The sequence below is a fragment of the Chlamydotis macqueenii genome, chromosome 26, assembly GCF_036417535.1.
Source record: "Chlamydotis macqueenii isolate bChlMac1 chromosome 26, bChlMac1.mat, whole genome shotgun sequence".
In the NCBI taxonomy this organism is placed as follows: domain Eukaryota; kingdom Metazoa; phylum Chordata; class Aves; order Otidiformes; family Otididae; genus Chlamydotis; species Chlamydotis macqueenii.
This window is the reverse complement of record NC_141581.1, coordinates 2,633,636-2,861,165: the sequence shown is the minus strand read 5'-3', so window position 1 is coordinate 2,861,165 and position 227,530 is coordinate 2,633,636. Positions and strand designations below refer to the sequence as shown.

General features: G+C 49.4%; 2 protein-coding genes across 7 annotated transcripts; one reads left to right on the top strand and one right to left on the bottom strand.

The window, feature by feature from the left end:
• Nucleotides 1–38,698: 38,698 nt before the first annotated feature.
• CTXN1 (cortexin 1) lies at nt 38,699–85,166 on the top strand. Of its 6 annotated transcripts, none has more exons than XM_086767535.1 (4): nt 38,699–38,875; nt 40,529–40,681; nt 82,990–83,103; nt 83,608–85,166. In XM_086767535.1, the coding sequence occupies exon 4, from the start codon at nt 83,741–83,743 to the stop codon at nt 84,026–84,028; it is 288 nt and encodes a 95-aa protein (XP_086623661.1). In that variant the 5' UTR covers nt 38,699–38,875; nt 40,529–40,681; nt 82,990–83,103; nt 83,608–83,740; the 3' UTR covers nt 84,029–85,166. The 6 variants fall into 6 exon arrangements, with proteins under 6 accessions (XP_086623661.1, XP_086623660.1, XP_086623659.1 ...); XM_086767534.1 differs by having other exon boundaries at nt 40,526–40,681; XM_086767533.1 differs by lacking the exon at nt 40,529–40,681.
• Nucleotides 85,167–86,446: 1,280 nt separating this feature from the next.
• LOC104476163 (fibrillin-2) lies at nt 86,447–196,436 on the bottom strand. Its single transcript, XM_086767064.1, has 64 exons — nt 196,267–196,436; nt 177,912–177,994; nt 175,617–175,715; nt 170,640–170,735; nt 168,473–168,568; nt 152,304–152,501; nt 150,828–150,953; nt 139,259–139,384; nt 132,045–132,197; nt 131,189–131,386; nt 130,353–130,496; nt 127,866–127,985; nt 126,087–126,212; nt 125,462–125,584; nt 124,472–124,747; nt 124,016–124,069; nt 121,500–121,625; nt 120,995–121,120; nt 119,983–120,102; nt 119,030–119,167; nt 118,901–118,951; nt 117,497–117,622; nt 116,693–116,920; nt 116,420–116,545; nt 115,952–116,080; nt 109,912–110,037; nt 109,449–109,574; nt 108,942–109,064; nt 108,513–108,638; nt 108,249–108,374; nt 107,686–107,808; nt 106,841–106,963; nt 106,339–106,464; nt 105,782–105,904; nt 105,235–105,357; nt 104,391–104,552; nt 103,803–103,871; nt 103,378–103,503; nt 102,964–103,089; nt 102,328–102,477; nt 101,945–102,016; nt 100,790–100,915; nt 100,213–100,338; nt 99,611–99,736; nt 99,271–99,387; nt 98,911–99,039; nt 98,181–98,300; nt 97,698–97,823; nt 97,459–97,611; nt 96,615–96,680; nt 96,211–96,336; nt 95,872–95,991; nt 95,288–95,410; nt 94,866–94,997; nt 94,115–94,240; nt 93,664–93,870; nt 93,291–93,416; nt 92,013–92,135; nt 91,203–91,319; nt 90,810–90,938; nt 90,096–90,215; nt 89,360–89,591; nt 88,657–88,825; nt 86,447–87,957 (listed from the first exon to the last, which is right to left on the bottom strand). The coding sequence occupies exons 1-64, from the start codon at nt 196,434–196,436 to the stop codon at nt 87,583–87,585; spliced, it is 8,622 nt and encodes a 2,873-aa protein (XP_086623190.1). The 3' UTR covers nt 86,447–87,582.
• Nucleotides 196,437–227,530: the final 31,094 nt, after the last annotated feature.

Here is a 227,530-nt window from a genome sequence, read left to right as displayed (position 1 = left end):
GAGAGGTGGAGGCTGTACCTGTCTGGCTCTTCCTCTCTCGAATCTTTGCCCAAGCTCAGCCACAGGAGGAGCCAGCAACTCCACACCCCGTATCCCTTTTGGATGATGTTAGGGGGTCGGATGGACCTCTGGGCATCTCGGATCTGCTGCTTTGCTTGGCAGAGCCTCACTGGGATGGGAGCAGGAGCCTAGCTGCTTGCCAGGCTTTTAAAACCTCTCTCCTCACATCTTGTGGGTCATGACAAGCATCGTCTATAGCACGTGGGAAGCTGTGTCTGTGGGCAGGATCCTGCTGGAGGAGGAACCCATTTCCCCCTTGCCCTGGGACAGCCCTCGTCCCCAGACCCCAGCTGCTCTGCGCTAAGGAGACAGTGGAGAGATTTCACTGCTGCATCTCATAGGGAAGTGTAACGTAATTTTATTTTGGCTCCTTGGGATAATTGATTATCTTGGGATTTTTTTTTTTTTTTTAAGTAATTACAAGTAGCAATCTTCTGGGAGGTACAGATAGTTTAGATAGAAAGGCAGTGCTCAGCCTGCACATAGGAGGAGGAGGAGGAGGATTTTAAATTATTTTTAAATACTTCTCATGAGTGAGCAGATTTACAGTGAGCTATAAATATTTTGCATCACTGAATTATAGTAGCACTGCACAGGCCTGGGCTTACTGGCAGCTACCACAATGGCACTGCTGTAAAGGCACTGGTGTGTGGAGAGATCTTGGTGGGGCTTATAAATCTCTCTTAAAAAAAGAAAATGAGCCAAGTTGATACAGGGAGAGCAGCTGGGATAGTGTGATCTGCACCCACGGGCTGCATTTCTGGGCTCAGCCTCTCCAGCCCCCCTGGGGATTAAATATTATAATAATAATATAAACTGCTCTGGTGCCATCACAAAGGACAGAGTTTAATGGGGACAAAGGTCTTGCACAGGGCTCTCTAAGACTAGGTGGGGGTTGAGATGGAGCCAGGTCAGCAGCAATAGGGCAGGACCCCTAAATGCACTGGTCCAACCTCCTCCTTTGAGCTGTCATCGAGATGCCGAAGGATGGATGTGGGACCTGGAATTGGTGAATCCTGGGGCTGCAGGATCACTGTTGCCCACTCTGTGTGCCTTGCAAGCCTCATCTGTTGAATGAAATTGCTACAGTAACCCTCCCCTTTCTTCCTTCTACAAGAACGAATGCAAAGTGGACAAGAACGTACACATAAGCGTCACTGTCTCTGGTTCCCTTCAGCAGTCATACATGGGCTGAGCATGGCATCGAGGGTGCACGGTATAAGCCAGGCAGGGAGGGAATGGCCGCTGCAGAAATCTGACCACTAAAAGAGTGGAAATACCTGGAAAGCATTCCATCTTCCTGCCAAAGGGCTAGAAACGAGCCTGAGAGTGACTTGGGAGGAAGGTCCTCTGCCCATTAAATAGGAGCACAATGGTCATGGTGAGACCCAGGCACGTGCTGCCAATTGCACAGCAATCTGTCCCTGCTGTTGGAAGAAGCCTTCCTTAAGCACAGGTTCAGTGTTTGGCTTCAAATATTTCCCGTGTTCTTTTACACAGAGGTGTTTTTGAAAACTTTTCTACTTGGTAAAGACATTTGAGATCGTTGTGACAACGCTGCAGATCTCTTTAAGTCAATACCACGTTACCCACTGTAGTAATTTTACCACCACATTGATTCTATGTGTTGAAAAAGAGATGTAGGTCTTTTTCCTGGATTACCTACTGCAGAGCAGCTGTCATTACTGCTGCTTCTCACAACAAGACTTCTCTCAGCCTCAAATTTTCTTGTCCCTCCTCCAGCACTAGAGTTCCACTTCACAGGTCTTGTTGCAGTACACCTTGTGCAGAGGTTTAGCTAATTGTTGTTTTTCTTGGCTGTGCTCTGCGAATGTATTTAATCATTTGCAGTACTATCTTTTGCCAAGTACCACATGTGGGTTTGTGAAGTCTGGTTTAATTCTGCTTTAAATATTAAATACCATTTGTTGTGTAGCTGGTTACTTGCCGTACTCCACTGTGAAAATGTGGAACCTGCGTGCCAAGTTTTTGTAGTTCAGCCCCGATTGGGACCACACTACCCAGTCTCTCTCTCGCTCCCCCCACCCTTTGAGGGAACAGGGAGAGATGATTTAAGAAGAAAGGCTCAAGGTTTGAGATAAGGATGGGGAGAGATCCTTTAAGTTACCGTTACTGGCAAAACTGATTCGACCTGGGAAAAACCATTTATTACTAAAACCAAAGCAGGAGAATGAGACAGGGAACAAGATAACCTCCCCTCACTCCTCCCTCTCCCCAGGCTTAACATTATCTCTGCCTCCTTCCCGCCTCTGAGCAGCAGAGCGAGGAAGAGGGAATGGGGGTTGCAGTCAGTTCATTACATGTTGTTTTATGCCACTGCTTCATAATCGGGGGAAGAACTCCTCACATTCCTCCCCTGCTCCATCAGCGAGATCTCTGCTCCTCCATGAGCTGCAGTGGGACAACCCGCTCCACCATGGCCATCACCACGGGCTGCAGGGGAACCTCAGCCAGGAGCCGCATTACTGCTCCCCCTCCTTCTGCACTGCCCTTGGCATCTGCAGCCGTTCCTCTCACAATAAATTCTTCACAAGCGGCTGGCAGACGCCTCTCAGGGTCTCTTCACATCTCATCTCCTCTCCACTTCTCTCAGCCGGGCCGAGTTGGGCCCAGTCACCGCCCGGCGGGAGGCCAGAGGGTGAGGGGTGCAAGGCCCACAAGGCTCGTGCCTCCCCGTCTCTGCCCCCGCTTCAGGCTCTTCACATCTTCTCTTTTTTTTCCCCCCTGTTCTTCCCCTTAAATACGTTATCGCAGAGGTATTATCACGGAAAATTCTGCTACCAGTTGGCTTGGCCCTGGCCAGCAGCAGGTCGCCCCTAGGCCCGGCCGAGTCCACTGGACAAAGGGGAAACAACTCCCAGCAGTTTCCTACAGAAGCTGCCACCACAGCCCCACCTCACTAAACAAAACCAGGACATTCCACACCTTGCCTCTGCAAATTATGTATTTAAGAATTAAAATATACACACATCAACAAACAAACAAAAAAGAATTCTCCACACCAAAACCAAAATACTATCCTAACAAAGTGGACAATTTGCAAACAATTCATCACTTGTCCATTCACCACAATTAGAACATCAGTTCCCCATAACCATTTTGCTGTTTTATCGAGTTTGCCCATTACTGCTCCCAGTTAATATCCTTATCCCAAGTTCCTTGCGCCCCACATTGGGCACCAAAAAACCTGTCACAGTTCAGCCCCAATTGGGACCAAGCTACGCGGTGTCTCACTCACTCACTCCCCCCACCCTCCAGTGGGATGGAGAGGAGAACTGGTAAAGAAAAGGCAGCAAAACTCGTGGGTTGAGATGAAACAAAAAATAAATTTAAGAGAAACAACAGAAGAAAACAAAACAGAGATGGAGAACAAATATAGTACAATAGCAAATCCCAATGCCCACTTTCCTCCCAAGGAGCAGGAGGCTCCCCTCAGCACCCTCCTTGCTTATGTACTGAGCATGATGTCCCATGGGAGGGAACAGCCCTTGGGCTAAATTGGGTAAATTTACCCAGCTGTTTGCTAATTAGTAACTATCTAAGCTGGGTGCCCCAGCCATAGGGGCTACCAGCTCCAGTTCCTCTCCCAGCTCAGGTGAATGTTAACTCTATCCTAGCCAGAACCAGGACACAGTGCTTTTCAAGTCAGAGATCTATTGGTAACTGGCTGAAACCACATGTCCCCAGCCGCTGTTTCTGTAGATGCGTTCAGCAGTCTGCGTTGGTGGGGAAGCAGCAGTGATGGAGTTATGGGAGAAAGATTTAGTGGTGAACTGCTTGTGCTGGCACGTGAGACAGTCATGGGTGCTTTTCAACCGTTTTGGGGAGAGCACCCCAAACCCAGATCGTCCCAGCGGTTGCACTGGAAAGGCCAAGGGGAGCAGGTCCTTGTCACAAAGGGTGTTGCATCTGCAGGTGGCCACAGACAGAGCCTTCCTAGGTCGCTGCAGGGCTTCCTGAGTTGGACTGTCCTGGCAGGGGATGGCGCTTGGAGTCCTCGAATCCCTGGGGTGATTGCAGCTTATGGTGATGGGATGCCATGATGGAGCTGGGTTTTTCTGGTTTTGGCTGGTCCAGGGTAATGTGGCTGTGGTCACTAGGAAGCCTCAGAGCGTGTTTAAATGCGTGCCCTCCACCTAGACTGTAGCTCCTGGGCTGTGAAGCCTGGCCACTGCCTGGGCACCTCGCTGAGCAGCAGCGCAGGGCTTGACTGTGGGACCCTGGCCCAGCAGGGACAAGGCAGATGCAGAAAACAATTTTGACCAGTGTTGCCTGTTCCTCAAGCAGGGATCGGTTTGCACTGGGGTCCGTGCTGACTCACCCGTGCTGGGGTGCCTTGTGGCAAGGGGCAGGCTTGTCCCTGCGGCACAGCGAGCTGAGCCTGTCATTTGCTTGGAGCTTTTGGCTTTTCCTCCTTTTCCTCACCGAGGAGAAGCAGCTGGCAGGAGACAGTGGGACATGGCTGCTGGGAGCGGGGTCAGTGTGTCACCAGAAGCACATGAGATCTAGCGTTGTCCAGCCCATAAGGATATTTGAGTGAATGAGGGTGAATTTGAGTGAATGAGGGTGAATTAACCCAACTCTCTGGTGTTGGGGGACATTGCCATCCTTGACACATGCCAGCTCCAAGTCTGCTCTGGTTCCTGGCAGCCCTTTGGAGCTGCCGCTGCTTGGCTGAGTGCAGGGGGTTATTTAATGTGTGTCTCTCAATTAACAGGGTGTCAGAGCAGGGCGACAGGAATTACAGTCTCGCAGGCTAAGCCTGCTGTATCTGGGGGCTCAGTTTTGCTCTGCTGGGCCTGTTCCAATTACCTGGACGTGATCTGTGCTGTAAGCCGTGTTCTTGCCCTGTTCCCTGCCAGCCTCCTCAGAGGAACCACACGTCAGCTCCTTCCCGTGCCACGGGAACGGAGACTCTTAGGGGTGTTTGAGCAGGCTGTGGGACAGGGGAGCGGTGTCTGCCCAGGGCAGGAGCTGTCAAGCTTGAACTAGGGATCAGTGGGAAGCCTGGGCTTATCCAGTCTGTCCTTGATGGAGGGCTTGAGGGTTTGGGTTGCTGCCGGCGCTGAGGATGGTGGTGATGGGATCTGTTTAACCAGTGTCCAGCCCCTCGCCGGAGACCTATCCGAGGGGGCCATGCATCCTCTCTGGCTCTGAGCAGCACCTTTCTCCATCCTGGATGCTGGTCACCCCTCTCTGGCTGAGCCCCTTGCTCATGTTCTCTGTCTACAGGCTGGGCTGGGGTACTTTGTGAAGCGGCTGCAATGTTGCAGGGGGCTCAGAGCTGATGGAGCAGCTTGCCGTGACCCCAGCAGGGCTCTTGAGGGGGCTAGCAGAGGGAACATTGCATTTTGGGGGTAATATCCTTGGGGGTAGGGATGCAGAGAGGTGTTGGAGCTCGTAGTGCCCTTGGCTCTCAGATGTGTGAGAGCTGAGCCCCTCTGCCAGCCTCAGCAGGGGCTGGATTTGCCGTCTGCAAGGGCAGTGCCACAGCACCGCAGAAAGAATAACAGACTAGGGAGGGCTTGGAGAAGGCAAAGCCTAAACTGGGAAGCGGAAGAGGGACAGAAGGACCTGTGGATGCCAGCCTGAGGGGAGGGGTGGATGGCTCTGGGCATGGAGCTGGCTCCCCACGCCTGGCAGAGCCCTGGTGCATGGCTCCAGGACAGTGCAGACCCCACCAGTGGCTTGGAAACACCAGTGGTTTGGGGACAGTAACCATCCTTCCCCACCAAGAGCTGGCATTAGGAGATACCGCAGCCCTGCATCCTGAATGAACCCCCGGCGGACTGTTTGCTCCTGTGAATTTGCATTTCATTAATAATGAATGAAGGATAATTTGCTGTAATTAGGGCCTGAACCCTGCCAAAGCAGAGGATTTTGGGGCTAAGCCAATTAACAGGGATGTGTGGTAGTGTTTAACGAGCTTGGGGAGGCTGGGTGACGAAGTGCTGCCTAGTTACTCATTGGGTACAAACAGGTTCTTGCATTTATCCCAAGCGATTCTGTAGGGCCTGGGGAGGAGGAAGGGGGAACGAGTCTGCAGCAAACCAAGCATGCAAGAGCCTGGGATTAGCAGGGAGGATGCAGCTGAGGATGTGCATGAGGGTCACCTGCAAGCTCACGCTTGCCATCCCTGAGCCAGGGACATGGGGTCCATCACTCCATCAGCTGGCAGCATCCCACAGCAGGAGATGCAAGACTGCACACACAGCCCCTGTACGAGGCACGGATTTGGACTTGGATTGCTTTTTTTTTTTTTCCTTCCCCCCTGGGATTTGCCGAAACTCTGAAAAAATGGCGTGTTATTTTCCGGAAATTAAATTATTTTTCTGGGCAGAGAAACAAACAAATAAACATGTGGCTCTATAAACAAACAAATAAACATGTGTCACTAAAGCTATTTAGAATTAGCTTTTCACATAAAACTTTGATGGAAGTGGCAACATTTGTTACAGATGTTTGCAGTGGAAAATTTCAATCTTTTGTGGAAACCCTCTCCACTTCCTTCCATGGATGTCTGTGACCAAACAGGGGACGTGTGTTGGTGTCTTCCCAAGAAATGTTCTCATTTGGACGTTCCCATGAAAACACTGCATGATTTCAAGGCAAATGGGAATTCCAGGAGATAGCATTAGTTTGGTTAGACCCCGCATTTTCTGTCCTTCCCTAAAGCGTTCCCTTGGCACAGTCAGTTTTCTGTTGGAGCAGTGCTGGTGGATGCAAGAGGCCAGGTTCCTCCTGGCCAGGCTGTGATGGTTTGGGCTGCTCAGGCCTGGGTGCTGTGCAAGTTAAACCGTGTCTAAAGCAAAGTGAGATGCCTTCATCTGACCCAGGCCGTGTGGGGCAAGGGGACAGGCTGGGGCTGATGCTGGTCCCACACAAAGGATGCTCTGCCCTTGGGAAGCAGATGATGGGGCGAGGCCATATCCCGTATTGCCCCTGCTTCTCCTCAGAAATGGGGTTGGCCTTTTGGTGATGAGACTTTTTGGTCCCCAGTGTTGCCAGTAGCTGCTGATGTGTGGAAGGAGCCGGCTGCTCGGGCAAGTTGATTTGTGGAACTGGAAGAAGTAATTGATTTGCTCATTGGGAGGCAGCTGAGATTTGAGCTCCTCATTGCAGTAACTACTCTGCTGCCTTTCTCCCAAAAATAAGCTCTCCGGGCAGCTCGCCCTTCTGGTTGTGCCTGCACAGAGGTCTGTGAGCACCCACCAGCACCAAAGCCCTGGGCTGGAGAGGAGACCAAGGCTGCAAAGTCCCACTGAGGAGCCTGGCTGGCACCAAATCCACCATTCCCTTGGCGGGGTTGTGCCCTGACCCCTCTCTGGGGCATGGCGCCGTAAGGAAAGGCTGAGAAAGGGCTTCTCCTTCTTGAGGCTGTGTTGGAGAGTGTCGGTGCTGTGGCTGGGGGTCCCAGGCCAGGGGATTTGGCAGCCCCTCATTCCCCTCCACTACCCATCTTCTGTCTTGTGCTTCTGCTGGCTTGTGGGCCCCATAACGAAGCGTGGGGTTGTGGTAGACACTAAGGGCACACAGGGTTTAAATTGACAATGCTAAATCTTGTGATGCTTGTCCCTCAGATGACGTTCTGGCTTTGCTCCCCGTTGAGTGCTGGTAAGGGTCGTGCAGGGCAGATCAGCAGGGGAGGAAAGCCTTGGTGGCTTTCCTAGGTTGGGCAGAGCACTGAGCCCTGGCTGCTCTTATGTTTTCCTCCCTGGTATGGTTTCCCCATGGCTGTCTCTGAGCACGATGAGATCTTGTCTCCAGACAGGGCATGAGCTTTGAGTCGCTTCCCAGGCAGAAGACTTAACACATGCTCATGGAGCTTGCTGTCACGCTATTGATCCAGCTGTAAGCTGGGCTTGGAAGGTTGAATTTTCCTTGTGCCTGTTTTTTCTCATGATGGCAGGGCAATCGAGAGGCCTTCTGGTAGCAATGAGGTGGGAAGAAGGTGACAGCATCTTGGCTGCTTGGTGCTCAACAGGCTGTGGTGGGCTTGTCCCTCCGTGCAGCTCTGCATTGTTCCGGTGTGGCAGGCAGCTCCCTGCCTAGCGCACGGCATTGTACTTGGCAAAAGCAGTTGAGACCGAGCTGAGAACAGTGGCCTCCTCTGCTTCCCCCGCACTGTCGAGCTGTTAGTGTGTGACTCCTCTGGGATGGACGGGATCACCTTAGCTCATCTCAGCGGTGTCAGAGTGATAAACACATCCCTTCGTGGCCTCTGACAAATCTGACCTCATGAGGCGTGCTTGAGGAGGCGGCATGATGGAGAGGAGGGTGATGGATTCATCGGGAAGCTGCCATCTGTGGTGGTTTAGCCCTCGTCACCACACAGTTTCTCGCTCACCCTCCCCCTTCCCAGTGGGATGGGGGAGACAAATTGGGAAGAAAGGAAAACTCGTGGGTTGAGATAGTTTACTAGAATAGCAAAGGAAAACTACAATAAAAACAAAATATAAGGATAAATAATAACAAAATATAAAGATATTAAGATATACAAAATGAACAATGCACGATTTTTCGCCATCTGATGTCCGAATGACCGATACAGCCCATCCCGAGCAGCGATCATGGAAACAGAAGTGAACAGCAAGCAAAGGAGTGAAAGTGAGCCAGCGAGGGAGAGGGAACGATGCCAGCGAGCAAGAAGAAAGGTGGAAGATGAGGACAATGGATGCCAAGGATGCCCCCTCCCATGGGCAATTCTCACTTATATACTGAGCATGACGTTTATGGCATGGAATACTCTCTTTGGCCAGTTTGGGTCAATGATTCTGTCTGTCCTTCTCCCAGCTTCCTGCATCTGCACATCAGTGAGACTTGGAAAACCAGACAGCCTCCTTGGTCTCATTCACAACAACTCCTGTCATCAGGGTGTTTATCAACATTCTTCACACTCGAAATCCAAAACACACCGGCTACTGAGAGAAAAATCAACTCCATCCCTGCCAAAATCAGGACGCTCGTTTGGAGTAACTGGTGCTGATGAAGCTGGGCTTTGTGAGGGCCGTGCTCAGAAATAAGCTGGACTCAAGAGGTGGGATCGCCTGGGGATGTGATTTCCCCCTCCTGGGGTGCTCTGCATAAGCAGGAGGGGTTGTACGCACACAGCAAAGCATTGTGGTCACTTTGGACAAGGGATGCCCTTTCTCTCTGGTGCCGGGTTACCAGAAGTCAGGCCAGGTTTCAGGGACTTGAGGGTCTGAAATTTGGTGAATATGATCTGACTTTCAGATGTTGGGCACTTCCATCTGCCTCCAGAAGTCCTTGCTGTCAGATGTGAACATCAGTACAGTTATAGCCTTCCGTTCTTGGTGGCTTTCTCTTTGGAGAAGATACTGACGTGCGGAAAACGGACTCCACAATCTGTAAGATTGTAAAGTAGGTATGCTTATTCAGCGCTGGGCAGCACAGGGGGGTAGTCCCACCAAAACCGTGCGCGCCTTACGTGGCAACTCACTTTAAATTTATACAACCAAATGTTACATATACATCAAGTTTCACAATACGCCTAGACATATGCATGACCTATCCCCGCTTCGTATTAAAATTAGTCCCAAGGGGTCGTTTTCATAAACTCCTCCTGTCTGGGCTTGCGCAGTGCCTCCTGTGGTGGTCGTCGGGGGTCGTGGGGATGAAGGCAGGTGACTCCTCTTCGTCACCGCTAGTAACCTTTTGTTCCTGCGCAAACTCAGTTATCCCTTGGCTTTCATTCAAGCTGCAGGGTCGGTTTTAGCTGGTTCTTGAAGCGACCCCCCTAGTCCTTACCGGGAACTGTCTTTCGTGAAGAATTGCAAGACTTTCTGCTTCAGATAGTTTGCACAATGGTTAGCAAATTATTACACAAGTAGTTAGCAAAACATTAAGCACTATTTATCAACTTGATTCCTTAGGATGCACAGCAATAATCAATCAATGCCATATCTACTAAAATTTCTTTAACTCCTTCTCTCAATACAGGCTTCAGGATGAAAACTTCCTTTTTGATTTTTCCATGCATATTTTTTAATATGCGTGGAAAAATCAAACCTGAATTGGTTACAAGCCATTCCCACAAGATTTTGCTCTTTGGCCCTGGGCTATGAGGTTTTGTTAGGAATATTCATAGCTCATCCCATTTCTCCTGCTGTTGTAACTCTGTGATTACTGTTGTTATAAATAAATCTCACATTTGCTGAAAGCAGTGGCTTCTGCAGGATCCAGGACTGCCCAGGGTAGCTCTGGAGTTGTGCTGGCTGGATGTGAGCTTGCATATCTGGACCAGATCAGGGATGCTTCTGCCCTGTGAACGCCTCGGCTCAAATCTTGCTTATGAGCACCTTATAAATCCAAAGGAAACTGGAACAACTCTTTCAGTGTGGTGACTTATCTTGGTCCTTGCCCCCTCTGTCTGGCACTCAAATCTGCTGATGTTGACTGATTTCCAGTATTTAGCCTGGTCTGTCCTGAAGCTGACACCCAGCGCTGCAGGGTTCGGGGAGCTGGGGAGCTCTTGGCCACATGGTGCTTGATGGGACGGTTAGCCACGAGCTCCTCAGGTAACTCCTCTGGCTTTCCTTGTGCACCACCTGAAACTGAAAAATATTCTCCTTGGTCATCTCCAGGCTCTAATCTTTCTTCATTTATCTTTGCCAGCTAATTCTTAGCCTGCCTGCAATGGCTCCTGCACTGTGTATTTGGATTAGACACAGCCATGACTCACTGTAATAGCTCCTAAGTACTCATTTAAGCCAGTTAAGTGACCATGACTGTAATAAACAACCTCTCCTGCTGTTTCTGCTCTGCCTTGCTACAGATCCAGCTGTGCCTTGAACCTCGTGAGATGCCACCACCACCCTGCAGTGGGTTTGGGGGACTGGCTGCAGTTGGACAGGGGTGGTTTGCCCTGACTCCATCCATCCTGGGCTAAGCCCGTTCCCTGCTGGACTCCTGGCTGTACAAGTGGGATAGTGAGCCCTGTGCTACGCCAGGACAGTGGAGTATACCAGCCTGCCCCTGGGATGAGAGGTCCCCTCTGCCTGCTCCTCAGCCTGTCCTGGGCCACAACGTCGTGTTGCTGCAATGCAAGCAGAACAGGATCGGGCAGCAAATTCAAACCTTTTCTGTCTGGCTCCTGCTCTCCTTTCGTGGTATTGCCACCACTTCCAGATCCTCTCTCCGTGATCATAATCAACCTTTTCTGGCTTCTGCAGGTGACAGGAGACCTTTCTGCTCTCCAAGAGGAAGAGGCTGAGCAGCGAAGCCTCTCTGCGGCCAGGTCAAACCCCAGCCCTTTGGGTTTGTCCTTTGCTTTTTCAAAGAGGAAGATGGAGGAAGAGGATCCACTGTTGAAGATGGTCAGTGAATGAGAGTCGCTGCTGGGGCTCATTTCAGGGCTGAATAGGGCTCTCCTTTTTCTCTTTGCTCTGAGATGCTCTTCACACCCTACATCCCGAAGGCTTCTCTCTCCAAGCCGTGTTTGATGGTAGGTAGCTCACAGACACCTCTCTCCTCACATGCTGCTCTACAGCTCCTCTGCAAAGGCTGCCATGGCAGCTGGTCTAGCTTTACTCCACCCTCCAGAGATTCCTTTTTTCCTCCTGGACAACTCTAGAGATAATACGTTCCTCGTCTTTGCAATGAATCTCAGTGATTGGGACAGATTTATATGGTTTGACCTTTCATGTTTCCCTCAGTTCATTGTTTTCAGCAGCGCTCTGACATCCACCTGTACCTTTGGTGGGTTTCCAGCCTTCACACCATATATTATTAAGGTAGAAATCGCATTAGAGATAACAGTCACAGTTTTCCCTGTAAATTACAGATTTTCCATGACCAAATCTATTGAAGATGGTGGCTGTGGCTGCCCTTTGCTGGACCATGGCAGGGTTTCCTTCTAGACATTTCCATCAACTGGGATGTTGTGCCAAGTTTTGTGACTCACGGAGGTCGGTGCAGCTCCAGTGACTGAGAGCCTACTCAGCGGTGTGATGTCTTCTGGTGAAGCCCAGCCTGCTCTTCTCTTTGATGTTTTACCTTTATTTTGCTTCCAGAAATATTCTGGAGGAGACTGTATGTCCCTGACAAGAGCCCAGTGGTCCCTACTTTCACAGTTCCATTTTGCAATTTGATGCCACAATTCCTCTTGCTGTTGTCTGGATGTTTCGAGGAGGCTGAGGAGCTCTTGTCATCACTGGTCTCACGATTTCCAAAATGTTGATTTTTGCCTTCCCATGTGACTTCCCCCAAACTCATTGTTTGTTGTTTGCCTTGGGGTCAGTATGATGTTCCAGCTCCTTAAATCCTCTGCAACCACCCTGGGACACTTATGGGTTCCTTCCAACATGAGATATTCTGTGGTTCTGTGACACTGTGGGGTTGCCATCCTGCAGCCAGGAGAAGTGTGATGGGGCAGTGACTTGGGGCAATGGCCAAGTATCTTCTGGGGTAATCTCTTTTTCAGAGAAGGCTTCTCCAAGTACCAGTGTAATCCCTGAGCCCTGTAAAGACAAAGTGGCTTTGGGACATCTAGTCTGTGAGAAGAGCCCTGAGTTAAAAAGCTGTTCCCTGGCCAGAGGGACAAGAGATGCAGTTGGATGATGAGGAGATTTTGGTGGCCATGGCCAGCACCAGTCACAGTCCAGCAAGCTCTAGATATTTCTCCTTTTAGATTGCTTAGAAAGTTTAGTTTTTAAAAAAGGTGTGCCCAAAGCTGTTGATGGCACCGTTGGGACAAAGCACAAACAGATAGCTATGCTGGTGACTCGAGCAGGTTATTTACATCCCAGTCAGCCATGTGAAGATGTTATTTAATATATATCAGTATGAGAGGTGCTAGGGACAGGAGACATGCACTAAAATCACTTACTGGCTTATCCTGGCTCACACTGTGCTTGTCTTGGAAGTTGGAAGACGGTGCCTCCCAAGGTCGCTGTGGGCTCCAGATCCTCACTGGTAGCCTCCATGATGGGTCAGGCCAGGTCTACCTCCAATTATCCTTCTTTAGGTTGTGCTGGGTGTCTGAAAGCTCATTACTGGGACTCTGCTTAGCTCAACTACTCCTGACCCATCACGGTCCAACCAAGGAAATGTTAAAGTGTTGGGCATCCAGGAACTATGGGTACTTTAGTGCCAAGGCATCATGGAGGGGAGAAGATGGAGTCAGGGAGCTAGAAGGTGGCTCTGGGAGGGTGAGTCCCCTTCCCAGAGCAGCCCTTTGTGCCACTTCCTCCAAGTTCAGCCTCCTTCACACTATAAAGGGTATCTTTTGGTGACCCAAAGTGGAGGTGCCACATGATTTTAAAGGCCTCCAGGGCTAAATGACGATTGTGCATTGGTCGTCCAGGTTGTTCCCTAAGCCTGAGGTGCCATCCCCTGCTTGGGCTGAAATGTAGGTGAAGTGGTGCCTGTGGGACGTGGCTTGGAGGCTGCATCTGGGGTGACGGTGGGGGCCCATGTTTCAGTGCTGGGTTCCATGAGCACCTTGGGGCTTGCAGGGGATCTGTGTGGACCAGTCCACATCTGGAGGGGGCAGGTCAAGCCATGACTAGCAGCACCGGTAGCAACGTGGCTTCTGCCAAGAGGGAAATTGCCTTGAGAGCCATGCTGGAGGCATGCATGAAACCACTGAGCAGAGCTGGCAGGGATCGACAGAGGATGGCAGGGACAGAGCTCTGGCAGGGTCTGGGCCAGCTGAGCCTGGGGAGAGCCAGGCTTGAGCTGCCTCAGAAAGAGCATGCAGACTCCCTGGGGGGGAAAGCAAGGCCCTAGTCAGCCAAGACAACTATTTAAGTATGCGGTTATGGTTAAACAGACCTGGAGCAGGGTGTCGCTTGGAGGAGAGCAGATTGAGTCAGTGACTGCTGGCTTGGCTGGCCTGCGTCTCATCCCAGCTTTGTCTATCTGTGAGCTGCAAAGCCTCCCGGGGTTTTTTCTTCCTCTCTCTTTCTGCCTAGCAGACTGTAAAGGCTCAGCACAGCTACCAAATGTTGAAGCAGGGTATCTGAGACATCCCTGTGAGGGGGATTGGTTACGACCAGGGCCACCTGCAGATCCGTGACTTGTTGGATGGGTGCCTGGAGGCTTGGCTCCGTGTTGTACAGCACTGAGCAGCTGCGTTCAAGCTCCTGCCTGAAGGTTTCTGTAAACACATCCAAGCCAGGGTCTTCACCCCGTTCCCGAGGGCTACAAACCAAATGGAAGATGGTGGAAGGGCTGTTCTAGGGCCTGATGCAGCATGGCCCTGGGTGGAGCTGGGGCACTTAAGCACATGGGGAAAGGAGCCTGAGCAGCCACCTTGGTGGTCTCTGCTCAAAAATGGTCTTTGCTGGTCTACTGCTGACCTAGGGGAATGGAGAAAGGTTGTAAAAGATTATAGGAGTGACCCGTTAAGTGTAACTAAGCATTTCCAATTTATTGTAAAACAACATAATCCTGATTGGAAGGATATACAACTATTACTGGAATATATGACTGAGACAGAGAAACAACTAATTTTAAAAACAGTAGGGAATCTGGCCGAAGACTTACAGGAGGGGATGTTAAGGAATATTTCCCTCTCCAAGATCCAAAGTGGGATGTTAATAGATCTATACATATGGAAAGATTACAGGCGTATCAGGAGTGGATTTCAAAGGGAATGGAGAGGGCAATCCCCAAAACTATAAATTGGTCAGCTTTATATGCAGTCCAGCAAAATCCTGAGTCCCCATCTGAGTTCCTGGATCGACTGGGGGACGTGATGTGCCACAGCACACCGCTGGATCCCAGGTCAGAGGTAGAAGTACAGCAATTAGTCTCCCTAATCAATCTACAGGGGACATAAGGCGCAAACTTCAGAAATTACGCCCTACAGAAAGCAGGAATTTAGAAGTACTGTTAGATGAAGCAAGGAGAGTATTCAGTAACAGAGAGGAAGGACATAGGCAAGGGCAAAAGAAGCTGATAGCCGTTATCCAGGAAGAGGGAGGAAGAGGGACTAGATGAGACCTGCCCCAACTGGGCAAGGATCAATGTGCTTTGTGTAAAATTTTGGTCATTGGAAAAAGGAATGCTCAAGGAACAAGAAAGAAGGTCAGAGGGCCCAAACGAGAAGAACGATAGCCCATGTGGAAGAAGATTGATGGGAACCTGGGGAATCTACCCTAGCAGATCCACTGGTTATAATTAAGCTAGGGGAAAAACAAGAAGAAGTAGAATTCTTAGTAGATACAGGGGCAACATACTCAGTTTTCAATCAAGCTTTGATGCCCCTGGGAAATGATTATGTCATGGTAAAAGGAGCGACTGGCTGTCCTGGTTTTAGCAGGGATGGAGTTAACTTTTCCTCTCAGTAGCTGGTATGTTTTGGATTTCGAGTATGAAGAATGTTGATAAACACCCTGATGACAGGAGTTGTTGTGAATGAGACCAGGGACACTGTCCTGCTTTCCAAGTCTCGCTAATGTGCAGATGCAGGAAGCTGGGAGAAGGACAGACAGAATCATTGACCCAAACTGGCCAAAGAGAGTATTCCATGCCATAAACGTCATGCTCATGGGGGCAGGTGAGGGTGGGTATCTGCCTTCCTGGCATCCATCTTTCCTGCTCGTTTTGCTGGCATCGTTCCCCCTACCTTGCTGGCTCCCTTTTGCTCCTTTGCTTGCTGCTCGGTTTTGTTTCCGTGATCGCTGCTCGGGACGGGCTGTATCGGTCATCCGGACATCAGGTGGTGAGAAAACACATATTGTTCACTTTGTATATTTTTAATATCCTTATATTCTGTTATTATTGTAGTTTTCCCTTTTTATTTTAGTAAATTATCTTTATCTCAACCCACGAGTTCTCCTTCCTTCCCAATTCTCTCCCCCATCCCCCTGGGGAGGGGGAGGGTGAGCGAGAAATTGCGTGGTGATTCGGGCTAAACCATCACACTGGCCAAAGTGAAAAGGCATATTTTTGTAAGCCTCTAGAATACAAATTGGAAAAACAATGGGGCATTCACAAATTTTTATATATGCCCAACTCCCTGAAAGCACTTTTGGGAAGAGATTTGTTGGAACAATTGGGAGCAAAGATTATATCTGAAAAAGGAGAAATTACTCTGGAGGTAAAAGATCAGCAATATGTTCAGATATTGAGTCTAACCTTAACTAGTCTCCCCTCAGAAGGAAAAATTAATGAGGAAATCCTAAACCAAGTGTACCCGGGAGTATGGGCTACCGACGTACCTGGAAGAGCGAAAAGTGCTCCACCTGTCGAAGTTAGAATTAAGGAAGGCCAACGACCGGTAAGAATTAAACAATATCCCCTGAAGAAGGAAGATAGGGAAGGAATCCGGCCGGTGATAGAAAAATTTCTGCAGTTAGGATTACTAAAGGAGTGTGAGTCTGAATTCAACACCCCTATATTACCTGTTCGGAAACCCGGGTGGTCCAAGACTTACGGGCAGTGAAGATAACTGAAGTCCTCTACCCAGTAGTGGCGAACCCATATACCCTGCTGACTGTGTTAACACCTGAACTAAGTTGGTTTACTGTTTTAGATTTGAAGGATGCTTTCTTTTGCCTTCCTCTCCACGAAGCCAGTCAAAAATTGTTTGCGTTTGAATGGGTGCATACTAAGACAATGGTGCTATCTGTTGTGTAAATTATCTGAGGTGGGAAGTCTTGCATTCCTCAGACAATGGTGCTGTCTGTTGTGTAAATTATCTGCACGGTTAACTGAGAAAATATTTCAGGCGAGAGCCATTTGGAGTCTAAATTGGATGGAGGGTGGCTAAAGGAAGGGAAAAAGTAATGGCAGCTTTTCAGGTGCTTTCTGGTGGGGTTTGGACCCTCCTTAGGCTGTGTCTGGAATTGTGGTACCTGACCATCACCCGACCCATCATGAGGGACTCCTCTGAGGGTGATGCTTTTCTTGGAGCCTCTGTCCATCCGCCATTCATCGTTGTCTCTTGTGTTGTCCTTGAGCATCTTGGCACACAAGTCAGGTGTGTGTTTGTCTTTCTCTGCCTCTGCAGTGCCCAGTACTGTGTGCTCCCATCCACGTGTGCTCCCGTCTGCATGTGCCTGCATCACCAAGATGATGCAGGAAAAGACAAGTAACTCAGATGCAGCCAGGAGAAGCTGCAGAGTAGGAGCAAAGGGAGGATGTAAAAGCTGGTTTGAGGCCAGCCGGAAAGTGGGGAAGGAGCAAACATGATCCAAGCTGGATGTGTGAAGCAGCCGCTAAAAGGCTGTGAAACTCTGATTGTTCTTTGGCTGTGTTACAGAGGAGCAGCTCTTCTCCAGCTCGGCCCTGGCACCATCCTTCAGATCTCTGCTGGGAACTGCTACTCCTCCCACACCCACTGTCCCAACCCGCAAAAGCTGGAGGGTGCATCTGTTTCAGAAATAGGATGAGAGCGGGCAGCTGCATTCCTGGCCACCTTACACGCTTCAAGTGACAGATCTTACCCACTGGTGGGAATGGACCAGCCCTTCTATAGCCACAAGGCCAGCTTACACAGCAGCTGGTGCTGTTGCCATCTTTTGGGCTCTCTAAAGACTTTTCCTGGGTTTGGCCAGGCTCAGCAGCAATTTCAGGGCCTGCTGCAGGAATCTCTGAGTGTGGTTCTCCAGCCTGGCTCTGCAAGCAAGGAGCAGACTGGGTGGAAGCCTGGCAGCAATTGCTCATGGTGGTCAGTAGGAGTACATCCGTGGTGATCAGCCCTGCCATCCCAGGAGGAGCATCCCTGTCCTGCTCCAGCCTGACCTCAGGTGTTGTGGAGTGGGGGTCCATCCCTCCTCCTCTGGGTATCTACAGATGAGCTCTACCTTCAATGGAGGCCTCACTGGTGGTGTCTAGCTGTTGAGCATGAGATTAATGCCAGCCACACTTATTGACCAGGTTGACTAAATCTCACTGGTATAACCCTTCCTCACTGCTAGTTGAGGAGAGGTTAGGAAATCCAGCTCACATTTGTAGACACCCTTGGGCATTCAGATAGGTCTACTCTTGGTTCCTAGGTGTGGGCTTGTAAATCCTGTACTCCCCTTGCTCTCGTTCATTTTAAGTAGCCCATGGGCTACTTCCTTCCCTTAATTTCACATAAAGCCTACAGCTGCATTGCACGTGGCAGTAAGACATGCCTTGGCTGCATATAGTCAGGTGGGAAATGGACAATTTAAGAGTTGTCCCAAGGACTTAAACCCCCAATTCCCATTGATGTTCAACAGGAGACGCATGTAACAGCACAAATTGCCGAGGCAGAGACCGACCCGCATTGAGGAGCACAGGGGCCAGCTGCACAGAGCCCGGGGATGTAATTAACTCTGGACAGCTCAGAATTCAGCATCATCACTGACACTTAGCTTATTGATTTTTTCTTAGGAGAAATCTAGTTATGTTTCATGAGATCAAACAGGCACCAAGTCTGGGAGAATGTAATTTGATCAAGCTGTGCCTTTCATGCCTACTGTGCCTAAAGCTCTGTCTTTGGGAAGCGCAGCCGCAGTTCTGCTTGGAAGGGAAAGGAGAGGACTTGAGACAGGCACACTCTTTGAGAAGGATGCTTGGGAACATCATGCTGCATTCAAAAATGTTTTAAACCATTTAAGACCTACATCCTTCAGACAATGCAAGAGAAATAATTTCATTTGTGATTGAAAGAGACTTCCCACACTGAGTCCTTGTCCCCCAGTGGGTGGACTCAGACATCTCCGTGGTGGCATGCAGATACTTCAGCTGTAAGAGAGCTTGAGGGAGCCTGGCACCCTGGGTACCAACAGCTCAGGTGGGGAGGCAGGATGTCCATTCAGGCAGAAGGGGATCCATATTTGGGGAGACTTTAGAGCCAAATGTCAAGAACCAGGAAGATGCTGAGCCACAGTGCACTGCCTGGGCTTGCTCTGAATCCCTCTTCAACAGATGCAGTGGTTGTGAGTGGGTTTCCTTGCATTTCTACCCCATGCTAGACATTTTCTCCAGCAAAGCAACCACTTCAGAGTGGTATTTTGGAGCCTGTGCTGGTGCAGTCCTGAAGGAGGACACCAGCTGCTCTCTGTGCAGGCACTGAGTGCTCCTGCACCCTGGATGTGCACACTGTACATCTGTGCATCCCCTGTGCACGCTTTGCACCAGTCTTGGCCTCCTGGCAAGGGCAAGGAGCTTTGCCAGCAACGCCTTTGACATTATCTGTGCTGACAGTTGTCCCTTGGCTGGGAGGACAATCCTGATGGGGATAAGGGCACTTGTGACAGCAAGAAGTGGCTTTGATGCATGAGGAACTCCCAACCTTCTGTGTGTTTGGTGTCCTTTCTGCTACAGGGGACATTCCCATGGGAGGCGGGATGGGTAGCTGTGTGGGACAAGGAGTGCAGGGTTGGGTGCTTCCCCATCTGCAAGTGAAGGCAGGGACCCAGTGAAGGGCTCAGGGGAGAGGTCCCTTGATTGATGGGTGGAGGGGTTCCCACATCACGGCTGAGAGCTGTGCTTGGCCGCTCAAAATGGCCCTCGGTAACACAGCTCCCTCTTCCCACCCCTCAGCTTCTCCTGCCTACCTTTCCAGGACCTCTTCCCAGCTGCTCGGGCACAAGGATGGGTGAAGGTTGTCCTCACTGCCTGTATCTGTCAGCATATTCCCCCCCGCCCCCCCACCTATGTGCCCGTGGCTTTAATACTCCCAGCTCGCTATCCACAGCCCCTGCTACATCCAGCCTCCCTGCCTGCTCCAGTGGTCATTTTTCCTTTTCGTGGGGGTAGCTGAAATCATGGACATCCTTTTTTTCTTAGGAGTCATGAATGTCTGCACACATCCTTGAGCATTGTCCACCTCTCTACGTGGCGAAGCATGCAAGAGCCACCAGCCCAGACAGCCTTGCTGAGATGAACCAAGCTTGGGTCTTTCACTCCACCTGCCTGGTAATCAAATAGCCTGGCCTTGCCACTGAGTATTGGGACAGAGGGAGGGAGTAGGGATATGCTAACCGTATAGACCAGCTCTTGGATGTTGGGGGTGCCAGATGAGAGAAAGGAAGGGTCCCAGTGAGCATGGGAGCCAAGGAGACTAGGGCTGTGAGACCCCACACAGCATTCAGTGCTCTCCAGGCGACCCCTCTCCAACTCCAACCCAGCTTGCTAGCATCCCTTCTGAGCCCCCAGTGCCTGTCCTGGTGTGTGAATGCTTTGCTACAGCTCCTCCCTCCATCCCACTGCCCCTTCCTCCAGAAGAAGTCTCCCCAGGCCCCGACTCCCTTTGGTGGAGGTCAGATAACCTTGCCAAGGCCCTGCTCTGTGCTTTCTGCTGGGTGGGACAAAGCCCAGGGATGGCCAGAAGCATTTCAGGAACTGTTTCCATGTCGGTCTCAATGACAGGAGTTCCAGGAGTGGCAGATCCTGCTCGGTGGCTTAGCTCTGAAGAGTCCCTGGTGACTGCCTTGGACGGCTGCTCTGCTGGAAGTGCCTCTTTGTTGCTGTTAGCCTGGTGGGATGAGAATTACTTGCTTTATGTACTGACTGGCTTGCGACTTGCCCTGTGGGGTGGAGAAGCACTGTCCAAATATTGTCCTGTGTTTGTAAAGCTGCTGCCTGGGACAGAACCAGCTGTAGTGGTCCCAGCCCTCCATCCTCCATTGCTTTTCATTAACAGTGTGGTCTGGCCTCCTTGAGCAGCCCCCGGGGGTCCCAGCACCCTCATGGCTCTGTGGTCACCACCACTGCAGGACCCTGCCCTGCTTGCTCCTCTCATCCCCAGCAAAACCACCGCAAACCTGAAAATGCAGAAGCGTCGGGTGCTGCTGACTCCAGGGGCTGCATCCTGCGGCTGCTTCCTTCTTCTCCAGCCAGTTCCCAGCAAAATAAAGAAAAATACAGGTGGGAATACTCTGGGGTCCCTGATCCCTTGCATGTTGTCCCAGGCCCTGTCCCATTGAACTTGGATATCTCTGAGGATGAAGACCTGTCCCCAACCTCCCTGGTCTCCTTTCTCAGCGTTCAGCCATTCTCACAGTGAAAGCTTTTTTTTTTAATAGAGTGAGAATTTCCCATGGTCCACCTTGTGCCTGTTGCTTCTTTTCCTTTTTTCGTGCACCTTCTCATCCTCCCGTTAGGCAGCTGAAGAAGCGATAATCTCTGCCCTTCACCTCAGCTCCTGAACAAGCCCATTTCCCCCAGTCTCATCCTGCCTATGCTCCAGCCCTTGACCACTTTGGTGGCCTCAGCCAGATTTACTCCAATTTTTCATTGTCTGTCTTGTACTGTTCTTACAGCTGCATCCTCCCAGGAAAAACCCATGGCAAGACAGGGAAGCGCAACTCTGTTATGATTTTCCTGCTTTTCTCCCTGTGGGGTAGTGAACCTTGGACCTGTGGGGATGCTTGTGCTACAGGGCTGCCCAGGACCAGCCAGCGTGTCCTGTCTTTGCCCTCTGCTGCTGGCAGCAGTGGGAGGAAAGGGATCCAGCTCCGTCTTCCAGGGTGCTGGGCATTTGCCGATCCATGGTGGTGGCTCCCAACCCCAGGATGTCATTAAGTTAAGTGGAGTTGCCATGGGAATAGTGACTCACTGCTTTGCCAGCAGTCGGCTGCTAAAAAGCTGCTCTGTGCAGAGGGCCAACGTTCCCGTGGGCTGTCTCCCAGTGTGGGAGCATGCCTTTGGTCCCACACACGTCAGCAGTGCTGTGGGATTTGCCTGACTGCAGAGGCTTGGTTGCCCGCATTGCTTCTGGGAGCAGAGGGCTTCCCAGCTTTGTCTCTGACTGGTTGCCCTCTACTCTCTTCCCTTTAAGCTGTGGGGTTTCTCCAGCAGTTTCTCCAGCAGGACCCCAACTGTCCAGGGATCTGCAGGCAGCAGAGAGGGGCTGGAGGGATCAGCACAAAGTTAGGGCAAGCCTGCAAAATAAATCTAATATCATAGAATCACAGAATCTCTATGGTTGAACAAGACCTCCAAGATCATCAAGTCCAACCATCAACCAACCACCACCACGCCTCCTAAAACATGTCGTGAAGTGCCACGTCTACACGTTCTTTAAACACCTCCAGGGATGGTGACTCCACCACTTCTGTGGGCAGCCTGTTCCAGTGCCTGATCATTTCAGTAAAGAAGTGTTTCCTAATATCCAACCTAAACCTGCCCTGCCCCAACTTGAGGCCATTTCTTCTTGTCCTGTCACAAGTTTTTTTGGGAGAAGAGACCAACATCTCTGTCGTAGTTCAGCCCCACTCAGGACCAGACTATGCAGTCCCTCTCTCACTCCCCCCCACCCTCCGAGAGAATAGAGGGAGATGATATAAGAAAAAAGGCTCAAGGTTTGAGATAAGGACAGGGAGAGATCCTTAAAGTTACTGTTTATAAGCAAAACAGACTCAACCTGGGGAAAACTGTTCATTTATTTCTAAAATCAAAGCAGGAGAATGAGAAACAAGATAACCTCCCCCACCCCTCCCTCTTCCCGGGCTTAACATTATCTCTACCTCCTTCCCCCAGCCCTGAGTGGCACAGCGGGGAAGAGGGAATGGGGGTCGCGGTCAGTTCATCACGCGTTGTTTTATGCTGCTTCATCTTCGGAGGAAGAACTCCTCACATTCCTCCCATGCTCCAGCGTGGGATCCCTCCCACGGGCCACAGTCCTTCGTGAAACTGCTCCGGCGTGGGTCATCTCTTCCACGGGGTGCAGTCCCTCCAGAACGGCTGTCCCAGCGGGCCCTCCACGGGCCACAGCCTCCTTCAGGCCTCCGCCTGCTCCAGTGTGGGGTCCTCCACGGGCTCCAGGTGGATCTCTGCTCTTCTGTGGACCTCCCTGGGCTGCAGGGGGACAACCTGCTCCTCCGTGGATCTCCACGGGCTGCAGGTGGATCTCTGCCCCTCCGTGGGCCTCCACGGGCTGCAGGGGGATCTCTGCTCCACCATGGCCATCACCACAGGCTGCAGGGGAACCTCAGCCAGGAGCTGCATTACTGCTCCCCCTCCTTCTGCACTGCCCTTGGCGTCTGCAGCCGTTCCTCTCAATAAATTCTTCACACCAGGCTGGCAGACGCCTCTCAGGGTCTCTTCACATCTCATCTCCTCTCCACTTCTTGCAGCCGGGCCGGGCCGAGTTGGGCCCAGTCACCGCCCAGCGGGAGGCCAGAGGGTGAGGCCTGTAAGGCCCACAAGGCTCGTGCCTCCCCGTCTCTGCCCCCGCTTCAGGCTCTTCACATCTTCTTCTCTTTTTTTTTTTTCCTGTTCTTCCCCTTAAATACGTTATCGCAGAGGCTTTATCACAGAAAATTCTGCTACCAATTGGCTCAGCCCTGGCCAGCAACGGGTCCACCCTAGACCCGGCCGAGTCCACTGGACAAAGGGAAAACAACTTCTAGCAGTTTCCTACAGAAGCTGCCACCATAGCCCCCCTCGCTAAATAAAACCAGAACAACCTGCTTCCCTACAGCCTCCTTTCAGGCAGTAGTAGAGAGTGATGAGGTCTCCCCTCAGCCTTCTCTTCTTCAGACTAAACAATCTCAGCTCCCTCAGCCGCTCCTGATCAGGCTTGTTCTCCAGACCCCTCACCAGCTTTCTTGCCCTTCTCTGGGCACACTCCAGCTACTCAGCATCCTTCTTGTACTGAGGGGCCCAAAACTGCACACAGTACTCAAGGTGCGGCCTCACCAGTGCCAAGTACAGGGGCACGATGACTGTCCTACTCCTGCTGGCCACACTGTTCCTGACTCAAGCCAGAATGCTGTTGGCCAAGAAGTAAATATCTGTTTGATTTCCCTTAGCACAAGCTCAATGTGGCTGTGGCTCCTGTTCGTGTGAGATGCTTGAGGTGGTGGTGGGATGTCAGTGTGAGACCATAGGGCAGAAGGGGACACAGTGAGGAACGAAACATGGCTAGAGCAGCCGTGGCAGAAGGTGGCCAATGTGACGCACGTGTTCGTTGCTGCCACCTTGAATGGGTTGGGGAGCATCAACACAACTGCCAGTCCCTGTATTGTGGACGTTTGGGTGGTAGTTAAAAAGGAAGGAGAGACCTGCCACATCCCCTGGAAAAGAGACCAAAGCCATTGTGGAAGACATGGGCTTTGCACCTGGTACCTCCTGGGGACCTCAGGGAGCAGTGAGGAACGGGTGGTCCTGAGCAGGCTGCCCTCCTGCTGCTGGTGGCGAGGTCAGTGTTCAGGGTCTGCCAGGGAGGCCTTGCCCTCATCTGCCTCCTCTTCAGACTGACGGTTGTAGCTGGGTTGGTGAATGTCTCCCCTCTTCTTTGAGTCCCAACAGCCTACAGAGGAGAAAGCTCTGGGGTCTTTTGTGCATCCCTTGCAGGGATTTGTGGTTTTGCTCCAGCCATGCTGGCACATCAGCCCAGCAGAGCATGAGTTGGAAATGAAGTATAAGAGAAGACGACAAATGTTCAAGGCAGGAGAGTGTTCCTCTCACTCCCTGAGATACAGCTCAGCCACAGGAGCTGGGGGGCAGATGGGAACCAGCCCAAAGCCATGACCTTCATTTGTTAATGAGCTGAGGGAGTTCAGCTTGTGCACGAGTAGGCACAAGCAGTGTGAGAAACAAAGGCAATGTGCACGGAGAAGTCTGAGGCAAAACCCTTTGGGGCCAGAATGGGGTTGATCAGTGAAAGCTCAGGTCTGCTGTCACTGAAGGGGGAAGGATTGGCCCTGAGGGCAATTCTCCCCAGCAAGAAACTCCAGTTAACAGAACTCCAATTAGCAGAGACACTCATTATCCTGCCAGACTCTCGGTGCTGAAAGCAAGAATCATGCAGTCACCAAGATTATAGACACAGTCAATTGCAAATTGTGAGCAATTTGCAGCACGGAATTTGCCCGGCTCTGTAATGCGATGTGTGTATTTACAGTGCCATATACAGCAATACAGTCATTACGTGTTATTAATAACATGGCCTGCTTTTATAGCTAAGTGAATCTCCCTCTTACTGGCTTTGCAGTAGAGCTTGAGGCATGGAGCTCTTGTCCTGCTAACATCAGGGGGTGGGGGGCTTTCCTGGTCCCCTAGATATATCTGGGGCCGGTGTCTGGGGCACGCCTGCGGGCTGTGGGAAATGGGGAATGCCAACTTGGTGACAGCTCACAGCAGGTTACATTCACACCCCGACAAAGCTGGTTGAAATCAGGCTAGGACTTCTCCCTCTATAGCACCAAGCAAGAAGCCTTCGTTGCAGTAAGTTGGGTTTGGTGAATAGCTCTTCTCCTGAGATCCCAGTGGGGGAAACTTTTGAGGGCTATTCCCTGGCTTTGGTGGACAAACCTTCGGTGAGATACAGAGTCAGAAATTTCAGCTCTGGAGCTGCTGCTCTTCTGTCACGGCATGCTTGTGCAAGCAAGCTGTTTTGCTAGCTCCTCCACGCAGATGTCCACGCAGAGAGAGGAGACTCTTTGTCACAGAGCAGCTGCCAGTGGGAAGGCTGTGGAGGTTAACTCTCCCTTAGCTGCGCCCTACTGTGGGCTGCTCCAGTAGTGTTCTGCTCTCCAGGCTGGAGCTGAGTCTGTGGAGCTGGTGCTCCTTGATGGTCCCAAGGACATGGGCGCTCAGACTTGGGTCTGGGGGGATTAGGAGGGGTTGAGCATCCTGGTTTTCTGTGGTAGTTACAAGTAAATGAGTGGTGGTGACCTGCTGGAGAGGGAAGCCCCAGCTGTGCTTAGGAGCAGCTTGTTGGAGTGCTAATGAGGCCTTTCAGACAGGGTGTTTCTCTGCCACAGGAAGACATGTCAGTGATGGATGATGCCTGCTCCCCATCCTCCCTTCCCAGCCTGGATCTGAGTGAGTGTGGGAATGGCATCCCAGCTCTCCTCAGTCGCAGGAGGAGGCCTGACCTGGGACCCTCAGGGGACACAGCCCATGAGGGATCCTTTCCTCTCACCTGTGGAGCTGCTGCCCTTGCACAAGAGGTGTGCAAGGGGGTGGCTCTGAGAGCTGCCCGGTTTGGAATCGCAGAACATCCCTGGCCAGCGAGCAGTGGCCTTTGGTGCTGCAGGGGTGCAAGCAAGGCTCTTCACAGTGTGGGCGGTCTCCATCTGGGTGCTGCAGACACGATGAGCGCCCTGTGGGGTGAGCACCTGTCCCTGCTGGGTGTCCCTGGCATGAACGTGGCTGTACGTGTGGCCTGATGTCGTCTCCTCATCCCCTTCCAAGGGAAATATAGATGATGATGGTTAGTCAATAAGTCTATAAACATTTCTCATCGCCTCAGAGCTGGTTCCTTTGTCATGTAGATCTTTGGAGCAGGTTTTTACTGCTGATTTTTTTCTGCATTTCCTGTTGCTGTCATTTGATCCAGGGACTTTTCTGCACCTATTTCAGACTCTTACAGTCTATTTCCCTTCCAGTCCGTTTCCCCTCTCCGCGCACACCAGCTACAGCCGGATTATCTGATTTTAAGCTTCCATTAAACAACATTTCAGTGAGGAACAGCCTCAATTTCTAGTGTGCTCAGTTTGTAATTTTGTGCAATCAGAAAAGACCGTGAACTAGGCTCTTCTGGTTTTTTTTTAGGCTGCCTTTTTAAAGGTTTTTACAACAATTTGTGGGCCCTGAGCTCAAATTAATGTGTTTAATAATGTGCTTTCCAGACAAATCAAAAGTCAGTATTTCTAACAGTCAAAATATTGTTTCTGCAGTTGATACCCGAGTCAGCAGATCCCAGCTGGACCTGGCAGGTCTCATTCAACTGTTGTACTTTCTAGAAAGACCACTTCTGGGTTGTGATTACAATAGTCCTGCACTAGTATATCATTTTGGTTTTTTTCATAAACAGTTCTCTGTCAGCCCTCTAGTAGGGATCAGAACATTCATATAAGCTATATTGTTTTTGCTCTTTGCCATTATTTTCCTTTTTCTGTACTGCCTCATTCAAGTAGACTCAACATTTTCAGCTTCAGAAGAGCTTTTTCCTTTCCTGAAACCAAGGCAGATCATGGGTCTATTTTACCTTCCCATCTAATACGGCCCACAGACTATTATCCACTGCTGGTGTTTCATGTGGGGGCTAGCGACACAGCTGGCAGCAGCCTGAGAAACATCAAAAGAGATTTCAGGGCTCTGGGTTCAACTGTCAAAGGCTCTGGGCGCAGGTGGTCTTCTCGTCAATCCTCCCGGTCGAAGGGCAGGGACCTGAAAGGGCCAGACGTATCTGGCAGGTTAACTCGTGGCTCAGGGAGTGGTGCTACAGCCAGGGCTTTGGGTATCTAGATCACGGGGCGTGCTTTGAGAAGCCCAGGCTGCTAGGGGCGGATGGCGTGCACCTAACCAAGAGGGGGAAGAGTGTGCTTGGACAAAGACTTGCCAGGCTCGTCCGGAGGGCTTTAAACTGGTGTTGCTGGGGGAGGGGGAGCACAGTTCAGCCCACTGCTGTCAGCATGGCGCCAGTGCCAGCACCGAGGGTCCAGAAGCTGAGGAAGGATCACAGATAAGTGCAAATAAACCTAAACTGCGGTCCAACAGAACCCCTGTCGCTCCAGCCAGCAAGTCGGCTTTGTCGGGGGCCCAGCTGAAGTGTCTCTATACCAATGCACGCAGCATGGGGAATAAACAGGAAGAGCTGGAGATGCGTGCACACGAGCAGGGCTACGACCTCGTTGGCATCACGGAGACGTGGTGGGATGACATACGACTGGAGCGTCAACGTGGAAGGGTATAGGCTTTTTAGAAAGGACAGGAAGGGGAGACGAGGAGGGGGTGTCGCTCTCTACATCAGCAACCGGCTGGAGTGTGTGGAGCTCCGCCTGGGGATGGAGGAGGAGCTGACAGAGAGCTCATGGGTCAAGATTAGAGGATGGGGACAGACAGGGGACGTTACGGTGGGGGTCTGTTACAGGCCACCTGGCCAGGAGGACAGAGCAGATGAAGTGCTCTATAGGCAGATAGGAGCAGCCTCACGGTCACAGGCCCTGGTCCTCATGGGGGACTTCAACCACCCTGACATCTGCTGGAGAGACAACACGGCAGGGCACAGGCAGTCCAGGAGGTTCCTGGAATGCGTGGACGACAACTTCCTCCTGCAGGTGATAGAGGAGCCAACAAGGAGGGGTGCCATGCTCGACCTTGTGCTCACCAACAGGGAGGGGCTGGTGGTGGATGTGAAACTAAAGGACAGCCTTGGCTGCAGCGACCATGACATGGTGGAGTTCAAGATCCACGGGGCAGCAAGGAAACTACATGGCAAGCTCTCTGCCCTAGACTTCAGGAAGGCGGACTTCGGCCTCTTCAGGGACCTGATGGGCCAAGTGCCATGGGAGGCGGCCCTGGAGGGAAGAGGGGCCCAGGAAAGTTGGTCTATATTCAAGGAGCACCTCCTCCAAGCTCAGCAGAGGTGCATCCCGACGAAGAACAAGTCGGGCAAAAAGGCCAGGAGGCTGGTGTGGATGAGCAAGGAACTCCTGGACCAACTGAAAGTAAAGAAGGAGGCCTATAGAGGGTGGAAACGGAGACAGGTAGCCTGGGAGGTCTACAGAGAGGCTGCGCGAGTGGCCAGGGATAAGGTAAGGAAGGCCAAAGCCCTGGCAGAACTGAATCTGGCCAGGGATATAAAATGCAACAAGAAGAGCTTTTATAGGTACGTAGGGGACAAAAGAAAGTCCAGGGAAAATGTAGGCACCCTCCGGAAGGGAACTGGTGTCCTGGTTACCCAGGACATGGAGAAGGCTGAGTGAGAACTTTTTTGCCTCAGTCTTCACCGACAAGAGTTCCTGTCCCACCGCCCAAGCTATAGAAGGTGCAAGCAGGGACTGCGGGGATGAAGAACTGCCCATTGTACTCGAAGAGCAGGTTCGGGACCATCTGAGGAACCTGAAGGTTCACAAGTTCATGAGACCTGATGAGATCCACCCGCAGGTCCTGAGGGAACTGGCGGATGAAGTTGCCAAGCCACTGGCTATCGTATTTGAGAAGTCGTGGCGGTCTGGTGAGGTCCCCGATGACTGGAAGAGAGGGAACATAACCCCAATTTTTAAAAAGGGGAGTAAGGAAGACCCGGGCAACTACAGGCCGGTCAGCCTCACCTCTGTGCCTGGCAAGGTCATGGAGCAGATTCTCCTGGAAACCATGCTAAGGCACATGGAGAGCAAGGAGGTGGTTGGTGACAGCCAACATGGCTTCACTAAGGGCAGGTCGTGCCTGACCCATTTGGTGGCCTTCTATGACGGGGTGACGGCATCGGTGGACAAGGGACGAGCAATGGATGTCATCTACCTGGACTTGTGCAAAGCTTTTGACACTGTCCCGCACGACATCCTTCTCTCTAAACTGGAGAGACATGGGTTTGATGGACGGACCACTCGGTGGATAAGGAGTTGGCTGGATGGCCGCACTCAGAGAGTGGTGGTCAACAGCTCAGTGTCCATGTGGAGACCGGTCACGAGTGGCGTCCCTCAGGGGTCCATGCTGGGCCCGGCCCTGTTCAACATCTTTGTCGGCGACATGGACAGTGGGATAGAGTGCACCCTCAGCAAGTTCGCCGATGACACCAAGTTGTGTGGTGCCATCGACACGCTGGAAGGGAGGGATGCCATCCAGAGGGACCTTGACAGGCTGGAGAGGTGGGCCCGTGCCAACCTCATGAAGTTCAACCAGGCCAAGTGCAAGGTCCTGCACCTGGGTCATGGCAATCCCAGGCACAAATCCAGGCTGGGCGGGGAATGGATTGAGAGCAGCCCTGAGGAGAAGGACTTGGGAGTGCTGGTGGATGAGAAGCTCAACGTGAGCCGGCAATGCGCCCTTGCGGTCCAGAAGGCCAACTGCATCCTGGGCTGCATCAAGAGGAGCGTGGCCAGCAGGTTGAGGGAGGTGATTCTCCCCCTCTGCTCTGCCCTGGTGAGACCCCACCTGCAGTACTGTGTCCAGTTCTGGAGCCCCCAGCACAAGAAGGACATGGACCAGTTGGAGAAGGTCCAGAGGAGGGCCACAAAGATGATAAAATGCTGGAGCACCTCTCTTATGAGGACAGGCTGAGAGAGTTGGGGCTGTTCAGCCTGGGGAAGAGGAGGCTCCGGGGAGACCTGATAGTGGTCTTCCAGTACCTCAAGGGGGCCTACAAGAAAGATGGGGATAGGCTGTTTAGTAGGGCCTGTTGCAATAGGACGAGGGGTAATGGTTTTAAAATAGAGGGGGGTAGATTTAGATTGGAAATTAGGAAAAAATTTTTTACGATGCGAGTTATAGAACACTGGAACAGGTTGCCCAGAGAGGCAGTGGATGCCCCATCCCTGGAAACGTTCAAGGCCAGGCTGGATGAGGCTCTGAGCAACCTGATCTGGTTGGGGATGTCCCTGCTCCTTGCAGGGGGGCTGGACTAGATGACCTTTGAAGGTCCCTTCCAACTATTCTATGATTCTATGATTCTAATTCACCTATGCACGGGAACCCAGGGTGTTAATTAAGGTTTAGTTGGAAGAGTTCCCTGTGACTGTATTTTCTTTCTGGTTTTCATAGGATAAATTCAGACAGGCCATTAACTTGAACACCAGATCTAACGAGAAGAATTGGTCTAATTTTGTAAGAATTATTCAATTTTTATTCAGTATAATTGTCCCTGAACACAGATATCACTACCAATTCCAGCTGATAAATCTTGTGAGGTCCTGCTGCTTGCCACACCTCTCCACATATTTTACAGGTACATTACAACCTCTTCTGATTCATTTGTTCATAGGTACCATCTGTTCACAATATCAGCCGGAAGTCTGTGCTCTATACATGCCCATTGGAAATCTACTTAGACTGGTAAAAAGGGAAGACGCTGCTCTGATCCAAGTTGCTTCCCCACTTGATGCTCTCTTTAATTCCTGCAGTGTTACACCATTTGCCTTCCTCGTCTTCTTTTGATTTCTCCTTCAAGTCCTGCTTTTGTAGTTCTGATTCAGTACCTTATACTGTCCCCCTAGACTTGTCTGGCTCAGCTTTACACGGCAGCATGCTTCTTTCTCTGCTTAAATCTTTAATTTCCTTCATAATTTTTTTTTTTTTTTAGTTTGGAAGTCTCTTGATCTGCATTACAATATTGCCTTGAGGGTTCAGATTCTACAAGTCATCTGAAATCAAGTAATTTATTCAAATCTTATGTCCATTACGAGGACTGTAAAATGTTCTCGTTTTCTCGGCGAGTATGGTGTTCTTACTTTCTATAGCAAATGCCAGTAATAACCAGCTTGTTTTTCATCACCTAATCTTCTACTATGCATGTTTTATGCCCCAATTTAGGGATTTGATTAATATTTACGTTAATTAATTAGCAGACCTTGACTGGAAATCTGTCTTGCGACCCGCAGTGTTGTCCATTTTGCTGTACTTGCTTTCAACCAGAGGCATAATTATCACTTGAATCTTTTCTATTTAGTAGCTGCATTATTGGAGAGCTTGACTTGCAGCACAGTTTCAAGGGGCATCTCCAGGTACTTGTGTTGGTTTCAGACGCTGCCTGTTTCTGATGATGACTGATGGTCTCTTTTGAATCTGTGGTTAATGTCAAGACTCTCCCCTCCCCTCCCCTCGCCTCCCCTCCCCTTGCCTCGCCTTGCCTCTCAAGGAAGAGTTGTTTTGAGTTCCTGAAGGCAAATCAGGGACCACTGCAGAGCCGAGGGGGCGTATTCCAGAAACATGGCAGAAACCTGGGCAAAGAAATGGAGAAGGGAGCAGAAACAGTGATGAGAGAACTTTCTGGAGCAAGTAAAGGCAAGCCTAGGAAGCCTGCGTGGAAGCAGCAGAGGGCCAGGCCAACGTGGGGAGGCAGCAGGCAGGAGAGGGAAAGATTTTTTTCTGTGTTCAGTTTGCCTTTCAGAATATTATAAATTCAGGTCCTGTCTGGACCCAGAGACTGTCTGGAGGCCAGAGGGCACTGCGGCTGCCAGCAGACGTGAGGTGCAGGAGGGGCAAGATGGATCCTCCATGGTGAGCCAGGCACAGAAGAGAGCTCTGGCAAGGCAGACAAAACCCAGCCCTGCTACGTGCTCACCCTTACTGAGAGAAGAGGCTGCTTTGGGAGGGCAAAACCCCTGGGGAAAGGGGTTGGGAGAGAGCTATATATGGGGCAAGCAGAGAGCTCAAGGCTGCATGGGGAAGTGTTGGCCATGCCAGTCTTGGAGGCTCAGATATGTGGGGGAGTGGAGAAGCAGAAGAATCCCCGGTCTTTCTGCAGACCACGTCTCTCCTAGGTCTGCCACTGCCAGTCCCCAGCTGAAGTCTGCCCAGCTCAGGCCATCTTGGCGGGAACTGTCTGCCTCACTAATTTAATGAGCCCCTAGCTTAATGCATGGCGAATCCTGACATAAATAAAATAAAACATGTCAAAGTGGAACTTCTTTCCAATTACAATTCATTAGTGAGCTCTGAGCCGCGGGCCTGACCACAATCAATACTCTTGGTTGGGGAAAAAGCAATTTGTATCCCTCCCTGGGGACCTCAGGAGAAGGCAGGTCCGCCCCACATAGGCATGGTTGGAGCAGGGCCTGCCTCCACAGCGGGATCCTGCGTGGGTCGCATCTAGCCTGGGACCCCTGCATGTGGACCAGGAACAAGGACGTGGTCTGTGGTGCAGCAACACCCCTGCTGTTGGGGTCTTGGTGTGACCTGAGGTGGGTTGGCCGTAGAGGACATGAGCTCCTGGCAGCTTAACTGGGACCAGCCTGGGCTCCCCTCGCACGCTTCTTCTGTAGGAGCTGTTAGATGACTGAGGATCTCACTCAGGTGTCTGTCATCCCCTGCACACTGCCTTCCTGGAAGCCCTGGGAAGGCTCTTGACCATTCTCTGTTGCCATGGCCACTGAGTGAGGAGGACCCACTGGCCTCATCTTTTATGAGTGAGGCCATTGTGCGCAGCAGCTGTGACCTAGACCTCTCTGCTTTTCAGGTTGTTTGGAGGCTTTTAGAGATCAGAGATGGGGACAGAAGACACAACAATGCTCTGGCCAGGAGCTATTTTTTGCCAGCAAGTGGAGAAATGACTCCTTGGAAAGCGAAGGTCGTGCCGTGGGACACAGCATGCCACCGTAGGCTTGCGCTTGTGTAATTGCTGCCTGTTCCTCAGTGAGCACTGTTCCTTCAGACCAAGAGCAGTGATGGATCCAACTGGAAGCATCGTGCCAGCTGACCTGGCTGTCCCCTGGGGCTCACTGCCTGGGGAGTTGGGGTGTCCCTTGCCTGCTCTTGTCTCTCCTGTGTAAATAAATGCTCTATAAATGCTATACTCTATATTTATACTCTATAAATATATACTCTATATATTTATATTTATACTCTATAAATGCTCCCATTAAATTCAGGGACAAAGTCCTTGGGAAAGGGTGGTATCTCCAGCTAAAGAAGTCTTCAGGTCTGGATTAGATGGCTTTTGGCAACAGACGTCGTGGCCTGTCATGAAATAAGTGGGTACCTGGCCCATGTCATATGGGAGGTCAGACAAGATGATCCACTTGTCCCTTCTGGCATCAAGCATCATGACGTTGTCAATGCATAGGGGTGGTCCTCAGAGAAATGGGATAGGTGGTCATTGCAGACCTTTCCATGCTGTTGTCTGCAGGCACTTAGGGCTTCACCCTGCTGATCCTGTCGTGTTTGAGTTTAGACAGTGTATTTGCAGACCAAACACTTCTCAGTGAAGATTTTGTTCAGATCTTTCCAAGTTTTATGCTTGATTTTTATGGAATGTGATAATCGGGATAGGTGTTGAACACATCCCCAGTGACTCCCTTGGTGCACTTCGGTCCTCTGTTCCTCCACCAAATGGCACATATTAGGGATGCAGACCATGCTGCCAGACGAAAGTGTCCTCCCTGGGCTTTCTGGCACAGGGTTGTTTCTTTCCAGACTTTAGCATACAAAGTGTTCACTGCCAAATTACAACTCCGAGGAAAGCGCCGTGCCAAGACCAATGCATCAACCTCTTTTAAGAACAGTTCATTAGGGGTGGAAGTTTTTTTTCAATGAGGTGTATTTCATCTCAGGAACATACCCACCTGGCCCAGGTACAGGTCCATGGAACAGAAGTGTTCTGTGCTGTCTCTCAAGATGCTCGTCTCATCTTGTCAAAGGCTCTGAGGTGGGTTCATTTTTTTGCGATGAATGATCCCAGAATGATTCTTCTCCTTTATTAGATCAGCCCAAAGTACTGTGTGTTCTCCCTGGGTGCTACTGAAGAGAACAGCGGTGGGTTTAGCCAAGCCCCTTGGAGGAATGAGTTACCAAGAAATGTGTGGATTCTTCTGACTGTGACATTAAAAAAAAAAAAAAAAGTAAAAAAATAGCATCTTTAAGGCAAATGCTTTAAAAACACTTTCCCCATGCCAAGAAGCATGCAGGGGAAATATCACTTTTAAAGGTTCTTTCTGAAATGAAGTGTTAGCGTGGGGAAAACTGGAGGTGGGGCGGTGTCTGACTTGCACGTGGTTGAGCTCTGTGAGTGCAGGGAGATGGTTTCCAGGGGGTTTGGAAGGTGCATGTGGTAAACATGCAGGCTCTTAAATTGCGGAGTCACCGCTGTCACTCCGGCCTGGCATCAGCAGAGAGCCAGTAGCACCACCGAGACATGGAACATCATTAAAAAAATAGCCACACTCCAATTGTCAGCTCTGAATTATGATCTGGGCAGCAGCAGCAGATGCCATCAGCAATTTACTTTCCAGAGGGAAAGTGCTCAGCGCTTCCAAACATCATATCCACGTTAAAAGTGTCTAGAGGCAGATGCCCGAAATCTAAAGCATCCTGACACAGCATGCCTGATCCGAAGCGGGCTAGAGCATGTGTCTGAACGTGCCGCAGCCGCTATCTGTCAGCAACGAGACACAAAAAGCTTGCCTTTGGGAAAACTCCCAAGGATGTCCCGGGAGAGGGGAGGAGGGCTGGAAGAGACTTGGAAATCCCACAAGGAGGCAGGGTCCAGCACATCTGTGTTACCATCACACTTTCATGTAATTTTTGTCCTGCTGTTTTTCAAAATGACTCTTAATAGAGAAAGGGCTAGAGATTAATAGATGAATACATCAGTTTTATTTTGCCCTTGATCTAAATCTTGTGTTTCCCTGGTATGCTTTCAATGGAGGTGTTTTCTAAAACACACACATTTTTCACTCTGCTGCTGCAATACTACTAATCGCTAACTGGAAGTATTTGGTGGGTTTTACCTATATTTTGAAAGAGAAAAAGAATAACATCCAAAAATATAACAATTTAAAAGACGCAAATGCAGCAGAAACTTAATGAAACCATTTTCTTAAAATATACTGAAAATATCCTATGATTTTGAAAGAATCCTTTTCCCAGGAATGTTTGCTTTTGGAAAGGATGCAATGCTAGATTTAAACATCCCGATGAGCTCTCGTTGTAGCGAGGTCTGTAACTACACAGCAGCTGCCCAGGCAGGAGTGGCTCTTCAGCGCACACTTAAATTTCCCCGGCAACACGTGCCAAGTGCTTGCGGCGGCGGGTGGCACTTGCATTTCCCTGCCAGGCCCACCTTGCTTGCTCTGTGTAGGACGATTTCTTCTCCAAATGGCTGGCATTTATTTTTATCCCCACCGGTTGCTGTGTGGGTCTGCAGCGAGCATCCAAACTCTGCCCTGACGGAGGCTGAGCTACTGCAGTCTCTATCGACACCATCACGTCTGATTTCCCTGGTAACATCTTACATCTTCTGACACGATCTCCTGTTACCATAGATACACATAAGTGGTGCACAGAATACTTTTCTATGTTGCCGTTTTTTTTTTTTTTCCCTCTTAGATGCTATCAGCCTCCTTGAGTATGTGATGACTCGTGCTGTTCTCAGAGCAAGGGCTGAAGATTTTAAGCAAATACAAATGGTAAATGTATCTATGTATTGAGGGAGAGCACCCTGTTAAAGCTTATCTTTGCTCTGAGCATCCCACTGCCTGTAAAGCAAAGGTCTCTACCTTACCGATGGGCACATTTTCCCATTTATTAAGAAGTCTGTCATGAAGTTCTGACCCAGGTTCTGCTTTGAGACACACAGCCCAGCAGCTTCTCTCCAGGAAAGCTGGTCCCAACGACCTCAGGGCAGATGAAAGAGAGGACGGGGGAATTCCCGTGCTGGGAGCTCTGCTGTGTCGCACGCGGAGTTTTAGGAGCTGCAGACCACTGTCTTCTGTGTTTTGAGGGGAAAATATCACCAGCATCTCCCAAAGCTTGTGCCAGCATGAACCTCTGCACCTGGTCGGTTCCTTAAGAGCTTTGGAGAGTTTTCCAAAATACAGGGCTCTTCATGGTCCTTCCAGTGTTGGGGACAGAGGTTAAGGCTCCCCAGATCCCAGCAGGAATGGCTTCTCTTGGATATATCATACGCCAACTCACTGGGTAGCAGCAGGAGGGACCTGCAGAAGTTGTGAATTTCATAGCAGCTGTGACTCCTCCTGCCCTTGTTAAGTGCGATGGGGACTGATCTCAAACGGCTCTGGAGCTCGTGTGGAGGAGATGCTGGCCCTTGAGCACACCTGGGAGAGGAGCCACACAGCTCTGGCACCATCCTGCCATTGCCAGTTATGTCTCATTCCTGCTCCTTCTCCTGAAGGTTCTCCATCTGCAATGCCTGGGAGGTGCAGGAGGAACAGGAGGAGGGGAGCAGGGTGTGTTTGGTCTGAACACACAACCGTCACTCCTGCCCCAGGCTCCAGACCAGGTTGGGGTGGTAACTCCTTTGCAGCACTGCAGGATTTTCTCCATGGCACAGATGCAACTGTGTTGCTCTGAGCTCACTTGTTTTTAAAGCAGACCCTGGGGCCGCACTTCCATCCTCTGCACCCGGGCAAGGGAGGGTGAGGAGCTGGTGCTTTTGCCAGTTCTCTGAGCTGTGGGAGTGTGAAGGAGGAAGACACAGCCTGTCTGTCCTCCCCAAACCAAGCGCGCACTCTCTGCTGAGTGCCCAGAGCATCCTTCAAGGACCACCCGAGACCCATTGTGGGGAAGGGACGGACTCTCAGCACAGCCCCCTGTGTCCCCCAGAGCCAGCATCCCCCAGGAAAGGGAAACATCATCCACTACTGTCCTTGCTGAGAGCACACAGCTGGGCACTATGGTTGGGGGTCCCGCTGTGGGGAACGTCAGGAGAAACTTGAGTGTTGTGTGCATGGGACGCAGGCCCACAAGCACAGACTGAGCATCAGTAGAAGCTGTGCAGGGGATGGCTGCGGTGCAGCAACAGCAACCTTGGCTGCACGGATGGTCTGAGGGTGTGCTGGTCGCATGTAGCTAGAGAGGAGCGGCAGCTCCATTGCTGCTCTCCTGTCCCTGCTGTCACCCCACAAGGCCCCTGGAGAGGCCCTTGCAGGAGAGGGAAGCTCTGCTGCTCTCTGACAGCACAGCATGCTCCCAAGCAGCAGCAATGCTGTAACTCCCATGCTGACATTTGTCAGGGATCTTATCCTGCCCGAAAAAATCCTGTGAGGCTGTAACCTGCCTGTCCCAGCAAGTGCTCTGCTTCAAGGCCGTGTCCCCTTTCCCTTGGCTTTACCCCCTCCCTTGCCCTTTGCTGCCCAGAGGTGCCACCTGCACCCTCCTGCTCTGACCTCTGTCAGGGACGTCCCGTCCCCCTCCCGCCAACCCATGGTCCCACAAACACCGTGGTACACCTGGGACACGGATGGCTGCCATGCACCCTCTGCCCTGCACAGCCACCCCTCCTCACAGCCCCTGCACCATCCCTCAGGGTTGCCACAGCCCCACTCCTGCCTCCCTGCATGACCAAAATTCCCCCACAGCCTCAAAGCAGAATTGGCCCCCCAATGCTGCTCCCTAGCCTCCACGCCTCGCGTGCCCCCACCTCAATCACTCAACCGACTGCACCACCCTGCATCCCTACTCCTGTGCATCCCCGCTGCATCCCTGGCACCCCCAAGGCCGTGCTGGCTCCCCTGTCCCCAGGATCTCTCCTCATGGCACTGCCACCCCCCCGGCCACCCCCCACAGTCCCGCATGGCCCAGCAGCCAGTTTACCCACCCCCTGCATCTCCACAGCAGCCCCATGGCACTGTCCTCCTTGCAGCGTGTCCCCCCCTCTGCTGCATCCCCAAGGTCCTCCTCTTGTACTGCACCCACTGCAGCCCCCTACCACTCTGCACCCCCCGGCCCCCTGTAGCATAACAGTCCCCTGCATCCCCCCCACCCCCCCCCCCCCGCAAGATAGCACATCCCCTTGCATTCCCCACACCCACTGCATCCCCGTGGCCCGCAGGGTACCACAGCCCCCTGCTTGTCCACCCCCCCTACAGCCCCCATTGCATCTCATCCCCCCTGCATGTCTAACCCCCTCCCCCTTGTATCCTCAACATCCCCCGTGCTTCCTCAGGGTACCACATCCCCCACATCTCCCCCTCCCCCCCCCTCCGCGCATCCCCAACGTACCGCATCTCCCATATCTCCCCACACCCTCTGCGTCTCCGCCCCACTCCCGCATCCCCATGGTACCACATTCCCCTGCATCCCCCTGGCACTACATCCTCCACACCTTCCTGCATCCCCACGTTATCCCAGCCTCCTGCCTCTCCCCCTCTGCCCCCCTCCCCCCTGCATCCCCACGCGCCCACCAGCCCTGCATCCCCGTACGGCCCCCACACCCTCCTGCCTCCACAGCCGCTGCACCCCCCCTCCCCACCACAAGCCCCGCATCCCTCCGCCTCCCGCATTCACACTCCGCCCCCCACCCTCTCCACAGTCTGGGGCCACACCCCTGTCCCCCCCCGACTTCCGCAGCCCAATCAGGGCAGGTTGGGCGAATTCAAACCCCGGCTCCGCAAAAGCATCGGCGGCGGCTTCGCTCCGCTCCCCACCCCATCCCCGGCCGGGATCGGGACCGGTCCGGATGGGCTCGGGGAGCGGCGGGGCAGGGGCGGCTGGAGCGCAGGTGAGATGGCGGGGGGGGGTGGGGGGAGAAAAACAGAGGTGGGGGATGCCGGATGCCCCCCCTTCCACCTCCTCGGTATGATCCACCACTGGTCCTGGCGGAGAGGGGTGTCTCCGGGGTGATGGGGGTGTCCCGGGGGGTCTGTGACAGCCTAGAGGGGGCGGGGGAAAATAAAAGGGATCTTTTTTTTTTTTTTTTTTTTTTTTTAAGAAATATCGTTACTAGATGAAAAATCGGGATGGGCATTCTGGGGAAGAAGTTGAACACAGGGAATTTCTGCAGCTGCTGCAAAACTGCTGATTTTAGAGTTCTTCTAGCAGGAAGGGATGGGGTGTCTGCGAAAGACCCCTTGCCCTGAGGGGCCTTGGAGGGTGCCCACCCCCTGGGTCGGGAGAGCCGGTGGGGATTTGAGAAACTTTGGAATTAAATTGAGCTGCTTTCTTTTTTTTTTTTTTTTCCCCTTCTGGAGCTGTGGGTCTGGGCAGAAGCAGGGGAGAATTGAATAGAGCTTTAGGAGAAAAACACCGAAGCCCAAGCAGCCCCCATGAAGGAGCTAGTGTAATTTAAATCTCAGCCCCTTTTGGGAAGAGTTGGAGCTGCAGGAACTCTGCGTGAGATGCTGGGAGTGTTGGCGAGCCCTGCCCATGGCAGAGGGAATTCTGCTCTCCCGAGCCCTGGGTTTGCCGGAGAGGGTTTTTGGTGCAGAGTCTCGTGTTAAACATGAGGATAAAAGCTGTTCAGCAGCGGCAGCTGTGGGTTTGACAATGGTCAGGGGCTCCCCAGTGCTCGACTCCCATCCTTACCTTCCTGCCGTCCCCACAGACGTTCTGCTTTCTACCAGCTATTGTGATTTGCCATGAATCCGCCCAAAAACCAGAGGAGGTAAAATCTGGTCCAGGGGGAAGCGCGACTCTGGTTCTGCCTACTTGCCAAGTCTCCCTCTGTACATGCTGCAAGTGCCTCGTCACCCCGAGCTGGGGCTGCGGTGCCGTAATGAGGCACTCAAGGCCTCCGATTGCTTAGCTCCGTTTGTACCCGTCAGCTCGGGGCACGGACCTTGAGCTGAACAGAACCGCTGCACCCAGTGGGAACTTGTTGTCCCAGTAACACCCAGTTTGGGGCGAGGCCCCTGCAATATAAAGAGGAAAAATGAATCTGGTAGTGTTCTTTGCTGTTAGGAGTGTGCCGGTCCCTCGGTTTGCAGCTGGGAGGTGGCGGAGCCGTGAATATCCTCTGGTTTCACTCTGCGGGTGGTTCTCCTGGAACTGGATGATCTTTAAGGTCCCTTTCCACCCAAACCATTCCATGTGCTCAGGACTGCTCCCCATGGCTCTGGTTCCAGGAGGGGAAGGGAGGGACCCGGCATCACTTCTGCAAGCTGTAAACACGTTGCACGGGTAAAACACCCAACCTGCAGGCCTCCCTGGAAAGGACTTGGCCCTGCTCGGAGGATGCACAACCATGCTGTCTGCCTGCCAACTGGCTCCCCGGGCTGCGAAGAGGCCGGCTGCTCTCGTCCATGTGCTGTTCACTTGTTGCAGGTGGCACTGGCTGGGTGATGTAGGGAAGTCCCGCTGCCTTCCTTGCTGTGCTTCTGCCAGAGAAATCTGCTCTTTTTTTTTTTTTTTTCTTTTCTTTTTTTCCCCCTAGCAGTTGGCCAGCTCTGCTGCACTGTCTGCAGCAATGCTGGGGCAGACTTCCCAGTCCTCAGTGGGGATGAAGTGGGCTGCACACCAGTGACCAGCGCTTCTTTGGTGAGGGCAGGGCTGGAGCGGTGGCAGGCCGTGGGCGGATGCTGGAATGCTGGTGGGTTATAGCAGCAGACTTTTTTTTTTTAAACCGGCTCTGTGATTTCTTCACGGAAGCTGACATGGGTGACAGAAGCAAGTGGCATCCTCTGGCTCGTGGCTCTGAAGTATCTCGTATTGCCAACTGTCAGTAAATCCTGAGCCGATGTGTTTTCTGAACAGCTGCTCTTAGGAAGAAAACACTGTTGGGCTGTCAGGCGCCTGGGAACTGCTCTTATTTTACTGCAAATATTCTCTACAAAGTAAAATTGATGGATCTGAATCTAATATTCTGAAGGGGAACTTAATGGCCGTTAGGCTGTTCCTTTCCAGCTTTGAGTGCAGAGCTGCGCCATTTAGTGAAAGGATTCAAGGCATAAAGACAAATGAAGAGAGCTGCCGGATGGGTGAAGGGCGGCAGGGGGCTGGCTGCGCCGGGGCGCGGGGCCAGGAGATGGAGGACAAGGACCTCGAGCAGAGTCAGGGGAGGCTGCTGCAAGGTCTGTGCAGTTCAGGAGAAGCTGTGGTGACCTGAAGAGTGACCCACAACGTGGGTTTGAAACAGCCAGGCCTTGATGGATCAGCATCCCTGAAGTCCTCAGTCCTGGCTCTTCTCTCAGCAGTGTTCTGATCGTGGCTTTCAAGCCTGCAGACCCTTTTCAGGGACAGGGCAGCCTGACCTGCTGTCCAACACTGTCCTCTTGATGGCATGACTGAGACAAGCAGCCCAGCTCCTGGGGCAGGGCTCGGGATCTGCATGTGCCAGGAAAGCTAGTATAAACTCTGTCCTGGCCTGTCCCACTCTTGCCTGGAGCGGCTGTGCTGGGGCTCCTGGAGCTGCTCTGCAGTTCTCTCCCTAGCTTAGCTGGTTGCCGTTTAACTGGCTTTGAAGCAGAGAGCTTAGCCCGGTGTCAGGTGTGTCTTTTGCCCGCTCCGATCTGTCCATGTTTGTTGACATCAAGCCAATTTTTGTTCTTCCTTCCCTAGCTAGAGCTGAAACTAGCTCCTACTCCGTCAATCTGCTGCTTTCTCTGTGAATGAGTGAGCATCCTGCAGTTGGGAGCAGACGAGCAGCACCCCATCTCCCTCACCTACCCCTCTTTCCCCTGGGGACTGCCGGTGGCCCTTCCCTCCACACCTCTATCCCTCTGTCCTGCCAGCAAGGCTGTGGAGCTGAGCTTGCAGCAATCTCCATCCTCTTTACTCAGGAAGGGGCAGCAGCTATTCCCGCTGCAGCCTTTGCCACCCAGTGTGGTGCTTGCAGCATACACACGGTGAGGAGTGCAGTTGTCCGAGTCCAAAGCTGGTGAGGAACATCTGAGGGTTCTTGGCTGCTGATGGCTTTTGTTAGGCAGGAGCAATACTAACCCAAAATACATTTTTGGGTTTGGGGTTTGGTCTTGGGGCATTTTGGGAAAAAAAAAAAATGTTAGCCTTGAGAAAAAAAAAGGGCATTTCCTCAGAGTTTCCGGTTGGGAGTTCAGAGATTTGTGCAAGTTCATGGAAATGCTGCAGGGTCATGTTAGAGACCTGGACATGGGGGACTTGCATTCCATACTGATGTCACGCTTGATGTGTGTCAAGGTCCATCAGCGTGACGGAACCTTCCCACTTGTGGTCCAGCCAGGTGTTACACCTCTGACAACAGGATCTGCCTTCTCCAAGGTCTGTCCAGAAAACCGCTGGGCACACTTTGGGCATTCTGAGCAAGGGACTTGTCAGCCTGTTCTGCACTTGGCCTCCAGCATAGGTTGAAGGTCTCTGTTGTGTGAGGAGGCAGGATGCTGCCGTGGAGCTGGGGTGTAGGTGAGATGCAGCTCTGGAGCCTGGGAAGCTGCCAGGATCCAGCAATGCAGATGTAGCTGTGGCTATCGATGGCCTCTCGAGCCCTTATTTGTCTTTCTTCTCCTATCTTGGCAGGGCTTAGTGCCTACTGGGTCTCTACATCCCAGACACCAAGGCAGAATCTCCTTTGGGGAGGACTTTTGTACTGTAGAACATGGTGTTTGGAAGCACACTTTGCTGCTTGATTGCCCAGTTAATGTAAGCATTTAAGAGCAGAAAGGGGTTGAGCAGAGATCATTGTGCCCACAAGAGAGCAATCACCTGAGTCCATGGAAAGGAACAAACAACTCCTGGGAGCTCCAAAACATGATTTACTGAACTTCCAGCCTTTTTTTTCGGGCTCTGTAGCATTAAATGGCTCTGAACAGTGTTAGCAGGCTGTAGAGCAAAAGCAAGCGCTGGTCTCCCACATTCTGGGGGTGTCGCAGCTTGCATGCAGGATCTCTGGGAGAATGGAGGTTCTTTGGCCATGGAATACTGCTGGACTCGGCAGTGTGCTAGCAGTGTCATCAGTCTGTTTGTCCAGTCTGGCTTTTCAACAGAAGGTGCAATGATGTGAGTGTAATGTATTTGCTGCAGCTTCACTCACTTTTCTGCACCTCTGTGTGGGATCTGAGAGTAAACTCTGTTTGATCTGGGTCCTCAGAGCTGGGGATCTGAGGAGTCTCCTTCACCTTCAGGTACGACAGGCTTTTCGAGGAACTTGGCCATGTCCAGACCTGCATTAATGCTCCTCTCCCTTGCTCCAGGGGCTCTGAATGTGTGAGGTGACAAGGCAGTGTGTGCTTGATGCAGCTCTGGACAGGATGCCATCAGGATGCTGATCTTGTTCTGGGGGTCCCTTCAGCCCCACTTAGGCCTAGAGGCTCAGGGAGCCATGGGGCAGTGCTGCTCACAGCTGCTGAGGTCCTAGGCTGTTGGAAAGGCATTCGTGTCACAGTGAGTTGATGCTCATCTTCAGACTTCTCTTAACAAATGCCACGGGCTGGAGCAGCCTGCCAGATGGACGGGCTAGTGCTGTGGTTCTGCAGTGGGGACAAGCACCAGGCTGTCAAAGACACTTTAAAGAGGAGGTGGGAAAGTGCTGGTAGGGCCCCAGATCTGGGGCAGCACATGCTCTCCTGCCTCTCCCTGAAGCTGTGTGGTCTTCGAGAGCAAGGACTCATCCCCACTTCTAAACAGGGTAGCACACTGGTGGGAGCCCCAGTCTTTGGCTCCACAGTGCCTGGGAGGTGGGGTGAGGTCCAGGTCTTGACTTCCCTCTTTTCTGCCTGCTTAGCCCCATCTGCTAACGATGCTGAGCATCAATGGTCAGTGGCTATGGGGTAAAAGGGCAATGCTGGCCATGGGAATGTTATCATAGCGCCTGGATCTCACCATGGGCCTTGTGTCTGTGGGCATTCCATGTGTCTTGGCTGACACCTGGCAGCAGTAGCCCTTGGCCAGCTGGACCAGCTACCTCAGATATGGGCTTGTGAACTGTGTCCACCTCCTGGGGAACAGACAAGCTCTGGCAGCATCAGACAGATGTCAAACACTCCTCTGTCTACGCTGGCTTGGCCATAGCACTCTGCAAACACAGCCTGTGCTTTGAGGCAGGAACCCGTCTCCCCTCGGCCCCATGCACATCTGCAAGTTGCCTTTCTCCAGCGCCAACAGCTGAAGTCGGCACCAGCTCTGAGCAGTGCCAGCAGCTGCCACCACCCATGCAGAATCTGTCTGGGAAGGATGCTGTCAGAGTATGTGAGTCGGTAGAGCTCCACTGCCTTCAGGGTAGCTGGGTCAACTGATGGAGAAGAGATGCTCCTGACTGCTGGATCTGCTGGGATGGGGAGAGAGACCCCCATGGGGTGACAGAGGGTGAGAGAACAGGGCGTTCAAATACAGACAGTGCCAGGGATCCAACATCATGAGTTCAGGTCCCAGGATCCCAGGATGGGCTTAAAAGTACTTTTGCCTACAGAAGTGATCCGAGCAGGGTCTACTGCCTGATGCTGCTGGGATCACACTTTTCTCACCCATCCATGAAGCCCTGTTGTAATGATAGCTGATAGTCTTAGTACCACAAGCCAGTAAAGCACCAGCTCTGTAGTCCTGGGAAATGTTGGAAGCAGCAGGCTGATGACTGTGTGCGGCTGATACATGGGCTAAAGCAGCCCTCTCCTCCTGCTTTTACAACCCTGCCGTTAAGTGATGAGTGCTGCTCCAGCCTGTTCTTGCAATTGCTCTGGTTTCTTGTGCTGCTGGAGCTCAGGGGCTTCTGAGTGACTTCTTGTACCTCTGAAAACAATGGTTCTCCTACATCCTATGCAACGTCTGCTGAAAGCTCGTCTACATCCTAGGCTTCATATAGGATCTTTCCAGTCTGGGCTCAGCAGTGGGCTCGGAGCTCCCCGAAGGAGCTGCTGTGTGGCATGGCGTGCGGAGGCATCCCTTAGCATGACTTTGCACGGCCAGCCTCGCCTCCAAGCAACTACTTTTTGCTGTGCTGTGGCTTTTCATGTCCCATGAGAAACCATGATATTTCTTCCCCAGGTGTGTCCTTGCCTTTCAGCAGATGTTGCTGCTTCCCTGGGAAGGCAGGAGGGATGGGGCTGGGTGCAGGGAGTGAAGCCACAGCAGCAAGCACATTTCTCTCTGGGGATCCATGGAGACTCACGGCTTAATGCCATAACAGATCTTGTGCAGCCTTATTTCTCTCTTCTGTAGATCCTGTGGGACCTGCTTCCTTGATTTTTTTTTTAATTTTTTTTTTCCCTCCCAAGATCTGCAGTGACAGCAGCTTTAGTTTGTTAACTCAGACTAAGCACCTCTATTTCACCTCCAAGCTTCTGCAAACAGCAGTTACCTCACAGGCTATTTCTCCAAGAAAGAAAACCAGAGGTATCCTCACAGTCCTCATCTCTGTGCTGACTGCCTCCAAAACAGGCATTGCCCTTGTTCACATGTCATGGGGGGGGTGGGGGTGAGGCTGGACAGTGCTACTTCTTCTGGCAGTGACCACCTGTTGCTATCACGCTGCTCTCCTACCCCAGCAGCACCGGCAAACCAGCCCTGCAGCCTGCACAATCATCTGCCAAGGTGACTCTAAAAGCATCTCTAAGCCCCGATACTCTGAGCGTATAAATTCTTCAATGCATTAAATAAAATAAAGGAATAAATCCAGGGGGGATAATAAACCAGAAAGTGATAGGCCAAGAACAGCAACAATAAATGGATAAGCACTCAGCCTTCGGTGAGAAGCAGAGTAATTCGTTGCTCTTCAGCATGCATCCGGGCAGATATCCATGCCCATAAAGACATATATATGTATTTGTGGCAGTGCACACGTGTGGTTGCACACAGCGAGTGCAGAGGTGGCTTTGCCATCCCTCCTCATTGTCCAAATTGTCACAGTGCCATTGAGCTCCTGGGTGGCCCAGCTCAGGAGGATGCAGGATGAAGGCTCTGCTCGTGGGGTGTGAGATCTTGGTGTGGTGCCAGCTCTGGCAGCGCTCATGGAGTTCAGGTGGAAAATTCACTCTGAAGCCCACAGTGCTCTGCCTTGGAGGAGAGATGTTTTTTTTCTGTTTTGCTGGATCTCTCCTTTTCCTGCAGCCTGGTTTGTACCTCACAACTGTGGTCCACGTTCATGCTTCTGCTTGCATGTGCGATGGGGTAAGCACAGGGCCACCCCTGCTGTGCAGACCCATGATCCCGAGACTGCCTGGGGCTGCAAGTGCCCAGCAGCACCCTGTTTCTAGCCCCTGCCAACAGAAACGATCTCGTGCTGCTGCTCTGCCCATTGAGCTGGTAGGCATCTGGGAGGGATGAGGAGCTTGCATGGGTCACCCAGGGTCAAAGGCTGCATGTTCTTGGTGTTTTCTACCAAGTGTGGAGGTGACGGAATTGTTGGCACAGGTGCTTAAGGTACCGGGGGATGTGCTTGCTGAACACGTCATACTTGGGTAAGGAGGGCCATGGACCTGTCTCCCACCTCCTGGCAGGGACTGTAGGAAGATGCTGAGACAGGATGGAAGGGCATGACTGGCTTCAGGCTGGGATAAACCTGCCAGCAAGTAATTCTGGATCTTGCAGGGTTGCAGGTTCTCAAGACCAGATGGGGCGTTGTCTTTTGCTGTGGTAATCGCTTTTTAATGTTGGTGTTGCCATGGTGTTCAGAGGCTCAGCAGCAGCACAGGGTCCTGCTGGGGAAAGCGTAGGATGCAGGCACAGAGGAGGCAGCCCACCCTGGAGAGCTGGTGATCTGGAAGAACGGGGAGACCTACAGGCAGGAGCACAGAAACTAAGTGACAGGAAAGCCATTGCCTGCAACTCCACCAGCCCCAGACCTCAATCTTCTGTCTGCCCTGTCCTTATCACCTTGTTCATTTGTCCTGGCCCGTTCCCACCATAACGCCATCTCTCCTGGCACTGGGCACACCTTCTGCATTCGTTGGTCCTGCCAGCCTGTCTCTGTCCTTCCTCAATGCTTAGGGCTCCTCCACAGAGCCCAGTCCCTGAGCGTGGGGGGCAGGTGGACCTGGGAGCTAGCCCCATAGAGCTGCACTGTGTGGGGAATGCTCCTCAGCTTGGGAGACACCAGTTAATGCAGAGATGAATTCACAGGACCCTCTGTTTGCGCAGGCAGTCTGCATTGCAGATTTGGGAGTTTGTCTTTAATTGTATCAGGCATATGTGCTAACGAAGGGATTAAGGCCTGGAAGGGTGAGCAATGCAGGCCAACTTTTCCTTGCCTGTTTCAAGGTCTTGTGTTTTATAATATTCTTAATCTCTCCTCTCTTTTCCCTTCCTCATCCCTGTCCTCTGCCTGGAGCAGCCTCCTGGTTTCCCCCCCCCACTGGAATCCAGTGATGCTGATCCACATGCTGGATATGGACCGCTGGCCCCAGACCTCCTTCCCCCACCAGCTGGCCAGAGCAAGGATGAGAGAAAAGGATTTACCTAACCCACCTACAGACAAATACCAGTTAGAGGAATAATGTCACCACAAGGGTAGAGCGGGGAGGATGGAGGCTGCTCGGGCTGTCTTGCGTTACCTCCCCTACTTCTAGTGTGACTGTGTTGGACACCATGCCCCCGGGTCCTGCTCTGCTCCTGCTGTTGGCTGTGCGAGCTGGACTTTGTTATTACGAGGGACATAAGGGCTCTCAAAGTGCAGCACTGAAGAGAGGGAGCTGTCTGGATGTAACAAGGTTCACAGCCAAATGCGATATAATGCTCATCCATCCCCGCTCTACAGTGCAGAGCATGGGTCACCACATTGCTGCTCATCTCTGGTTCTGCAACCTGGGGAAAGATTAACTTGGAGTAGTGACTGAGCACAGAGCTGCATTCAGTTGGGAGTCACATTCCCATCTGTCCTGGGACTGCTCCAAAAGAATGTGGCACAATGTTTAACTCCTGCTTGGGTAGACCCAAACCCCTTTGTGTGCTTCTGACTCTGGTCTTCCCTTCTCCCTGGTTTCTCCATTGTGTTTTGGCAGCTTGGAGCATGTCTCCAGCAAAGATCAGGATGTACTCCAGGACTGGACATGTTCCGCGGAGGGAGAGAAGTGGTCAGTGATGCTCTGTCTCCTCTGAGGAGCAAGGGATGCTGCAAAGGGGGCTCTCTGACAGCCTGCTGCTGAGAGCCATGGAGCAGGGATCTGTTCTCATTGTCCAGCCATGATATCCTCTCCATTCCACATCAGGAGTGCACGGGATGCAACCAGGGCTTGGGGGAAGTGTCACCTCCTCCAGCAAACCCACTGGGGAGGTGGATGGTGACTGGGAGCTGCTGCCGTGGGTACAGTTACCTCAGTAGACCTATCTACTAGCCTGTCTTTTCTTCATGGGGTTGGTGTAAATGATGGTGGAGACTCTGGAGCTGCGTAGGGGACAGAGGGATCCGTAACGCTTCCTGGAGAGCAGAGCTTAGCTGGCCACAAGGGAGACAACCTTTTCCCCATCAGCCAAGGGAGCTCTTGTCCTTCTGGAGGTGCCAGGGTTTGGGGTAGGGACCACGTGTCTCTGGGTTGTGATTCCCTTTTCCAGAGAAAGCGGTCTCACTGGAGAGCTCGGATCAGCCACCCTTCCTGGCGCTTCGACCTGCTTCCAGGAATGAGCGTGGGGATGCGTTTCTCAGCTGTTACATGGCAGGGCAGCAAATCAAGAAGCAATGACAAGCGCTTGGCATTGAGATGGCACAAAGTGCCCTGGCACAAGGGACCTTGTGCCATTCACGAGGGGAGTGCAGGCAGTGCAAGCACTGCCCTGTGAGCTTAGATATCTGGTGCTGTGCTGGAGCCTGGCTCAGTGGCAGCTGAATTATTTGCAGCCCAAAGCAGGTGGGTGGAATGGTGTCCTGGTTCTGGCTAGGATAGAATTAATTTTCACCTGAGCTGGGAGAGGAGCTGGGACTGGTGGCCCCTGTGGCTGGGGACACAGCTGGGGTAGTTACTAATTAGCCAGGGACAGTTTACTCAAATTGGCCCAAGGGCTGTTCCATCCCATGTGACACCATGCTCAGTGCATAGAGTGGGGATGGTGGTGAGGGACAAGTTTTTTGCTACTTGGGAGGGAGCCAGGCATCAGGATCCACTGTGAGCTATTGTGCTGTAAGTGATGTGCTTAAGTGTATTCTGTTATTGGTTTTGTTTTCCATCTCTGTTTTCTTTTACTCTGTTTTTCTCTTAAACTGTTTTTATCTCAACCTGTGGGTTTCGTCTTCTTTTCTTTTCCAAGTCTCCTCCCCATCCCACTGGGAGGGAAGGAGTGAGCGACTCTGTGTGTTTTAGCTGCTGAGTGGGGCTAAACCATGACAAATGGACACAGGGCACTAAGCATGGCCATTCTCCAGCAAGACTGATGGTTTGTAGTTGCAGACAGGCAGTCTTGACACTCCTGCCCATCCCTGCATGTTGTTCCTGCTCTGTGCATATGGAATAAGGCTGGCATGGTGGATGTGGGGAGGGGGAAGTGGGCAGGAATATGGGACTGAACCTGAATTTCCTCTCTCCAGTGGGAAATGGCAGCAGTCACAGGACTTCAGATAAAAAGCAGCATAACCTGCAGCAAAGCTCTGATGGTGAGCATTGGAGCTTTGGGAAAGAGCTCCAGGTGGTGAACCCTACAGAGGAGGGAACATCAGACAGGAGCTAAGCACCTTTGGCTGCTCTGCAAGATGTGCTGGCTCCATGGCAGGGGGCCCAATGTGATTCCAGCGAGCCCCGGCTCCTGGAATCAGTCCCATATTCCTGAATGGTCAAACCTGTGTGTCTGAACCTGGGAAGCAGTGGGAGGGAAGGAACACCCCCAGAACTAAAGCCTCATGCAACAGAGAGACCCCAAATCCTTCCAGCCCACTGCTGAAACACTTCCTCTTCCCCACATCAGCCTGTATCTGCTGGGGGTCTGGCTGGCAGCCTGACATGGGGGTCCCTGCCTTGTGACCCAGGTGAGAGAGGGCTTCAGTGATCCCTGTGCTGAGCTGCCAGGGTAATACTGCTGCTCTGGCTCCCCAAGCCATGTCCCTACTCCTGAGAGGACGGCAGTGTAGTCTTGTTTCCCCCTGATTTTTCATGCTGACGTGCAGAGCTGCAGAGTCTGGCTGTGAGAGCAGCCGTGGGATAGAATCACAGAATGGTTTATGTGGGAAGAGACCTGTAAAGCCCATCCAGTCCAACTCCCCTGCTCGGAGCAGGGACATCTCCAACCAGATCAGGTTGCTCAGAGCCTCATCCAACCTGGCCTTGAACGTTTCCAGGGATGGGGCATCCACCACATCTCTGGGCAACCTGGGCCAGTGTTCCACCACCCTCTGTGGTGGCTCTGTGTAATTTTTTTTTCTTCTATCAAGTCTGAATCTGCTTCCTTCTATTTTAAAACCCATCATCCTATCCCACCAGGCCCTGCTGAAGAGTCTCTCCCCACCTTTCCTGCAGCCCCCTTTGGGCACTGGGAGCCGCTCTCAGGTCTCCCCGGAGCCTCCTCTTCTCCAGGCTGAACAGCCCCAGCTCTCTCAGCCTGGCCTCACAGGAGAGGTGCTCCAGCCCTCTTATCATCTTCGTGGCCCTCCTCTGGACCCTCTCCAGCAGCTCCACGTCCTTCTGATGTTGGGGTCTCCAGAGCTGGACGCAGCGCTGCAGGTGGGGTCTCACCAGAGCAGAGCAGAGGGGCAGAATCCCCTCCCTTGACCTGCTGGCCATGCTGCTGGGGATGCAGAGCTGTTGCCTGCTCGTGGTGAGATACTCCTGCTGTCAATACTTCTATGTACCAACCCAGGGAAGGGCTCGGTGTGTTCAGAAATCCTGGGTTTTGCAGTGAAGAGCCTGTGTGTCTGCTTGGCTTCAGTGTGAGCCTGCTTGACTGGTCTCTCTCGGCAGCACTGACCTTGAGGGAGGCAGGGGGGCTCTGGCGGGCGCTGATGCCAGTTCTGTGAGCGGTGGGCTTGGGAACAGGGCAGGACCTTGTGTGCCAAATCCCTGCACATTAACGTATTTTGACAGGGCTCTGACTAGGTCTGGGGCAGAGGGGAGTGACTTGGTTGTAAGGCTGCCTTTGGCAATGGTAATGGGACAGCTGAATCTGTAGGAGCTAGCAAACTCTCCCCGGCCTGACGGTGATCTTTTGGTGCCTCTAGAAGATCCCCAGGGTTCATTAGCACCAAAATATCTGCCAAGAGCAGATGGATATAGCAGGCAGCATCAAAGGTCTGTGTTATCTTTTGAACTGCTGAATCAGTTTACAGCAGGGGTAGGAGAGCCTTGCCTGCTGCTCGGTGGGTATCTGAGCTGGCTCTGGTCAGGGGTTTACAAAAGCAAGGTCCTGGGCCTCCATTAGCCCTAAAAGCCAGCAAGTGAGGCAGGAGGGTTTAGCCTGGCTGTCCTGTTCATGTCACTCGTCCTGCCACTCCAGCACGAAAATGCATCCTTGGCCAGGGTGTCACACACTGGAGAGGCCGTAGGCAGCTTTGGCTATGACCTAGGGTACAGAGATGGTGATGGTGGAGAGGGATCGGCTGGAGCCCTTGCTGTGCTCCGGGGCAGTGCTGTCTGTTGCAGCTCCATGGTTGCCCTCATTCTTTATGCCTTGTAGCTGGTGCCTTGTGCTCCATATCAGCTGTGCCCACCCCCTGGCACATCCCTAGAGCAGGCTGTGGATCTGGTTAGACTCCGGAGGCCCAGTAATCCCAGGGCAGCCACCTTGATCCACACAGTAGCTCACAGTTTCTTTGCATGGAACTGTTTGCTGCTTGTGGAGATGTAGGTTGGGCTAGGGGAGTGCTTGTAGGTTGGGCTAGGGGAGTGCTTCAGACTCAAGAAGTGAGATTGGATTAGCACCTTCCCTAAGGGAAAGCAGAAATGGGATACCCTGGCTTCCTGCAGCTTTGTGTCTCTTGCTGCTGATGGTAGATAACATTACTTTGAGTTAGCAGCAATCTGCTCCAGTCACGGGAACAGCATCGATTTACACAGACCTGGCCCTGGAATCGATCTGCATTTTTATCAGCTCATCTCAGCTGAGAGGACATGTTTTGATGCTGTGGAGGAGCTCTGTTCTGGGATTGCTGCTGTTGGTTGTCTCAAGGCCTCAGGTCTTCTGCTTGGTCCTGCAATATCGTGCACCTGCCTGCAAAAATTTAGAAGGATGTCCTCCAAGTTACAACTCTCCCAGGGGACTGCAGTTTGCCTGGGCTGCCCTCACACCCAAACTTTGCAGATGTGTTACCAGCTGTGATGCTTTATGGAAGTAGACCAATTACAGCAAGGTTTTGCCTTCACTTTTCTCCTCTCCCTCTGCTGCTTCCATTTGCCTCTGAACTGTATGCGTGGAGGGGATAAATCCCAGAGCATTCAACTGCCAAAGGCAGTGTTTGCTCTTTTTCCTGTGATATTCCTTAATGAAAGCAATTAGCCCATGTTGGCATCTGAAAACTTCATTCTCCTTTCGGATTTATTATTGTGTAAGGGTGCCGAGTTGGAGAGCACTTGTCAGTCCCATGGCACAGGAAGCTCTTAACAGGCTGTTTCATGTAGGGCCCTGGCTATGCAGTTCGTCTGCTGTGCCCCCTCCAGATCTGCCCTTTCCTGGCTGCTATTTTCTTCTCGCTACCTTCTGAGTTCAGCAGGAGTCACTTGGAGCTGGACTGAAGCCATCACGGTTGCTGTTGGAATAGATGAGATGGTCCTCCCCAGTGGAGAGGTCTGAACAGACCTGTGAGCCAGCAGCAGGGCTGGACTGTGGTCCTTAGCACAAGGACAGATGCTGAACAGCCCTCACCAGGGCATGTTCCTTCCTCCTTCTCCTGCCTGCCCACAACAAGTGGATCTCACCAGAGCAGAGCAGAGGGGCAGAATGCCCTCCCTCGACCTGCTGGCCAGGCTTCTTTTGATGCAGCCCAGGATGCAGTTGGCTTTCTGGGCTGCAAGCGTGCATTGTCAGGTCATGTTGAGCTTCTCGTCCACCAGGACAGAAGAGATTTTGGTTGGTGAACTGAGGACAAAGAAAGGGTCTGACCACTATCTTCAATGGGCAGGGGTATGACTGGCAAAAGTTTTTGCTTTTACCTCAGGCCAGGCTGAGCTAAGGGGCGAGAAGGCACTGTCCTTGCTAAGAAAAGCATCCCGTGCCATTCCTTGTTGCCTCTCCTGCGTGCTCTTGCCTGCTGGCAGATGGGAAGCCCAGAGCAGCGAAAGGGGATGGTTTCACATGCTGCCATTGCTGGAACGGATACTCAGAGCAGATTCGGGCAAAGCTTGAGCTACCTTGCCAAAATGGCTTGAATAATTCCAGTCATTCAGGAGGTGTTTGATCTGGAACCATGTGCTGATGCAAAGGGCTGAAGAGGGACAATGCACTAGTTTAAGGCTGCCTCCCTTCATGTTAACTGTTTCTCTCTGAAACCGGAGCTGCAGTTGAACACACTGCCTGGCCAGCGCCGGGCATTCGGTGGTGACACTACTCTCTGAGCAGGAGGCTTCTCAAGAAATAATCCTGTTTCAGCCCAAGTGCAGACTCTGCCCGGCTCCAGCTCTTCCCCTCTGACTGGAAATGTCTCTTCCGCATAGGGCAGTGCAGTGCAGCCCTGTCTGCCTGCATCCCAGGCAAAGCAGAGCCAGCTGTCCTCCCACCAAGCAGACTCAGCGCGGTTTGGGATGGGATGCTCCTCTTGCAATTGTTATCTTCTTCCTGGGTTGTCACACGTTCCACCAGAGCTTAGAAATATGCTTTGAAACTGGGAAGCAATGTAGAAGGGTGGGATCAGGCAGCCTTGGCAGTTTTTTCCTGGGTGGCCTGGTTCCCTGCCTGAGGTGCACACCTCTGCCATCTGCCCTGTGTGCCCTCAACATTGCTCCCACCTCACCAGAAAAAGCTGCAGGACTTGAGAGAGTTAAGAAGGACCAGGAGGGCTGGTAGAACAAGCTGAATCTGATTAGCAAAGAAAGGGAGTGAACTCTTCCCAGTACCTTATAAAGTGATCAATTGTTCTTTGTCTGCTGGGAGAAGATGATCAGTTTAATTTGGAGCTAATGAGATTTAGGTTAGATATGAATGAGATGCAGATTGGCAATTTGTTCTGGGAGAGTCCCCTTCAGCTGCGTTTTAACAAAGCAAGTGACTGTTCTGAGCATCCTTGGACTTCAGTGCTGGGGGTAGGTGGTTTTTGGAAGGCCTCATGCTTTCACGAGTCCAGGACATTCCTTGTTTAAAAAACTTCCTACAGATAGCCCTAGGGTAGCTTGTTGTGATTTTGTTGATGCCAGACCCACAGTGCTGCAGGATGGCAAGGCAGCTGGGTGGGCTGGGGTGGGCAATCTATCTCTTTCATGTTTACAGCCAGCCTGGATTCTTCTGGGGAATTCAGCTCTGTCACCCACAAAAATACCCAGGCACCATTATGCATGCTGTTGCACGTGAAGGGTGGTAGGCAGAACAGCAACCCAGACAAAGAAATAATTAAAAATCACTTAATTGCAGCAATGGGTTCCTTTGGAGTAGCATATTTGCCCATTTGCTAAATAATTCATAGGAGAGCCTGGTAATTAAATGCTAAAGACCTGTTTTGCTCAGCATTGTTTGTACTTGTATTACTATTTAAATGCAAGAAATTACCAAGTCATTTAATTGCTAATGAAAAATAATGCAGTTACTTATCATCTTACAAGAATTAGTCAGCATTTCTGTGTATTGTTTTCACAGCATAAACACTGATGCTCTTTTTTAGGCAGTTATCTGGTAAACTTATCCCTGTATTTGTGCTGATGGAAGGCATGTGCCACATCTTTTTTTTAATGACTATTAAAAACAGGATGAAAAATGCAAATTAAATAAAAAGAAAAAGCAGCACAGGCTGCCTGTGGAGAAGGCCTAGCTTTGTTCCCCATCTTCCTCCTTCATTTCCCTGCAGAATGTCCCCTGGCCACCAGCCCTTGCTGCAGCAGTGCTTACCAGCTCTCTCACCACATATGGCCTTGGATGGTGTGTAATGCATGCATGAAGGTCCTGGAGAGAAAGTGGTCCCAAGTGTCCAAGTTGTCTTCAGGTTGGGAGTGACAAATAGGCTAAAAAGGCATTTTCTAATCCCAGAGACCTGAGCTTGTTGGGGAAGGCCCTGGACAAGGCACTGAGATGTGCTGGGGTGCTCTACATTGGGCAGAGGCATTAGGAGGATGAACTGGATATAAGACCCAGGGACTGCAGAGCCCAGTCTTATGGAAGACTCTCAGAAAGAAAAAAAAAAACCCTGGGCTACTGGATCAGATGAGGGATTTGCATGCAGATCAGTGGTGCCTTGGTCTGAGCTGTCCAAGGAGCAAAAGTCTGCGTAGGCATACCAGAGCACACATGTACTCATCGGGCTGTGTGGCAGGGAGCGGACGTATGTGTATATAGAATCATAGAATGATTTGGGTTGGAAGAGACCTTCACAGGTCATCCAGTCCAATCCCCCTGCCAGGAGCAGGGACATCTCCAACCAGATCAGGTTGCTCAGAGCCTCATCCAGCCTGGCCTTGAACGTTTCCAGGGATGGGGCATCCACTGCCTCTCTGGGAAACCTGGGCCAGTGCTCCACCACCCTCAGTGTAAAATATGTTGAGGTGGGGTATGTACTGCATACGTGTTGCATGCCTGCATGCATCTGGAGGCTGTGTGCATGTGTGATGTACGCAGTGAGTGCTCTGGGTGTGCTGGGGGGGTGGTTTGGAGCATGCAGGTGCCGTTGGGGGTGAATTTGGGTATTGGGATAAGAGACTGTGTCTCTGTTGGTATGCAATCCCCAAGAAATAAAAATTGGTTCTCAGCTCTTCTGAAGGGAACTTGAGGGATGTGGTAAGGTCTTGCTTTGATGAACTCATCATTAAATATTTGTAATGAGTCACATGCTCCCAATCATGAATGCTTACTCAGTGTCAGTTCATTACCCATCTTCAAATGATTCACTCGTAGCTTTTGATACTGGGAGGGCAACAGGCTGTATGCACAAGGCCAAAGCAAGGCTGAGTCCCTGCAAGATGAAGTCTCCATGACCCGTTTCTGAGGTCTTCCATATACCTATGTGCAGACACGGTTGCTATGAGCCGCATCTGCTACCTTTGAGAAAAAAGGGAAAGTTCATCTCTTCCTAACTTGGGGTGCTGTAAGGCTGACCCGCTCAGGGGTCGGCCATACCTACAGGGCATCCTCCCCATCTTTGGTGGACCCAGTCCTGACCTAGAGTCTCCAGGACACAGTGAATTGGTGTTAGTGCTGGAAGAGGGCTTGCATTTCCTTAGAACTCTATGGATGAAAATTTCCTGACAATATTTTCATCAGCATCCTGATGTTTTGGTCAATATTTTCCTTGAGAAAATGTTAACTTTGAGGAAAAAAAAAGCTGTTTTCTTTTCTCAGTGAAAACATTTGGTTTCAAATGTTAATTTAGACAACATTATGTTAATTTGTACAATGTTTAATGCTGAAGTGAGGACTAGTTTTGTTCCTCTTAACAATGGGAATGTTTCGTTCTGGGAATCTACATGTGGAAATGTAGAAAGCCTATCAGGCTGATTTCACCGGGATATCTGAGGACATCAGCCCTGTCCCCAGATGTATTCCTGTCCCGTCTTTACAACTCCTCCCAGGTTCAGAGGTGTTTAGAGCAGAGAATACAGGTATCTGCAGCACAAAGAGGGGCCTGGAAATGGCTCTGAGCTGGCTAGGGCTCCAATTTAGTGAGGGAATCAAATAATCACCAGTTTCTGTTAGGCTGGGTCTTTTCCTTCTGTTAAGTGATAATCAGAAATCTGAGGTGATGCCTGTCTTTTAACTACTGCGTGCAAACAATTTTTGCAAAAGACAGTTTCCTTTCCACCCTCTTGGACTCTGCCCAGCACAGAAGTGACTGTGACTCCTGGAAGGGGTAGGAGAATTGGTTCCAAGCACAGCGAGGTGTGCTGTTGTTTGTTGTCCCACAGCAGTGGCATTTCTGGAGGCTTTAACTGGTTGTCAGAATTCTTGGAAATCAGTCCTTTAGCTCTGGCACCCTCTGCCCTTTCTGCTGCTCCTTCATTTCACTCTCCAGTGGAGCTCTTCTCTTCATCTGTGTTTTGGTCGATGGGTTCAGCTGACACCTGCCCTACATCACACAGCAGTTGGCCTTCATCTCCTCAAGGGCATAGAGCTGACTCCTGGCCAACATGTCCACCAGGACCTCTGTGTCATTCGCTGCAGATCTACCTTCCAGCCATTCGATCCCAGTGTACGGTGTTATTCTGGCTCGATGGCAGGACTTTGTATCTGCTGAGGTTTCTGTTAGTTCTTTCCTTCAGCTTTCTGAGGTTTTGAGGTTATATCTGTACCAGTATTGCCCTGTGAAAAACATCACTTCTAATCAACTGGCTGTTCCACTTAAACAATTAACCTCTGAGTTCAACAGTCCATGCAATTTTTCACCCACCCCACTGTCTACTGTTCAGCCCACATCTCCTCAGTTTGATTTCCAGGACACAATGGGATATGGCCAAAGATGAACCTTCCATATCTGCATTTCACTGAGATTTAGCCCAGTTGGTGATGGTATCATACCACAGGTATCCCATGTGGTATTGCCTGGCTGCTGTAAGAACCTGTGTCGGATCCAGTGAGATTTAGGGTCTTTGAGCTGGATTAGGACTTTGAAGATGCCTCTGAACACGCCCTAACTGAAAAGACAACCGATGGACTTCATTGGGTTGGGTTGATGCTCTTCTGGAAGGACACCAAAAGCAGAGGATGGGTGGTTGCTCTGGGCTGGACACTTGTGCAATGTATTGAAACAGGGTGAGAAATAGGTCTCAGAGGTAACGACCACAGGTGGACCAGCACAAAAGACTCAGCTGGGTTCTGCATTCTCCTCGGTGATCAATGGCCTGTAAGAAAACTAAAATGTGACCTCTGAAAAAGAAATATCTGGTGGCTGTAAAGACTGAGAGCTGTATGTGTGTAATTAAGATGGCAGTTCAGTGATATAGGGAGTTGGATTGCTCATTCAGCAGGTGCACCCAGTGTTCTGGTTTTATTTAGTGAGGTGGGGCTGTGGTGGCAGCTTCTGTAGGAAACTGCTGGGAGTTGTTTCCCCTGTGTCCAGTGGACTTGGCCGGGCCTAGGGCGGACCTGCTGCTGGCCAAGGTGGAGCCAATTGGTGACAGAATGTTCCCTGATAACACCTCTGCGATAACATATTTAAGAAGGGGAAAACAGGGGAGAAAAAAAAAAAAAAGAGAAGATGTGAAGCAGCTGAGCAGGGGCAGAGAGGGGGAGGTGCGATTCTTGTGGGCCTTGCACCCCTTACCCTCTGGCCTCCCGCTGGGCGGTGACTGAGCCCGACTCAGCCCAGCCTGGCTGAGAGAAGTGGAGAGATGAGAAGTGAACGAGATGTAAAAAAGATCCTGAGAGGCATCTGCCAGCCTGGTGTGAAGAATTTATTGAGAGGAACGGCTGCAGACGCCAAGGGCAGTGCAGAAGGAGGGGGAGCAGTAATGCAGCTCCTGGCTGAGGTTCCCCTGCAGCCCGTGGTGATGGCCATGGTGGAGCAGGTTGTCCCCCTGCAGCCCGTAGACATCCATGGAAGAGCAGAGATCCCCCTGCAGCCCGGGGAGGACCCCACTCCGGGGCAGGTGGAGGCCTGAAGGAGGCTGTGGCCCGTGGAGGCCCCGCTGGGGCAGCCGTTCTGGAGGGGCTGCACCCCGTGGAAGAGATGACCCACGCCGGAGCAGTTTCACGAAGGACTGTGGCCCGTGGGAGGAACCCCACGCTGGAGCAGAGGAGGAATGCGAGGAGTTCTTCCCCCAGTGATGAAGCAGCAGCATAAAACAACGCGTGATGAACTGACTGAGACCCCCATTCCCTCTTGCCCCCTGTGCTGCTGGGGGCAGAGGCAAGGAGGTAGAGATAATGTTAAGCCCAGGAAGAGGGAGGGGTGGGGGAGGTTATCTCGTTCCCTGTCTCATTTTCCTGCTAGTTTTAGAAATAAATGAGTATTTTTGCCCAAGTCGAGTCTGTTTTGCCTTAACAGTAACTTTAAGGATCTCTCCCTGTCCTTATCTCAAACCTCGAGCCATTTTTCTTGTATCATCTCTCCCTATTCTCTCGGAGGGTGGGGGGAGTGAGAGAGAGACTGCGTGGTCTGGTCCCGATCAGGGCTGAACTATGACAACCCAGCCAGCGATGTGTGCTTTCTTAAAAATAAGAGGTTTGGGGAAGCAGGGTGAATACTGAATGGGATCTGGACTTCAGTGTGTGTCTGTGATGGACACTCTGATGAGATCCTTGGCTGGAGAATGGCAGTCTTGAGCCATAGCGGGGCTGTGACTTTACTGCCCTTAGTCACCGGGGCTGATCAGAAAGATGTTAGTAAGTTGGAGTAAAGTCAGTGAAGAAAGTGAATGATGAGTGAAGATGGGAAATGGAGGCTTTACAGTGAAACTTTGTGTTATCAGAGGTGTCTCCATCACAGGGTACTAAGTTTTGGCTGGAGAACCACCTAGCAAAGCTGCACCTAAGCCCTGTGGCTGAAAGATGAAGTTAAAGAAGCTCAGGCAAAGCACAGGTGCATGTTTTAAGGTTATTATTCAGTTACCAACAGCGCAGGCAGTTTTCAAATAATAAAGCAATTCTTAAATATCTGCTATGAAAAGAAATTACTTTAGGGCAGGTTAAGCAATTCAGCTTCATGACATTCTCCAGGAAGTAAGTATATATGGAAAACAATCTACTGAGTCCTTATTTGTGGTCTATTTAAGCTTTGTTTCGTATTTCTAGCTGAGCTGACAGCTAGTGCTGCTTTTTTAGAAAACAAAACAAAACTCTGTGACACCAGAGGCTTGGTGTGAGACTTCTGTCATCACAAGAGGTATGCGGAAATGGTGAGAACCGGCAAGCCCTTCTTCTCTAAAGGACCTGAAAAACAGGAACCAGCATGGGAGTGATTCTGGGCTTTTGGAGAACCCTGGCTTTGCATTTCTTCCTCTTTCCGTGGGTTTCTTTTTCCCTTGCCAAGCTCGGCTGTGGGCTGAGCAGACACTAGTTCTGCTCCTGCCTTTGGATCCCCTCTGATCTCTGGATCTGGTTCCACCTTCCCCTTGTTCTCCCCTATTTAGAGAGGGCGATCCATGGGAACACTTTTACTGGCATTGTGGGGAAGCTAATCTCCTCGAGTTGCCTTGATTGCACATCCCTCTTGTTCTCATGTCCAAGGTGCTCCCTTGAGATGCAGCCATCTCCCCCTCTCCTCCAAAAAGCTGTCACTGCTGTAGGATGCTTGGGGTCGCAGCTGGAAAGACTGATTCCTGCACTGCAAATCTGTATTTTGGGGCTGGTGGGGAAGATCTGAGGTGAGCATCCCTCTAGAGAGCTCCTGGGAGCTCAGGAAATGGATTTTTGGCTCTCCTTGTGCCAAGCGTGGGCCCCGAGGATAGGACACTGCATCACTTCCTCACCTGCAGTGTAGTGGCAGAGACCTTCCCTGCCAGCACACTCATTAGGGTGTTTTAATTATCAAGTCACTCATTCTAATTGTGTCCCCTGGTTCCTGTTCTGCTGAGATTACATCTGCTTCTCACTTTCTGCGTGCTGGCTTTTCTCCAAGCCGCTCTGCCGCACATATGGAGCACGCACAGGGGAAATTCACCCAACAGACCAGGGAGTGGGATGCTTATCGCCCTTCTGTATGGTCCCAGTAGGGACGCAGCCATCCTGCTGTAGTACCAGCAGACCCTCAGGAGAGATGCAGCTTCTTCTAGACAAGGAGATCTTGCAGGTGCTTTGTGTATCCAGCACTGAGACAAAACTAGGGATGTTTCTTTTCCTCTCTGACCATCCACATTTTCAGTTCCACTGCTACAGCATTGTCAGCTAAGATGTCAGCATCTGTTTTATGCTCCTGAGTGCCTTAGCTTTGCTGACAAAGGTTCGGAGTGCAGGCTGCTCTCGGACATTGAAGCTGGATAATGGGGAAGCAGCTCAGTGTAGAAACATCCAAACCTCCTGTCTGCTACAGGTGGTTGAGATGGGGCTTTTGGGTTGTTTCAGGATCTTCTGGGTAGCAGCCATTGTCAGCATCTCTGAGGCCTTGTAGGTACCTGTAGAGACCCAGCGGTGTCCAGACAAGCGGCTGTGTGTAACCACTGCTGGCACACCGGAAAAAATATTTTTATGGTGAGGAGATTAGGGTTCCTGTGCTCAGGTCAGGATGTCCTCAGGATGAGGAGAACAGCCTGATTCTAGCTGAAATATTTCCCTGCCAGCCTAGGACAGTGTGCTTGAGCTACCCTTGGCCTTTAGATTTAACAGCACTTCACCCTCTCTGCTCCTTGTTCTCTAGTGAGGTTTTTTAGACAGCAGTCATTACCTCTCTGCTGTTTTTTCACTAAACTGAGCTCTTCTGGTCTCTTATCCTAAAACTTCACATCCCACTGATGACCTGCACAGCTTTCCCTGCATCCAGCCCTGTTTGAGACCACGAGCCTTGGACAACCTTGGCTGCGGCAACCATGACACAGTGGAGTTCAAGATCCCCGGGACAGCGAGGAAACTATGCAGCAAGCTCTCTGCCCTGGACTTCAGGAGGGCAGACTTTGGCCTCTTCAGGGATCTGATGGGCAAAGTGCCGTGGGAAGTGGCCCTGGAGAGAAGAGGGGCCCAGGAGAGCTGGTTGATATTCAAGGAGCACCTCCTCCAAGCTCAGCAGCACTGCCTCCCCATGAAGAACAAGCCAGGCAAAAAGGCCGGGAGGCCTGCGTGGATGAGCAAGGAGCTCCTGGACCAAATGAAAGTAAAGAAAGAAGCTTATAGAGGGTGGAAGCGGGGACAGGTTACCTGGGAGGATTACAGAGACGCTGTACGAGTGGCCAGGGATCAGGTGAGGCAGGCTAAAGCCGTGACGGAATTGAATCTGGCCAGGGACATCAAAAGCAACAAGAGAGGCTTCTATAGGTATGTCGGGGACAAAAGGAGGTCCAAGGAGAATGTAGGCCCTCTCTGGAAGGAAATGGGTGACCTGGTTATCTGGGATATGGAGAAGGCTGAGGTGCTCAATGACTTTTTTGCCTCAGTCTTCACTGATAAGGGCTCTTGTTGCGCCACCCAAGCTGTGGAAGGCACAAGCAGGGACTGGGAGAATGAAGAATCACCCGCTGTACTGGAAGAGCAGGTTCGGGAACATCTGAGGAACCTGAAGGTTCACAAGTTCATGAGACCTGATGAGATCCACCCGCGGGTCCTGAGGGAACTGGCGGATGAAGTTGCCAAGCCGCTGGCCATCATATTTGAAAAGTCGTGGCGGTCTGGTGAGGTCCCCGATGACTGGAAGAGAGGGAACATAACCCCGATTTTTAAAAAGGGGAATAAGGAAGACCCGGGCAACTACAGGCCGGTCAGCTTCACCTCTGTGCCTGGCAAGGTCATGGAGCAGATTCTCCTGGAAACCATGCTAAGGCACATGGAGAGCAAGGAGGTGGTTGGTGACAGCCAACATGGCTTCACCAAGGGCAGGTCGTGCCTGACCAATTTGGTGGCCTTCTATGACGGGGTGACGGCATCGGTGGACAAGGGATGAGCAACGGACACCTTCTACCTGGACTTGTGCAAAGCTTTTGACACTGTTCTGCATGACGTCCTTCTCTCTAAACTGGAGAGACATGGGTTTGATGGACGGACCACTCGGTGGATAGGGAATTGGCTGGATGGCCGCACTCAGAGAGTGGTGGTCAACAGCTCAATGTCCAAGTGAAGACCGGTGACAAGTGGCATTCCTCAGGGGTCCCTGTTGGGCCCGGCCCTGTTCAACATCTTTGTTGGTGACATGTGTGGTGTACTTCTCCAGGCTGCTCCGTAGGAGGTCCTGAATACTAGTGCTCAGGCCCGTCTCGTCTGCCCTCCCAGGACAGGGACACGCAGAGACGGACACACAGCATCTAGCTCCGAATGCCAATTTATTGCTGCGTTACGTAGCCTTATATACCATGTGCCACCCGTACACCCGACTGCCCCGGAAACCCATGACCTCCCTAGCCCGCCCCCTCTTGCCCCTGTTTGGCTTTCCCCCTTCTTGTCCCACCTCCCTACTGCCCCGCTTCTGCTATCCTATAACATGGACAGTGGGATAGAGTGCACCCTCAGCAAGTTCGCTGATGACACCAAGCTGTGTGGTGCCGTCGACACGCTGGAAGGGAGGGATGCCATCCAGAGGGATCTTGACAGGCTGGAGAACTGGGCCTGTGCCAACCTCATGAAGTTCAACCAGGCCAAGTGCAAGGTCCGGCATGTGGGTTGGGGCAATCCCAGGCACAAATCCAGGCTGGGCGGGGAATGGATTGAGAGCAGCCCTCAGGAGAGGGACGTGGGAGTGATGGTGGACAAGAAGCTCAACATGAGCCAGCAATGCGCCCTTGCGGCCCAGAAGGCCAACCGCATCCTGGGCTGCATCAAGAGGAGCGTGGCCAGCAGGTTGAGGGAGGTGATTCTCCCCCTCTGCTCTGCCCTGGTGAGACCCCACCTGGAGTACTGTGTCCAGTTCTGGAGCCCCCAACATCAGAAGGACATGGAGCTGTTGGAGAGAGTCCAGAGGAGGCCATGAAGATGGTCAGCGGGCTGGAGCACCTCTCTTATGAGGCCAGGCTGAGAGAGCTGGGGCTGTTCAGCCTGGGGAAGAGGAGGCTCCAGGGAGACCTTAGAGCGGCCTTCCAGTGCCTAAAGGGGGCTGCAGGAAAGATGGGGAGAAACTTTTCAGCAGGGTCTGTTGTGACAGGACAAGGGGCAATGGTTTTAAAATAGAGGGAGGGAGATTCAGATTAGATATTAGGAAAATTTTTTTACACTGGAGGGGGGTTGGACTAGATGACCTTTGAAGGTCCCTTCCAACCCAATGATTTTATGATTCTATGTTTCGGACCTACACACACTTTTCCAGACAATGGTTTGTAAAGCCTTACCATTACTGCTTCTCTCATCTCATTATCCTGATCCTTCAGATCCCCTCTTCTTTATGGTTTAGGCTCCTTGATGACCCTGTGATCTTTCCAGTGATGCTGAAGTCTTCTGTGACCAAACTACTGTCTTCCATATTTTTTTCAGCACCTTTCTTATTTGGTTGTGTCTGGCCAGTAATAGAACCCAAATGCAGTCACTCTTCAGGAATGGGCTGCGAGGAACTCCATTAGAAACATCTCCACATGCTCCCTTTTCAGCAACCCCCTCACATCTTCCTCTCTGCCTGAGCTGACAGCTCATCCTATTTCGTTCACCATCACCTCCGGCCTGACTGCAGATTTCTCACCATACAAGTGCTTTGCTGAAATCCTGGTAGATGACATTAGTTGGAATTTCGTTCTATAAACAGTGAACTTATTAAAAAGAACTGTCAGCTTGCCTGGCATGGTTATAGTCTGTTAATGCTGCAGCATTTTATCTTATTGCACATATATGTCTTTACTTTGTTCCCAGTTTACTTTAGAAACCTTGGATGTGGTTGTAGCTGGGCTATGTGGAGCCTGTAGTTGCTTGTGTATCTGGTGTTCTTTCTTCAGTCCAAGGAAATATATTTACTGTTCTCCAGAAAGAGGAGGAGAGTAATCAATAGCCTGTAATCACATATCCTGGCTCAACATAGTCATTAGCAATCCCAACTAAAGATTCCTGACTTTAAGCACTGGTTTTTGAAGGGAGATGCAACATAGATTACCCAGTCCTGCTGATTAAAATGTGTTAGAACTCAGACTGACGCTCAGCTTAACCAAGCTGTTCCCACTGGCCCAATGCCTGTCTCTCTCTCTGAACTGGCGTCCTTCTCCTGTGCCCCTGGCTCCAGCTCAGGTTCCTAGAGTGGTTAAGGTGAATGCACGAGCCATTCTCTCTGAAACCCAGTGAAGCCAGGACATCTGTGCCTGCCATGACCCAGCTGGTCCACCTGCCAGTGAGGTTTGTCTCTCCGGTGATTTCTAGGTAAACTGAACCAAAATAAGGCACCTTTGTTGAACAGCTTTTCACTATGTCCAGACTCTCTGACTCTTCTGCCATTGGTATTTCTGAGTTTCTGGGAAAAGGAACTGTAGCCCATAGAGCTATAGCTCTCTGGTTTCTGGAGCCCACAGGACATTGTAAGCAGATGTTGGGTGGATGTGCTGAACCAGAGATTTTCCATGGGCAGGAGGGAGAGCCAGAGGAGCCTTGCAGGAGCAGGACCATCGCTGTTGGGAGAACTGGGATTGTTTCTTAGCTCCTCGAGCACGTTGCTCTATAGATCAAGGCCCTCTTGCACGATGATGCTTTGATAGGCGTGTTCCCCTGGCATCAGCCCTCACTAATGATGCCCATGCCTCTGGGTGGCGTGGGCAGCTGCAGTCCCTCCAGTATCTTTGTGTTAGCCACCCTCCTGCTCCTGGAATAGATTCCCAAACAAAATTGGGTTATGATGCAATTAAGACTCAGGATATGAATCAGTGATTTAAGGGGCGGGGCGTGTGGGGGTGAAATCTAGTGAGGGAGGTGGCAGTGATCCCACACGGAGCTCTGCTCACTGTTAAGGCAGAGTAAATGCTATAGAGACCGTGGTCAGATAGGAGCACCTGAACTCTGCTCTGGAGCTGTGCCAGACTACAGCCAGGCGATGAAGACCACCGGGCTATAGCAGCGTGATTAGAAAAGCTGTGCCATAACCTTGCGGTTAATGTCAATGCGGTTAATGTTGATACAGTTAAGGGACGTTGCGGGTACCATGGCAACCTGCACTGGCCACAGGCTTGCTCTTGGAGTCAGGATGCTGCAGGAGCCAGCAGGCTTAGAGGTGGATGAGCTAAGAAGGCAATTGCACTGGTGAAGTGTCAGGAGGGGTGCAACAGGCACTGCACATGGGTTGATCTCCTCCAGAGGTGGCTTTATCTCCCCACTGATGTGGCCCTGCTTCTCGTTCAGGCATGGTTGTTCAGTGTTTGAAGATAAAGAGGTGAGAGTATTGCACTGGATAAGCCTTAAATGGATAGACAAGATGATGGGAGAGAGGGGCAGCACAGGCAAGTGACTAAGAGGGAGTGGCTTCTAGTGTGGAGAATGTCCACATGCTCTCCACTGGCAATAGACTTGTGATTTCCCCTGTGACATTAGTCTTCAGGGTGGTGGATAGAAGTGTCTCTGCTGTGCCTGAAGGAAGATGCTGAGGTCTCTGGTTTTATCAGGATACAGACAGGAAATGACAGGGGAGCACAACTGCCGAAGCAGAGAAATTAGCATTAAGATCTTACAGCGCCTGTGCTCTTCCAGATTGCCAGCACAGCCCCAAGGAGCCAGCTTGGCAGTCAGAGTCCCGATCTACAGAAGCAGTGACTGTGCATCTTGGTTTCACCGGCAAGTTTAATGAGGCTGAGTGCACCCATCCAGGGCTGGAGCTCCCATTGCCTGGGGCTGGGTGACCTGCTGCTCCCCATGGACCCAAAACTTCTTGTTCTTGGTCAGGGCACAGCAACAAAAGCTTAGCATCTGCCAAGGTTTCTCCTTCTCCTGGGGAAATGGCTAATGAGATGGTGAAGGGCTGTTGCTTTTCAGAGCAGATGTTCACTGGGAGCCAAGGAATTGCTGAAGTCATTTTACACAGCCCTGCTCAGGGACATGGAGGTTAAGGTCAGGAAGCAATTTACCCATTGGTCTCAGCCAGCCTAAGGAGGAAGTTAGCTGTTTTTGTACAAAAATGGTGGAAGATGGCATTTATAGGGCATTTCCATGCTTATTTGTGGGTCCTTGCTGGAGATGACGCCAGCTCCAGCCCTAGGCTGAACACTTCTCCCGGTTCTCATCTCTGCACCTCTAGGTTCAGCAGGGATGGATGATGGAGCTGTCAGTTTCAGTGAGATGTTGCCACAGATTGTAACACAAAGCCTAGTTAAAAGCATAAGCTTCCTCACTGAAGGCCTCAGAAGTACTGCTGTGAAGGAAAGATTCATTAAATTGTGCATGGGTTGATCACGTGTCTTGCAAAGGCTGGCAAACTATCCTGAAGGGCTGGAGATGGCTGTTGTCCAGTGTGCCAGCAGTTAAGTTCAGTGAAGTCTCAGAGAGTTGTTGCCCTGACCTCGGAGCCCAGATTGCAAGTCAGAGAGTTGAGGACAGTGAAATAAATGTACGTAGTCCTGGATGAAATATGCCTGGGGAGCTCTGGAGCTGGGTTCTCTGGATGTGGCCAAGCTGTAGGCATGAAGAGTGTAAGTGATGTGTAAGACGCAGATAACATTTCCTGATTTCCAGCTTGAAGTTGCACTGAGCTGATTTTTTGCTGCCTAAGCCCTTCCACCTGCCCTTTCCTCCTTTCATTCCCGAATAACAGACTCTAGAGGCATCTCAGTTCCTTCACGTCAAAGCCAGAATCTGAATTAATAATATGCTAAGAAAATAAAGATAGTTCAACAGACTTTAAATCAAGAAGAACAGTGTGTTAAAGAGTTTGAACAAATCACATTACTTTGTGTGCAGTTTTAGGGCTAGTAGAAATAAATCTCCCAGCGATTTATTGATGGTGACAAATTCTTTCAGAAAGAGCCTGCTCAGGGAATGCTTCTCTTTATCACTAGACTCTCTGCATAAATTATTTAGGACCAGATTAATGTGTCCCAGTGAAGGTGTTGACAGAATTTGTGTCCTGGAGCCTCCATGTCACCTGGGCTGACACATCATTTGAATATATATGTTGAAAACCATGTTGCTTTTCAGATGCTCCTCCCTTCACTGTTGTGTGGGTCTGGGCTTGACAGAACCATGTCCAGACCCAGGCAGGTGGGTCTCCCCAAGTGGAAGAGGATGGGTCAAAGGCACAACTTGTCTTGGACTCTCCATGAAATCAACTTGTGTAGACCCATGTAAGAAAAGAGCAACTAGAAAGCTGCAGGATGATGGCTCAGTTGCTGCCAATGCGTGTCTGGCAGAGCCAGTCACCAGGGCTTTCCTCATGTGGCTGATGGGACCAAGAACTTGGTTGATATTGGGCGCCCATGTCCTCCAATGCTCTTCCTGCCTCTGCATAGCCAAAACTCAAGGCAGGACTGGGGCTGGAGGCACTCACATAATGCTCCAGCATGCCATCAGGCATGGAGCTGGCCAGGGAGCACCATTGCATTTGCTCTTTTTTTTTGTTTACCAGCAGGTCTATCAGAAAACCACCCTGGCTCGACTAGAAAATAGCTCGTTTTGCCTGAAAGCTGAAGGAATTTGTTTCAGAGGCTTGTTGTCTGCAGCCGTAGATTGGTCTTGCTAGAGCTCCTAGTTCCCCCTGTTAGTGAGCTGTCTGGAGAGACTTCAGGAGTCTTCTCCTAGGGACTCACGGTCTGGATTTTTTCCTTATGTTTGTGTTGCCTGACCTCTGGAATCTATTGCTCCAGGACCTCTTTCGCCTTCTCAGCCTCCTTTGGACATCCTCCAGCCTCTCAGCCTCCACCCAGCATTCTCATCCCAGCCCAAGACAGACTCCTGGGCAAGGACCCTCACCCATCACATGAGGCGCGCAGGGAGATACATGGACAGCTTGGGGCAGCTGTCCATGCTGCTCTAACTGGTGCTGAGCATTTGATGCGGTGTCTTAAGCAGAAATGGGGAGGTAAACTCCATCTTCATGAATGAGCTGGGCTGCAAGGCATGAACTCTACTGCGGCTTGTAGATGCCTGTTCAAGGTGGTGGTGGAGAGCATGTGTGCATCCATGGTTGTGACAATGAGGGAGAGGGAGACTCTGGAGTTCCATCAAGAGGTGCCCAGGTTCCTGCATGTTTGGGCTGCAGGGACCCAGACCCAGGGAACCCAGTAGAGATGTCCAGGGAGCAAAATTCAGCCTTCATCTGCTTCAGAGCCTGGGCACAGAGGTCTCAAACTGGGCACTGCGTGCCTGCCCTCATACCTCTATTTACATCTACCCTCTGGCTTAACAGGGAGGAAAGAAGAGAAGTTAATTTATTACTGCAAATGACTTTGAAGTAATTAATTGATCTTGTCAAAAGCAAGGGATAATTCCACGGCCATATAATCCCAGCAGAAGGATACTTCTTGTCCCTTGACTAGGCAGCTTTGATAGAGCTATTTCACATGCTGAAGTCAGGAAGGGGACATTTTATTTAATGATTCACAATAATTAGAGTGAAGCAGGCATGCTCTCTTTCTGCCCCACAGCACAGCAGTAGGCGGGTGTTTTGTGCCAGCCCCATTCCCCATCCTGCCTGCAGGCACATGGTGGGGTCTCAGGAAAGGTCCCTGCTAACCAGCAGGTCTGGGCATCTGTGTATGGACTTGGTTGGGACAAAACGGAGCTGGAAATGAGAAGATTCCTGACCATCCAATGTGTGGAAGGAGGATGAAAGCAACTTCCCATCTCAGGAGGAGCAGAGCTGCTATTTCAAGGACTTTAGCAGATCCATCACACAACATGGACATGCAACAGGGCTCCTGCGGCTCTGTCTTCCTTGGCAGTCCTGTGCCCTAGATTTGGGGTAAGAAGATCAGGTTTGCCCTCATTTTCCCATCTCTTGTAGAGCCAGGGTTGCCTAGTGGCTTCTGTTGTAAAATCATATATTGACTGCTTGTTGCTGTGCCCAACTCTACCTGTTTACAAGAGCTTGCTGTGGATCTACTGTAGGGTACTTTTTTTTTTTTTAAGAAAAATTTTGTCTTAAATGAAATTGGAGGAAATGTTCCTTCCTGTTGCAAATAAGACCTCTGTCTTTTAGAAGAGAGCCTGAAACAAAACATAGTGATGAATACCTCTTCGATGGCCCGTGTTTGTCCATGGGAAGAAAATGTCAGTTCATACATCTGGCGAGATGAGGCTGAAACCAGCAATAAATTCCTCCAAAACCCCTGTCTGTCCTCACCCTCTGTCCTGAGGGGATGATTCTCCAGTGCTCCTGGAGCTCGAGACCACCAGAGGAATTTCAAAGGGGTTTCGCGGTCTTGTAGTCCAAACAGGGCTGGATGCAGCATGTGGAACCGCAAGGCCAAACACTGAAAAAGAAAAATAAGCAGAGACATTGAGCAGCTGCCCAGGCATAGGAAGAATAGTGAGAGATTTTGCCATTAATTGCTGTATCATAATGCTGCTGCAGAAGGGGGCCTAATTGAAGTGGCTGAGACAACCTTCCGGCTGGAAAATCTCAGCTTTCAAGCGGCTTGACCTTGCAGCATCAATCATGTGTATTTGGGGACTTAATCCCACAACTGCCAATGACCTGACCAAGCCCTTGGCATTGCTGCTGGATGAGGAGAGCAGAGTCACATCTCTGGACATCTTCTGGGGTGTGCAGGAAGGGCTTCTTTGGTTTTGGCTATGTTGAGTCCAAGGGATCTTTTCCCCAAGGAGAGCCAAATGTTTGCTTAAAGCCTGGTCTTTGTCTGGTGACAGCTCCAAATTTGCATCCCAGCCTTGGGTCGGGCACTTACACTGGCCCCATGAGCCCTTGTGCTCTTTATCTTGATTATTGGCAGTGGAGCAGTTTATCTTCAGGAGAATTATATGGACCAAGCTGCACAAACTTAGGTGATCAAGTAGGAGATTTCGGTAGCCCATCATCAATAGTCTGGTCCAAAGCCAGCCATCCAAGCCACAGCAACTTGGCAACAAATCCATCCTGGATTTTTTTAAGACTAATTTAAGGGAGCAAAACTCTTCAGCAGAGCCTGCTGTGGTAGGACGAATGGTAATGGTTTTAAAATAGAAGGAAGTAGATTCAGACTTGATAGAAGGAAAAAAAATTACACTGAGGGTGGTGGAACACTGTCCCAGGATGCCCAGAGAGGTGGTGGATGCCCAATCCCTGGAAATATTCCAGGCCAGGTTGGACGAGGCTCTGAGCACCCTGACCTGGCTGGAGATGTCCCTGCTCCTTGCAGGGGAGTTGGACTGGGCTTTAAAGGTCTCTTCCCACCCAAACCATCCTGTGATTCTAACTATGTGAGACCTTTGAGATGATTTGGTCTCACGCAATGCAAACAGACAGGGAACATACAGGCTTGGGGCCTAGGGCAGATGCTCTCACCACCTCTGGTTTGCGCTGCCCTTGCCTGTTCACCTTCCAAGACACAGCTGAGGAACTGTGTCCCCGAGCCCTTTCCCTGGCATGACTCACTCCTCTCCAGTTGCAGTCCCTGGCTGCACAGGACTTGGAGATGACGCTGTCATGAACTCTACCGGTGCTGGAGTACCTGAAGGACCATGGTTCCTCTCCTCCCCTCTCTGCAATGGTTGAGGGATGTCTTGGTAGCTGCTGGGGCCAGGAGGCTGCACAGGGAGAGGTCACAACTCTTGCAGATATCAAAGAACAGGTCAACTATAAAGCATCGTTCACATTATCCAGAATAACTTTGCAAAGCTGGACTTGGCTTGCAGGAAAGAGTAATGAGGTGCAATTCTCTGCTTGATCAGTTGCCCTTACGGAGCAGTCAGCTGCTCCCGAGTGCTCTGGATAAGCCCGGAAAGGACACACTCTTTTTGTCGCCCTAGCATGTTGAGAAATGTGTCCTCAGCCCTCTTTCCAGGAAAGGGGATGGGAGTGTGCCACGAGCCCAGCCAGTCTGAGGGGATTAAGGAAGGGCGGTGCATCTGGCCTAGCTCTGTCCTCCCCACCTCGCTCCTTGGCAGCCTGCAGCAGCTCAGCACATTGCCTTCAGACCAGGGAGAGGCAAGAAGCTTTCCTGAGCTCTCCAGCCCTTGCTGCAACCCACTCTCACAATAAGTCAGAAGTTACTTTTTGTAAATTGCCATTGTCAGTTAAATCAAAATCTTTAATTGGTGAAACCTGCATGAAGAAAGAATGCTTTTCATTGAGCCATGGGCAACTATTTTTGCCTTGAACTGAAGCATCCAAGTGTGCGTTTGCAGTCACTGTCCTCAAAGACAAAAGCAGTCATTCCCTGCCACAGGGTTTTACCCAGTGCAACCACTGCAGTATTTTACAATATCACTTTGTCAGCACTAAAAAAAAAGTGCTTAGATCTCTTTCTGAGATTTATTGCATTTCATAGGTGAATAGATTTTTTGATTAGAGAAACACTCTGCTTTTTTTTTCTTTCAAAAGTGCTGGGCTGAGTGGTGCGATAACGCAGAGGCTGAGACTCATTTAATTATTGAGTCCTTTAAGTCCAGGCAGAACAAACTCCCTTTGCTGTCTCCATGGCTCAATCAGTTTAGCAGAACCTAAAGCCTGGACCACCCCTCCGGGTGCTTTGCTGGGGCAGTGACTGTGTGGGCTGCGGTGCGGGATTCAACCCCTGCTCCGAGCTGCAGGCAGGATCGATATTTGTGAATGCCGGAGTCCCCCATGTGCCTCAGGGAACCTGCGTCCCAAGTTTCCCTGAGGCTCATCCAGGTTTTTTTTTTCTGTTGTAAGAGGCAAAATCTTCAGTGGAAGGATATCCTCCAGCTCTGAAACCCTTCCAAGAAGCAAAGGCAGAGCGGGAAGCTCTCCACATAGTGATTCCCCCAGGCACCTACTTTTTAACAGAGGTTTAAGGAGCGGGGAGAGGAATTTCAAGACAAAAGTATTCGAGTAGTTGGAGTTAGGCTTCCAGCACAGACACGGCTTGTCTTTGTCTGCTCAGGGCCAAAGGAAGAGGGTACTGAGCTGAAAAGGGTGAGGATCAGCACAGGATAGCAAATAAAACTAGGGGAAAAGAGGACTCTGCTCTCGCAGCCTGGGATGCATCCTCGCCTGCGTGGGTCGGCTGGGTGCCTGTGCTCATGGGCTGGGCCGTGCTGTGGGACACATGCGACTGGCGTGGAGGGGCTGCCTGGGGGGCTGGGGAAGCTCTGCATCCACCAAAGCTTGGTGGGCCATGGTCCACGTGCGGACTCTGCGTGCTCCAGTGCCGCGTTTCTCTTTGCAGGGCTTTTTGCACCTCCTCTGGCAGCAGGCAGAGGAGCCCCCTGGATGACGCTGTACTTCGGCAGGTACAGGCACGGTGGCACTGTCCCCACTTGGTTTCCCGGGATATAACATTTGGTGGCAGCAGCGCAGCCTTTCCTGGTGTGCGGGTGACAGCCCGCGGTGCGCTGGCTCTCAGCTGTTCTTCACAATGCAGTCTGCCTACCGCACTGCTTCACTATTTTATGTCTTTATTTTTTTAATGATTTTTTTTTTTTAATGTTTCCCACCTGTCTGGAGTGTAAGTGGCCAGTTCAAGCAGTGATACAGCCAAAATCTTTACCTCCACTCAATCAGCTTACACACATACCCATCGAACAGCCTTCAGGTGCCCTGGGAGACACAGGATGGATGCGCTGTGTCCTGGAGGGCTGCGATACTGTGTATACTGGGATCCTGTGTACGCTCTGGCTCAGCTTATAAAGGGTGACTTGCCCAGAATCACTGGTCTTGGAATATCCACATGTGTAGTCACTAAAGCCATTTTGTGCCTATTCTGCTGCTGGTTCCTTGAAAGAGAGAGATCTGCTCTCCGCACACGGACCCTGGAGCTGGGGGTCCCAGCACAAAGTCCGTTGCTTTGGTCAGGAAGCCTTGCTCTGACAGGGTCTTTGCCTGCAGTGCTGGAAGCTTCTGGGCCAGAGGAGACTTGCTTGGTCTCTGAAAGATGCTACCAGGCAGAACAATAAAGGTTGCTGCAGGGAGTGACCCTAGTGTGGTTGTGTGCTCCTCTGGAAAGACTCCAAAGCATACTAGGTTGCAGCAGCCAGGGTCTTCACAGCACCCAGGCTCTGCTCTCTGCTCACAGACCCTCTGTTCCCTGTACTTTTTGGGAATGCATGGGCTGGGATTGCTTGCACGTCTGCATGCTCAGTGCTCTTCGTGCTCCTTCCTGCTCTTGCTCTGTGCAAAGAGACCAGTCAGGGTGGCAGATGCAACCTGCTCTGCTGGAGACAATCCCAGCAAGGGAAATGCTGTCCAATCCATAATACGGCTGCGCTCATGAAAGAGCCCTCAGCTGAAGTAATTGTGTTTGCACAAACAACCCTCATCAGCTGAAAGGAGAGAAAAATCAGCAGGAGCTCATAGAGATGCAGCCACCATCTCTGCCATGGAGCAGGGCCGCTGTCACAGTCTGACGGAGGATGTCCTGGGGCAGGGGATGCTCCTTTCCGGGCTGGTGCAGGGTGCTGGTTGCAGCCTGGGTCTTCACAGCAGCTCTGTACTTTGCACCCAGCTGGCTTCTGAGAGAGGAGAAAGGCTGGGGGAGGCACTTAAGGACTCCTCACCACAGACCAGGCTTAAAAACCACAGCAAAGGCTGGAGCAGACTTCTTCACAGAAAGCACACAAGCTGCCAGGGTACTTGGGCTGGTTTGTTCTCTCCTTCACAGCCCAACAGACTGGGGCAAAGGAACAGGTGGTGGCACACTGGCCCAGGTTGCCCAGAGAGGCGGTGGATGCCCCATCCCTGGAAACATTCCAGGCCAGGTTGGACAGGGCTCTGAGCAACCTGATCTGGTTGGAGATGTCCCTGCTCCTTGTAGGGGGGTTGGACTGGGTGGGCTTTGAAGGTCCCTTCCAACCCAAACCATTCTGTGATTCTATGATTCTATGACCGGGGAAAGACACAGTCACTTGGAGAGGGATGGAGTGATGGGCATATGAGCCACTGGCAAGCCCACAGACATTTGTGTCTGAAAAGCAAGCAACAGCTGGAAATGGTGAAAACTCGTGCCATCATCTCAGGGGCCAGCTAGTATTGTGAATTTGGACACTGTGCTGGTGTGTGACCAGCTCACAGGTCTCATCCTGGCTGGGAGCTGTGATGTGCAGGACGTGGCAAGGTTACTTGGCTCATTATGGTGCATGAGACACATGAAAATCATGGCTGTGGGGCCAAAGGAAGGGTTAAACAGGGCTTGACTGGGCTAGACTAGTCTGCATTAAGCTAGGCTGGGCTGGAACGGACTGGGCTCTACTGGGCTGAGTTGGGTTGGGGGAGAATGGACTGCATGGAGGATGCTCCACCAGTGGGTACTCATTGGTGAGGAGGCTCCGAGGACCCTTCACACGCGCAGGTCCTGTGGCTTGCAGGGGATGCAGCTCCACAAGCAGCGCAGCTGCAGCACACAAAAGGCTCCCATGGCTCTGAAGAGGGCCTTCAGGATCTGCTCATTCACACTCTTCAAGTCCTGCCAGGGGGCAGATGCAAAGCAATATTAATTTTGCAGGGAGGTCACTAACATGGCCTGCCTCCCCTCTGCCCCTGGCAGTGAGTGTTCCCTGCACTGATTAAGTGTGAGAATGCTCTCTGTAGGCACCTTTCAGAAAAACCATTTCAATTAGCAGCCAAGATGGATCGTGCAGGAATTTGGGTGGTTATTTCCAGATATTTACAATGAATCACCTTGTTGTAGGAAAGGGGCATGCTGCACTGTGCTGAAGGGGCTGGGGATGCCAATTATGCTCCTCTGGTACCGTTATGCGTAGAGAAGTTGGCTTTTACGGTTTGGCTATCAATTTTTGCAGGCTGAATTTTTGCACTGGGGAAATTGCTGAAATTCTAAAGAGGAAGCGAGATGGGGAGGGATTGCATCAGCTCCCAGCAGCTACATGCAACCTTGGCATCTAATCCACATTTCTAGGTGCCTCCAGCACCAGTTGGAGTCTTTTCTGTCCCCTCCTGAGCACCTGGATGAGGAGGGATGAGTCCATTTTCCCCAGAGCAGGTAGCAGTGGGTGTCCCCTCCCTGGTTTCCCTCGCATGAAGTCTCCTCCTGTTCTCACTTTGACGGGGATTTGCATCTGCAATGATCTGCTCTTAAGCAGGTGCCATGAGCCATATGTGGCCAAAGCAAGGATGGCTTTAGGGAGAAACTCTGGTCAAAGAGGCCTCCTGCTCCCAGGGCTCGACCCGAAAACATTCACGGAGTGGCTAGGAATGGCCAAATCCTTCTTGTTAAGGCCCGGGGAGGAGCTAAGGCAGCCAGACTGTGCCAAGAGCTCGGAGGCTTTGGTGGCATGCCCAAGTATATTTACTTGCAGGTGATTTTTGACTTCCTGACCTCCTCCTGGCAGGGGCCCGGACCCTGTTATTGCTGCATCTTTGAGCTTTGAGGATGTCCCTTGAAGTTGGGTGGGGATAATGACCCTATGGACAATCTGTCCTAGTCATGGTGACTAACCATCTGGTGCTGGTTCTTTCTCCAGATCACGTATTTCCAGCCCAGGCTCCAAGGCTCCTGTTGCATTTCTCCAGAGCAGAAAACGCATCCTTTGAGTTTGCTTGTACAGATCTGGCTCACAGAGGTGGAGAGGGCAGCTCGTCCTCTGGGACCTTGTGTGGGTCTGCCAGGTGGCAAGGCCATGCTGGGTTTCTGGTTGAGGTCCAGGCATGTAGTCAGGTTCCTGACGGGCTCCCAGAGCTTGGACATGTTTCCCTGTGAGTGAGGTGTGACTCCGTGCAAGCCTGGCACCCCTTTGCATCCCAGAAAGCTGGGGTGGGAAGGTGCATGTGGGGCTGTGGTGAGATTTTGCCATCTTCATGGCTGGTTGTGCCCCCGGCATCTCTCTGGTGCGCAGTCCTTTGTCCTGGGTGCAGCAGGCAGTGGACTAAAGGCCCGGGGTGTGCCTGCCCCACAGGGGTGTTGCGCTTGCTCTGGAGCATCTCAGGCTGCCAGTGCTGGGGCCATGCGTCTGGGATAACATGGGCACTCTGTGGACAGACAACGGTCTTGGATGGCTTGGAGGGGTAGTGATGCAGGCACATTGCCCTGGGAATTAGAGGGGCTTTTGGGGGAGAACACAGGGATCCAGGAGCTGTAGCCTGAGGACGGGCAGGCTCAGCCCCCAGCCCTGCGCTCTCCCACGGTCTGGCATTCCCAGGCAGGCAGCTCATGAAACTTCTCTTGTCTCCCATTGCTGTGCTCCACCTTTTATTATAATTGATTCTGCATCGCCATAGGAACCCGCTCCAGCATGAGTGAAGAGCAGCTGCCTTCCCTGTGTGCTCTCCAGGAGAGAGGCGGCTGCTTCTTCCCTGGAGATGGCAAGTGATGGAGCTGGGAGTCCATGCCAGCCAGGTACCGTCCGTGCCCCAACCCTTCTCGAGTGCTCACACCATGGGGAGCAGAGCTGGGGAGTGCAAGGGGGGGGAATTCTCTCTGTGCTTGGCTGCCAGGGACCCACCGCCCCCCGCCATGCCGGTGGGCTCAGGAGATAGGACTGGCTCTGTTCCTCTGGTGCTGGGGTCCTGTATACCTTCTGATGGTGGATGGAAGCCAGGCTTTGGGGTGGGATGGGTGGGAGAAACCTTTCCTGGGGGTTTATCTTCTTCCTGGGTGGCTTGGTTTGGCAGTGGTGGGATTTCCATGTGTGCTGGGCTAACCGTGGAGAGGAGGCACGTGAAGGGTGGGCTGCAGAGCCCTGCGCTCGGACAGGCTTCGCGTGTTCCCCAGGGGGGACCAGGGATCACAGAGCCTGGGATCTGGGGGCAAACATCTCTGCTTAACTGGGGCTGGGCTAAACCTCCCCCTTGGCTGAGGGGTTGCTCCTTTCACTTGCAAAAATGTGGATGTGACATCCCTCACACTCAGTGTCTCACGCTCCTGCCCTGGCCTGATGCACTTGGTTTTCCCCTCCGTGTCCGTGGTCTGCTCACCTTCCCCTAACTTCTGGACATGGCTGCAATCTGCCCAGCAGAGCTGCCTGGCTGGGAGAGCCTCTCCACGCCGGCTGCATGGGTTTGAAGAAGTGGTGGTGGAGAAGGTGGCCTTCCTGTTAGCCATGGGCTGGTTTAACAGAAGGCTGGCCAAGCTCTTAGATCAAAGTTTGGGGTACAAACGTGCTGGGCTGGAGTCCCAGCCTGTCCTGCCATTTCTTGTGGTGGAAGGTGCTTGAAGAGAGATGTTGTGAGCAGGCTTTAGAGTGTGAGGGGACCTCTGGATGCATAAGACCAACTGGGGGATCCTGCTGAGATCTGGGATTTCCCTTGGGCATGGGTCCTGGCAGCTGGTCCAGCCCCATAGCAGGATGTCTCCTGGACCCCATATATCCTTGTCCATCCACATGCTGAGGCAGGTGATGGAGAGGGGCTGAGAGGATTCATGGAGGAGCCCCCAGGGTCCTGCTGTAGGTAATGTGCATTAACAGAGACCCCAGACCTGGGCTGTGGTTCCTGTGGTCCCTTGCATGGCTGGGGTTCGGACACAACCAGACTGTGGGGGTGCAGAGGTCTCAGCATTGTCCCAGCTCAGCGGGGGCAGGAGGGTCTCTCCCTGCCAGGAACGTGCAGGGCACTGGGGTTAAGGTTTTGTGCCTCCCCAGCAGCAATAAGAGTGAAGCTGGGAAGGGGAGGCTGCACAAGCTGCTCTCCCTGCAGACTGGATTCCCGAAACGGGAAACAACTTTGCTCCTGCTTGGCCTGGCTAAGGAAGGACAGAGGAGACAGCCCCTCTGTGAGCCCTGCACCAGCAGCTGGTGGCAAAGACAGGAGCAGATTTCCAGGGACAACGCAACCATTTGGCTTTGGGATGCACAGGAAGGGAAGACAGAAATCCGCCTGGAGGGTCCCAGCCCTGTTTGCTGACAGGACCAGGGTGCACCCCATATACAGCCCTGTGTTCTCGGTGTCTGCTGGCCGGGAGGTTCGCCGCGTGCTTTGATATGGGGCAGAAATACCTCTGAAGACACAGTGCAGCTCTTCGTTCCAGGGATCTGCGTCCCATTGGAAGTTCAGCTTCCCATGGCAGACGCTCTGCCTATGCTTAGGCTGGCAGCCCTGCAGTAACCCAGCGGGATTCGTTCGTTTGACCCAGCAGCAGCATTGACTGAAAAAGGCAATGCAAACCGTGCAAAGAATTCAGCTGCCTCATGAGCTCCATGTGACGGTGCCAAGCACAAGGGTGAACGTCCCAGAAAGGCGTCCAGCTGCCTGCGCCCCGAGGAGCGGGCCCGCCTTGGACCCACGGACCCTTTGCTTTGGAAGAGCAGAAGTGGAACAGCGGAGGGAGACCCACAGCCCTGCTGCGCTTGCAAGTAAAGCCTTCTCCCTGCCTCCGAGCAGCTTAGCTCCTAGAAATCCTCCCGCTGAGGCAGAAACTTGTTTGCCTGCAGTCCTCGCGAGGGCGTTTACTTTTGTATCTCCCTGGCGATCGCGGTTGCTGTCTGGTTGCAACAGGCGGTTTGTGCGCTGTGTGCAGTCATGCGATTAGTATTAACCAAGGGGAGCAGAGGGAGCCGGATGCTGGGGCTCCCCGGGGTCCTGAGGAGCAGCAGATGTGCTCCCAGCCCTTTGCCAGCCCTGTGTCAGTGCCTACGCTACTCTGCTCCACTGCCCTGCTCGCTTTGGCCACAGAACCATCTCTCTTGGACATTCCCGGAACCCTGGGTGCATCTATCTTTTGAATTTTTCCCCTAAATGTCTCAAATAGGTTTGCATGGGGAGCAACAGTAGAGCTGTGCTTTTCAAAGCAGGGTTGTTTTAGCACCATCCTAATGAATTTGCTCCAGTTCTTATTCTGTGCACAGGCATTTTATTCTGGTCTCTACGAAAGCTTCATTTGAATGTGAGCATTTTAGCCCCTCCTAGCTCTTCTCCATCAAAACCAGCTCTGCTTTCTCCTTTTAAGACGTTAGTCTAATTTCTAATTATTATATTCTCATTGTTATATAATTGTAAATATCTATTTTTGGTTATAAAAGTGCTAAGTTGGGTATGTTTAAAAGTGTGTAAACTGAGTCATTATCTAGTTGTTGGGCTGCGTTCGTGACACGGTGCAATTAAACCCCGCTTCACTGCGGCTCATGTCCTGTCACCTCCCAGTTTCATTCTTTGAGCAGATCAAGCCTTTCTGGTGCAACTCTGCTTTATTGTGCAAATCATGCGGGTCTGTTTTAATTCCCGCTAATAGAATGCACGCCTTTCAGTGCCAGGTATTGCAAAGCTGACTTAACCTCCTGGCACCCCCGAGACAAATTTACCCATGACTTGGAGATCCAGCGTGTGCTTGGACCCTGGGTTCTTGCTCACTGTCCCCCGCACACCGGCCACACAGAGCCGTGCACGAAGGCAGAGAGAAGCACGGCTGTGCTCCTGGCTTCATCTTGTATTTGATGGTGGGAGTAAACCGTTTGAAGGAAGAACAGATTTCTGAGCAAGGTTACTCCACTGTAAAGTGAAAGCAAGCAATACTCAAAATGTTAGTATCCAGCAATTGCTTTCTGGCTGACAGAAGACTTTGTCCAGTTGGTTTCCCTTATTAGGCTCTGATTCTGCTTTGGACACTTTTTAGAATCACGGAAGGGTTTGGGTGGGAAGGGACCTGTAAAGCCCACCCAGTCCAACCCCACCGCAGGGGCATCTCCAGCCAGATCAGGTTGCTCAGAGCCCCGGCCAACCTGGCCTGGAATGTTTCCAGGGATGGGGCATCCACCGCCTCTCTGGGCAACCTGGGCCAGTGCTCCACCACCCTCAGTGTAAAAAATTTCTTCCATATATCTAGTCTAAATCTCCCCTCTAAAACCATTAGCCCTGTCCCCACCTTTCTTATAAGCCCCCGTTAAATATTGAATGGCCGCTATAAGGTCTCCCTGGAGCCTGCTCTTCTCCAGGCTCTTGTGCTTTCCCACCCACTACCCACCTCCAGGTCTTGACTCCTGGTCAAAAACCTGCAAGGACTCAAAGGGTGGCTTAAGCTGGCACTAGCAGCAGTGTCTGGGTGTAGTCCAGAGAGCCGGATGAGTCACGCCAGTGCTGCGCAGCCCCGTCCCTGCTGAGATCTCATACCCTCCCTTTGCTGCCCACTCAGATCCCCAGTTTGGAGGTGGCTGCAGTGGGAAGGGTGAACCAGATGGCATGCTGCATTGGTAAACACTGCTCTGCACTTCTCTTTTAAATAAATATTTCATAAGATATTTGCCATTCCCAAATTAACATTTAATTCATGTTTTGTACCCAGAAAAACCTCACCACAGCGTTGCTGAATTGTTGACAGTGATCGTCTTCCTTCGTGAGCTCTGTCCCTATTAAGCAATTTCCTTGCTTGGGTATTCTTTTTAGTTACTAAGGGAACATGAATCTTAAAAAAACTCCATCAAATGTTCCTTAAATAACAGCTGCCTTCATTTAACTGTCTTATCAGCTGGTTTTTCGCTCTGCTCAAAATTCCCAGGAAATTAAGATCTGATTCTTCACACAGTAATGAAAAAGTAACACACCTCAAATGTGAGGGAGACCCTTTATCCTGAACACTGCAGGATATAATACTAGGGATACTTTTTAGCAGAAAAATCTTGTATTTTTTCCTGAATGTGCCTGTTCCTCCCTACACTTTTGGTGCATCTCCAGATAGATGATTTGTGCTTGGGTCACTTGTACTGCAGCAGGGCCTCTCCTAAGCATCTCTGCCACTGGGAATCACAAAGGGGGATTTTTCTTAACCCAGATGTGTCCGTGGGAAACCTGAGTCTCCCCTGAGCAAAAAGTGCAGTGGAGAGGCAGTGGTGCCCTGGCAATGCAATGCTGCAAAGCCCAGGGGCTCCCAGAGGTCTGCCGGGGCATAGGAGCTCTGTGAGGAGATGCGCCTGTCCCCAGAGTCCTCCGAGGAGAAGAGCGGGATGCTCTGTCCATCAGTGCTGCTTTCTGGGTGGGCTTTCCTCCCTGAGACAGGACCCCCTTGGAGCCATCACTGACCGGCTGGGAAGAGGAGACCCAAGTGCACCCAGCCCAGGTGGAAGCTCCTCCGGCTCGCTTCGCTCATCTCCATCCTCCTGCCCGCCCTCAGGTTGCGCCAGGGGAGGTTTAGGTTGGATATTAGGAAATATTTCTTTGCTAAAATGGTTGTCAAGCACTGGAACAGGCTGCCCGGGGTGGAGTCACCATCCCTGGAGGGATTTAAAAGACGTTTAGATGTGGCACTCAGGGACGTGGTTTAGTGGTGGACTTGGCAGTGTTAGGAGTATGGCTGGGCTTGATCTTAAAGGTCTTTTCCAACCTAAATGATTCTATGATGTGGTACCAATGCTGTGAGAACCTTATTTGACTTACCCCTGCACCTCCTGTGTCCCATGCTCAGCTGGGGATTTAAGGGGGCAGAGATAAACCCCAGCATGATGGAAACTTGACAATCCGAGGGGCATCTGGATGGAGTCAGGCTAAGGGCGGCCAATGGCCTCTTAATGTGATGGGGGATGCTGGTACAGTTTCCCTTTGGGGAACTGCACTGGGTACTTCCCTGCAATAGTGTCACCATGACAAACCAGGGGAAAGCCCCCGCCCCAAAGGACGTGTGGAGCCTCAGCAGGTAACTGGGAAGCTGGTGTTCGTGGAAGTGCCGAGACAGATGGTTTGAGGTGGTCAGTGTTTGGGAGTTCAGACCTACCCTCGCCAAATACTGATGGCAGCTCAGGACTGGCCATGCCTACGGGCGGGGGTGTTCTGGTGGGGCACCGTTCCAAGGGAGAGCAGGGCTGGATTACCAGTGCTGTACAGAGAGCCATCGAGAGAGCACCCCATGTCTGGTCAAGCAAAAGATGTGTCTGGGTGAGGACTGTACCAAATAACTGCAGTGAAAAGCCCGAGAGCAGCTGCGCTCACCTTGTTGCTGTTCTTGCGCTTTATTTTGTGGCTGTTCCATGAAATTATTTTTAAAGCCTGCAAGCGCTGTTCCTCATGGTGCCACAGGAGCTGCAGACAATGGAAAGTGAGTGGGTCCTCAGCGTGAGTCAGAGCCACGCTGAACCTGCTCTGGTCTGTATCCAGCTGCTTTGGCCTTGAGGGCTCTGCCCTTTACTTTCCCACTGATGCTGCTCCCAGACAGAGGCAGCAATGCTGCCTTGGGAGGGCAGGGGGATGCTTTGGCGATTTCCTGATATATCCTAGTGCTGGATTTTGGGTCGGTTGGTTGGGTTTTCTTTTGTTCCTAGAGTCTTCACAGCTCCGCGAGCACTCAGGCTCCAGGATGGTGCAAGGGGAGGTTGATGTGGATGTTCCCCTGGGTGAACTCCAGAGATGCCTTGTAGTGTTTTACTAAGAATCCTAGCGACCGTGGTCCTTTTAACTTCTTTTGCTATCTTTGTCCTTCTGCTTTGGATCCCTAGCCCAAGAAAGCTGGACCCTGGAGATCTTTCCTCAGTGATGTGGCTGTTTGGACACAGCCTTCTCCTCCTCCTGCTGCAATAGCGATGCTAATGTCCCCATGCAGCTGCAGTGAGGTAGGTGCCCTCCTTCTCCATCAGGACTCAGCTCCTTCTATACCTGGTGCCGAACCAAAAGCGGAAATACAGCAGCTGGACACACGTTCCTCAAGAGGAGTGGGCAAACTTTAAGCTTGTGTACATTTTGGGAGAGCTTTAAGACCACAGCAGTTAAAGTCCCGAGCAGCCCAGTCTGACTTACAGCTGAGGTCCTTTTCAGTGTGAATTTTCCTATGATTCAGGGCACCTGGTCCAAAAGGGTCCTGCAGCACCAGCGCTGAGAGGTGGGCATGCTCTCCAGAGGATTGCTGGGGATTTATGACCAGAGAGGCAAATCTGCGCCATTGCCCTGGCCTGCCCACCCATTCCATGTCTTCATGCCCCACGTGAGTGGCTTCTTGAGCTTGCTAGAAATCCCCTTGTGAACTTCCCAGCTCTTCCCTGCCCCTAGCTATTTATAGTAGAGTTGGTGTAGCCTGTGGCCAATTTCTCCTCCCTCACCATCTCCGCTTTCCCCTCCAGGAGCTCTTGGCCTGGGTAGGAGTGAATGCCGAGCTTGGCGTAGCAGTGCCGGTGGCTATGGAGTAATCCCTGCTCCGGGTGCATGGGCACAGTGGGAGGTTGAAGCCGGCTGCCTGGGCACCGGGGTGGCCGAATGTGCCCTGCTCACGTGCTCCTCACCTCTGCCATGAATGATGCATCGACGATGGATTATGAACTGCTCTCCCCCTCCTTGGTTGAGCACCCAGCCGGCGCTGCGGGTATGGATGCTGAACAGAAAACCGTCTTTGCCTTTGTCATCTTCCTCCTGGTCTTCTTGGTGATGTTGATGGTGCGCTGCTTCCGCATCCTGCTGGACCCCTACAGCCGCATGCCCGCCTCCTCCTGGACTGACCACAAGGAGGGGTTGGAGAGGGGCCAGTTTGACTACGCCTTGGTGTAGAGGGCAGGGATGGGGCGAGCCTGGGTGCTCTGTGTGCCTCCCACCCCAGCTGGCCCCGGCCCCGGCCCCCCCTTCCTCTGTGGTGTTGCCCTGGGCTAGCAGGGATGCTCTGGGCAGGGAGGTCAGGTCAGGCTCTTGGGCGGGGTGGGTTTTCTAGGGGTTTCTCTCTTTTCTAAGCACTTTTCAGTTCTCTTCGCAGTCAGCAGGACTCTTGGAGACGTGTTGGAGGGGCAATATGACTTGGTGCAGTCCCTGCTGCCCACCGTGCCCCCGGGCAACGTTGCGTGAGGGGCAGGAGGCGATGGGGCAGGGCATGGCAGGACCTGCCCTCCGCCACAGCCCACGAAGCTCCTGGCCTGGGTGGCTCTGCCTGGTGCCAGGCCAGAGTTTTGACCCCCACCTCCTCCTGCCCCCCATGTCGCCCTAGTCTGTGTCCTCCGGGGAGTGCCAACCATGGTCCAGTATGTGCGTGTGTGTCCCTGTAGCTGAGCTGTGTCTGTCAGGGGTTTGTAGGCACCAGACCCAAGCGCTGGCTTTGTTCCTCTCTGTGTGGCAGCCCCAAGTGCCCCCCTACCCACAAGTGAGGGGGAGATGGAGACCCCCCTCCTCCCAATCCTGTGCGCAGCCCCATTTTGGCACCTGGCCCTGCAGCCTGCTCTCTGCTTCACACTGTAGTGACCTGTCCCTGCCCGACTGGTGAAAAATGGTCCGAGCAAGGTGCAGCCATGCAGCTACCTGCAGACCTGCCTGGGTGGCCCTGCTGGGCTCCCAAGAGGGATCAAAGGTCCCTCACCACACTTGGGAGATGCTCCTCAGCCAGCCCAAGCCCATCAGCCTCCCACTGGCATCCCACTCTGGCCAGTCCCTGCTCCAGCAGGATCTGGGTGGCCCCCCCCGGGGAGGGGGGGTGGGTTGCTGGAGGTGGCCGGCCAGTCCCTGGCCATCCTGCCTCTAGCTATCAGAAGGGCTGTGCAAGTAGCCAAGGGGAAAACAAGGCTGAGTAGGGGTGCTGCAGCTAGCCACAGGGCTAGCAAAAGCCATGGTGGGTTATGGCTGTGGGCCACTAAGAAGACTTTCAGCCCATGGGGGAGAACCTCTTCCCCCACCATGGAAATAAAGCTGCACTGTGCTAACCCCACACAGCTCTTCCTCTGCTCTTTGACGCGTCCCAGCAGGCACTCGGAGGTGGGACAGGTACTGCCATGCTCCCAACCTGCCTCCACTGCAGCCTCCCCGCTGCCCCTCAACGCCGGCAGACGGGCAGGGTGCTGCCGCCACTGCGCCCAGACCAGGAGGAATACACTGAACCACTTAACCCAAAATAATTTTATTGTTGCTGTTGCTTCTGATACAAAAAGGAATTCCACAAAGAGCCACCTCTCTGTGCGGGAGAAAGGGGCACAGGTTTTGGGTTTCAACGCTTCCCAAAAAAACAACCAGCAAGAAATGTCAATACAAAAAAAAATAAAACACCGCACCAGAGAGCAATGAAGGAAACCTTGAGCTTTTTCATTTGAGGCTTTTGGCTTAACACACACACACACACAAACCCATCTCTGCTAATTTATTATTATTATTAGTTTTGTTGTTTTTTTTTTTTAAAAAAAAGCACCTGTTGGAAAAACAAAACAAAACAAAACAATAAAAAAACCCCAAACATCAGGCCACCCATCCTGTCACAAGCTCTGGGACTCTTGCAAAATCCAGAGTCTGGAGCTGCATTATGCAAAAGAGTTTTCAAGTCTGACATTAGCCCAAATACAGTATACATACACGTCCCCACCCCACGTGGTGGCAGCGTACCAGGAAAACAACAACCCTCCCCAAGTACCAAAGAAAAAAAAAAAAAAGCTACAGGAATATGTACTCCTCACAACAACGAGCAATCATAACTTTGGTGGTTACACATAAATATGAAAGGGTGGATGGACACAGTGCACTAATGCTGATGATTCAATACCAGCTTCTCAGAGCCGAAAGCACCTTCGATGTGTTGCTAAGGTAGTCTTGTGTGTTACCAGAGTGAATTAGCACCTTTCTAGCCTGTGGTGATGCACAGGGTTGATACAGAACTGAAAACAGATTCATGCAAAACGAGGAAATGGCCTTGCAGAGACCAGCTGTGTGAAGAACACTCTTGAGGGAGGAAGAAGAGCCCACCTGGACAGACTGGTCTGGACAGGCAACTTGAGGCAGCAGGGAGACCTCAATTCACTTAATTAACATTTTCCAGACTCTCTTTAGTGCATTTCACTTGTCTGCATTAACCAGAGACTGTCAATGATAGTTGTCACCTTGGACTGACCAAGACATATGCGACAACCTGAGCGGAGTGACTTGCAGCCCCCAATTTTGGAGGTGCTTCTGACTGGGGGAGGATCTGGTCATAAGCACAGGAATCGCAAAGAGGGAGGTGGCTGGGAGTCAAGGACTGTTTGCAAAATGAAGCTTTGGCTGTCCCTGCCTCTTTCTTCCTGCCAGGCTGCAGAAACCACCCCCCCCCATCCCCATCTTGCTCATGCTGGTGGGAAACTGTTCACAGGATTTTCAAACACTCTCATGGGTAGTGGCCAGCAAACCTGCCCCTGCAGCATGCCACATACATCCTGCCAAGCCCTCTGTCCCCTCTGGCACGGGAAGCATCCAGATGCTCTCCACCAGACTCATTACTTTTTTTCCTGCCAGTTTAGTTTGTCCAACCACATTGAATAATGTAATTATTTGCTTTTCCCCAGAACTCCTCTTCATTTATAGGAGGACACCTTAACCCCTGGATTTGCTGGAGCTCTGGAAAAGCTGTTCCCACTCCAATCTTTGGAGGGCGTGAAGGCGTTCGGCATACCGCAGTGTGAAAACCCTAGGTTCCCTACAGGAGCTTGCGGTCCCATGGCCTGGCTGCTTTGTGATGTGAGGCTGGCAACCTGAACTGCCCCTTCACTCAGAGGGGACCTTTTCTGTTTGACAGAGGAGCCCAAAAGGACCAGAGGCCATGGAGAGGACAGAGAGAGACAGAGCACAGCCAGTGTAGGTATGGGATGGTTTCTGCAGCACCATCATGACAATGCAGAAGCAAAGGAGGAACAAGAGCTGTTGGGAAATGCACTAATACAACACCGTGCTCCTTCCAAAGCTGCCCCTAGCCTCCTGTCCCTCACATTTCCTGGACTGTGGGGTGATGTCGGGCCTGTGACCATGAAGGACAGGCAGCTTCCCCACGGTACTGCCCTTGCCAGCTCGGACTAACAGCATCTTGGTTAAAGGCAGGAGCTGAGCAGGGGAAGGGAGTCCCTGCTAACAAGGTTGGAACCTTTGGCAAAGCTTTCAAGAGCTCTTTTGTGGTGTGGCGTGGTTTTGACTCAAGCGCCCTGTGAAGCAGAGTATCTCTGCATGGCCAAGGTGAGTGCTGAGCCCAGAGGGACAGTTGCCATCAGTTGTACAGTGCCCTGGGGGAGGTGGTGGCAGGGGGTGCAGCGAGAGAAGAGGCAGCCGTTTCCAGGTGTGGATGGCAAGGCTAAGGACTGTACTGTCGGTTGGGTGGGTGGATCTCATGGATGTTAGTAGAGCTGGAGCTGGAGCTTCATCCTCAGTGCTTGGCCCAGCTCCCCTGCTAAGTAGTTGAGGTGGTTCTTGGCCTCTAGTTTCTGCAGTTCCCTCTTGCGATACAGGGGCACACTCACGATTTCCAGCAGGTAGGTGCCAGGCACTATTTTCTTGCGGCCAAGGTGGAGGTAGCTGAGCCCCTCTTTTTGGTGGATGCGGAAGTAGCCATCCTCGTTCCCGTGGGAGATGAGGTACCGCACATGGTTCTCCAGGGGCTCCACAGCTGGCAGGAGCTCCAGGATGTGCTCCTTGTGAGCCAGGTCAGAGAGGTTCAGCATCATGGACAGAGGAGCATCCACATCCATGCTGGCCAAGTTCACAGTGTGATCCTTTGAAAGGAACCAGGCATGTTACTTACAGATACCAAGAAAAGCTCATGGCCAGGTGAAGGAGGACTTGATTTAGAGGAGTTCTGCCCCAAGGCAGCTGTGAGAAGTGGCTATGACTTCTACGGTCCTTGTTTTCCTTTGAGTGTTTCTTGGTACCCTGTGTGTCTGATACAGAACCAGCCCTCATCTTCAGGGGAAGAACCAATAAATTCCTCCAAAGGCCTGAGGGGCTCATAGTGACCTCCCAGTCCAATCTGTCCTGCTCAGGCCTATGAAATTCCTGGGGAGCCTTGCATAGAGGCCATAACTTTCCTCCAAGGAAGAAGTGACAGTCCTCTATGGCCTTATGGGAACTGCTCCCCCATTAGCTCCCCTTGCAAGGAAATGTGTGCTTTATTTCTTGGTTGCATGTATCTCCGGCCAACACACACAAGTGTGGGTCACCGAAGATTGTCCTGACCTCCTCTAATGTATTGTGAATGACCTTCCATTTCTACAGGACTTCTGGACTCAGTGGCACCCACAAACACCCAAGCATCCAGCATTGGCAGGTACAGAGCGAGCTGCTATCTCTGTTCTGGATGGAGGCAGCCCCACAGGAATGGGCACACTGCATGGGATCCACTCCAGGCAGCCATCCCCCAAGTGACCCAGCTCTTGCCTTTCTCCACCCCATCCAGGATGGCATGGATTTCTTACCTGGTGCTTCTCAGTGCCATTGACACTGCGTCGCTGCCGACCCCTCTTGGGGTAGCCATTTATCTTGCACTCATAGCAGGTTTCAGGGGAGAGCAGGTTGTCTTCATCCTCTTCTTGAGGGGCAGAAAGGTAGGAACCTTTCCCAAAACCCAAGCCAGAAATACAGTGTCTGGTGGCAGAAGAGCAGAGAGATCAATCTCAGAGTCATGCTTCAAGAAGGAAATCTTACCATTGCCCCATGGTTCTCCACGTGGCACCCAGAAACACATGGAGGATAGGTATAGGACATGGCTTGTACAGAATGGCTTGTGGAAAGGACATGCCTGAGGGAGATCAGGCCACATCTTGTTTAGATGTGGCCGGTAGATTTAATCTGTCTGCACCCTGGACTAGATGGATCTGCAGAGCACCTGCTGCAGCACTAGCAGCTGCAGTAACCATTGGATCAGTGAAATGAAAGAGGGGATGGGTATTAGCATGAGGATCTTGTGATGAGTGAGGAACAGTTTGGCACGGAGAAGCTAAGGACTCACGTGGGAATGGGAGCTCACTGGCTCCTGGGGCTCCTTCGAATTGTACTGGTGGTAGAGTGTAGAAGTGTGGTGATGGAGCATGTCTTGGGGCACCATGCACTTGGCAGCCTGCAATATCCCCCAGGAACGTACAGGTGCTTGTGGGGATTACCTGCTGACTGCTCTCTTACCCTTGTCCTGCTCGGAAGTAGCCTCCAGGACAGCCGCAGAGATAGCCTCCGTCTGTGTTAGAGCAGCCATAACTGCAGGGGCTGCCGCCTGCTGAGCATTCATCCACATCCTGGCACCCCCCAAATGCCTGGTCAAAATCAAAGCCAGACGGGCAGACGCACTTGAAACTTCCCAGAGTGTTGTAGCAGGAGGCAGAGCCACAAGCAGTGGGCGTGGAACACTCATTTTCATCTGCACCCAAAGAGAGCAGAACTAGTCAGAAACTTAGTGGAAGGGAGCACCTGTGCTGCTAGTGCTCCCCACCCACACAGCTGAGGAAATCTGCCCACTGCCATCACTGAGCTGGCAGCAGGCTCCCTTCTCCTGGCTCCTCTGTGAGACCTCATCCCATGCAAGTCTCTGAAGGACTGCCTTGATTTTTTTTATCCTCCTGCAATGCAGGGAGCTGCTGGTGTCAGGAGCACTGGGAGCTCATCACTCTGCAGAGCAGCTTCCTGACATTCCCTGTTGCAGAGAGAACCTGGGGCAGTGTAGGTCAGGGCAGAGGCACTGTCTCTGCGCGCATCCATGGTCTGTCTCTGGGGCAGGGCAGGAAGCTCAGTGCTGGGTTAGCAGAGATGAACCCGGAATTCAGTGTCAGAGACAACCAGAGTGGCTGCAGAGGGCCTGGAGCTTAGGCCTCCTCTATGCCCCTCCCACAGCTACAGGAGGCAAGAGCCCCCATCCCACACTCACCCACACACTGATTCCACTGATAGTGCTGCACGTAGCCCTGTGGGCAGCCGCAGCGGTAGCCTCCAAGCACATTCTGGCAGCCGTGCTGGCATCGGTGGTTTCCATCACACTCGTCCACATCTGCAGCAATGTAACATAGATGGTGGTGAGACAACTTCCCCCTGGCCTGTGGGCAGCGCTGGGTGGACAGGGACCATGTGCACAAGGTACACTCCTGGCAGCCAGCATCCTTGAGGGTGCTCACGTCAGTGGGCGGTTCTGCCTAATTATATCTCTGCAGCTTGGACTTGAATAACACCCTCAGCCCCAAGGCCTGCATACATCCCCGTGCAGCCCCTGCTTGGATGTTTTTTTGTGTTACCAGATCTGTTCTGCTTCAGGCTGCATCAGTTTTTCTTTAGTGTAGCACATGGTGGGTATTGGCCAGCATGAGACCTCCCCTGACGAGACACAGGACCATTCCTTTCCTATCCTTGGCTGCTATGGTTGCAGCAACAGGACATTCATCTACTTGTCCAAGAGCCAGTGTTTCTCCAGGCAGGTCAGGCACTGACCTCTCCTTTGCACCAGGGCTTCCTGTGTGAGTTCCCAGTGCCCCACAGTAAGGATTAGTCCATCCTTGGCTGGACTGAGCTGCCTCAGAGATCATGAGTGAACTCGGAACTCTTCCACATGGACCATGTTTCTGTCAAAGCCCCAGAGACACAGACTCACCTTCGCAGTTGACACCAGAGCTGTCCAGGGAGAATCCTTTCTGACACTCGCAGTTGTAGCTGCCCGGTGTGTTCAGACACTGTCCTTTGGCTCCACACAGAGAAGGCTGAGCTGTGCACTCGTTATTGTCTGCAAAACACCGGCAGCTGCTTGTAAATCCATCCCCAAGGATGTGGCTGTGTGTAACCTTTGCAGACAGCTACCTTGCATTGCGGACCACAGCCTAGTCTGAGCAGCAGACAGGCAAATGAGATGCACAACCCCAGGCTGACTGGAGAAGAACAGCACTCTACAGCCAGAGCTGGAGGGCTGGAAAGACTTTCCCAGGCTTAAAGCCAACCCACAGGGATCTTGTTGGTGCTGTGTGGCAGAGCAGTGAATGCCTTTACTCACCGATGCAGGATGAGTGGTGCTGAGTGAAACCTGGGGGGCATTTGCAGTTGAATCCTCCGATAATGTTCACACACAGGAACTGGCAGTTGTGCTGCTTGGTGGAACATTCATCCAAATCTAAAGCAAAAAGCACAAGAACATGTCTCTCAATTTATCTTACTGAGATATCTTATCGTCATGGTCTGAGTCTGTGACAACTGTGTGTACATGGTGATACACAGTGATTCTGAGCATACCAGGACCTGACATGCACCAGCCTCAGGAACATCACACACAAAATTACTGCATGAGAATTGCAAGTCCAGGGACCCTCTCTCCACCTCAACTACTGATCACATACAGATACATTTGAAAGATGCAGAGACTTTTCTCTGCCTCTCCTGCAATTCACAAATCCGAGACCCTCCCAGACTCTTAAGGCCCTCTCCTCACAGTCTGATACATTAGCACTGTGAGAGGTGGGCGAAGCCCCAGTCTGGCAGCTGCCAGCACTAGGAGGAGCCCATTTGTAGGAGACATGCTGGTTCAAGGTTCCTGGAGCTCAGCACAGCTTGGGATATGCTGTGCAGTCTGTAGGAAAGGGCAAGGAGTATTTTTTTTCCTGATGAGACAGATCTAGAATGTCTATAGAAGGATGAAACCCTGATGCACCAGTCCATGAGGGTCCAGCATGGCACCTTTTCCATGTCTAGCCTTGTCCTGTGACTCAACAGCAGGATCTGACTGTTCTGTCACGTTAATCAGCTCTTGCCATCCCCCCTGCTGCCAGAGACGAGGCAGAGTCTCTGCTGCCTTCTCCTTGATGAGTACCTTTGCAGATCTTCCCATCTTCTTGTAGAATGTAACCCCGGGGGCAGGAGCATTGGTAGCTGCCTTCTGTGTTCTTGCAGATGAAGTTGCATGGCTTAGGGGACTGGTTACACTCATCCAAATCTAGACTCAAGAGACAAGACACGTGAGCATTCATAGGTTGTGCTGCTGGACTGGGTCCCCACCACCCCTTGGACCATTCAGTCTCCCAAGCAGCTCCTGAATACAAGGTGATCCCAGGTTTCAGGCCCCATGTAACTAAGTGGTCAGATCACCCTACGGGTCCTGGCAGACAAATGCATCTTTTCCACTATCCAGCAAGCAGGTGAGAAGAGACAGGGTCTTTAAGGGAGCACTTCAGTTTGAGCCAGCACAAAAAAAATCTAGATCTGCAGCAGGAAAAGAGCTGAATCACCTCCCTGCTCAGACATGGGATGTTGTATGACCTGGTGGATCTGAGTGACATCTTTTCCAGCCCCCTCCTAGCTAAAGAGAAGGGTAGATGCTCCTCCTGAGTACTGGGAACATCAGGGATGGGGCCAGCCCTGTACTTCTGGTGCTTTGTCACCTCTGCCCAGCAGGGAGTAGCAGCCATGGCTCTGTCAAAGCTCGTAACTTTGAGTCAGGCTGGAGGGCACAAAGCTGGAGAAAAGGTAAGGATGTTTAGAGAGGAATCCTGTCCTGGTGCTGAACGTCATATCGGCTCTAGTCCTAGGCACAGAGCTTGGTTTCTGGGAGCCAAGGCCTCTTTTCCACTCTGCGCCTAGGACACAGAGCTTCTGCCGTGGTCCTGAACACCATCTCAGTACTGGAAGGAAGTGTGGCACATCCTCAGCTCCTTAAGTACTTCCCCAGATGCCTGCAGCTGTGATTCCAAGGGTGCCTTTTATGTCAGCATCTGGATTCCCAACGTGGCACTAGGGCTGGCTAGAACCAGCTGCCGTGCCAAGGAAGGGTTTGGCTGCTCACAGACTTCCATCTCTGGGATCACACTCTCTGCCAATCCCTGTGACCCCTGGGGTCAGAGGGAAAAGACGAGGAGACTGGCTTTTAAGGAGTTAAACATCATGGAGTGAGGACTTTGATGTACAGAGGACCATGCAAAAGGGCAAAGTGGCCAGAGCTCTGCTATGGATATTCAGGACAGCAGGGCCAGAGGTGAGGGCAGGTCCCAGGTGTGAGCTACAGGACCCTCTCTTTGCACGCTGAAAAGCAGGGGTGGAAGTCTGACAAGCCCAGGGGCTGTCCAGAGACATGGGTTTCCTTCTCCTGACTCACCCACGCAGGCTGTGCCTGTGATATCTGTGGTGTAGCCCAGCTTGCAGTGGCAGCGGAAGGAGCCAATGCTGTTGATGCACTGTCCATTCTTGCAGAGGTTGGGCAGCACCTTGCACTCATCGATGTCTGCGGGAAGGAGGGAAGGACCGGTTAGTGCCAGCACTGCATCTGTCTCTGTGCTCCTGTGCCACGGCAGCTCAGACTCTCCCTGGGACCCAGAAACTATGTTCAGGGAGTTGCAAGAAGCAGAGGCTTCTTGTCTGCTCCACGAACTGTGTAGGTCTGTCCCAGCCAGTTCCCAGGGGAATTCTGACTGTACCCACACCTCTGCTTTCTCCCCTCTGCACTGAAGGTGATTGGGGCCCCAGCTCACCTCTCCCATCAGTGGAGTACCCTGGCCCATGAGGACACATTTTCTTGTACTGGGCCGTTCCAGGAAGGGGGCAGAGCTCACACTGGGGACCCCAGCTGCGCCCACTGTTGCAGCAGCACTCAGATTTGGTGACCAGGTTGCGGTTGGTGGAGGACATCTGGCACATGGTTTGCAGTACTTCAGTGAAGCAGAAACCTTGGCGGGTGTCTGGACAGAGAGAGTGGGGATACAAGGTCAGGATCTGAGACAGTGTCAGCAGCAGCGATAACTGAGCAGCCTGTCCAGGCTGTGCCAGTTCCAGCATGGAGGGCAGTGTGGTTTGGATATAATATTGCTAACAGTAACGGTGATGCCCCAGCAACCTTTCCCCTCAGAAACCCTGAAACACCTGAAAAGCATCATCTGTTACTGAAGAGAGGCTGCTCAACACCCACCAGGACTTGGTAATTACCAATACACTCTGTGCCAGAGGGACTGACTTCGAAGCCTTCATTGCAGTCACAGCGGTAACTTCCCACCGTGTTGATGCAGCGGCCGTTGGGGCAGATTCCAGGCTTGGTGCGACACTCATTCTCATCTATGAAGGAAGGAGCCACAAAAAAAAAGCTGTGGTGAGGCACAGGACAAACTTCAGCTTTCCGTAAGTCCCCATGCTACCACTCAGCTTGAAACACCCTCATGTATTCCTTCAGGACCACTTCCACATCCTTAGGCAGCCGAGACACACGTCCACTTGCCCTGGACCTCCCCCAAAGCAGGGTGGCTGAGTACCCAGCTTCCCTAGTTTGCACATTCTCCACCTGCAAGTGGCCAAGCTGCTGGTCTAGGTGTGGAGCTGGGCTCGCTCTGCATTCGTGCTGTGTCTAACACTGTGCAGGTCTGGGCTGTCCAGTGCTGGCCCTTCCAAAAGCAGCTCGGTGCAAAGGAGCTTGTCATAGACATGGAAAGACGCAACAGAAAGGACACATTGCATAATGCTGTGTCATTCTGTGGCAGAACTGTGTAGACCCATGGGTCCAGAGATTAAGAGAGGTTTTGTGTGTTCAGGCATCTACTAGGACATACAGGAAGTTCTGACACACGGGAAACTCCAGAGGGGAGCTGTTTGACAAAAAGACATAAAATAAAGCTACACAGACAATGTCTAGAAGAGGATGGTCACCATTCGCACTGGGAACCCCTCACAGCCTGGTCCTTGGTACCTGTGCAGCCCTCTCCATCGGGCCTGCGTTGCATTCCTGGTGGGCAGATGCACATGAAGGTGCCAATGAGATTCTTGCACAGCATCCCTCGAGACTCGCAGTCGTGCAGTCCCTCTGCACACTCATCCAGATCTGCAACCAAGACCCTCGTGAGACCACATTCAACCTTCCAGCTCTGCAGCGCTGTGGGGACAACTCAGAACTGAGAGGTCACAGCCACACTGCTCTGCCAGTCCCCACTGCCTCGGTGCAGGCTGGCTGGCACACAGCACAGACACCAAGGTAGGTGAGAGTGAGCACAAGCCCAGAGATGGCAGCTCAGAAGTCCTCTCTTTTGTCCCTACAGCAGCAGAGACTGGCTAAGTGTAGAGGGCTAGGAAGAGAGGGGGAGCTCCCCTGATGGGTACAGAAAGAGATTTTACCTCTGCACATTCTTCGGTCTTCTCGGAGGGCATATCCAGATGGGCAGGTGCACTCGTAGGAGCCGAAGGTGTTGATGCAGCGGAAGGCACAGAGCAGTGGATTTAGCGCGCACTCATTGATATCTGGGAGGGAGGAGAGAGGGGAGAGCTCAACTCCGTGCTCTCAGCAGAATCAGCAGAGCAGTAAACGGTGGTAGACCTCCCTAGGACAGACTTTCCCCCTGTGCATTCGTCTCATGAGAACTTTGTTCCACCAAGGCTTCCTGTCATGGGCTTCAGTTGCAAAAGGACAGACACTTGGTGTCTCAGTAGCTTTGATGGGGACAGGGTCCTGGCTTCTTGGTGAGGCAGCTCCTGCATTTAGGCAGGTCTCCAGAACTCCTCCTGGGCTCCAGCCTCCAAGGAAGCTGCAAGGGACCAGCGCTGATGCACACACTCATGTGGATGTGAGCCCCTGCTAGTCCTTCTGCACTGCCCATTGGAGGCTGACCTGACTGCTGCTCACCCAGGCAGTGATCCCGTGGGGTCACGCTCATGGCCCAGTATGCAATAGGGGGGAAGGGATTGCCCCACAGCAGCATTACCTTCGCATGTCATCATGGGACCTGGCTCAAAGCCCTCATCACAAGCGCACTCGAAGCCTCCCACCACGTTGGTGCAGGTGCCGTTCCCACAAGGGTTGCCAATGGAGCACTCATCAGTATCTGGAGGAAGCCGGGATCACGTTAGGTGGATGAGTTAGACAGGAAAGGTGCAGGCTGGTCTCTTCTTGCAGCCAGAGCCCAGCAAAGTCAGGAGCCAGGGGTAGAAAGCAAAGAAGCAGGAGAGGAGCAAGTTCCTCCTCTTCACACACACATGCACATGCTCTGTGTGAGGAGGATAAAAGCAAGAGGAAGAAGGTGCTCCCACATGCAGACCCTTACCCACACAGTTGACTCCGGTGTAATCCAGGTTGTACCCGAAGGGGCACTCGCAGCGGAAGGACCCATCAGTGTTAATGCAGGCTCCATTTATGCAGACACCCAGGTTCTCTGAGCATTCATTAACATCTAGAAGGGAAACCAGGGCAATGAAACCTCCTGTGAGCACATAGCCAGAGACATCCCTGTCTTCTCAGGACTGACCCAACAAATCTCAGATACTCCCTCTCCAGAGCTGGGGGCTGAACCTTTGGTGAGCAGTCAGAGACTGGGAGGGCACCCAGTCCTATGTCCCTACCCTCCTGCAACTGGGATTCAACCCCACTCTCCAGATAGCCTAAATTTGGTTGCTTCTAGGTGAACCTCCCACAGGACAAATTTCTTCTCATCCCTAGACCAGACCTTACCTTCTCGGGTGTCACCTGGGCCTGGGATGGCTCCATGGCCATAAGGACACAGCTCCTGGAAGGCAACTGGAATAAAGCAGAAAAGCGAGAAACACTTACAAGTGCTTCCACTCCCAGAAGCTGAAATGTGCTTCTAGGGCATGACTGAGAGCTTGACAGCTCACTGCCCATGGGAGGCTACAAAGCCCCAGCTGCCTGGGTAACACCTGTGCCTGTCTTGGATCTGGAGGCACTGAGATGCTTCTTCCTTATCTGAAGTCCCACAGAGAACTGAGAGCAGATCCAAAGTAGAACTAAGCAATTCATTTCCCAACAGCCTGACTGTGGTTGCTGGAGAAGTAAGGAATACCGGAGTCCAGTAAGGGATGGGGGCTCAGGGGAGATCTCATTGCACTCTATAGCTTCCTGAAGGCAGGTTGTGATGAGCGGGGGTTTGGCCTCTTCTCCCAGGCAACAAGCAGGACCCGAGGAAATGGCCACAAGTTGTACCAGAGGAGGTTTAGATTGGACGTGAGGAAAAGCTTCTTCTCCCAAAGAGTGGTCAGGCACTGGAATGGCCTGCCCAGGGAGGTGGTGGAGTCGCCGTCCCTGGCAGTATTCAAGAGGCAGCTTGATGAGGAGCTACAAGACATGGTTTAGTACCTGTGGCAGCAATGGTAGTGGGAAGACGGTTGGACTAGATGATCTTATAGGTCCCATCCAACCATGTGATTCTGTGATTCTATGATTCTATGGCTTGCATTGGTGGTTGTCTTGCCTGACCTGCATACCTTCTCCATGCTCTGTGCCCGTTGGAGGCACACAGAGCCATCTCTCCCATGGAGCTGGGGACCAGCACACCTACCATTTCCTTCCTGTGGGCACAGCTCACAGGGGTCTCCCCAGCCTTCTCCTGGCATCTTACTGCAGCAACACCGAGCCTTGGTGGTGTTGAAGGCCTTGGGGACAGAGCACTTTCCGTTGTCAAAGCGAGTGAAGCAGAAGCTCTGGCGAGTATCTGTACAAGGACGGGGAAAGGCGCAGGTCATTGCAATCATCCAGGACGGTTACGCTCCCCTCCCCACTGTGATAAGCTGCACTCACCAAAGCACCGTCGGCCATTATCAGACAGCACAAAGCCTGGAGGGCAGACACACTGGAAGCTTCCAGGGGTATTGGTGCATGTCCCGAAGAGACAGATGTTGGGCTCCTCTTCACACTCATTGATATCTGAGAGCATGGGGGCCATATTACTGACAGTCAAAAGTCACTCCTTTTCTTATTACATTAAAACCAGCTGAAGCTGTGATGTCTGGGGAGCTCTGATGCCTGCAGCATGCCTCCAACCCTTAACCCACCCTCAGGGCAAATGGGACAATGAGGAGGCCAGGGCACAGCAAAACCACTGAGCCTCCTCTGTCACAGGAGCAGACCTTGTCTTGCTCTGTGTCCAGCTGCTTTCAAGAAGATATTTGGGGGTGGCAATTCATGCCCCAGCCCACTCAGGAAGAATACAGTTGTTCTGAGCATAGCCCATGGTGAACACATGCTGCGCTGGAAATGGAGGAGGCAGAGAGCCAACATTACCGATGCAGTTGTCATTCTGCACCTCGTAGCCAGGGGGGCAGATACAGCGGAAGGAACCCTCCAGGTTCTGGCAGGTGCCTGGGGAGCAGGTACCAGGCAGGCTCACGCACTCGTTGATGTCTGCAGAGAAGGGGAAATAACCAGTCTGTGCTCAGCTCTGAGGACTTGCGTGCAGGGTACCTTGCTGTACCCAGGCCCTACCCACAGCTGCACCCTGCTTTGCCCAAAAAGACACAAGGGAAGAAGATGAGCTATTTCCAGGATGTACCTTGTGTACCCTGGGAACATGGGCTCAGCCCTGCAGGACCTGGTGCTTCAGGAGGCACTGTAGTGGACACAAGTAACCAGGGTACAATGTGCCCGTCTGCCCCCACAGCCCCTGCCTGCAGAGTAGTTCCCAAGGCATCCCTGGTACAATTCTGTGTGCTTTAGGGGCATGGACAGGACAACATTTCTTCTTGCTGCCTGCAGGCCTCAGCACATGGGAAAGGGACTGGCGTGACTGTTCCCTGCACTGCTGGAAGGGAGGTGCAGGCATACTGGGGCCCAGTCCAACTTTCCATGGACAGTCAGATGACCAGGCTTTGGCTCCAGAGGACTTGTGAGTAGTTCTGGAGAGTCCACTGCTCAGGTGCCTCTGATGCGACCAGCCTGGGGATCAGGTCTCATAGCACTGCATGGTGCCAGCTCAGCTCACTGGGAAGGTCCAGCCTGCTGCCCGGACACTCACCTACGCAGTTCTTCCCGTCAGGGGTCCGATCATACCCCTCTTGGCACAGGCACTGGAAGGAGCCGATGCTGTTGATGCATTGGCCGTTTCGACACACCTGCCCCACCAGGGATGAACACTCATCAATGTCTGTGGGAGGGAAACGATAAGCACAGCAGGAAGAGATACGCACAGCGCATGAGAGTCAGTGTGTCGCCTTAGCCAGCCCTACACCTCTGAGACATACAACAACCCCTACAGCCACTGCCAGGTGACACCCAGAGCTGACCCCCTGCCACTGTGTGACAGCCCACGCCCCACAGCTGTGGACACATTGACCCCAGTCAGCTATCTACGTGGTCAGGATTTCACGCAACTCACCCATGCAGTCGTTATTGTGTGTTAGCTCAAAGCCAGGGAAGCAGAGACAGTTGTAGGAGCCAACTGTGTTCTTGCAGGTCCCATTTCCACAGGGCTGTCGGTCACACTCATCAATATCTGCAGAGAGAAAGTCACACCTGATTCAGAGGCTGTGAGTGAGTTGAAACCCACTATGTCTTGAGTGTGCAGACAGGGTCCAGGCAGCTGCACAGCACAGCCCTGGATCAAGAGGACACAGTGGCCCTTAGCTGTCCTTGGCACTACCCAGCAGGTGCTGGAGAGAGCTCACATCTATCCCAGTATCTGATTGACACGGCAGGGCTGCAGCAGTCATACTGACCCATGCACATGGTCTGCTCCCCCGTGGCCTTGAAGCCGTTGTGGCAGATGCAGACATAGCTGCCCTCTGTGTCAACACAATCCCCATGGCTGCAGACGTTGGGGATCTCCTGGCATTCATTGCGACCTAAAACAAAGCAAAGTGAGCACTAGTGAGCAGAAGGGATGGACTGAATAGGAAAAGCTGAGACAGCAGCCTTCTGCAGACTCCTCCCTGCTGGCAAGAAGCTGTATCTGTGAGCAGCAGCACAGCAGAATGGGGTCTTGGTTTTCTGAGAGGTGGCTTCACAAAGAACAAGGTTTATACACTCCAGAAAAACCCCACGTAATTGGAGAAAATGGCCTGAGCTGCCAGACTAAAGCTGCACTTCACAGTGACCTTTTTCGCATCCCTCAGGAGCCCACAATTCCTGGGAATTGTTCCAAAAGTACAAGTATCCCATAATCACAGCACAGCCAGGTCATAGTCTGGCATGTCCTTTATCCCGTCCTTCCTTGGGTCTACACATGGTGGTCTGTAAAACCATCTGAAGAGTCTAGGTAGGGGTGTCAGTGTCTCACACACGTGTCTCTGGAATAGGTAGCAAACAGCTCCCATCTTACCCACGCAGGCTCCACTAGGCGACAGCTTGTATCCGGTTGAACATTCGCACCTGTAACTGCCCGGGATGTTGATGCAGTCGGCGTTGCGCTGGCAGAGGTTCTCCCCACTGCTGCACTCATCGATGTCTGTGGGAGGAGAGCAATACAAACCCTGACTGTGCAGAGTGCCAGGCACTCCCCAGGCACCATCATCCTGGTAGGGCTGGAGAGGCTCAGTGGAGTCAACTGAATTTTAACCCTTGGTTTGCTCCAAACAGGGTCAATTTTCCACCTTTTTTATTGCTTTGCAGGAAAATATTGAATTTTAGTCACAATGTAAAACTTTTCCTAAAAAAATCCCCAAAACCAGAGGAGGGGAAAATCAGACAGGAACATGAGTGGAAACGAGCAATTTTTGTCCATACATTGATGCAAAAAATGAAGGTGATTTCAAGAAGGCTGAGAACACATGGACTCTGTCCATGTCTGCTGACAGCCCTCACCCTGGTGTCCTGTGAGCTGGGGAGATGCTGGTGCCACACTGAGAGTCCCCACCCTCCTGGGCGCCCTTGGAGCATTGCCCTGGCTGCCCTGTTACCTTCACAGATGAGCAGGATGTTGTTGTAGCTGAATCCAATGGGACACTCGCACCTGAAGCTGCCAATTTGGTTGATGCAGACACCGTTGGTGCAGATAGCAGGGATCTCACTGCACTCATCAATATCTGCACACAAAGAACATGTCTCAGCATCACGGGAAGGCAGCAGGGAGGAAAGCATCCCCCGTAGCTGGAAGACTGTTGTCCTTGTTAATTCTAAAAAGAAGACTAGCAGGAAAGGGCCACCAGACAAACAGTGGAGCAACTCCTGGGTGACTGATACTGGATCCTGCAGATCACGCCAGGCTAGGGCCACTCTGCAGAGGTCTGGGTACACAACAGAGCCAGACAAGCCTCCAAGTCGTAGGAGCCATGGGATTGCTGGCAGAGCACGCACAGCATATGTTGGGAGGGATCCTCCCCAGGACATCCACCTTGTTTTCTCCAAGTGTGCCTCTGCAGCAGCATGGACACCTGCTCAGGCTCTGGGACCAGGCTGCAATTGAGAAGTCCAGGGGGCCACTGAAACACTGAGATGGCTTGAGGGTCTCTGACTTTGTTGCTGTGACCAGCATAACCCACCACTAGCCATGTGCTGATACTTTCTGTTGCACTTTCTTCCTGGGAGCAGAAGATGAACTCATCACCCTCCTCTTCAGTCCCCTGGCTGACAACGTCAAGGCCAGGTGAAGCAATGATTAAACAATCTGCTTGTCTCTCTAACTACCAGCAAGTTCATCTTTCAAGACTGCAAAACATCTGTAGACAGCCCACAATTCCCAGGACTTTCAACAGCTCCTCTGGCTTTCCATCTACCAACACAAAAACCTGAAACTTTGGCTCTCACGCCAGGGCTACCATGGGTCTGGATCTATTTAGCCACTGGCTGCTGTCTGTGGTCACTGGCCACCTCTCTCTCCAGAAAACCAAGGGACAATTGCAAACATGGGGAGGTCCAAGCAGCCTAGCTGCTCAGGACATAGGCTTGAAGGCTTAGCCAGCTACTTGCAGCCATGTTTGCCACCTCTTTTCCTTGTCTGTCCTCTGTTCAGGGCTTAATTTGCTAAGGGAGGAGAAGGGAATAAGCTCACAGGCGCTGTGGGAAGAAAGGAGAGGGGCAGAGAGCAGACCTAGCTCCACAGGGGCTCTACTCACCTATTGGCTTCCCAGTGTGGATGTCGATGATAAACCCGGGGGCCTGGTTCCCACACAGGATCTGATACTCAGCTGGAAGGGGAACACCAAGGTCAAGGCCGTGCTCAGACTCACTCCTCCATGCTGCACACAGCCAGCGCTCCCCACCGCAATGCCTGCCCATGCAGCCAGCACACCATCTCCTGTCTGCAGACACTATCTCAGTCCCTGTGTCTGTCCAGCACAATGCATGTCCCCACAGTGCTCACCCACAGGCGCCACCTGCCAGCCATGACACCTCCGTTCTCCCCCTCTATTTTGTTAGTGCCTGTGCCTTAAAGTACATGGGACTGCTGGAAAAGCGAGGAGGTAGCCACATCATCAAGATGGCTTTCCAGACTTACGGCTTGCTGGTGTGGGGCAGGGCTCACATGGCTTGTTCCAGGCCTTGCCAATGTTGTAGGAGCAGCAGCACATCTTTTTGGTCATGTTGAAGGACAGCTCGTTCTCACACGTGTCATTGTAGTTGCGATAGCACACACTCTTCCTCATGTCTGCAAAGGTAGCCCAGAAAGTGTCTCTGCCAGCCCTGGGAACGGGTGCTGCCAGCCTCAGGGCACTCATTGGTGGGGATATGCCACCCTGCCCTGTTCTGGTCCTTAGGGACAGCAGGTGACACACACACCCTTCAAGGATGGCCCAGCAAAGTGGTTGCAGTGCTGGGCTGAAACCCTGCTCCAGTAGGAGTGTTGGACCCTGCCCCATGGCAGGCAATGGCCATGCACAAGCTCTGCTGGGTTTCTCACCACCCCATGAGGGTGAGCATCAGCCCCTCCGGCACGGGCAATGTGCACAGTGTAGCGGCAGGGATGTGGAGAGGCACCGGTGAACTCAGGCATCCTCAAGCCCAGCCCCTGCTCCCAGCACTTCTGCTCCTTCTGCTCATGTTGCCCACATCACACTGCCCATGGCACAACCCAGGGGCTGCACACAGACAGGGCACTGCCAGACCCCTTCCCGCAGATTCAGGCCATTCGTACCCATGCAGTTATTTCCTCCGTTGACTTGCATGTATTCAGGGGGGCACACGCAGGTGTAGTTGCCGAGGGTGTTGTAGCAGGTCCCAGGGCCGCAGATCCCAATGTGAGCAGAGCACTCATCAATATCTGCCAAATAAAGGAGACTGGAGGTCAAAGCACTGGGCACAGGTAGAGAAGGGCCTGGTGTGGGGCCAGGGGGTAGGCTTGGCATCGGCCTGGAACAGGGACTAGGTTGGCCTGGCAGTGGGAAAGGAGACAGGGATTGTGATGAGGATGAGGAGTCTGTAAGAGAAAGGGGAAGGGATTCTGGGCAGCCCAGGTAAACGTACAACTTTGTTGCGCACACATGTACGCACACACATGTGCCATACATGCCAGGCACACAGACAAGCACAAACATTGCGGTGCAGCTACCTTCACAGATGCGTGTGTCCTCATTGAGGTAGTAGCCGAGGGGGCACTCACACTGGAAGCTGCCAAAAGTGTTCACGCAGTTGCCACCCTGGCAGAGGCCCGGCAGCTCCTGGCACTCGTCGATATCTGAAGAGGGAGAGCAGTCGGGAGGTGTTCGCTGCCTGCCAGAGCAGCCCAGGCAGTGCCTTCACCCCAGGATCCCCGGCAGGGTCATCCCAGCACCTCTAGCCCTTGCTGGTGCCCAAGCAGCTCAGCCAGGTGGCTGGAGCACATCCAAGGAGAGCATCCATGTGCCCATTCAGTGGTCAGGGGCTTGACAGGGGCCCGGCCAGCCCATTGCCACAGCAAACAGTGCCCACACAGGGTTGGGCTCCCCCAGCACCAGAACGCCTGGGTAAGGGAACATGGGGGCCAGGTCAGCTTACCTTCCAGGATGACAGTGATGGGGTTGGGCCGGAAACCTTCTCCTCCAGGGCACAAGGTCTTGTATTCAGCTGTGGAAAAAGTAATTCAGGGGGATCCTGAGCTGAGTAGGCTCCCGTGAAACAGGATGGGTATGGAGAACCAGCAGAAACCCAGGAGGAAATAGGCCATGAGGATGGTGACAGTGGTCCAGATGGAGGAGCCTGACTCCCATCACACACCAAGCCAACTCAGCTGTCCTGTCTCTGCCTACACACCCCTGAATGAGGTTATTCCATGTCACTGCCCTCCTCCAGACTACTGTGACTAGGAATGAAGGATCCCAAACACCAGGTACAATCAGTCTGGTCTCCCTCACCCCACCCCACCTCTCCCCTGCTCTGGTCCACCCTGGTCCTTGCACTGACACAACAGGGTTGCCACCTCCTCCCTCAGCTTCCCTTGCTTCATTGTGATGATAGCGTATGCTGGACCCAGGACTTCCAGCCTGGGTTGAGAAGCCACAGGGAAGCAGCGTTCTCTCTCTTCTTTGCTCTACACTACACATCTGGCCCGTGCCCAAGTTCACCCCAGACATTTTCCCAACTCACTCGTGTTGGCTGGAGGACAGAGCTCGCAGGGGTTGCCCCATGCACGACCCAGCGAGCAACAGCAGGATGCTCGAGTGACCCCAACTCCAATTTCTGCGCTGCAGGAGATCCCTCCATCTCCTCGATCCTGGGTGTCCAGGAAGCAGTTCCCCACACGGGTATCTGCACAAAGACAGTAGTGGGTGAGCAAAGTCTCTCCAGTAGACTTGTGTGCACAGGAGGAATGAATGGCACTGTTGCCTCAAGGAACAGGGAGAGGGATAAAGTCCCAGTCCTGTCCCAGATGGCCCCACTGTCAGCTAGCTGTGTGGTAGTAAACCACATCCAGACTGTCCTTGAAACTCATGGCTTTAGGAACCCTTCAAGAATAAACTGTGCCCAGCTTGCCTGGTAAAAGCCAGAGGTCATAGCATGATGGCCTGTCTTCAGCATGGCTAGGGAGCATGACCCAAATAATGCTACCAGTAACCCAGAGCCTTTCAAGAAAAAAACACCTAAGAATATCTCCAGAGCTGCCCAGGCAACTGTTAATGGTGCCATCTCCATTGGCAAGTTCTCCCTCCTTACAGTGTCACAGTGCACAGGCACTTTGTTACCTCTATGGCTCAGGCTGAAGGAATAACATTGGTTCAACCAGGAGAGCACCCACACTAGTGACACAAGGTGGGCCAGGCTTAACAGGAGGTAGGTACTCTGCTGCTGCAGGATTAAGGCCATCATGGACAGTCAGGTATTTGGCAGGGTGGATCACGCTCAGCCACTCCAGTCTCTGGTAGTGGCCAGCTCCAGCTACGTGGGACCAACAAGAAGGACTACCAAGGTCTTGGATGGCAGGTGCACTCACCCACACAGCCCACACCAGTGGGGTTCAACTCGAAGTCCTGCGGACAGTTGCACAGGTAGCTGCCGGGGGTGTTGACACACAAGCCGTTGATACAGTTCACAGGGTCTGCACATTCATTGATGTCTGAAAAGATGGAAAGATGAAGACTGAAAAGAAAGATGATGACTGCCACAGCAACCACAGCCCCAGACCCTAAGCTCTGTACTGTGCGTTCAGGGTGTACCCCCATGACCACGGTCTTTTTAAGGCTCTTCATGTGATGGTAGGCAAAGCTCTTCTAGAAACAGACCTTGCCTTGTCCTACCTCACATCACCCTGCCCAGAGGCAGAAGAAAGGAGCAGAGCCACACTGAGCTTTCCTATCCACTGAAAGCTCACCTTCAGCAGTATCAAGGCCTTGCCAAGAGCAAAGACACATCACCACATCACCCAGGGACGCTTAATTGGCTTTAGGCTCCTAGTGCCACTACCTGTCATGGTTGGGGCAAGCTCACACCAGCAGGTCACAGAGCAAGCCTCATCCAATAGCCCCATGAAAGTCCTATACCTGTGCAGTTGCCTCCACTCCTGTCCAGTTCATAGCCATCATCACAGGCACAGCGGAACATCCCGGGCAGGTTCTGGCAGGTCCCAAAGACACAGATATTCTGGAAGGTGCATTCATCAATGTCTGCAAAACAGGGAGAGCTGGGTACTCAGGGTATGGCAAAGTGAGGGCCAAGGCAGGCCTCTCCTGCTCCCATCGTGAAGCAGAGCCACAGCGCAGCAGTGGGTAACCCATCTCAGGATGGTTTTATTGCCATGGGACACCGTCTCCTGGGAGAGCAGGACCAGGCATGCTGTGTGTATGCCCTCTCCCCTCACCCCTCTTTTGCTGATTGTCCACATCTTGCATGGATCCTTGGCTTAGCCCAGCCTCTCTGCAGGCTGGGGACCAATTCCTCTAAATGGAAGAGCTGGCTCCTCAGGAGCCTTGCACCATCAGGTGATGGTGGGTCTTGCTTAGTAACGATCAGTTGGTGACAGTGCAGTGGAGAGACCTAGGTCAGAAAGGAAGTGGACACTGGATCTCCCAGAGCAGCAGTCAAAACTCTGGGCACTTACCTTGGCAGGCCTTGCTGTCCTCTGTGGGATTGAAGCCCATCTCGCACTCGCAGCGGTAACCCCCAGGTGCATTGAGACACTGTCCATTCTCACACAGGTTCACGTTGTCCGCACACTCATCCACATCTAGGGAGAGTCAAGCATGAGATTGACAAGGCATCCACCTGAAGATGGGAGCTTCCCTCAGCTTGCCCAGGAAATTCCCAAAAGTTTGTTCCCACCCCTCTGCTGGGAGGCTACGAGGAAAGGGCTGCAATACTTCTTATTGCCTTGATGCTCCCCAAACACCCGCTGAGAAGAAGGTGGATCTCTGCTGAAGATATCTGAGCAAGCTGTGGTGCAGGGCAGGCTGCAGTGGCTTTTGGGGGACATCTGGTTCGGGGAACCCCAGAGACAGGCAGCCAGCTGCTGAGCCAGGCTGGTGGTTGAGAAAGGGTGATTCCCTGTCCCAGCAGGATGCCCAGGTCACATTCCTGCTGCCAGTTGAGTCCACGGGCCTCACCTGAGCAGGAGAAACCGTCCCCATTGAAGCCTTCTCGGCAGGCACAGCGGTAGGAGCCTGGTGTGTTGACACAGTTGGCATTCAGGTTGCACTTGTGCTCTTCAGTTGCACACTCGTCCAGGTCTGGATAAGGAGAACACCCTCATCAAGTTCTTGCCTCTGGCCTTTTCTTTAAGCCTGAGCATTTAGCGCCCAGGGGGGCCACGCAAATGGCCCAGAAGACTGCAGCCTCCAGACACTTTGAGCACTCACGAGGCTCCAACACATCTATGTGAGCCTCGGCGGCCATGAGACATTCCCCTGGCAGTGCTGACACAGACAATACGGTAGTGAGACACATTCACACACACATGCCCATATTCCCAATATCTCCCCAGTTCAGACACACATAGAACACCCTCACATCCCTTCATACACACCACACACAGGCCAGTAAGCGCCTGCACTCATATATACACACCAACACATCCCCACACACCTCCCACACCCATACATGCCCCGACACACAACCACACAGCCACATTGCCAATCTGACAACGACATTCATCAACGACATCTCAATACCACGCCCACATACTCTGCTTCCCACAAATACATGCCTTTGCTCCCTCATTCATGGCTTTCACAGACACGGCTGCAGAGCCTGACAGTGCAAGGCCCCTGTGCTCACACCCACAGTTCCCCTCTCTTACACCCCCACATCCCTCCACACTTCCATAAATCCTCATGCAGGGCTCCTGGGGCTCAAGAGCATTTTAAGTGCAGGTGTCAACTCAGCCCAGGCTTCACAGGTGTCCAAAGAGCACCCAGACACACAAACTTCCTCTCCTTGGATGAGAACTCACCGTTGCACTTCAGCCCATCTCCAAGCCAGCCTGTGCGACACTTGCATTTGAAGCTCCCAGGCACGTTGATGCAGGAGGCGTGCATGTCGCAGTTGTGAGCCCCGATCTCACATTCATCAATATCTGCAGGAAGAAAGGACATCAGAGATGAAACAGCTCAGCTCCTCCAGGAGAGGAGGGGCAGCTGGGTACAATCCTGCTGACAGGTCTGGGTACCAATAGCTCCTGGGAGCCTGAACCCCAGGGGATGGCAACAAGGTGCTTTGGGGAACAAGCTGCCTGGAGTTGTATCCTTGAGCTGATCTGTGCTCACCCCTGGAAGATGAAGACAAAAGGAAGGGCAGGTCCCCGGCTCACCTATAAACTATGCAAGTGTCAATTCTTCCCTGCAGCCTGCCTTCCTGCCAATCTCTGCCTGCCCAGGAGGATGTCCCAGCACACAACCACATCCCTGGTGTCCACAGCATCCCCCAGTGCAGGGACAGTGTTCCGTGGCATGGAACAGGAAGTGTTTGTGAGGGCTTTCACCAGCACCCTTGGCTCCAGATCTGGTGAGTTCCCACCTGTGCAGCCTGTGGTTCCCTTCTTGACAAAGTAGCCCAGCTGGCAGTGACAGATGAAGGAGCCCTTTGTGTTTTCACACTCGCCGTGCAGGCAGATATTAGGGTTGAGATCACATTCATTCACATCTGCAGGAGAAAACAGACTTGCTTGGAAGAACACAACAACCACAACCTGGCTCTGGAGTAACTGTTGGCATCCCTCCCTCCAACAGCAGCCTTGTGATGCAGTGCTGGCATGTGCCCAGGGCACAGCCTTGTCCTCACCAATACAGGTCTTCATGTCCAGGGACGCCATGAAGCCATCAAAGCAGAGGCAGCGGTACTCCCCAGGGATGTTAGTGCACTGCCCGCCATCACAGATGTCTGGATTATCTTCACATTCATCAATATCTAGAGAGAGGAGACCATTGCCAAAGTAAAGACATTAGAGTCAGGGAAAGGGTATTGCAGGAGCAGGAGGGAGCAACGAGGGAGCCAAAGGAGGGACTTTGCTCCAAATCACGTAGTTACAGGACTCTGGAGTCCGTCATGACGGACTAGACATTCAGTGCAAGGCAAAAACGTCTTATCCAGGGAAATCACAATGACTTAAAAATGAGGACCCCCCCACTCTGAAGCCTGTGCTAGGGTTGACTGGCAATGGATGCAGAGGTCCCTCGGGCAGCATCTAGGAGAGCCAAGCTGACCACTCACCTGCACACGATCTCTTGTCTGGCATCAATGCGTAGCCTTCACTGCAGCTGCATTCGTAGCTGCCCTCCGAGTTGGAGCAGTGTGTGTCACAGCCGCCGTTGGTTATGGTGCACTCATCAATGTCTGAGGGAGAAAGGAGCGGTCAGGCAGCTGCATGCGTGGTGGGCTGGCATATGTGCCTTGCAGCAGAGCTGCTCAGAAGCAGTGCCAGTACACAGAGACAAGGAGGGAGAGGTGCTGAAGAGGAAACAAAGCTCCCCTATCCAGAAGCAAGCGCCTCTTACCTTCTCTGACAGCCACTTGCAGCTCGCAGTAGTTTCACAGCTGATGACAGCCCCTTACCAGCAGTGCCAACCTGGCTGTAGGTCAGCCAGGAGGTTCCCCCCTTCCCTGGTGCTAACTTACCCTCAGACACCCCACTGAGCATTGCCACAGGTACGAGGCCAAGAGGGACCTGGATTCGTACTGGGGTCCTGGCATGGCTATTTGGCAAAGGGGAGCACTCACCAACACAGCCTTGCCTGTCCAGCGTGGCCTGGAAGCCCGAATCACACGCGCACTGGTAGGTACCAATGACGTTGACGCAGCGTCCGTTGCGACACAGGTTGTCACTAAGGGAGCATTCGTTGATATCTGCAGTAGAAAGAATGGTTTGAGCAGCCAGCAGTGCTGATGCCACATTGAGCATCATTTAGTACCCATCCCTGAGTACCCCCCCCCCCCACTGCTGTCTCCAAACGGAATTGGTCATTGCCCCACTGGTCAGTCTTCAGCAAACAGCAGGTAGAACAACAGACACCATAAATGCAATGGAACCCTGGCAGTGACCTCGGTCCCTCCTGGATGAGTATGTTCTACTCACATACAAGATTGGAAGGAGAGATTCACATGCCCAGCATGAGACCCGAGTCTCCCTGTGTCATTACCCTTGAACAGGCTCTGGTCGTAACATAGCTTTCCATCCTCTCACCTACGCAAGTGTTCCCTTTGGAAGTCAGCTCATGTCCAGGGGGGCAGATGCATTCAAAGCTGCCATCTGTGTTCATGCAGATCCCACCTCGGCACAGCAGTGGGTCTCGCTCACACTCATTGATATCTGCAGAGAATGACAGGAAATGTGGTGGACTGTCCCGTTCAGCTGGGTTTTCCAGATAATGGGGTGGTGCTGGTGCCATGCACCACAGTCCCATCACCAAAGATGTATCTCAAAACAGAGAGACATCACAAAAGTAACAGGGCAGCGCATCCAGGGCTTGGGTGAGTCTGGTGGACTTATGGCTGAAGTATGCATTTTGGGAAATCCAACTCTTGCCTTGATCTCAGTAGAAAGTAAAGCATAACATCAGGAGGAAAGAAGTTATTAGCTTTGTGCTAGTAGTTCCTAGTTTGCATCCCACCTAGCTTAGTACATTCTCACAAGTCACATTAGCAGAGGGAGAGTTCCTCATAAAATGTGTGTTTTGTTTGACAGAAGACTAACAGACAGGCTTTCTTGGTAACAGCCTTCAGTGTAGTTCCAGTATCACACACAGGGCTGGGAAATAGTCTGTACATTTCTGAAAAAAAAAAATCACATATGGACAAAGGGATTTGGTTTACTAGGAAATGGAGAAATTCCTGAAATAGATGAAACTGCTATGAGAGAGATGTGATCTAGCCAAAGATGAAACCAGGCTGCTGGCATTAAAAATGGGGCAAAAAAAGTTATAGAAAAGTTTATAAACACCAGACTAAAAAAAAAAAACCAAAAAAGGCAAACTACTGGAATGGTGCACTGGTGATTTTTGGAAACAAAAACCAACAAGAGGAGACGAAGCACTGCAAGTGTCGAAACTGGGAAGTCTTGTTATCGATTCATCATCCATGGCCCCTGGAGAAAGCTCTTTGTGATGTTACTATACTGTAGAGGTAACAGTCTTTGTGATCCTGCTGGCGTTTCACAGTGCAAGTTATGCTCTTTGGAAAGGCAAGTGCTGGATGAGTCTGATCCTCTATCTTTGGAAACAGGAATCTGAGAATGAGGTTCTCTATTTTGGTCCCAGATCCAAAAGATTTTGCATTCTTGCATACCCCTTGAATTGACTCGAGATGTCCTGCACTGACAGTAGGGGAGCAGAAAACGGGAGCCACTCTGGAACTGCTCAGAGCATTCATCTACCCACAGCTTTCAGAATACGAAACCATTGGGTATAACATAAATGAATGGAGGGAGCTAAAAAACAGCCCCCAAGAATCCCTTAGTGACAGCAGACAGATGGAGCGATGTCAGATGTATTTAAAGAACTCATTTTCTTCTATGTTTATTTTTCTGATTCCAGCCTTGTAATGAAGAATGGAATATTTCACCTTACTTGAATAAAACACCCTGCTGAGATTTTCAGCTTATCTATAGCTAAAGCGGACTGGAATACATCTGACAATGGGGGTGACGGGCCCCCATCGCACAGTCCCACAGGACCCACGCCTCTGGTTCTCCATGGTAGGAGACTGTTCCTAACGAACTGCATGACACAGCTTCAGTGCTGATGTTTATTGCCAGGGGCTGGCAAGAACTCCTCCCTCGAGATGCTGGAGCCAAGTTCTTTTACCAAACGCTGGCAGGAAGAAGTTTATCCTTGACCACAGGAAATGCCATAGTGTCACAACAACCTTTGTTGTCGTGAAATGACTCAATCCCCTGTCACACAGGAAAAAGGATACGGTGGAATTGTACAGATAATAGTGAGCATTAAAAAAAAAAAAAAACCACAAGAACAATGAAACACAATATCCTTCTGTAAAGATATCAGAAATCTCATTACTGAAAGAAGATAGCAGAGCATCAGTGGGGACTGTAACACTCTCAGTATCTCAGAAACGGAAGAGGAGAAGGAGGAAGATGATCAGTGTGAGCTGTGGTAAGCCACACTACAAATTGTATGGAAAAGAGAGAAAACCATGCCAGTGGCAGGGCAGCGATATGTTTTAAAGAACTCAGAGAATCGAATATGAAAAATAAATAAATGGTATTGAATCATGCCACAGATTGATGTGGTTTGAAAGTCCAAGCCAAAGCAGAAAGAGCAGAATATGAAGACTAGATCAGTCAGACAAGTTAGTCTGGCTAGACAGAGGAGAAGAGGAACATGGTATGCCAGGAATTAGAGGACAGCAACAGTCTGGCTGACTTGTTGGAGACAAATTGAGGTACTGAGGTCATTGATGGGATTTTTTAAGCTACAAACAAGAATTAATAAATTGAAAACAGATGAGAATCTGACAGAATAAAAACAAGCACTGGCCAGATGGGAGGATCTGTAGAGAATTATCCGAGGATAAAGGACGATTAAATGGGCAGGTGAAAGGGAGCCCTTACAATTATAACTGGAAATAGAGGGAGGCAGAAGAATGCAGACAGTCTACCAGAACTTCTCAGGAAGGACTTGATCTGTGTAAGTGTTTGGGGAACTGGACAGGGGCCTGATTAATGGTTGAAGCTGGTATGAAATTGCTGCAGATCCCAATGAAAGGTGCAGAAACAGCAACAGTTGATTAGATGTCACATACCAGTGGGAGCAGGTTGAGAGTCATTTTAGAAAAGAGTCAGTGGAAAGCAGCCCAAGAAAAATTGGATAAATCAGCAAGATTCAGAGCTAGAAGAGACACAGCTATCAAATGGTGAACCTCTTGCTGAGCAAGGTATATCTCTGAGTTCATGTGCCAGTGGAGGCATTTGATTTAATGGCACATGGCTGTAAGATGTGCAAAGACAGCAGGAGGCCAAGTAGTGCGATAAAGACCAAATGTATCCTAATATAGGAGCGGAAATAACAGGTCTACTAATCTCAGCAGTGATCTAACGATGACATAACTGATAGCTACTTGCAAGGAATGTATATTGTCTAGAAAAGGGATCAAGCTAACTGGATTAAGATGACTGATGTGGTATGTGAGACATCATTTAGGGCAGGCAGATGAACCAAGTTAAGAAGATAACTGTAGTGGTATCGTGGTTTAGCCACACTCAGCAGCTAAAATACCACATAGTCACCCACTCACTCCCTGCCTCACTGCCCCTGCAGCAGGATGGGGAGGAGAACTGGGAAACAAAAGAAGGCAAAACCCATGGGTTGAAAGAAAAACAGTTCAAGAGAGCAACAGAGGAAAAGAAAACAGAGATGGAAAACAAAAACAATAACAGAATACACTTAAGCAAGTAACATACATCACAATAGCTCACCGTGGATCCTGATGCCCTCAGCACCATCCCCACTCTATAAACTGAGCATGTCCCATGGCATGGAACAGCCCTTGGGCCAATTTGGGTAAACTGTCCTAGCTGTTGGCTAATTAGTAAGCATCCCACACAGGGGCCACCAGTCCCCGCTCCTCTCCCAGCTTGGGTGAAAATTAACTCTTTTCTAGTGTCCTGGTTTTATTTAGTGAGGTGGGGCTGTGGTGGCAGCTTCTGTAGGAAACTGTTGGAAGTTGTTTTCCCTTTGTCCAGTGGACTCGGCCGGGCCTAGGGCAGACCCGCTGCTGGCCAAGGCTGAGCCAATTGGTAGCAGAATGTTCCCTGATAACACCTCTGCAATAATGTATTTAGGAAGAGGAAACAGAAAAAAATAATGAAGACGACGTGAAGATGCTGAGCAGGGGCAGAGAGGGGGAGGTGCGATCCTTGTGGGCCTTGCACCCCTCACCCTCTGGCCTCCCGCCGGGCGGTGACTGGGCCTAACTCGGCCCGGCTGAGAGAAGTGGAGAGGAGATGAGATGTGAAGAGACCCTGAGAGGCGTCTGCCAGCCTGGTGTGAAGAATTTATTGTGAGAGGAACGGCTGCAGACGCCAAGGGCAGTGAAGAAGGAGGGGGAGCAGTAATGCAGCTCCTGGCTGAGGTTCCCCTGCAGCCTGTGCTGACGACCATGGTGGAGCAGGCTGTTCTCCTGCAGCCCATGGAGGCCCACAAAGGAGCAGAGATCCCCCTGCAGCCCGTGAAGGACCCCACTCCGGGGCAGGTGGAGGCCTGAAGGAGGCTGTGGCCCGTGGAGGCCCCGCTGGGACAGCCGTTCTGGAGGGGCTGCACCCCGTGGAAGAGATGACCCACGCCAGAGCAGTTTACAAAGGACTGTGGCCCGTGGGACCGACCCCACGCTGGAGCAGGGGAGGAGTGCAGGAGTGTGAGGAGTTCTTCCCCCCGACAACGAAGCAGCGGCGTAAAGCAACGCATGATGAACTGACCGCGACCCCCATTCCCTCTTCCCCCCTGTGCCGCTCAGGGCTGGGGGAAGGAGGCAGAGATAATGTTAAGCCCGGGAAGAGGGAGGGGTGGGGGAAAGTCACCTTGTTCTCTTTCTCATTATCCTGCTTTTTTTTCCCCAAATCAAGTCTGTTTTACCCGTAACGGTAACTCTCCCTGTCCTTATCTCAAACCTCAAGCCATTTTTCATATATTATCTCTCCCTATTCTCTCGGAGGGTGGGGGGAGTGAGAGAGAGACTGGGTAGTCTGGTCCTGAGCAGGGCTAAACTACAACACCTAGCCAGAACCAGGACAAGTGGCATGGATAGAGTACCACACAAAAAGATCTAGAAGTTGAGGAACATGGTTTAATGTAAGGATTGAACATATGATATTAATAAGATCGGAGATGAGTGTATGTTTAGAGTGTGGATATGTACATAATCAGTGGCAGAATAAATAATAGATGGGTAACACAAGTCTGAAAAGAAGTAGAAGGAGATGGGACGTCACACAAAGGAAACACAACTGTGTATGAGAATTGGAGCTGATGGCCATCGAGTTCAAGCTGCTGGCCTGGCAGAGCTCCACTGGCTCCACTAGTCACTCCCCAGTATAAAGGTTGCTGTCTCCCTACGTAGCAGGAATGAAAATATCAGGCATGGATCCTGTCCCAGCACAGTGGCAATGCCAGGCTCAGGCTCTAGCTGCTGGTGGCTGAAACAAGAGGAAAGGTTAGTGGCCAAGGTTTAGTGCAAGGGAAGGTCCAAGTGAAAGAAGAGTACAAAATGACAAAGAATGAACATTGTACATGAACAAGTACAAGATGAAAAAGGAAATACAAGGCCTTACTCTTATGTAAAAAAGGCAACATTGCATTGAGATTGCAGGGAAATGCCCTTTGGGTAGAGCAAGCAGAAAAGGGAGGGGAAAGAACTTGAGAAAAGCTCGTTGGTGGCTCCACGGGCTCCCAGCATGGGCTCCCCTGTGGGCTCCCACAGCTGAGGTAACGGTGGCCAGGAGGTGGCAGGGCAGGACCAACGATGTCCCATGAATGTCATGGCAGGAAGAGGCCAGGATGCTCCCCTGGGCCAGATGCTATACCCAGAGTCCTCCTCGATGCTGGCCTGGGCTGCCAGTCTCCCTCCCCAGCTCATGGGGTACCACCAGCCCAGCTGCTGGGCAAAGGCTCTGGCCTCTGATCCAAGAGGTCCTCATAACTAGAGGTCTCGAAGGAAAGGCTCCCAGTTTTGTCCCCAAGTCTGGTAACCTTTTCATAGCCTGTCTCTTTGCTCTCATTCTCTGGAGGCGTCTGGAGCTCAAGTCAAGCCTTGCTGGGGACATGGCTTCTCTCTTTATGTCCTGCAGCTTAGAAAGCCTGCACAGTGTCTCATGAACCCCTGACTTTACTTTGCATATGCTTTGCTGTCCTCCCGGGGTTATATGTATGGTGTGCTCAGCTACGCACACAGAGCTTCCTCTCTCTACATGTGCTGTCCTGCAGCCTGGCTCTGCCTTTGCAATCAAAGCAAGGCAGAAGACTCACTACCTCGGGGAGAGCAGAGGCTGCCAGGGCTCTCTACAGTGTAGGGACTCCCACAACCCTCCCTGAGGGCAATGAGGAGATTTGGCTTGATAGCAGGGGAACAGAGAGCCAGGCAGACAGGTAAACAGACAGCCAGATGCACAGAGAGAAGCTTGGCATGAAGCCCTTTGTCAGATCTGGCACCAGCTACTTTCTTCCTTGTGACAAGAGTAAGGGTGCTGCCCTGCCCTGGAGACAAGTCCTTACCCATGCAGTTCTTCATCATCATGAAGCCACTCTCGTAGCCTTCAAAGCACTCGCACTCGAAGCTGCCCGGTGTGTTGACACAGGTGCCATGGCCACACAGGTCTGGTGAGATGCGGCACTCATCGATGTCTGTGGGGATGAAGACCAGCTAGCGGAGGCAGGACAGACTACAAGCACTGCTACAGCTGGCACAGCATTGCCTGTACTGCACATCAAATTAAATGAACAAGGACTGGCAAGTCTGACCCAGCAGACCAAGGAAGTCCTCTTCCTGAAGGGAGAGATAGCAGTTAAGCTTTCTTTCTGGTGTAGAACTGATCCCTCATCCCACTGAGCCTTCTGCTCATAGCCCTGCCCCTGGCTTCTCAGCATGTCCATCAGGTAAGTGCCATGACTCCTCTGGGTAACACCAGAGCATTCCAAGGCAGCAAGACGGGCAAGAGTCATTTGGAGGGGGGCTACTCTTACCTGTGCAGTTCCTTTCCTCAGCATCCAAAGCAAAGCCGTTGCCACAGAGACACCTGAAGCTGCCAATGGTGTTTCGACAGGTCCCATGAGTGCACAGGCCGGAGAAAACCTTACATTCATTCACATCTGTGGGTGAAGACAGAAGAGCAGTGTTTCAGGGAGGGGATGTCTGCAACGAACCTAGGGTCCCAGGGCAGACAGCAGGTTCCTTGGGCTGTGTCTGAGATGGACCAAGCACAGCCCACAACCAGCAGCTCCCCTCTTTCTTCTCACCTTTGTAGAACGGCCTTCCTGAAAGCACGTCTCCTCGGTTGGCAAAGCCGGGTCCCCTCGGGCAGATGGCCTTGTACTCGCTGGAGCCAACCTTGGGACATTCTTCACAATCGATGCCCCAGGCTGAGCCCACAGAACAGCAGCACATGTCGATGCGGTACTTGCCTGGCAGAGGCTCCGTGCACTCATCTTCATCCCACTTCATGTAGCACTGTTCCACACGCACGTCTGGTGAGAGAGCAGAGCTCAGCCCTTGCCTGCAGCACCCAATCTCCGGTAAAACCAGAGACAGCATTTTTTGTGACATAGTTAGCAAGGTTCCTTGAACAGATTTGGTTGGTTGATCCTCCAAACAATGCCCAGGTATGGGCCATTTGCATGAAGCCACCTTGTTTGGGATGTTGTGAGAGATTTAATAGTATGGACATGGCCAGCCTGTGACTGTTGGCAACAGGGCCAGAGAATAGACCCTCCATGGTGTCATTAGTAGTGCAGACGGCCCCCGTGAAGGGCAGAGGTTTGTCACTGTGTGCCCAGAAAGCAGCCAGGATTTGGTTTAAGGGTGCTGGACCATGTCATTAACCAGTAAGGTTATCTATCTGGCTACCCCTACAGTCCACCCAATTGCATTACCAGCTGGACCTGGGGACATGAAGTTACAGCAGCCTTGCCTTAGTAACAGCCCTTACCAGGTATGACATGCCATCACTCAACTCCCAAGACTGTGGTGGGCAGGGGGTGGTTGGACCTCTGTAGAGAGGGCTGAAGAGAGGCCAGGGTCTGGGTGAGATGAGATGTCCTTACCCACACAGGTCCTAGCAGTGCCATCAAGAGTCAGTCCTTCTGGACATTCGCACCGAAAGGAGCCAGCTGTGTTCACACAACGTCCGTTCGGGCAGACACCAGGGAAAACCTCACACTCATTCACATCTGTTGGCACAAAAGGAAAAGACAAGTATGACAGTGGCACATGACCAAGCCCAGTATGGCCTTGAGGGGCTCCTGGAGGAGACGGAAGGAGCCCAGAGCTGCCCACCAGACTAAAACTGGCAACTTGTCACAATGAAAACCACATGCTCCACGCACAGCCACAGCCAGGCCCATACACTTTTGCAAGGAGGCTGCATTACAAAGGCCTGTCAGGGACAGGCAGACAGGGTGGTCCTGTTGCATATGTCCATAGTTGGCACAGCACTGGCAGAGCAGCACCAGGACTCACAAACATGAGTACTGCTGATGGAGCAGCTAAACCTGGAAACCCATTTCCAGGCACATGAATGACAAGAAAATAATCAGTAGTAGTCAGCATGGATTGACGAAGGGGAAGCTGTGATTGATGAGCTTAATAAAATTCTATGGCCCGGCAGATGAGTAAGAGCAGTGGATATTGTCCACCTAGCCTTCAGTACGGCCTTTGACACTATCTCCCGTAAGATCCTCATAGACAAACTGTTGACATACAGGCTGCATGAGCAGACAGTGAGGTAGACTGAAAATTGGCTGAATGTCTGGCCCCTGAGAGGGGTGTCAAGTGACATAAAGTCTAGCTGGAGGCCAGCAACTAGCTGTGTACCCAGGGTCTGATCCTGTTTAACAACTTCATTAGTTATCTGGATGATGGGGTAAAGTGTGTCCTCAGCAAATTTGCTGATGATACAAAACTGGGAGTAGTGGCTGATACACCAGAAGGTCATGGTGCCATTCAGAGGGACCTCGCTCAGCAGGCTGGAGAAATGGGCTGCCAGGATCCTCATGCAGTTCAACAAGGAGAAGTGCAAAGTTTTGCACCTGGGGAGGATCAGTCGCATGCAACAATATATGCTGGGGGTCAATCAGCTGGAAAGCAGTTTGGCAGAAAAGGGCGTGGGGGTCCTGGTGGACACCAAGTTGAACATGAGTCAGCAACATGTCCTTGCTGCAAAGAAGGCTAATGATATCCTGGGCTGCATTAGCAGGAGTGTTGCCAGCAGGTTGAGAGAGGTGATCCTTCCCTTCTGCTCAGCACTGGTGAGGCCACAACTGGGGTGCTGCGTCCAGTTCTGGGCTTCTCAGTATGAGAGATGGACATGCTGGAGAGAGCCCAACAACTGGTCAGAAAGTGTAGATCCTTCACCAGACTCAAAGATGCAGGACAGAACAAATAAATAACAACCAAGTTCCAAATTTAAGGAGGAAAAAAAAAGTCTTCTGTGTCCTGCAGCACTTTACCTTCACACGTGACCCCCTTCATCCTAGCATATCCCCGGGGACAGGCAGTATCTGCAAGAAAACAAGAATGTCAGCAAAGAAATGGGCTGCCTTCTGCCTTCCTGATCTCTGTGCCAAGCAGAGCCTTACCAATCTCACAGCGCTCACAGGGGCTGCCCCACGCTGCCCCCAGCGTAGCACAGCACTCCGATTTCAGCGTGGCCCCGTTGATGTTCACCTCGCAACGCCCATCCTGGATGTTCAGCCAGCATGTCCCTTTCATGCTGTCTGTAGGGGCAAAGACAAGGTGTGAGTGAAGAGCTGCTCCTTGATGGAGGTTCCCAGCTTCATGGAAGCCAGGCTGCCACAAGAAGCAGCTAGGAGAAACTATCCCTGAGCTGCAATGTGACTATTGCTCTCTGTCATCGCATTATCTTTTACGCTGTGGAGCCAAGCACTTTGCAACACGGACACAAACTGTGCTAGTCCCCAGAGCCCTGTCCCACTGCTGTGCTGCGGAGCAGCATTTCTGTGCTCTCTGATACAACTGCTATTGCATCAGTTCGGTGTCCTGTCCTTTTCCTAGTCCTAGCCTGCTCCTCTTCTGGCTAGAAATAGTCCTTTCTCTCCAGCTGCCCCTGTAATGCTTGACAAGGCCCTGATCAACCATGAATGGGAAGTGGGTACCTTTCTATCATCTTGATGAGAAGGGATCTACTTCACCTTGATGTGCCGTAATGTCAGCACACTACAAACCCATCTGGTGAGTGAGGACTCACCATCCCGAAACCCTGCAGCATCCCCTGGGACCGCACGGCTGTGCTTTGTCTTGCTGCAGCACAGTTGGGCATTCCTGTGTCTGCCACACGCTGCTCAGAGCACTGCCTGAGATTGCAGCTTTTCAGACTCCCTCGATGCATTAAGATGTGTTAATTGTTACCAACAACCAAGGAAATACTAGCTGAGAAAGAGAGGTCTCAAAGGATCCCCATCCCTGAGCCAGGAACACGGGACCGGCTTCAGATGAAGAGCAAGGGGTGATGACGGGCACTGCTGATATCAGACACTGCTTGAGAGCTGCCTGTAGAAGGTTGCATCCTTACCCACACAGATGGTGCCACTGGGGTCCAGCTTGCTGCCTGGGGAGCACTCACAAGCAAAAGAGCCAGCATTGTTCCTGCAGACACCATTCACACACGGGTTAGAGGTGCACTCGTTGATATCTGCAGGAAGAAAGGGAGTGTCACTGTAGTGAGCGCCACGGGACCCACTTTTCTGGGCCAGAGACCAGGGGAGATGAGAAGCAAAGAACATGAAGAAAGGAGTTTTTCAACTGTTCAGAGGATCACCAGTCCAGGCCACAGGAGTCCTGCATGTGCAACTCAAGTATGCATCATCTCAAGGGGAACGGGCATGGGCAGCAGACACCACGGAATTAGTGAGCTGCTTCAGGATTGAGGGAATGGATGGATTGAGGGTGGTGTGTGCAGCTACTGGGGAATAACGAACTTGCTCGATCAGGGCTACTATGGCTAAGACGGGAGCAGCCACAGTGCTGAATATGGCCTTCATGCACCTGTCTGAACTACATGTGAGACTACATAGCTTTTGACTTTTTTTTTTTTTTGCCTTCTTTACAGTACAGAAAATCAGTTGTGTTTTTTTTTTTCTCTAAACAGATATTTATGTGCAAAGTGCCAGTTCTGAAATGTTTGAGGACTTTGTGGGCTGGAAGCAATTTTCTCCACTCCAAACTGTAAGCTTTCAATCAAATGCTCCAAACTTACAATTTTGGTCAGGTTTTACCTAAAATTTTGGGAGCCTAGAGGAAATTGTTCTGGTTTTCAGTCACTGAAAAGCCCAGATGCTCTGGGTTTGGAGGCCCACTATTTTGAATGAAGTGTGAAATTTCCCCCTAGGAAAAAAAAAAAAAAAAACCAAACCAAACAAACAAACCCACAAACCCAAAGTCTGGACCTGCTCCAGTTCAAACCACTGTGGTCAAAAGGGAACCAAAGACACGTCAGATCTTGAACTCCCTTTCAGGCAGGACCTCAGGCCATAGCTCTTTACATTTTGTGAAGATGTTCTCCGTTGCTTCCAGAGTAACATTACCTTCACAGGTATCTGTCTCCGTCCTGAAGACAAAGCCCTTGGGGCAGGTGCAGGTATAGCTGCCAGGTGTGTTGCGGCACAGTCCATTGTCACACAGCAAACGATTGACAGTGCATTCATCAACATCTGTGGGCAGAGAGATGTGGTTTCTGAGCTACAACACAAGCTTCTTCTTGTCCACTCTTCTACTCTGCCAGCCCTCTGCCAGCCTGAGAGGCACAGAAATGCAGTACCATCCTCAAAGGAATACAACGTGGAAAGTATGTTAAATCACGTGCGAATGGTTTCTCGCATAGCACCTTGTGCTCTTCCATGTGGACAAGGCAGCGCTGAATGGGGATGGTGCTCAAGGGCATCAGCTGCTGTATCACCTCAGGCTCCTGGGCAGCTGGAGGTCTGTGTCTGGCTCCCAGCCTCATACGCTGAGCGCATGCCGCCCTCTCCCCACCAGCACTGAGCTCCTGGTTCCCTACCCAACACTGAGCCCGGCCTGCCCTGAACTCACCCACGCAGTTCTTGCCCGTGGGATCTGACTCGTAGCCCAGGTTGCAGATACAGCGGTAGCTCCCACGCAGGTTCTCGCACATGCCGTTGGGACAGATGTCTGGGTTGAGGGCACATTCGTTGATGTCTGCACAGAGAGAGAAGTCAAATTAGGTGGACCACAGCAACCACAAATACAGAAAACTTCTACACCCTAATTCACTGCTTCTTGGCGTCAATAGCCAGCTGGGGCACTCCACTGCAGAAATCCCTCCTTCCTGTCCTACCTGCCCTCCAGGTTTGACCCAGTAGGCCCTGGCGAGCCGTGTTCCTCTCCTCTTGGTGCTGTGGAGCTGGGCATGTTTGTCCTGGGGATATACAACTGATCTAGCACAGGGCTCTGAGCTCAGGAGGAGAGAACTGGATAAGAGGTTGAGGTAAGCCCAGTCTCAGTTCCATATCAAGGGCTCTCAGGTCCTTCTGTTACCTTCCTGAGTCTCCTTACAGTATCTCTATCCCAGATACTCAGGTTAGACCATTTAATTTTGGTCTATTGGAAGAGGTGGGAGGAAGAAGCTGTTTGTAAGGTGCTGTGACAGGATGCTGGGGCCAACTGGAGTAAGGGCAGAGCATGATGGACAATGTGCCCATGCATCCACAGCCCTGCCACGGGGGACCACTGCTGGGGCTAGAACAGGGCAAGGAGTACTCAGACACATTGGAGAGCATGCTGTAGGCAGCTGGGCTGGCAGAGGGTCATGTCCATGGCTTGATGGTCACAGCAAAGCCCTTCCAGTGCCGAAGTCCCTGTACCTACCAGCTCAGCCATGTTTCCCACACTGAGAGCTTCCACAGGCTCCCTGACCACACAGCCGCCAAGCTGGAAGAAGTCCTGATGAGCCCAAAGTAAATTTGCTTTCCCTATTGCTGACAAAGAACTGTCTGAAAGCAGCTTGGGCAGGCTGGAAAGGGAGAAGAGAGGATCTGTGGCCTCTGCCTGGTTCCTGGCCCTGGAGAATATGTGGTGATATGGCAGTGACAGAGAAAAGTGTTACGTTTGGGTGAGGACAGGGCCTGGGCCAGAGGCGAAGTCCTGCAGGATGTCAAAACCTCAGCTTCAAAAACTTGTAAAGTGCCTTGGACAAACTGAGAGGTTTTTTGTGCAGTTCTGCGGCAATGTGTGGTGAGTACCACAGCCCTTGCCGCCCACGTGTACGGTGGTTGGGCAGATCTGCAGGGCGTCTGGCTGGGAGAGCCATGGGCACCACTGCCACCACCCACCTCCTGCCCGTCCCCTTGTCAACAGCCCCAAGTGCCCCGGTGCACGCGGACAGTAACCCAGAAGGGTGGCAGCCAGGTGCACAGCATCTCTCCCTCTGCATCAGCATCATCTCACTGTCTTTTTGGAGCAAAGCTCTGCTGCCCAGGCAAAGAGATTTTACCATGATGAGAATCAGCCTCCCCATAGAGCAGGGCAGGTTTGTGTTTGTAGAGCCGTGTCCTCGCGGTACCAAAGTGCCAGATGGCAAGCAGCCCAGGCCAGGGCTTCCCAGACACTGCTGGCCTTTGTCTCCATACAGCTGGACTTCAGTTACATCCCCAGGGAAACACAACCCTGGAGAGCGCTGAGTGCATACAGTCCTGGCTGCAGGCAGCGATGGGCTGACCAGAACACATCTGACGTTAGCTTCTTGCTAGAAAGCATCTTATCGTTAGCCTGAGACTGATTTCGGCCAAGACACAGTGCCCTGGAAGGAAGCCCAAGAAGTCACCAGGGTTTTGCCTCTGGCTCACTCCCAGTTGGAAAGTTTTGAAAGGCCGGAGCTATCTGGCTGCTTTGCGCTCTTCCTGCTGATCCGAGCACTGCCCAGGGCTGGCAGCACAGCCGCCTGCCTGACCTCTTGCACAGCTGTCTAATTCAAAGCAGCCCCTTGGCAACGCATCCCAACACGCACTTATCACCTCTTTCTCCCTGGGAGACTGTGAACTCTCTTCTCCCTCGACCAAGGGAGCTGGAGGGCAGAGGAGGGAAACAAACAAGAGGATGCAATTGGTCACACTCTTCATTCCCATCAAAGCAGGGAGTAAAGCCAAACTTCGTGTGTGCATCCCCAGAAATGCAGTTCCCACAGGGTGCCAGGAACAAACCACTCGATTCAATACAGTCCTCAGGGATGCTTGGTCAGCGTTAACTCACGGTGCTTCAGGGAGGAGAAAAGACACACAGCACTCCTCTCCCTCTGTGCCCAAGCTCATGTCCCACCCACAGACACTCACTAACACAGAGATGGGTTTTTGTGTGCACTTACGCCCACCCAGGCTACGCAAGCTACCCCGCGCTTACTCACCAACAGCTCTCACATACACGGGCGTTAACGTGCTAACTCTCCAGCACACCCTCCACAGTGCCAAGTCTCTCATGACACATGCTCCCACACTCACATACGTGCACATGCACTCCGTTAAAAGCAGCTGAAGGAGAGCTGAGAGTGACATTAGGTGTGCCCATCTAGGATACAGCACGTGGTATGCACATACCTCTGCCATCAGCCGTTATTCCAATGCCGCTGCTGCAGAGTGCCTGGAATTCAGCTGTGTAGAGAGCACAACAGAGCCATTATCTTTTCTAGACAGTTCACGCACAGTGACATTAATTCTGGGTAATGCTGGATTTATCATTTCTTTGTTAGAATGTCAGCTGCAGGCTTCCAAGCAGTGTCTGTTTATACTTATGCAATGTGTATTTTAGAGCTGATACTCACAGTCAGCAGTCCAACACTGTGAGAATCCCTGCAATGAGATCAGCATCAGATTTGTGGATCAAGTGTAAATTTGTTGACTCCTTGGCATCCTTTCCCACTGCCTATGGCTTTCCCATGTCACTAGCAAGATGCCTAGGCCACCTCAGGGACCAGTCAGGGACTGGTCAGAGACCCAGAATGTCTCTGAGCACCTTCCTAGCTTTTTGCAAACTCAGACGGAAGAGGAACTCACCAGAGTTTTTGGCCGGACAGGGTTGGCAGGGCTCTCCAAAGCCATGGTCTGGGTTAGCACAGCAGCACTCAGACTTGGTGACTGCCCCTGGAAAGGGACGGGCGCACGTGCCCTTTTTAATGCCCCCATAGCAGGTGCTGCGCATATGGGTGTCCACGCAGACTCGTCCATCCACCCCAATAGCCAGACCCCCGAGGCACTCGCAGCGGAAGGAGCCCTCCGTGTTAATACACCAGCCATTCATACAGATTCCTGGTGTCTCGCACTCGTCGATGTCTGAAAAGAGGAAGCACAAACTGGCTGTCACCTACACACAGGCAGCAGGACACACAGACAGGGGCTTTGGGCTGCTTTGCAAGGAGACTTGGAGACTAAGAGGGAGCCAGAGGTGCAGTTTAGAGCATCAGATCCCCTGCATGCTCCCCTGGCTGTCCCTGATAGTTCAAGGGAAGGAACATGAATCTGGGCTTCTTCAGTCTCCTGAGACCCAGTCCCTTTTCAGACTAGCAGGGTCTGGTCTCTGCTCTGTTAGCAGGGCAGTGACCCAGTGAATTCACCCTCTGCACAGCAGCGTATCAAAGAAATGTTGTGTTCTCCTCCTCCTTTCTCCACTCTGCCTTCACATCCTAACCTTCCTGGCTTTGGGAGGTGGCACACAAACCATAGAGGAACGTGCTGCAGAGGTTGGGAAAGCTGTGGAGGTGACTGCTGCCAGCTTACATTGGCCATACAGAGCTCCACAGCCCTGCTTAACCTCCTTTAGAAATAGAATTTAAGCTCCAATTTGTGCTGAAGTAGTGGAGGCGCAAGACATTTTCCCTAGTGCCCATTCTGCTCTGAGGGAGTCATTTCTGGTGGAAGAGCAGGAGATGTCTGGCAACAGCTTTGTTGCTTCTCAGCTCCCCTTGGCCTCAGACACATCACAAGTCCCCAGCAACATGGATGGCAGGCTGGGAAGAGGGCAGAGACGAAGCGTGGGGACCTACGCACCAACACAGTACCGCCCATTGGGAGCCAGCACAAAACCAGGCTTGCAGATACACTTGAAGCTGCCATCCTCGTTGATACACATCCCGTTGAGGCACATGTTGGTTGTGGCACACTCATCATGATCTGGGGAGGACAAACAGAAAACAAGAGCTGAGCGTGGGAGCTGTGGCAAGACTCTCCTGTGCTCAAAAACTCTATCCTCCATCTCATGGTCAAGTTGCTTCTTAGGACAGTAGGTGCTAATACTCAAGGCAGAGTTCCCACTTCTTCTCCTGGTGAGAACTGTCCTGCGGCATCCCTGCCGCTCTTGGTACCCTAGGCAGCCGGTATAGCTCACAGCAGGACTCGAGACCCTGACTGCTGGAGAATGTCCTGCTTCCAGACCCAGCCCTGCTCATGCTCCTGGACCCCAAAACCTACATTGAGGAGCACTCCAGAAGCACTAGCACCCTTATAAAAACACCCTCCTATTTCAGTCCTTTCATTTCAAGATGCACTCTGCCCCAGAGATGAAAGGAGTACAGCACAGATTAAAGTAACCACTAGTCCCCCAGAAGGACATAGCCTCAGTTCAGTCCCAACGTCCCCAAGGCCACAGATGACAGCACAGCAGGAAAGAGCTTACCGACACAGTTCTTGCCATCAGGAGTGATTTCAAAGCCAGCGTTGCAGATACACTGGAAACTGCCATCAGTGTTAACACAGCGGCCGTTCCTACACATCACTCCGTTCATGATGCACTCATCAATATCTGGCAGGGAAATAAACATAAGAAAGTAGCAGCAGGTGGAATGAGAAGCAGTTCCAGGCAAGTGCTCTCAGACACTCAGAGCGTGCCCTGCTCCAGGATCACACTCTTCCCCTCTGTACAAACTACAGGAGGTGGAAAAGATGTGGAGAAAGCTTTCTGCATGCTCTGGAAGCAGCACTACATTTGTGAGTTTAGAGTTCCAGAATCTCAGCCTTTCCATGATGTCTTTTGTCAAACTCCTGCCCCAGGGTCCCCTTTGCAACTCAAATTATCCTAGGGCTGTTCAAGTCCACAGAGCACAAGCCCTCAGACCAACAGCCACGGACTCAGGCTTGCTACGAAGAGCCACAGAGATGTGGTCCCAGTGCATGAAGAACATAATGTCCACTTGCTCTTGGAGGCAGGGCACTGAATGTTCTGGGTAAAGACAAAAGGAAGAGGACTGTCTCACATAGGGGGTTGTTACCGACCCTTTATGCAAAGCTGGGGAAGACAGGATGAGCTATTTTATGAGCAAATTACAGAAAACCAATAGTCTGGCCCCAGCAGCAACAGATGATCCAGACACTTTGTAGACTTCTAACATGGAGAAATTAGCTTGAGAGCAGCCAGAAAATGCTCTGAATCACACATTAAATGGGGGGACTCGCACAGAAGGAAACCTCCTTTTGGGCTCTATCAACAGGAGAGCTGTGTGTAAGCAAGCCACATGGGACTGCTTCTTGTCCTGACAGCTAGAGAGGTCACAGCTGAAGAACGGCATCCCATTTTGGCACCACACATTAGAAAAGATTAAAAAAAAAAAAGGAGGAAGTTTAGAAGATAAAAGCAAGGACAATGAGAAGCTTAGAATCATTATCAATGAGAAGAAATTGAGAGACTTGCATTTGTTTAGTCTAGAAGGGAGACGACAGGGGGGTTACAAGTTGCAGTTTCCCATAATGTAAAAAATGTTGTAAAGGAGACAGTGATGAACAAATTTTCATGGCCAGAAACAGAATCACAAGAAGCATTCAGATTAAAAGATTTAGTTCAGAAATTAGGAAAAGCCTTTCACATTGTCAGGCAATTGGGAGTCCTTTTGGAAACCCCTTCATTAGAAGCCACTTGATGGCAAAATAAAAAAAAATTAAAAAAAAAAAAAAAAAGAAAAGCCAGACACTGACAGGGAAATTTGCCTTTGTTTCTTGTTCACATGGGACATTATCTCCCCATAATTTTTTTTTTTTAGCAGTCCCTCACCCAGAGCACCATCTTGCTGCAAGACACTGACAGAACAACTTTGCTACAAATCGCAATCCCAACATTGATACAAAAATTCCTCAAAATCCTATCTTTTGTCAAAACAAAATGTTGTCTTCTTTAAATAGAATTCTGCTCTTGAAAAGGACTCTGTAAGTTCCTTGATTGCTGCTAGCCAATTTAAAGACCAACAAAGGTAGAGGAAACTTCTCCTAGATAGATTTCAGAACACTTGGCAACTCCGCTATGCTGTTCTGAAATCCCATTACATGCCTGGCTGGAAGGGCTGTTTGGTGCTGAGGACTCCTCACTCTGTTTCTCCTTTACAACTACTTTCCGTTCATACCTAAGTCTGTGATAACACTCTTGCAGCACACTGTGTCCTCCCAAAAGGAGATAGAAAATACTGACCAATGCAAGCCTGTTTTGTGGGGGTGCTCTGGAAACCTTCGTGGCACTTGCAGTGGTAGGAGCCAGGTGTGTTCACGCAGTCGCCATGCACACAGGGGCTGCTGGAACACTCATCGACATCTGCAAGAAGAAAAGCCTAAGCCTGTGAGTCACCATCATGCAGGGAATGCACAGCAAGGTACCAGGACAGGCAACAAGGCTGCCTCTTGTGAGCTGCTGAGCCCATGCTTTCAACTCCAGTGCTCGGCATCCTGGCCAGCAAGATGTCTCTGGAGGGCATTTCTTCCCTGAACTGCACCACTCCGCTTGGTGCCAGGTGCAAACTTGGCAAGGGTGCACTCAATTCCACCCTCTATGTCAATGATGACAATAATTAAATAGTATTGGACCCAGAACAGACCCTTGAGGGTCACCACTCATTACTGGTTTCCACTTGGACATTGAGCCACTGACTGTAACTCTTTGGACACAGTAATCCAGCCAATTCCTTATCATCCAATAGTCCATCCACTAAACCCATATTACCCCAACTTAGCAGTAAGAATGTCACAGGGAACTATATCAAAGGCCTTACAGAAGCCCACATAGATGACATCTGTAGCTCTTCCCTTTTTCACTGATGCAGCAACTCTGTCGTCAAAGGCAACTAGATTAGTCAGGCACGATTTGCCCTCAGTGAAGCCTTGCTGGTTGGCTGTCTCTAGTCACCTCCATCTTCCATGTATTTTAACATATCATCCCTTCTGAACAGTTTATAGACATCAGTTGCAGTGCTCTTGTCGTGAGATTCATCCCACTGCATTTCCATGCTGCTTTCTAGCTGCACAGTAGCTTTCAGCATCTGTTTGTTACTCATGCTGCATGCATTGACACAGAGGCACTTCAGTTGGGCTGCCATCCCTCTCCCCTTTTTTGAGGAACACATCCTAATTCAGGCATTTCACAGGTGTTTCCCTTTTGGCTCCCAACACATCAGCAGCCCATGGCTCTTCTCTGTTGCTCAAAACTCCCTCGCCCTCTTCCCATTAAATCTAGTTTTAAATTCCAGATTCTTTTAACATAGCTCATTAACATACAGGCTCTTTTGAGGGTTCTAGGTTGCCTTCTCACAGCATCATTAGGTCCTACATGAAATAGTAGGAGTGCATGATAATCTGGAGGCTTCACCAGTCTCAGCAGCCTCTCATTGATGTTGCAAATGTGAGGTCCTGGTAGGCAGTAAACTTTTCTAGAGAAATTGTCTGGAGGTCAATTGGGTGCTTTGGTGCCTCTCAGTAAGGAATCTCCAATTACTAATACTTTACGTGCTTTTCTGGTGGCAGTGGTTCTAAATGCATGTGGGGGGCTGGATCAATGTTGCATGGTTGGCTTTTCCTGGATCTCCATTACTCAAGTGCTCTTCATTTTCCAGCCCCAGAGCACTGCATCTCTTATGTGGGGGCACTTTAGAGGAAGGGGGAAGGTTCTTCCTTCTGCTCTGAGCAGTGACAAGGGTCCAGCCTCCTTCTCGTGAGTTACCTGTGTCAGTCAGCTCGCGATTGGATTCAGGCTTACCTCCCTGTTATGTAGCCTTAAAGCAGGACTGTCGCTCAGCCTAGGACCACACACAATACCACAAACCAATCTCCCATTTACATCCCTGGATACCGTGCTGCCTATTGAGCTCCTCTTACAGCATAGCTACTTGCTTGAAGAGTTCTAGCTAGCTATACTTCCAGCTATGACATCTGCCACTGCCTTCAGGTGCTAGGAGGACTTCCAGGTGCCGGATCTCCACGAAACCTAAGGCCTGGACAGCTATTTCAGCCCTTGGGAGGTCTGCTTGGGTGGAGATGTCCGCATAGGAAGGCTGTTCCTTGCAGATGCAGTGGGTGGACACCATTTTCTTTCAGCAGGACACAGTCTCCTTACAGTTCTCAGAAAAAATAGCTCACTTATAAAATGGTAATTCTTTTGAAAGATACCATCCTTCTAATTCTAATTCCTCAGAGACCTCAAACTTCTGAGTAGGCTTCCACAGCCACCAGCTAGCTGGGATGACCGTGGGGGCTGCAGCCTAAGCCTGCGGGGTAAGCAGAGCAGGTAGCAGCCCAGTACCTGGCAAAGCACACTGCCCGTCCCATGTGAACTGCTGTCGCGGCTCCCTGATTGCTGCTGCCGGTATATGGGGCTTCCCACAATGTGAACTGGCCACGGGGACCACCAGCACCTCAGTGGTGGGATTCTGTCCGAGCAGAGACAAGCAGCTAAGCCAATGGCAATGTTGTGGTTACCAGAGGAGAGCTGTCACCCTGGATGTTCCTCATGGGGCAGATATATCCTGCCTGCCATGCTGCTTCGTTACCTGACATGAGCCCTCTATCTCCAGCCTCTTGGGAGCTCTGACTGGGATGGGGGCTGTTAGGGCAGCAGCTCAAGGTGCTACTAGGAGCAGGCATGGGGATAGCTGGAGCTGACCCTTCAGCGTTTCAGGCAGACCCTACTCACCAATGCACTCTCCGCGCACATCCTGCTTGTACCCCATGTTGCACTCGCATCGGTAGCTCGATGGAGTGGGGATGCAGCGTCCGTTCAGGCAGAGGTTAGTGAAATGCTTGCAGATGTCAATGGTCTGATTCAAAGTGGCGGTTCCTGTAAAGCACAGAGGCAGCATCAGGTAGAGGATTACAGCTCCCTTCCCTTGACTGGTCCCAGGAAGTAGGGTCAGTGAGTCCAAACACCGTGATGAATCAGTGATGCTCCTGGGCCCTGAACAACTATAGAGCTGCAGACACAAACTGAGCTGCCTCAGAAATCTCTGCAGAGTGCTGTAGTACCTGGCATGCCTCTACCTTAGTGACATGCACAAGATGGCACAGCCTCTCAGAAGCAAGGTGGGAGTCAAAATTTATCAACATCCAGTGCATTTTTACAGGCTTCAGTCCTTAGCAAGAAGCTATTTGGGGATGCACCAGAGGGGTGTCCAAGGTGGTGGGAAAACCAGTTTTGTTTTAGGGAGGCAGAGCGAGGCGGTGATGTGAAAGCTTCATTCCTATTTGGTAATTAGAAAGATACTCTGCACTGGAGCCAGCCTCAGCTCCCTTGCACTGCCAGCAGACGCTGTTTGATCTGCTTCTGGGCTCAGCATCCTGCACAGCATTAGTGTCACATCCCATCACTCCCCTCCTGTCAAAATAAACCTTGTAGCTGGCTAAGAGCACGGGTGCTTTGCTCATGTGTGCACAGCTCAGAGAAGCAGGCCGGCACACAGGTAGACATGCTGCCTGTGTTCTGAAACAGACAGCCAAATTGGGTCTGCACAGTAAGAAAGTAATTTTAATTACCAATGCTTGAACTTCCTGGGCCCATTCCAGGCAGACCTGGGATCCCGCCTTGTCCATTTGCCCCATTTGGTCCGATGCCTCCAGGTCCGTTGAGTCCTGGCCCAACACCATTGGGCCCAAATCCAGGAATTCCTGGAAAGCTCCCAGGGAACCCCGGCACGACTGGGAGTCCTTCGATGCAAAGCCTGCGGTACTCATCTGAAACAAAACAGCTGCCTTAGTGTTTTTGCAAGAGTGCCTGAACCCCCCTCCTGCCCCTGCCAGAGTGCAGAGAACAGAGGGATGGAGATGACTGGCAGGGAGCAAAGAGGGTGGGTGCTAATGTGAACAGGGCAGATGGTTGAGGAGGGCTTTAGCACCCTCCATTCCAGAGCAGATGATGAGACACAGCTTGCCAGGGTTTGGCAACCGCTTCTCGGGGTGCGTGGGACAGCTGGCGCCATGGGCTCCTTTCACACAGGAAAGGGCAGGACACAGGAGGGTGCCAGACACTGTAAAGCTCTGCCCTCCCCAGAGCTGGTGATGAAAGAAGAGAGGCAGAGAGATAGATCTACAGTGCTGTGCCTCCTCAAGGCCTCCTGCTGCCCGGGCTCACCCTCATTTGGCCCCAAGGTTCAACTATGGCGGGCGCCAAAGAGAGCTGAAGGGGTAGGAGGAAAGGGATAAATTCTTGCCTTGGCTGAACTCATCTGGCTCAACTTCAGATGAGATCCAGGCAGGAAAGCCAGCATCCCCATGTGACCTTTCTCTGGGTGTTGTGTTGATGATTCTCCACATCAAGCCTGGGGTACGACTAGGGCCATCAGAGCCATGAGTTGGCCCAGCAGCAGGTGGAGGCCCTTCCTGTTGCACTTACCAGACCCCCGGACAGGGCACATCTCTGGAGTCTGAGCAATGGCCCAGCAACGCCCTGAGTCACAGCAGCACTGCATCTTGGTGTACTGGCCAGGAAGGTCCCCGGCACAGCGGCCCCCGATCAGAGCAGAGAAACATGTCCCAATCCGCTGGTCTGCAAAGAGGGAGAGGAGAAGGAGCAACATTCATAATGTGTTATCATCACATTCTTGGTCAGATCCTGTGTGCCCATTCCCAATGGTGTCTCTTCTGGCTATCCACTGTCCCAACCTGATCTCCTGTTTTGCCCCATCCTCTCAGATCATGAGGTTCTCCAGCACGTCCATCTGGAGCCCATGAAAGCTGTAGGGTCAGGCCTCATTCCCTAGTATTAGATCTCACATTCCCTTTAGTTTCCTAAATATAAGCAGCCTGATCAAGAGCCAGAAACAGGCATAGGTGGGCAATCCCTCTCCATTGGATTCTCTACTGGGAACTGCCCTCCTTGTCCTGCAGGAATGACAGGATGATCCAGCAGAATCTGTCTGAATTCACAGAGCAGAAAACAGATGAGATCCCCTACCTCATCCCATGTTTCCTCACCTTCCCAAAGAAATGGGATTATTTACAGGTGTTTCCCTCCTCTCACTAGAGTTCCTGTGCTGATGAGAGATGGCAGGGATGGGTTCCCCCACTGACCCAACACACCAGCTGGGAGAGGGAATAGGCTGAGGGGACGTGGTCTACAGGAGACCACCGCAAACGCTGACACTTCCACTACTAGACAGACTGACCCATCCCCTCAGCCGGGACAGATATATCGTTCTGGAGTAAATACATTATGCAACGAAACTGCATCCTGGGGCTGAGATCTCCATTCTTCAAGTTCCTCCTCTGCTGTTAGTGTCTCTCTTGCTTGTTTGGATTACATTTGTGACCAAGGGTTGGCCATCAGTGCCAATACTACGGTACAACAGGCCCTTGAACTTGGTCACACGGAGTGGTAGTGTATTCTCCTCTCTCAGGCTGTTGGACCCAGCACAATATATTTTCCTCTAACGTCTGCCACTAAAACCACCTCCTTGTGATAAAAACAATCCAGCATGGACTGCTACTATTTTGAGAGTTCCCAGACAGCAAGCAGGCATTCCCCACCCATTCCTGCTCTAGGCTGAAGCCTTGTCTGCAACAGTCCTTTCCATGTTTTCACTTGTGGCACGACAGAGCTGGCAGACCAAGGTGGTCAGCAGTTTCATACACCACTTTGGTCAGGCTGGGGATCCAGGTACAACCCTCCTGGTGTCGGTCAGTGATCCTTCACGCTGAGCTAAGCAAGGACTGTTCCATAGCCACCGCTGTCCAGTGTGGTCTTGCACATCTCAGGCTGGGCTCTCCTTCCCAGACCTGATATAGGGACAAATGTCCCATGTCCCAGGCTTCCCATACGGAAGCATTCCCTGCCAGGTCCCACTGGTCTCAGCATCTCTCGCTAAACAAATAGAGCTGTTCCCAATTCCACATCCCTGCAGCCTGATCACTCCCATTCCCAAGTGGATGCCTGTTTCAGGTCATGGGTTAGTTCCCACAGCCTGGACTGAGCTGGGAGGAGAATGAGCCCTGGATGGTGGTCAAAGTCTGCAAACCCAGCCAAAGCCACAGACACCATGCCTGGCACCAGTGTTTGGTGTGTGTGGCTTCTGGACGAGGCCCAGGAGACTGAGGGTCTTTCACATGTCTAGCAGGCTCCATCTGGCACCAAGTCCTCTAGGACAACCTAGAATCTTCCACTCATTCATCTCCCATCTTTGTTTCTCAAGTAAATTAATGAGGAGGAAAGACTGGTCTGATTTGTCATCTGTGCCTCTAGACTGACATTAGCCAGCAGGCTGACACTTTCCTGAAATATAATTGAAATTAATTGTGTGGAGCTGTTTGATCTGTGGGCTGTGGTTACATTTCTTCTCTAATCACAACTCAGCAGCTTGCAGAGGACAGTGACCCCATTTAAAGCCAGGGTGACTAAACCAGCAGGTCTTTTCTCAGATACATCCTTTGCACCATTCTGCAGCACTGAGTTCAGCACGAACTATTCCCTTTTAGGAAACTTCATTCACCAAACAGACTTGCAGAAAGAAAGACAGACTAAGAGAAGGGAAACGTGAGCGAGGGGATTGAATGCAACACTAAATTAGCTCCTCAGCCTGACAAAGGGAAGTACAAGCCACATGGGTGTTTGGGTCATCCCAAGCCCTTGATCTCTGGCAAGCGGCAAGAGTGCAAGAGCAACACCCACATCTTTGCAGGTTCCAGCAGGTGCTGAAGTGGAGAAGAGGGCTGTGTTTCCACAGAACCTTGACAGGTCGATGCTCTTTAGCATCAGCATGTAGCCCACTCTTACTGCAGAAAGAAGCTGCTCTCTGAACAATCCGGGGCAGGACAGTGAGACCATTTGGAAACGCTGCACCTCAAATCCTCGATGCGAGTTTAGCTAAGTGAGGGCTTAGGGCTGAGCTTAAATGAACTTCTAGATCTGAGGGTGGTAGTTTGGAATAAACCCTTTGGGCATTAGAGAGAACAGATCCCACGTGGCTCCTTCCGACGCTTGCTGTCCCAAAAGCTGTGATACATGGTGACAGCCAGCCAGTTAATGGGTACGGATTGATTCAGAGAACACAACCTCCTTCCCCGCAGACAGACAGACATGTGCTGACAAGTTTGACAAGGCAAGGAGGTCACAGCAGTTTGTGTAACGGCGGGAATGGTCCAGCCCTTATTCATCTGGACAAATGTTTATTAAATTCAGCTGTCTTTGCTGCAGTTTGTAATGATCTCTCTCAGAAATGAAGGTCAGAACTAATTGAAAACTCATCTGGAGCTGCCTTGGGCAGAGAGAGGGGTGGATGGAAAGAACAGAGGGTCCCTGCAGTCCCTCTGTGACCTCCTGCAGGACCACCCACATGCTGGAGGTATGAGCACAAAGCTGTCGTGGTTTTGGTTTGCCTTCCTCTGCAGCTGTTAAGGGAACAGGTTTGCACAATAACCTCAGTAAATCAGTGTCGTAGTTCAGGAGAAGACCCACACCAGGAGCTGCACCCTCTGGGTGAGCCTCCAGCATGGCTAATCTCTACCTTCCCTTTTCATGTAGACGTCCTTTCTGTGGTCTGCACAAGGCATCTAAGATCTGCTGTGCACCTGCAAGAGATTTTGCAATTTTCATCCCAATTAAAACCTGATTTGCTTCTTTGGTGGTGGGGTAGGGGCAGGAAGAGACAGAGGAATATAAAGTGCTGATACTGCTTCCCAGGAGACAACTTTAAAGGGTGAGTATTTCTCTCACTTTGTGTGTCGTCATGTACAGAAACCGAGAAGCTCAAGTGACCAAACCGAAACAAACTAGTGGTTGCAAAAGGCAGTTAGCTCTGACTACAAAGGACCTGAGGGCTCAGAAGGGAGCTGCAACAGAGCAACATGCAGCCAAAGGTCTCCCACCCAAGATGTCCAATGGTGCTCGCTTTTTAAGGAAGAAGGGTGCAAAAAGGAGCCTCATACTGTGGTGAGGATAGTCAATCTGGACCAGTGATGCCATCACATGTTCTCTGTTTCTGGAAAACTGACCCATTTCATTCTTGTCTGGGTAAGATTAGACAATGGTGTCTGTCTCAGTCATGCCAGAAAGAAGGCACAAAGCATCCCTCTGTGCACAGCTCCCACCCAACTGCAATATCCACAGCACCCTTTGGCCTCCAACACTGCTGCAGCCGCGCTGTCAGAGGGCTGCAGTACAAACAGGAAAGCTCCAGCTGCTACTGCAGGACAGTTTCTTTGCTGGGAAGTGCTATAATAAATTTGCTCCCTCCCTGGCTGTTCACTCTTCTCCAAATTCACCTCCCAGTTCAACTGTTATAAGATTGAGGTATAAATGCATCCCTGAAATAACTTGACAAAAAAATTATTCTCTCTTGGAGGAAATGCTTTATAAATCTGAATGATCCAGTTTGCCGTCCAGGTCCCTGCACAGGTTTGCTATGGAGCCTTTCCTCTGGTCCCTGCAGATGTCCAGGCAGCATCACCAGCTCCCTCGATGCCTTGGGAACTATTGTGGGGCTCTGCTCAAGGTCCCTCCCCAGCTCCTTATCGATCTGTTTTGAGCCTGTGATCCTCACAGCACTTCCCTTTTGTCATTTCTTGCCACCGTAAATATTATCTCCTTGTATTTCCTTTTTCCTCTTGCCTTTTCCTTTCCCAGATAATGACCAAAGCAGGCACACAAAGGGTTCCCCAGGCAGGTGAAGTCACCAGTAACACACTCAAAACCTCCTCTGAGCCCAGGACTTCACAACGATAAGCAAGATCTGGCCCTACCCAGAAGTTTAGGCAGTAAATCTGCTGATGTTGTCTAAGAAGATATAAGACCCAAATCTCTCAGAGTTTTGCTACACTATCAGGGAAACACAGCAAAGCAAGAAATGTGGAGGAGTGCTGACTTGCAATGAACAAGGGAACACCATGTGCATGTCCAAAAATGCATCCGAAAGGCTATTTTTCTCATTTGAAAATTAGTCTTTTAAGCCGTTCTTGAAAAGCAACCCATTGTACTGAAAAGAAAAAAAAACAACTCAGGCTGCTGGAGGAGATGCTTCTGCTGCCAGCAAAACACTTGTCTTTTACAAGCATAAATGAATTAAACTGCTATGAACATGTGTGGAACTGGATTCTTTGTGTCAAGCACAGGTGGCTGAATCATTCCATAAATGTTCATTTCAAACTATGACGGACTTTCTCCAGCTACACTGCTGCTTGCGTTTTACTGAGGCAGTTAATGAGATCTGGGATCAAGTCAAGCTCAGTGTCTTGCTGTTTCAGCTGCAAAAACTACAGAAGATTATTCAAATGCAATAAAAAGGTGTTTACTTTACTAAAAAGGGAGAGGAAAGGGATGGGAATATATCAAGGCCGCCACCATAAAGTCACCACATACCCAGTGCTGGTGCCCCATGATATATGAGACACTGCGGTCATTTCCAGTCTGAACATCTGAGAGGTGGCAGTGTGACAATCTCTTCTGCTCTCTCCTGATGCTGCTCGTGCTTTAAGGGTGGCCGCATTATTTATTAATTTTCAATTTTACAAACTATTTGGTTGATTTATTTCATAGTATGTAAATCGTGGGCTTAAACTACCATAAACTCTCAAAACCAGCGCCGAAACTCCCTCAAAATATGGATCCCGGGGCAACACCCCAATGGTAACTGTGCATTTTGCCAGAAAAAATATTGTCTGTCCCAAAATGTGACAGCACATTAGCAGCATATATTAGCTCAGGGAAATGACTAGAGCATGATGTATTGAGTTCAGATGCAGTCATAGTCCACTGCAGCTAACTAAGCTCTGGACTATTTTTAAATTTGGGCTTTCTAATTTTATTTAGTTTCCATTTCTTGAAGCACTTGGTTTCAAGGAAAGTGGGGAAGTGTCCATATGACTCATCTGACAGCTGTCACACCCCTCCAGGCTTATGGCAGGCTCCAGGAAATAGGCAGGAATAGAATTTTATTCTCATTAAAATCTATCAGATTCCCAAACAAGGTGACTCCTACATCATACTTTACAACATTTTTCTATCTGGAACTGGAAGATTAATTTTAACTCCAGGTTCTGCGGATATAAAACAATTTGGAAATTATTTTTTTTTCCTGTAATAATTTCCAGGACTTTCAACAGAAAGCTGTACCTGACATTTTCCATTGCACCAACAATGATTTTTGCCTTTTCTGTAATGCTTTCTCTTTACAAATCCTCACATCCTCGCCTTTCTAAAGGTGAATGAACTTTGTGATCAGCGAGACAAACCCTGGGATTGACTAAAGTAAGTGCCCCTGCTGAGAGCAAGTAAACAGAGAGCCAATTTATTTATCACAGAAACTGTTGTCTGTTACAAAGCGAAATGGACCATCAAATATTTACAAGGCTTGGGAAGGAACTTTGATCTGTTAAACATGCAAGATTCACTCCAGGCTCTGTAGTCGGGAGGCAGGACAGCTCATCAGTCTGGGGAAAGCTTGCCCGGCTTCATGCCAGCTCTGGGAAGCTTTGAAATACAGACACCTTGAGCCAAACCAAGCTGGGGGTGAAGACGAACATCAGAGCCAGTGGAGCAGCACACGCCAGCCCCACCGAGCCCTTCAGACAGTCTGCAGGTTGGGGACTGCAAGAGTGTGATTTCCGTACAAGCCTGGGAGTCGTTTTGTTGCCAGAAACCAGGTACTGTGGGAGGAAGGTGGGCTACAAGGTAATGTGTAAGAGCTTAACGTGCAGCCTTGTAAACCTGCAGGTTCAGCACGGGCGCAGGGGCAGTGTCTGCAGTGCCCTGCACTGCGCTTGGGAAGCACCTTTTCTTCCACGGGCTAGAGAGGGGATCCAGACAAGCAGCTCAGTGCAAAGCAACTCACTCCACTCCTGAAAGCCTGAGTTCAGTGAGATGAAGCCAATCAAGTTCACAGCCCTGCTGATTATTAGCTTGGGGCAAGAGGGATTTATGAGCCATTACCTGTGGTCTAAGCAGGAAGAAGGAGGAGATGATAAAAGTCACCATTTATTTGCACTGGTTATGCAAACACTTAGGGTAAACCTTTCCCCCACTTCACCTCCGCAAAGCAAGCCAAAGAATGTGCGGTCATGTTCCCCATCACTGGGTCCCTCTTTGCTCCAGGAAGGCTTGCATGCCTTCCCTAGGACTTACACACTCCACAACCACAATTCCATCATAGGGGAGTACTGGTGTCTCTCTTCAGCTGACATCTAATGCAGGAGAAAAGGGGTAGCTTCTGGGATTCTCCCAATAGCTGGTGCAGTTCTGTGAGTAGGAGCACAAGGATCCTTCCTCAAGCAGACCACTGTCCCAGCCAGACACCTTCCACCCCAGTCCTCCTCCCAGGTCCTCAGCAACCCCTTCTCAAACACTTCAAGCACTGAGGCCCCTGCTGTCCAAGTTACGGAGATAGAGAAAGCCCTGCTCTGCAACATCATCAAAACCTGTGACCAGGATGGACAGTGTCAGCCATGGCAGGGAAGGACAATCCATGGAAAAGAGCATTTTTCAGCTATTGCAGGAACAATGTGCCCTTTGATTTGCAAATCTGGTGATCACCAGACAGTGATTTGCAAATCATCAGGTCTAGGTTTCAGACTGTGATCTCTCCCTGTATCTGTGTTCCTGAGATCAGTTTAGCGTCTTACCAAGGCAGCGCGATCCATCAGGGCTGGTCATGAAACCGCGTGGGCATGTGCACACGTAGCTGCCTGCTGTGTTGGTGCACTCACCGCCGTCACACACGCTGGGGATTGCGCCACACTCATCCACATCTAGAAAAGAACAAACCAACAGTGATGATATTTCCCCACAAACCATCTCCTCCCCTACCTGTAGTGTCAATCTGGGACCAGGTTTGGGATCACAGAGGACAGTAGCTGGTGTTACGGGTTGTCATGGGATGCCTGAGACCATAAGTGGCCCCCTCGCAGTGGATCAGTATGGAAAACAACATTCCCCCAGAGGTGAAGCCAATTGGTGATGGAATGTTCAATGATAACGCCTCTGCGATAACATATTTAAGAAAGAGAAAAATAAAAAAAACAAGAACAAGATGTGAAGAAGCAGAAGTGGGGAGTAGAGAGAGGGAGACGCGAGCTTCACGGACTCCTCTGCTTATTCCTCCTGACAGCGTAGGTCTTTCGGCAGGCTGATCTAAAATGCTGAGCTCCCTGGAGTACAAAGGAAGCTTCAGGACAGAAACACATCTGTGCAGGTGCATGACTGGCTGGACAGCGGGGTCGTCTGTGGAGGCTGCTCTGAAAGCAGAGACAACACCATGTTTTCAAAAAGCACTGGGCTCCTGCAGTATTCACCAAATTTCTCTGTACAGGAGGAATTTGGTTCAATTTTAGGTACGTTCAGGCACCCAAATACAGGTGACAAGGCCTGTGTACTATCAGTAAGGCAAGGGGGTCTGGACATAGCACTCTAAGGGTTCAGCTCCTCAATCCTGAACCCTATTTCAGTGTGAACCGATTTGCATATCAATGCCATGAGCATGCCATAGTTTGAAGTATTTATCTCTTCACAAGGAAGATTAGTGAGACAGAGATATACACTAACCCTCAGAGAGATCACACCTAATTATCCACGGCAATCAAAGAAACACCATCCACATGCGCAAGTCCTGCCACACACTCCTTCTGCAGCAGCCTACTGCCGTGCGTGTGACCTTATAACATACCAGTGAGGTGCACCTCTCTGGATTTAAGAGCACGGAAAAAAAGGACACTGCAATAAGATTTTGTCAAGGCGCAACAGCTGGACTCAGACATCAGGAGGGCCTGGCAGCCCCAGTGCCTATACACATGGTAATGATTGCAGAAAGGTTACAGAAGTACCAGAATTCAGAGACATTCACCCCGGTGCTGTAGCTTCTGCCATTTGAACTCACGACATGCTCTACAAGCATCTGTCTGGTGTGGAGATATGGCAGACCCTCACCACGAGCTGAACATGGAGACTAGCCCTGTTGCCAAGGTCCTGGACGCCTGAGTCTGTATGCTGAAACAAGTCATCTACAGTTGAAATCTTGCTCAGAGTTACATTTTCATCCATGCTGGAAGAACTGAGCTGGAAAGATAAGAAACTATAGCGTTTGCTTGAGAACTGTAGAGTTCTCCAAAATTTCCAGGCCATTTATATTATAACCTTGAGAAAATTCTTGAGTTAATTATTTCTTTGGCTCTTTTTATACTGAGCATTTAAAGAGCTTCATATCCTTGTGAAAGTTCTGGTTAACAATAGATGGGAAACCACACAGAAAGCCTGAAAGCTACAGCTTAACAAAAGTCAAACTGCAATAGAAAAGGGTGAGGACAGAGGAGAAAATTCAACAGAAAAGGGTGAGGATAGAGAAAATTCAGCAAGTACCTATACAGATGGTACAGAGAGAGACCACTTTTGTGTGCAGCTATCATTTGGGACCTGAAACTTGGAAAAATCAAAGGGAACAGAGTGGCAAATCAGCTATTTTGAAAAGGTTCTGAATCTGTTTTCAACAAATTTTGATCAAAATGTCAATATAATAATAAGAGAGGTTGTGGGTCCCCATCCCTGGAAGCGTTCAAAGCCACGTTCGATGGGGCTTTGAGCAACCTGGTCTGGCGGAAGGTGTTCCTGCCTATGGCAGGTCGTTGGAACGGGATGATCTTTAAGGTCCCTTCCAAACCAAACCATTCTGTGATTCTATAATTAAACTTACAGGGCCCAGCCATGCTTGTGGGGCATTTAAATCTAAGGACTTGTGTGGGAGCAGGGTTGTAGATTTTTTCCTATTGCCAACTGAAATCTGTTTCAGAAGCTGAGATGGAATTAGATCCAACCTCTAATTAATCCACCTAAAGCAGGTGGTTGGTGGTCATGGTCCAGATGGTGGTAAAAGGCAGAAGGAATATTTGCCCAATAGTTTTCATAGTGGTAAAAAAAGTGTCTTGGCAATTGGCAAAATAACTTATTTCTGCTAAGCACCTTTATTTATTGTATTTTAAATCTATCATGCTGTTGTGAATGGATAAGGGGATTTTTATATGCAATTTAGATGCTGCCTGGGGCTGGCAGGAAAGTAATGAAAAGGAACTGGTCAAAGTCTGCTCCTCTGAGAGGATTTTTCTGATGTGAACAGCATAACAGCCTTGCACAGCCTGATGGCATTAGCATGTGTGGAGGCTAGAGTTGCTGCAGGGCAAAGATGAATCTGCAAAAAAAAGGCAGAATAGCAAAGGCCTCTCATCTGGGAGTGGGGATGGAAGATGCCTTTGCAAGAGCTCATCTAGCAGATTTCAGTGATGAAGGTAGCATACACACATGGAAAAGAGTTACCTGAACCCACCTCATCAGAGCAAGGGAGGGACCAGAAAAAGTCTGTGCTGGGAGACAAAAGACCTGGCTGTGATGATGGATGTGAGCCACAGTGACAGATCTGAGACAGGGGCAAGAAATTTCTGTAAGAAATAGGTGTTGGCTACCAAGAGGGGTGGTGAGCTGTGTCCTATCTAGTGGGAAACAGAAAAATTTGAGTTAGGAAGGAATGTCTGACTGCAATCTTGCAGTGCCATGCAGTGGCTAGCGATGCTAGTGCAGCCCTGAAGATGTATGGGGAGGAACAGTGAGCAGAAGCAGGTAAGTGATGTTATCTCTCAGCTAGAGAGGTTCCTGGATGCCACAGCTCTGTGCGGTGCCAGCTCTTAAAAAACAAAATGGGTGGGTTCAGAGTCTAGGGGGACAATTCAAGGCCTGGAAAAACCTGCCTGACATTAAGGGATTAGCAGGACTCAATTCAATTTATCCAAGAAATCGTAAGGATGCAATGGGATCACAGAAAAGAGACACAAAAAGATGATGGTGAGGGTGCAGTGCTCTGCAGTCTCAAAAAGAGAAGAGGAAAAATGAAGCTGAGACATTATAAATTCAGGTTGAACAAAGCAAAAATATTTACACCAACAGTAAATAATCTTTGGCCTACGTACCCAGGGATAAGGCTAGTTCTCCAAGGCTTGGGATGGCTTCAACTCACCTGTGAAAAGTTTCCCTAGCACAGGTACAAACCCAGGTGAGGGCAAGGGCATGAAACCTAGCTGCACAGAGGTGACTCTCAAGGCGTAAGTGTTGTCCTCAGTTCTCCAGAAACATCCTCATAAATTTCACATTCCTCTCTAAAATTACAAAGTTGCCAGGAGCCTTCTGCCATTGTGTCCCAGACACTGTGACCCCACTACACCAGCCTTTGGCTGCAGGGTGGGACAGCCTTGGACATCTGATTATGACAGTTAATTCACATCACCACAAAGCCCCCATCTTGTTCTGTGGGAAAAGAGGTATAAGAGGGTCTACACTGTTAGAGGAAAAGACTGCAGAAATGATCTGGACAGTGGTGCATGTTGAGTTGTGGTGAGATGTGTTAGACAGTTACAGAGCAGGCATCTCCATCAGAGTTTTTTCTAGGTGCCATTTACACTCAGCAGAAAGAGACAGTCTCATCCAGGCAGTAATTCATCCCATCTGAAGGGAAATGTCTAAAGAGAGCAGAAAAGCTGTGCCGTAATAGTGATTATTTTTACGTGCACAGTGAGATACAGTGCAATGCATCCCACTCAGCTCAGCCATAGGCACTGACAACGTGCGTGTCTAAGTGAGCCAAGCCGAGCTGCCTTTTGAAGCAAAGTATGTCATACAGACAGAGACCCTCATGGATGCTTCATGTGGTCAAAGAAATGATCTTCTGTATCTCCTCCTTGCTTGCACAACCTGTGACAAACACAACTGACTTCTGTTTTACTTTGGCTGCAACTCTGAGTCCTGAGGAATTGAGCAAAACCTCAATTTCAACACACACAAAATTAAGCCCAAGTGCACAGGGCAGGTTATACACTCGTGTATCAAGAGGGGAAGGTGCATTCCTTGTTTGGATCCATGGGAACTCTAAAATTACGCTTTCAGCTAACCAAAGATTTCATCTGCTTTTTGCAAGCAGCAGAGATATCGGCTCTCTGTCCTTGCAGGGCTCCTTTAGCTCTTTGATGCTCAGAGCCCCTCCAACAGACAGACATGACCTGAAACCTCGACAGGCAGCAATGCAAATCTACAGAAAACACTTCCCCCACCTGGGGCCCTGCAGCGAAAGAGATTTTATCACTACAGCCTGCTCTCTCATTTAATTACAGGCTTGTGTTTGGTTACAATTTGCAGAACACTGGAAGGGAAAGAGCTTTATGAAGCAAAAGCTGGTTGTACTATTAGAAATAACAGCTTAAAACTTCTGCATAGCTCTCCTGAAGTTCCCTGTATCAGAGATCTGGAGGCCAGCTGACAGGCAGGCATCTTATTAGATCAATATTTATGCCATAGCATCAGTCATCCAAGAAAAAGTGTACATGTCTGTGGAGGCAGCAACCACATTCCATTCTTAAGGAAAAACAGAGTTAATTCAAAAGGTTAAATCAAACTGCAACGTTTTTTTCCCCTCGAAAATCCTAGCTCAGATGAGAGCAGTGTTAGCAACCCAAGAAGCAGGAAAAAAAAAAAAAAAGATTTTCAAGACTACTCGCACATCCTGTACTCTGAGAAACTAAGCTCTGGGTTTTGTTTTTGTTTCAATTCCTCCCCACCACATTTGCCTTCTTTATTTTCTCTTTGTAAAGTGTCTCATAGTTTTGATTCACTCAGAGCTGAAGTCCATGGAGAGAGTGTGACACAGTGGGACGGATATGTACACCCCGCATTAACACCCAGCTGCCAGCTCTGGGTAGGGATCTTTTCCAACTCAACCTGGCTACTCCACGACTTTTCCAACTCTCTGTTAAAAATTAAAGCAATATTCTGTGCACTCTGCTCTTCAGACAATGGCAGAATTCAACGCAAACGTTGATTTTGGACCTGGTCTCCACCTTGCTGGGTTGGAGTTGGCCTGATCTTTAAGGCTGAAAATGCTGGAAGCCAAAGGCTACAGCGCATCAGAAAGAGAGCTGCAGTCTGCAAAGCCCATCCAACATGGATGCCCACAGACATGTTGAAACCCCAACCTTTCCATCTGCTAAAAAAACAGGAGTTGATGGAGAAAACATCTCTGTGTCACGTAGCAGAGGTCATGCCTCATCAGCCCTCTCTCGTGCAGCACACGGGACTCTCAGACTTTCCCTTCCAGAAAGCACAAAGGAACCACAGAGGAGAGTAATGGAACCCCCCAAACCACACCAAATCCATGGAAATGAGTTTTTAATGGATCCAACAATGAGCTCTTCTGTAGACATTTTGTAAGAAAATTGAAAACATGCTAATAAAATGGCTATCATGTTCCATTTGTGAGGAAAGTTGGCCTGCCTACTTGCTCTACTCATGGAAAATGCAGGAAAGCTCCCTCCAACCCAGAAACTCGAATGAGATTCAACAGAGTGAAAAACAGAGCCTTGTCTTCATTAGAAAAATTGGAATTTCATGCTGTGGTAGCAAAAGACTAGCACTAGGGACATAAGTAGCATCTAACACATCACTTTACAAATGCTAAATAGAAAGGGGCGACTACAAAGAGGTGAGATTTCTAATTAGAAGATTTGTTCTTCCTTGGCAGAATCTGACTCCTGGAGACGCTGAAGACTCTCAAAAAGGATCTACCCTGGATGGGTTTGAACAGAGCCTGTTGCACAAAGCATGCAATGCCTTTCACTCCCTTGTCTGGTGTTTCTCTGAGCACTTCTGGTATCTTGTATGTTATCATCCTGGAACAATTTTGGATGCAAGACACTTATTCCTTTTGGGGCATTGGAAAGCATCCTGGGTGAGGTGCTGGCATTACATACTTCACTGATAAAGGAGCTAGCTTAGCATTTTGCTATGCAGTAGAGGAACGGCTGTTAAGAAAATAAATTACTGTCAGAGAACAACTAAAATTATGGAAGGAATATTCAGTCAGTGATTCCACCTTTAAGAACATGCCATGGAATTGTTCCCTCAAGTGTAAATTTTATGGTTGCTTCCAGGATAATTTAAAAATGTCACTCTGGGTAACAACCCTCCCATTTCCCTACGATTTATTGATAAAGGTCTTTGTAGCAGGAAGATGTGTCTGATTTCAGCTTTGATGTTTCCTTTCTTCATTTTGCACCATTATTGCCAGGAGTGCTTTCTTGTGTCATCCTCAACAGCTCTTGTCTTCCAGCAGTGTTGAGAAGTCAGCTGGATATAAGCGTGTCCTTCTCTCAGTGCTCACACACTTCTCATTCCCCTTGCAAACCTCAGCAGATCCTGCTCTCTTCCACTTTCTGCGTAAGCCAAGCACAGTATCTACCATAAACCGGCAACATCTGCCCTCCTTGCTCCTCTTTTCATACAAACACAACACAAATGCAATCCTTTGGCACTTGCAAAGCTGGCCTTGTCTCCAGTGCTGGTTAAGAGAGCAGCCTACCCCTTCCCCACCCTCTATCCACCCCCACCATCACCGCTATGTTTCATGCTGCTATCTTTCCAAAACTGAGCAGGCAACTCTCTGTGCCAGAAATTTCTCATTTTATGTTGCACAGCCCCAAGCTCAGGAACTCTTGATCCCTCAAGCTGCCTGAGAACACAATTAACAAAGGCATAAAATAAGCCACTATCCCATTCATTAGAGATGAGCTGCAGAAATAACTCTGGAACTGAGCAACCCTGGACTTGGAGAATATTTAGGTTCAAATCCAAACTGGATGTCATGTGCACATTTTCACATTTTGCAGACAGAAAAAGGACATCATTTTCCTTCTGGGCTATCAAAATTCATCCAGTGGATCCAGCTGCAGCTCCCTTGCATGCTTGGGAGGTTAGGACCTGAGCTGCCTCCATTATCAGCATTAGATGATCTTGCATAAGAAAAGCATCTTTATTCTTCAGGGATTCAGGGACTGAAAATGGAGCCTTAATTCCAGGTGCCATTTGTGTTAAGAGATAAGTATCACTAGGGGAAACAAACAACATTATCTCTCCTCCTGCCTATTCCCACCAATAAACAGCCCAAAGAAGATTAGTGGTACATGCTGCTGCGTTAATGAGGCAAACGTCATTAATCAGCAGACACAGTGACACAGGCTCTGACCTTTGGCTCAAACACAATCCCATCTGCTGACTTCACTCCCCAGGAGGAATCTTCTAAGCAGAAAATACAAGCTCCTGGGAACTAGGGAAGAATTTGATGTAGACATTTAATCTAGTTTTAATATTTCCTGGATGCTAGGCTTGGATAAGGAATCTGAAAACAAGAGGAAACCATCTCCTCTTCCTAAAGCAAGATGGTCTCAGCACAAGCAGAGAAATGACTCCTTTCACCAGCTATAAAGTTAGCACAAACAGACTCGACAAGCGAACTCCTGCAGCTTTGAGATTTTAGGCTTGGAGCGCACCTGGATAAAGAAAATATCCTCTTATGGTTGTGGTTATTATTTTGACTAAAACCCTTGGCTCAGTGAGGCGCTTACTTGGACTGATATAGCTCCTTCGGCAGTACAGACACTTCCAGCAAATCAGGAATTCAGTGCTCTATCAGCTGTACCAAACAGTTCGCTCCTGATATATCAAAGCATGCAGCAAACTCTGAGACAGGGCCCAGATCTTCCCGTGTTTAGAAAGCGTTAGCATCAGATGAATGATAGTGCTCGCTATCCCCCATTCACAGAGTTTTCATGACCCCCATGGGGTACATGTCCTAGAGGGGTGCAGTGATAATCCAGACAAAGGTATCGTCTTCACCTTCTGACTGCCTGGTGGGGACGGGCTGGTGATTCGTGTCTGGGAAACAAGCCCTCAAAACCAAAATCTCAACCTTGTCCATTTAAAGCATCCCTCATGTTTAAGTCATTCTCACAGAAGGACCCCTAGGTCAGTAAATCATACCAAAGAAAAGCATCCTCTTTTGGTGGTCTCCTTAGCGACTGAGGTAAGATAAGTGATGGAACAGACACTGTAGATGCTGGACATGTCTCTTTTTATGGCCACATCATGCTGCTTTTGCAGGCGTTCTGGGAAGTGGGGACTCATGCAGAGGCCCCTCGCATCTGGATGACAGATTCAGACAATGGATTGTTTTTAATCTTGGAATATAGGAGATTCCAGCTAAACTGATTTCATATGTGCTCTGCCTGGTCCCCAGCCAGCACGGGTGAGGCAGACCAAGACAAGAACAACTTTTTTTGTGTCCTGAGGTTGGGCCCATGGTTCTAGTACAGTCCAGCCTTAGCCCATTGGCCAGCCAAAACACATGGGACATCATTGGGTATGGGGAAACTGGTTCTTCACGTGATATGCATGTAAAAAGGCTGGTTTGGATTCTACTGGTTCCAACTCCTTGGATGCTGGAGCACTGCAAGAAACTTTTGTTACAATTTTAGAAAGTGTTGTGGCATCCTGCCGAGGAAGATCCACTGACACAGATGTCTTCTCAACATAAAAGAACATCCATCTCCCACTGAAGGATTAGCCTCTGTAGCTGGTGTCTCATTTTGGAAAAGTTTTTCTGAAGGGCTGAACCCAGGTCACACAGCATGCACTGACATAGAGGCTACTAGAATTATCCTAGCAAGGAAAATGTCTGGATTGCAGGAGGGTGGGGGCATGGGAACAGTCACCCGTGTGACTGTTCTCCCAACAGTCACCTGTGAAAGGAGCAGTGATACTCCTTTCCCTGAGAACTGACTGTTGGGAGAAACCCCACGGGACAACATATGCTGTCAAACCCACAGTGCCATGGGAGTGGGTTGCTGTGATGCCGCCTGCTTTAGAGTGCTCTCTCTGTGTAACTGTGCTACCCGGAAACAAGTTCCAGAGGTTAAACGTGGATTCTTGTGCATTCATCATCCCTTATCTTGGTTACAACAGAGCCTTGGAGAGGAATAAAAGAGAAGTGGAGTGCTTGAAGCCCAGCTAGGTGGGACGCAGTTATACCAGCACAACGAACACGTTGTATCCCTAAAATGGCAAACACAGGCCAGCAGGGTTTCATTAGGGTATGTGGGAAAGAGTTTTAACAACCAAGGCAGGAAAAGTTTAATGCTGTTTTCCTTTTCATTTGCCAGATGTTTGGAAAATACAACAAATGTTTATTCCCCTACTTCTGAGAGGTGCAGCCTGCCTGGCAAGGTATGCATCTGGCCCACAAGAACTGCTGCAAAATGCTTGGGGAGAGCGTGTCCTTCCTAGAGAGGTCTGCACACCTCTCTAAGATGCGAGAGCAGTCATAAAGGAGCTGCTGAGATTGGACCTTACGGAACTGGAGCCAGACTCTCATGAAGAGGGCTCAGACTGGTGTCGCTGGAAGCGTTTAATATACTGACTGCAACTCACCCTGCCTGTGCTCCACGCTTCACTACGGAAGTGTGCGCCTTACGGCATGGACCAAGACATTGTCTCTCACTATCTAGGCGAGTCCTGAATTTCACCAAGTAGTACGAACTACTTTCACTAAGTAGGACCAACTCATACCAAGCCCGAGACCAAAGAGCAGTTCCAGGGGCTTCCAGAAGTAGACAGAGTTCTGCCTGAACTACCAAAACTAGTCTTAACATTGTTAAATCTTCACCCCCAAATTAAACTAGTCCTCTAGTCTGAGGATCAGGCATTTGGCCATTTCTAAGCAATTTCACTAACCACCTGGAAAGCATTTCCTTTGGTTAAATGACAGAGCTCTCTGCCCCTCCTTACCAGACTCTGTCTGAGCTGCTGAGACCAATCCTTTCTGTTTCCTGCAGTCCTGCCTGCAGACGGAGATCTGACTGCTGACACTGCAGATCAGCTTGCCCACATGTTCAGAGCAGAGTTGCACCTGCTCATCTGGGCAAGGCATCTGGGGCCTCCGTTGAGCTCTTTTTAGAAGGTAACTAATATTTAAAACTCCTCCAACTTCTGTGCTGAGGAGTTTCTGCAAGTTCCCTTCCATCAGGTCAGGAACTTCTCCAGAGAGTTGGAAAGCTGACTGGACCGCCCAGGCTGCCCACAGCGCCAGGCTAAGGCTGATGCTGAGAAGAGGCAGACTGCATACCCCACTGCTTGGCTTCAAGGTACAGTAGCTCCTAGCTACTGCTAAGGCAGTAATGCTTCAGAGCATCCCTAGCTGTAAGCACGAACCATGCCTCTGAAGCACTGTATCATTTCCAAGAGAGATGTTGAGGCTGAAAACATCACTCCAATTTACAACTCAGCTGAATACGAGCAAGGTGCATCCTACAAAGTAACGAGAAGGACAGGAAAACCAGGCACAGCAGGCAAGCTGTCTTCAGACAACCCTGGATTGGAGGGGGAAGGTATGCTTCCTCTGTGGGGCTGGGACAGTATCAGGCCTCTGGCTCAAAGGAGGGATGCTCACAGGCATGCTGCTGACTGGCATTTCATGTCTCTAATACCAAATTTTCATTTGTGCCTGCTTTGTACTTTGGACAAGGTTCAGGTTCTGGCCAACATGTCAGTTTGGAATAGTATCTCCAACTCAGTGAAGCAACACTGCATTTACTTGCTCCATACCCTCATCTCATGGAATCAGATCTTCTGCAGTGGCCTGAGAGCCATCATGTTATTTCTGGTTGTCTTAGTCCATTGCCATCCCAGCTAGTCAGACTCCAACCACTTTGCCTTCCTTCCAGTTACTTTATTGAACTAGAGGCAACAAGTTGCAAGCTACAAAAAGATAAATATCAAGTGTATGTAAGGAAAATATTCCTCACCATGACAGTGGTACAACTCTGGGACAAGAGCCCCAAAAGAAAAGGCTTTGAGTTTTCAAAACTCAATCAGACAGAGCAACCTGATGTGGCTTTGAAGCCGGTCCTGATCTAAGCAGGAGGTTGAACTAAAGCCCTCCAGAGGTCCCTCTGTTCAGTGAGTTTGTGCTGCCATTAAAATATCTTTCAGAAAACACCTGCATGAAAAAAAAAACTCCTCCTTCTAGTTTAAGAGAAGATCAGACAAGCTCTGTTTCTCATTTCGTTACCTTGGACGCCGGGAAGCAGATAAACAGATCAGAAATTCAAATTGCAGTACATTTTCTAACATGCCTTGATGCTTGCAGTACTCCCTCCTTCTTGGAAGCTAAGATCAAGGCTGGTGCAGAAGCTCTTTCACGTCTCTACTTTGCCAGCCTTGGAGAAGCCCCGTGAGCAAAGAGATTCTCAAGTTTTTAAATGCCTTGTGCTCTCCGAGTATATCTGGAACCCAGTGCTGAGCAATTTGGTGAAGGCATGCAGAAGTCTGCAATCTTACCTTCACATCTGTGGCTGGTCTCACTTTGCTTGTGTCCCGCGGGGCATTTGCACTCATAAGAACCCACTGTGTTGATGCAGTTACCACCTTGACAAAGGCCAGGAATGGCCTGACATTCATCCACATCTACAGTAAGAAGCGCAAAGATGTTAGAAAGCACAGCCTTTGCAATGTATCAGTGCTCAATCTCAGCATGGTGGGAGTGCTTTACATTTCCTACTGCAATTACCTACCAGATTACAAGAGAGAAGAGGTGAAGGAAATAAAAGTATTGCTGGCTATCTATGCCAGCAAGAGGGAGGCAAAAGCATAGTAATGTTTCCCAAAGCAAACATCCATGCATCTACACCCTCGTGGCTCATTCCAGGCAGGCAGCTGAGTTGAGGATGAGAGTTGATTTTGTGGGATGTTCTCCTGCAGCCTTCAGAGAGCAACATCTGCTGTAGCATAGAAAGGGGAACCTACGCACTGTAAGCTTTTGCTGTTCAGCCCCACCCCAGGAAGGCTCATGGGTGGTCTTCTCCTCTGTGCAGGGGCACTGTGCTTTCCAAAGCACCTCACGAAGGCCTCAGTACTTGCTGCTAGAAAACGGCACACTAATGTGCTGCAGATATTATTTATACTCCTGTTCTGCTTGCAGTGAGTGACAAATCTATTAAATAGGCCAAGCTCTCCTGAAGAGATTAGGGCCATAAAATGCAGATTACAATAGACAGCAAGAGAGTTCTCCTCTTCAGCCTTCCCAATGTTATCCTACAGACACTGGCCAATGCGGGACTTAGACTGTAATTTTGGCATTTGACTGTGGCAGCTAAAGGCTGAAATTAGTTGTAGATGCAGAAAGGAATTCATGCAACTCTACACGGAGGCCCCTGCAACCCATCAGTGGGGAGAAGCAACAGGAGCTCCAGAAAGGCTGCCAATGGGATCTGCTGATGGGAACTCAGTGGACTATTCTGCTATTTTTGTCTCGGTGTCCTAGACACAGAATGCAACCTCTACGCATATGATTTATGCACATTTTACTTGCTTGTGTGATCTCAGACGAGTTATGGCTTCTGTTTTGAACCAACAATACAATTTACAGAGCACCAGTCACTTGATACAAGTGCTGATCATATTCCAGTGTTGGGACAGAAGCTCCAACAACAATAGCAGCACCAGAGAACAAGGGTATAGGAAGGCTGTAACTTAGTTTTAAACCTGGAGAAACACTGGCCTGATTGACTACATCTTGCAGGATAGCCACAGCATGGCCAGAATCTTTAAGAGTGTTAAGATGATCTTAGGCGATCCCACAAGAGAGCCAAGGTCCACAGTGATGCTCTGGGACATACAATGACAGATTTAGCAAAGTTTATACAGAAAACTATTCTCTGTATTGGGGCTCCTGGCAGTCATTCATCACTCGCCCATTCAGCACACATCAGGATAGATAAGGGAATATAAAATCCTTTAGATGTTCATGGCATTTACCTTGGCAGGCTCCAGTACGAATGTTGGGAATGAAACCTCGGCGGCAGGGGTGAGGTTGGGCAGGGCACATCTCACATGGGTGACCCCAAGCCCGTCCAATGGTGGCACAACACATGGTCTTGGTGCAGACGATCCCACTGAGTTGGCCCTGGCACATCTGGTTATTTACTTGGCTAAAGCAGGGACCAGTACGATAATCTGAGGGAGAACAACAACATCCACAGGTTAGATCAAGACAGAAACACAAGATTTTCTGTCTAACACACAGAGCGCCTATTGCCCCTTTCTACCAGCACAGCCGTTCAGGTGCAAAGCCAACAAGTTCTGGAAAACAAAAATCTGCAATCATAAAAGAAAAAAAAAATTAAGAACAAGCTGGAGACTAGTAGTGGAGGTGATGACCTTCTTTCTGCTGTTCATTTCATCTGATCATCTAGACATTCTCCAAGCCAGCTCTCCCTGCTCTCCCTCAGGCTCATCCCAAGAACTATACTTATTCTATTCCTTCAGTCACTCCCTTTAAGTACTGGCACTAGAATGAACTCAAAATATGAAGTCAGGCAAAGAAGCAATTTCAGGGCTGCAAGTCCACCTCTTCTGTGGAACTACTGAGGTCAGCAAAGCAATCAAAGTGTGTTGTAGTTAGGGGCAAAGGTGTGTAGGGAGATGACGTGGTACAAGCATCTCATGGACAGCCTTAGGGCCTGACAGTCTATGTCACATAAAGTTACAGGATGATAGAGATACCTTCCTGCCAGATCACTTCTACTTGTCTTGCAAAGGAGGAGTCCTAGATCTCACCCAGAAAACGTTCTGGGAGAGAATTTCCAAGCCCTTCCCTGTGATGTCTACTGTAAATGCCACAAAGGGATCTCTATACTCTCTGACAGTCGCTGTAAAGGCAACCTCCTGCAGTAATACACATCATTGTCACTCATTTCTTCAATTTAACTCTTAAAGGTCCCCTGGTAATTTTAACTAGATCTTTAAAACCCAGATGCTGCAGAAACAACCAGCCTATTTCTCATTCCCAGCACGGATCCTCCTATCCCTTAAAACCAAAAAGATTTGGAAGGGCTTGTTTGCACTAAGGAATGTGGTTTTGCCACTCTCTGGGCTCTCATGACCCTTGATTAGGGATATTAGCACAGCAGGCATTCATCAGGAAACAAAATTCTTAAACAAGAGGTTTTTTTTCCTACTACTGGGAATAGATGATTGCATGCAAGTCTTTGATCTCTGGCTGGAAAAAAGGACCTTTAACCACGTTATTGTCAGACCAGAAAATTCCACGTTAACTGTCTGAGGAAGTTAGGTGTTGGTCAAATAGCCATTATTTCAGATAGTTTGGCTGAGATTTGTAAAGTTGCTTATGGAATTTTGACGCTGGAGTGCTCAATAACTAGTAATTGACTGTGAACCCAAATCCCTGCATCAGTACCCAGATTAACCCACAGTTGTCTTTGCAGTGAAACATTTGGATTTGACGTGTGAAGCAACAAAATCTTGTGTGGAAAGTGGTTATACCTAAATCTTGAGCCATGGGCAGCACTGGCACACACATCTAAAGACTAATAGTTCTGTTTCCAGAAATGTCTTAGGATAATACAGACACTCGACAAGGCAGACCTCGTTGTCCATACTCCATTTCTTGGCCTGCAGTTCTCAGATATAAGTCTTTCCACACATGACCTTTGCAATCAGCTCCCTTCTTTTTAAATCCTGACACACACGTGCAAAGAATAAGAAGCAAGAAAAAAAATCATTAAATAGATGGTTCGAGACAGAAAGCTTTCTCCCATAGGGTATGTTTGCATGACAGCCACATCAGCAGAACCTACATTTGCATGAAACCATGACAGAGTGCCTTTATCCCAGGCTGTAAAAGATCATCTGGAAGCACTGGTAATTACTGCAGGCTTTAAACTGACAACGCCTGTGCTGACATGCCTTCCTCACGCCTGTGGCTTGTGCTGAGTAAAAACTGGGTGAGATTCACCTGTGTTGTAATTATCCCACCTGGCATCAGGGTTAGCATAAGCTATACGGAAACCACACGACAAATCCTCCTCTATCTCTGTGAAAGAATCAATTAGCACAATAATTGCTTATTTCCAGCTTAATACTGCCTCTGATTTGTACTTCTTGAGAAGCTAGGGGCACAGTCATACTGGAAAACTAGAAGTGTCAAAGAAGTTTGGTCTGTGGATGTCACTGAGAAGTAAATATCAAGAGGGACTTCAGCAAAAAAAAAAAAAAAAAGGGCAATGATTTTGAAGTTACATCGGTATAAAGATGACATGATCTCATAAAAATGCCTTTGTGTGGAAATCAGAACAGAAATATGTACTATATTTACAATGGTGAGTTACCAAAGAATCATCTTTTGATTTTTGACCCAAATTTTAACAAGGTACCAAAGCACATGGTCTTCATTAATGTCTCCCGCCATGCCAAGTTTAATGCTTTAGTGTGTTCTAGCTTTTTCCTAGAAAAGAAAACAACAAAATTTGAGTTGCTTGCTCACCTCTTGTCTTCTTCTATAAAACTGAAAGGCTCTTTTCAAATTTTCAACCTTGAGGGAAAGACCAAGGAGAGCCCTTTATAACCACACCAGTGAAAAGTACAAATCTGCTCAACAATGATACCGAAAGAGCTATGAAAGAAATTGCTTTGTGATCGTATTTCAACGGAGAAATCAACTCAGTAACAGACAAAAAGGCTAACAGACTGTTCCAAAGTATTAGAAGAGGACTAAAGAACAAAAGAGAGAGCATCATGACTAAACTCACAGTTTGCGACCATCCTGAGAGCTGCTTGCAGTTCAAGCCCCCAGCTCAGAATTAGGAAAGGATTAGAAAGAGGCAACAAGGATAATCAGAGGTGTGGAAGGGCTTATGTATGAGGAACAGCTGCACTGCTTAGCAGTCCTCAGTCTGAAAAAGAAACACCTGGAGCAATACCTGATAGCAGGGGACAAAAACATGAATGACCTAAGGAGGATCTGACTTGCAGAGCCAGAACCAGGAAGTATTGCAGGCCGATAAGAATTAATGCTGGCTGAAAAGAAATGGAGGAAAGTGGTTTTCAGGCAAAATATAAGTTAAGGGGAATTCTTCTACCAGAGGATGTTTTGAATTGTTAAAGATTCTGAGCTACAGGTGCCTGGAGCCCAGGAGTGTCTTACAGAGGAGGATCATATAGGATTGCCCTGTTCCTATACTATTCCCCAGACATTAGCTTTTGGATACTGCCAGAGCTCTGAGGCACAAAGTCATTTCAGGCAGAGGCCCTGAATCTACACTCTTACCACTTTGTAAGCCATCTGGGCAGTTAAATTTTAGAATGGGTTTTGGTTCAGCACATTGTAGCCGGACTCTCTGTGTCAGATAACTGTGGTTAGGCGGGCCGCAGAGCATTTGAATGTGGCAGTGCCCATGTGCTTACAGTGAAATATCATACATTTTATGAGCTATTCTGAAGCCTTGTTAACTCTAGGACAATGCAGAAACACCTAATAAAGAGGATTTGGTTTCCCCCTTTTCTAGTCTAAAGGGAGCATGGAGAAGAACATGTGTCTGATGTCATTGTGGTGTGTACTCACAAAGGGCTCTGATTGACTTAGGAGGTCAGACCACATAAATGTATAACCCAAAACCAAGGTACGGCAGCACCGTATAAAGAAGAAAGGGGTAAACTTGCACCTCCCACGTTGTCTCACAGTGCATGGCTGGATGCACTACAGTAAGAATTCCTTGAGATTGATAACGAAAGCATAATTGTAAGGAGAACACCCCTTTTTAAACAAATAATTGACAAAAATAGATTTTCATATGTAGATTACTTCTTTGGAGGGAACGAAGCCAAGGAGATTGCAGTCTGGAGTCCAGAAAGCCTGGCTGCATTCCAGCTCCCATCTGTTGCTAATTTTAATGGTCAAATTATTAAATTTTTAATGAGGCACCAATCAATTTTTATTAAGGAAATATGCACACTCAGGAGATGTCTAAAGCCCTTTTACAGTCTATGTATGGGATCCCATCTTCCAGGAACCCTGTTGCAAGTAGTTGCTCTTCAGAAGTTTGGTCTTTGCTGGTACATCTCTTGGAAAAACAGAGAGGAGGTGCCTTCCTCGCTGAAAGCTGAGATTTCTTCCTGTTCCCTCTTTCAAGCTTACTCAGGCTTACAATAACAGTGTCCAGTGGTTGAACATGGATGAGTTCCACCTTTCCATCTGCAGGTAAAGTTCTCACTAAAGAGACTCCAAGAAGTACTGCATCAGGCTTTATTTTGGGAATCAGTCAGACTCTCTTCACCTCCACAGAAGAGATTTTTAACACAGCATGGCTATGCATATCTGGTCCCTTCCCAATCACTTCTAGCTGCAAAAAACATGTCGGCTCACTGCCTGACTTAACCTCTCCAAATACAGCTTTGCAAACAGTAAACACTTGGCATAGGACAGACATCAGCTTCTCTCCCAGCATCTATCATCAGGCTGATGATGCACTGTTCTCATTTTTCTCTCTTCCCTTATTAATTGCAAAGCAGACTGCGCTTAGCAACCTGATCTGTAGATTTCTTATCGCCGTACAGTTGGATTAGGTTACTATTCGTGCCTACTTTTCTTGAGCAGGCAGCAAAGAGAGCACTCAAATTGCAAAAGGCACCGAGGCATCGGGGTTGAAACATCAACGTGTTTGCATTAATCACAAGAAATGTGACTCCTTGCTATGCTCTTTGTTTTCAAACCCTCTCCTCCCCCCACACATGGCTTTGAAGGACCACCTAGGACTAGGGGCTTTTGCAGATGCTGCAGAGTCAGGCTGGGCCTACAGTGAGTCTTATCTGCCCCATCCTGCAGCCAACACAGGCCTCAGATGTGCTCAGAAGAGGAAGCGTAACAGGAGTAGACCTCATTCCTAGTTTCCATGTTTAGCTGGTTGTTATGGAGATCGTTAGGAACTCCTATAGCTGATGAACGGTCATTCCTAACAATTCCAAGCCGCAAACCGTTGGGGAGTTAATGGGTAGGATCTATGCCATCACCAATGCTCTTACACTGAGCCACGCTATTCCACTTGCAAACAGCTTCCTGAAAATATCCCTGTAGACATTTTTAACTTTCCTAATTAGTGTGTCTAAGATGTAAGTGCGGGAATGATTCACGGTTGCTCTGGACATCTGTCTTCACCCACGTGCTGCATGGAGTCCTGCTGGAAGGGGTGCGATGTTAAAGTGCAGTAAGTGGGTTCAAGTACTTCTGATTGAGCCGAGCCAGCACACAAAACCTCGTAGTTTCCCCATGTCCACTACTTGGGGTGCTGTGCTGACCAAGGATGCTGCCCTGGTTTTGCCTACCTTACTTAGCCTGAGTTCACCTTGCCAGAACCTGTCTCACCTCCTACAAGAGATAATAAAGAACGATGCACTACTCTTTGCCAACCATGGCTGTAATTTATGCCAGAAATGCAACTTGGACTCATTAAAAAAGAATAATCAGTTTCAGACTATTTAAAATTACCACTCTGAGGCTATCAAACATTTATATACAACAGTTGGAAGGCACCTTCTCTGTTGCTCAGTTTCCCCAATGCTAAATGAAAACAACAGAAATCTTTTGTAGGGAATGTTTCCCCGGCATATACAGCATAACTCAACGCAGGGAAATGTTAATTTCAGCAACTCTGACTGATTTCTTTGAAGGCGATCCCAAACTGAACACTTCTATAAGCCAAGGCGTCCTTCATAAGTTTTGTAACACCTGATTGAAACAGTACCTGAACTTGAACTATTTACAACTTTATTTCATATCTAATTTAAATTACTGCTTTGCTGTAGGAGGGGGAGGGGCACTTAATATTTTACTCCTTTTTAATGGGCTCTTACTATCCCTTTGGGAAAATTGGTAGTTTTTGACAAAGAACTTTCGAAGAGAAGCATTTCATTTGAAAATTTTCACAAGAAAAAGTATAGCTTTCCCAGCTTCTGTAACATCCATCTACCCAGCGGGGTGTCACCAAGTAAATTAATGCTTGCAATGGGAATTCAGATCCCTGGGCAAAGATGCAAAAGCAGGAACAATTGCACTACTTTCCTTGCTATTTCAATCAGTCCTAGAAACACGGATACGCCTGGCCCCGGCCGTGTAAGCAGATCTGCAGAGTGCAGGCTAAGAGGAAGGTGAAGGGGTTGAAGAGCTCTCCTCTGCGCTCTCGGCGTGTCCCTTCTCTGGCACCGCTGGGCTGGAATCCCCTTGTGAGACAGGCCGTGGGCTGGGTGAATTCCTTCTTTACAAAATTAATAAATAGAGCAGCAAGGAAGAAGAGATTTTTCTTTGCTAAAAATCAGATTCCTTCTCATAATAAACAATGCTTTCACTGAAGGCTTTCTCTTAAAACAGTAAGGACAAACGTTGCTTGTAAGTAATCCTCGGGGAGCTACGGACCTCGCTGGGATGAGGTCACTCCAACACATGCCCCGGGCCTTGGCAGGCTTCCACACTGCTCTCTAAAAGCTCCAGCAACCGAGTCCAGGAGAGCAAGGAGAGTGGATAGCAAGCCCGATATCTATTTTTCTATTTTCAATGAATGATTTCCATCAGCAGGAGGCTTGGGTCCCCCAGGCCATGGCAGCACAGCCTTGCAATTCTTTGTGTGTAACCTTCTGGGCTTTGGAGCAAGACAAACAGCTTGGGAGCGAGCAAGAGCCGATGCAACCAAGGCAAGGCACTAATCTGGCAGATCCCTCTGCAAACTGCTACTCATAAAAATTCCCACACGATGATTTCTGTTGCACTAAATGTGAATGCAATTTTATAACATTGAGCGTACGTCTCGGCACGCAACACAATTCTAAATATCTGCTGAGCCTCTCAGGCAGTGTTGAGACGTGACAGCTTTGGTGGGAGGGGGGATGGTGGATGCAGGGAGAACAGCGTGAGGGTCTGCGTAAAGGGCTCATGGAATACTTTCTCCACCTAGTCATTTCCTTACCTCATACAAACACAGCCACATTCCTGATGTTTAACTGTTTGGACTTTTGCAGAAAAGAAAAAGCTGGCTGGGGCAGTTTATAAGGCCAGACATTCCAAGTGCTCAAAAAAAATATTCAAAGGAAATAGTAAAGGGAGAACTTTTTAAAGTTTTCCTGTCCTATTTTTACAGTTTCCTGTCAAAGTCTTAGCCCGATGAAACCTGAGATAGAGCTCCAGGCACAACCCTCCTCCAAGGACTCTCTAGTGCAGCACCATCTGAGGCACAAAGCAAACACATGGCAAAATGGGACCAGTATTCCAGCAGTTGTAGAAACATCTGGGAGAGTTGAAGCAGGAGGCTGGCACTGCCACACTTTGTCCTCCATCCTGGAAGAGACCATGGGGTCAGAACGCTGTGGGCTGTTGAATCGCTGCCTGGTCAGTTAGCGCAGAAACAGAGGAGCAGGAATGGAAGTGCTGGGGGTGGCGTAGGGGGTTTGTAGCTCTAGACATTTCCCTACGCACACACTTGCACCACGTGGAAGCCTTGCACCTCTCAGACTCCTTTGGCAGAGATCATGGCTGTGGGCAGGCTTCTGGATAGCAGCGGAAAGAGTACAGGGAGATGGTGGCTGGGCTGAGCTGTAGCTGAATTTGGGGGATTCCTCCTGGACAACTGATTGTGTATTCCTGATAGGACTGAGTAAAGGAAGAAGAAATCTGTGTCTGCCAGGTGGGAAGCAATTTTGGGCAGAGGTTTTGTGGACTTTGCCTACCTTCCTTCTGGGACAGTGAGCTGGGAGCAAGTGATGGCAAGGACACTACTGAGCAAGGACTTCCAAACAATGTGGTGCTTGTACAGGTCTTGCCTGATTGTATTTATGTTACTGCACATGACCTGCAGTCATCACCCGCCTGTTGCTGCATTCAGCAGAAGTTTTGTATTTCAAAAGCGGCAATGCAATGCTTGTGCTTGGCAGAGCAAGATATTCTTTGGAAGAGGCTTGTCCACAGCTAAAGTATCTTGAAATAGAAGGAAGAAGCCTCAGAAATAACCAAGCAGACACAAACAGCAAGTTAATAGATTCTTCTTAGAATTAATTAATGGAAGTGGAAACATTGCGCTCTCCTTATCATTTTCTTATCCCAGTAGACTCTAGCAGGCTTTGCCTTTGCATTCAATGGGAAGCATTCCAAGCCCCTGCCACAAATGGGGTATGTGGTTGTACAGGCCTGGAGCTGCTCTGTCACCATGAGCTGAGTGCCCATTCACAGACCTGCCCAAGGGCCTTGAGTAGATGTGAACCAACCAATGGCTCTCCTGCCAGTCTGCGTTCCTCCTCATCCATCTTCACGGGCTTGCAGAGAGCAGAGGTTGATGCACAGCCATGGGCTGGTATCAGTGCAGCAGAACCTTCATGTTTCTACATCCAAACATGCTCCACTGAGCCTGTGACCATGATGTGATGTCCCATTGCACTCCTCACAGTCAGCTGGAGAGGGCTGCTTACAGCCCTCGCAGAGAGAGTGTCCAGATTTGGGTGAAATGTGAAAACAGGCATTTATCTTCATGCCACTTTTATTCCACAAGGATCAGCAGGTTCCACAACATCAGGATACTCTTGCTCATAGACACTCCTCCCCGCAGTGATAATGAGAGAAAGCCACATGTCACTGCATCCAAGAGCAACGAAGGGTCAGAAGATAAGACAGGCACCTTCCTGCCTGAGCCAGAGCAGGCAGTGAGGTGCCAGCTGAGCAACAAGAAGGTCCCAACCCGTGACAGTCCAGCCTCCTTGGCTCACTCAGCTACAGCTGACTCAAACACTCCTGTGTTTCTTAGTGGCAATGCGAACAGTTTGCCGTTGGACAAGGTTGACTCACGTATCTCTTTGCAAGGACCCTCTTTGCTATTACTTGTACCTTTGCCACATTTTACCTATTCAGGCTGAAACAGGTTTGCACTCAGGATAAGCAGTTTTGGAAAATTCCAGTCAAAACATTCCTGTCAGATTTAAAGATAAATGTTGGGAATGCTGTTTCCATTAACGTCTCTGGAAGAAATTAAATCTGGTTCCAGAGGCTGGTTCCCACTGTGCACAGGGAACTGGCCTCTGAGCCACATGCTGAACACCAAGCAGCAAAGAAAGGGATTAAGTAGCTGTGCTTTGGGAGTGCTGCCCACCCTCTGGCAGGGGAAAAGTAGTATGTGATTGTCTCATTAAAGATTGTACCATAAAGCCCATGGGCATGCAGGAAAATTATACGTGCAGGATGTATCTACATCCCACCAGTACTCCCAGCAGACTACGACCGGCTTTCCGCAGAGATCAGAGGGAAACGTGGTTTCACAGAACTATAATTATTTTACAAAGTCAACCTGTCTGCAGGAGGAAAATGGCAACCTACAATTGAGTACAGAGTTGAATTCCAGTCAGGGTGAAGTCTCTGCCAGGCCTTTCTGCATAAATGCAGGCAAGTTACAGCAGTAGATATCAGAGCTCTTCGGACTACAGTTGATTATCAAAATGCTTTTTCTACTACAATGTAGAGAAATGGGAGCTTATGCCTCACCTCTGGAGGCAGGCTGAGGAGAAGGAACTCCATCACATACCTCAGCTACGAGTTCTGCTTTATGTCTTAACATCTGGGTTAGCAGAACACTAGGAAAAAATCAGCTGAACGCCTAGTTTCTAACGAGGATGAGAAATCTCTTTGTAAACAGTCTTTTATTAAAAACCTCATCTGGGGAAAAAAAAATCTTAACCACTGCCAATTACATTCCTCCATAAGGCTTGTGGTTGAAGTAACTTCAAGCTTAATCTGGAATTGTTAGGAAGAAGGGCTTGCTGAGTGTCCAGCAAACTCGTGTCTCAGCTGCGTACTACACTCACATCGCCCAGACAGTTTTGAGTGGGCATGACAGAAAGGAGCCACCATGGCCAGTGCTTTCCCCTGTCTTTGCCCTGCCCCAGAGAACTGAAACCCAAGAAACAAATAAGAGTTCATGACACTTTGGAACTGCCTTGCAGCTCAGGGGATGCATGTGGAGGCCCAGGCAAAACAAATGTCAGTTTGGTCTTGGGAGCCATATCCCGCTCCATGCTTCTGGGATCTCTCCATTCCTCTGGGATTGTTGCTGTGTGTCACTCTTCTTTCAGAAGAGCAGCTGGATTTGGGCTCAGTTTCACAACGTGCACGGACCTCAGGCACAGCCAGAAGTTGTGCCTGAGGAGATATTTTTGCCAACCAGACATTTATCCCCAGAACAAAAATTCTGCTGGGCAGCTCAAATTAATGAATTTGATGTACCTTCATCTGAAATGCAAAGGCTAAAACTAAAGACTTTTCTGAGTTATCTCAGATGGCATTGAATTTCCATGAAATACTTGTGGTCCCTTTTCTTGCTAGCATGATGCGTGTTCTTGTGTGCCTGGGCTCTGGGGGAGGTTTGAGCTAAAGGTACGAAATATGTATATCCCTACTGATTATTTCATTAGCAGCAGCATTTGAGAAGTTCAGGACTGTGACCTGACTAAGACAGGAGTGAGCAAAGGTACCACGTTACTGCTGGCTGCTTCCTGCTGTGGCTTTCGCCTGCACGCATGGAGATCAGACACATCCTGCGTGGCTGCTTCATTTCTCCTAAGCCTCCAAATTAGAATTAAAATTTGGAGAACAAAATTATTATGAAGAGGAAACAGAAAAGCTAAGACAAAGCCACTCTTAATAACTCTTCTCAGGATGGGGGCTGGAGACGCCTTACAAGCAAGACTAATGGGGTATTCTGCAACATTCCCACCATTTGGAAATCCGAGTGGATTAATTTGCAGTTTTTGCTGAGACTCACTAGCATCCATCTGTACGTTACAAGATGATGTTCTGGACTGTGTATTCTGCTTATATGTGGCATGGGGTGTCTGTCTCTAGAAAAGCTGGAGGGAATGATAGAGATAATTTTGGATTTCTCTTTCCCTTAGACAAGACTGACTACCAGAATCAGACCTAACCAGTGTTTGTTTGTATTGGTTAGGAGAGGACATGCAGACATGCAAGGGCCTTCTGAACCAGATGAATCATAGGAACCATAGTCTGCACAGAGACTGAGAACGTTACTCTGAAAATCTTTTTTTTCCAAAGTAAAATAAGACTTTCTTTCACAAGAGGTATCAACTGGCATCCACAGTGAAGACTTCTGCATTTGGATGGAAAAAAACCCAAATTAAACCTCATCCTTGGAACACAGGAGGAGCTTCCACAGCTTCACCCAAGTCAAAAGCTGTTACTTTTAACATTTTTTTCCTCCTTGAAGGAGGGTGGAATCAGAGACATGACATCAAAATTTTTCATTTTTCTGTAAAACTATTAAAAGAAAATAGGCCTCTCTCCCCACAGATTCATTTTTTCTGTACTGCAGCTTTTCCTCCAACACTGATGTAATGTGAGTTCATGTTACCAAAGGCTGCTGGGGTTATACAATATATTTACTAGTTCTTCATCTCTGAAGATGTCAAGCAGAGAGGAAATGATGCTAAGATTATTTGAGTACCTAGCCATTAAGGTATTTACCTCTGAAGTGGAGTATTTCCCGAATGAAGTGCGAAGGTACTTAGATTGCTTCCATTACAAAGCAGCCTCTTACTGGAGCCCTAAGCTGTTGAACATGCAGCGTGTTGAGTGTACAGCAGCAGAAACTGTTGCTTAGCATTCAGGAATTTAGTTTATTATAGTTTAAAAGTAAAATAGTCTCTTTTTATGGTTCTAGCAAAATAAAGTCAAATTAAAACCCTAAATAAATCTGTAATCAGACAGATTTGTGGAGTTTGAATGCCTTCTTTTCAACATAGACGGGCACATTTTTCAGTGCTTGCCAGTCCAAACTGATACTCCAAACTCTGTAGGAAAGCACACCTCCAGTGAGGAAAGCTAACAGCCACACTAGAAACACCAGCAACTGTACAAAGCTAACAAGCAACCCTTTGGTGACTCCTCACAGTCCTTGTGCTGCAGCAAAATGTCTATTATTTTACAGAGAAAACACAACAGAGTGATGTAAAGAGCTGCTCAAATAAGCAAAAGCAATGACCCAGACACAGGATGGAGCAGCAGAGCTCATACATGCTCAGAACATAAAATTTCCACATTAAACCCAGCTATGATTGAAACCAACTGCCCCATTTCAGTCGTGGGGCTGGGAGAGATGGAGAGATGTGTCCTACAACACGTCCTCTCTTCTGCAGGCTGAGTGTGGCCTGATTTGCCAACCCAGATGGTTCCTATCAGTAGACATCTCCCAGCACAGCACTGAGGGAAATGACTGTAGGTATCACATTATCTCTGCTTTCTCTCCTGAAAGACAGTGAAAGCCAGCTTAAACTACCTGTCAGTAGTACTGTCAGTACTACCTTTGTACTCTGTAGTCAGGACAGCCTCTCATTTTGTGCTCTGGAAGCTGCAGACACAAGTATGCCAGAGCGCATTCTTATTGCCTAATGCCAGCATGATGCACGTAGTAGTTCGCAATGGTTCCCCCATGAGAAACGTCACAGGAGCTACTCTGTGTGAGAAAGAAGGTGGTGAATAATGTCTTACTAGACAGTAACTGGCATTAGTGGAAGTTCTCTGCCTGCAGAGATGCAGGCAGGAATCCGAGGAATTTCCAGAGTACTCCACCACATACCCAGCCATGCTGCAAGAGCATCACCTGGGCTGAAAACACTACTTCCTACATATGAAGCCAGTGGGTTTCAGGCTCTGCTTTGAATTAATCTTTCTTCAGGAAAAAACCTTCAGGAACAAGACTCAGAGCTAAACTGAGAGCTATAGATGATCCGTGTCTGCTACTTGAGTCTCCTGTTACTGGAGACTCCCAAGGATGCTTTTAAACATGTCAAATACCATGGCTGCTTTAAATGGAGAAACTGAACAGAAATTCAACAGCGGTCGTGTCTCCAGTAAAGTCTAGTGCTTAGGGACTTCATCTTAACAGGCCTAGTGATGGAGCAGGAATTCATTTTCTCCTTGGAAGGGTTAAGTTCTTTGCTATCACACTAATTATGCTCGGTAGGTCAGCCACAACCATCTCACCTGGCTGCAAACTCGCAGGCTGCCCAGCCAGGAGCCTCTTTGAAAAGTGTAACTTTTAACATCTCTTAGCAAAGCAAGCGCTCTGTTTGTCTTGGCAGGGAAGACCCGTGTATACACAGCTGGAGAGCTTGTTTTGTCTCTTAGTACAAGTCTGGACTAAACCAAATCTCTAAAGGCTTTGTAAAAATGCTCTCTTTATTTAAAGAATTTTATACATTACAAGATGTCTCCAAAGCCTGCCCCTGCTCAGACCCCTTCCTTCCCTGCCTCTTCCACTCTCTCTCCTACTCCTTCCACCACCACACACACAGTCAGGACAGTAGGATTTTTCAGTTCTTCCTTGCACTGCTGTATCCAGAAGTTTCTTTAAGAAATTTCCAGCTTTCTTTTAAAAAACAGACAACATCCATATCAATTTATGAGTCCCAATACTTCAGACACCCATGAGACAGAAAAAAAATAAAGCAGCTCTACAGACACAGTTCTGGAGCGCTCAGGTTTAGGGTTTTAGGGGGAGGAATCTTGCAAGGTAGAGCCTTCAAAAGAGAAAGGCTGTTATCGTCACACTTTTCCATAAGTAATGCATGTCCAAGTGTGTATGTTAGAAAAAGGCACAGAAAGGGCTTAAAGAATATGTAACTGTGGTGCTCAACCGATATCTGCGTTTGCAGGAAAGTAAAAAGGAGGAGACTGGAACAATGAAAGGTGACTTCATTGTGTGTGGAGGCTTTTAAAGAGCTTACCCTTCTCTGCATCCAATAAATGTGAGCCTCAAACCACAGCGAGGCCTTTTACGGGCCTGTACCATTAGGTTCAGGAGATACTTTTGCAACCCAGGGAACATTGCACAGCTATGTCGAGTTCTGCCTATTTCTGCTGGCCGCTGTTCAAGTAGGGCTGACTGATGCCTGGGCTACCGGAAACCAACTGTTATTCCTATCTCACCCTCTAAATCACATTGCCAAGAATCCCCAACTTGGAAAAAAAAAAAACATTAAAGGCAAGAACAGTCCAGTCCTTGGACACGGAGTTAAACAGAATTAGCCCAATCTCAGGAAAGTGAGAGGCTAGAAAAGCAGAATATTTCCAGCGTGCTTTGATCTTAATCCTGGGAGTTTACACACTGGCTTCGTGTTTCAGTTTCATTTCTGCTCTGTGCCACTCTGACCCGTGCCAAAAATCATATCGGAGCAGTGTCGTGAGATGTCCAGTTAAGCCAACAGGAAAGGGAGAAATTTTGCGTCTCAGCCAAAACCTCAGTCCTGCCCACACTGCCCAACTGTAAATCTGATCTAGCCACTCAGCACACGCTGGCTGGATTAAATACAGCAAAGCCACATGTCACTTAGGAGCCATATTCTCAGCTGGTGAAAACTGTGGTTCTCGCTGCTCTTACTAGATGAGCAGCTGGCATCGAACTGCATGAGGTTTACAATGAACCAGAGTTGGCTTGTTTCCCTTTGAAATATTTTTACTAAAATACGGTTCTTTCATGGAAAACCTTACGTTCTGGTCATAATTTTCAAGGTTTTTCAAGTAAATATGGTACTAAACCATAAAAATAATTTTGCAAAGGCTGGAATATTGACTTTTAGGGTTTCAAGTTCATATTCATTTGAAAACTATCGGCTGTTAGCATTAATGATATCATTAGTTTTAATTTTTGATGGTACATGGTATTAACCTTCACTCAAACGTAACTGTATCCTGAAGCACACAGGACAGGTCAAATTCAGGCAATCACTTGAGCTGCCGAAGGAATTTGTTTCTATATAGTGAGAGCGGCAGGAGGCTGCAGAAATAGTCTTACTGGCAGGGGAGCCGAGTGCTTGCCTGGTGAACGGCCGTCTGCCCATGTCTGACGGAGTTCCTGTGCTAGCTGGCCAAGCCATTAAACCAGTATTTTGCATGTGGTCCCTAACTGCGTGTGGTCCCTAACTCCTTAGACCTCACTCCTCTGCAAGAGCTGCAGTGAGTTGTATGTGCGGTGCTGAGCAGGATCAGTGAACTCTGAGACTCCAGCTCAGGGTAACTCAAAATGGGCACCAAAATTGGCTGGTTGTATTGAGTCAGACTGGGATGGAGTTAACTTTCTTCACTGTGGTGCTGTGTTTTCCTTTTGTAGCTAAAATAGTGTGGATAATGCCCCAGCGTTTCGGCTGTTGCACAGCATCAAGGCTTGCTCTCCAGATCCAGTTCAGTAGTCTGGGCCTGGGCAAGAGGCTGGGAGGGGACGCAGCTGGGACAAGTGACCCGAACTGGCCAAAGGGATATTCCACATCATATGACACCATGCTCAGCAATAAAATCTCAGGGAAAGAAGGAGGAAAAGGGGATATGAGACGATTATGGCAATTGTCTTCCCAGCCACCGTTACAGGTGCTGAGGTCCTTATTCCCAGGAATTGGCTGGCCATCTGCTCAGTGATAGGAAGTAGTGAATCAATTCCTTATTTTGCTTTGCTACCACACGCAGCTTTTGCTCTCCTTATTAAACTAGCATCATCTCCATCCAGGAGTCTTTCTGACTTCCTTCTATCTTCCACCCATCCCAACAGAGAGGGGAGTGAAAGAGACGTAGAATGGATGTTTGGCTGCTGGCTGGGGTCAATCCATCACATTGGCACACTTGAAAATTTTGGCTTACGTTTCTTTTCCCTTCTCTCTTAGTGTTTAGGACGGGTTGATGGCATCACCTTCCCTTCATGAGGATGCTCTGCTAAGCTGCTTACTGACGTTTCTAAACCACTCCCAGGTTATCAAGACAAGAAACAGTGAAATGCCCAAGAGAAAAATACCCTTTTTGTACTCAGTACGGGGTTTATTGATGTTTAACAAACAGCTACAAGGGGCCATATGTGGAGAGGAGGATCCAGAGACACTGAACAGCCACGTAGTCAGCAGGCATTTCGCATCCTGCACATGTAATAACCAGGGATCCCAGGGAGTGCTTTGGGCATGAGGTTGTCATTACAGGTTGCATCATCAGAGAGAGGAATTGAGAAGAAATTCACATAAAATTGTGTATTTTTAACATATGTACTTAAATATACAACTCCTGATCCTATGCTCTGTCAGTGATAATATAATGAAAATACATTCCTTACCTCTCTCACACTGGGGACCGGTGAATCCATAGACACAAGCACAACGGTTTGGCCCAATGCATCTACCTCCATTCTGACAGCCGTTTTCACAGACAGCTATTTTGAAATAGAAAGAGAAATCAGTGATTTCTGCTCTTAGTGAAACCACAGTGTGAGACATGTGGTGCTGGCAGGACTTGGAATATCACCTATTTCATGTTGTTCACCCATCAGGAGCCTCCTCCATGCAGTGAATATACAGAGAAAAGTTTGATATTTTTTCCTGAAAAATTACTTCCTGTTTATGAATGAACCCATTTATAAAAGGGCTCTAAACTCTTACTTCACTTGAGAGGATTTCCTGTGCTCTGGAGTCTTAGTTCATTCGGGTCAGCATTGGGATTTAAATGTCAAGGTCAAGATGAATTGATACAAATGAGAAACTGCATAAAGGCAAATGTTTAATGTATGACAACAGTGAAATGTGAGGAGAGGAGACTAGGCAGCCATTCAGTCCCATGTATCCAAAGCAAAGAACCAGGCTGATCAGCACACAACTATTCATTGACTTAAAATGAGACCTGCTACCCCTAGTTGAAAACCTGCAGTCAATAGTCTAGGACTGAAATCAAAGGAGTAGGTTGCTGATTAGGTCCCGCGCTGAGGCGAAGCAAATTGAACAGGATTTAGGAACACTTCTGCATGTGACACAAGCAATGGCTGGTTGTGACAGATGCCACTGACCTATTAAAATTTCAGCAGCTGTAATGACTAATGAGAGGAGTACTGTTGTGATACTTTCCTAAAGTTCCTACGCACAGCTTCACTCTCTGAGCTCCTCAGTTGCCCAACAACACGAGTGCACTGAAGACGAGAAGAATATAATTTCATGAAAGGTGAGGTCCACAGCAATCTTGTACGATACCTCAGCGTGGCCCTCGCTGGTCTAGTGCCAAGCTCTGAGCTGCAGCGAGGCCAGGTACTGCTGCTTTTCACAGCCTCCAAAGGCTACACCCATTTCAGAGCCAAGAAAGCCAAAATCAGCTCTGCTGGGACACTGCCAGTGGGATTCTCCATTGTTCCCCACCCTGTCAGTGATGTCTTGCCAGTACTTGAACCATTATAAAAACTCTACTGAGGATATTATAGGTGGAGCTGGTAGCAGCACATAATTAAGGTTGCCTAGCACATTCCATTATAAGCCCCGGACTGCTGTTACTTATAATTTTCCCAAGCTTTAGCTGTTTAGAATGAAATTTTCCATATGGTGTGTCTGCCTTTAGTTGAACGTTTCGGAAAGTCTCAGCAAAAATGAACCCGTCATAGCTGAGGATAAGTTTAGGGGAAATATGGTGTTTTGCCCATATTTTTAAAAATTCTAATAGATTTCACTGAGAACTTGTGAATGTGATTGATTCTCACATTGATACAGGAATTTGAAATCTGCCTGGAAAGTTCCATTTGAGTAGAGGTTCTTTCAAAACTATTGTGCACACTTGCTTACTGTACACTTCTTAAGGGTAGCACCTAGGCTGTTTGATTGTTAATTCCACAATGTGCATGAGCAATGATTTAAAATTGCCAAGTATATTTCATGGGAAACTAGGGGGAAAAAATAAATATCTCCTTCTGAAAGGTACATGTGCTTTGACAAAACAGAAAACCAAGTCATAAAACATTGTAAAATTTCTTGCAATGACTATATTGAGGTTTCCCTATAGAAAGTCAGTGTTGTCAAACAAATAGAACTAAAAATAGACCCCTCCAAATGTAACCAGGTGTAATTTATAATTTTAAAAACGTTCATTTGTTCGGGTTTTTTTTGTTTTTTTTTTTTCTAATTGAAAGAAGACTTAATTTGAGCTAAAATGAATGTTTCCCACAAAAAGCCCATTCCCAGAGAATATGCTGTTTATGTAAAACTATTTACAGATAAATTCTATCTAATATACATAGATATTTGTGTATATATTTATACATCTATATTTACAGTGAAATTATATCTAATATATCTATAGCTAGATATCTATCTGTACCCCCTAAGGAGATTCCTGTGGAGAGGAGAGTACAGTGATGACATCAAAGAGCACGTCGGTGTGCGCAAGGTGACCTCTCTAGTCATGAGCCTGCATGAATCTAGCCTCGCCCTTCAGCTCCCAGTGTACCATCAGGTGCCGCAGACACTTACGCTGTCCGCAGTATGTTCCCGTGTAGCCTTTCTGGCAGAGGCAGGACTCCTCATTGCAGCTCCCACCATTCATGCACCTCACACTGCAGGTTTGGACTGTGGAGAAGAGCAGGGAGATATAACACAACCATGCAACAAATTGTCTGTGACAGGAGGTGGACACCTCACATGTACTGGATGTTCAAAACTTTCTTATCTCAGTGCAGAATGTAAGGGTGATGTTAAATGTCCAGTTCCTTCAAGTTAAATGGAGTCACTGCTGACTTCCCACAGGATACGAGCCCATGGTGTGGTTAAAGGCTTTCACTGAGGTATAATTATCCCAGAGTTGTGTACAAAAGTAAATGCCATGGTCTGTTCTTTATTCCCTGGACATAAGACATTGTGTTGTTCCCATACCTGGTAGTACTGAACTGTTCAGACAGGAGAAAGCCATGAACACAATGGGCAGTGTGAAACTAGGAGCCATTCAGGGGACGAGATCCTTCAAGTCCATCTCACACAGGGCAAGATATCATTATTCTCTTATGGCAAACAGTTTTTACAGTGATATAAATAGACCTCATTCCACAGTAACCAAAGACACTCATCATTTTACTTCCTTAAGGGATCTACCCCAATTAAATATCTGCAGCTTTGTCCTTTCTACAGGACGTCCTGCTGTAGCTCATGTGACTGCAAGTAAGGGCATATTCCTGGTATCTCCATTTCTTTGATAACTCTGTTATTCTAAACAATTAATTTTCTTATGATACTACACTTTTCAAGTATTTTCTTACTTTTTATTACTCCATTTTAAAAACATTCACATGTTTTCAAATGTCTAATCTTTAACATCTCTTCATATTAAAAAACCTATGAGATGTTTGAGGGGACAGAATGTCTTTGGTGGAGGAAAACCATCAACTATTAAGATATTTCTCTTCCTTTTACAATTACTATGTGGCCTTATTGGTGAGATTCATTTAATACAAGTGGGTTTTTAAAAGACATCTGAAAAGAAAAGCACGTATCATCTATTCTTCTGTGTTAGAGTTCGGCTTTCACACTAGATTGACACACTGACTGTGACTAACACCTGTAGAAAACAACAGCAATAAATAAGTTGGGAACTTTCATGCTGATGTAGACACAAAGTCAGTATTTCCTTAACTGTTTCATCACTATTCAATGTTTAAGGAATGTGGTATTAAAGTAGAACAGCCCAAAAGGGGAGGTTTCCTGCTAAACACTGAGTTACAAGTACAGGTCAAACAGCTTTCATTCTTTACCAAAGTGCCTGGAACAATGCATTCTTCCTTTGTAAGACTTGAGAACTCAAATTGCAAGTGCCTGAGGTTATAGCAAGTGATGTGAAAACTATTTTTCAGCATGTACACCACAGTTGACGTCTGCCAGGGATAGGAGGGGCCGTGACTTGGCAGCTCAGAGAAGGTGGGGCTGGAGAGTGCATTTGTGAGTGGATGCTAAGCTGTGGCTTGCGTCTTCTCCGTGCATGCAACATCAATTCCAAGCAGGGAAGAACTGGGGCCAGTGCAAGTGAAATGTCTGTCCAAAAGGTAGTAAGTAGGACTCAGAAGTGTCCAACAGGGATAACTATATGGTTGACGCCTTGTTCATAGGAAGCCTGAAAGGAAGGAGTGGAATGGGAAATCTCAGAGCTTTGCATTCAAAACGCTCGGCACATGTGCTGTACATTTAATCCATGTATTGCTGGTGTGGTTTGAATTAGTCGTGATGTCTACTACTCTTCCTATTGCTCTATGGCCAGAGATCAGCCCAAATTTAGATGAAAGCTTAATCATTAAGGAAACTAAGCTTGAGGCTTCAAAGCATTTCCCAGATTGTCAGACATGAGACCAGCCTCTCTGGGAAAAGGCACTGATTCCAGCACATGCTTACCCTACACCCCTCACTACAATTAATCAGCCCTGGGAAAGCAATTACATATAGCGAATCTGGGAGAGCTGCCCATACAGAGGTAGCCAGGAAGTGTCTGTCTGTCAGAGCTGTCCATCTGCCAGGGCTCTTCCCTACCCAGCATCCTGAGCCTCACAGTCAATGCCTTCAGCAAGGGGTAAGGTTTAGTGAAGCTGAGAAATCTGGGGAGTTCAAGGTCTGGACATAAGAAAAGCCCCGATGCTCGTCCAGAAACTTTCCAACTAATTGGCAAAGACTATTCCTGGCCCTACACAGAGCAGGACCCATTTCTTACTTCTGCCATGATCCCAAGGGCTCTGAGGTCCCATCACCATCTGACTTATCTCCAAGGCTGGTCCTGTTAGAACTCCCTGCAGACTTAGAGCGCAGAAAAACATTTTTCAACCAAGAATTTAAAGGCCTGTTACTCTTTGTCAGGATTTTCCAAGGTAGCAGAGACCAAAGTTCTAGGAAAAAGAGAATGACAGCTCGCCCTACTTAACTTTTCCCATGATTGGGTTGGATTAGTTCTACAATTTATTTTAAAGGATCAGTGGCTGCAGCTGTTCTGCAGTAGTAGAGTTTGCAGGCAGGTTTTTTTGTCTGCATACTCACTACTATCTAAACAGTCACTTGCAAATTACTCCTAAAATATCTTTACTCCCCAAAGTAGGAAACCAAGCCTTTTGTTATGACAGAGAGAGGCAGAGTGGCTTTTATTGCCTCTGGAATGCACAATTTGTCTGCTTTACCTCCCTGAAGCATTCATGATAAATGCAGATCCAAACATCCCCACAATGAAAGCCAGATTTGATGAAGCCCCTGCAGAGGAACCTACCCCCCTTGAGTGCATGCTGAAATCCACCCCAGGCTCAGCGGAATGCCAAGTCTGTGCCCAAATGTATATACTGCTTACAGCATTCCTCGCATTCCTCCATGATTGCTAACATATGGACCCTCACTCCAGAAACTTTTGTGTCTCCAGCACCTTCCTCTCCGAGGCGAAGCATGGGGAAGGTCTGCGGAGCAATGCACACACAGGCTCTGGTGCTGAGCGCTTGCTGGGGACATCTGCAGGGCTGTAGCACAACGTGGCACTTTCAGATGAGATTCTGGGAATTTCCTTCTTTGAGTCACACCCTGAATGTGGTTTTGAGGTCTGAGGGGGGCTAGTTCTCTGGCCTTCAATCAGATGCCTGCAAGTCACTTTATTAACAATAGCTTGCCTACAGATGAGCAAGAATGAAAAATAAATTTCTGGGTTGTATCTTGCAATGGCCATCTGAGACCTTAAAAGACTCCATAAAATCCCATTAATGTCTACATTTTACATAAGGCACTAGCAAAACTAGTCTTCTTAAAACAATACTGTGCCACAGCTCTGTTCCTTTGCTTGCAGAGTCTTTTTTGGGCTGGGGTTTTTGAGTAGTGTCATCATGTATGGGTGGACTGCTTATGCTGTCAGGTGAAAATCATCACCCAGTATCATCGCTTACATTTGGAGATCTGTTCACACATTGCTACTGGCTTTAGAAACAACTGAAGCCTTTTTGGGGCAGATCTGTGATGACCCACATCTCCCTCCAGCCTCTCCACAGATCAGGTTGGCTATGACTTTGTCTAGCTAAGTCTTCAAACCCCTCAAGGAGGGAAATTCCTCACAGCTCTGGTTATCTGTCCCAGCACTGCACCACCCTCCAGTGTAAGAAAATTTTCTTCATGCCTAAAGATCCCAAGCTTGAACATTCCAAGTGGCAACTTGTGGCCATCGACCTCTGTGGCATCGCCTGCCACTGCTGAGAGGGGTTTGGCTCCACAACAGTGTAGCTGCACTTCCAGTAGTTACAGGCTGGGATTAGATCCCTCTTCAGCTCTTCTTAGACTAAATCAGGCCAGCTCCCTCAGCTTCTCCTCTCAGGACACATGCTCGAGTCGCAACCATTTTGTAGCCCACTACTGATCTATTCCCATTTTCCCCACATCCCTCCTCAACTGGCAGCCCAGAACCAGCCACAGCCTCTCTACCCCTGAGCAGAGGGGATCACACTTTCCTTTGATGTTTTCACCATGATCCCCTTCATTTAGCTCCAGGTGTGATTTGCTTTACTTACAGCCCCAATGACTATTGATTCCTATCCAGCGTGACGTCTACCATAACTCCCAGGTCCTTTCCAGCAATACAATCCAGTGGAAAAAAGGACACAGAGGAGCAATTCCCTTCCAGAGAGTACACAAGACCATTAGCCATCAGGATGTAGACTCAAGCAGGAGTGTGTTCTGTGCAGAGCCATGTGCTGCAGGGTAATGGAGCGGTTGCAAACAGATCTGGTCTTGAATACATCCTGTAGGGATTACCAGAGGGATATGAGCATCGGCTTTCTGAATATGTGACTGTCACACTGCCGACTCCTCCATAGTCTGTTTTCCAGAAACCTCAGCCACCCAGTCCTCTTCCCAGAGCTTTTCAGATTTTTGTCCTGAAGGTCTGAGATGGGAGAACAAAGCAGAAAAAGTGGGAACGCAGTTTCTGCATTCCCAGTTCTGCCAGTGCGCAACTTCATCCTGTCACTGAGGCTTGCTAAAAATGCTGGGCAATTCTCCCTGACATCCAATTCACAGCCTAGGAAAAACTTAATAATTGTTTCCATTGGAAAAAAAATATTTATTTGCTTAACAAAAGTAGTGACAGATTTAATTCCACTTTCAAGAACAGCCAGGGGTGGCTGGCCTCATTGGCAGCAGTGTTGCTCTTTGCTGCTGTGAGATGTGGGGTTTTGAGCTGCATCCTGTAGGATTTCTCGTACCAAAGTAGCAGAAATTGCAAGCACAGTGCCACTTTTCTCCAGGTATCAGGAGCGGTGAAGACCCTTAGTAAAAGCACCACAAGAAATGAAAGATTTTGTGACTCCTGCCCAATTCAGTTAGAACCTGGTTGCCAAAACACAAAATATTTCAGAGATGCAAAGGGAGACATTTCCTTTCATTGTGACTGGGAAATTTTTAAGAGCACGCATAACTACTCCAGAGGGAGCATATTCACCAGCAATGTTCTCTTACCTCCAGCTGAGCCACAGTTGGGAGAAAGTTGTCCATTGGAGCATGTACACATGTTTGGCCGTGAACAAAATCCATCACCACAAGAATTCCTGCAAATCGCTGGAGGAAGAGAAGGATGCAACGATTAGCGCAATGTGCTAGTCTGTGAACTTGCTCACAGATGTGCTTTTGGCTGCTGAAAGGGTGTGAACCCATCTCTTAAGAAAAATAACCTGGGGAGGAAGCTGGGGCACCTCTTGAGGACCCTAGCTTGGGCAGAGCAACAGCGGGAAGGACCCACTTGCTCATAAGGAGTTCCTGGAGACATCTTCCTTTTATGACATACTGTGGCTGGTCCTGCTACCACATTGCTTTTTCAGCAGCAGAGGAAGACGTTGCACTTTTCACTACTTTTGCCTGCTAAAAACATTTCTCAGCAGAGACAAGTGATGTTCACACTGAGACAGGTTCTTTTTCCTTAAAATTTTTGTGTTTCCATGAAACATTTTGCAGTCCGTGGTCTGGCATTGAGGAAACTGGCTGTTACTGAGATGCATCTCCTGTTGAACAAGGGGCTGAGCCTGAGTCAGCCAGAGATGCATCAGCAGGATGTTTGCAGATCAATCCCCATCCTTTCTTGCCTGGGACTCCTGCTAATCTCTTCCCCTTCCTGTGCCATGGGAGCCAAGAGCATAGCTGGCAGTATTGTTCCACCTGTGTAAGCACGGATTTTATTAGCGCCCCATGAAAGTATCTCATCTCTGTGTGTTTCTTAAATACAATTACAACACAGTCCCCTGGGGACCTCCAGCCCAGATGGCATGTTTTACAGTTATGAGAAAAGTCAGCAGACAACCCTGAATGTCGCTAACCCCGCATGCCACTGAGCAGCTATTTGGCTGCAAGTTCCTTAACCCTTTGCTGCGGCCAGCACTAAACTCAAGCCTTGCATCCTTGTTGGGGCATCTGCTGTCCAAGGGATGGTGAGGAGGATTCTGTGAGTTCGCCTGTCTCTTCTTGTGGGGAAACGAGAGGGTGCAGAACTCCACGTCTTACCATCACCCGGGGTGAAGTCGGATGCATTTAACTCTTGAGACATCACACCTCTCTATTGCCCTTCTTAGTGAATAAAATGCCACGCTCTGGTGCTAGTTACCCATTATGTGCAAGGACACATCCACTGGCCCCATCACTTAAAATACAACAGACACCATTTCCTTTGAGAGGGGAATGCTTCCATCTCTGGGCTCAGTTTTGTACATCTGAGGTCCCAGACAGCTCTATATTAGGAAACACAAGGTGTTTAAGAGTTTTTGACTCTGAAGGTGGAATTACTTCTGAAATATGTGACCTGTATTATGTGGGTGATCCCACTAGAGGAGCCTATTGTTTTCCTCAGCTTGAAACCTCCCACTGTGAATTATTTTTAGGAAGTTTTGGAAAAGGGCATTCACATACTGTGCTCTAATGTAGAAGATTTATTCAGAAAGCTAAAATCCTGGGAGACAGAAGCATCCCCTAGTGCTGTCTGCTATTCTGCATGTCCAGGTTATGGTTAAGATCTCCAGGACGCTGTACTTACTGTGTTTCAGTATAAAAAATGACCAAATGCAAGTACAATTATCCCTACTATCTCCAGTGAGAATCTCATTTATTTATTCCTGAGATGACTTTCACTTCTAATGGGAGCATCCTCCAAAGGGCAGTTTCCTTCATCTCCCCATAGCTCATGCCTTTAACCAATAGAAATGCAAAACGTCAGAGCCGCTTAATGGATTTTATCGGTGTGTATCAGCACTTCAATAATGCCCTACTCCAAATAGGAAAGCTACCTGCCAAAAGAGAAGTGTGATTTATCTGGATCAGCATCCTGCTTTGGATGGCCACTCAGAGCACGATGCAAATTCCTGCTTGTGGCCACTCTCATGACATCACGTTTGCAATGTCAGCATCTAGCTGTTGTTCTACCAACTAACTGAATTATTTCATCTAAACAAGCAGCTCTAAAAGAACTTTCTCAGGAGTCAGTAATAGCTTTCCTTTGAGGCTAATCTTCTAAAGCAGGCATACAAACTGTCAAGCAACAAGGAACACAGTGGCAATTTGGCAGAAGATAAAAGGCCATGCACTAAATGGGACCAATTGCAACCACCCTGCTTTAATCAAGACTAGCAGAGATGAGAACTTCCAGCAATCGTTGCTCCTGTCCCAGTGGATTATGAAACGTTCTGTCATCTGCTGAAGTGTGAAATAGGCATTCCTTCCCACATGGCCGTTACTTCCCTTGGTGCCGTTAACAGGAAAATGGATACTCACGGACAATGCACTGGTTCCCTCCAGGCAGCGTTTTCCAGCCAGGACAGCAGTAGGAGTGGAACCTCGAGCCACAGACATTGGGTCTGAAAAGTAAAAAACAATTTTTTTTCCTCTGTTTCTGTGCAGTGCCATTGGATAAATTCAGCGTGTATCATTGCTGTAGGAGAGGAGCTGAACAGCTTCTTGTGTGACATTCCTCTACCAAACTCCATTCCCTCACTGTGAGTTTGAACAAGCCATGTTTAATTCCCATCAAAAGGAGCCACCATACATTATTTTAATAACTGACCTCAGACCTTCCTGTGCAGAATGCTCTGATCTTACAGAGACTAACTTAGGACTATACAGAGGAGTAAGGAACTGAGGCACAGCCAGGTCTACCCTCACACGAAGCCACGGCACAGCACCATACCCACGAGGTTAGACCCAGCCAGACCAGACAACCCTAGAGACCACAGGCAAGTGAACACCTCCACCACCTGAACAGGACGACACCCGTCACATGTGAAAACAGCTTAGCAGAACTCTTTATGCACAACGTGGACAAAGTCCTGCTCTTCATTTCTGACTCTACAATTAACAAACTCCTGTGGACTCCAACTTGGCCGCCCATGGTTTTCTTTGTCTTTATTGGTTTGTTGAACAGTTTAATCATTGTACATAGCAAAGACCGCAGGAAACTCAGCCCCAGCACATACCTCAGCATAGCCTTTACACCATGTTGTGCCGTGCTATGCATCCATACATGAAGTAGCAGGTTTCCCAAGAAAAATTCCCAACAGAAAATGTGAAAACAACAAACTTGCGTAATGTTCATACACCTGTGACATTGTCAAGTGTGCAGTCACGAGAACACAGCCCCTTGCAGAGACGCTGAGGCTCTAACACAGGATCAAGCAGATGGGGGAGAAGTGCAGACAGAGAGTTTAGACCTCACCTGGACCCCGGCCAGCAAGCCTCCTACCTCTTCTTGGAGGTTTGCTGAGGGATCACATCTTTCAGGAAAGCATGAGAATTTGAACTAAAACCTCTAGCAAAAAAGCATACACTTTGGAGGTTTTCTAGCGATTAATAGTCCTCACCATTAAAACTCTATGCTTTATTTTGCAGTCTGAGTCAATCTAGCTTCTGCTTTCAGCCATTGGATGTGGTTGTATCTTTGCTCACTAGATTGATGAACCATTTGTTAACAAGGTCTCTTCCCCTAGTAGACCTATGTAGGTTGTTACAGCACCTTTTAATTTTCTCTTTGATAACAAAAGAAAAATATCAGATTAGTTTGTCAGGATCTACTGTCCAAAATTTCTGTAACCTCATTCTAATTTTAACTAAGTTTTACATCAACCACTTCAGTAGCTTGCCTGGGGCTGGTGGTAGTAACTATCACCATCATTGCACAGACAGCATGGGGTTACATGAATGAATCAGATTTGGCATTTTCAGCGATGCAGTTTGGGATGTTTCTGAAATACAGGAGGTTCCACCTGAACATCAGGAAACATTTTCTCACTGTGCAGGTGACTGAACACTGGGACAGGTTGCCCAGAGAGAAGTCTCCATCCTTGGTCATATTTAAAAGCCATCCGGACATGGTCCTGGGCAACCAGCTTGAGCAAGATGAGCTCCAGAGATCACTCCCAATCTCAACCATCCTATGAGCCTGTGAATCTGTGTTCACTGTAATTCATTTCATTGTGACATACACCTCCACAACTATCTGCATATCACAGCTACCTGCAGAAATAGCTCTAGCTATACGGCGCATGGGACCAAAGTCCTCCACCTTCAGCGTGACTGCAGTAGGCGCACAGGAGATATACAGAAGACATGCAGCAAAGATGAAGCACACATGCAACACGTGCAGAAAACACACAGCAAACATAAAGCAGACACGCAGCAGATACACAGAGGACGTGCACCAGATGTAACGGAAACACAGCGTATTGACAGCAGTCCCACTGATGCAGAGCACATCCAGCAGACACAAACCAGGGACGCAGCAGAAGTGCAGCACGTGGGCAGACGCATGCGGCAGATGTGCAGCAGATCTGCTGCAGGTGTACCTTTCCAAAGTGGAAGAAGTAAAACGCTTTCCCATGGGAAAAGGAACTGGGCAGTGTTTGCATTAATGACAAAAACACTGAGCTGGACTGAGAGCAAACTGAGGAACCTTATACTGAGCAATGACTTTCCCATGTAAAAGCAATCTTAGCTTCTACTCTTCACAGTGACTGGAAAATCCCTGAGCAGCACAGACCATGTTGAATGACTTTCTGTGCAATGAAGGGTGCTGCTCTGCTTCCCAGCTCTAATTCTCCCAGAGCACACGACCTGTGTAGAGAAACACAGCTGCCACAGTTTCTATGTGCTGCATCTGCCCCGTGCCATGTGGAGCCTCCTTCACCAGCCCTCTGCTAAATTAATTTGGTGCTATGGTTGGAGGTGGATAGCAAGTCTGTATTTTGCTTCCAAAGAGCCTACATTTTCCAAGAGGGTGGGCATCTGTTGCTTCTCCTGTGCTTAGAAGTTAAAAGGAGACCTCGAATGCAAGGCTTTCCTGCTGGTATGGATTAAGGTTCCCTGCAGATGGGGGAACATCTTCGGTTGCGGCTAGTACTGCCACTGATATTCAAGTGTGTATCTCCAGCCAGAAGTAGACATACGTCTGTGGTTGGCATTAACTGGGAAGGTAAGTTCACTTTGAGCAGATGGGTATTAAAAAAAAAAAAGCCTAAGTTTCAGCCCTCAGGTTCCCAGCATGCAGGGATATTTTTTATATATAGGACTCTCCATGCAATGCATAGGCAGCCCAAACAACTCATGGCCAGGCACCAAATACTGCAGTTTGACTTCCACCTGAATCTGTCTGCTGGTCTCCCCTTGTCAACAGCTGGATGTGAACAGCTTAGGCAAGGAAGGTAGCCATGGACCTCAGCACACCAATCACCTTCACACCCTGACCTCAGGCTACTTCAAACTTTGTTGAAGGTTAAAGAATATTATACAGTCATTTTATCAGGCAAAAGACTAAGGGTTTGTTTTGTCCAAATCAGTGAAGGAAGAGGTATCTGGCATCAATCCCATAGACTAAACCAGAAAAAAAAAAGTGGAAGCTGAATGAAAATGATACTGAAGTGGGTGTTTTTAACTACGGTGACAAGTACCACCTCCTTCTAAAAGACAGTTAGACACAGATTTCATCAAGCTCTGGGCAGGGACCCTGGGAGAGGTTCTGGGCACCCCGTTACACAGGAGGCTGAACCAGAAGATCACAATTGTCGCTCCAAAACTGAACCTTTATAAGCATATGCTAAAGATTAGTGGAGTTTCAAAACAAAAAATGAGGGAGAATCCATTTTGAATGGGCTGAAATTAACGGTCACAGAATGACCTAGAGGGAGAATGAAATTAGACTCCCAAGCAAGAACTCAATAAGGAGAAGGCTGTTTTGTAAGAAAAAAATAACATCCTCAAAGTTTTGACAAAATTGCGTTTTAAAATTAATAGCAGTTATCTTGATCCTGGGAAATACAAGCTGGAAACCCATGTTCTCATCAGCAAGAACTGATGCATGCCATTTAGTTGTTAAACAGAAAACGGCAACCATAGTTTGTGGTGAAGAGCTCCTAAGAATGGGAAGGTCAAGGTTAGAAGAAAAATTATTTAAACTCAATAAACTTTCCCACAACGTTCTAAGTATTACTGATAATCAAGATCCACAGACATTCCAGAACTATCAAGAAACTTCATAACAATCAGTCCTAAATTAAAAATCAAGAGGTCGGTTTTTTTAGCAGATGTTCCCTTATCACCTTCTGTGTAGCCTAGGAAAAGGCTGAAAGAGCTCAGCAGGTAAAGAGAATTGTTTTAATGAAACTTAATATGACCAAAAGCATGATGCTAAGAAAGGGCAGAGGGAAAAGCAATGCTGGCCATAGCTCTTCTTTGTCCACTTTAAATAAGCAATAGGATTACTGAGATAAGTAGGGACAAAGTAAGCCTGAATTTCAATTGATGGCACCAAATACTGCCTGCTGGCAGTGCCTCCCTCTGAGGACTGGGAAATGCCAAGAAAAAACCACTGGAGCAGAGCAGAGCTACGGCCATGTGACATGTAAATGCACGGCTGTTTGCAAGAGAAGCCTTTTTCCCAACTCCACAATGGAGTCAGAGGCACGAGCAAGGGCTGGGAGACAGTCCATACCACAAGACTGCCCGCAGGCTCAGAGTGCAACACAAAGCAGCATCTGGCTGTTGCTGCAGCAGCCTGTTCCTGTTAGCAGCCTGGGAAAGACAGCCTAGAGCACTGAAATGTTGCCTACTAGCTGAGCAAGGGGCTGAAAAGGACTCTGTCCTGCCAATTTTGTCAGACACCTAGTGCGACCCCAGCAGAATTGTGCTCATTGTTAAAGGTAGAAGAGGGCAGGCAGCACAGCGTGTGAAGTCCAGGCTGAGAATGCTTCGCAGACTCAGATGCTAGCCAAAAACAAAGTCAAGTCACCTCGAGCTTCCTGCTCACCCACAGTCATGTCCTCAATGCAGGCGCACGCACACAGGTCTTTTGCCACTCTTCCAGCCATGGGAGAAAGAATACTCAGCTAGAATGAATTCTCCAAACCTTCTTCAGAAAGCTCTGCACAGTCACTAAAAGGCTGATTTGTGCTGTAACAGCAGTGTCCCGCACGGAGCACTTCTGCCATCCAGCAGGACCCATGGCTAACGAACCCTTGGCTACGTGTCGTGTGTGCTTTCCAGACCGCAGGAACAGCAGCAGGGTTGTCTCCCCTGTCATGAGTAATCAGTGTACCTCAGTTGTCACTAGCCTTCAGAAGTGGTATTTCTGTTCCTTAAACTGGAGGAAGACAGAAGTGAATAAAAATTGGTGGCTTGCCAGGGCTGGGGCAATTCTCAGAGGTGCTCTGGTCTGCACAGGGACTGTTCCTGCGCTGCTCACATGTTCTCCTTCTCACTGGCCTCATCCAGGGGGATTCAACATATTAATTCAGTGAACTATAGTTCACTGCTTTGGGCCAATTTCCTGCTCTTCTCACCAAGTGGAGACCCTTGTCCAGTGACTGAGATTCCCTGAGCTGTGAACTTGGAAGCAGTCTGCGCGGGTGCACGCTCCACAGCTCAGCAAACGCTTCTGCCAGCTCACTGCTTTCTTTGTGTCTGCCTGGAAAAGCTTGGGCTGGGTATCTGCTGCCTGAGCATGGGGACCCTTTTCCTCATTTATCACAGTCACTCTTTATTTCCCTCCTTGATACAACCTGTGATGATGAGAACAAGTCAGGGTTACAGAGTAGCTGGGCTCAGAAATTCATACTGCTTCCATTTTTTGTAAACTAAGACTTTGTTAATACAACTACAGCTTGTACTTTTACCAGGTCCCAGATTTAAGTCAGGCAAGTGACCAAGCACAAATTCCTTTTTCTCCAAGTGTTTCAAACAAAACACTCAGTAAAACACTCCTGCCAAAGTACAACCGTGCAGGCGAGTAGTAGGGCTGGAGCCCAGTGTTTTACGAAAGGCAACTTTCCCACCAGCACATGGGATCAACACCCGGTGATTTCAGGATGAGAAGCACCACAGCTTAGCTATCCAGCCACGAACTGAATGATCAAGAGACCCCTTGTGTTCTACTAGTCCTTAAAATAGGTGGGACAGATTCATCATATGAGAAATCCACAACAGCAGCAGACCACATCCCGGCCTAGATGAGGAGAAGCATGGCCAGCAGGCCCAGAGGATCTATGTTCCCCTCTTCTGCTAGAGCACAATCTCCTAATTTTAGAAGTCTATTAAGCTTGCCCAATCTCAATTTTTCTTCTGTTCTCTCTGTCTTCTCTGGGCATCTTAAGAGACATGGAAATCTCTCTTTTGCTCTGCACACACATCCAGTTCGGGGTGCAGCAATTCTGACAACTTACCTGGGATGAATGGAAACCCCTTGGCATGCTTATAGTCGCTACCTTCCCTGTCCCTTATTTTCAGGGTGTTTTTTTTTTCTGTCTTCAAGTTTCAGCTTAGAAATATTTATGGGGAAATCAAACCATCCAGCAACAGATTTAGCCAATTCTGAATGCACTTCTACTTGTTCAGCTTTAGGAATGGCCATCGGCCCAAATGCTGCTCTGGATTTCCCCAAACCAGAGTTACCCTTTGCTGTAAACTCACCAACTCAGTGACATTTTAGCTAATTCCAGGCTACTGAGGATTACTGATTTAATACTGCAAAAAGGAAGGCTGTCAGCTGTCCACAGAAGAGCCATTTTAGGGAAGAGACATGGAAGTTTCTTTCCGAATTATTTGCCCCCTGCAGCCTATCCTCTTATCATTAAATTCATGCCATCATGAATTCATTAAATTCATCTTCAGGTGTGAAGAGTCAAATAAGATGAATTTGTATGAGTATCACCACTACACTCTCTAGTCTTACATGATTTAAACATGTGGCTTTTCCAGGAATGATGATCCTACCTTTCCATCTGAGCTGGAAATTTTTCCTATAATTCAAGATTCCTTTTGGTTTTGATCTTAGCCTGATTCTCTGCTGGGCCCCAGGGATCATCTCTCACAATAACTGGAGAACACCACTGCAGTCATCAGTCACCCCTGGCCTCAGTGGAGATCACCAGGGGGACAATAATTACTGCCAAGTGCAATAGTGGTTTTTGGTCTTGCATCTCCCCACCCAGAGGGATTTAGGATTGTCTCATGGCGTGAGAACATATTTGAAACAATGCTGACTTTTGGATCCTTGGCCTAAGTGGGAGCATATTTGTGTCCTCCTTCTTGACTTACCAGATCCCTCAAATGTACTGCAAATACTTATTTCGGTGATTTATCAGTTTTATGAGTTTAGGACTATGTAATCTGTACATGCACTGCTTACTTCTCCAGACCTCCATGTGTTTATGCAATGGATACAGTCTGATAAGTAATTTCAAATGAGAAAGTAGAGAAGCCAGCTGTTCCTACCCAGGCAAGCCCCCATTTGATGTAAGGATCCTCAATGCTGCAAAGGAGGCACTTAATCTCTCGCAACTGAAACATCACCCTCTTGCTCTGCAAAGCAGCTCAGCATCTGTTCAGCTTTCAGGAAGGAGTTTGAGTCCCAGTGATTTCAATTATTTCTGGTTTTAAGAATTCAGTTGTAAAGGTGCGGAGATGCTAACTTTGTTACTACCAGTAGAAGTCACATACCTAAAAGCCAGTAGCAGCTATTTTGCTGGGTAATATTACAGGCATGAAAGTATGCCAAATTCAGCACATCCTGGCATTGTTTGCTGGAATGAGCTACGGATCCCTTTCCTAAGACTCTCAGCAATACCTCACGCAACTCAATAAAACTCGACTGTTCTGTGGCAACAGAAACATTTTTCCCTGATCTCACCAAAGCCCCAGACTTACAGTGCCTCTCCCATTCCTGCTGGAGACCCTTTATATCCCTGGCCCCAGGAGCACCCCTACTTCCATCCCCAGGGACAAAGATGATGTGAACTGGTGCCCAGCTCCCTCCTGAGGAAATCCCAGTAGCATTACTGAGCATCTCTCATCTCTGCTGCCCAGCAACACTGACCTGATCTCTGCTTGAGCCCAGACTGAGTAGCTGGGGCTTGGAAGACCTTGCCTGAAGGTGCTCAAAGCAAGCTGAGCCTTTCAAGCACCTGAATTCAGCTGTTGATGCTCCACTGCAGTTCTCCTTAAGGAAACGAAGAGGTCTGGGAAGAGGTGCAAGAGTGCCTCCCTGACTGTTCCTCCTCCCAGAACCACGGAAGGGCTCCAGACAAGAACGATCAATTTACGTGGAGACTACTTTTTCTTGGTTATTTTAGTTAACAGAAAGGAAACCTTAATTTAAGCAGTTATTTAAATCTCTGTTTTTATATTTTAGTTATTTTTTTCTGAGAGAGTGGATGATCTGAAGCTGAAGTTAGGCTTGACATCTAATTTAGCACTTTCTTTAATTAACCAGGAAAATGCATGATATCAAAATATATGCCTGTAACTGAGCAATTATGTAGTTTCAAAGTTACTTAGGTGTTTACTGTTTTCATTTTTAGATTATTAGAAAATGGGGAGAAATTAAGGGGTTTTTTTCCCAGATGGTTATTATATTTCTACTTCTAATACATACTAAATTGTCTTTGGATTGAAACTGAAACAGCATAAAATGGGTCTTTTTAATGTTCGAGGGTACTTCTCCCGTCTCTATGTCCAGGGTTGAATTTCCTAACATAATTCATAGCAGAGGGCAGCTCTGGGTGCCCTGGGGACAGGCCACCTCACATAGAGATGCAGTCTTGAAAGATTACAGGTCTCTAGCTCAGCCCCATTGCCTTTTCCTGCCGAGATGCAGCTATCAGTAAGGTCATCAGTAAGGTGATGGAGCAATGGAGGGAAGTCCCATCAGAGACCTCTGGATCCCCAGTGCAGAACTGCAGCCCTGCCTCAAAAATCCTCCCTGGGCTCCGGCAGAGTTCCGGTAGGAGCCCCTGCACACACGGGCTCCAGACAGGCATGCACAGAGAGCGCCAAGCTGAGCAGGTTGCCCAGCTCACACCAAAATAAACCTCTATGCACAACAAAGTACTGCCCAAGTTTAGGTGACCAGAGCCATGCAAAGCCAATTGCAGGGTAAACACCTGAATTTTAGCTGAAAGTGATGGAAAAAAAAAGAGAGATGGTAAAAAAATTTTTAAGATGCGTGATTAATATTCAGTTTCATGAAGGGAATGAAGCAAAACGCAAGAAAGTCTTACAAAGACTGTGTAAGTTTTGGATTCCATCTGCTTAGGTTCAAGCTCAATAATGTTTACTTTTTTTTTTTTCAAAGAGAGTCTATAAAGTCTTTTGTTATAAGTTTTTTCTTTGTCAATAATAGTATTTTTTCCCCCTTTATTCAGATCTTCACACATCTTGTATGACCGACAGTAGGGAAAATCTTCCCTTACTTGTGCACATTTAAATTTAAATCCTATATATCAGCCAGGAACCATAGAGAAGATTTTCCTTTGAAAAAGACTAAAAATGCAATTGATTTCCAGGAACTGCTTAACACTTTCATTTGGAAAGCAGCATTACCAACTCTTCCATCTTTTTTTTTTTTCCCTTAAATTCTGAAATAAATCAAAACTTCAACTCCAGTTCTTAAAACTTCCAAACAAACTCCATATAACCTATTAACTTCTATGCCAGATAATCTTTTGCCATGCCAATACTCGCCTTCACGTTTTCTGCCAACAACAAGAGAAACCAGCCTAGGTCAGAAAGCCAAGATCAACCATTTCACAATATAAATCAAGACACAAGGAAAATTTAGGAACAAGAGTCTTAAGTCAGAAGTTTCCAGCTGCTGCTTTAATTTTGTTCCTTCTGTTATGTGTAGTATTTAATCTCTGTCTCTATGAATAAATAACAAGGTTTACATGTGTGAAGTACGTGGACCTGGAAGCAGCCGAGATGTGCTCAAGAGGTGACCACATCACAGTGACAGAAGCTCCAGCTGCACCTTTACTGAAGTGATGTACACTCAGCGTTAGCAGGCTTCAGAGCAGAGACTCACATCCTGCCCAGGGCAGGAACGATGTGGGAGAAGCTAGAGCTTTATCATGCTCTTCCTTGCCGTGTTCTTCCTCATTGTTTCTAAGTGGAGATGCCCTCCTTGAAGACAGAGAGTCCTCTGTGCATACATGAACTTGCATGTCACCATCTTGTCAGGAAATCGGTACCTGGAATAGAGTTTTTCAGTTGGAAGGGACCTACAATGATCACATAGTCCAACTGCAATGCATGCGGGCAACCACAAGCAACACAATCCATTTCAGACAGCAATTTTTAATGAGTACTGGACTCCTGTTGTTATTCTTTGGCTACACGCACGTGTAGTTTCAGTTGGTGTAGTTAGTGACATACCCCACAAATTTGCTTAATCATTTAAATCACCAGAGTTACAGGGTCTTTTTCACAAACCACCCACACAATCAGTAGGACAGAGTCTTATTGCCTAAACTACAGGATTAAGTTAAGAAATGGGACATTTTAGCTTCCCTTGCCTCTTATAGAATCATAGAATGGTTTGGGTTGGAAGGGACCTTCAAAGGTCATCCAGTCCAACCCCCCTGCAAGGAGCAGGGACATCCCCAACCAGATCAGGTTGCTCAGAGCCTCATCCAGCCTGGCCTTGAACGTTTCCAGGGATGGGGCCTCCACCAGTGCTGGTTGTGTTTTGGGCATCGGCTCTTTTTAAAGGTACGTGTTTCTGAAAAACCTAAAGCAAGAGTGAAGAAAGTTACAATTGTTGCCGGTCAAAAAAAAACCTTTTGTAATTCCTGTACTAAGATGTTTGTAGAACCGAAATGTCAGAGATGGAGTCAGATTAAAGTGCTGCTGGAAATCATCTGCTCTCTTTGCACATCTCAGAGTAAACTGCAGAAGTGGTGAAGCTCATCTCCACAATGTCCAGTCTTCCCTTGACTTTAAATATCATCCTGTGTTAGCTCCAGTTTAAACTGGTGCCACGTGGACCAGAACCACAGCCTCTGGCTTTCCCTCTCCACTGCCTCTGAGTTTCCAAGCTTAGGGTGGTGGATGGAGAGTTCATCTACATCCCAGCAACTCCTCCTGCACCCATCTTCTGCAGTTAGAGCGTGCCCTTCCTCTCCATTCCCCAGTGTCAAGTTGGAAAGCAAGAAAGTATTAAAAAAAAAAAAATCTACAGAAGAGCAGCTTGGAAACTCCTCATATTCCCCACAATTTAGACACCTCTCTGTCTTTTTGCATAAGTCAGAGCAATGGAAAAAGTATGCCAAATGCCTCCCCAAACATGCCCTCTTCATCCATCTTCTCAATTGCAGTGGCCATTTCATAATTAATGGGCTTGACATAATTAGTTGTATTTAAAGCCAGGCTATAGCTGAGTCTTTATTCTTACTTGAAAAAACAGGCAGCCAGGAACTTACAGGAAATCATACTGCCAGCAAACAGCTCAGCTTGCTGCAGACTAATCATCTTTTCTTTCCCCTTTGTTAAACACATTCTTGCTCTTGGAAACTGTTCAATAGTTCATTAAACTAATAATCCCATTCAAATCCTGCCTCATAAATGGATTTGTCAGTGCTGTTCCTTTCAGGAGACAGTCATTTTAAATTGTCTCTACTCTAATGAGTTTAAGGACAGATTAAATCATGGCTTTGGCTGTGATTTATTACTCCACATTATTTCATTAATTGTTATTTGTAAAAGCATTGATGAATAACAGGCTTGCTTATTTTGCATTTATTTCATGCTTTACATTTATTTCATACTTTTCCCGTTATTAAAGACAACTGGGATGTGAAGAGAGCCCCAAATAAATATGTTTCCAGCAGAAACAGACAATCTTTCCTCCTGCGCTGCTGAAGCCTATAATGAGACATCTACAAGCGTCCTTGTGCACAGCCAGATCACTCCAGACCCCCGAACGGAGAGCTTGCTATGGTCACAGTGGAGTAACTATGGAGCAGATTCCCACTCTGAGCTCTATGATGTTAAATGACTGTGTATTTCATAGAATCATAGAATGATAGAACGGTTAGGGTTGGAAGGGACCTTCAAAGGTCATCTAGTCCAACCCCCCTGCAAGGAGCAGGGACATCCCCAACCAGATCAGGTTGCTCAGAGCCTCATCCAACCTGGCCTTGAACGTTTCCAGAGATGGGGCCTCCACCGCCTCTCTGGGCAACCTGGGACAGTGTTCTATAACTCGCATCGTAAAAAATTTTTTCCTAATTTCCAATCTAAATCTACCCCCCTCTATTTTAAAACCATTACCCCTCGTCCTATTGCAACAGGCCCTACTGAACAGCCTCGCCCCATCTTTCTTGTAGGCCCCCTTGAGGTACTGGAAGACCACTATCAGGTCTCTCCGGAGCCTCCTCTTCTCCAGGCTGAACAGCCCCAACTCTCTCAGCCTGTCCTCTTAAGAGAGGTGCTCCAGCGTTTTATCATCTTCGTGGCCCTCCTCTGGACCTTCTCCAACTGGTCCATGTCCTTCTTGTGTTGGGGGCTCCAGAACTGGACACAGTGCTGCAGGTGGGGTCTCACCAGGGCAGAGCAGAGGGGGAGAATCACCTCCCTCGACCTGCTGGCCACGCTTCTCTTGGTACAGCCCAGGATGCGGTTGGCCTTCTGGGCCGCAAGGGCGCATTGCCTGCTCATGTTGAGCTTCTTGTCCACCAGCACTCCCAAGTCCTTCTCCTCAGGGCTGCTCTCAATCCATTCCCCACCCAGCCTGGATTTGTGCCTGGGATTGCCCTGACCCAGGTGCAGGACCTTGCAGTTGGCCTGGTTGAACTTCATGAGGTTGGCATGGGCCCACCTCTCCAGTCTGTCAAGGTCCCTCTGGATGGCATCCCTCCCTTCCAGTGTGTCGACAGCACCACACAGCTTGGTGTCATCGGCGAACTTGCTGAGGGTGCACTCTATCCCACTGTCCATGTCGCCGACAAAGATGTTGAACAGGGCCGGGCCCAGCACAGACCCCTGAGGGACGCCACTCGTGACCGGTCTCCACATGGACATTGAGCCGTTGACCACCACTCTCTGAGTGCGGCCATCCAGCCAACTCCTTATCCACCGAGTGGTCTGTCCATCAAACCCATGTCTCTCCAGTTTAGAGAGAAGGATGTCGTGCGGGACAGTGTCAAAAGCTTTGCACAAGTCCAGGTAGATGACATCCATTGCTCGTCCCTTGTCCACCGATGCCATCACCCCGTCATAGAAGGCCACCAAATTGGTCAGGCACGACCTGTCCTTGGTGAAGCCATGTTGGCTGTCACCAACCACCTCCTTGCTCTCCATGTGCCTTAGCATGGTTTCCAGGAGAATCTGCTCCATGACCTTGCCAGGCACAGAGGTGAGGCTGACCGGCCTGTAGTTACCCGGGTCTTCCTTATTCCCCTTTTTAAAAATTGGGGTTATGTTCCCTCTCTTCCAGTCATCGGGGACCTCATCAGACCGCCACGACTTCTCAAATACGATAGCCAGTCCGCCAGTTCCTTCAGGAGCCGCGGATGGATCTCATCAGGTCCCATGGACTTGTGCACCTTTAGGTTCCTCAGATGGTCCCGAACCTGCTCTTCGAGTACAATGGGCAGTTCTTCATCCTCGCAGTCCCTGCTTGCACCTTCTACAGCTTGGGTGGTGGGACAGGAGCTCTTGTCGGTGAAGACTGAGGCAAAAAAGTCATTGAGAACCTCAGCCTTCTCCATGTCCTGGGTAACCAGGACACCAGTTCCCTTCCGGAGGGGGCCTACATTTTCCCTGGACTTTCTTTTGTCCCCTACGTACCTATAAAAGCTCTTCTTGTTGCATTTTATATCCCTGGCCAGATTCAGTTCTGCCAGGGCTTTGGCCTTCCTTACCTTATCCCTGGCCACTCGCGCAGCCTCTTTGTAGTCCTCCCAGGCTACCTGTCTCCGTTTCCACCCTCTATAGGCCTCCTTCTTTACTTTCAGTTGGTCCAGGAGCTCCTTGCTCATCCACGCCGGCCTCCTGACCTTTTTGCCCGACTTGTTTTTCATTGGGATGCACCTCTGCTGAGCTTGGAGGAGGTGCTCCTTGAATACAGACCAACTTTCCTGGGCCCCTCTTCCCTCCAGGGCTGCCTCCCATGGCACTTGGCCCATCAGGTCCCTGAAGAGGCTGAAGTCTGCCTTCCTGAAGTCTAGGGCAGAGAGCTTGCCATGTAGTTTCCTTGCTGCCCTGTGGATCTTGAACTCCATCATGTCATGGTCGCTGCAGCCAAGGCTGTCCTTTAGTTTCACATCCCCCACCAGCCCCTCCCTGTTGGTGAGCACAAGGTCGAGCATGGCACCCCTCCTTGTTGGCTCCTCTATCGCCTGCAGGAGGAAGTTGTCGTCCACGCATTCCAGGAACCTCCGGGACTGCCTGTGCCCTGCCATGTTGTCTCTCCAACAGATGTCAGGGTGGTTGAAGTCCCCCATGAGGACCAGGGCCTGTGACCGTGAGGCTGCTCCTATCTGCCTACAGAGCACTTCATCTGCTCTGTCCTCCTGGCCAGGCAGCCTGTAACAGACCCCCACCGTAACGTCCCCTGTCTGTCCCCATCCTCTAATCTTGACCCATGAGCTCTCTGTCAGCTCCTCCTCCATCCCCAGGCGGAGCTCCACACACTCCAGCCGGTTGCTGATGTAGAGAGCGACACTCCCTCCTCGTCTCCCCTTCCTGTCTTTTCTAAAAAGCCTATACCCTTCCACGTTGACGCTCCAGTCGTATGTCATCCCACCACGTCTCCGTGATGCCAACGAGGTCGTAGCCCTGCTCGTGTGCACGCATCTCCAGCTCTTCCTGTTTATTCCCCATGCTGCGTGCATTGGTATAGAGACACTTCAGCTGGGCCCCCGACAAAGCCGACTTGCTGGCTGGAGCGACAGGGGTTCTGTTGGACCGCAGTTTAGGTTTATTTGCACTTATCTGTGATCCTTCCTCAGCTTCTGGACCCTCGGTGCTGGCACTGGCGCCATGCTGACAGCAGTGGGCTGAACTGTGCTCCCCCTCCCCCAGCAACACCAGTTTAAAGCCCTCCGGACGAGCCTGGCAAGTCTTTCTATAACTAGTACTTGACTAATGCGTCACACAAAGGAACTTGCTACAAAAAGAAAGCAGATATTCTGTTCTGTCTGGGCTTACTCAAGGCTTTCCTGGGAAATCCACAGGAAGTTTTTTGTACTATGTGTAGGAGATAATTAAAAGAAAATGCAGAAAGGAGCATCGAATATGTTTTCCCTAGAAAGACATCTGGGCCACACTTCTCTGTGCAGTTCCACTGTGATTCTATTTGCTTGTCCAAACTGTGATACAATTCAACGTAGAGATGGAGGGAATCCATGGTACAATCCACCCAAGAGAAAAGGAGGCACATAAGAGCAAATGGTAGACCAAAAGCCAGATTTAGCTTGGCAAGGTACGTGGCTGTCCTTTGAGTCCTCTAATCTCTCTACCTGTCATATTCCAATTTGGGAGCAAAGGTACTTCTGCCGTGGACAAAGTGATCTGCGAATGGCACGGTAAGCTTGTAAAAGGTGCCGAGATCCGGCAGAATAAAAGGTATCAAGCATAGCATATGAAAGGAAAATGCTTATTAACTTGTGTTGGGAAAACAAATTATTTTGAAGCACAAAGAAGCCAGGGCTACAGACACTCCAGAAGCCCTGAGTAGAAGGTTTCCACGAAGGAGAGAAGCAGAAGTTAGGAGTCTGCATTGACGCACAGCATTGGATCTAACCAGTGAACCCTCAAAATCTATGTCTGTTTCCTTCCATTCAGAACAATATACAAACTTTTGAACATTCTCACAGAAACCAGAGTGTTCAGGACAGTGGCAGGCATTGGTGGCCCACGGCTCACCAGGGAAGCTGCCAGTTGAGGCCCATGTGATGCAGCTACGCTTTGCTGTATTTTAACTCCGGTTCTATTTAAATTCCTTTCATGCAAGCCTCAGAACCAAAGGGAGTCTTAAAACCAAAGACATTCCAGATGAAGGTTGAATTGAAATTACCGTTTCTCTCTGAAAAATAAAGTTGTGAGTCTTTGAAAGCAAACGCCAAAGCAAATATTTGAAATGGTGTCATAAACTGTTGAAATAGATACCACAGATAAACATGTTTAGAGGGTCAGATGTGTGGCATTATAGAACAGATGATTCCATGACTCACAATAGTCAAGATAAGCCACCTGCATGCCTACACTGTAATATAACACTAAATTTGGAAAAAAAAAAACCAACCCAAACCCTACCTTCCTTTACATTTAAAGTTGCACCAAGAAAATTCACTGTTCATTCATTTCCTTTGCTACTGCAGTGCCCGTCTGCAAGTAAACCAAACCTTAACTTACGACTTATCTGATTTTCCCAAAGAAGTGCATCAAACTCAGTTAAATTTCCCAGCAGCAAAGAATCTTGATACCTTAAGGCAGCGAAATCCAGGTCAGGCAAGACCTCGATCCACAGCTGCAACTCTCTAGAACTGCATCAAGGCAGAGCATAGGGGGACAAGGGACTAGTGTTGTTTGGGGAATCCACAGCAAAAATTCCTGGGTCTGTGACTCCGCAGGAGATGGCTTTCACCGGCTGCCAGACCCATCTACAGCATTGCAGCTGGTGACATCTGTAGCTGCTTTCTAAGCCCAGTAGAACATTATTTAAAACATCACTCTTCAATAGATTTCTCATCTCAAGTGGTTTTTATCTGCTTGTAAAACAGAGATTTTAAAGAGACAGTTTTTTGCTGAAGGGCTGGAAATCCTAAAGGAGAGATTTGGACACAAAATGTAGGAGACTGTCAGGGTCGCTTGACATGGAGCATGGGAAGTGCCTGGGGCAGAAGCTCCAGTCACTCTGAGTTTTGCCAGCTTCCCCTGTGTTGCCCACCATGATTCCCTCCCTTGAAACAAAACTGTTCTCCCAAGGGCCAAGAAACAATGATTCTTCAGTTGTCTTAAATCATCCTTGCACAGACTTCCTTAAACAGAGCCTGCATTTATCCCAGCGGGGTTTTTTCTTTTCCTACAGCAATTCCTTCAGAGGGCATGAGGAAAACAGAAGAGAAAATGAAGGAGGTAGCAGTGTGGTCCTCAGCTCTCTGCAGGGGACTGGGAGCCAGACACTTCAGGCCTGATTCTGATCCTGCCTCAAACTTACTGTGTGGCCACTAATAACTTACACAACTGATAATTTGGTATTACTTTACTAAATGTTGGTCCATGTCTGAGGATTTAAAGCAGAGAAGGGTCTTCAGAAGTAATTTCTAACTTGGGAATCTGGGCTTCATTTTTAAAATGCACTTGGGATTTGGATCCTTCAGACTCACCAAAAGTCAAAAGGATTTAAGCTGCAAACCATTTTTGAAAACAGGATCTGGTCACCTAAGTCACTGAGTTCCATAAGACCACCAGACACCAGCGAACTTCTCTCAGGTCCCATGGGGAATGGAAACACTCACTTCCTTGCTCTGCCTTTCATTTTTCTCCACGGGGCTGCATGAGACAGGATTATCCACGCACATGTCAGCTCCTTCCAATCCTTTCCATCTCCACTATGAGCACAGTAGTCAATCACTTATAGCCCTGGGCAGCCAGGCTGAGCTGGATCTGGTAGACTGTCATCCCACCCTTTTCAAGAAACGGCCTTCATCCCTGATAGTCCTACAGGTTTGGAATGTTTTATCTGAGGGATGATGGACTCGGAGAGGAGCAAGGTGAAAGTATTTATGGGTCAAATTGAGGGAGACATAGGGTGTCCCTATCCTGCAAGTGAGCTGATGGCTGCTTTTGGTAGCTAGTTTTAAGACCAAATCCCCAGCACAATTGCTGTCCATCTTTTCCAAATCTGCCGTAGGAGGGAGTGGCCATGCACATTTGAATTCCAAGAGCAGATGCCGCCAGCCCCACGGCCCTGCCGTGGCAGCTCGACGGCCAAGCTCTGTGTTCCAGCTCCAGCCCAAACACAGCACATTTGACTGTCTGGACTGAAAGCACAGCACTCCATCCCATTCAAGAAGCATTCCCCAGCAAGTGCCGGAGGACTCTGGCGCAGCCCAGGCTTCGCGCGTGTATCACGTTCTGCTCTGATTCTGCCCACTGACACAGGAACACTTTCCAAGAACTAAAGCCAGGCAGACTTAAAATAACCTAGAATAAATACCGGGGCCAGGAACCATCTTGAGAGCATGCAAACACAGCTGAGCTCCAGCACAAGCTTCAGGATTTTCTAGCTGAGCCCTGTCTCCCTCCTCAGGTGGAAAACACTCACAGGTCCAGCTCTTGCACTCATTTGTCTATAGACAAGACCACAAGCCAAGGGACGTGGTGAGACATCTTCCCGTTAGCAACAATCATCAGGTAAAAGCAGCTATCAGAGCCAATAACCTCTCAATACAGCCCAGAGCATCGACTGGCGGCAGAGAGACGAAAGCAACTCCAGGGTCAAAACCTGAGCCGGCAGCATCCCCGCTAAGGATGGTGGAAAGCCCAGCCACAGCCATCACTCCAGCTAAACGCACAGCATCCCTCCCACAAACCGGCAGGCTGTAGATGGCTCTCCACAGCCTTGGCAGCTGACTCCTGAGGTGCTGCCATGACCTGAACAAAGCAGCAGAGCTCAGTGCACCACTCTGCTCACATGGGAGTCTGCTTGGCTGTCCTCTGTGGCATGTGCTTTCCTCCTCTCATAGGTCTGCAGAGCAGACTCCTTCCTGAGCTCAAGGAAAGGCAATTCTGTAAGCACGTCTCTATGTGCTATGGTAATAAACCAAGTCCTGCTTTGTAAAATAGAAAAGAACATTAAACGTACCCTCGTAAAGTGTCTTGGCCTCTTCTTCTTACTCTGTTTGCTGGCTGTCTTTCCTCGTAGCCTGCAAATCTGTCTGTCTGCAAGTCCCCTTCATATTGACCCTGGGCTTGTTCCACGTACATAACTGCTGTACATCCCAGCATGAACCTGGCCAGCCATAATAGCCCCATGATGGCACAGACTCCTCGATTCCCCCGGCTGTCCCAAAAGCTTCTTCCAGCTGGAGGGTCCCTGCTGCCTTGGTGGAGGATGGTTTTTGGCAGCAGCCCCTAAGTGCCAAGGTGCTGTCCTGCTGTTCCCTTTCTGGAAGCAAAGACAGAGGAAAGAGAAAGAGAGAGACACAAGTGTTCTTAAGGGCTTTCACATTTTTAAAATGATTTATCATCCCAGGCGGTCCCTCCTCGGAGTTAATACAGTAGAGTCATACAGTCACACCAGGTTTGGCTCCTTGTACACGCAGCCAAGCAGCTCACACCGTCACTCCCTACCACAGGGAGTGGTAACCACCAAACCTTTCTTTCCCAAGAGCTGGAAACCAAGAGATCTCTAAGAGTCATGGCTCTGCCCTTGCATCTATTTTCTGGCCCTCCTGATGAAGAAAAGAAGAGTGACAGAAGTGTGTCTGCCCTGGGCCTGCCCATGGTGGGGGGTTACGATGACTCCAGCATAGTGCCTTGGTTCAGAGGAGATGTAGGGTTATGAAGCAAGGAGAACTTCAAGAAAGAGCACATCCTATTTACAGACCATCTTCCCAGGTCCCACAGCTCTGTTTTACTGCATTGTACTTCAGATAGGCCATGGCATGGAGATCAGTTGCTGGAAAACAACCTCCCACATACCTGGTGATCCCAGCTGGCTGAGAGCTGTCTGCTGGCAAACTCAGAGGGACAGGTACACCAGGGCGGAGATGGGCCAGAGGGTCACCGTGGGCTGGAGTGAGATGGAGGACTGCAAGCTGGTGAGTTAAGCTAAGCCTAGTTTCCATGGAGGGTGAAGGGACAGAGGAGAAGGTGGAGGGCTAGGCATGCTGGAGGGACGTAGGAGCTCCTGAGCTGGGACAGGCAGCTGAGCCCCAGAGGCCATGGGGAGGAGGATGATACAGGGTCCAGAGCCACTGCGGAAAGGAGGGAGTGGGCTAATGGAGACCCCTCACACCCTGGGTGGGGAGGCACCTTGGGGTGTGGACAGCATGGCCAGCTCTCCAGGGCTGGATCTGGCAACCAGGCCTACAAGATGGCCAGGGGCCAGACCTGGGGTGTGGGCCTGATTCACACCACAGCAGGTCCTCAGCCCCCAAAGTCTTTCTGCCCAGAGCAAGACCCCCTTACGAACAAGGCTGCTTCCTGGGATAAAAAAAGCCACGACCCCTCTCTCTGCCCCGGGGTGGGTAACATGGCAGAGGGGTCCCATGGGCCCTGCCTGTACCCAGGGGCAGAGCCCAGAGGGAACCCAGGGGTCAGCCCCTGCCATGGGGTGCAGAGGGGAGACGGAGCCCACAGCAGTCTGTGGAGCAGCTTCATTTTAGTCCTTACAGCCACGTGGGGTCCGAGATCTTCCAGGCACTGGGGGCAAAGGAAAACAGCCCTGGGCAAGGGTACACACCCCGGCACAGCACAGACCCCGGGAGTCACAGTGCCATCCTGCCTTCGGCCTCGGCCTAAGGGTGCTAACGGGGGGTGCCACCCAGGCAGGGCTGTGAGGCCATGCACAGGGTGGGAGACCAGGGAGGCAAGAAGAAAGCCCCATGAAAAGGCTCTGTAAGACAGATGGCGGAGGAGTGCGCTCCACAGACTGAGCCCCCTTCTCCTGCTCCCTCTTCCTCCTGCCCCCCCGCCCCATTGCCCTCCCACCCGCCCCACCATTCCCCAAATCTTCCAGCCCTGCCTGTGAAAATGGGGAACCCTTCCTCCTCCTGGCTGGCAGAGGGTCAGAAAGCATCTCTCACCTCAAGACCCTAAAAGTTTGTTCTTTCAAGGGAGGAATCCTGACGGGTCTTCCCCTCTCCACCCCAGAGTGGAAATAATTTGCCGCTTCTGCGAGAGGCAGAGTCGGCTCCTGCGAGGATGGACGGGGCCCCTGAGCCTCCCCTAACAGTCCCCCTTGCTTTCCCACAGCAGCACTTTCCCGTTCCAGCCCAGCCTCAAAGCAGGGGGGGGGGGAAGGAATCAGCCCAGACAAGGCAGAAAATGTGTCTGAACAAAAGAAAAAAAAAAAAAAAAAAAATTTAAAAAACCCCAAAACCTCACTGCTCCAAGTGTCCCAGCTGGGAATCTCTCAGCTCTTGAGAGCGTTGAGAGCATGCATTTTTCAGGCTCTAATATTTCAAATGCAGTGAATGAGAAAGACAGAGTGGGAAGGAAAAAGGCAGGGCTGGGAGCAGAGGCAGAGACAAAGAAACTGCCCTTCCTGCGGCCCTCAGAGCTCTGCTACTTCGCTACACACGCCTGTCCGCGAAGGCTGGGATACGGTTATCTTCTACGAGACAAAAGGGAGAGCGGAGCGTTTCCTCTGCGCCCAGAACTCCCAAGGTAGAGCACAGATAGAAAGAGAAGTCGTAAAAAGCATAAACATTTGGTGCTTCGGGAGACTTCCAGTTTTTGTGCCGAAATTTAAACTGCAGAAACTCCATTCCTCACGGAGAAATTAGAAGCACAACAAATGATCGATACACAGGCGTGTACGCTGAGAGCGTTCACACAGATCTTACTAAGAGTATGGAAAAGTTATTTACACCATCAAACAGAGGGTTTAAATAAAAAACAAACCCTCAAATTCTTTTCAGCTCTGAGAAATTCCATCAAACACCACTCATAAGAAATACACTGGCAAAGCAAAGAGAATCAATCACTAAATCAGATTTTAAACTGACTTGCAAGGGAATCAGGAAAGACATTTCAAAACCATGCCCTTTAAGTGTGCAAATTAAATCAATCAAAAAAACTGTGCAAAACAATTAAAATACACTTAGGCAGACAAAGAATTAGGCAGATAAAGAGAAAGAAATCAGCTCTTAGCTATGCAGGTCTGGATTTAGTCTGAAACTGTTTAAATACCTTTATGTCCTGGAACTGGTGATGTGCCCAGAGCTCCTTTGTTTAGTGGAGATCTGGGCAGAAAAGAAGGGAATAAAACCCTCACTCCTGAAGGAGAGAAGAAAAGGTACAGCCTCATCCAAATTGGACAGGGGGAGGGCCTTGCCGCGGAGAAAGGGGTGCAGGAGGAGTGGGAGTAGCGAGAGGACAACCCTACCGCATTCTTCAGCCAAAAGTTTTTAACTTCAAGGAGGGGCTGGGGGAGAGGTTGGGTTTAGCAGGAGACCTCTGGATGCAGACGTTATCACCTAGCCATTCCTTCCGAGGTGAGGACTCGTTTGGGTCAGTTAATTAGGGAGCACTTTCAGTTCAGCTGGATGCGGTGAGTGCTTGTCCCAAATTTAGGCTGGAGCTGCAGGAGGGTATTAGTAACAGTGGCTTCACATCAAAAGAGCTGGTGAAAAATAATTCATTTTCAATTTGGGACTTACTCTTCATTTCTTTTTTTTTTAAAAAAAAAAAGATGGTTTGTTAACAGTAGCAAAAAAAAAAAAAAAATTCAAGTAAAAGGCACTTTTCTTGCTGATCATTTTCCTGTACTTGGTGCAACTAATGTGAAACAATTAAGGAAAGACAGATGGCATGAAGGATAGGTGACCCAGCCCAGGACCCTCACGCTCAAAAGTTACCTCAGGTCCAGAGGATAAAATCTTTGAGGTTAAAATCATTTTCCCAAAATAAATATTTTTTTAAAGTAAGTTTACTTACTTAAATACTTTAAAAGTAAGTATTAAGTCTTTCTTCTAAGGAAGAACTTTGTCTGAATGTCAGCTCTGAGTCTAATTCCACTCTTTTACTCCAAGAAAAAAAAAAATCTCTTGTCTGCCTCTTGCTTTAGGAATCTTTACTGATAGCTTTTCTTTAAATAAAATATAATAAAATGCACAGGGCCCTCCTCCGCTCTGAGCTCCCTCTGCTCTGTGCCACTGCACACCCACAACTTTTCCAGGAGGTGGAAGTCCCCCAGCATGGACAGACAGCATGCCACAAGTCTCCCCAGAAAGCCAAAAAACCAAGCTGCTTTTCAGGTCAAAGAGATTCAGAGGCATTTCTGCACCAAACGGAACCCAAACGGCTGCACACAACACACCCAGCGAGGTGAACGCCTCCTTGTTTTCCCACCATCTGGCTTAGAGCCCCGTTACCCCTTTACACCCAGCGGCTGAGAGTTCAAATGCAGTGATCGGATCCGTTCACAGAGGTGCAGAAATTCCAGGGCAAGCCCCAAGCTGACGGGGAGACTCTCATCTCTTCTCCTCCTGCCTCCCTTTGAAATGTCCTCGCCGCCTTCTTTGTTCTTTTCACCCTTCCTAATCAACCCCCTACTAGCTTTATAGAAGTCAGAATGATGCTCAGCCTAATTAACAGCAAACTTTTGGAGACTAACAGGGAAAAGGCAGAGCTCGTTTTCACAAGCAGCCAATAATGGAGCATTGCAAGGAATGCAGCTCTGTCAACACGTCTGCAGTGCTCTGTAGAGCTCAACGAGATACAAAAACTATTTTCTGGGGCCAATCCTGCAACATCTATTCTAGTTTAAAATAAATGTGGACTCTACCTGGTTGAGAACGGCAGGACTGGGACACTGTGCAGAGCAGAACAGCAATGAAAGCACAAGAAACTACACTTTTCTCCCTCTCGAGGACACAGCAAGTTGGTGACAACCACCGAGGCAAAAGATTAGCTTTCCAGGCTAGTCTAGTTTAATCTTTGCCAACTCCCATATTGTGATCATCACGTAGTTTATGTGGGCACTGGAGAGTTAAAGGTATTCTGGCACCTAAAAACACACATGGGGTCTTTGTTATATTTGCAGAAGCTCCCAGAAATCTGTCCCCAACATTTGACCACCAAATATTTTAAAAAGACTTGCAAGCGTTCAAAGCGGGTGATATTACATAAATGGAGTTTTCTTGTTTTGTTTTCAGGCACTAAGTCAACTGCAGATCTTTACTTTTGGAAAGCATTTGTAATGCCAGTTAGAATTTATTTGGGTCTGTAGCCTAGGGTATCTGGGCCGGGGAAGACTGTTCTTTGTGCTCAGCATACCTGCCATCCCACGTCTCACCTCTGGCACCAGCTTGCTCATCCCATGGCCTCTGGTAGTTCACACGTAACTGATCTCAGAGCACACATTTAATTAACATTTCCCAGGTATATTTGCACGCCTCTCTCTGCAGCCTCCCCATGGGACACAGCCCTACAAACGACCGGCATGTGAGGGAAATGCACTTTTTCTTTCTTCCCCCTGCATTCCACTTTGGAGGGTTAGGAAGCATTTTAATCCCCCACCATACGCAAACCTCTACAAACATGATGCTTTTAGCTCCCTCCCTGGTTTTCTAGAGCAGGGCTTTTCAGCACAGCTGCATGTGATTAGGGCACAGCGTGCCCCACGATTCCGGCATCCGGGCAAGATCTCCTTCAAAGTCTCATTCAAGCCTCCAACCAGCTCTTTATTTCCCTGCCATCAAATGCTTGTTGCTGGCCACAGGGAGTTACGCATGCTTGTAGACGTTTGTCTAGCTCCCCATCTGTTTTCCCCCTGGGTGGCTGGGTGTTTTGGCTTTGCTTTTGTGCACAATAAAATATTCCCCCTAATCATTCCTGGGTCTACCTGGCCCTGGTGTGTCTGGAGAAGGCAGCGGAACACCTGGAGCGTGTAACCCACCTCTGCTGTGTGCACCAGTATAACTTCATAGCAGACCTCAAGCTGGGGATGGGAGAGGGCGTTGGAGGAAAGTTTTCTTTCTTTCAGGCAACACTGGGATGCACATCAGCCTCCTGAGAAACAAGAAGTGGTGGAACAGTTGATGTTTCTCAGCTGGACTGCTTCATAGTCCAGAAAACTCTGCAAGGGAAAAGCTCTGAAGTGTGAGGAGCAGTAGGATGGCTAAACAGACTCCCAACCAGCTCACATAAAATTACCCTAAATAAAAACCAGCTGCCTGCAATTTTAATTTAAGAGCCAAACAGAGAATCCCTGTCTGTAGGAATAAAGGCAGATGAGTATCAATCACACGACAGATCCATCTGGAGCAGTTTGCTGTAGGACAGGAACCACTGTTTTAACTGAGGCTGCCTTACTGACAAACGTAATTAAGTTAGAGACATTTTCTTGGCCTTTGTAGCTTCCAAATCATACCCAAAGAAAACTCTGAGGGCCCAAACTTTTTTGTAAGCACGTGAACTGCTGTAAAATTAATATCATAGAGAAAAATCAGTTGCCAGCCTCTCTAAATTAGCAAATATTTTTTCATGCCAACTACACTGCGTTTAAGATCCATGCCCGTAAAACAGGATAACGCCTTGCCTTAGTTCACAGGGCTGTCATGAAGATAAACTACTTGTGAAGTGTTTCAGTTTTAATATGTGAAGCATAGTGGAAAAATGCTTGTAATTAATTGTTATTATTAATTATGTGCTTAGAATAGAGCTGTACAAGTAATTGATTTTTTTTCTGCATTGGACAAACAAAAATGAAGAGAAAGGAAGAGTCAGTTAGGGGTGATTTGATGAACATTTTAGCTTGAATATATAATTTGACTTTAAACAATGCACTTACTTTTGGTTTTGGAGGGGTTTTTAATTAATTTTAAATTATATTTATTCAAGCTCTGAAAATGTTGTTTTGAAGGGAAAAAAATACAGCATATAATTTTACAATAACTGAAACGAAAGATTTGCAAATAATTAATTATCTGAAAAAAACTATTTGACAAACTCAGTAGAGATTTACAAGTTTTTCACAGTACTGGTGCAGCAATTTTTGCCGTGTCTCTTCTGCGCCTAGACTGAACTGTGGGCAATAAATAATCCACATGACCATCTGACAGGGTAGAGAAAAAGATCACATCTCTTCATTTTGGTGAGCTCCTGGTAGCACGTGCACTGCGCGTGACACTCCTGTGTAAAAATAATATGAGATCCTCACTAATTGATGTCACTATAATAACGAAAACACACAAGGAAAGACGTTTAAAGCTACCTAGACACTTGTTAACGTCAACATTTTCTTTTTAATGCTGGACTTGGCTACCAGGGCTCTTTCTCTGGGCAATACATGGTATCAGGATCTTATGAATATAAGTAATATGAGAGTAGGGAATTTGGCTTTTTCTGTCTCTCTCACCAGGGTCAGTTCTGATATTACACCTCTTTCCTGTATTTCCACACAAAAGTGTAAATGATGTCTTCAGTCATATCAAGGACTATCAAAAACATAAAACAAAGCTGGGATAAAGTAGCTTTAACTTTTCCATTTCTGACTTCATTGAGTGCAATCTAAAAAATGCTTTTGCTAAAATTAGTACATGTTGCTTCCTGCAGGATGACACAATTTCTGTCAGGATAGCAACAGTCCTTAGTCGTGATGTCATTGAAAAAAAGAACCAAGACCAGGCTCTTGTCAGATTCTCAGTGAGAACTGAGGTCGGGGAATGTGGGATTTACACCACCGCTCCAAGCTCCCTGCAAGGCTGTGTCCTGGCAGGCCCGCAGCTGCCAGGAAACTCCAGCTTTGAAACCAAGAAATTAGAGATCTGATTTAAAGAGAATGGCGTATAGTGGTCTGAGGAGATACGGTGAAGTGGACATGGCTGACAGACCCGCACTACTGAGAGCTTTGCAGTGCCGGGGTATGGGATGCTGCCAGAGTGGCCAGAGTCCCGTCCCTGTTCCCGAGCCAATATGATTTTGATGCTGTTCCTGGGTGTTCTACAATATAAGTGATTTCTGTGAGATCAAGACAGAGCCCAAGAGACAAGTTCCATCTTTCTTCAGGTCTGCTGAGGGACAATCACAGCATCTCTCTGTGCTTCAGCTTCTGCGCCCCAAGACAGGGGCATGATGCCATCTCCCTTTGAAACACGCTTCTGCAGTGGATAGGAGTCAAAACCGGATGCAGGGAATTTCCAGAACCTTCTCATCAAATTTCATAACGTATCTGAGATCAAAAGTGGAAGCTATCAGCACCCCATGAAGCATTTAAAGATGGTCAGGAACAAATTCAGACAAAGGTTTCCTCAGGGAAATTGTTCTGCAAACGTTAACTGTTTCACTTGCTTTCCAGTTTAGCATGCAGTCTAGCTAATAGTCATCAATAGGTTTTTAACATCAAACCAGACTGTTTTATCATCTTATCTGACATTCTAAATAACGCAGCCCAGATCATTTTACTGCCTCACCTTTTGCCGTGCCCAGTAACTTTTCTTTGCCTAAAACCTACAGGACAAAAGGTCCCGCGTGAACATCAGGGCACTAGAGTTTGTGACGCGAACTCCCTCCTCGCGCAGCGGAAGGGAATGGCTGAGCCCAGGGAACAGGTGACTCCTGTCTGAGGTTTAAAACAGCGGCAAGCTGTGCTCTGCACCGCTGCCCACAGTTACCGCCAGGCTGTGAGGGGAAGGGTTAAATGATGGTCCTGTACCTTGCTTTTCTCATGAAAATGTGCCTCTGATCTCCACAGCCAATCTACTACCACCTCCAGAAATTTTCTCCCTCATTAATCACCCTCTGATCTGGTGGACGGTTAATAGGAGGCAGGCCTCTGCTGAGGTCAGGGACACCTGATGCGCCAAAAAGGATGCAAGCTAGCCCAGCTACTGACAATGGGAAACAGCAGTGGCTTTCACCTCCTAGAATACTGCATACACCCACTCCTGCACATTGTCTAGACGCCCTTTAAAATTCACCACAAACCCCAAATCCAAAAACATCTCAAGGGATCACCCCATGGCTGATACCTAAAATAAGGCAGGTGCATTGCGCCCTGCCATGGAAGAGCGCTGTAAAGTCCCCAGATCCAGCCATCACTGCCTGGAGTGAGCCCTGCAGGAGCTGCCCTCACGAAAGCAAGTTCAGGGTTGTGGGGTTTTTTTCTGAAAAAAATGTTCTTCAATAAGATCTTCTCCAAGTAAGGTAAGAGGATCTATGACAGAATTTATGAGAGGAGGGGAATTTGTTATTGCAAATGTCCCTGCTGGGCACACTTTACCATGAATCGCTGTAATTCCAGACAGCCAACGTTTGCTTGATGCGTTGCAAAGGAAGCCCCGGGCCTGAGGACAGGCATTTGACTTCCAGCACACAAGTGTCAGGGAGCAGAGGGCCAGGGGAAGTGGCTAGCAGCCACCTTCTGCTGCACGGAGCTCCCCAGTCACTTGGTGGGGGTGTTATTGCAGGTGGTGGAGGCGGTGGGAGATGAGGGGACAGGAGTCAAACTTGAGGAGAAAGGTTAGGGCACCAGCGGGAGGGATGCGGGACAGTAATGTGTTAACAACAGCTCGCAGCCATCAGCCTTGCTGTGGCTCACAGCTCCCAGAGCAGGATGTGAAGAGTCCTGCTGCTGCTCGTGTGAAAAACCAAGAGCATTTTAATAGTTAAAGTGGTCTTTTGTTTCATAGACTTCCAAAAGCAGAAAGGCCTCATCAAACCAGAGCTGCTGAAATGCCAAACACAGAGCAGCAGACGGCACTTACTTTCTTTGCCCCTTGGATCCAGGTTTTATGCCCGTTCATGACGGTCTGAAAAGGTTGAGGTCAGGCAGAAAAGGGCGGCTGTCTTCTAGGCATCCAGACCAGGAGCAGCCCTCTGGTCTCTGTGATGCTCACGCTGTCAGCGTGCAGTTCCAAGCTGGCAGAGGAACCACCGCTATTTTGGATGGCCCACAGACACCAACGGAGACTGGCGCAGCCTTGCCCTTGCAGTAGTGTTGGCCTCGCTCAGGTCCTGCTGGAGTCATTCCAGAGTGGAGAAGAGCCCAAGCTTCCCTCTTCAACAGGACAGGATCCCACCTGGGAAATGTGTAGTGGCTAGCAGGAGACAGCCTGGGCTCTGGGTGCCTGGGCAGATGACGCTTGCCAACTGCTTCCTTCCCAGAGCTTTCCTGGTTTGCTGCGGCAGAAGCCTGTGACACCTGGAGGAACAGAGCCACAAGGCAGGGGACATGCTGATGCAGCTGTCACACTGCTTTGCACAAGCCCAAAGAGTAGCATCACCTCTTCAGTGGGAATGAGGTCCTCTTTACCAGTGCACCTCTCCACCAGCACCCCGTAATTCACCTTCTGGGGCAGAAGGCAGAAAGCTGGATCCAGCTGGGCTGTGAGCCGCTGCCTGAGCATCAGCGAGATGCCTTCTGGGCTCTGTCAGCTTTGCCCGAGTTCAGCCTGGATTAACTTGGAGGAGAGTCTGCATACCATCCTGAGACTTCAGGTTTCAGTCTGGGGCGTTTAGACAGGACCCGGTCAGATCCAGATCCTGACGGGTTTGCCTCTGGAAGCCAAGGGAAGATCTGAGTTGACCTCAGGGATGGGGGCAAGGGGCCAAGAGAGGCTATCAGATCCTCACTGCTTTCGCCTGTCCCAGGGCTGTACAAAGGTTCCCTAATTTTGCACACACGTGTGAGGCATTATGTTCCTGTGGGAACTGGGATGTGTACTGAACCGGACAGACCCGTGTGCTTCGCTGGAGCCAACAGCAAGGATCGAACCCCAGGTACCCACTCACGATGAGCTGCTATGGGCGTCCTGCTCAAGCCAAGGCTCCCGTCTGTGTGTAAGATTTGCAGTCTTGGAGCTTGTGACCACAGTTGCAACATTCCTTTTGTTTTCTAGGAATTCGACTCCACCAAGGAGGGAAACCACAGGGAAATTGTTTCAGTGTGCGCTTTGGATTGGGAGAGAAGGGATGGGGCCGAGGCATGATGTATAACACACAACTCAACAGCCAAGATCTTTAAAAAAACACACTTTTATTTAAACCTAAGGAAAGTTACTTTTTTTTCTCTTTAGCTTGGCAGGCAGCAGCAGCCGTGCTGAGCCCAGGCAAGTGTAGATCAAAGCCAGGCAAGTCTGCTGCAAAAAATCAAGCACTGGACATTTATTAAGATTTTATTCATAAAAAGCCATGCAGTGAGTACAGTGGGATTTCACTGTGGAACTTTTGACACGGGAGCTGCCTTATTTAGAATGAAAATTGCCTCTTTCTCCTGCCAGGAGTAAGGCAATCCCTCCATTTCCTGTGAAACTCCACTCAGGGATACAAACACCTTTCTTGTCGCCCTCAGGTGGGCTGGAGTCTGCATCCAGCCCTTGCTCACGGGGGCGAGGAAGCTCACAGCCATGGAGTGGTCATCTCCAGGCAGATGTAAAGTTTCCCCACCACAGCTGTCTGCTCCAGCCCCAAAGAGGCCCACGTTACTCTCTTTTCCCTTGGTTAAATTCAAAGTTCCCCATTTTCAACCCTTTTTTTCATTTGTAGCTCTTTTTCTCCCCTTTGTACAATCTGTAGCACAGAAGTTTAACTTGGCAACCGTGCTGGAACAGATGGAGAACACTGGACCAACTCCCCAGATCCCAGGAACTTCTGCTCAGTGCCGTATGCAGGATTTCCAGCCACTTACTGCTTGGATCTGCCAAGGCAAAGCCTAAAAACAATTTTCAGATAGAGAAGCTGGAATTTTCTTTAGGACATCAGCAATCCACAAGTCACCATGAGCATACTTCCCCAGTGGAAGGTCCAAAGTCTGCAAATTCCATGTGAACTAATTTCAAGTGAAAACAAGAGGATAATTTTAGAGAAAGCTGTAATATCCCTTCCTACGAAGTAGGAAGTAGAAGTACTGGCGTGGTGAAATCCACAACTAGCTTATCTTGAAGACAAAGATCAGGCGGAGCTCTGCGCCTGCCTTTCAAGCACGTCCCCATGCTTCTGAGCCCCTCCGCGAGCAAGGCACCAGTTGCAGTCATTCCTCAGAGGAGAGCAAGTCCTTTTTTCTTTCAGTGCAAACAAATGAGTAAAAAAGATGTTCACGCTCATGAACATTGTGCACAATCAAAGCCCAGAGCAGTCAGTTGACGCAAGGAGATGGAGCAAAGGAATGAACCCACAAGGACCAGAGAGGTTCAGGAGGGGAGCAGAGGGCAACAGCTTCCTCTTTTCAACTGTAAGGTAGTTACTGATCTTTTTACAACATGCAACAAAGGACAGAATTGTTAAAATTACGATAAGCACAATGTCATAAAGTTTGCAAACAGGTCTGAAGTGGTGACAGGTAGAATTCTCCTGTGGAAAACAAATTTTCTGAAAAAAATATTGTTTGAAGTTCTGGAACCATCCGCAAATTCTTTCAGTCAAAACAAAGGACATACATTTTTTTGGAAAGTGAGAACTTCAAGTTTTGGTATTTCTTAGACTTTTTTTTTCCCCAAAACAAAAATACACAGGGGACCAGATGGGATACATCTGAAGGTGCTGATGGCGCTGGCCGAAGTCATTGTGAGGCTGCTCTCCGTCATCTTAGAAAGACCAACCACATCCTGGGCTGTATCAGCAAGAGTGCAGGCAGCAGGTCATGGGCAGTGATTATTCCCCTCTATTTGGCATTGCGAGACCACATCTGGACACTGTCTCCAGTTTCTGGCTCCCCAGTACAAGGAAGACGCACTGATGCACTGGAGCGTGTCCAGCAGAGGCCACCGAGATGGTCAGGGAGTTGGAGTACATGATGGATGAGAAGAGGCTGTGGAAAATGAGTTTGTTCAGTGAGAAGAGAAGACAAAGGGAGGAGGATCTTGTTACTGTCTACAGCTACCTAACAGGAGGTTACAGAGAAGACAGAGACAGGTCTTCTCAGAAGTACACAACGAAAGGCCAAGACGCAATGGACACAAGTTGGAGCAAAGGAAATTCTACTTAGACAGAAAACCTTTTTTGTACAAAGACTGGTCAAGCACTGTGAAGAGGCACAGAGGGATGATGGAATCTCGATTCTTGGAGATAACGCCCACTCGATGTGGACTGACAATGTCCTCAAACTAGACTTGCTTTGGGCAGGTGGCTGACTAGACATCTCTGGAGGTCCCTTTCAACATCCACAAGCCTATGGTTTTAAGATTAAAATGACAGATCCATCTCAAATTTTGCCTGTCTTAGGGTTGATAAAACATAATGTGAAACCAAATGCATTATTTCATTTTAGGTCAAAGGGCAAATTTCAGGTTGATGTAAAGTAAAACTTAGGATTAAAAAAAAGCAATCAAAAATGTATGTGCCGTGCATCAAAATGAACGCATTTGTTCTGTTTTGCAGAAAACCTCCCTGATCTGGGCAGACTCTGAAATACTGAAGGGTCTGAAAGATCACCCAGCAAACCTGGGTAAGAGTGTGTGATGAAGAACCAGAAAACAGCCAAGCATTACATTCTAGTATTACTCCTGAGGACACGGGAGAGGATACCCAGCATCTTCCCATAGCTCTCAGCTGAGAAGGGCTCAGCGATGAAGGAAAAATGAGAAAAGTAAGCAAAAACATAGGAGAAAAACCTTGTTTTTTGTGTGCAAGAGTCTTTCCTTTCAAAAGCAGAGAAGCTGGGTTTATATCTAGTTACTTCAAGCAAGAAGGTGAACGTGGAAGAATTATGGAAAGAAGAGACACACTGGACCATTCACGTGAAAAAGCTGCTGGGTTTTTAAGCAGGAGGGCTAGCCTGTGAGATCAACTGGAGGCCAAATGCTGAAGAGCCACTGGCAATTTTGGGGGAAGGAGTAAATAAGAAGCCTTGACCAAACTATGTATCCTGTCAGGATTCCTGGGATCTGGACAAAACTGCTCTGTGAGCTGGGCCCAGGTGCAGTCCAGCACTGCGTTATGGTGACCTGTGCTGTAGAGTGGGGAGTATTCTGGCATCCCTGTCATGAACATCACCCATGCCGGAAAGGCAGGATTTTAGGTATTTCAGGACCTCTGTGGTATGGGGGAGTTCTCACCAGTCTGCAGTCCTGAAGGCATCTGCTGGAGGGTGTCTCACAGAGATCTCAGTATTGAGTACAAGTGCAGCAGAGATAACCACAGATTCAGAAAGTGTCCCGTGCCAGCTGCTCCTCTCCCCGCTGGCTTTCAAGGCACCATCAGTTTGTGTGACTAACAAGTGGTTTCCAAATGAGGTGCCTCCTCACACATTGTCCAGTCCTGCTCCCAGACTGAACGCACCTCCTCATGGCTTACAGAGAGGCAAATAACAAGCATCCCATTACGCAGAGGTGAAAGCAGCTGGGTAATTAGCTATTTATTTGGAGAATAAAAGCTGTCCTGTGTATGATTTTTTTTTTTCAGACTGAAAAGACCTGTGAGGTCATCTGTTGTGTTCTCTGCCAAAGCATGATGTTATATTTTGTTTTCCTTTCTCAGCAGACAGAACACTTAAGGTTGGTTGAGACCACTGAGCTCTGAAGTTTTGTTCTACAAAACCTGCCTACGTTTGGCACCACACCATTCAAACAAGGGATTCCTCAGGACTCCCAAAAGCAGGAGCAGAGTTTGAACAGTGCAATGTGGATGACAAGCCATGGGGGATGTTCCCACCATGCTGCTTTGGACTGGCAGTGGGTGTTTCCAACGCAGACATTTTCAACCCATCTCAGCCCAGTAAATTCCGGAAATGTCACTGAAAAGGAGGTGTCCTAACACTCTGACCAAGCAGTAGAGCTTTCAGCTGACTAGCAAGCCAAGGTCTGTAAAGGGCTTTAAAAGCAAATATGAAGCACAGTATATTTATGTTTATTAATTTTTGCAGTTATGCAGAATGCTGTGTTAGAACAGCATTGTTCTTCCTGGAATTAATCCTGCTCTGTAACACCGACTCTTTCTTGGGACCTCTACTTGCTATCAAGCACAGGCAGGATGCCTTTTAATAATTTTCTTTCAGATGATGCTTTCTCAGACTCTGTACAAGCTCCACTCAAAGCAGAGAGTTTTAAAGAAACCATTTTTGGAGCTCTAGGTGTGCAGAGGGATGCACACCAGACAAATCCCTGGGTAGAGATGCGGATGTCCTGTGAAGGTTTTACACAGTGCTTCCTACATGTTCACACATGGAGGAGTCCTCCGTGTGCTGTGTGTTCTGTCTTGGCTTGTCTTCTATCTCGCCTGGTTCTGACACAGAAGATGGGAAATCCTCTGTGTTTTCACTCAAGTCTTCCCATCTCTGAGCAAATTATTTATACCAGAGATTTCAGCTCCCTGACCATGGCAAGCTAAATATAATCATAATTGTAAACTTCTATTGCGCATGTGGCCACCAGGCTCCCACATACCACCAAGACTGTCAAGACACGTGAAGAGTCATTCTCCAGTACCCAGCAAGCCGTCAGTTTTCAGCAGCATGAGCAATGTTGACAAGTCATACTAAGAGTGGCCTAGCCACAATCCAACTTTGCTGTGAGCACCTGCTTTCTTCCCGAGCACTTCTTCCGACATCTGCTTTTAAAACTGAAGTCAATGTGCTATGCTGTCAAATGACTGCAGTCTTCTGCTTCAGCGCTGGCTGTATTTTAAGGTCAGATTAAAGGATTTCTGCATACTGCATGGGCAGTGACAAGCACTGCAGACAAGCACTAAATGTGTGAGCCTATTCCTTGAAAAAGCACAAGGAAAGACTCATTCTGAACTAGCAAATATTTAGTCACAAAACTTCATCTAACAATGTACAGATGGCATGGGATCATCTCTGGTTTTGCTAGATGGCCTTTTGTTTTCACCAGCTGAACTATCATAGCATCTCAGCAGCTTACAGCTACAGAATCCATGAGAGAGTCCCTTCCATAACCTTCCTGGATCATTAGAAAATCAAAAGACACACACAAAGTGCAAGTACGACTGGGTTACCCTCCACAGATTTAAACGTCTAGTGAGGAAATGCAGGAGAGCAGAAGGGCAGTAGCAGAGTTTTGCATGGCATTTCAGTGATTGAATTCAACTGCAGTGCATTTTACTTTATGTGGACAAGTACTGCTCCAGAATTTGCCATGAGAAATTTATGTCAGTTATTTCTTGCAACTGGAAACTGTATGTAAGTGGTCAGAGGCTATGTCCATATTAGCACTAAATAAACTGGGCAGTATTATTTGGCCCCAAGGCTAAATGGTGTGGCATGTCTTGTGTCGAGTACTCTATTGCCAAAATTTGTGTGGCTGCATCCAAAGGGCCTGTTGGAAAGGTTGCTGGAGAAGTTAGCCCTGCTGAGAAGCACGGTATGTTCATTCAAGTGGAGCCCTGCACTCATACCTCCTGTATCTGGTAGGGCCTGTAGCAACAGGAGGAGAGGTAATGGTTTTAAACTACAAGAGGGGAGATTCAGACTAGACAAAAGGAAGAATTTTTTTACACTGAGGGTGGTGGAGCACTGTCCCAGGTTGCCCAGAGAGGTGGTGGATGCCCCATCCCTGGAAACATTCCAGGCCAGGTTGGCCGGGGCTCTGAGCAACCTGATGTGGTTGGAGATGTCCCTGCTCCGGGCAGGGGAGTTGGACTGGGTGGGCTTTAACGGTCCCTTCCCACCCAAACTATTTTGTTCTATCATACCCCTGTCCACACATTCATCACCAACTTCATGCAGCTGCATTGCCCTGGGTGGATCCTCCTCAATTCTTCTCCAGTGACGTGTCATCTGTAATACAGTGGTTGGTTTGTTCTGTTCAAAGGAGGTCCATAGATTTTGATTTGTCTGCCTGTGCAGAACCAATTGGTAACTGCAAGCGTCTCTCAGGTTTCATACTGCCCGGGCATTCTTTTCTTCACCTCTTGTCCCAGGATTTGCCTCCACAGAAGGTGCTGCACAAAACTACATCTGTATTGCAAACATTGCCAGACCACACAGGCAACCTTGGAGCTGGAACAGTACAGCGTGTGCTGGAACAGCCTTACCATCGCATAACTGCAGTCCAGTGCCACAGACAACAAACCATCGCAAGCAGCAAATCCAGCCCTGTATTCTCCCTGCAGCAAACTGCAACACTGGAAATGCTCGAGCAAAGCCCCATTTTGCCACCCACAAGTCGTGTCATACCACAAGAAGGGGGAAGCAGCTCCATTCAAATCAGCATAACGGAGACTGTTCTCCTGCCCTGAAAACAACTATCACATCATGGATCGTGTCTAGATCCTTAAACTCTTCCTGCCCCAGAACAAGGCAGTGACATCTAAACTGGACCATGACCTCACTTATCCCCTGAACAGTGCTGGAAGAGCATTCGCTGGCCTGCTCCAGACCTGGGTACTAGCTTGGCCTGTCACAGACCAACGGCCAACCCCATGCCAGGGTCTGTTTGGTTGCTGGTCTAACCCTGATGTCTAAGAATAATCCAAAATCTTCAGGATACATTTGTAATAAAGTACTGAACGACACAGAAAGACTAAAAGTGACGAGGACAAATTTGTGTCCACCAGTCACTCCGTGACAATGGCCATTTGTGAGCGGGTAGCAGTGTAAGGAGGCAGCGTTCCTGTCTCAAATCATGAGGTCTGCGCAGCCTTTAGCATCCTCATACGGAACACACACAGCAGACGTCTTTGTGTCTCGGGCTGTCTGGCAGAAGATCTTTCTGTGTCTCTTGGGAGTTGCATCATTATTTTGTCCTCTTGCAAATATTATTAATATTTCAAGGTCTGGGGAGATAGATTTTCCTTTTCATTCTTTGGCACATTAACAGACTCTGCTTGTCAGGGTCGTGTGCGAGTCACCATCACCCTCTGCTACGAGTTAGTCTATCAGCTGATGTCATTGTTTGGCCATAGTAACCCGAATGTCTTCAGTCCGTCGCCTGCAGGGTCTCTTTTCCAGCTCAGTGTAATGAGAGAATAAACCAAGAGCCAGCAGCAAATCTGTTTCCTTTTAACATACATAGATTTGAGCTAATAGTTTAGCTCTTACTTCTTTGCCTTCCCTGGGAGGTGCAAAACACCCTCTTTCTTCTCCGCTCTCTCTGCCTGGTGCCAGCTGTGAACTAACAGTAGAAGCAGATTTTCCCCAGTGCCAACACCTACATGAGTTATTCCCTTGAAAAAGGCAGCTCACGACTGATGTCTGACACGGTGCAGGCGGTGGATGTTGGCCTTGGAGGGCTGGTGCAGCTGGTGGAGGGACCAGGAACTCTGCCAGGGAAGGTGCTGGTGTGTGCTGACACCACTCCCATGAGCCTTTATTTTTGGTACATGTTCAAGAGTTTCACCGAGATGGGGAATTAAAAGCCTGAAGGAACAGAATGACAATCAAATCTGACTTTTTGAATAGAACAGGCTGAACCATATGGCCTGTGTGCGCCTTGCACTGTCCATAATGAAGATCTGTGGCAGTAATTTAATAAGCTGTTAAAGGGTAGTGGTTCAGCTAACATCCGTCAGTACAGCTGAAGCTTGCTGGACTAGTAAGGCTTCATAAACAAGTTGGGTTACAGGCCAGCGTGGATGTAACAGGGATGAAAGATTCTGCACGAACGGCATCCGTAGGGTGTGTACGCAACAGGTTACGAGTTGTTTCAGACAGCTATTGATTCGGATCATGAGCATGCAATAATATTTATGGCTCTGTGACCTTTCATGCTTTCATCAGAGGCACAGGAATAAACATAAAGGTACTGCTAGGAGCATTTGCAGACCCCAAATTGGACAAATTTTCAACAAGGATAAGGACAGGACCATCAAAGGGAGCGGAGCTGAGCCACAGCGGCTGTAAAACAGAGCTGCAAAACTGATCAAAGGCCTGAAGAAAGTCCCTGGCCACACGGCTGGGAAGGCCGATCTACTAGGTTTGTCAAAACAAAAGGAAGTCTGAGGGACAAATTGTTTGCCATGCATGAATATCACTGGGGGAAGGGGAAAATGCAGGATAGAAAAGAGATCTTTAACAGTGGGGGAAAAAATACGATCAGCTGGATGCCAAAGTTGGGTGATTACAAACTAGAAATAAGGAAAGCATTTTCAAAAGTCACAAGCAACAAACTGCCAAGGAAATCGCGGATTCCCTAGTCCTTGATGCCTCTGGAGCAAGTCTGGATGTCTTGCAGAAAAAATGCACTAGTCAGATTGAGTGACTAGGGTCAGTACCAGGATAAATGGGTGAAGCTCAGTAATCTCTGATACATATGAAGTCACTCCAGATGATCTAATGTCTTCTGGCCTCTGGCTCTGTGAAGCTGTATCACCATGCAGATGTCATCACAGCTGTATGTTTGACAACTTCGCAGTCCTTCCACATAAAAATGACAACTATGACACTGACAATTTCAACTAAAAATATCTGAATACCCATTTGCCCTGTGTTTCCTCCTCTGAACCTATTTCCCTGGGCATTCCTGTCCAAATCTGTACCCCAAACTTTCTCAGTATGTCTGTATTTTTAATAAAAGACTAAAACCAGACTCTCAAAGCTGCTGCTGTATCTGTGGTAGCACAGCTTTGCCCAGTAAGCGTTCTGCAGCATGCAGTGGAGCCTGTCAGTGCTCATGAGCATCCATCTACAGCGGCACAGAGCAGGGAGCTAACGCAATTACCAGCAAGTTGCCCTCACCAGCTTGGCTGCCCTCCTCTGATGGATGGTGGAGACTCCAGAGACCCACTGACTCTCGTGTGGGTCCCAGCAGAAGGTGACGGTGTTGTGCTTAAGACATAAATACACACAGCCAGTGGCCCCAGCCATCTCTGTCCCTCACTGGATGAACCCATACTGGACTGGATCGCTCCAGATTCACATGAGCCTGAGGGGACATCTCCAGGGAAGATTCTCAATTCAGAGCTTGAATTCACACTTTCTGCAATGAGCCAGAGGACAGTTTTCTCCTCTTTTTTCACGCTGGAATTTTCTCTTTCCCCGTTTCCTTTCAGTCCAGTCTCCTGTGTCTCCCTGGCTGTTTCTGCAGGGACACAAGCAAGGCCATTCTGCAGGAAGTTTGTGTCTTTCCTGCAGCTGCATATCACCCAGGGTTTCCTGGTCCTGCTCACTGGAGACGTGAGTTCATTCAGGCTCCCTCTGGCTAATCACTAACAGGCATGGAAAAAACCCCTCACACACCAGAGGAGAACATAAACATCAATGCGATGTGCACAAGCTTATGAAGACAGGACTATGTGAAACACATGGTTCCATTTTAATAAATATTCTTACATTTCAAGTGTTGTTTTTTTTTTCCTAATGGCTTTTTACTGAGCTGTGAATAGCAGGGCTTGTTTTGTTGTGATTGTTCTGTTTTATGAGGACAATACCATGTCCATAGCCGCAGACATCAGATATTTCTGGTGGGGAAGATAAGCTTCCGGCAAGAGCTCTTGGCTCCCACCCAGGTCTCTGTTAACTCCTTCTGGGATTGCTCAGGGTCTGACAGCCGGGGATGGGCAACAATGGAGTGGTCAAGAAGCCCCACATGCTCTGAAATATTTTATCTAATCTTCCTTCTTAAACAGTTTCAGCCTCTGTAGTTGGATTCTTCAAAGTCCTTCATGCTTTCTTTGTGCTCACAAGCAATTTCCTGACAGCCTTTGGTGTGCAGGGAAGAGGGCTCTCTGCCCGGCGGAGACAAAAGAAGGTGGACGTGTGTAGCATAAAGGCCCGTATAGCTCATAAATCTCTGTGAGCACCTGCCTCACTGAAATAGCGTTGGATCAAATGTCAGGGTGGATGGGGGAAAGTGACGGCAAAAAGATAGTTTTCTCCTTATACAAATATATGTAACTTCATTAACAGCCTCTGTCGCTACAGGGATGAAGTTCTGAAGGGCAAACTGATGTAAGGCAGGACCAGATGTGTGGGCTGGTCTCAACCTGCTTGAGCTTCAGCACGAGGGACTTCGTATCTCCAGCTGTGAGAGTGGTTCTGCTCTCCTGTCCAGCACGTCCCTCCAGTGCAGCACCGACACTTTCCTTCTCTACGGGTGAGTTTATTGCAGGCATGGACTAGGGCTAGGTTCCTCTGAGGTGACTCCTGGATACCTGGAGAGAGTGCTGGTGTTCAAGACTAACTTTGAAACTTAGCTAACACTAATTAAGTCAAAGATGTTCTTTGTGTGTGATAAGCTAACAAGTAGAGGACACCTAATCACCTCTGATCAGAAGAACAACATTTTAGTATCCTTTAACCAATTAAACCTTGAGAAGAACATTTAATCAGAACATTTTGAAGATGCTTTGTGTTTGGTGTCAATTACTGAAGAAACTCAGGGAAAGGTAATTCTGGCGGGGGTTGCCACAACCACAGCTCACGGAGCCTCTACCCAATTTGTACCACTAACTCAAAAGAAATACACAGAGAAACAGGACCAAGCACGTCTACTAATTTACATGCTAAACGAGGAGACTTTAACCATCATTTAATAGAATATTAATGCCTATGTATTAGAAAGTTGAATACGTAAAAGTTTTGTGTATAAATATACTGCAGAGGATCCTGCTTGGGGTGCTGGATTTGTGGGAGACCACCGAGCACCCAGGCTTGCACAAACCTGAAATAAATTACCAATGCCTCTCCTGAGTGCACGATTATTGGCTCACTGCACACCGGGTGACGAATTTATCTTTTTCGGGTAACACTGGGAAAGGGAAGATGGCAGAAAGACGGGTAGAGGCCAGTTCAGTGGATGCATGAGCAATGTGCCAGAGCCCCCAGCAAGGCAGGCAGACACCGTCCTGCTTGGCTTGTCCCAGCAAACCTTGATCACAAGGCTCAGGGCCATCAGGTGTCTTCTCCCAAGAACAGGAGACACACCTTGTAGCAGTCTCTGTCAGGGAACCCAGGCTGTCTGTTTTCAGGTTGTTTCCTTTACCAGGATGTGAACTGCAGATGACATAAATGTATGGACAGGTTTTCTGAGGCGAAGGGAACTCAGCACACTGAGGCTGAAGATGGCTATTTGGGTACAAAGCCATGGGACTGGACTCTTCCTCCTCCTGATCCCACATGTCTGGCCATTCTGTGTTTGCCAGCCTCCTCCATCACGGCAGCATTGTTTCCCCTTCAAAAGCCCCACCAAATACAATCCAGCCTGCATGGGCCCTGCTCTACAGCAGAGTGTAAACAGACAGACCTCCTTCCAGGCAGGGCCAGGAGGTCAATGTGTGAAGCCATCCCAAGGATGAGGAATCCTGTCTGAGGGCTAAAGCATCCACGGCTGGAGGGGTGGAACCCCAGAAAAGTCACGTTCTCTGAAATGCTGTATTAATTGTTGTTGCTTTTAACACTGGGGCATGAAATACTGTCTTTCTGGGTTGAGATCAGACAAGAGTTTGCAGATAAAGACCAAAGGGAGAAGGTTATTATCCTGAGTGGAGCAGGGCCATGGGACAGGGAGCCTGTAGCTTTACAAAGACAAAAAGGCAATCAGCCACATCCCCAGCACAGCAGAAGAGGGGATATGCAGGGTGCAGAGAGCCTCGCGCCCGCCTGATTACAGATTCCTGAATATCCCTCCTTACCAGGCTCCTACCGTGTGCCTGGGATTCCAGCTGCTTGGTGAAGTGGACAAGCGTGGGCGTTCAACAGAAAGGATGAAGTAAAATTCAAACTATTCAAACTCGATCTAATCCCACAGCTTCAGGACTGTCTGAATCAGCTCTGCCAGGGCTTGTTAGAGGAACATCGGTTACTTCTTCATAGTAAAGGCTGAATCCACTTTTCTAACCATTTATTTTGTGTATATATAGTGCTTGGGGAAAGGAATGATATTAGGCAAAAAGGAAATATAACAGCACGATTTTCAGCTTTCCCCGTGGGCGGATGAAACCCGGACTAACACAGAGAGAATATTCAAATGCACCCTGCCACTCCACTGCATGCCTCTTCTGCAAGACCTTCCGCCCCCACCAGCCCCTTTTTTTCTGCTTCCTGTTTTATTCCTGTTACATTGTCTTGTTCGTAAGTAGGGAAATTAATCTGCTGTAATTGATCATGTTTTCCTGATCACTAAAAAGAAGTGCCCTGGAACAGACCCCAGACCTCAGCACTGATCACACAGTGTGTCCGCCCGAGTACAAAGGGAGAGGAATCCCTCAATAAACACTCCTAAGATTGCAGGAGCTAGGACAGGACTCCAGTCCTGTCTCAGTTTGGACTCCTTTGGTATTTTACTGTGCTGCACCATCTCCAGCACTTGCTAGGCTGGGATATGTAACCCTTTCCTATGGTGCTCCTTTTGCAACCTAACCCCACACTCTCCCCCTTCTCTCTTCTCTTCCATGTTGGACAGTACTATGTTTATTTTGGTATTAACGAGAAAAGCCCATTTTCTGCCAGCTGCAGGGAAAGAGGTTTAGTTGAATGAGAGGGAAGGGGATAAAGAGAGGAAAGCACACAGAGTAAATGTGGGGCAGTGGGTCTCCTAGCCCTAAACACCATCCAAACATCGTGGGCTGCTGTGCCACACTGGCATTCTCAGAGACCACAGGCAATCTCAAAGGGAAATCAGGCTTTTCCAGCTCTCACCAAAACCAGTAGGATTCTGCCCACTTCCTAGAACATTCCTGGAACTGAGGATTGCAGAGGTGCAGTCCTCCAAAGCTGTCACGTTCCATGTGGACAGCTGCCACGGCGCTGAGCTCAGGGCTACGCTCTACTCAGAGCCCAGGACTGCTTCCAAGCTCCTGGCCACTTCCCCACTCTGCTCATTTGGATCTGCCGGCATTAGTTGAAGCACTTCTCCTTCAGTGCTGGGAAGAAAACACAGAAATCCTGCTTTTTTTCCAGTGGGACACTGTGACATGGCACACCAGCTTGGAAGTGACGCACAGTTCAGGTAGAGAACAGCCTGTTGTGGGTCGCGGGGCAGCAGCCGCAGGTATTGGTACCTTGCAATTATGCTACACAAAACTGGTGCATGCACATAATCGTGACTTCAGTTTAAAATAACTCTGCCTTTAATAATTCACACAAGGAGAACACATCCTGGTGCATATTTTGGGAATTTGAGAAATACGACAAATATAAACTACACCCTGACGTATCAAGATGTGTTCTGCACTTCAGTTCTCTATCGACATACTTGCAGACACCGCTGCTTGGGAGGAAACGGGCAGATAGCAAATCCATTCTGCGCCAGTCTGAGGTGCAGAAGGACTTGTTGCATCTATCCAAAGTGGTACAAGCTGGGGAAAAAAAATATATTATAGTGTCAAATGCTCACTTCATTTGCCACTCCCATATCTCTTGCTTTACTGCATCGGATTTCGGCTTCCGTTTGAGCAGGCCCTGGCAGGCAGCTTACACTCAGCCACTGCGCTGTCTCCTCCTTTCTCCTTAAGTCACCTGATGAGAAATGTCCACTGTTAACTCTGGGCACATCGACCAACCCTGCGGCAAGAACATTTACCAGGCAGGGAAAATGGCAGCCCCGGGCAGGAGCAGAGCATGCTACAACATCTGACAACTGCAGCTAGCCTTAACAAAGCCCAGGAGGCCTTAGAGGAGCGTGAGGCAAGAGGGGGCCGAGAAAACCACCCTGTCAAAGCAGCCGAATTGCCTTCATTCACAGAGCAACAGCTTAGAAGAGACAAAATGCACTGGGAGTCATATCTCTCCTCTTTATTAGAGCATTTGATATGGTTCATAGCCTCGGAGAGAAACCAGAAAAATATCTAGCTACTGTAAGATGGATATGAGAGAAATTAAAAGGGTGAGCACAGAGCAATTGTGAATGGGTCAGTGTGATGCCAGGAGAGGGAGCCAGGACAATCACACTGCTGAAGGGATCAGGATCTCAAGAGTTTCAGGTTCACATGCAACAGAGCAACCAAAATCCAGCTGCGTTTAGTGACTGGCTTGGACATCTCCCAGGAATCTCTGTTTTCTGGTAAGCTGGAAATAAAACAAACCATTCTCATGGTATTTAGCCTCTGTGTTCAGACAAAACTAAGCAGCAAGGGAGCCTGAGTTTGCTATTTGCACAGCGAGTGAGCAGGAGTTTTTCACAGCCCAAGAATGCTGCACTTCTGGTCAAAGTTTATGCCAGCTTTTGGACTATTTGTTCTGATGCAAAACTGTCTACTCCAGCTACCGTGCTGACAGACTCAGTTATTCCCTAGAAGGAAGGGCTGGACTCAAACTCAGGCTGACCCACGAAGGCGGTACTGAGAACACAGGAAAAACACAAAACCCCACTGCATTCAGTACAGCTGAGGCATGCCAGAGGAACGGGAGAAGCTGGAGTCCAGGAAAACTGAGTAAGTCATGCCCACTGACCAGGAATATCCCTGAGAAAATAAACCTGAAAGCAGCTACTAGCCATATGGCCAGGACTGCCAGAAACCACCAGTTGGCCATGTCTTGCCACTGCACAAAGCAGCTGTCATATCTGGAAGAAGTGGTAACATGAGCAATAAATCTCTTCTGCCTGAAGTGTTGCCTTGCTTCCTCCGCAGTTCAAGGTCATCTTCTGATTGACTGCTTCTACTGGGTTTGGCTGGGATAAAGCTAATTTTCTTCATAGTAGCTCACTTACATTTCGGATTTGTGACTAAAACAGTGTTGATAACACACCAAGGTTTTAGTTATTGCTGAGCGTGCTTACCCAGCATCAAGGGCGGGTTTTTTTCTATGTGATAACCAGCCACAAGCACTGCTTGGTTCTTCACTTATGCTGGAATTTCTAAGACATTGCGTCTTTCCAGTTGGATTTCTAATCTCTTAACAGAAAAAAAAAAAAATTCAAGTGGCATGATTTGGGAAATGGGGATAAAATAATCTCTGTGAGGCTGGATTTCACTTGGTTGATCTATGACTGTGGCATTTCTTTTACTTCTAATATCACTGGTTCTGGTACCAACTGGCTCACAATGTAACGTTAACAAGTGTTGGGTTTCCTCTCAAGCTGATGGTCCTGCAGTTTCTGAGGTAACTTTTTCTTATGAAAAGTCACTCTTCCAAACTTCTCCTGCCTGTGATCCATGCTGTGCACACCCGCACATCCCCAAGTTACACAAGCCATTGGAGTTCCTTCATATTTGGAAATGCTGTACTTTGTCTGGCACTGTCAGCCACAGCATGATCCACCTGCTACTGACTTCAAGTCACTAATGGTTTTGGTGTCATACTCCTTTTTCCCACTATACCGGAGTTCTCCATTATGTAAACCAGATCAGAGTGCTGCCCACTCTTTTGAACCCTTAATGTCCATTGGAGAGCTTCCTTTGCATCAATTCTAATGACTTCATTAAATGTCCTCCAGTAGTCACTGTGTCTAAGGCTCAAGCCATCACTTAAATTTCCCGCCACCATCCTTCACAGCCCACAGACTGCCGTTCTCACAATGCTTCCTCCATTGCCTTTCTTAACCTGGAGCACTGCTCTAAGTTGCTTCTAATGAAAGAGAGTTGTGTTTAATTCAGCAATTGCCCAACACCTGACAGGGCTGCCCCACTCAATATCCAGGCTCCAGCTCATCTTCATCGTGCTACGTGGGTCACTTCACCGCTGTTTCCATCTAGAGAGCACCCGCCCTCCTCCACGGCCAGCTGCAGGCTGGGAGGCTGCAGGGTAACGTGTCCAGGCAGTCCTACAAGATGAGGAAACGGTGCTCCCAAGAGGCACGGATGAGAGACAACTTCAGAAATATGTATGAGCAAGATGAAGGTCATGATATATTGTCCACCTTTGCAAAAGGCTGATGAAGGAAATTCTTGGCTCATACTTTTTCCAAAGCGTTTGTCACTGGCACTCCCACCAACACATATTCAGGGTGGAAAATCTGTCCAACATAGAAAACATCACTGCATCCTCTCTCTGTGTTTGTTGTTACATTGTTCTGCTTTGGTCTAATTCTCAGATAATCTCCAGTGAGAGAAGCTTTTATTCGGCTTCTCTGATATATGGAGGCCTCTATTCCAAGTGGAGTCCAGATCTTTCAGGAGGGATAACTCATATTTGACTAACTTGTTTGGAAAAAATGTAAAAGCTGTAACAGTTCTGGAAATTCTGAAATGCAATCACCACCCACACATAGACACAGATTAATACACACGCTGAACCTCCAGTCCGGAGGAACTAAAGACATTTTGAAAATAGCACTGGCACTTCCCTTGGTATCTTTAGTAAAAGCACAATTTTGTATAAACCTGGTAAAAACAAGAAGAAGAAAAAAAAAAAAGAAAGATCTGAAAAACCAAGAGTTACAGGTACACAAAAATGACCACACTGAAACCCACCAAGATCCTGCTACTGATGGTGAGCAGATGCCACAGAAAAAGTGCAGTCAAGGGGGTGGAACATGATGTCTCCTTAGTGCCTCAACCACTATAGCTCTAGAAAGAGTTACATCCATTCGTGGACCCTCTGAATCTGTAGGTTGCACTATTTCCTGACTGAAATGAGAAACAGCACACGCCCCAGTCATGTTTTCAGAGCAGTTACCTCTAAATTGACTAACAGATGCAATCAAAAACTGCTCAGAAATTATTTTGCAGTGTCTCAGCTAAGGGACGGTTACTAATGGTGAAAAGAAACTAAACAGAAATTCATCACAGCCACCACTCTAAATTCAACCAGATCCTAGCTCACATGGAGAAGTTGCAGCAACTTGTAACCACAAAGCACAATCACATCTCCAAGACACTAAACTAAACACATTTAATGATGCCTCCTGGATGTCCCCAGTGCAAGAAGAACATCTGTTTCCTATGCAGTGGGGAGATATCCTACCATATAATAGGTTTTAGAAGATTAGAAGGATAATAAAAGACATTTGCAATTTCTGAGTTTCCTAAAACTTTACATTTTAGCTTTGGGAAGCCTGAAAGGAAGGGGTTGAATCTAAGTATGAATATGTGCCATGTGCAATAAAATTGGACTGAATAAAGATCACAAGGAATGCAGACAGAAGATCCTACGTTCCTTAGGGCTCCCCAGACTCTTTGTGCATTTCATGATGATCCTAAGGGTCTTTTTCAATCTAAACAATTCTATGATTCTCCTCATCTTAGAAGAGGAGAAAGAAGCTGAGAATTAAGAGATTTAATCAAGAGAGTAATGAAATGCCAGGTGGTGAAGAGACGGCAACATGAACAGAAACATGAGAGCAGACAAAGCCCAGGTCTAAGGCCAGGCCACCCATATTTGGACCTGGCTGGACTGGGCTGACATATGCAACCACATCAGAGGAGCAGAGCCAGTCCTGCAGCCAGCCCCCCTAAAGGTCAAGGAAGTCTGCCGGCTTGTTGGGCTCCCTTCTTCTGCCCATGGCCATGTGCGGCACACCCCGGGCCAACGGCATGTGGGAGCTGAGAGGGGTCCTTGCCCCTTTGCACTGCTACTCAAGGGTTTCTTTGGCCTCTAAGCAATTGAGGCTGCCACCAGAGAAGGGAAAGTTCAGCTCAAAGTATGTCCAGACTGAAGTGGGTATTGCCAACTCTTTCTCTGCTGAACCCATTTTCAGACATCTCTGCAGGTGAAGTGGGTCCTAAAGAGCTCTGCTTGTTCTCTGGTGGGAGATTCTGTGTTCTTCCCATCCATCTTCTCTATTTTTCTGCCTTTTAATAAGTAGATGAGATAATTTCTGCACTAGAAGGAAAAGCCTGGGTGGAAACCTTGCGTCAGAGAGCACTGAACAGAGCAGGAAAGGATGTGGTGTCATTCTTGCTGGTGCTAGACGCTAGTCTGACTTCATGGAGCTGTCCCTGTGTTGGAGAAGACGCTGGCTGTGCAGTCCAATTCCTCTCTAAATATCAAAACCAGACTAAAGAAGCTAAGTCTCATGGCATCCATAAACCTAATCTTGTGAGGGCTGCAGAGTTCTCCCAGTGCCTGAGGTAAGAGGCTCCAGATCTGATGAACCCAAAATGCACACCAAAATGAACTGAGTCCCAAGACATTCATCCCCTGGGGAGGCTGGGGCAACGTCGCCTTATGTTGCATGTGCTGGGTTCAGTTCCGAAAGGAAAGTATGCTACTAAAGCCACACAGCCCTTCTGCTCCTTTTGGGACTGAACCAAAAATGTACCTCCCCTCCCCCTGCATTTCCCCCTGACACACCTTTCCTTCCACTGGAACATAACCCCAAATAAGATGTTGGCCTGACATTAAAGCAAAATGTATAAATATTTTTTAAAAGAGAAGAATTCCTGCCTCTCTAACAGTTTGCTCCAACTAATAGGTTTCAGATGTCTCACATACTTCATTCATTCAGCCCCATTCAGTCTCCTAGGAGCCCCCACTGTATTTATTAAACACAGCAATTGTGGAATGTTCAGCACTTACAGAATAAAATACACCATTTTTTTTTTTTTTTTTAAAAAAAAGTGTAATTAGAAAGCTTTGTGAGTGACCTAAAACTGTCATTCTGGTTCCAATCCCAGTGCCCACTCCAGCATTCTGCAGCTGTCCCAGATGCTGTGCCACAGCTTAACCCTTTCTGGACTGTGCAAGCCCCCAAGAACACATACTTTTTTTTTTTCATCCTTAGCAGGATCATTTTGCTGCCTTCCCGGAGCACCTCCTTTTCACTGTGTTATTATTACACGTGTACTTTTGGACACTTGGCCCTCAAACACTTCTTGTCTCTGCAGTCTCAGTAACTCTTCCCACTGCTGGATGTGCGAGTCAAGCCCTGAAATCCTGCAGGATGCCAGGGCTAATTTCAGCAGCAAAGAGCTGGAGAACACGAGATCTTTCCTAGAGGGATTCAAATGGGAGCAGACATAATAGAAGAGCCATTTTTCATTACAATGCTGGCAGAAAGAGCAGAGGAGGATGTCTGGACTAGAAGCACCGTAGAGAGGCAATAGATGGAGTTTGTTCCAGCAGAAGTAACCTGCCAGCACTGGGTGACTGGTCAGAACAGTTTGCTGGAGTCTGGCATTGTCCCAGCCCTTCTTTGGGGAGAGACACACGAAAAGCAGATCTTAAAGGGTATGTGAGGCCCCGAGTCTGTGCTGGGAAGACCTCGGGAGCCAGCAGCAGAGAAATGGACTTTGCTGAAGGCCACATCCAGTTTGTGTGACTGATGCATTCCTGTCAGGGCCTTGAGTGCACTAACAGGACTTAATGGCCCCCAACCAGCCGTACCCAGGACCTCACGCACAGCCTGCCCCTGGGCCAGGAGCTCCACTTCAGCTCAGTCCTGCCTGAGCTATGCCCACGGTGAGCCTGTCTCCAGCTCCGTCACTGCTGGTCTGGACTCTGGTTGACCATCTCTGTCCAGACCCTGCCCACACAGCTGCGTTGTCCTTCTCCCTACCAGCTCTCTGCACCCTAGGGAGCAGCCAGCCCTCTCCCAAGCAATTTGGAGGTGCAGGGGAGGCAACCTGAATGGGCAGTGCAAGAACCAGGTCATGGGAAAGCTGGCATCTAGGAGAGAGCATGGCTGGGAGGGAGCAAAGCACTCGGCTGAGGCTCACCGGACCTGGGAAGCCATCAGGAGTGACACAGGGGCTGCAGGCACTGCCCTAGGAAAGACTCATGGCTATACAGCTTCTGGCTCTTGCTATTGTCTCCAGACCCCATGGGACAGAGCAGGATTTTGCCACACCATCAACAAACCTAGGGAAGGCAATAGGTCCAAAAGGGCTTAGGAGAGCTGCAATCTCCCCAGCCTCCTGGGGAGCTGCTGCCTATGAAGGTCCTTGCAGAGCTCTGGAAAGTGTTGCTCTGCTTGTCCTTCTTTGTGCGACTGCAGGAGACTTCTTCATCCCCTCCACCACCCCTTTTACGAGCTCTGATCACCACATACTGTGCCACCTCTCTGGGCTTTTCCTTCCTGCAGTGGCAGCAGTACTGGAGTAACAGCCAAGCCCTACACAAACACATCATGGGAAGACTGACCTCTCCCGAAAGGTGTTAGGATTCATTTTTCACCCTTTTTTGGCTGAAGAGCTCCACACCCATGCCCACATGGGAGACCCTGTAGTTCATGGGAACTGCACTGGTGTCACTGTTTCCACATTACTGCCCACTTCAAAGCCGCCAGAATAAGCCTCGTCCCAGACACGTTCCCAAGGGAGTTGTTGGTTTAGAGTCAGGATCCTTGATTATTAGTCCCACTGCAGGAGGTTGCACAGGAATAGATGAATACTAGTGTGCTATAAAATGCACCAAATGTGCTGAGAGTCACTTCAGAGCAATCTTAATGCTTCATTACAGCTCTCTCTATGGAAAGATCTGACACACCTCCCTATTTGGGCAGAAGGACAACTCCTTGCTCTGACCACTTCCAGGGGTTTCCCATCTTCACTATACTTTTCACCCTCTAATTACTCAGAAGGCAAAACACTCCTGGGAGCCCTGGTTCCTGGAGTATCGTAAATGCTCTGGCTTGCTCCCGTTCCGTCTATTCTGTTTTAGCACTGCCTGGTAGCATCAGTAAACCAGTAAACCCTTCATTTCCCCTCAGCCAGTCTCCTTCAGATCATCTTGGAGTGTTTCTTTTCAA

Bases quoted from the DNA above. Each gene is read 5' to 3' on its own strand.
- CTXN1 (XM_086767533.1), top strand. From the start codon at position 83,741: ATGTGCCCTGCTCACGTGCTCCTCACCTCTGCCATGAATGATGCATCG.
- LOC104476163 (XM_086767064.1), bottom strand. From the start codon at position 196,436: ATGGGGCTATTATGGCTGGCCAGGTTCATGCTGGGATGTACAGCAGTT. The intron at 177,995-196,266 runs GTACGTTTAATG...TTTACTTTTCAG, and splicing joins GGCCAAGACACTTTACGAGG to ACCCAATGTCTGTGGCTCGA. The intron at 100,339-100,789 runs GTAACAGGGCAG...CTCCTCCCACAG, and splicing joins CATCCTGCTCATCTGTGAAG to ACATCGATGAGTGCAGCAGT.